General features: G+C 43.3%; 3 protein-coding genes, 1 long non-coding RNA gene and 1 pseudogene across 4 annotated transcripts; 2 read left to right on the forward strand and 3 right to left on the reverse strand.

Moving 5' to 3' along the window:
• The first annotated feature begins 34,853 nt into the window (after positions 1-34,853).
• Positions 34,854-167,713, forward strand: LOC125706644 (neural-cadherin-like). The gene is made up of 33 exons (XM_048973401.1): positions 34,854-36,064; positions 63,788-63,985; positions 64,958-65,183; positions 67,107-67,311; positions 68,754-68,865; positions 98,776-99,025; positions 102,127-102,269; positions 105,747-105,919; positions 106,689-106,857; positions 108,758-108,928; positions 109,857-110,029; positions 110,999-111,166; positions 112,387-112,636; positions 115,757-115,884; positions 117,024-117,210; positions 118,525-118,668; positions 122,588-122,871; positions 125,725-127,339; positions 127,825-127,918; positions 128,501-128,685; positions 134,238-134,464; positions 137,405-137,682; positions 144,041-144,255; positions 146,395-146,522; positions 146,779-146,903; positions 147,201-147,324; positions 148,361-148,541; positions 150,101-150,267; positions 156,364-156,625; positions 156,703-156,883; positions 157,834-158,078; positions 163,897-164,051; positions 166,183-167,713. The coding sequence occupies exons 1-33, from the start codon at positions 35,059-35,061 to the stop codon at positions 166,654-166,656; spliced, it is 8,643 nt and encodes a 2,880-aa protein (XP_048829358.1). The 5' UTR covers positions 34,854-35,058; the 3' UTR covers positions 166,657-167,713.
• On the forward strand, positions 52,978-53,148 carry LOC125706919 (U2 spliceosomal RNA; annotated as a pseudogene).
• Positions 167,714-195,915: 28,202 nt separating the features above from the next.
• Positions 195,916-199,938, reverse strand: LOC125706225 (uncharacterized). Its single transcript, XR_007381941.1, has 4 exons — positions 196,877-199,938; positions 196,599-196,674; positions 196,131-196,179; positions 195,916-196,040 (listed from the first exon to the last, which is right to left on the reverse strand). It is a non-coding gene; the product is annotated as an uncharacterized LOC125706225 (long non-coding RNA).
• Positions 199,939-208,289: 8,351 nt separating this feature from the next.
• znf507 (zinc finger protein 507) lies at positions 208,290-219,889 on the reverse strand. The gene is made up of 7 exons (XM_048972813.1): positions 219,802-219,889; positions 217,315-219,335; positions 215,628-215,748; positions 213,831-213,957; positions 212,572-212,676; positions 210,220-210,354; positions 208,290-210,129 (listed from the first exon to the last, which is right to left on the reverse strand). Exons 1-7 carry the CDS (start codon positions 219,854-219,856, stop codon positions 209,787-209,789), a joined length of 2,907 nt encoding a protein of 968 aa, XP_048828770.1. The 5' UTR covers positions 219,857-219,889; the 3' UTR covers positions 208,290-209,786.
• A 5,156-nt stretch (positions 219,890-225,045) lies between these two features.
• On the reverse strand, positions 225,046-226,185 carry LOC125706844 (uncharacterized). Its single transcript, XM_048973686.1, has one exon. The coding sequence runs from the start codon at positions 226,183-226,185 to the stop codon at positions 225,046-225,048; it is 1,140 nt and encodes a 379-aa protein (XP_048829643.1).
• Positions 226,186-288,358: the final 62,173 nt, after the last annotated feature.

A 288,358-nucleotide genomic window follows, 5' to 3' on the forward strand; every position in this document is an offset into this window, starting at 1 on the left:
TGATCTTGATAAAATGACATGTACTATAAATAACATCTTGTATATTTATGAGTTTAGTTTTTCCATTTGTAATATATTTATGAAGCTGAAATCTGCAGTGCATTAGCGAGACGCGCCATGTTGTAAAATAAGTTCAACATTAACTTGACTCTACTTTTCTTCTTTAGGTTTTAAGTAGTTATTGTACAAGAGAAAACTCCTGTAATCGTATCCTAAATTCTGTCTCTGGCAGTCTTAGACTAATCGATAATCTCACACAGACATCAGATGACAAACTGGACCTTTGGGTGGATAGGCTGTGATGTATTAAAGAAATAAAAAATGGATTTGTTTTTAAGTGCTTTAAAACTGGCGGTAATAAGGCCTCCTCTACAATACGCTTCTGAGAGTGACTCCATATCCCTGAGGCATCTGTGGATACAATCTTGGCTCCGATGGAAAATGGCAATAGATCCGTGGTCATTCTACAAGCGATCCTCAGAATTCCGATACAGGTGCTTCTCTGTCCGAGTTGTTATGTTCAGGTCAGGTTGTTTTCTCATAAAAAAGTCAGAAGAACAGTTTTATGAGGCTGAATTAATTTGCTACATCAATTAGACGTTTATAAGGAGAATTCTCTGTGGATGTAATTAAGAACTGTTTATTTTGACATCATTCTGCTATGGCGCACCTAACAAAGCTAATTAACATTATATTTTAAAATGTCTTGTGCAAGCAATTATATTTGCTTTGCCAGCTCTGGAGTCGTGTGAATACTGATATCTCCTTTTGCAGACTCAAAAGGTACAACTGGCGTTTATTTAATGGTTTCGTAAGTAAAATGCAAATCCGGCGATGCTGCAGAGCAGGAGAGGAGTGCTGGGAGGGTTACTTCAGAAGATGGAATGTATCCCAAGAAGAAAAAAAAAGAGCAAAGAAAGAGAAGTGCTTGCATTAAAAAGCGAAGCATGCTGAGATGCGGGTCTCCTGACCACATGTGAATGTAAATGTAGCAGCAGGAACAGTAATGCCAGAGGGCCTTATATATTACAACAACCGTTAATGCGGTTATGTAAGGTCCTGAACGTATATAGAGGACACTGGTGAACGATCTAACAATAATAATGGCAGAAGTGTGACAGAATAATGATCCAAACAGACCTTGTGTGTTTCATTCTAGCTTTCTTTATTACCAAAGCATGCTACTGGTCGGCCCCACCCGGCAGCAGGACCACTAATCAATACTCAAAATTTAAAAAATTTAACTACATATATTTTCCAGCTATACACCGCCAAGAAGAGGTATATCCCTTCCTGAATTTAAAATCTGCCCGCTGGGGGGACAGAGCATGATCTGGGCCACGCGTCTGTCCTGCGATGTCACCCCTTCATAATCCCGTCACGTCGCTAGCTGGTGACAGTAAGTAACCGCTTAATTCTCCGTGCTTCATGAAATGGCGGCTAATTATTTTGAAAGGTTTTGCTGTAAATAATTTGATGGACTATGAAACTTGTTTAATGAGTGGTATCATAGAAAAATATACTAATTGAATGTATCTAGTACTTTTCAGTCTTTTGGTTAATTAGACAATTGAATATAAACATATATATTATATCTTATAAATAACAGGGGTGCTTTTCGTTGGGTGGGCCCAGTGCACAGCTATGGTAACTCGATAATGAATGTGGTAACATTTTATTTCCATCATCGTAGCTGAGATGATGCTTATTTTTGGTCATTTATCCTCTGTGATGCTATGTCTGTAGGCTGCCTTACGGTTTGGCTGTAAGTACATAGTTCATTATGAATTCGGGGCACATGAGTGCTTAAGTACCGATACTGTAGAAATTACAGATAGGCAGTCATGCCACATGCATTTCTTACCTCTGGTCTCGTGTGCCTTATGAGTAATGCATAGGTGTTTGACTTATGACTGGTTTTTAACACTGACAGTTATAGTTAAAAACTCTGGGGTTTTTTTTAGAAAGTAAATCTAGGATTGTTGGTTGGGTCGGGATTTAGGTTCCTCGTTAATAACACATTAAATCTGTCCCCCCTTGCAATTTACCACAGCTCACTGTGTCTACATAAGGTAAAGCTGATTTTCTGTATACCTCCCACTGAATAGCATGTCAGAATAAATAAACTGCAATGTAATGCAGATTGACTGATCTTCTTTCTGCAAAGTACCTTAGCTATTGTCTGACTGAGAGACAAACACAAAGATCCCAGGGTAGAATTTTACTATATTTGTTTGGAAAAAATGTACATATTTGTACAGTATATACAGTATTGGAATTAATGCCTTAAATATCACTTCTGTATATATATTGTCTCACTTAACTTTTTATCCATTTTGCTACCTCTCTCCACTTTAAACCATTTAATCTAATTTATTTTTTATTAGTCTTTTTGTTTAACTGTTGTTTTGCTTCACAATCTGCAGAGTAACCTGATTACCAGATTTGCATTTCACCGCGAGTTGTACCTGTGTAACTATGCATGGGACAAATAAATCTTGAGATTTCAGAAAAAATCAATAAATAATAAAAAAGACCCTGACCAGGATAAGTGGTGAGAAGATGGATGGATGGATGGAAAAAGATAAGTAAGAATAAGCTCTGGATCAGCCAGGATCGCAAATACTAGTGAAAAGTCTATGAATCAGAAACAATGTTGGTCCCCATCTTGCAGCAAAGTCATTCCTTTGACTCAACATGGGGGCTGCAGAACGCTGGCTTTTGGTAAACGCCATGCGTGAATCTGCCACAATGACTGAAAGCCAGACGTCTGACAAAATCAGTTGTTATTGGTACAATTTTGTTCGGTTACAAAGCAAAAAAAAAAACAATGACACGGTTTTGAATGAGTGACACTTTAATGGAGAGACTTTGACAAGCAGAGGGCTTTGACAGAATATTTGCGGAATCAAAGGACACAGTGATAGGCTGTGATTAATTGGAAAGGATGGTGAGGACCTTTTGCAATAATGTTGTGCATGAAGTTCTAGTATATCGTTCTCTTCCTTCTTCTCCATTATGTCAGGAGATAATGAGACCAACAAGGTTAAAATATATATATACACACACACATACATACACACACACACACACACACACACAGCTCAGGAAAAAATCTTGAGATGACTTTATATGTTTTTTAAAAATCAGCATTTTTATATCCTGGTTTAATCCTGGTTCTGCTGGCAGAAGGCCACACGGCAGGTTGCTTCCAGCCTCAAACTTTCTAAGACAGCAGTACACAAGAACAAGGTGAAACAGGAGATACTGGGAACGACCATAAACCAGCCAGGGTGAGGGCAGAAGCAACTTTCTAATGCCAGAGATGACCATCAACTTATCCTGCAGTTCCTTGTGAATTTTAGAATGACATCAAGTGACCTTCAAAAAGAATGGGAAACATTGAGTGCAGGTGTGAAGTGCACTGCTAGGACAATGAATAACAGGCTCCTAGAAGCAGGACTGAAGACCCATAAAGGAAGGAAGAAGCCCTTCATCAATGAGAAGCTGAGGAGAGCCAGGCTGGAGTTTGCAAAAACATGCATATAACTGAGAGACGCACGTCCATTAATTGAGAAATGAATGAGACAAAAAATTGTGCTGTGGTTCCTTAATTTTTTCCAGAGCTGTATACAGTACATTTGTTACACACACAAGGCTATAAAATATATTAGTATTTTCTTTTATGTGCAATTGGTTAAGCCGAAAAAGTTAATTAGTAAAAGGTAATAGGCAAAACAATGTTACCTTGCCTGAATCATTTACTGGTATACAGCGTACGATACATTTTTTACATTAAAAATTGACGGCCTGTGAATAGACTGATAGTTTTCACCCAATATGCTTGACACTAGTCTTCCCATATGGTATAAAAATATATTTTTCACAGCTTTCTTATTGAATTAAAAGTAAAAAAATCAAACTGAAGGTATGTGCAAGTAGAAATGTGTCAGTTTTGCTTCTTCATGGCCTCATCTGGTAAGTAAAGCTGTGCTGCTGCATTTTCGCAAAGCCGTGGAATTCCAGCCGCGTCTCTCTGCACCTCTTTAGCCTGCTTTTCGGAGGCACTTTGCTTTGGAAGGTGCGATCAGGGAGGCAAAAATCCAGCACATTTAGCTGTGCACTTCATGCAATTTGGCAGAACGCAGTACATTTACATAACATTTATTCTTTTAGCCAGGACTTTTATATAAAGCTTCAGGTCAACACACAACTATTCTGAGTGTGTGTAATTAAAAAAGATGATCAAGACAAAAAGGAACTCGGAAAAAAATACCAAGATGAATGCAGGGCTGCTTCATAACTACTATAGATACGGTTTGTAGAAACAGGCTATATAAAATGATTAGTAAAGCACTCGTATTTCATTAGCAGAAAGCGACAGATGTCTGCCTAAAGACCAAACACACAGAGTGGTTTTAGTACCGATCATGACAGTTAGCATGAAATACGCCACACTTTTAAATTAGGTTTGTATATTATTATGGAAAATCACAGATACAAGTGCTGGAAATGAACTTCCTTCATAGGGTGCCTGGGCTCAGCCTTAGCGATAGGGCAGGGAGCTCAGAGTAGAGCCGCTGCCCCTCTGCATTTTCACCAAGATAGGAGCTTACTGAGGTTTTCTGGGCATCTGCCTAGGATGCCTCCCTGAGGAGGTGCTTTAAGGATGTCCAACTTGGAGACCCAGGACATGCTAGACAGATTATATCTCTCAGCTGGCCTGGGAATACCACGGTATTCCCCCAGAGGAGCTGGAGGAGGGGGGCAAGGAGAGGGAAGTCTGGCCATCTTTGCTTAGACTGCTGCCCCATGATCCAGACCTGGATAAGTCATGGATGGATGGATGGATATTATTATGGAGAAAGACTGTAAAATATATTTTTTCCCCACTTCCATGCTTTTGCATACACCGTGTTTCCATGGCATTTGGGATAGCGATGTCCACCAACTGGACACCTCATACGAAAAGGACATTTAGTGGTGACAGCTTCCTAGAACGGCAGTTTATAAAGGAGCAGTTTCTTATGGGTCTTATGTGTGGAAGACATCTCTGATCAGATCAGACCAAAGATCAATACAAATGCCAGCGCAGATACGACACACTGAGCAAGTCATGAAAAGAACATGCCACATATCGTAGGCTTTTAGGGAATTTTCTGAGCCGTGCTTTGTGAAGTCAGTTAACAGCCCAGGAATAACCTGTGAAGCGAGACATCGTGTTCTGTATGAATTCTCCAGGGTGAATAATGTTAAACCGTCTCCTTTTTTTGTCCGTTTCAGCTGTTTGTTGTACTCCAGCACCGCGATAACTCCTCTGCTGCCCTGGGCTGTGCGGCTCTCTGACGTACTGCTGCTTTCTGGCAGCTCAGCACAAGCCATATATTTTTTTTTTTCCTGTGGGCTATTGGAACTGTACTGCGCCACCTGCAGGATGAAGCGGATGGTACATGCGGGGAAATTTTGACTGGGGTCCCCTAGGTGCAAGAAAGGTAAGGGATGGATTCAATACCGTGAAGCTTGGCTATTGAAGCCGATCATCCTTAGAACCGGTTTGCTTGGCTCAGGTCAGTGGTGGGCAATCTTATCCGCAAAGGGCCGGTGTGTATGCAGGTTTTGGGGATAACCTTTGGCTTAGCTCTTCAAACCCAGGTGTGAGAACTCTTTAGCTAATCAGTCGTAAAAATCTGGTAATCTACATATGGAGTAGCAATGAAAACCAGCACAGACAACTGCCCATTCTGGATAAGATTGACAACCGTTGGCATAGGTGTTCCCCTTGTTTGATGAAGCAAAATGGGAACAAAGCAATGGTGGTTGTATACAGCTAACATGAGCCAAATATAACTCAGTAATCAATCAAATCAATAACAAAAAACTTACCAGCCTGATGATGCTTTTAATTAAAAGATGTGCTGCCTTGGGGATGCAGTGCAGAGGGTCATGTTCACAGCTCTAAGGTTCTGCTTTTGCATCCATGAGAAACCTGGCTGTCCTCCACATGTCCAGTTGGCCCTCTTTTAATTTTCTCTTGGGCCATTTAGGGCGATTGGTGCCTGTAAATTATCCTTGGTTGAGCATGTTCTTGATGTGTAGGTGTTGGCCCTGTAATGGACCCCTGTCCTTTCATTGTACGGCTTTTCCTTGAGTTTTGTGTCTGCTCAGTTCAGTTTACATTAATATACTGCCCTTATCAACATGGCTACTTCAAATTGTTTAGCAAAGATTTATTTTGCCATATCAAATTCAGCTCAGTGATTAAAACAAAAGACTACAATGCTGTGCGAGGGATATAATACATGTGCATGCTGAAGGTATGATGGATGATTGATGGTATGATGGTCTTCAGCTGATTCGTGTGAGCAGCTCTACACCAGGCAGGGGCCTTCCGGCAGGGAGGTAATGTAGGTCACATGATTTCCATGCCTGATGTCCATGGCATGGTCCATGGGGGGTGGTATGCAGCTCAGTCGGTTACAAGGGTGTGTCTGTGATCACAAGGCCACCGGTTGATATGCGAGGGTTGGCATCTTCTTTGAGCTTTGCCCTTAATTACTCCAGGGACTGTCAAACCCTGCCTTCTCAGTTGTACATTGCTTTGGGATAAAAGTGGCTGCTAAATAAACAAATGTAAATGTAAGTTCAGCCCCTGTCAGTGTAAATCCCCCTGTGCAGATCAACCCTGCCAACTGTTCGCTTCAACGTTTTAGAGTCTTCAGCTATTTGAGTTTCAAATTCATCCCGGTACCTGAGACCCAGTACACTCGATATGATATTCTTACTCCAACTTGCATGGCATCTACACTCGATATGACATTCTTACTCCAACTTGCATGGTGTCTACACTCGATATGACATTCTTACTCCAACTTGCATGGTGTCTACACTCGATATGACATTCTTACTCCAACTTGCATGGCATCTACACTTGATAAGACATTCTTACTCCAACTTGCATGGTGTCCACACTCGATATGACATTCTTACTCCAACTTGCATGGTGTCTACACTCGATATGACATTTTTACTCCAACTTGCATGGTGTCCACACTTGATATGACATTCTTACTCCAACTTGAATGGTATCTACACTCGATAAGACATTCTTACTCTAACTTGCATGGTGTCCACACTCGATATGACATTCTTACTCCAACTTGCACGGTGTCTACATGCCCCCCCCCCCGAATAGTCCTGGGGTCAGCTGCACTTCCTGGGGCATCGGGTAATGGGCCCTGCCCCGGAGTTTATGCACGGCGGCAGTGAGTCCGGTGGGGGCAGGTAGGCTTTGATGTCGGGGGGGAGCTGATGGATGTGCACGCGCAGGGACACGCATTACTGCCATGGGCGAGACAGCCTCTGGATGTCATGTAGGAAGACAGCAGCGCTCTCTACATGCTGCTTTGAATTAGGAAGGGAACCATTATTGATGACATGCGTTTACTTTTTATGCATTCGAACATGTCTCAAGGGAAGAAATGATCTTTTAATTCCTCCCAGTAAATCAAATTTAAGGATTAGTTGCTTAGGAAAACTGACGTGCATAACTACATCTTTAAATTCTGGTAGATTTAATACCCTTTAGTCTTCTTTTAAGAATATATACATGGAAGCAGTAATATAACAGTATATCACCTCATTTTGTGATTGTGTTGCTTGATGTGTTATCTAATAGTCTGACACCGAGCGCATGTTCCACTAAAACGGGAAGTGATGATAAATAGTGGATAAGCTGTTATGGGTACGTGGTCCTTCCCTACTGGTGAATTGTCCGATTAATGAATGCAGGAGACAAATCAGATGTTCAGAGGGATGATTTCCTGATAGCAGAAGGCCAGGGGCCGATGTAATGTGCTCTATGCATTTAACCAGGAATCGGGGGCAGGGGACAAGAATCATGTCGGATTTTTTTCTGAAAAGTTGCAGTTTCCAAGGCAACTTCCTAAAAATTAGAGCAAACAGTTGTTTTGATGAAGAAAGGAATCTCAGGTTCTCGAGCCTTGTTCTTTTGCCAAAAGTGCCCTGTATCTCACTAAATTGATCAGACATGTCATTAGCCATTGCATTGGCCGTGATCTGATGAAAAAATGTTCCAACTAAGACAAGGCCAGTTAACAGAGGGACCTTCAAAGAGAGACCCAAAACAAAGGTAGTGGGCAAAGTCCCGGTCACTGGCTGCTGCTAGACTAATTGTGTCCAGAACAAATCACATCAAGGCAAAGTTTGCTGAGCTTGTTGTTACTTCAGAAAATTAATACAGATTCAATTAGCTTGTGCTGTTGTTTTATGAGAACATTTGCATTAGAATAAACATTAAAGGTAGATCCAGTGGGGCTGCTGAAATTGAAATGTTAGGACTATAGTGATAAACAAAACATTGACTTACTGCATAGTGGTACATATTAATAAATGCATTATAATGGTTTAGTTACTTAACTATACTGTTATCAGCATTGGCAAGTGGCTGCCCGTGTTGCTTCCTTACTATCCAGTGTCTACTGATCATTTTGTTGCACTACTAAAGCATTATCTGTTAATTAAGAGCATTCATTCATTTATTGTTCTTATTGTTTAGATTCAATAGCATCTCTACACCATTTGTCTTTATGATGCATGTCAAGGTCTGGGATATATCAGACAGTAAGCTAACATTCAATACTCGTAGTTGCCATGCTGAATGCAGAAGAAATGGTCAGGAGTTAAGATCTCTTGAATAAGGGCCAAATGAATATGGGCAGACACCTGAGTCAGAGCATTTCTGAAATGGTGAGGCTCGAGGGGAAGTCACAGTCAGCCGTGGTGAGCACTTTCTGAGACGGGAAAAAGCACAGCTTGTAGAGCAGTGGCGGGCAATCTTACCTGCAAAGGGTCGGTGCGTGTGCAGGTTTTTGGGGTAACCTTTAGGTCAGCTGTTCACACCCAGGTGTGAGGACTCTTCAGCCAATCAGTCCTCTAATTAGCCACCTAATTAGAGAGTCGCAGTGAAAACCCACACACACAGCGGCCCTCTCTGGGTAAGATTGTCCACCCCTGTTGTAGAGTGACCAAGCCTTGTCGATGCATGGTGCAAATGAAGACCATGGCATCTGGTACGAGCCAACAGAAGTGTTACTGTGGCACCAATGGCAGGTAATTCTGCTGACGATCAAGGGAGAAATGTGTCAAAACATACAGAACATCAAGCCCTGCTAGGCTCCCAATCTGCTCTCTCACCTGTGTGTATTCAGTTCAATTCAAGTTTATTTATATGCCGCATTTTCACAATATTACATGGTGACAAAGACCATTATATTGTCTCTGCCCAAAGCTCCCAGAGAGAAAGCCCGAGGCAACAGTGGCAAGGCAAAACTCCTTTGGAAGGGAAAGCCAACCTCCTAGGACCGGCAAAGTGTGTGTATGTTTCAAAAGAGAAGAGCAAGATGGGATATTTGAAAACTGAAAAAACCCAGTGTACATGTATTCATACCTGTACATGTGCAGATAGCAAATAAAATATCATTTCAGTTCATTTCATTATAGTATAAAAAAGCACAGATACAGAATGTGTGTCTGTTAGTTGAACTACCAGTTTAGAAACTAACTGGTACCTATGATGTTTACTACTCAATGCAAAGTAATTGAATTACTTCAAGCACTTATTTTTGTTCCAACATGAGATTTATCTGTCACTTTTTATGCGATGTCACCAATGCAAGCTGACATACCACTCTTCTCATTGGTCATTTTTTGCCTTCATTTGACAGCTCACCATAATCCCACTCACCACTGACTTTCTGAATGGTGTGAATTGTACCTATTCCTGTATCCCCCATTTGAGATGCTGGGTGTTGCTCCTTGTCGCCATGCGTTTACTTGCGTGACGGGTGAACACAGCCCCTTGAGTGGGATCTCTGTCCACTTCTTTTTAGTTATTTCATCTTGCATTGTGAATGGATTATAGATGACAAAACTTGCTAGAAGATACTTATATACATAGACTAGCTAAATCAGCTGCAGCATACCTGTGAGTAAAATTTCAGCAGAAAGTGAGGAGAAAAAGAAGAGTAGTCAGCAGGATGTCGAATGCACTCACATTGTGTGTGACTGGAGTTGGCACTCACTAAAATGCTTCTACATAAACATTCAGATACTGAAGCCACAGCTTATTAATATTGTGTTCCATTTTCTCCTCAGTCTTACAGTATATGATGAAATTAGGTGGTGAATTCTTCCCTGTAGCTGATATGTTAAAGGCAGTGCCAGTCAAAGTAATGCTTTAGTGACACACTGTCGTACCCATGAAATTAAAATTAATGTTTAATGGAGTTCTACTGCCATGGTCTTTTGGTGGCCACACAGGTCCAGAGACACTCTCGAGGCCACTCTCAGAGTTACCTTTTGGTTTCTGATTGCTAGCAATTTCTTCCCTGATGTTTCTGAGGATGAGAAAAAATTGGATGAATACACACAACTCTTCAAAACCGTTAAATTGCTAATTTGGAGGCCATCTGATTTCAAATGACACTCACTCGCTGCCTTTTGCATTAGTGTGCTGAAAATGCAGTCGGCCATGTTAATATGCCATGACCACGACGAAGTATTATTTTAGTACAAAACAAAACCATGCAACTTCATACTATGATGTAGAAGCATATTTTGAAACAATATCGATACAAAGTAATGTGGAAAAACACACTGTTTGCTCGCATCTATGTGAAGATAATTTATTGATGTTTTTAATGTGCTATTTGCCTCATGTGTCGCTTTGGAGAAAAGTGTCTGCTGAATGAAACAAAGGTAGGTAAGTTAGTAAAGGCGATGTCAATTAAAATGCTGGATTTCTTTCATTAATTAAGAGATTAGTACCGTTAGGCAATAACTACAAAATAAGCAATTGTTAGCGATGCTCAAAACTATAAGTAGCATATGAATTGGAACAGACAGCATCTACATTCAGTGGTCCATGTCAAAATGTTCAATCAGTTCATGATGGACTATCATAAATGAATCATGTACTTTCTCCTTTTTTTTAACAGGTTGAGCATCACAAATTGGTAATTATACCTTTTTATAAACCATGGTGAATTTAGATCTACTTTTCAAGGAGCTTTGATTTATATCCTTAGATTCTTTGAATACCTACCAAAGACAGGCCCTTTTCATGGAAATAGACATATTAAAAATATATTTATCGAATAAAAAAGAAACTATGTCATAGAATTATTTGCAGGTCCTTAAAAAGTTAAGTTAAAACGTTTGTCATAAAAACATATTTTCTGACTGATATTTGTGCTTACTTAACTATTAGTAATCATAATGCAAACGCTACATCATTGCGCTGGCTGGTGGTTACCCATAAATGGATATGCATGGGGAAACAAGTGCCCGCCTTCTTCCTCGTGGACAGCGGTTTACGCTGATAAAGATCAGTTTTTGGTACCGGGACGGGCTCCTCAGAGGCGGCTTACAGGTAGCTGGGGTAGCTAGCTGCAGACATCTCACCTCTCCCGGAAGCTTCCGCAAATTGACAGTAGCTCCCTGCCCAGAGTTGCCAAGTCCGTGGTTTTCCCACTCGATTGGGCTATTTTACAGTTGCGGGTAAATATTAGGAGGTCAAGGGGTGCGGGATTTTGGGATGCTTTCATAATGTTCCGTGGCAGCCGATTGTAAGTGGGACAAATAAATGTATTATTATGAATGCTAGAGATTCCTAATCCTGAGTAATACTGAATCACTAGCCACCCAAAGTCGGAGACAGACGAAAGCAGCGTTGCCAGCTCTCACGCGTCTGGCGGGACACTCACGCGCTCACACTCTGACACTCACACGTTCAAACTCTCACGTTTAGGTAAGAAGTCTTACGGCAAATTTATATTCCATTATAAACCCAAATGAGCTACATCAGAAGTGTTGAGGTAGTTTGCAAACCCTATGGACTATTTGTAAGGTAACAAAATGGTTACTTAAATGTAAATGCGTGCGCAGACTTGTCTGAAATTGAAAGTCTCACATTAACCGGCTTACCATAGTTGGCAACCCAGGGAAAAGAGTGTGTGTCCATCTACGTGACTCCATTATGTTTAACTGTCGTTTTAAAAATGCTGAACATTTGAATGTGATTTGCATGGAAAATCCGGTTTATTTCTTTGTGATTTAAAATATTGTGCTAGTTTCACCTTCCGTTAGGCGGACCTGAAGCAGACCTTGGGCTGGAGATTTTTATTGGATCTGGCAACACTGTCCCTGACACCTGCAAATCATGTGCAAATACCCCGGAAATCTGTCATTCCGCAATTCAGGGGCGGTAAAATCACTCGGCAAGAAGTTTTACCGCTGTTCTCGAGTACCTCTCCAAATTTCACCACCTCTCTAGCACCAGTCAGCAATTTTTGCCCCCTACCCCAGTCAGCAAAATATATATATATATATGATATTACCTTACTAACAGCCAAGCATTAACCAGCACCCCACCTTCCCAGATGCCCCTCATCTTCCTCCCTGAAATCAATGTCCCTAAGGTGGGATGTCTGCCTAATTGGATGTCAAACGCCAAGATTTCTGAAAAAAGACAAGCATGAAAACCGCTGTGCTGTTTGTCACAAAACTATAAAAAGAGTCGCGGCAGGTATTAGGGGTATTAGAGTCGCACATGCAGTGTGAGAAATGGCGACAGGATCCCCAGTGGGTCGGCACTGCGCAGTCATCGCAGCTGCGCTCGAAGTGCGAGGCCCCGCAGGCTGCAGTTCAGCGTCAGGCGATCACATCGCCAAGTTCGTATCAACCCCGATTTCGAAGGCAGAGGTGCTGGGGATTTTAAACACGGCAACAAAACACCAATCATACCATTTCACTGAACAAATAGGCAACATATTCCATTCGAATTGGCTCTGTACATCAAATACAAAGGAGCTGATATCTAAAGTAAATTACAATCGCTTTGTTCTGATTTTGGGTTCCGGTTTGTGTAGTTTTCAAGACGTCTTGCATGTAGCGTCTCCATTTATCTTGTGTCATATACTGTGGCAACATTGCTATCAACCATTTTGGTGTCATACTGATGTCATCTCTTTTTATAAATAAAAAGAAATATTAGAGAAAACATTACAAATATATACAGTGTGTATATATATATATATATATATATATATATATATATATATATATATATATATATACAGTATCTCACAAAAGTGAGCACACCCCTCACATTCTTGTAAATATTTTATTTTATCTTTTCATGGGACAACACTGAATATATGACACTTTGATACAATGCAAAATAATCATTGTACAACTTGTATAACAGTGAAGAAATCTATGTTAATAGTGGAATGTTTTAAATTATGGGCAGTATATGATATGCGTCTCTGGCTCGCTAGGTAGAAAGCTAAGAATAATGATACCTAAACCTGGGAGACAGAACACATGCACTTGATCTGACGTGTGAACATACCCTCGCGTTTGCACCACGATTACCGCCCTCAAAATAAAGGCCTTGATGCAGTGATGGTCTAGAATTACATGAACAGTGGTTTTAAAAAAGACCTTAAATGTCTTACATCTCATGTGATAAAATGTAGAGACACTCTGATGTCTAGAAATGTGTGTGTATATATATATATATATATATATATATATATATATGTATATATATATATATATATATATATATATATATATATATATAAAGAACACATGCAAATTAAGACACAGTAAAAAACAATAACACAATAAAAACTAGTAAGAAAGTAAGAATTTCTTCTGTTCTCCAAATATCACTGATATTTAGTTGGATGCTTAGATGATCACTGCCTTGGTTCCCAATCCTCTCCCCAGGGGCACCCCAGCCATTCCATGTATTTGGTAAATTTCACCACCAGCTCACTTAACTAATTTAATTAGTTAAAAAGTCAATGAGATATTGGTCAGCTATACGAGGTGTGATCGTGGTCAAACCCAAAAATACACGTGTGTATTGGACAGTTAGTCTAAATACTGGGGTGATTTTTGCAGAGGGTTTGAAGCTGACACAGTTTTACAGACATAATATCTTAGTTTTACGCCAATATGAAGATCATTTAAGCTTCATTTTCTTTGGCTGCCTAAGACTTTTGCACAGTATTGTATGTGTATATGTATGTACAAAAAAAAGTGTATTTTATTGGCATCTCAATCTTGCCATTGTGTGTGTATATGTATACGTACTGTCAGGAGACAGTCCTGTTGGGAGACTGCAGTGGGAACTGTTGCTTCCTCATCACCAGCCTCACAAAGTGCTGGGGGAACAATCTCCCTGGCCTGGTTTAAACCCCAGGCTGGTATGAACTTGGGGGTAAAATAAGAGGGAAGCCAAGTGTGTATGTGTGGATTTTGCAGGTAAAAAGGAAGGACACACTGCTATGCAGGAAGCACTACCTCTGGCCTGCTGGGATCGCTGGAGGACGACTGCCCTGCAGGAAGCACTGCCTCCGGCCTGCTGGGGTTGCTGGAGTACGACTGCCCTGCAGGAAGCACTGCCTCCGGCCTGCTCGGGTCACTGGAGTACGACTGCCCTACAGGAAGCACTGCCTCCGGCCTGCTCGGGTCGCTGGAGTACAACTGCCCTGCAGGAAGCACTACCTCCGGCCTGCTGGGGTTGCTGGAGTACGACTGCCCTGCAGGAAGTGCTACCTCAGGCCTGCTGGAGTCGCTGGAGGACGAGTGCTCTGCAGGAAGAACTACCTCCAGCCTGCTGGGGTCGCTGGAGTACGACTGCCCTGCAGGAAGCACTGCCTCCAGCCTGCTGGAGGACGACTGCCCAGCAGGAAGCACTGCCTCCGGCCTGCTGGGGTTGCTGGAGTACGACTGCCCTGCAGGAAGCACTGCCTCCGGTCTGCTGGGGTCACTGAAGGATGACTGTCACAAACGCACTTATAATCTTTTTGGTATAGCATTCCCTCACGTCCTTCATAGGCTGATGGAATCAACAACTTCATTCATGGCAGATTCATAAATACAGTGAGTAGCCGCAGCTCCAGTGCAGGTTACTGGTGTTTGGGCAGTGGTTCTCAGTCATGCCCCTGCCCCCCCCCCAGAATGTTTTCATTCTAACCCTACCTTAATCAGGCTCAGGTGGTCCTTAATAAGCTAATAATGAGTGTGGCAGGTTGAAAGCAGTGTGAACTGGAATTAAAACATTTGGAGGAGTGGGAGGGGGGCACCAGGAACAGGACTGAGAACCACTGGGGGTGATGTTATTTACAGGCACCACTGATGGTCATATTCATAGACTGAGATGCAGAGGGCACATGACAAATTGGTTCATCCTTACAGTTACTGTTCTTTTTATTCCTGAAAAAACATCAAAACTGACATATAGGTGAAATTCAGCAGCTGTTTGAACCCCCCGGAAAGACACTCCACCAGTACGAATCCTGTTTTTTTACATCCCTGGGCCACACATCTCAGATGAGGACAGTAGTGTTTCACTGCCAGCTAGTTAAGCATAAGGTGTTACATAAATATAATCTGCCTGCCTAATCACCACTGGCCTTACTGCAGTTACAGTATATTCACAGCTTAGGTGGTCACATTACAAGCAAACAAACAGGGCTGGTGAACAGGAAGCCAGATGCTTTTTAATTACAGGTTTCTTCTCCCTGTCTGTACAGAACATGGAAGAGGTTAATTTCCCCAAATCACACCATGCCATGGATTGTTTGTCCATTTCATCAGCCGCACAAAGTTTGTCTGGTAAGATCAAGTACTAATTACTTATATTTCAGGCATATAAACTTAATCATCATAAGTCAATATCACGAAAGTGTAATGGTGCAGCATAGCATGGTGAAAAATAAGCAACTCAACAACAAATGAAGCTAACGGTCCTTTAAGTAAGGCCAGCCAAAACCCTTACAACGCACCCACCCAAATCTAAGCTCTTCTTTCATTTCCTTTCTCCTGACTTACCTCATTTCTGTTTAATCTACACACATCCCTGTCCACCCAGATGACCCTCAAAAGTCCAGTTACTGATGGGCAGCTGGGTTTTGAAATCCTAGACTTTTGGTCTATAATTGTTAGCCCTTGCAAAACACATACAAGCATCTACATCCTGCCCTGGACTGTTATGCTGCCCCCTGCCAGCTCGCTGTCTATGTGCAGTTTACTATTTCTAAATGTAAATGCAAGGTTGAATCAGGTTTAACAGTAAGAGTTTCTGAAAAGTATTGGGAAATGACTGTCTACCCATCAGAGGGTTTTTTTATCACATGTTGTATTTGCCTTGGTTGTTGCATGTTTTTTTTTTTCGATAATCAGCGGTATCTCTTCATGATTTCATAATTCTACTATAAAAAATTCATGCTCTTGCAGCGATTCAAATCCTACATTATTTGCATCACGTAAAATCGGGTTCTAGCTATATGTGTACTTGAAAATAATGTTTATTACTGTTTGTTTCTGGATGAGAAATTCCCCTATGTTATGCACAGGGCATTACATCTAGCTGTGCATTAACTATAAACAGTGTACATTGACTTCTCCTTAATGTGAACAGTATATATATATATACCAAGTGTACTTTGTCTTAGAACAAAAAACACAATTTAACATTAGAACATGTGCAATTAAGAGTAAGACAATAAAAACTAGTAATAATTTCTTCTGTTTTCTAAATAGTTACTGATATCTAGTTGGATGGCTAGATGAACACCGCTTCAGTTCCCAAACTGCTCCTCAGGGGCTCCTCAGCTGTTCCATGATTTTGTTAAATTTCACCAACAGCTCAATTAAATAATTTATTATATTGGTTTAAAAAGTCAGTGACAGATTGACTAGCTGTATGAGGTGTGCTAGTGGCCAAGTAAAAAAATACATGGCTGCACTGGACGGTCACTGCTACGATGATTTTAACAGAGGTTCTGAAATGGCTAAGCTGACACACTTTGACAGGCATAATATCATAGTTTTACATCAACACGAGGATAATCTAAACATAATTTTCTTTGCCTGCCTAAGACATTTACACAGTACTGTAAATATATATGTATATCTTTTTCTAAAATCCCCATATATGTATTACATAAATGTGGACTTTTGGTCCGATCAATGTTCAACACCTAAGCAGTGCATCTTTTTAGATGACATCTCTGCAGTTTTATCAATTGCCTTTGTGATTGTATTGTAGGTGTGATTGAATATTGAGTGGCAGCGTAAGCTTCTTTGAAATCTGCCATTATTCAGCAGAAATGCCGACAGTCCCCAACGAATCTCCCTTCCTCTGCATGATCACTCTGTTACTCTGTGGTGTTCTACAGATTAGGAGGCGTATGAATGAAAATCTGTGGAGTGCTTCATTGAAATGGTGGTTTAAGTCAGTGAGGATTCTGTGCTTTTTCAGAGGGTCTCTGTGTTTATTCTGTTTAAATACAGTGTCTCCAAGATAAAGAAAAACACCATTTTCTGTGCTTGTACTTGAATTGAGAAGGATTAATTTCTTCTGAAGTCTCCATTTGCATACAGTGTGTACATACAGTAAATGGTTTTCCTGTAGTAGATGGGTCACTACAAAGTACATGAATATTCAACACTAGTATTGATTAATATTCTTTTTAAAAATGAAATGATGTTTCATGTCTGACTCAGAAACTCTGGTGCCGGTGATTGAGAAAATCTCAAAAATTGTCATGGAAGGTCTCCTGTGCACACTTTCTGAGGTGATTGCCCAAGTCAGGCCTCAAATTTTCAATGACTACATTGCTCAGAGTGAGTAATACTCAGATGAAATTCTGATTGCAAGATTCAAAAGACATTATGCTCAGGGTAAGTGGGAGGCAGGACCTTATTAATCGCTTTATTCTGAAATGGAAACGTCATCTTTGGTTTCTACTTCTTTTGTGATGCCAGGTCGGAATAATAAAACAGAATACACGTGACATCCATGAAGTTTATATCAGCACTATGAATTTTGAATGCGATGCCTTTTATCTGAATATATAATGGGGCATTTTGGATGGTGGTTACGCCCAAATGATTGCAGGGTTGATTCCAGCACAGGATGAGTTTGTTCTTCCTGTATATTTCCTCCATCAGTTCAGTTTCTCTTTGTATAGATGAACTGATAACGTTAAATCATGCTTATTGTGGGTGAATGTGTGTCCATGTGCTGTGTGCTCCATTGTGGATCGGCTTCCAGGCCAAAAGACACCATATTATATGCCCTCTTTGTGAATAGTTCCAGAATTCCAGGTCAATACCTTGAATGGTTTTTGAGACATGGGGTTTGGGTATCCCCTCGCCTGAGGAGTGGGGACCTCACTTACATTTCCACGGTAGAAACGGCCGCTGATTGTGGGATTTCATGACGAATCCCCTGAGAAGCTTTGTTTTCCAAATTGTTCGTTGGTACCTAGTTTAGTGATTTTGCAGGCTTTTTTTGAGAAAATTGAGGGCAAAATCGACAAATGTTTTAGCTGAAGAATGCTGAAAACTTTTTTCATTCCAGTGGATAATTTCAGTGTGCTTTCTGAATGAAATAACAAGGCAGAAGTTTCAAAAAAACAAAATATGTTCTTTATTTTTGTGGAAAATGTTTTTTAATGTAACATTTATGCGCAAAGACATTAGAGGAATCTGAAGCATTTTGGAGCAGTTTTTGCACTTACCTGCCTGGACGTACTGTCAGGACCAGGGTTCAAGTTTTGCTGGTTGATTCTGCCATTACATTCTGTGATTGGTTATTGTTGCAGAATGAAAGTAAGTCTGGTACTGTGCTGTGAGGAAATGATGATTTCAAAACATCAGTCGTCAGTATGCGGTGGTGGTGTGTTGCTCTGCGGGTTACGACTCTGTGCCCATGGTCCGAAGGTTGCTGGTTTAAATCCCATGACTGGCAGAATGATTTCACTCTCGCGCCCTTGATCAAGGCCCCTAACCCAACTTCACCAGGGACACTGGCTGTCCCTGCTGTCTCAACCACATGTTGCTCCGGATAAAGGTGTCTGCTCAGTGTTCCTCAAACCAGTCCTTGGAGACCTGAGAACTGGGAGGGAGCAAAAACATGGAACATCTGGGGGTGCCCAAGGACTAATTTGAGAAACATTGTGCTCAATAAATGTAAAATTGAAATAAAAGAATATGAACTACAGAAGTGCAGTCATCTTGATAAGGATTTCATCAGCATCACCTCTCAGCCCAAAATACAATGTTACTTGTATACTGTCTTAAAATATGTTACACTGCACGCTCTTTTGTTTGCTAATGAAAGTTAGTTGAGGTAAACGTAGGATATGGACAGGTAATGCTCTTTTCATTTCTTTAGTGGCACAATGTTGTTTAATGTATAATGTCATTATAATGTAATATTTTAGTATATTTTGGGTGGTATGGTACACTCAGTGGTGACCATATGGGTTAGGTCTCTGTGCTTGTGATCAGAAGGTTGCTGGTTTAAATCCCATGGCTGGCAGAATGATGTCATTTTTGGGCCCTTGAGCAAGGTCCTTAATGCCAGCTGCTCCAGACACAATGTCTCACCCTTCTCTCAGATCCACACATCACATTTGGACAAAGTGTCTACTGAATAATAATAATAATAACAATAATAATAATAATAATAAGAGTATAAATGTGTAAATAATAATAGTAATAGTTTAACTATAAAATGTGCTTTATTGTCCTGCGTAAAAGTTGCTTTTAGACAACAGCGCTTGACAGATGAATGACTGTCTGATGTTATTGCACTTTTTTGTGGCTCAGCTCGAACAATGTCAGCCAAAAGCAATTCTGTGGTGTGTCTTTTGTTGCTGTCATAAGTTTATTTTTTTCAAAGCGAAAGGTGCTTCGCTTTGACTTGATATTAAGCTAATCCACTGAGGTGTCAGAAAAGGCTTCAGATTGTGCGTGGTTCATCTAATGAATCCCCGTGTGAGACTCGTGTTCGTAATGCTCCTCTATGAATTTTTAGACGTTGTGCACTGGGGAATAGTGCTAGTCTCCAACACTATACCAGTCTGTGAAATGCATAATTTATTGTGCAAAGTAAGGACTCAATTACGGTGGTCTTGCTGGTTAACAGTCAATGTGAGGATTCCTTCTGAGTGCATTAATGAAGTCCGACAGCCTGACTGAAATGATTGCTTTTGGGGGTGCTGAATTTAATTTATTATTTTTTGCCTTAAAGAGCTGTCTCTTTGGACCATATTGATGTCATGTTTCCTGGGACAGAAACCCCCCTTCCTTGGGAGGGAAATCTGATGTTAGTTTTGATGACCTTGTTTGTTGAAATGGGCATCTTGGCCATAGGGGACGTCCAGGGTAAAGTGTCCTATGTAATGCAATGCAGTGCTGGATTAATCACCAACTATGGGTGCAGCAGCAGAGCTTCAGCTTGAAGCATCTCTATGACAGAGATTATCAAGTACATTTTTTCAATGTGCTGGTCTCACCTCGATGAGGAATTTAACCTTTGGGATCATTACGCAATTCCACCAGAGCTACAATGAGCATTGCCTGATAGGGCACCGCCTGATACATTACCTCCATGTCAATTAGCTTGCTTGATTGCTAGGTGTTTTTGTGTTGTGTTTTCTGTTTCAACAGTGTTATCTCCCTTTATTTGTCAGTCAGCTGAAGTGAGGAGCTCATAAATATTCCCGGCATCCCACTTGGGCTGCACTGCAGTGAGAAGGTCAGGGGGACGTGTTTATCGTGGCCTTTCAGCGGTGTCTCCTCACCTCATACTCTTCACCCAAGTTTGATTAATAAGATTGGAAGAGCTGTTGGCTACCTGTTGGCAAGGGCAGAATTTTCCAGGAGTATCAAAGCCCTAATGCTGTTTATCAGCAGGTAGCACCTGGTCTGAACCAGAACAGATTTTGGCTGTTTGCCTGCCTGCGGGATGATGACAACATGCTGGCTTTTTATTCACAGGTGGCAGAGTGACAATCAATGACGGAGTGTGTTATTGGGAGAGAGAGAACAGGCTGGTGGAGTGACACAATGGAGAAATGAGCTTGTAGAAAGATGTTGGGGAGTCATACTAGTGAAATTCTGATCCAGTGATGGGTATGTCTGTTTGACAGGAGGAAATGGCAAATTAGTTTGGAAAGGTACAACAGCCTGGGTGAGGGCTTCTGGGGATATGTAGGAAAACAGTAAAGTGATGAAGACAAATACAGGAAAAAGACTGCGGAAAGAGAGAAACAGTGATAGGTACCTAGAGAGAACAAAGTCAGGCAGAGCCCGCAATAAAAGGAAACATGGGTTTGTGGAGGGATGCCCTGTGGTTCTCAGAGAAGATGTTCGGCTAAGTGATTGGGAGTAATGCAGAAACAGTGTGAAATATCTAAGGCAAGCATGACATTGATCAAACAGAGATATGCTTGTGGTCATGTTTGGGAAAGAATTATCATTATCATTAATATCATCATTAAGAATTATCATTGAACTTTGGGAAAGTTTATCATTATAAATTTAAAATCACCAAAATAGCAACATGGACTATAATCTCAGTTGGTCTTATGAAAAGACAGGCTGTCTGTGTACTAGAAGTTGTTAGAAGGTGAGAAAATCCCTGGATATCTAAGGATGTTTGTAGCATCTATGTCGGTATTGATGTGTACGATTCTTTGTCAGACAGAAAATCTGGAAAGCATGCAGTCATGGATAAAAGAAAATACACCCTCCTTCAATTCTATGTCTTTATTTGTCAGGGCTTAAATAAGAAGTGTGTGGTCCTCACCAACTTCTGTAAACAAACAAATATAACCTTGGGTGACAAAAAAAAACTCCAAAAATATTCAATATTCTGAAGCCATATGAGAAAGGAATAAGCACACCCTGTTATTCATGTAGAATCACCTTTAGTAACAATAACTTGGTAAACTTAGTAAACATTTTCTGTAGAAGGTTATCAGTCAGTTTATCATTTTGGGGAAATTTTGACCCACTTTCCAACATCGCTTCAGGTTTTTGATGTTTGAGGGTATTTTGTATGCATAGTTCGGTTAAGGTCGTGTCACAGCATCTAAGTGGGGCTGAGGTCTGGCCCTTGACTTCCAAAATCTTGATTCTTTTTCTTCTTTAGCAATTCAGATGTTTATTTGTTGCCCAGCTTAAGCTGTGGGTGAGAAGGCCTCACTTTTATCGTCTCAATGACTGCAAGTCTCCCAGGTTCTGTGACGGCAAAACAAACCCAAATCATCTCCCCTCCACCACCACACTTGAGAAGCATTTTGCCATGTACAACTTGGCCACTTGTGCACTACAGGTTCATGGCAGACATGTTTGGTGTGAGCAGATCATCATCATCATTCACACCACCGTGCCCAACACTGATAAGACGATCTGCACCAACCCAGAGATCAGCACTCATTGCTAAGTCTTATGTGCCTAATAATTTTGCAAGTTCTGTTCCCATTGCGGTTTTGTGAATTACTCCTTTTTCTACTCCTCAGAAATACCACCTCAAGCAAACATTTTTTTTTTCTTTTGAAATTTGAGTGTTTCTATGAACGGGTTTTCAATTAGTATCTTGCTGAATACGCAAGATCTAGGTCAAACATCACTAATGTTACCTTAGGGTCTACTTTTTGTAAAAAATGAAAATGTGTTTTTTTTCCCATCACCAAAGGTTAGATTTGTTTGTTTATAGAGGTTGGTGAGGATCATACAATTGCTATTTTGGCCCTGATAGGTAAAAACAGATTTGAAGGAGGGCATATCTTTGTTTTCCCCATGACTGTAGACAGCTTTCTTAGTTACTTAGTGCATTGTACAGTAAATCCACATTCGGGAGTAGGGCTTCTGCCATGATATAGCTAAAGTGCAACGTGATAAGTGATGAGCTGCAGGGAAAGTATCAGTCAACTGTGCCGTTCAGCAAAGTTTGTCTAATCACATCGCACCTGCGTCTAATTTCATTAAGAGTAATAAACCCAGCCACAGCCAGAAGAGCTCCAGCCATCAGAAAAGAAATGGCTTTTTCCAGTGATCATATTATCATATGATCTACAGGACAGTTGCTGGCATAATGCTAATAAAGAATGATCACTATGGACAGTTGTGCCTTCACAATAGTGGCAGAAATGGTGCTTCAGTCAGTGCCTACAGTCGAAATGAGCATAAGATCAAGCTTTCGCTTAATACCACTTCAAAGTTAATATTGTCAGTTTCCACGTGGTAAGATACACAATGACAATTAGCATAAAAATGGTTATACGTTTGTATTAAGTATCCTATTACAGTTTATATATACTGTGTGTGTATATATATATATATATATATATATATATATATATATTGTACTGCTGACATATAAGTCCAGCATATAATGAGTTGTGTTATTTTGTAGCCAGTTACGTGCAAATACCTAATAATACTCTTGATCGAAAACAGAATAATATAGTTAATGTTATTCCCTGTTGATGTTATTCTAATGACTCATCAGTGGCATGTCGAACTAGAAAAGACTACATACCCACAGGTTATTATTATTACGAGGACTGGTTTTCTAAGCCTGTGTTCGACTGCATTGATTTTTATGTATTCATTTGTCATGACATTTCAAGATAAATGCGGCAGTATTGCTGCATAGCTGGAGGAATGGTAATCAATTTGCTATTCCCAATGCCAGGCCCTACAGTTTAAAACCGCCACCTTTATCTATTTAGCTGCTGGTTGTGACACCTGCAGGTACAAATATCAGATGAAAGTGAGTGGATTTATGTTGAATTTGCAGTGTTTTATTGTGACTCTCTAGTCATTGGCATCTGCGATAAAGGAAAGAACCAGATAAGACACATTGTAGTGCATCTGCGGCCCGAGTGTCCTTCAGGCTCAGACAACACTGAAAAACATTATTTTGCAGTAGTGAGTCACCTGAATTGAATTAGATTTGTTGTCGGAATGTGTATGAATTTCAGGCATTCTGGCACCTTCTGAGACTTTGCAATCTCAGTGATGGGTATTTGGCTTCTGTAACACTTTCTGATCCAGATTTTTTATGTCGCTTACAGAAATAGGTTTGGTAGATTAGCTGTCTATGGGTGATTCTTTTCTGGTTAATGTTTTGGTGAATTTTGCTGTGCATGTACACTGCAAATTTGCTCTGTATGAAATCCTGCAGGAAGTCATCTAGTGGTCTTAGCACAGATAAATGTGTCACATGCCTATGAGTTCAGATCCTTTACTGATATTGTACTTGAGTAAGGTGCTACACACTACAAACTTCAGTGCAGATCCAGGCAATTGAAAATGAATCGCAGAGATAAGTGTCACGTATAATAATTCCATGAAATGACAAGATGCCAAACCAACAAACAATTAAAGTTTATTGTGTCTAGCACCGACCATTTCTGTCTGTAAGAGACCGGCATGTGCATCCATGCTGCCCAGCTGCTGGGGCTGATGCATTGCTCTGGGCCTAATTAAATGCTCATAATTGCATGCAAAAGCTTCTCCTGCAGAAAGCGCTTCTTTCTTCTCCTTCCCCTTGCAGCCTTCCCCACCTTCCCATTAAAGCTCATTTAGTTACAGTCCGAGCTGTGGTCTGCTTTCGGGTACCAGAGAAAATCCCAAAGCCCATAGGAAAGAATGTTTTTCCTCTCTTGTTTCAAGAAATCAGAAAACTGTTTTATCCTGACTGCTTGTATGTCTGGAGTCGAGTCGTTAAACATGGGAAATTATGGGATAGTATCAAATTAGATCATGGATGTTTTCTTACATTACGCAATAATGATACAGTCTTGTGTTGACTAGCGTTTACATTTGGGACTCGGACCGCCAGAGACAAGTCAATTTGGGCGTATGTCGATAATATAGCTGTCCATCCCAGTGCCAGTCAAAAGCTTGGACATGCCAAGTCACCTACAAAGGAGAGTGATAGTGTTGTGTCACATGACCTGGCCACCTGAGCTAGAGCCAGCAGAGATGGTTTTGGAGGAGTTTGACCAGAGAGTGAAGGAAAAGCGGCCAATGAGTGTCCCTCATATGTGGGACCTCCTTCAGGACAGCTGGAAAATAAACCCAGGAGTCTTTATAATTATTCTGAAATGTACAAAATAGTACAAATAATCCTTTCTATGTGTAGCCAGGCAGCCAAACCTTTGACTGGTACTGTACATTACTGTATACATACTGAATTACAAGCTAGATATGGATAGTGGGTCATTATACGGCTGACAGTGCTGCTCATTCTCCTGTTACACACCTGCCAACGTCCCGCTATATCTGCTTTCCGGCATGTCTTGATCAGTTTATATTATTTACTATGGACCTCACAAATGCGATCAGATGTGACTTGACCAGGTGTAACTCAATGCAAGGCGGTATGAAGAATGAGTTTGGCATCTCCACTTTTTCCAGTAACGTCGTAGATAACATCTGTGAAGATGACTGAAAAGTTCCACGTTAGCTGTCTTTCAGTGATTATTCAATAAGGGAAATTGTAAGAAAATGTCAACCCTTCCTTTCTGGGTTGTTGGCGATGACCTTTACTGGTGATTTTGTTACTGGAGTCCCCAGGAAAACAAGGCCGAGATATACGGATTTAGAGAGAACTAATTTAACAACATACATGATAATTGGGTATGTGTTCAGAACTGTGATTTCAGCTAATTAGAGAAATGTTTTTTTTCCCAGTGATGTCTTCTAACTGCCCAGTATGAGAATTCTGCCGCGTCGCTGGTGAAAAGCTGTTTTTTTGTGTTCTGTGCTGGAATTTTGAATATGCTTTTTGATCCCTACAGGCAGATTTGCATTAGGGAATGTGATTTTATTCAGTGATCATAACTATATATCATTCCAGGCAAAGTAAAATCTGCTAGTCTACAGAATACAATCACTCACCTAGACTTGTAGATCCCCTCTCTTATGCTTCTTCTCATTAATGGCTTTATACTTCCGGTAAATATTGAATGAGCAGGTCAGGTTTATCTCTTTTTCCAAATGCCCGTTACCCGTCTGTAAGTACTGGGCCCGGACAACTTTTCAGTTTCATCTTGCAATGGCTCAGCTTTCAGAGATGAAGGTTCACACCTTGTACCATCCCTGATCCTGCCAAGGGAGGCTTGCTTTGTGAATTCTAAGAGATAGCGAGAAGGATTGGGAGGGCTCAGCTTTCAGGGATGAAAGGATGAAGGGGCACACCTTGTACCGTCCCTGATCCTGCCAAAGTAGGCCTGCTTTGTGAATTCTAAGAGATAGCGAGAAGGATTGGGAGGGCTCAGCTTTCAGGGATGAAAAGATGAAGGGGCACACCTTGTACCGTCCCTGATCCTGCCAAAGTAGGCCTGCTTTGTGAATTCTAAGAGATAGCGAGAAGGATTGGGAGGGCTCAGCTTTCAGGGATGAAAGGATGAAGGGGCACACCTTGTACCGTCCCTGATCCTGCCAAAGTAGGCCTGCTTTGTGAATTCCAAGAGATAGCGAGAATGATTGGGAGGGCTCAGCTTTCAGGGATGAAAGGATGAAGGGGCACACCTTGTACCATCCCTGACCCTGCCAAAGTAGGCCTGCTTTGTGAATTCTAAGAGATAGCGAGAATGATTGGGAGGGCTCAGCTTTCAGGGATGAAAGGATGAAGGGGCACACCTTGTACCATCCCTGACCCTGCCAAAGTAGGCCTGCTTTGTGAATTCTAAGAGATAGCGAGAATGATTGGGAGGGCTCAGCTTTCAGGGATGAAAGGATGAAGGGGCACACCTTGTACCATCCCTGATCCTGCCAAAGTAGGCCTGCTTTGTGAATTCTAAGAGATAGCGAGAAGGATTGGGAGGGCTCAGCTTTCAGGGATGAAAGGATGAAGGGGCACACCTTGTACCATCCCTGATCCTGCCAAAGTAGGCCTGCTTTGTAAATTCTAAGAGATAGCGAGAAGGATTGGGAGGGCTCAGCTTTCAGGGATGAAAGGATGAAGGGGCACACCTTGTACCGTCCCTGATCCTGCCAAAGTAGGCCTGCTTTGTGAATTCTAAGAGATAGCGAGAAGGATTGGGAGGGCTCAGCTTTCAGGGATGAAAAGATGAAGGGGCACACCTTGTACCGTCCCTGATCCTGCCAAAGTAGGCCTGCTTTGTGAATTCTAAGAGATAGCGAGAAGGATTGGGAGGGCTCAGCTTTCAGGGATGAAAAGATGAAGGGGCACACCTTGTACCGTCCCTGATCCTGCCAAAGTAGGCCTGCTTTGTGAATTCTAAGAGATAGCGAGAAGGATTGGGAGGGCTCAGCTTTCAGGGATGAAAGGATGAAGGGGCACACCTTGTACCGTCCCTGATCCTGCCAAAGTAGGCCTGCTTTGTGAATTCCAAGAGATAGCGAGAAGGATTGGGAGGGCTCAGCTTTCAGGGATGAAAGGATGAAGGGGCACACCTTGTACCATCCCTGACCCTGCCAAAGTAGGCCTGCTTTGTGAATTCTAAGAGATAGCGAGAAGGATTGGGAGGGCTCAGCTTTCAGGGATGAAAGGATGAAGGGGCACACCTTGTACCGTCCCTGACCCTGCCAAAGTAGGCCTGCTTTGTGAATTCCAAGAGATAGCGAGAATGATTGGGAGGGCTCAGCTTTCAGGGATAAAAGGATGAAGGGGCACACCTTGTACCGTCCTTGACCCTGCCAAAGTAGGCCTGCTTTGTAAATTCTAAGAGATAGCGAGAAGGTTTGGGAGGGCTCAGTTTTCAGGGATGAAAGGATGAAGGGGCACACCTTGTACCGTCCCTGACCCTGCCAAAGTAAGCCTGCTTTGTAAATTCTAAGAGATAGCGAGAAGGATTGGGAGGGCTCAGCTTTCAGGGATGAAAGGATGAAGGGGCACACCTTGTACCATCCCTGATCCTGCCAAAGTAGGCCTGCTTTGTAAATTCTAAGAGATAGCGAGAAGGATTGGGAGGGCTCAGCTTTCAGGGATGAAAGGCTGAAGGGGCACACCTTGTACCATCCTTGACCCTGCCAAAGTAGGCCTGCTTTGTAAATTCTAAGAGATAGCGAGAAGGATTGGGAGGGCTCAGCTTTCAGGGATGAAAGGCTGAAGGGGCACACCTTGTACCATCCTTGACCCTGCCAAAGTAGGCCTGCTTTGTAAATTCTAAGAGATAGCGAGAAGGTTTGGGAGGGCTCAGTTTTCAGGGATGAAAGGATGAAGGGGCACACCTTGTACCGTCCCTGACCCTGCCAAAGTAGGCCTGCTTTGTGAATTCTAAGAGATAGCGAGAAGGATTGGGAGGGCTCAGCTTTCAGGGATGAAAGGATGAAGGGGCACACCTTGTACCGTCCCTGACCCTGCCAAAGTAGGCCTGCTTTGTGAATTCTAAGAGATAGCGAGAATGATTGGGAGGGCTCAGCGTTCAGGTGGAGTTGGCAAACTAAATTTCTGGCAAGACGTATAGTAGGATTTGTAGAAGGTTCTAGATACCTCCTCAGTGTACTCCTCATAACCCTTCCGAGTGGCTGGAAGATGGATGGAAGGTGGACACACTGTAACAAAAACTAAAGGCTGATCTATTGGATTATGATTTAAATACCCTTGAGTGACGCTCTCTTCTCACTGACTTGATGTTAGATGATGGAATCTACAGATGCAAGCAATGCCACCGCATGTAGAGTATTAAGACTGGAGCAGTGTGTGTGTCATCCTGCTGATAAGTGGCACACCGGGGACGGCTCCAAGCACGCCCTGCCACCTCTGCCTAAGGTGCCTGCCTATCAGCATATGAGCTGCTAAGCGCATATGCTTAAGACCACTTTCAAGGCTGAACACAGCAAGCCCTCTAAAGTGCTCTGTGTAACAGCTTACCTGAAAGAAGTCACTGGGGCAGTCAGAAGCCAAGTCCGCATGCAGCTGCCCACTGAAATACACATGAGGGGGCATTTTGCTTCTGTTTTTATCAGCAAAATCGCTACATTGGCAATTCAGCCTTTAAGACTAATGCTTAATCGTAGCTCCTTTAATTCTATGCAGCTGAATCAGTGGAAATCTTCTGTCCTGCCCTCTGCCCATATTACTGCACTATTTCGCTGCTTTATAAATTAAATTTAGTTTATAAGTTTTCTTTAACTGTGTTGTTGCAGAACTGTAAACATATGTCTGATGTATAGGGATGCAATGTCCTGGATTGTCATTGAGAACTCGGGTTCTGCCTTGGATCAGCCTAGAAGTTGTATAGTTCCAATTAGCAATAACCTCCCTCATCTAAATGTATTTCTTATACCCCAGAGCTTAACGTACCTGGTTCCATGTAATTAAATGAGATTATAAGTATACACTGCGTGCACAGTTATTAAGTAATTGTGCATTTTACTTGTATGTTCTCTTCAGACCAGTATTTTCTCTCCAGATGAATCTCCAATTTGAAATGCAATGTTTAGAGATAGAGCATGTTCACTGTTTTGTCTGAGTACTTTCTGTATGGAGCAAAACAGGAAACAGCAGCTACTTCCCTGTGCATAGTTATGAAGCAAATCATCATTGCTAGTAACACTGGCCAAAGGGAACTTTACAGAGAAAAAAAAACAAAATAGTAAAGTGCCTGTCAGAGGGATGGAAAGACTCGGAAATGGCAGACTGTTAAAATGTGATCTCCATACGATCATGCGTTTTGTGTCCAACGGCCATAGAGTACAGAGCGAGCATTTAGGGAAAAGAAGATGCAAATTAACTGTCAAAGATTTGTGGCAAATTCGACAGGAGTCTTCCAGTAACCCTTTAGCATCAAATGCTGCCATTTTTCAAAATGTTTACCTGAATGGAATCTTTATAACTGCTAGGTACAGTGTGCTGCGTGACACTGCGCAGGGTGCAGTGGCTCAGACACAAACTCCACTCAATAAGGCACACGAGCTCAAATGTCAAGAATGGGAATAGAACACGACTCAAGACTGATTTTCCAAAGGTTGTGTGGACAGATGAGATGAGAGTGAGACTTGATGGACCAGATGGATAGGTTCATGGATGGAGATCTTCAGACACTGAGAAGGTGGTTTAGGAGGCCTGGTGTGGGCTGCAATTATCAGTGATGAATTTGTAAGACCTTTCCAAGTTAAAGACGGTATAAAAATTAACCCCAAGATCTGCTGTCAATTTCTAGAAGACACTTTCTTTAAACACTGGTAAAGTAGAGGTCAGCAGCTTTCAAAAAGGTTATGGTATTCATGCAGGACAATGCCCCATCCCATGCATTAAAGCATTCAATAAATTCGCTGGCCGAGAAAGACAAGAAAGGTGATCTAATGATGACCTGGCCTCCTTCATTGTCTGACTTAAACCCCAGTGAGAACTACTGCGGCTTACTAAAGTGTGAGATTTGTCAAGATGGCAGGCAGTACATGCCTCAGAGCGGTGTCTGGGAGGCTGTCCTAGCTGCCTCACCTGATATAGAACATGATAAATTCAAAAACGTGACAGGCTCAATGGATAATAGGCTCTGGATGGTCATCAAGGAGAAAGGTGCCTATATAGGACATTAAGCTTGGTGAGGTGGACTGTATAGAACAACTGATGGCTAATTATCCTTTATTTTATAGATTGAATAACAAACTTCTAAAATTATTTCTGTTGATGATGAAGTGAGAAAAATCCACTTACTTTCTCACTGCCTAATAATTCTGCAGACTGAAAATCCGGTGTTTTTCTTAAATTTTTGTTTGTGAAAGACATTTTCTCTCTGGATAAGTTTATTTTTATCACTTGTGAATCCACATTTATCACTCTGCGTAAGTGATAGCGAGTAACGAGGAATAGCTCTCAGCTAATAATTCTGCTTCTGGTAATTCTGCCTATCTTCTGTTTACTTTTTGTCCCCAATATTCTGTTTTTCAGGACGTCCTGCTTGTGTACTGCAGACTTTTACATTTGTTTGCACCACACTGTCTGCACAGCCTTTGCACTTTGTCTGTTTTGCACTATATGCGTGTTCATCTGTACACTGCATACTTGCTGCCGCCTGCAGAAGAATTTCCTCCTGGGATGAGGGAAGTTTCCCTCCTGGGAAGTTTATCTTAATCTTGAATCTGGAGACGTTAGCCGGCCCTTTCCCCTTTCTTGACTTGCCGAATGCCCGTTCGGTGAGCTGCTTTGGGATCACCGCGGGCTCCTCTGCATGCCACATGCTCTCGCTTCGCAGGCTGAGTGAAGGAGGTAACAGTTATGAGTGTTTCAGCTTCACTGACATTTACTTTAATTGGCGTCTCCACACAGATGTTGTGAAGATAGGCAGCCACCTTCTCAGATTCTTTGTGGACACTTTGAAAGATCTGAAGGTCATTTTGAGGGAAAAAAACTTCAAAAGAAAAGAACTGAGCCAAAAATTCTGAGGGAAAAAAGATCACGGTATAGATTCACTGTTTTGATTCAGCTTTTTCATACGCAATTCAAAGGACACTTATGGTGGCCTGTTATTTGGTGTTTGTGTAATGAGCATGTTTACTTGCTGATTGTTCACGGCGATGGTGCTGATTGTCTTTCATGTGCTGAAGGCAGCATCGGGGTAAAGCACGCAGTGACAAGACACATGAAATACAACGGTACACTGCTAAAGTGTCAGTGTTGATGTAACAGTTACTTTAAAAAAAAAAACAAGAGATGGACGTCATTGTCAATATTTGTGTTTGAATTTCCATTAATGAATACTGTACTTATGTCAGGTGTGGTTAATAAGGTGAAAAACTGATACAGCCGTCATTAATAGTATGGTTATTGTTTGGGGCTTGTTCTAAGACCTCAATCAGAAGGCATTGACTGTGGTCATATGTATAATAGAGAAATGAAAAGGCAAATGTTTCAGAATCAGGAAAAGCCCAGGAACAGTGTGGAAAGAAAACAACCCTGAGCATTTAAATGAATGGATGTTTTCATCTTGGTTCCGAGCTGAATCCTGTGGTAATTTGAAGCAGCGTGACTTGTTTAGAATACAAATACAGCCCATCTGACATGCTACAAAACATCAGGAGAATCGCTGCCTAATTTCCTTTATTTTTTGTCACAGCAGAGAAAATAGTTGCTATTATTATTATGAGTATTAGCTTAACACCAGGCATCCATCTGCATGTGCAGTGAGCTTTGTGTCACACCAGGGTGCCTGGTGTCAATGCACATCTTAGGCCAGCTTTGGCTGTTCATCCTGCAGCAAGAAGAGGGTTTTGAAAGCCTCCCCTGTGCCACACCAGTCAAAGTCCGACAGTGGGCTCCCGACCGTGCTGTGCTAGATGATCCATGTGGTACGGACCCCCCAAAATCTCAAGCTGGCTCACGTCCTGCTGCAGATGCGTGGGTTGGCTCAGTCCTTCTACATCTCACTGATGCTCAGAACCTCACCACCGTCGACCAGGCATTCTGTGTGTCCTTTATTCTGCCCTTCTGCAGAAGCCCTGTACTGTTCTTTACTCGATGCTTCTGAAGAGTGTGGCTCTGTGTATACAACCCTGCAGTCAGCCCCATTTTACCTCAATTAGGGGGCTAGTGAGCCATCCTCTCCCCCCGAGAGCTCACCGCTGTTTCATCAGAACAGCCGGTGTCTCATTACCTCACAGTTTATATGCATATTGTGTAGAAGGGCAGCCAGGATGGTTTATCATCAATACCTAATTTGGACGGTGGCCTGTTCATGTTGTTGGGCAGAGTTGCAAAGTTGGGCAGTTTTCTTTTTAAAGGCTAAGCATATGTTGCCTCATTTACAGCATCCGGTACATCACAGTGTTGACAAGGATACAATTTGCCGTTGGCAGACATGCTTGTATGGCAGCTTGAATGATGTGCCTTAGCCAATGCTGTGTGTTGTTTCTTTAATCCCCCTCACACTCCATCGGCACAATTCCACTCTCGGGTTCGAATGCACCGCAGAATACATTCGCAGAGCGACGATACGCACACAGGGCCCCCCTCACCAGTAACCCTGAGCTGGTGCTCGGGTGTCGACATTTGGGTCGCAGTTGGCATTGCAACGCGACGCATGTGGAAAATTCAGGCTCCGCTTTCAGCAGATTTCATTCACATTTTTGAGTTGTTTTATAGATCCAGTGCAAAGAAAAAAACGAATGTAAATCTGTTTCTTTTTCATTTTGCAAAGTTTGTGGAAGCTTTAACTGTTTTATGCATAGATGAATGGTAATATATATATATATATATATATATATATATATATATATATATATATATATATATATATATATATATAAAGCAATAAAAATATCTAAAAGCTCATCAAAATCACACTACAGTATATGATTTAATAAAGATACATCAGAGAGGGAAAGTGGGACACATTGCAGTGACGGATATTGGTAAAGCACTGGGAGAGTATAATATATGGGTGGAGTATAATATATGGGTGCAAGTATGATGTTGTATCGTCTGTTATCAAAGCCATACACTTGCTTTGATATTGTCAGCAGTATATGCTGACTTCATATGCACATACTATGTGAACATGTAACTGCGTGTTGTAGGAACCACAATTATAATTATCTGTGCTTTAAACTGCATAAAACAGCAGTGGATTTTTTTCCCAAAGGACTAATGAGACGAAATTTGAAATATTTGCGTCAAACTGCTGTGTACTGCACGTCAGAGGAGTGCATAAGTGCTAAATTTGTGGTTACCGCTGGCGACAGAGTTGCTGATCTTTACTAAATCCATGACAATCTCAAAGAGCGTGACGCGGCGTTCTTCAAAGCAATGCCAGTCCATGAGGATTACGGCAGTAGTCCTTCACTCTTCAGCAAAGGAGGGACCCAAAAGACAGCTCACAACTGCCACAGAACTATCACAAAGAAGGAAAGTGAATATCAACCCAAAGTAATGACCTGACTTACCTGGCCTCTGTACCTCAGTCTGGTTAAACCTTTATGGACAGTAGAGTCAAAGCAAAACGGCCCTGATTCTCGCCGAATCGCTGCAGAACAGGTGGGCATGTTCGTGTTTGTGAAGCTGTTAGAGCAAATGGTGGCCAATTCGTCGAATCCAGGAATTCGGCAGTTCTTAAACTTTTCGAGCGCTGCTGTGGTATTCCATATATTTTGTTTCATGTATTTCCATGTATTTTTAATAGGCAAATATTTACATACAAATACAATGTAAAGCATTTTCAGGATCTATTTTCCGGAACGTTTACTGAAACGTTTGACCGCTGAAATACATATATATGCAGTGAATATGTTTATTTCCACGGGTGAAACATTTGCATCTTTATGGACATTGTGGGCGGCTCAGGGGGGACCAGCGCTGCCACACATTTCCAAGGCTGGACCTCTGAATGCCGCCTCTGTATGTGTGAAGTTTGCATGTCTTCCCTGGGTAGTGAGTGTTTCTTTCTACAAGTACAAAGACATGCAGTTAATTAGTGTTTCTAAATTGGCCATAGTGTGTGTGCCTCGGGAGTCTCACTCTGAAAGGGGGGGGGGGGCATTACAAGGCCATCTGGTTTTAATGAAAATGAACACACTATTTAAACTAATTAGTGTAGATTTACTTGGGGTAGAGGGGGGTGGGAGTGGTTAAAATATTGTACGGGGGCTAAAGCCCAAGTGATCCCGGCAGTGATAAATAGTTACATGATGGATAATGAAAGTTCTTGATGAAAGTTACAGGTTTCTTCGTGTATGTGTAGGACACATCTCCATAATAATCATTTAAAATGCAGACATGAGGGTCGATCGTTAACTTAAGTCTAATTTAGTCTTAAGCGTAAATATCGGTTAGGTTAATTTACTTAATAATTAGTTTTGCCGAATTAAAACCAGAACTTGTTTATTTCTCCTCCCCCTTGCGGTTTAATTTATGCGGCGTTGGGGAGGGGGGATACAAAGTTGTAATATTTGGTTACGGGTGGACATCTGTAGTCACGTGGAGCAGGATTCCCCGAGGATTCCCCCGAAAGTATAAGCCGTCTCCCAGCCGAGGCGCTGTCCGGTGCATCTCGCTTCTTCAGAGATGCATGAGCAGATCGACCCTCACAGTGCGATCGGGCTGCGCAGAGGAGCAGGTGTATCGCGGGGACCGGCGAGCTCAGCGTGATCCGTACATGCCGACGGGATTAACGCACAGTTCCGTACTGGTGATTTATCAGAAAACTAAGTCTTGGTCCGTAGTCGGTGGTGCACCCTCGAAGAGCCATGATTTGGACTGCTTTAATACTGTGTTTCGTAACTTTGACTTTTGGGAATAAAACAGACGTGCGGCTGCCTTTCTTCCACGGGCATGTTTTTGAGAACTGTCCACCAGGATCCAAGGTAAATGGAATTAGCATCCCATTCAGACGGATAGATGCGCAGAAATGGTGTGTGGCGGCAGGTAGGCACGTAAAACTCCTGGGGCAAAGCAGCGACCACTTCCACGTCTTTGCTCATCACAAGAGCGGACATTTCTTGCTGAGAACCGCAGAAATGCTGGACAGGGAAGAACAATCCGAATACATCATTGGGCTCGGTTTATGCTGCCAAAGTTGCGATGGCGCTCACCTTGTGGTAGCCGAAGTCGCGTCCCTGAAAATCGACATACTGGACACGAACGACCACCAGCCCACATTCCCCTATTCCGACGTGAAGATAACTTTGGATGATGCCACAGCCCTCAGATCTGTTGTGTTCAAGGCGGCAGCCCATGACATAGACAGTGGCAAAAATGCGGAATTGATTTACTTCACACTTCCAAAAAATAACAGTTTCTATGCGGTGCCAAAAACCGGTGATATTATTTTGGTGGATTCCATACTGGGATTTGCCAGCCCGATAAACTTCGAGGTGTTTGCCAGAGACCGCGGTTGGCCCTGCCGCACAAGTAAGAGTCTGAAGATCGAGATAATTCCTGGGCTCTGGGCAGCGGTGCAGCCGTCCGGCACCGGCGCGTCCGCCCGCGGAATCTCACGGAGGTCCCGCTCCCTCCTGGTGTCCGATAGCTCCCTGGTTATTAACGTGTCCGAAGATGCCGGTATTGGATCAGTTGTAATGAATCTTATGCCGGTGAAATTTCAAACGGCTAGTTTTGAACTGATGAACCCAAGTTCCGAGACCAGTCCGGTCATGGTGAGTCGCGACAGCGGGGATGTCGTTATTGCCCGGCGACTGGACAGAGAGACGGAGCCGGTCATAGACATGATTGTTAAAATACAAGATAAGCAAGGTGAGTGTAACCCAGAGTATCTAACAGAGATTTAGTAGTGATTGTCATTCAACTACTTTAAAACACCAATTTAAAAAAGCAATTAGCCTATAACTTAAGTTCTCATAGACTGATGGGTGTCTGAGTTTAAAACAATCAATGACGTGTTAACTAAACAAATAAATAAATAAATAAATAAATAAATATAATACCACATCACCCTAGGGCCACGTTCCGCAAGTTATATCCTTAAGTTGAAAAGATTTTGCTGGAAATCATGTGACCGATTCCACGTTTCCTCGCTTCTTTTCTCGTGCGGTTGACATATTTGACATACAAGCATTTCAGCGGATTCGGCGCCGTACTTTAATTATTATTGTATATATGTCGAATTTGAGCATTATGCCACAGAGAGTGCTAAATGTAGCCCATGTAAAAGACAATATTTAGTTCTTTATTTTAGAGTTACAACACGATGTATGCAATTCCAAAGTCCGCCCCCCTCGGTAAAGATCACATTAATTGTCACAGTGAAGCCTATAGATTTGCTTCGTAATTCACAGTTAATGGTGATTGCGGCAAATTAACTGCTGCACTTAATTAGCCTCCCATGCTGGCAGTTTGGGAAATCATAGTGTTGGGTGCGGTATTTTTGTTGAAAGTCAGTCTAATTGGTAATTTTGTGTTTGTATTTATTAGTCATGTATTGTATTACTTATTATGTATCAAGCTATATACGACGTTATGAAGAATAACGATAACGTACTTCATTATACATCATGTTATGATTGCAGTACGATAACGGAATACTTTTTACACTCTTTACACCTTAGTGCTCTTTACAAATTTACTAAATAGATAGTTCTGTTATTAATTATTTGATCTATTAATCCTATATCGCAATTACGAAACTAATGCACCAAACCTTTATTTCTCTTATTTTTGAGTAAATATTACTGGAGAAAAATATATGGTGAAAAAATGTTTAAAAAAAAAAATTATGGAACACCACAAGAAATGCGGTAGAGGAATATTGTTGGCAATTTAGCATTTACACCTGCTAAAGGAAATTGCTCTCCCTTGGATGTTGGGGATTAGATCCACAGGCTAGTGCGTTTATGTGTGTGTGTGTGTGTGTGTGTGTGTATTGCTGTGTTATGCAGTGACTGTGTATTTCAGTGTTATAAATTGACAGACAGATTCATAAAATAAACGCAAACTGCTGTGCTAATGGCAGAATAGAGTCAGAAAAGACAATAATAGCGTAGAGTGGAACAGAATTCTGTAGGCTCCTTCTTCATTTATGCCATCTTGATAATAGTAATTAAAAATTGTTCCCGTTAATTAATAAGGTCACCACAAAACCTGGGGAAACCACACTATTCCCCTGACCAGGTCAGTACACAGCCTATCCTCTTCTGCTGCTGAATATGACAATCAACCCATAGTCATTTTGCTTATTCTCAGTGTGAAATTGACTTTGCTGAGGAACAGGGGAGGATGTGAGGTATTAGCCTTGCGACTTCTGCCTTATATTACAACGTATTACCGAATATGCGGTTCAACATTTGACCCTACGGTACTCAGACACGACTTACAGAAGTATTCAATGCGTCATTAACCTTTTAATAAGCACCAGTTTAAACCTTGGGGGGAAAAAGATGCAGAGTTGTACCAAGTTTCTCAAACCCCTTTACTCCGTTGTGGAGGCTATTAGTGTCGAGAATATATTGTTTCTCTAAATAATTTAGGTACCTAGTGCACAGTACTGAAATTTTAAATGTCTGCCACTAAGAATTGATTCGGAGTAAAATGACTGCTGCTGTTAAAGCAGTTTCCTATAATCCACTAACAAAATCGTGCTTATTAATCCATAGTCGCAATATCCATTCGTTTGGGTTGTTTTAGTTACAGTTTCCAGTGATTATTCATACCTAATTGCTCCGTATGTAAATAAGTTAGCAATTATTAAGCTATACTTTTTAAATTTCAGAATAGATGCATGCACATCTACGCATTGTTTGATGCATTCACTTCACTTTTACGGCTGGTATAATTTTTCTCAATTCACTTAAGAGAATGTTGTTTTCCGGCTATTACGTTTTCGGGAGTTACCGTATAAATCACTCTAGCATAGCTGGATAAAGAAAGACTATGTTTTAATGATCAAAATACTAAAGCATTATTTTAAAATCTGGCTATTATTACTATTACGATATCCTAAATTACTGTAAAATGGTTTTAGTGAGTTTCACCCCGAATATGCCCAGAAATGGGGAGGGGGAAAAAAGTTTAATTTTAATCTATTTGCCTTAACTGCGGCGTTCCTCCGTAACAGGTCGCCTTAAACCCTTTAAAGTGGAGATGCTCCGGAACCTCTTCCTCATCTTTTCGCATTTGTCGTCTGATCCCATCGAATTTTCTTTGATTTTATGCCCTTGGAGTGCTGCGCATTTGCCAGAAACCTTTAAAATTCATTAAATCCCCGATTTGTTGCGATCCTGTTTTTCTGCCTCTTTCATATGTGCATTTACTTTTGTGCGTGACTCGTTACGCTAATCGGAGGTAACTTGTATGTTTGATTGGCTGTTGCGTTTTAATTGTTGTCTGTCTAGGAAGCTGTGATTCCCATTGGTAACCAGTGCGGGATGAATAGATGCGTAGGTCTTAATATTTTAGTTTGAAAGATGTGCACGTTCACTTGTTTTGGAGGAAGAGTCTTGCGGACGCTTAGGATTTTTGGGAATGCTGAATATCATTTGGGTTTCATGACTTGAGGGAAGTGACTTCGGTGATCAGTCTTCTTCCAATCAATCCTTCCACTTGCTTCTGTCTGGCCTCTGGTTTTATGCTGCAGTTGCTATTTATGTTCCTCTTCTGAGGGGTAAAACTGAGCACTGGAGACCACAGAGGAGTCGCAGTGTTCATGATGCAATTCTGAAATCATGAATCCAATCAACATTTTTAAATACTGCGAGAGCAGACCATTTACACAGACCCCCGACACATGGCGGTGTTCACTACTGTGCGTTCACTACCATGTGTACTGCGTTTGCTGTGTACTACAAGTCACATGTCCATACGGATGTTACTATGGATACATAATCCATGATACATCAGTCTTAGCTGAATCCCTCTCCTCTTCAATTTCTATTTACTACCAATTCCTTGTTCTTTTGATAGAAATGCTATCTGCTGGTAGGATGACCTCACCTCTGAACAGCGCCGTTTGGCAAGTGTGAATCGGTTTCCACACACGCAAAAAAACATCGTTTGAACTCAGACAAAGACAAGCTGGGCATTGTTTCCAAAGAATAGTTCCACATCAGATATAGTTGTTCTGTTAGATTTTTTTTTATTGTTTTATTGACCTTCTCTGGAAGGCAAACAGTTATAAACTTGCCTGCAAGCACCCTTCCTCAGGGATGGGGCAATTTATTAATGTCCGGCTGGAAAACCAAATATGGTAGGTTTTTGCTCTTTTTTTCTTAGAACTTTCCAGTCAGCCTCTTTACTCTGTAAGGTCAGAGCACACTCCCTCAGCCTGAATGCTACCAGGCTCTCTTTTTTTTGTAATGCCTCTGTTTTTGAGGCACTCTGTGCCGCTGACCGTGACTCTCCCCATGGACAGAGCAGTAATGGTCTGGGATATATTTAACTTTGTGGGTGTACAGCCAGCGGTGGCACGGGGTCACTCGGTGTTCGAAACTGTCTGCCTCACTGCTCTCAGCTGCCTCCTAGCACTGCCTTCCCTTGCTGCCCCTGGAGGCACGGGGGTGGGTGGAGTGGAGGGGGCATTTATGTCAGGCATGAAGAGGAATCGCCATCCCCACTGGTTTTTCCGTGGGAGCCTTGCATGGCTCCGCTGCTGTTCCTCTTCCCCTTTATGCACAGAGGCCCTGGCTGGATGAGATAGAGGGGCCCGGAAGGGATGAGTGGGCTAACAGAAGCCTCACAGCATTACGCCCCCCCCCGGGTCCTGGACGGCGAGGGGAGGACAAGTGTGTCAGTCTGATGGTCTCACGCCACTCCGCAACCTCTCCGCCCGAACAGCCATCAACATGCTTCCGCCCGAGCAGATGTCCCCGCATTTAGCCGGCGCCCGCTACACGACCATTCTGGCAAAATCTTTTAATCTGGTTAGAAAGAGCCGGAGAATTACGCGGCATACTGAAAACATCTTCAGCGGGGGAAGGAGCGCCGTGGGTATTAATCAGAGCCTTGTACCCAACAAGCTGCTTATGGTAAACTGTGACGGCACGCACAGATGAAAGCCACACTGATGTGGAAAGTCATATGCCGGGAATGGATAACGCTCACCTCCGATTCCGGCCTGCCGCTTAGCCTTTGCGCTAGTCTGCCTTTGGCCCGAAACTGACACAGTCCACAGCAGAATACCCCTAGTAACGGAACCATTAGCAGTACAAGTTCTTGACATTATTTTGCATTTTCCTGTGCCCCCAATAAGTTGCCTGGAGTTCAGGCACGTGGCAAATAAATAGATGATAATGGCGATTCTGTGGGAAGACCTAGATTCCCTCTACCAGAGGCTGATTGGTGATGCCGTCTCCCGCGGGCGGGATTCAGGCGCTGTATGCTGCTGCTATAGGCTACTTATGCAGTGGGTAAGATCTCCCTATGCATCAGCTGTACGGCATAGCCAGTCCTGCACTGAATCTAGTTAAACCCCACTTCTGGCAATGAACAGATTAATGTCTGCAAAGATCACAGATCATTTATTCCGGTTTAATAGATTTGGGGAATGATAACAGGGAAAATTATGATAAATGCAAACCAATGGGATGCAATCCACAGGCTTCTTCCTCAAGGCTGCAGTAATATAGTAGCCAGGCGATGGTGATATGGGCCTCAGGGAAACAGGAAGCTGAAACCTGGGTCCTTCTGCGCTCTGTATGTATCCACATGTTCCCTGTAACAGTGTCACCCTGTTTTTGGAGACGGCGAGTATGAGGCTGAGGAAGTTGTAGCTGACAGTGATCCTCGGGTGGCTTAGTTATCAAAAAGGGCCGTGGCTTTGTTAAATGAGAGACGACCCCCCCCGGTGTAATGCCGCTCCCCTCCACCTGCCTCATGCTCACCTTTGGCCACCAACCTCCGTATCTAGTACCTCTACCCAAGTGCTTTATGTGCTTTACACGAATCTCTGCTGATGTTGTGCCCCAATGTCTTATGAATATCAATTTAGCAATAAATCGTAGAGTAAGAAAAGCACAACACTGGGGTAGGACAACAAAAATAAAACAGGATAGCTAATTAAACAGTACAGTATAAGACCAGTCATCAATGTAAATAATGTTCTCTGTGGTGCTTGGAATAGGCTCAGTTGCCCCCCTGCCCCCCACCCCGTTGTAACCCTGACAAAGATAAGTGCTTTGGAGATAGATGGCTTGGACAATACTACTAGTTTTAAGTAACCCTAAAGACTTGTGAGATTTAATAAGCAAAATTCATTAGATTACCATAATTAAAAAGAGGTATGAATCATTTCACATTGTTTGTTTTTTTTTGGAGGAAAAAGGCTGATAATTGGTTATTTTTCAGAAAATGTCTAGAATTATAAGGCACCACCTATAGTCAGTGTGTCCCGGTTTTGTAAATACCTAATGCAGCGCTTGCTGGTGTTTTTGACCGTCTGACTTTCTTCTGAGTGGCGTTGCTCCAAAGCAAAAGTGAATGTTACTAAAACGGATAAATTCAAGAGGTTTTTCTTCAGATAGAGACCAAATATGAAGCTTCTGCGTCGTTTTTCTCAAGAGACTTTGCACTTTCAAAAAAATTTGGCAGTGTTTTGACATTTTGCCACAACTACCCTACATATCTGACAGTCATGTCATGTTTTATTTGATTTATCTGAATTATATTTATAGCCTTTATTCTCAGAGAAAGGAAATCTACAATAGCAATAAGCTTAGTCTCCTATGGGGTTTCAAGTCTAACTAATAGCAATAATAACAGCAACAAGCAAATGCAACTCACTCGATTTTACGTCCCCTGTCTCTGTGATTTACTTGAGGTTTTAGCTGTTGATTTAATTTAGAGATAATATACTAGACTAGGCTTAGAAGTCGTATCACTGCAATGGACTTACAATCCATCCACATTGCAGAACTGACACGCTGTTTTTCCTGCTGTCGCAGTATAATCTGCTGCCAAAGTGAAACGTGTAACAACATATAAAAATCCCGATTGTCATGCTCAATTAAGCAGCCACCTACACCTTTGCAGTTCATCGCTATCTGCCAGAGCTCGTCTGAAACAAGCCTCTAATTCTGACCGTCGTGCCACGCGGTGTTTGTGGCAAAAATAACATGTTTATGCTGAAAGTTTGCTGCCAGACATTCTTACATCTGTGCCTTAGGTATGAGTGATAATTATGGCATGGATGCATTGGGGAATCACTAATGGGAGAGCCGTCAAGCTAATTATTAAAGCAGGAGGATACTGACCTAATGAAAATGACACAAATGGCTGACGATGGGAGAACTCAGAGGACATTCAAATGTTGTACTTCAAAAATATACAACATTCAAATTTATCTCTTATAATTAAGGTTGTCTGCGATGGGCTGGCCCCCCATCCTGGGTTGTTCCCAGCCTCGTGCCCATTGCTTCCGGGATAGGCTCCGGACCCCCCGCGACCCAATAGGATAAGCGGTTTGGAAAATGGATGGATGGATGGAATTAAGGTTGTGTGCATGATGTGAAAGACACCTCCAGCACACTGCAATGGAAAAATAAGAAAGCAATGAACGTCTTTCTGACAGGCACTGGTTATTATTGGGGTGACTTTTATATCTGTCCAAAAAACAAAAGCCTTGTACTATGTTAGATATCCAGCAATGTGGCTGTCTTAATTACACTGGTCTTTTGCCAATAGCAGAGAACCCCCGTCTCACTAATGTATGAAAATAACTTTTACTGTATACACAATGCTGTTGCAACAGTTTCCAGTAGTGCAAATATCTGTATTTGAACTGTCAATCTTCTTTAATTATGGATCCACATATGTCATTTTAGCACCTCTGATGTATCGCAGTATGGATGGCAATCAAAGGAGGGGTTTTCTTTTAGCTGCTTTTGAGCCTTTGCCAATTAAAGGCATTCTCCGTATGCACCCATCCAGTATGAACAACTCTGAAGGCACTTGCAGAAAACACAGCTCCTTGATGTCTGCACTGAATCCAGCGCTGCCTCCCCCCACCCACCCTTGCCGCGCTTTGAGAAGAACATTTGGTTCTGACGCTCCTCCTTGGGGGGTTTGGCATATCCGGCCTGGCCGTGGCCCAGCAAGCGTGAAGTTAAGATTTAACTCAGGGACACAAATGGCTCCTCTTTTGCAGAACAACAAATCTTCTTCTCTCGCAGTACTTGTTTCGGGGTGACCTCTTTATCTTTTTGTCAAACACAGATGCCTTGCAGTACATTACGGCCGCAGTGCGGATCTCTCAATTACGGCGGCCTTTTGCCAACAGACAACCCCGTAACGCAAAGTGCTATTGCAACAATTGACAGTCATGCTTATTTTTCCGTTTTACGTTGCGTGCTGCACTGCTGTCTTTCTTTTTTCTTGAAGCTGGTTCAATATCTCACCAGGCAGCTAATGTTTGAAAACATGACGAAAATGAATATGAACAATTTAAGCTGGCAGACTGACTGACTGACTGACAAACAGATGCACACATTTTCCTGGCAACAGTGCCCCACCCCCTCTACTCTCAATTTGGCACATGGATTTCCCACCCCGAAATGCTATATTTGTATTATGTATCTGGGTCCCTCATGATCAGTGGACAGGAAATGTTCCCCATTTGCTGAAGCTCTTGGATGTGAACTGTCCTACTCTATGAAACTAATTGGACATGAGGATTTAGGGAAAGAAATTGGTGTATCATGGGGAGAAACTGAAAGTCAGGTCTCAAATTGACATTATATGGCTAAGTAAAGGACAGCATGATTGATCGGTGGTGTAGCCATTCATGTCCAGTCCTGTTTCAATGAGCTTGGCATGTTTTCTGTTTAAGGTGCTCAGGCACAGTCGCCTGGACACAGTTACTGTGCTGGCTGTAAGATCTGTAGTGTGTTCCCAAGAACTTTATCATGCGTTTCTCTTATTTCTGTCCAATCTGTTTATTCCTGTAGGTCAATGCATACTACCCATTCTACCCATACTACCCAACGTAGCTGACATGTATTATCTTATATAATGGTTGCTAAATTCAAGCCTCCCCCTTTGTATGATCAGTAGATACAGTGTAAATTGTCTGTTCAGCATCAGGTCATCAGCATCATGGTGTGTCACCCATGAGGGAAAGTGGAGCCACATTGATTTTCAGATCACGCTGGAAGTCTGGAGTCTGGCAAAGGGATAATCGCTGCTGCTCTGTTAAACCCTAACTCAGCAGGTGATGATTTTTATGATGCTGAACACTCAGTCAGAAGTATATCCAAATTGCTCGAAATTTACTTAAGTTTAATTTTTCTTCAGTACATTTATAGCTCTTCAAGGTTAGTTCAGAGTTTCAGACGTTTTGAAAAATCTTCGGCTTTAGTTTAATAGTGTCCCTTTATAGATAGTAGGTCTCATATAGATAATAGATATGAGATTTAATATCCTCTTTATTATATACGTATGGTTGGGTGTCACCGTTTTCCTGTGGTTTTCTGCTTTGCTAAATGAATATCCCTCTTTTACCGTCTGTGAGATTGTACACTACGCTGCAGCAGGTTACTCCTGAATGTACTCTTCTCTTCTCAGATCATGTCTCCTTTCTCCTGTAAGTAAAATTGTTTTGCACGTTTTTTTTTGGACACACAGCGAATCAAAGAAACTTACTGACCACATTTATAAACCTACACATCTGCAGGAAAGACAGACATTTTTTTCCTATGTATCTGTAAGCAATTTTTTTCTTACCGCAGGAATACAAATAATCATTATTTGCTCAGTATGAAGCAGATCCTTGTTTGTTTACATCCCGTGAATCTCATCCGAAAGCAGAGATAAGTCTCTGCACCCAATTTTGTGTCGTCTGATTTATGTTTGCATATCTGATGTAGTGGTCGATTTTGCTTTTCTGTTTGGCCCAATACTTACATTTCAAAGTACAGCATCACATTCGGGGGCATGTTTATTCAGGGCCTTGACACCATGCATTGGAGCTAATACTATATACTTAATGACAGGTACAAAAAAGAGAGCCAATACGTAGCTGACATATAGAAATTAATCAGTGCTATATGGTGCAAGTAGAGGTTCAGAAGGTTTTAGAATTCAGTACTATGGGTAGAAATTATACAAATTACTCTGCCATGTTTGTTCTCTGTTAGCAAACAGTATATCTGAATCACAAGACATTTCTATCATTCTCTCTATACTGCAGCTATAATACTGATTCCTGGGGACTTTCATAGGCAAGATGACTTAATGCACTTCTGTAATAATGACCACATCACTCCAGACAAGTAGGACCTGCGAAAGTCCCTCTATTTCCGCTTTCATCTCTCAGTCCTCCAGCGCTGCAGTTGTTCTTCCCTTCAGAATCCTCCTGAGCTTTCATTGATGTGCTGTAAGCATTTACATGAGCCCCGCTCATTTAGCCTATAGATCAAATAGGATATTAGTCAAAGAACATGTGTATAGTCAAACCTTTATATAGCCTTTGTTTGTTTTCCACCTGTCCTGACGGAAATTATGGCACAATCAAGGTGCATATGGTCATCAGCGTGCGTGACTATGGCACCTAGTGCACCAGTTAATGAGGTTCTCATTAATTATCTGGTGTAAATCTCTCTCTCCGTCACCTGATTGTATATTTGGTGGAGCAGGGCTTGACTATGTGTAAACCTTCTTATCTCTCTAAAAACCCCAACCTGAGATGAAATCGGAAATGCTGTACTTTCCATTTGTAGTATAATTAGCATTAATAGAGGTAGGCTTACATTGGAATGCTTCTTTTCAAACACGCATGCATGCACGCACACCCACACACGTTTGTATTCATATCTTTGTGGGGACCGTACAATCATTTCTGTGGGCAAAACCCTAATCCCAGCTACGATAACCTTAAGCCCCACACAGCCTTAACCTTAACCATAAGTAACCAAACAAAATACAAGACCTTTGTCATTTTTAGTGTTTTGATTTCAGCCACAGATTTTTTTGCAAAATTGAGTTCTCCCTTGTGGGGACTGAAGAAATGGTCCCCACAACATCAACATGACAGGTTTTTTATAACATTGTGGGGATATTTGCTTCCCACAATGTAATACAGTATATACAAAACCACACACACACACGCACACACACACGCACACACACACACACACATATGTACTGTGCTGAGCAGAAGTCTTAGACATGCAAAGAAGATGTTTAAGGCTATTTATCTGGGTAATAAATGTGTATTTGCTCAGAATAAAAGCAATTTAATATTAGAACATATACAAATGAACAGTAAGAATAAAAATACATTTTCTTCTGTATTATGAAAAGCTACACATATCTTGTTGGGTGGCTAGAAGCACACTGCGTCAGTTGCCAAACCTCTCCACAGGGGCACCCCAACCATTCTATGTGTTTGTTAAATTTCACTACCAGCTCACTTAATTAATTGAGTTAATTCATTAAATATCTGAGTGAGGTATTGATTAGACAAGCATGATGGGAGAGTGATCGTCAAAAAAATACATCCGTGTGTTGGAGGGTTGCTGCAAATGCAGGGGTGACATTAGGTTTTTAAATGACTAAGCTGACACTTTCACAGACATCATTGTTTTATACCCGCATGGAGCATCGTTTCCTCTCACTGCCTGAGACCTTCTCATAGTATGTACAGTTAAGAGAGAAGCTTGGGGTCTGAGCGCAGGACAGGCCATTCATCTGGTGGGCCTGGAGCATTTTGGAGCCCCGTCTTTTCAAGCTGGAACCCCACTTTCTGAAGACAATCCTCTGAGAAGGTTTACAATAATGTGTAGTTTGCCCTCTTGATGAAAAGACACCCTTCTCTTCTTCAGCCGCCTCAAAATGAATTTCCATCCAGCCATCAATCCCTTTTCAGTGGCCACTTATCCATGGCAGGGTTGTAGTAATTCAGAGTCTACCACTCCACGGTCTGGGCAGGATGCCAGTCTGTCGTAAGGCTCTCACTCACTATGGGTAATGTACGGTAATCAGTTCACCTAAATTGCATGTCTTTTGACTCTGGGAGGAAGGTAGAGTTCCCTGATGGAAACACACACACGCAAACACACACGCACACACACGTACATACACACACACACGCACACGCTCGCACACAAACATACGTACACACAGGTGATAATGCAGCCCACGCACCTACTGCATTACCAGACATATTTTTCCGCACTGCTAAAAAATGTATTTAACACTTAATTAAGATTAAACTGCACCCTTTTGTGTCTCAAGGATGTGTGTCTTGGGAGCCTTGGGTGAGCATTTAGAAACATTGTGTGCTGGGTATGTGTGCCACTGAACATATATTATAGTCATTGCTTTGATAAATGTGAAAGAAATTTTTACCTAGAATTTAGGCCATTTAGTGCCAGTGCTTGTTTTTTTTAATTTATTTTATCCTTTCTATTGTCTTTTATGTTTTAATATGAAATGTTCCTCATCAAATTCTAGTGTAACGTCCTTGAATCTCAATGAGGTAGCTGAGGCTTTTGAATAGACGCAGTAATTTCCCATATAGCAATTCTTAATAAATTGCCAGTACTTAGCTTTTCTCTCGCTTTCTCTACATGCACCGATCAGCCTTAAATTAAAACCACTTGCCTAATATTGTGTAGGTCCCCCCTCCTTCTGCCAGAATAGCTCTGACTCATCAAGCCATGGACTCCACAAGATCTCTGAAGGTGTCCTATGATTCTGGCACCAAGACATTAGCAGTAAGTCCGGAGCCTCCATGGATTGGACTGGTTTATCCAGCATATTCTACAGAAGCTCGATTGGATTGAGATCTGGGAGATTTGGAGGCCAAGTCAACACCTTGAGCTTTTTTTATGTTCCTCAAATGATTCTTGAACAATTTCTGCAGCGCGGTAGGGTGCATTATCCTGCTGAAAGAGGCCACTGCCATTAGGAAATACTGTCGCCATGAAGGGGGTCTGCAAGAATTTTTAGGTAGGTGGTACATGTCAAAGTGTCATTCACATGAATGCCAGGACCCAGGGTTTACCAGCAAAACATGGCACAGAGCATCACACTGCCTCCACCAGCTTGCCATCTTCCCATAGTGCATCCTAAGATCTCTTCCCCAGGTAAAAAACGACACACACACACACCCAGCTGTTCACATGATATAACAAAAAATTTGACTCATCAGACTAGGTCACCTTCTTTCATTGCTCCATGGTCCAGTTCTGATACTTGCGTCCCCATTGTAGGCTCTTTCAGTGGTGATCAGGGATCAGCATGGGCTGACTGGTCTGCGACGAGGCAGCCCCATAAGCAACAAATTGCATTGCATTTGTGTTCTGCTACCTTTCTATGATAGCCAACATTAACTTTTTTTTCAGCAATTTGTGCTACAGTAGCTCTCCTGTGGGATCCAACCAGAAGTGTTAGCCTTTGCTCCCCATTGGGTGCCCATAATCCCATTGCCGGTTCACAGGTTGGCCTTCCTTAGACCACTTTTGGTGGATATTGACCACTGCATACTGGGAACACCCCATTGGACCTGCCATTCTGGAGATACTGTGACCCAGTCATCTAGCATCACATCTCAATGCTATTCACTTCACCTTTCAATGGTTACTGTTATGGCAGATAAGTCATAATTACAATGTAGCTGGTTTCACGGAGCAATGAACTAGCAGTAGTATTAATGGCAACCATGTCAAATGCAATGGGGTCATGCTGCCATTTTGAGGTATGTCTTTAAATGCAGGGAAAAAATGTTGAACTAGACAAGAACTTCTTTTGTGGTTATAGAAATGTAGAAAAACAAACATTCTTTATTTCTTTATGTACTTTATATATGATATAGTATATTTTTTCATAATGTTTATTGATGGAGTTCCCAGGTTTTTGGTGAAATAGAGGTGGCCTTTTGTGATTGACACATGGATGAATATTAAACAGTTAAGATATACATTTCATCACTGTGACATTTCTAAAGACACTAACCTATTGTTAACCTTTACGTTAGCCTGAGGGAATCGAGGAAAAAATGCGTTTGTCTCAAGGGCTGGATGGGGACTCACATGGAGCAGGGTGATGTATGGGTGTAAATCGCTCTGCAAGACAGAGATGAATGACAGCACGGGGTTAGACGGTGGACTCTTGAAAAATGGTCAGAAGGAGATTTTTGAAGGGAGGATTCCCTGGTTGTACTGATATTTAACAGGAGCTCAAATAGGCCAGCAGGACTTGGATCTGAGCCTGTGGGATGAAGGCTCCAGTCACAGGAGAGGGCATGCTGTCATACACTAGACAGCTGTTTATCCTAAACAGGTAACGCTGCATCTTTATAAGGCATTCATTATGCCTTCATAGAACATTCAGTAAACCTTTATAATGCATTCATTATGCCTTCATAGAACATTCAGTAAACCTTTATAATGCATTCATTATGCCTTCATAGAACATTCAGTAAACCTTTATAATGCATTCATAATGCCTTCATAGAACATTCAGCAAACCTTCATAATGCATTCAAAAACCAATTACCATAGAACATTCATAAGCATACCATTACATCCAACATACCTTAACAGCTTTAGATTAATTATATAGTTTATTTTCTGCAATATTTGTTGTTATTATTTAATGTTTATTATTAATGTATATGAAGTACTTGCATTTTGAAAGCATTGTGAAGGTGCAGGTAACATAAAACAATATCAAAAATGAATAGGATTATTTGTCACTTTGTGCAAAAGCAACAGTTAAACAATCTGAACTTAAAATGGTTCTTGAATTTGAAGTGTTGGTAGATGTTGTACCGCATGTGTGCCTGAAGATAAGCCTGGGCAGCCATCAGATGAAGGAAGGTGTAGGACTGATTATGGTTGTATTCATCTTTTTCAGTGTCCTCTATTCCCATTAGATCTGTGAACTGAATTTTGTAATTGATAATGAGAGCTACAGACAAATTATTTTTATTTAAAAAATTGAAGACATCTGTAAATGGCCATATGGTGGAATCTCGTCTGAAAAAGTAATGAATGTCAAGGAGAAGCTTGCGGGTCACAGGCAACACCCTTATGTTGGTGATTCCGGTTACATTGATTCTATTCTGATTCTATTTTGTAGTTTTGAAATTTTAATTGATAATTACAAAATTTCTTGAAGTAGAACTAAAAGGTTTTTGTTATTTTATGATTATTTTTCTGCTAACAGTGATCTACTCAAGAGAGGACTAATGACTTCACATTGCCATATCCGTGGGTTAAGTTGTGGAAAAATATGTGGAACATATTAAATATACATATACAACTATACTGGGGAAAGATGCAGACAGTTATGCTGTTTAATAAACACGGGTGAAATGGATACCACTGGTATCAGACGATTATTTGGAGAATGAATTCGGCTATTCTGGACACTAATGAACCACAGCTGTACATCTGCAATAATATTCAAGGTCTTCAGTAGTGCAGTGATATGTGGATCCATTAATAGATACAGACAATAATTTATGTAATGTCCATGGAAGCAGATGTGGGGTCAACACTTATCAGGTGGAGATACTTGGGTTGCCAAAGGGAAACAGCATTTGCTACGGGATGGTGAGACGACTCCACTCCAGGAGAACTGGAAAATATTATGTTACTGTGTTGATTCAACCTGGGAAAAAAAGGATCTTTACCTATTCACTTATATTTACAAAAATCGTGCATTTTGCTGAATTCAAGCTGACATCCACCAGTTGCTTGGCAAAGGAAATGGGAAAGAGGGGAAAACCACACGCCGTTGTGAATGCAGCGCCGACATTCCGCTAATCAGGCTGCACGCCTGCATTATTAATGTTCATTACTGGCAGTGTTTTTATCCAGGCCATCTTGGAGGCTGAAGAGCGGCACGAGATGTCCACCGTACCAAGCCAGTTCCTTTTCATCTTCTCTTTCTTCGCGGACACACAATCCGAGCAAATTTGGGTGTGGCGTGCCGGTGAATATATTGTAAAATATACTCCTGTCACGCCCCGGCCTGCTTGCCCTCATGAAATGTCACCAGGATGACTGGCCAATGTGCAGCTACTTTTTAGGAAATAGAATGGCGTTCAGTCGATGTGCGCAGAGGGACTCCTGACTGATGAATGGGCTGGGTTTTGTGGAACTCTGCTTATTTATTTTTCTTGTTGCTCGGCAGCATTTACTGACGGTGGCCTCGTGTGTCCAACCTTCTCACAGGGCCAGCGTATTTCCTGCTTGGAGGAATTGATTTTTTTTTCCCTTTGATTAAACCTGCATGTTTGTCTGCCCCCGACAGCATCTTGGTAAACACTAATATATTACACTGACTTGCTCCCGGGATGACTGTAAGTGTTGTGTGTAGTTCTCAAATGGGAAAAGTTAGGGAACGCTACGGGATCTGAATTTAATTTTCAGTGCGTCTTGGGAAGACTGCATTTTGAACTCTGTAGTTTAAAACTCAAATTTTAGCAATATTTAAGCTATATTACCAGTCGATCTACCCTCACCTATGGTCATGAGCTGTGGAATTTGACCGAAAGCACGAGATCGCGAATACAAGCGGCCGAAATGAGTTTCCTCCGCAGGGTGGCTGGGCTCTCCCTTAGAGATAGGGTGAGGAGTTCAGTCATTCAGGAGGGACTCAGTGTAGAGCCGCTGGTCCTCCGCATCGACAGGAGCCAGATGAGGTGGCTCGGGCATCTGGTCAGGATGCCTCCTGGATGCCTCCCTGGTGAGGTGTTCCGGCCATGTCCCACTGGGAGGAGGCCCCGGGGAAGACCCAGGACACGCTGGAGGGACTATGTCTACTGGCTGGCCTGGGAACGCCTCAGGATTCCCCCGGAGGAGCTGGACAAAGTGACCTGGGAGAGGGAAGTCTGGGTTTCCCTGCTTTGACTGCTGCCCGTATGACCCGAACTGGAAAAGCGGTAGCAGATTGATTGATGGATGGATGGATGTTTAAATTATAGATTATTCTAACAACTACCTCACTGCGTTAATTCATGTCGATCAAAGTGTCATTAAGTTCTATGATGCTTGTATCATTAACATATCATTAACAAAAAAAAAATACCGCACTACTCAATGGAGTTCTCAGAGATAGTATTCATAGCTTGGGTCCTTATTGAGCTAGCATCGGAAATTCATTGCAGAGTCTCGAAGCACTTATGTAAGTCGCTCTGGCTAAGGGCGTCTGCCAAATCCTGTAAATGTAAATGTAAATGTAAATATGGTGACTGGTACTGTAGGTGTTGCAGAAGTCCAGCTGCCCCCCCTTTGTACCTCACACCTCCATACCCGTATGTGCTGCCCTTCCGCTGTGAAGGATACTGTGAAGGTAGCACCCAAAGCAACGCTTTGTTTTAAAAGCCATTACTTACATGTCTTACATCCAGGCCGTTACCTATTCAGACATCCTCTGCTGAGGCCACCATTGTTGCATTATTGAAGAGCCCCAAGGACAAGAAATGTAGGGCTTGTATAATCAGTTTCTAAAGGGCATTTCCCAATCACAGTTATTCGGATAAAGGGGCCAGTGAATGCTTTAGACTTGCTTCAGCAATTATCTTTGTCAACCGTCTTCACAGAAGCACACAAAATAAAGATTTACTTTGTGGAATAACAAAAGAAACAAAATAACACTGTGTTGAAGACACACTTTTGTGAAGTGTGAACTTTTGCAGATGTGATATCTGCTTCAAAAACAATCTGGCTGTTTACATACAGAGAAAAGAAACGTCTCTCCCATAAGATGTAATTGCTTTTCTGCCTTTTGGCAAAGATTAAGTGTGGGATATGTTTTTATCAATTTAATATCTGATATGTCCCTCATAGTGTATTAAATGATTTTTTTAGGATAAGATGTTGGAAGAAAGACTTTCTCTGTCCAATTGATGCATCGACTGCGTGTTGCCCGGAGTGAATTGATATTTGTATGGCCTTTAAAACACAAACCTTTGGAGTTTCAACACAACAGGTAACCATGCAGCAAGTATAATTTCATAGGCTGGTACAGTAGCTCTCTGGAACTGCTGATGCCTCATGTCTCACGAGTTTGAGGTTTGAGTTCCTCTTCAGATGTGTGTCTAGAGTCTACATGTTCTCCTTATGTTCTGTGGGTTTCTTTAGGGTTCTGTTTTCTCCTGCACTCCAAACACATGTGTGACTATATGGTGTCCCCCAAATTGCTCATAGTTTGTGCCCTGGGATGTCTGATGACCCATATATGTATCTTTGAACAGCACGGCTCAGGTATAATTCAATTTTGAGTAATGATCAAGGCCTCTCTACGATTCTGTGGGCTTATGGTTGACTCACTGCCTACCGTGCTCTACACAAGCACCAGCCTATCGTTCATCACTACATCATGCTGTCCTCTGTGCTCAGCAGGAGGGGGTTTGGATGTGGAGATGTTCACACAAGCATGCTTGTCCTAGACTTTGACGCTGTCATGAATCCAGCAGGCTGGGAGATTGGCGTTGGTGTGACTGCCGCACTTAGGGGATCTTTAAGTGTAATCACAGTTCGTTGGGAATTGAACGCCTCCATTTTGTCAGACTACTGGTTTAACAAAGATCTATGGATCCCCCAGAGCCTTAATTGCATCAAGTTATCTTTCAGTCAGACAAGGATGGAGGTCCACCTTGTTTAATACTACATTTAATCAACTAGACACGGCTTAACAAGGAACTACTTGCTGCACTAGCTTGAATTTTCTGAGGGTACTCCTACAAAACCAAACTTGCTGCATGGTTACCTGTTGTGTTGAAACTCCAGTTTCCTCCTGTTGTACGAAAGTTTTCAGTTGGGGAAATTGTATTCTAAATTGCCCATTATGTGTGAACAAGTGACCATTGATTGACTGGCATCCCACCCAGGAATTCCCTGCAATGCACTTTTTTTTCTCCTGCAGTGGATAAATGGTTATGGAAAATGGATGGATAAGTAGATAAGTACAGATAAGATAAAAATAAAACTGCTAGATGGTGATTGCAGCAGCGAAACACCAAGTAAAATGATCAATACGATAGTCTACAGTTACAGTATAGGCAAGCACCCATATTTATGATCAAAGTGAACAACTACAATACAATGTTCCCATTTATAAGCATATGTTATCATTAATTGGGGCTGTCTACAACTATGGAATACTAGGTTTTACAGTAAGTCTCTTCAAGAAATGTGACTGTAGAAGTTCGAGCACTTTTGCGCAGTTTAGTTGCATGTAGATATGTGTGAGGCTCAGTTATTAGAATTTTAAATAGAGATGAGTTCTGAGAGGAGCAGAAGCAGGGAAATGCAAGTGACAGACTTTGTTTCACACAACTGTGGTTCACTTTTGTTCTCCTGAACAGCAAAAAAAATGTAATTTCATTCGCCGCACTAGGGCCTCAATAACAGATGCGCTGTGAAGCTGCCTTTCTCAGCATGTTCTGCTATTTCCTAACCGATAATTTCACTCTTCCCTTGTAACCCATTTCTGTCCACTCTCAGTCCACTCTTTCTCGGTAAAAGCCTTGCCCTTTTAGGAGTCCATAACACCTGGAATCAAAGGCTGCAGAGGACAGTAACCATTTCCTCCATCTGACAAGTTCAAGGGACCATCAGCCAACAAGAAGCTGATATCTAGCTGTATTTCCCAATGTACCACATGTGCCAGAGGGGAAGTGAGGTTGCGGCAAGAGCGGTAGAAGTGAACCTAATTGGATGGAAGACTCTTGTGTTATGGTAGTTAGAGAACTTGCCTGAGGGCCGTGGATTTGAACTCCTGGCGGAGTGCTGCTCCTGTATCTCACTTGATCTGAGGAACCAAAACAATAAAAACTCATCTGTGTAATTTAATTACAAAATGACAAATATGTTGTTCGGATGTTTTAGCAGTGCGAGTTCCTGCCGATAACGGCGTACCAAACACTTTTATGTTCTTTCTGGGTGATACGTTCAAGTGCGGGTAATTTGGTTATGTCGGTAAGATGAACCATACATATCTCGGCTGAAGGAGGACAACTTTAATTGAAGAGGTGGCCGAGTGCCAGGCGGACAGCATGTGTGTCAAATACGCCGCGCCATTACTCTCCATTAGGACTGGCATAACTGGCCGGGAGATCACAGGCAATGGAAGGATGGGCTGTACAGAGCCTGACTCCAGGGGCTACGTTCCTGTCCTCAATGTGATTACACTTTTACGATCATGGAAAAAACTCAAAAGGCCCCTTTATTGAGAATGATAGTCAAATTCACATTGGTTTATAAGTAGCACCTGCATTTTAAGTGCTGCTACGTGGCTGGAATGTTCAGAGCCCATGGCATGATCACGGGGGGGCCTCCCCCCTGAAGTTAGTGATCTTTTTGAGCACTTCAGAAACTGCACAGAGTTCTTCAGTCTTACTGGCCATTTTCTCCTATACAAAAGGCACGGGTTTTGAATGCAGGTGAGAGGGAGGTGCTGCAGATCATAGGACAGGTTTATTACTGAATCATGCCAACATCAGCGAGCAATGGGAGAGACTCCTCTTCTGTGTGAGACTCCTATAACCTGAGTGTCAGTGGTCTGAAACCCTGATACTTTTCTACCATTGCATTCTAACTCTGAGTTATCAAAGTCATCCTCAAAGGCATCTCAGTCATACCAATGACAGCCAATTATAAATGATCTTGCGTATGTCAATAAATATACATTGTACCAATGTGAATGTCCTACAGATTGGCTAGTTGAGTTAGGTGTACTGTAATCTGGTTATGTGCTTCAATAATGAATCAATCTAATCTCTCAGTGGATCTCAGTGGTGTGGTGCAATGTCATATGCATCACCTTGCTGCAGAGTTTTCCCTTCTATATATTGAGCTGCAAGACGCCTTCTGCTGATAGATCCCATCACTTATTAAACTGAATCGGGTTGTGCATGCTAATGTCATTAAGAAAATAAAATGAAAGAATAAGAGAATTAAAACACGTCACCAGGATGTGAGCACCTCATGCCAGAGAGTGCTTTAATAATGGTGCTGGAGGCTTCAATAGTGGCTTGGCAAGTAGCACTATTGCTTCACACCTCCAGGGCTGAGAATTCAATTCTGACTTTGTGTGTGTGGACTGTATGTTCTTTCCATCTTGCATGTACCAAATGATAAAATTAGGTTTTTAGCACATATAAAAATTTCTATAAAAAATATTCAAATCCGCCTGAGTTTGTAAAATGAACGTTTCACTTAATTGATTTCAGGCGTGTCTGTCGTTTAGCAGGCTGCTAGCCAATTATCTGCTTTTAGCAACAGCTGAATTAATAGTGAAAAGTTGTACTGAACAGACTGAAGGGAACCAATCGCTGGGTGAATTGATGTTTAATTTGGAGGCTGAAGCTGTAGCTGCAAACAAGCAGGGTCAAAATCAGAGATGCAGAGAAGTGAAACGCGCCGAAGGGGAAATCCAAGAGCAAAAAATGCAGGTATAGGCAGAAGGTCGATAACGAGAAGGCAATCAGCGAGGCAATCAAATCCAAGAAAACGCATACCAAGAATCGGCAGTCCAGAAAGTCAAAAACACAGGTCATACACAGAGATTGATGAAACATGGGAAATGCTCAGTATGGTGTTGAGTATTCAGGGGAGGACGATCTCTGAAGGCGTAGTGTTCAGGTGAGTCTGGTCATGGTCGGGTCTGTTCCGATGCAGGCGTGACAAAAGTGGTAAATTTCCACACATCACTGAGCTGGAGAAACAGCATGTTTAATGCAATTCTGTTGAAGGATCTTGTATGTTGTGTTACAATAAGGACAGCTATTTGAACATTATGGAATTCTGTATGAACAGGGGGAGAGCATTCTTCAAAATATTACAAAAAAACTTTTAAAGGCACTGTCCTGTATCTTGATACTCTGCAGGTGGGTTTCTTAGCCTGGCCCTTTAGGCCAAAAAATGTAAATGTAAAATGTAAAAGTAAAATGCCTCTTTGAGGTTATCAGGATGCAATATTAGATATCATGATATCATGCATCAAGGGGGAGCAGTAACCCCCCCCCCCCCCCCCCCCCGGTAAAACACATTTGAAAGAGTCTCCAGAATTACTTATCCATTGCAGGCTTATGGTGAGTGTGACGCCTGTTTCTGTCAGCACTGGGAACATGTTGAACAGGATGCCAGTCCACAGCAGGGCAAACACTCACAAAGTCACACATTACAGGTAGAGAAGAAATTTAGGAAATTATAAACTTTTGGACTGCGGACATGAAAAGTCAGTGCACTGGAGATGTGAGGCTTCTGCAATAATCACTGACTCACCATGGCACCTTTGTTTAGAATCGATAGATCTGATTCTAAATATAAATGTTATTACAAAGCTGAAGTTATCTTCAGACCAGATGTCAAGTGATTCTGTAAATTAATTGTTCCTTATGTAAGCAACACTCCATGTGCTAAGTTCCTCTGAATTAGAAACCTCTGGATATATATGGAAGGTAACAGATAGCCAAGTCGCAATCCCTAATTGCTGTTTATGATTATATTATAATATTATTTTTGCAATTACTTTTGATAAGTAAGTTGAAAAGGACAAGCGTTATTTATATATAATTAAACATTTGCTATTTTATATTTGTATTCTTTGACTGGTAAAAGCACTGTTGAATCTGTGAACTTATTTTTTCAAATCGACTTCAAAGGAGCATTAGTAATCTTTCCTTACCACACATTATTAATCCTGTTTTAGTAATCCTTATGCCAGATCTGTTTATTGACATTGTGTTTCAAGGGAAGACATTTAACTGTACCAGAAGCTAAAACGTTTGAAATCAGTATAACTTTTGAATCCGTTTGAATCCAGACAAACATGGGAAAGCAAGTAATGAGTTAGATTTGAAAAACACAAGAGCGTGATACTTATTTAAAATCATCATTTTTGTATTTCGTCCTTCAATTTCCACACTCAAATGTATTGACGAAGTCTGAATGAGCACATACTTTGAGATTAATTTCTTTCTCAGAAGCAGAGCCAATAGAAAATGTATGAAACTTGTTTGAATTTTTGTTTGGCTTAATAAATCAAATTATTATCTTACTGGGGACGGCATTGTTTTTATGCGTATGGTGTTGCACCATCACATACAGGAAATTGCACCCTTGAGTATAAAACTGTTACAAGTGCTGCCTCTATTTTGGAGACAATTAACACGGAAACTCATATACTGTGTTTCATTTCCAGGTGGAATTTGGATTGATTTGTCACATTATTCATTTAATCCTTCAATTTATACCCATTAAGTATTCTTCATCTGTAATTTGAATAAATCATTTAAGTACATCATTATCACAAAAAAAGACTATATCATTTAAATTTGAGAAGAGCAGAGTCACTTGACAGTCTAACCTTATTCTGTTTGCACCTGTATGGAAATGTAACGGCAGTTAGACTGATTGTTTAGTGGGAACATCAGGGCTTAATTTCATCTTTAAAAAGCAATAGTACATCGGGCTTTAATCATATATACACTGTGTGATTCAGAGATTCTCAAACGTAATGAAGGTTTAGTTTCAGCAGTGGCAGGGACCAACTCCGCCCTAACCAACCCCCCCAGACACATATGCAGTAGCTCCCCGATGTTGGTAGGGACAAGATCTTACCATCCTTGGCCAAATCGGGTCCATTCTCAAATATTTATAAGATGTTCATGTTTGCAATCCCAGCTGTGTCTTTTGGGAATGTTTGCATGAATTTCTTAAATAAAATGGCTCAACTTTTTGACTGTCTAGTCAAATGTCTGTTGGGTTGAGTGATGTTTCAGCATGTGGCATGCAGCCACAGTGAACGTGCGTAACGGAATACGGGCGCGTGGTGGTATAAGGATGGACCTCCAACAGTTATCTGTATGTTTCTGGTTAGCGTTGCATTACCTGCAAGCGACAGTATGAGCTGTAGAGCAGATGACCATGCAACCTAAGAATGCGTATGGACTCAAAGTGCCAAAAAGACAGGATGATATGCACAGCTGGGAGGATGTTAGACATGCATTAGACATGTGTTTATATTGGCTTCTGCGGGGATGGACTGGCATATTGCAAAGAGCAAGATACATGGTACCTAATTTAACATCTGAACAATATTCTTCATAGTCATTTATTCACTTTATACTGCTTGAAATGAATTCAGAGATGGTGAGACGAGATGAGCGATGCATGAATTTAGTCTCATTCTTTTTATACATGATTTATTTAAATTGAATGTATTGAAAAATCGGATTCTTTTTAATCAGAAACATTTCAGTTTCATTTCTTTTAATCAGAAATGGAAGATTAGCTGAAGAGCCAGAACCCAAAAAAACTCAGATTTTTTAATCAGTATTAGACACGCGATTAATGCAATCTGGACTAAAGTTTTTTTTCTTTATGCAAGAAAATAAGAGAAATAAACACTGGAAACTTATCAGATAATCTAAGCTTCTAATTTTTCAATCTGGTCAGAAAATTAATTCCTTCACACATATCCATTGTGTGTTACAATGTGCATTTTCCTTGCCATGCTAGTGTAGTAAGGTATGAATGTTAGTTTATATAACTGTACAAATGCTTAGGAAAACAATGAAGACCCTTAGCTTAATGTTTGGTGTAACGCTGATAGACATCAGGTGTTTTCGTACAGGCGTGGTTGAGTTGATTCAGCAGATAACGTCATATCATGGTTATGGTCATTTATTGATAGACATTTTGAGGGTGGGTGGCTGAGGGAAAGACCGTCATCTAAGGGCAAATGCAGACAAAAGCACATCCGCTTCTACCATGATATTCATGCGTTGCTTTGACATGCAAAGAAAAACAGATGAGCAACATTGGATCAGGTGACTGCGAATGTCAATATAAGACATAAACTGGCAGTTTCATCAAGTACCATCTGTGAAGAATTTCAAAGAGAGGGTTTAGCGTGATTGAGCTGCATAAATGCCTTCATGTGCCTAAAAATCCATTTTCCTGAGTAAAGTGTTACAATGAACACTTATAATGGTCTACCGAGCAGTGGAAGGACTCATACATTAAGTACTTGCCCTCAACCCATACTCAGAAAGCAGACACATGCTAAAATAAACCTATAGATTTGAGTGCTTATGATTGCAAAGTCAATGGTTCTGCGGCATTCTACAATATCTTTATGACATGAACCTGTAGTCAATCTCAAGGTAAAAGTCAGTAACTATAAAGCCGTTCTGGGTGACTACATTCATCCCACAGCAAAGCATCTCTGTAAGTGGCGTGGACTTTTCATGGATTCTAATGCCCCCATACATAGGGCCCAAGCATCCTCTGAGCAGGGAAGTGGCCACCAGAGTCTGCCTCAATCACAGCAGCTCAATCGAACTGAACCCATGGAAGAGGTTCTGGAATGGAGCCAGAGGCACAATTCCCCGCCGTTATCCCGTTATCAAGTGGTCAGAAGGTCTCTGGACCGTCTAGAGCATTAGTGGAATGTTGAGAATTTTTTCCAAAAAAAAAAGCAGTCAAATGTGTGGAAAAGTATAGAAGCTACAGTATGAGTAAAAACCATTTATGCCATCTGTTCAAGAGCATTAATGAAGAACCATGTATCTTGATTTAAAAGGAATATAACAGAAGAACAACTGTCTTAATAGCAAACTGGGCCATCATAAACTGGCAGAAAATCTTGGCATATATTCCATGTGCATCTAGAATGCTGTTGAAGTGATGCAACCCCAAAAGTCCACGAAAAACTCGCTCATTTGATGTCTCGTTGATAGGTGTTCAGGATTATATGGTGATTGCATAATTTCCTTGTTTGGTGGTGAAATAATGATAGATGTATGCAAGGCCAATGGTGATTTGAGGGAAAGAGGAGAGATAAATGCAGCATATAGTGGGTGGAAGTGAAGTTGGGAAATAGTGTCTTTTTAAAGTTTGGACAGCAGAGGCAAGGTCATAAGTATGTAAAATGCCATATGGGAGAAGAGGGGTTGGGATAATGTGATGCTGAAATGGTGTAAAGCAGAATAAAACCTCAGCAAGGTCGCAGGATGGGGGGACTAGTCTTACGCTGTGCAGCTTCTGCAGGGAATTCACTGTCCCTGCTTCTGAAATCTGACTGAGCCTTTAACTAGACTGTGCTGCATTTCCAGGAAGGAATGAGTGAAACAGAAGGAGAAACGGACACAATGGAGAGTTTTTCATCTGTGAAAACCGGTAAATCGGAGGATGTTGCTCTTTCACTAAAATTGCTTTGTCTCGTTCACAGTTTGGATACGACTATGAGTGAGCATTTTGTGTTATTGATATTTTAAAGTTAAAAAATAAGACTAAACAAAAGCCATCATCCCCCCTCTAAGCTATCTGCAGTCTGATACACTTCTATAATCCCCAATGAGAGTAATTAATTAGCCCACTCTGTTGCTAGTCTGTTCTGCGAGCAAACTTCAAAATGAAATTTCTTTCAAGCCAAAAAGAAAAAAATCATCCATCATGTTTCCACTGTCAACAGCAGCAAGACACAAATTTATCAGACGTCTGGAACCCACTTTACTCTCAGTACAGAGATGCGCAAATCTGACGTACAGACCAAAATCGTATTTATTTTCAAATGAATCAATTGTACGTTGTGCTAAAACAGGCTGTCATGTGACGATTTTCCCATCCTTCGATCAGCTTTTGGCATCATTTAGCCAGCCTTGTTTACGGAGACTTGCAGATAAGTTTACCAGTTTCCAAAGCAATTAAAGTTAAGTACTTGTCTAACAAGCATTAATGCCACTGTGCAGTTTTTGGATTTCAGTGTCATCTGCGTACTTTAGCAGAACTGCTGCTCCTCAGCTTCACAGCTAATGTGCACTCAGATATAATATTATACTCAATTAACCATCATTGCATGCTAGAGAGAATATATTAAAGCTTCGATAAAAACAAAAATGGGCTTGAATAACAGCCCCTTGCCTTTCACATCAGTCATATCCGGGAAGAGTGACCTGGGTTAATAAAAGACTTCAAACAGCATCTTGGATATTCATGTGCAAGACTGAAACATTCAGATATTTAACATTTACAAGTATGAGAAATTTAATTGTTCCATGACAACCTTTGTGGTTGAAAATTCTGATTAATGTTCTCTCTTGCTCGGAGATTTTGTCTTGTTCCTTCTCTCTCAGAGTTGACTTGTACATGCCTTATTCAAGAACTATCTTTGCAAACAAAGAGAAAATCCAAAAGTATTAATGAAAGAATCATTTAAAAATCCTTTTGGTGTTCTGCGTTTTGTATAATCTCGAGGATTCGTCTTGATAACGACTTAAGTTTACACACGGTGATGTTTATTTCCGTATTTTCAATTGAAGTACAGGCTGCTGTTTCAACCTGGTGCTGCTCCCTTTGTGAGCTGCACTTTTCTTCTGCGAGTCTCTGCTATCTTAATCGCTCTCGGCGAGTCACTGATTGTTTCTTGCTACTTTTCCTTCCCTCTCTCTCCTTCCTCTCTTGGTGTGACTGCTTCTTTGTTGCCATGAATTAAGAATCATCTTGTAGCGCGGGGGAGGTGTGGGTGATTTGGGTGGCTTTGAGTTTCCTAGGTGATGTATGTATGACTGTGTACGTGTGCGTGTGTGTGTGTGTATCTCTGTATGTGTGTATGGCTGTGTGTGCCTGAATTTCTGTGTGTGGGTATATGTGTGTTATGTACATGTGTAAATGTATATAAGTGTTATGTACAGTGCATGTATAAAATAATGTAAATGTTTTTATCTTAAGGATGCAACATATCAAAATGTGCAAAAGCAAAGGGGTATGAATTCTTTCTGCCCTGCATGTGTGAAAGCCCTGCATGTGTGTGCAATCAGCCCTTCTTTCATCGGACGACGGCAGGAACCTTTTGATTCAGCATCATTACGATGGTGCCTTCCCATCAGACCACCTCCTGTCGATAATCCCAGCACCTCATAGCCGCCCGACATGTGACTCATTCCTGTGGGCGTGAGGCACGCTAGCCAGCTCTAGCTTGCACGATTCAAGTGGCAGGAGCAGGAGTACCCCGGCCCCCCCCAGCCGTCTGAATGCCTGCCCCCGGTGTGGCTCAGATGAAGTGATCACCTCATTACATGTAACACCCACTGTCCCTGTTACATTGCCTAGGGTGGTGATGCACTTACTGTAACTTTCTGAAAGGGCACCACTAGAGATTTTGGGCCCCGTGAAAGCATATCATATTGGGCCCCCAACACAGACCAATTAGGGCCCTTGTATGATAGGGGCCTAGGAATCATGCTAACTCCCCGCCCCAGTCCTCTTTCGATAGCAGGTGTTTGGTAGACTACACTGATGGTAACTTGCTATCGCATCCGAAGTTCGCACAAGCCTAAGCCTTACTTATTAAGATGCGGTCTATTCGCTGAAGTCATTTCATCGGGTGATTAATAAAAGAAGCTTGTTTATCTGAGCAGTTAAATCGATAATCCATTTAGGCACAGTTAACCTAAAAATAATTGGTTTAATTTGCATAAGAACAACAATAATCTTCCAGGGTAATGTGGCTTACAGAAGCTTAGAGAAACTTCTTCCAGTAAATATGTGTGCATTCTTCGGTCTTCTTCAGGTCCAGACTGGTATTTGGTGCATGTTGAGGTAATGGTCACAGACGTAAATGACAATGCACCCGAATGGAGCATGACGCCGACCCCTTACCTGGCTGTGGTTTCTCCGGACGCCCCTCCTGGCACGCTGGTCTACAAGCTGCACGCACGCGACGACGACGAGGGCAACAACGGGGAAGTGGAGTACTTCCTGTCTGATGGTACATGCTTTGTTGTGATTTGGACCTAATTCTGCCTTAATGGTACCTGTCGTGTGGACTTGCACATATGGCCCCTAATGTAATGTGAGTTTCAAAAACTCCGACACTGCCATTAATGTGCAAAATCGTGCAATGCTGTTAACAAAAACCTTTTATGTTCCCCATTTCTCTGGTAATCCTAACAAAAGGTTCTGCCATCTCCTGATTCTTCTGCTGGAAAATAATTGCAAGTGGTTTTTCTACAAAAAAAAAAAAGCCTGCAACAAAGGAGCATTAAATAATGAAGGAAACAGCAAGACAGCTAATGTAATAATTTCATTTCAGATGTGTTATTACCCTATTTCATTTCCGTCGCTGAGAAAGGCTGTCAGTGATTTCAGTGAATGCATCGTTTTGTTTGGTCCAATTATCCTTTATTCTCTGATTAGGAGACATACATCCAGTTATCACCAGTCTTAAAAAGATAGTAAAGAAACAGCCAGTGAGTGTGATATTTCCTTTCATTAGAGCTTACTCAGAGCATCTGGGTGGGGTTTCAGATAGCAGTAAGTGAGGAGCAAGTCTATATGAGTCCTGTCTCTAGACGAGGATAAACAGGGCTGACTCCGAAGTTCACGTCCTTCTAGCTCAGCGTTTCCCCATGCAGCCCTTGGGAACCCTCAGACTCTCCATATTTTTGCTCTCTCACAGCTTCCAACACTCCCCTTCCAGGGTATTTGGTGTTTGTGATTGGCTGGCAGCTAGGAAAGAGCAAAAAAATGCACTGCTGGGGGTCTCCAAAGAATGGGTGGAGGAGCACTGAGCTGGATGGACATAAAAAGGGATGCACTCCTCGCCTGGCTGAGTTAGACTTATTAGAAGGGATCGTTTAAGGATAAACTTTGCTAGAAGTCTGTAGGAAAGAATGACAAGGCCAACAGCTGGAGGTGGGGTGCGTGTAACAGCCTGTGCTCGCTGCCCACTTGCCTGCAGGGGGCGACGGCCGCTTTGAGGTAGACAGGAGGAGTGGCCAGGTGAGGACGACGGGCCTGCCGCTGCAGAAGGACAGGGAGTACCTGCTGACCGTGGTGGCAGCTGACAAGCTGGGCATCCGTGGCTTGGCTGCCCTGCTGTCTGTGATTGCGGGACCCAGAGCGCCACAGTTCACCAACTCCTCCTACTCTGTCTCCATCGCTGAGAACACCGCCGAGGGCCAGCCGTAAGTACCCTGGGACAGCAGGCATCCCCCAGATGCTCCCCCTTCTGATCGACATGTGCTGTGTAGCTCGGTGAGTTAGCCCTCTATACCAGTGGTTGGAAGGTCACTGGTTCAAATCCTGTTCTTGGCTGAATAGCTGTGTGTCTGCCGGGCCCTTGAGCAAGGCCCTTAACCCCCTAAAATGCTCCGGCGGCAGCGGATAAATGGTTGACCCTGTGCTTATTCTTACCTTTGTGTGTCTCAAAGGAAAGCAAGATGTGATATGTGAAAACTAAAAGAATTCCACTGTGCGAATGCTAACATGATGCATCTTTACATGTAAATCCTGCATGCAAAAACACGCAAGTGTTATTCTCACATGTATGCATAGCCTCATATGGTCAGAACAGAACTGTGCCAATCCAGTGAATTAACAATATGGCTACCCTCTTCTGTCTGGCTATTGGCTGCTAATGTGCTGAAATAATTCCCACTGAAACTCTGAAGAACTTAATGGACCCATAGGAAAGGTTCCAGTCACTATTTATTACTGTACACCGTCCATGTGTCAGTGTTAACATGTGATGGTCATGCAGTAGGCTGGCGACCTGGCGGGGGGGGGGTGCCCATCCCGGCTCCTTCCGCCAGTGCTATCAGAATTGATTTTCCATTACGGGTACACACAATATATTAATTCTGCATTCCTCAAAGTGGTACATGGCTAATTGGCTTGGTCGTTAGTGGTGGAAATGAGAAGAGTGCTTTTATAATCATAATTGTGGAATGGTTACAGAAGCATTAGAGGGACCACAGAGCACATTTAGGTCATGGCACTTTTGACTCATAGCTGTTTTATAGTTGGGATCTGCAGTGTTCTAGTAGGATCTGGGATCCATAGTGTTCTGTAGATGGGATCTGAGATGCATAGTGCTTTATAGCGGGATCTGGGATCTACGTTGTTCTATAGATGGGGTCTACAGCATAACTGGAGTAAGTTTCATAATTCTAGGCACGAGAAATCAGAGTAGTCAGTTTAATATAATAGCAGTATCTGTCTCTGCTCTGTCTCCAAAACGCACCGGGGGGAAGGGGCTAGTGCAGCCCCCCATCGGCTGTTCTGCTTCTCTTGCTCTCCCTCTCCTCTCTCTTTCCGTGGATCATTTGGTCTCCTCTCTCTGTCTTTTTTGATTTAATGTCTCAGTGGAAAACTTGCAGTTTCCATTTATATTAGATCTGGTGTTGACAAGCTGATACATCGGAGCCGAAGATTTACCTGACGTGTCCATGGACGGGTCTTTAGTGTTGTGTTTGATCCCCAGTTTTGAACAAGCTCTGAATTAACTGTGTCCAGGGGCTCTGGCCCTGCGTCAGGGATTTCTGCTCATGTGTGTCGGCATCGGTACGCTAACTTAAACCACAGCTCCCTTTATCGAGCGGGAACGCTTAGCGGTCTTGTGATATAATTGCTATAGCTCTGTGAAGAGGATGAATGGGGAGTCCATGCAGAATCGAAAGGCAGTGAGGCTCGATCTCCTTCACTCATCACTATCCACCATCAATACAATATCTATACAGTATCATCAATGCTAATGCAAATGTATGCATTCATCTCCCAAGCCATTGTCCAATACATATTGCAGTTTGGACTATTCTGGATATTTTACTGGGGCTATTTATGTTAACAGTCTTAACAGTACAATAGGAGAGTCTCACTGGGGATTTGAACATCAGACTATGTATAGGTCCATATGCTTAATTGCTATTCTAGCTGCTGTCCCAAGCTGTATCCTTCAGTTACATTTTTCTGTGTCAGGAAGTCTAAGATACATTGCGTGTGAGTTTTGCAGGTTCAGGATTTCCGGAACATTTTGTGAAATAGTGACTGTAAGTTCCAGCCAGAGGCTTTTGCTGCATTGAAAGCTGCGGTGATGTCTTCCACGGCAGGTTCATCACGGTATCGGCTACGTCCTTCCAGCAACAGAAGCTCAGCTACAGCCTTCTCATCAACCCCAGCAGCCTCTTCTCCATCAGACCGGACACGGGCGAAATCAGCTTGACCCGCACCGTTGACTATGAGAGTGACCAGCATCGCTACCTGCTGCTGGTGCGAGCCAGCGAGAGTCAGGACAGCCTGAGCAGCGCCGCTGAGGTGGGTGAGCACTCCCCAACCGGGCCGGGCCGGGCCGGGCCTTCGGAGCTCTAACGAATGAAGTTAACTTTACAAATTCAGTGAATGTTTAATTCCAGCACATCTCATCTAGCTCCATCATCTGCTGTCTCAAAGCACCAAAGCTAATAAAATGACTTGGAAGACTATTTGCCGTGGGGCGTTGCCAAGGCTGCAGGTGAGGCTGGGTGGGGGAAACTGGAAATCACTGGGTGATGCGGCACCTGGAAAGTCACGGAATGGGACGAGGACAAGTCGAAAACTCAGATGCAGCAGCAGCGTGTGGGTGTGTCACTGATGGGGACAAATCAGCAGAACCGTCACCTTCCCTACACTCACTCCCCCCCTAATCGGGCACTTCTGCCCTTTCAGGACAGATATGCAACAGCTGTACTCCTTCAATGGCTGACACTTGGTCCGTTGTCTGGTTAAACAACATTAAGCAGTTTGTCTCATATCTCTGGCCCTGACACTGAATACTGTATTCCTTTTCACGTTTATACCGCCAGATTTAAATTCCTCAATTCCCACTGTCGATTGAGTCTACCTCCACATCTGTGGAGGTGTGGAGCTGGGATGTGCAAATAGAACGGACTGGGCCGAGGGGTCTTCGTTCCAGAGGCGATGCCTGCTTCGTACTGGGAAGGTTTCATTGAGCAGAACGAATTGATTGTCACTCCACTGAGTCGCACTTCGATATGAGAGTGGGGGGAGGGGGAGCTACAGTAGCTGTGAATCTTATTAAGAAAATCAACTGGGAACAATTTATTTCACGTTTACTTTGTTTACAGTACAAACAAAGAAATTCATCGCCGCACAACGCGTGCCAGCACCAAATGTATATAAAAATTTTAGGCATATGAAACTTATGTACAGTATAATAAAAAATCACATTTTCGAAATTACTGTATTGTTTTTGACTGTCTTTTAATGTTGTTTAGTTTTTTGGGGGGGGGGATATTTTGTGGTTCTTTTCCATGTTTTGGCGTCTTTCGAGCGCCACTAATAAGCCCACTAATAAGCGTACGCTCAGTCGTGTGTTGGTCCGCCTTCCGTAAGCGTTTGTTCTCTCTTTCCCTTTTGTACTCTTTAAGGTTATTTTAATTTGTCTATATTCTTGGTCACAGAAAATTGAAAACATTCACTGTTTCTGAGGTTTGAGCGCATTATTTGTATTTACATTATTTCAAATGGGAAAAATTGATTCAGGTTGCAAACTTTCCTGGTCGCGAATTGAGTCCTCGAACGAATTAAGTTCGTGAACTGATGTATGGCGGTAGTAAGAACAGCGTTTCTTACACATGACTTTAATCAGTACAAAGTCCTTCCTGTCTGCCAGCCGAAATGAAAAATTAAAAATACAAATGCCTTTTTAAAAGTCCTTGTTAAACTCTCATTTTAACTCCCCCCCCCTTTTTAAATAGGTACAGGTGCTGATACTGGATGAGAATGACTGCGTCCCAGAATTCCTGCAATCCATTTACAGCAAAGACAGCGTTCCGGAGACGGTAACTACGGCAACCTCGCTGCTTCAAGGTGAGCTCAGTATATTAGATGCGGGTTTTGGTCTTGCTTGGTTCTAGGTTGGTACCTTTTTTAATGAAATACCCTCTCCGTACTACATCAGTTGCTGATATTTCGTGGGAATTTTGTGCCGGATGAATGGATAGATGGATGAATAAAATAAAAATTCAGTAGAATTTGCATCGTGGACTATATAATAATTATATAATATCGGTGGCATCGTCACTCAGTGGACAGGCCTTCGATTCCCACCTCTGCACTGTGTTTATTCTCCCTGTACTGAGCAGGAGTTTCCAAAGATGTGCAATTAGTTGACCTGATGTTTGTTGTTTAACTAACCTGATGTTGGCTAAAACGTGTGGTTGTGTGTGACCTGTAAAAGTCTATATAGGGCCTTGTCAGGGGTCTACCCCTCCGCCTTGTGCTCTGCTCTGCCTGGAATGAGCTCTGAGCCCTTCTGTGACCCTAACCTGCATGGTGATATATATTAAGCACCTACAGCAGTATGATATGCTCTTAACGAATCTGTGAAGTATGAGTAGAATCTGTGAATCTACACCACTGGATATTAAGTTCATGGGACTGACGTGTAGCAGCTACAAGGAAACACATATTACAGCTTATTTTGCTTCAGTTCTGGTGGGTTCATCACGGAAGTTTCCAAATGCCATGCAGTAATTATGATTGTTGGTTCACTGCGGTTGTTCGGCTGTTCAGAGATGCGGAATGAATCTTTTGGTCCCAAATATCTTTAGGATTAATTTGGAGTTTCATTATTTTTATTAGGGGCGGCATGGTGGTGCAGTGGGGGCGGCATGGTGGTGCAGTGGTTAGCACTGTTGCCTCACACCTCTGGGACCCTGGTTCGAATCTCCGCCTGGGTCACATGGAGTTTGCATGTTCTCCCCATGTCGTCGTGGCGTTTCCTCCGGGTACTCCGGTTTCCCCCCACGGTCCAAAAACATGCTGAGGCTAATTGGACTTGCTAAATTGCCCATAGGAATGCATGTGAGAGTGAATGCTGTGTGAGTGTGCCCTGCGAGGGGCTGGCCCCCCATCCTGGGTTGTGCCCATTGCTTCCGGGATAGGCTCCGGACCCCCCGCGACCCAGTAGGATAAGCGGTTTGTAAAATGGATGGATGGATGGATGGATGGATTATTTTTATTACACAAACCCTACTTTTAGCCAGCCAGACTGCTCTGGCAAGAAGGGAGCCCAGTCTTCCAGCTGCTCAAGGCCTCGCAGTCTATGCGCCACTCAGCTAATTAATTAATATCATTCTTTGGATAGAAAATAGCATTGTCTATCCCAGCCAGTAAATTACTCACACCTGCCAAAGCTGGCCCTGCCACTATCTATCTAAACGATGACTTTAATCAGCTGACAAATGGAAAATGCCCCTCTGTGATGTCATTGGCTACCTCTCCAGCAGCCAGGGCAGGTGCTATGCTCGGTCCGTGGGTGACTGCAGCACAGAGTAATCTGCACAGCCCTGGAATCTCACTGCCATTCCCCAGAGTGTCAGACCAGAGGCTGCAGGCTAGTGCTGCCTCAAAACCAGCTGATTATTATAAATGCTCAGCAGTACTGGAGTTTAAATCTGAACTCTCCTTCTTTGTAGCTGTGTGTTGTGCTGGATTTATTCCAGACCTACTTCAATGAATATTTTGAAATATACTATTTATTTTACACCCACGCTGCTATGAAGAGGCCTATAGTACAGATCTTGTTACTAAGTAGAATGGAATATGTATTAAACGCAGCATTAACAGGGGCAGTGTGTGGCTCTGTGCTTAGTACTTTACGTCTGTGATCAGAGAATTGCAAGTTCAAAACAAAGGGCTGGCTGAGTGATGTCACTGTGCCCTTGAGCAAAGCCTGTATTTCCAGTTTCTCTCGGAACTGACTAACACTTCTCTCTCATTTTTATGTCACTTTGGGCACAAGCATCTCTAAGAGAAATGCAAATGCCTGTCAGGTACTGCGGAGTGGGCTTCAGTTTTAAGAATGCAAAAAATGTGCATGTTTGAGTTACAAAATAATGAGTGACACAGTGCTTCAGGGGCTAGGACTATTGCCCTAGGTTTGGGGGCTTCATTCAGGGGCTATTCTAGGATTTGAGGCTTAGGGGTGCTCAGTGTCCTTAAGAAATACTGCACTTGCACCCTGGGGGGTCCCCGACACTTGTATTTGCACAGAGGAAGTTTGGTGAGTGAGGGCTATGAAATGTGTGTGAAAATAACTGATGAATCACTAATTGGTGCTAGAAGTATTTTTCAGGAAAGCTGAGAAAAAAAAACGGGGGCTGAAGCTACCCTGAATAGGGTCTCAAACCACCTATGGTTTGAATTCTGTCCTCATGTGTGGAATTGTGTGTGTCCGTGGTCCAAGTATACATTACATTGTGGGGACCAATTTTTCAGTCCCCACAAGGGGCTAGAGATGTTACCTGGTACCTCGGGCGGAGCTTAATTTGGCTCCGCTTCTGATATCATAAGCGGGGGGGTGTATCCCTTATTCTGATTGGTCGAGGGGTTATGTCCATATATGGTATCATATATGCTTATGCCACGTGTTATCGCCCCCCTATCGACATGGCTTGGGAGATAAGGGTTGCCGTAAAACTTTAATAGAATAAAAACACATTACTATTTTAAAGGAAGAAAGCACTTAAACTCATTACATTTAACCAACATGGTAAAAGAAGAAAACCAGCGGTATTTACCAGTGTTTTATTTCGTTGTTAGGCTGAAGAAAGCATTTAACCAGCGAGCTTTTGGGAGGAATAACCTTTAAGTCCGACAGTAGCTAAAAGGCGAAATGAGCGAGTCCCGCAGCTCCGGTACGTGTGACCAACCTGTTTGAACAACGCGGCTGAAATGATTGTCCGAGACTTCCCCAATCTTGCGCATGCGCACTCACGCAGACACACATTTCAAAATGGCGGCACCAACGGGGATACATGTTGCCCTATTATTTCAAATAAGACCCTTTAACCATAATGGTTTTTAAGTAATTAAACTCTTTTTTGGCCAATGTGTTATTTAATATAAAACATCCTAAGCATTTTGACAACAAGAATCAAGGATTAACGCGGGAAATCCTTGTTAAAATGACTCTCGCTCTCTCTCCATGTCGCGCTTTTGAGTAGAGCCACGATCCCCACACAACACAATCTTTTATTGAAAACAGCTGAGGCAAGTAGTTTTCTGAATTTTAAAGTGTGCATAAAATAAGTAATTGTGTGTAAAATAAGCATAAAATGTGTTATAAAGCCAACGATAATTAATAAAGAATTTAAGCATAATATCCCACACGCACCCCGGCCTATAGCTGGCAGATCTCTAACACCACAACTCTGGGGTTCTGCCATAGGCCCGGACGCCCCACTATGGGCCTGGGGGTAGGATGCAGTATCTAACTACAATTGGGATAATGTGTCAAAGCTTAAATGGTTGTATGGCAAATTTGTATAAAATTTAAAATCAATAACATTTAAGTAATAAAACAATTTAGCTGTATTTTGTTAGTTTTATTTTTTATAAGCTGCTCCCAGTTTATTATTAATTTAATAGCTGTAGGAACTAGTGAGCGGTATTTAGCAACATACACCAAAAACATCTTCAACATTCCAATATGGAAGGTAACCGACAAAGTTTTCAAGCAGATTCCATAAAACAAGACACCGCAAGTTGAGCGTTCGATTAGGAGATGGCCCTCTACGTAGTCCTGGATAGGAACTATAGTGAGCAGTATTTAGCTACGTACTCCAAAAACATTTAAAAAACTTTGACAGAATAAAGCCTTCGTTATTTTAATAAATATGTTTTTTCAGTAAATGTTTATTCACACTCATGCGCACAAACACACACCCCGGAGGTCGGGGGGCTTTAGAGTTTAACTTTGGGTTGATTGCAGTGTGTGACCAAACCCCAAAGCACCCTAACTTAGTCGTTCACTAACTTATCGCGAAAAAACACACAGAAATAGACTTTTAAATTTTAAAGAAAAGATATTAACGGCTTTTGGTAACGTTTACAGGTATACAAACGTTAGATGTATCGGACATGCGCACAAGTGCACAACCAAGGGTTGGCCTTTAGAGTTTTACAATCAAACTCAGTCAAAAAACACCAGGCATATATAGTTTACGTTTTTTATTAAAATATATAAGGATTCTTTTGTTATTGTGAAATTTTAAATGAGTATGAGTGTGATATAAATCATTTATGTAATAAGAATTGAGGAAGAACCTAAATAGCAGCTAGAAATGATTGACCAGGCAGACAGAAGTCTGCTTTTCTTATCTCACCAGCCATCGGAGGGTGGGATGGGGGGACACATAAGTGTAGGGTAGGAACTGTGGAATCAGGCAAGGGTGTAAGAATTTAGGATACATTTTTGTTATTTTAAAGAAGGTGTACGTCACTATTTAATTACATTTAATAGGAACTAGTAAGCTGCATATAGCACCATGCAGCAAATATACATTAAAAACTTTAAAGAATAATCCCTTAGTTATTTTAATAAAGGACTCAGATAATCGAGGGGCAGAGCCAAAAATAGTTCAATCTCCTAATCCTCTGACTTATTATTAAAGTCGCTTTGAAATTATATGGCTGGATGGACGATCCTTACCATTAGTTACCCACATTGTGAGAACAGTTCCCATAAACACACTCCTAAACCTTGTGAACAGCCTTCCCAGAAGAGTTGAAGCTGTTTTGTCTGCAAAAAGTTGTTCAGAATTTGCCACAGATCCGTAAACTGTGTTTGAGAGTCAAAATTACGAAAAGATCAGCTCCAAATGGGGCTGGTGAGTGGCTCAGTGGGCTAAGTCGATCAGAAAAGTTGTGATCGGACAGTTGAGGTTGGTGCTTGCGGGTGGGTCCTTGGATGCGCTGGCTGACCCTGCAGTGTGGAGGAGTGTGCGGTGTGGAGTGTGTGAGAGAGAGAGGAATGAGAGGAGAGAGAGAGCAGGATCAGTCAGTGTGCTCAAGGGCCTGCCCTGTAACTATTCTGCTATGGGCAGGCTTGGGCACACTGACCTTATCATAAGCACAGAGATTAGCCACTCACCACCCTTTTTTCGGAAAAAAAAAAAATTGCAAATGAAAGACTCATATCCATGTACCACCCGTCTCTGTGGCCCCTCCTCCATCTCCGTGGCCCACGCTGTGACTACTCTGCCAAGGCTGGGCTTGAACCAGCAACCTTCTGATCACAGATGCAGAGGCTTAGCCTGCGGCGCCACTCGCCACCCTTTCTCATATGTTGTTTTTCGTATATATGTCTTTTTTTTCCCTATCTTGCCAAATAAAGGATTCACACACATGTACCACCTATCCTTCCTGCCAAGGCTGGGCTTGAACCAGCAACCTTCTTACCACAGATACAGAGGCTTAGCCTGCAGTGCCACTCGCCACCCCTGCCTGTATGATTTGTTTTTCGTATATATGTTTTTTTTCCCCTATCTAGCCAAATGAAGGGCTCAAAGGACACAAATACCACCTATCTCTATGTGTTAGAGTTAAGGCAGTTGCTCTAGGGTCCGCGCTGTGACTATTCTAGCAACGCTGAATAACAGATACTGCTCCGCCTGGGGCTTGAACCATGGACCTCCTCGACCGCAGACACGGTCCCTCAGTGTGTCACGCCACCTTCTGACCAACCACCCATGAGGCTTCAAGATAATGATCTGCCGGGTGATGCGACGGCAATAAAAGATGCTACTCTGCTGAGGCTTGAACTGGGGATCTCCTCCATCGCAGGCACTGTCACTCAGCGCGTCGCGCCACCATCCATCCTGCATCACATCACCCGGCAGATCATCATCATGAACCCTTAAAAGTGTTTGGTTAGAGGGTGGCACGACACATAGAGTGACCGTGTTTGCCATGCAGGAGGTCCCTGGTTCGAGCTTCGGCAGTGTAGCGTCTTCTATTTCCGTCGTGTTACCCGGCAGATCATTATGATGAAGCCTTAAGGACTAGGGGGGTCTGGGGATGGAGGGTGGCGCGACCCACAGAGTGACCGTGTTTGTGATGCAGCGGATCCCTGGTTCTAACCTCGGCTGAGTAGCGTCATTTATTTCCGTCGCATTACCCGGCAGATCATTATGATGAAGCCTTAAGGATTAGGGGGGTCAGGGGATGGAGGGTGGCGCGACCCATAGAGTGACCGTGTTTGTGATGCAGTGGATCCCTGGTTCGAACCTCGGCTGAGTAGCGTCTTTTATTTCCGTCGCATTACCCGGCAGATCATTATGATGAAGCCTTAAGGACTAGGGGGGTCTGGGGATGGAGGGTGGCGCGACCCACAGAGTGACCGTGTTTGCGATGCAGGAGGTCCCTGATTTGAGCCTCGGCTGAGTAACATCTTTTATTTCTGTCGCGTTACCCGGCAGATCATTATGATGAAGCCTTAAAGTTGGGTTGATTGGAAGATGGAGGGTGGAGCAACACACAGAGTGACCGTGTTTGCGATGCAGGAGATCCCTGGTTTGAACCTCGGCTGAATAGTGTCTTTTATTTCCGTCGCATTACCCGGCAGATCATTATGATGAAGCCTTAAGGACTGGGGGGTCAGGGGATGGAGGGTGGTGCGACCCACAGAGTGACCGTGTTTGCGATGCAGGAGATCCCTGGTTCGAACCTCGGCTGAGTAGCGTCTTTTATTTCCGTCGCATTACCCGGCAGATCATTATGATGTAGCCTTAAGGGTTTGGGGGTCATAGGATGGATGGTGGCGCAACCCACAGAGTGACCGTATTTGCGATGCAGGAGGTCCCTGGTTTGAACCTCGGCTGAGTAGCGTCTTTTATTTCCGTCGCGTTACCCGGCAGATCATTATGATGAAGCCTTAAAGTTGGGTTGATCTGAAGATGGACGATGGCGTGACACACAGAGCGGCCGTGCTTGCAAATGCGGGAGATCCCTGGTTCGAGCCTCGACAGTGTAGCGTCTTTTATTTCCGTCGCGTTACCTGGCAGATCATTATGATGAAGCCTTAAGGGTTTGGGAGTCATAGGATGGAGGGTGGCGCAACCCACAGAGTGACCGTATTTACGATGCAGGAGGTCCCTGGTTCGAACCTCGGCTGAGTAGCGTCTTTTATTTCCGTCGCATTACCCGGCAGATCATTATGATGAAGCCTTAAGGACTGGGGGGTTAGGGGATGGAGGGTGGCGCAACCCACAAAGTGACCGTATTTGCGATGCAGGAGGTCCCTGGTTCGAACCTCGGCTGAGTAGCGTCTTTTATTTCCGTTGCGTTACTCGGCAGATCATTATGATGAAGCCTTAAGGATTGGTGGGTTGGTTGGTCAGAGGTTGGTGGGTTGGTTGGTCAGAGGTTGGTGGGTGGCACGATACACAGAGCGATCGTTCCTGCAATCAGAATGTCTCTGGTTCGAGCCTCAGCAATGTAGTTTCCTTTATTTCCGTTGCGTTACCCGGCAGATCATCATCATGAACCCTTACAAGTGTTTAGTCTGAGGATGGAGGGTGGCACGTCACCAAGAGCGGCTGTGTTTGCGATTCAGCAGGACCCTGGTTCAAGCCTCGGCTGAATAGCATATTTTATTTCCGTCGCATTACTCGGCAGATCATTATGATGAAGCCTTAAGCATTGGTTGATAGGACGGTGGCACGGGACACAGAGCGGCCATGCTTGTGATGCAGTAGGTCCCTGGTTCGAGCCTCAGCAGAGTTGAGTTTTTTATTTCTGTTGCTTTACCCGGCAGATCATTATGATGAAGCCTTAAAGTTGGGTTGATTGGACGATGGAGGGTGGAGCAACACACAGAGTGACCGTGTTTGCGATACAGTAGGTCCCTGGTTCGAGCCTCGTCTGAGTCGCATCTTTTATTTCCGTCGCATTACCCGGCAGATCATTATGATGAAGCCTTAAGGACTAGGGGGGTCAGGGGATGGAGGGTGGCGCGACCCACAGAGTGACCGTGTTTGCGATGCAGGAGATCCCTGGTTCGAACCTCGGCTGAGTAGTGTCTTTTATTTCCGTCGCATTACCCGGCAGATCATTATGATGAAGCCTTAAGGGCTTCGGTGGGTCAGAGGATGGAGGGTGGCGCGATACACAGAGCAGCCGTGCTTGTGATGCAGTAGGTCCCTGGTTCGAGCCTTGGCTGAGTAGCGTCTTTTATTTCTGTCGCGTTACCCGGCAGATCATTATGATGAAGCCTTAAAGTTGGGTTGATTGGAAGGTGGAGGGTGGAGCAACACACAGAGTGACCATGTTTGTGATGCAGTAGGTCCCTGGTTCGAGCCTAAGCAGTGTTGCGTCTTTTATTTCCGTCGCGTTACCCGGCAGATCATTATGATGAATCCTTAAAGTTGGGTTGCTTGGAAGATGGATGATGGCGTGACACACAGAGCAGCCGTGCTTGCGATGCAGGAGATCCCTGGTTCGAACCTCGGCTGAGTAGCGTCTCTTATTTCCGTCGCATTACCCGGCAGATCATTATGATGAAGACTTAAGGACTGGGGGGTCAGGGGATGGAGGGTGGCGCGACCCACAGAGTGACCGTGTTTGCGATGCAGGAGATCCCTGGTTCGAACCTCGGCTGAGTAGCGTCTTTTATTTCCGTCGCATTACCCGGCAGATCATTATGATGAAGACTTAAGGACTGGGGGGTCAGGGGATGGAGGGTGGCGCGACCCACAGAGTGACTGTGTTTGCGATGCAGGAGATCCCTGGTTCGAACCTCGGCTGAGTAGCGTCTTTTATTTCCGTCGCATTACCCGGCAGATCATTATGATGAAGACTTAAGGACTAGGGGGTCAGGGGATGGAGGGTGGCGCGACCCACAGAGTGACCGTGTTTGTGATGCAGTAGGTCCCTGGTTCGAGCCTCGGCTGAGTAGCATCTTTTATTTCTGTCACGTTACCCGGCAGATCATTATGATGAAGCCTTAAAGTTGGGTTGATTGGAAGATGGAGGGTGGAGCAACACACAGAGTGACCGTGTTTGCGATGCAGGAGATCCCTAGTTTGAACCTCGGCTGAGTAGCGTCTTTTATTTCCGTCGCATTACCCGGCAGATCATTATGATGAAGCCTTAAGGACTGGGGGGTCAGGGGATGGCGGGTGGCGCGACCCACAGAGTAACCGTGTTTGCGATGCAGGAGATCCCTGGTTCGAACCTCGGCTGAGTAGCATCTTTTATTTCCGTCGCATTACCCGGCAGATCATTATGATGAAGCCTTAAGGGTTTGGGGGTCATAGGATGGATGGTGGCGCAACCCACAGAGTGACCGTATTTGCGACGCAGGAGGTCCCTGGTTTGAACCTTGGCTGAGTAGCGTCTTTTATTTCCGTCGCGTTACCCGGCAGATCATTATGATGAAGCCTTAAAGTTGGGTTGATCGGAAGATGGACGATGGCGTGACACGCAGAGCGGCCGTGCTTGCAAATGCGGGAGATCCCTGGTTCGAGCCTCGACAGTGTAGCGTCTTTTATTTCCGTCGCGTTACCTGGCAGATCATTATGATGAAGCCTTAAGGGTTTGGGGGTCATAGGATGGAGGGTGGCGCGACCCACAGAGTGACCGTGTTTGTGATGCAGTAGGTCCCTGGTTCGAGCCTCGGCTGAGTAGCGTCTTTTATTTCTGTCGCGTTACCTGGCAGATCATTATGATGAAGCCTTAAAGTTGGGTTGATCTGAAGATGGACGATGGCGTGACACACAGAGCGGCCGTGCTTGCAAATGCGGGAGATCCCTGGTTCGAGCCTCGACAGTGTAGCGTCTTTTATTTCCGTCGCGTTACCTGGCAGATCATTATGATGAAGCCTTAAGGGTTTGGGAGTCATAGGATGGAGGGTGGCGCAACCCACAGAGTGACCGTATTTACGATGCAGGAGGTCCCTGGTTCGAACCTCGGCTGAGTAGCGTCTTTTATTTCCGTCGCATTACCCGGCAGATCATTATGATGAAGCCTTAAGGACTGGGGGGTCAGGGGATGGAGGGTGGCGCAACCCACAAAGTGACCGTATTTGCGATGCAGGAGGTCCCTGGTTCGAACCTCGGCTGAGTAGCGTCTTTTATTTCCGTTGCGTTACTCGGCAGATCATTATGATGAAGCCTTAAGGATTGGTGGGTTGGTTGGTCAGAGGTTGGTGGGTTGGTTGGTCAGAGGTTGGTGGGTGGCACGATACACAGAGCGATCGTTCCTGCAATCAGAATGTCTCTGGTTCGAGCCTCAGCAATGTAGTTTCCTTTATTTCCGTTGCGTTACCCGGCAGATCATCATCATGAACCCTTACAAGTGTTTAGTCTGAGGATGGAGGGTGGCACGTCACCAAGAGCGGCTGTGTTTGCGATTCAGCAGGACCCTGGTTCAAGCCTCGGCTGAATAGCATATTTTATTTCCGTCGCATTACTCGGCAGATCATTATGATGAAGCCTTAAGCATTGGTTGATAGGACGGTGGCACGGGACACAGAGCGGCCATGCTTGTGATGCAGTAGGTCCCTGGTTCGAGCCTCAGCAGAGTTGAGTTTTTTATTTCTGTTGCTTTACCCGGCAGATCATTATGATGAAGCCTTAAAGTTGGGTTGATTGGACGATGGAGGGTGGAGCAACACACAGAGTGACCGTGTTTGCGATACAGTAGGTCCCTGGTTCGAGCCTCGTCTGAGTCGCATCTTTTATTTCCGTCGCATTACCCGGCAGATCATTATGATGAAGCCTTAAGGACTAGGGGGGTCAGGGGATGGAGGGTGGCGCGACCCACAGAGTGACCGTGTTTGCGATGCAGGAGATCCCTGGTTCGAACCTCGGCTGAGTAGTGTCTTTTATTTCCGTCGCATTACCCGGCAGATCATTATGATGAAGCCTTAAGGGCTTCGGTGGGTCAGAGGATGGAGGGTGGCGCGATACACAGAGCAGCCGTGCTTGTGATGCAGTAGGTCCCTGGTTCGAGCCTCGGCTGAGTAGCGTCTTTTATTTCTGTCGCGTTACCCGGCAGATCATTATGATGAAGCCTTAAAGTTGGGTTGATTGGAAGGTGGAGGGTGGAGCAACACACAGAGTGACCATGTTTGTGATGCAGTAGGTCCCTGGTTCGAGCCTAAGCAGTGTTGCGTCTTTTATTTCCGTCGCGTTACCCGGCAGATCATTATGATGAATCCTTAAAGTTGGGTTGCTTGGAAGATGGATGATGGCGTGACACACAGAGCAGCCGTGCTTGCGATGCAGGAGATCCCTGGTTCGAACCTCGGCTGAGTAGCGTCTCTTATTTCCGTCGCATTACCCGGCAGATCATTATGATGAAGACTTAAGGACTGGGGGGTCAGGGGATGGAGGGTGGCGCGACCCACAGAGTGACCGTGTTTGCGATGCAGGAGATCCCTGGTTCGAACCTCGGCTGAGTAGCGTCTTTTATTTCCGTCGCATTACCCGGCAGATCATTATGATGAAGACTTAAGGACTGGGGGGTCAGGGGATGGAGGGTGGCGCGACCCACAGAGTGACTGTGTTTGCGATGCAGGAGATCCCTGGTTCGAACCTCGGCTGAGTAGCGTCTTTTATTTCCGTCGCATTACCCGGCAGATCATTATGATGAAGACTTAAGGACTAGGGGGTCAGGGGATGGAGGGTGGCGCGACCCACAGAGTGACCGTGTTTGTGATGCAGTAGGTCCCTGGTTCGAGCCTCGGCTGAGTAGCATCTTTTATTTCTGTCGCGTTACCCGGCAGATCATTATGATGAAGCCTTAAAGTTGGGTTGATTGGAAGATGGAGGGTGGAGCAACACACAGAGTGACCGTGTTTGCGATGCAGGAGATCCCTAGTTTGAACCTCGGCTGAGTAGCGTCTTTTATTTCCGTCGCATTACCCGGCAGATCATTATGATGAAGCCTTAAGGGTTTGGGGGTCATAGGATGGATGGTGGGGCAACCCACAGAGTGACCGTATTTGCGACGCAGGAGGTCCCTGGTTTGAACCTTGGCTGAGTAGCGTCTTTTATTTCCGTCGCGTTACCCGGCAGATCATTATGATGAAGCCTTAAAGTTGGGTTGATCGGAAGATGGACGATGGCGTGACACGCAGAGCGGCCGTGCTTGCAAATGCGGGAGATCCCTGGTTCGAGCCTCGACAGTGTAGCGTCTTTTATTTCCGTCGCGTTACCTGGCAGATCATTATGATGAAGCCTTAAGGGTTTGGGGGTCATAGGATGGAGGGTGGCGCGACCCACAGAGTGACCGTGTTTGTGATGCAGTAGGTCCCTCGTTCGAGCCTCGGCTGAGTAGCGTCTTTTATTTCTGTCGCGTTACCTGGCAGATCATTATGATGAAGCCTTAAAGTTGGGTTGATTGAAAGATGGAGGGTGGGGCAACACACAGAGTGACCGTGTTTGCGATGCAGTAGGTCCCTGGTTCGAGCCTAAGCAGTGTTGCGTCTTTTATTTCCGTCGCGTTACCCGGCAGATCATTATGATGAATCCTTAAAGTTGGGTTGCTCGGAAGATGGATGATGGCGTGACACACAGAGCAGCTGTGCTTGCGATGCAGGAGATCCCTGGTTCAAACCTCGGCTGAGTAGCGTCTTTTATTTCCGTCGCATTACCCGGCAGATCATTATGATGAAGCCTTAAGGACTGGGGGGGTCAGGGGATGGAGGGTGGCGCGACCCACAGAGTGACCGTGTTTGTGATGCAGTAGGTCCCTGGTTCGAGCCTCGGCTGAGTAGCGTCTTTTATTTCCGTCGCATTACCCGGCAGATCATTATGATGAAGCCTTAAGGACTGGGGGGTCAGGGGATGGAGGGTGGCGCGACCCACAGAGTGACCGTGTTTGTGATGCAGTAGGTCCCTGGTTCGAGCCTCGGCTGAGTAGCGTCTTTTATTTCTGTCGCGTTACCTGGCAGATCATTATGATGAAGCCTTGAAGTTGGGTTGATTGAAAGATGGAGGGTGGAGCAACACACAGAGTGACCATGTTTGCGATGCAGTAGGTCCCTGGTTCGAGCCTAAGCATTGTTGCGTCTTTTATTTCCGTCGTGTTACCCGGCAGATCATTATGATGAATCCTTAAAGTTGGGCTGCTCGGAAGGTGGATGATGGCGTGACCCACAGAGTGACCGTGTTTGCGATGCAGGTGATCGCTGGTTCGAACCTCGGCTGAGTAGCGTCTTTTATTTCCGTCGCATTACCCGGCAGATCATTATGATGAAGCCTTAAGGACTGGGGAGATCAAGGGATGGAGGGTGGCGCGACCCACAGAGTGACCGTGTTTGCGATGCAGGAGATCCCTGGTTCGAACCTCGGCTGAGTAGCGTCTTTTATTCCCGTCGCATTACCCGGCAGATCATTATGATGAAGCCTTAAGGGCTTCGGTGGGTCAGAGGATGGAGGGTGGCGCGATACACAGAGCAGCCGTGCTTGTGATGCAGTAGGTCCCTGGTTCGAGCCTCGGCTGAGTAGCCTCTTTTATTTCTGTCGCGTTACCCGGCAGATCATTATGATGAAGCCTTAAAGTTGGGTTGATTGGAAGGTGGAGGGTGGAGTAACACACAGAGTGACCGTGTTTGTGATGCAGTAGGTCCCTGGTTCGAACCTCGGCTGAGTAACGTCTTTTATTTCCGTCGCATTACCCGGCAGATCATTATGATGAAGCCTTAAGGACTGGGGGGTCAGGGGATGGAGGGTGGCGCGACCCACAGAGTGACCGTGTTTGCGATGCAGGAGATCCCTGGTTCGAACCTCGGCTGAGTAGCGTCTTTTATTTCCGTCGCATTACCCGGCAGATCATTATGATGAAGCCTTAAGTACTGGGGGGTCAGGGGATGGAGGGTGGCGCGACCGTGTTTGCGATGCAGGAGATCCCTGGTTCGAACCTCGGCTGAGTAGCGTCTTTTATTTCCGTCGCATTACCCGGCAGATCATTATGATGAAGCCTTAAGGACTGGGGGGGTCAGGGGATGGAGGGTGGCGCGACCCACAGAGTGACCGTGTTTGTGATGCAGTAGGTCCCTGGTTCGAGCCTCGGCTGAGTAGCGTCTTTTATTTCTGTCGCGTTACCTGGCAGATCATTATGATGAAGCCTTAAAGTTGGGTTGATTGAAAGATGGAGGGTGGGGCAACACACAGAGTGACCGTGTTTGCGATGCAGTAGGTCCCTGGTTCGAGCCTAAGCAGTGTTGCGTCTTTTATTTCCGTCGCGTTACCCGGCAGATCATTATGATGAATCCTTAAAGTTGGGTTGCTCGGGAGATGGATGATGGCGTGACACACAGAGCAGCCGTGTTTGCAATGCAGGAGATCCCTGGTTCAAACCTTGGCTGCGTAGCGTCTTTTATTTCCGTCGCATTACCCGGCAGATCATTATGATGAAGCCTTAAGGACTGGGGGGGTTAGGGGATGGAGGGTGGCGCGACCCACAGAGCAACCATGTTTGCGATGCAGGAGATCCCTGGTTCGAACCTCGGCTGAGTAGCGTCTTTTATTTCCGTCGCATTACCCGGCAGATCATTATGATGAAGCCTTAAGGACTGGGGGGTCAGGGGACGGAGGGTGGCGCGACCCACAGAGTGACCGTGTTTGTGATGCAGTAGGTCCCTGGTTCGAGCCTCGGCTGAGTAGCGTCTTTTATTTCCGTCGCGTTACCCGGCAGATCATTATGGTGAAGCCTTAAGGACTGGGGGGGTCAGGGGATGGAGGGTGGCGCGACCCACAGAGTGACCGTGTTTGTGATGCAGTAGGTCCCTGGTTCGAGCCTCGGCTGAGTAGCGTCTTTTATTTCCGTCGCGTTACCCGGCAGATCATTATGATGAAGCCTTAAGGACTGGGGGGGTCAGGGGATGGAGGGTGGCGCGACCCACAGAGTGACCGTGTTTGTGATGCAGTAGGTCCCTGGTTCGAGCCTCGGCTGAGTAGCGTCTTTTATTTCTGTCGCGTTACCTGGCAGATCATTATGATGAAGCCTTGAAGTTGGGTTGATTGAAAGATGGAGGGTGGAGCAACACACAGAGTGACCATGTTTGCGATGCAGTAGGTCCCTGGTTCGAGCCTAAGCATTGTTGCGTCTTTTATTTCCGTCGCGTTACCCGGCAGATCATTATGATGAATCCTTAAAGTTGGGCTGCTCGGAAGGTGGATGATGGCGCGACCCACAGAGTGACCGTGTTTGCGATGCAGGAGATCGCTGGTTCGAACCTCGGCTGAGTAGCGTCTTTTATTTCCGTCGCATTACCCGGCAGATCATTATGATGAAGCCTTAAGGACTGGGGGGGTCAGGGGATGGAGGGTGGCGCGACCCACAGAGTGACCGTGTTTGCGATGCAGGAGATCCCTGGTTCGAACCTCGGCTGAGTAGCGTCTTTTATTTCCGTCGCATTACCCGGCAGATCATTATGATGAAGCCTTAAGGACTGGGGGGGTTAGGGGATGGATGATGGCGTGACACACAGAGCAGCCGTGCTTGCGATGCAGGAGATCCCTGGTTCGAACCTCGGCTGAGTAGCGTCTTTTATTTCCGTCGCATTACCCGGCAGATCATTATGATGAAGCCTTAAGGACTGGGGGGTCAGGGGATGGAGGGTGGCGCGACCCACAGAGTGACCGTGTTTGCGATGCAGGAGATCCCTGGTTCGAACCTCGGCTGAGTAGCGTCTTTTATTTCCGTCGCGTTACCCGGCAGATCATTATGATGAAGCCTTAAGGACTGGGGGGGGGTCAGGGGATGGAGGGTGGCGCGACCCACAGAGTGACCGTGTTTGTGATGCAGTAGGTCCCTGGTTCGAGCCTCGGCTGAGTAGCGTCTTTTATTTCTGTCGCGTTACCTGGCAGATCATTATGATGAAGCCTTAAAGTTGGGTTGATTGAAAGATGGAGGGTGGGGCAACACACAGAGTGACCGTGTTTGCGATGCAGTAGGTCCCTGGTTCGAGCCTAAGCAGTGTTGCGTCTTTTATTTCCGTCGCGTTACCCGGCAGATCATTATGATGAATCCTTAAAGTTGGGTTGCTCGGAAGATGGATGATGGCGTGACACACAGAGCAGCCGTGCTTGCGATGCAGGAGATCCCTGGTTCAAACCTCGGCTGAGTAGCGTCTTTTATTTCCGTCGCATTACCCGGCAGATCATTATGATGAAGCCTTAAGGACTGGGGGGGTCAGGGGATGGAGGGTGGCGCGACCCACAGAGTGACCGTGTTTGTGATGCAGTAGGTCCCTGGTTCGAGCCTCGGCTGAGTAGCGTCTTTTATTTCCGTCGCATTACCCGGCAGATCATTATGATGAAGCCTTAAGGACTGGGGGGTCAGGGGATGGAGGGTGGCGCGACCCACAGAGTGACCGTGTTTGTGATGCAGTAGGTCCCTGGTTCGAGCCTCGGCTGAGTAGCGTCTTTTATTTCTGTCGCGTTACCTGGCAGATCATTATGATGAAGCCTTGAAGTTGGGTTGATTGAAAGATGGAGGGTGGAGCAACACACAGAGTGACCATGTTTGCGATGCAGTAGGTCCCTGGTTCGAGCCTAAGCATTGTTGCGTCTTTTATTTCCGTCGCGTTACCCGGCAGATCATTATGATGAATCCTTAAAGTTGGGCTGCTCGGAAGGTGGATGATGGCGCGACCCACAGAGTGACCGTGTTTGCGATGCAGGAGATCGCTGGTTCGAACCTCGGCTGAGTAGCGTCTTTTATTTCCGTCGCATTACCCGGCAGATCATTATGATGAAGCCTTAAGGACTGGGGGGGGGTCAAGGGATGGAGGGTGGCGCGACCCACAGAGTGACCGTGTTTGCGATGCAGGAGATCCCTGGTTCGAACCTCGGCTGAGTAGCGTCTTTTATTCCCGTCGCATTACCCGGCAGATCATTATGATGAAGCCTTAAGGGCTTCGGTGGGTCAGCGGATGGAGGGTGGCGCGATACACAGAGCAGCCGTGCTTGTGATGCAGTAGGTCCCTGGTTCGAGCCTCGGCTGAGTAGCGTCTTTTATTTCTGTCGCGTTACCCGGCAGATAATTATGATGAAGCCTTAAAGTTGGGTTGATTGGAAGGTGGAGGGTGGAGCAACACACAGAGTGACCGTGTTTGTGATGCAGTAGGTCCCTGGTTCGAACCTCGGCTGAGTAACGTCTTTTATTTCCGTCGCATTACCCGGCAGATCATTATGATGAAGCCTTAAGGACTGGGGGGTCAGGGGATGGAGGGTGGCGCGACCCACAGAGTGACCGTGTTTGCGATGCAGGAGATCCCTGGTTCGAACCTCGGCTGAGTAGCGTCTTTTATTTCCGTCGCATTACCCGGCAGATCATTATGATGAAGCCTTAAGTACTGGGGGGTCAGGGGATGGAGGGTGGCGCGACCCACAGAGTGACCGTGTTTGCGATGCAGGAGATTCCTGGTTCGAACCTCGGCTGAGTAGCGTCTTTTATTTCCGTCGCATTACCCGGCAGATCATTATGATGAAGCCTTAAGGACTGGGGGGGTCAGGGGATGGAGGGTGGCGCGACCCACAGAGTGACCGTGTTTGTGATGCAGTAGGTCCCTGGTTCGAGCCTCGGCTGAGTAGCGTCTTTTATTTCTGTCGCGTTACCTGGCAGATCATTATGATGAAGCCTTAAAGTTGGGTTGATTGAAAGATGGAGGGTGGGGCAACACACAGAGTGACCGTGTTTGCGATGCAGTAGGTCCCTGGTTCGAGCCTAAGCAGTGTTGCGTCTTTTATTTCCGTCGCGTTACCCGGCAGATCATTATGATGAATCCTTAAAATTGGGTTGCTCGGGAGATGGATGATGGCGTGACACACAGAGCAGCCGTGTTTGCAATGCAGGAGATCCCTGGTTCAAACCTCGGCTGCGTAGCGTCTTTTATTTCCGTCGCATTACCCGGCAGATCATTATGATGAAGCCTTAAGGACTGGGGGGGTCAGGGGATGGAGGGTGGCGCGACCCACAGAGTGACCGTGTTTGTGATGCAGTAGGTCCCTGGTTCGAGCCTCGGCTGAGTAGCATCTTTTATTTCTGTCGCGTTACCCGGCAGATCATTATGATGAAGCCTTAAGGACTGGGGGGGTCAGGGGTTGGAGGGTGGCGCGACCCACAGAGTGACCGTGTTTGTGATGCAGTAGGTCCCTGGTTCGAGCTTCGGCTGAGTAGCGTCTTTTATTTCCGTCGCGTTACCCGGCAGATCATTATGATGAAGCCTTAAGGACTGGGGGGGTCAGGGGATGGAGGGTGGCGCGATCCACAGAGTGACCGTGTTTGTGATGCAGTAGGTCCCTGGTTCGAGCCTCGGCTGAGTAGCGTCTTTTATTTTTGTCGCGTTACCTGGCAGATCATTATGATGAAGCCTTGAAGTTGGGTTGATTGAAAGATGGAGGGTGGAGCAACACACAGAGTGACCATGTTTGCGATGCAGTAGGTCCCTGGTTCGAGCCTAAGCATTGTTGCGTCTTTTATTTCCGTCGCGTTACCCGGCAGATCATTATGATGAATCCTTAAAGTTGGGCTGCTCGGAAGGTGGATGATGGCGCGACCCACAGAGTGACAGTGTTTGCGATGCAGTAGGTCCCTGGTTCGAACCTCGGCTGAGTAACGTCTTTTATTTCCGTCGCATTACCCGGCAGATCATTATGATGAAGCCTTAAGGACTGGGGGGTCAGGGGATGGAGGGTGGCGCGACCCACAGAGTGACCGTGTTTACGATGCAGGAGATCCCTGGTTCGAACCTCGGCTGAGTAGCTTCTTTTATTTCCGTCGCATTACCCGGCAGATCATTATGATGAAGCCTTAAGTACTGGGGGGTCAGGGGATGGAGGGTGGCGCGACCCACAGAGTGACCGTGTTTGCGATGCAGGAGATCCCTGGTTCGAACCTCAGCTGAGTAGCGTCTTTTATTTCCGTCGCATTACCCGGCAGATCATTATGATGAAGCCTTAAGGACTGGGGGGGTCAGGGGATGGAGGGTGGCGCGACCCACAGAGTGACCGTGTTTGTGATGCAGTAGGTCCCTGGTTCGAGCCTCGGCTGAGTAGCGTCTTTTATTTCTGTCGCGTTACCTGGCAGATCATTATGATGAAGCCTTAAAGTTGGGTTGATTGAAAGATGGAGGGTGGGGCAACACACAGAGTGACCGTGTTTGCGATGCAGTAGGTCCCTGGTTCGAGCCTAAGCAGTGTTGCGTCTTTTATTTCCGTCGCGTTACCCGGCAGATCATTATGATGAATCCTTAAAGTTGGGTTGCTCGGGAGATGGATGATGGCGTGACACACAGAGCAGCCGTGTTTGCGATGCAGGAGATCCCTGGTTCAAACCTCGGCTGAGTAGCGTCTTTTATTTCCGTCGCATTACCCGGCAGATCATTATGATGAAGCCTTAAGGACTGGGGGGTCAGGGGATGGAGGGTGGCGCGACCCACAGAGCGACCATGTTTGCGATGCAGGAGATCCCTGGTTCGAACCTCGGCTGAGTAGCGTCTTTTATTTCCGTCGCATTACCCGGCAGATCATTATGATGAAGCCTTAAGGACTGGGGGGGTCAGGGGATGGAGGGTGGCGCGACCCACAGAGTGACCGTGTTTGTGATGCAGTAGGTCCCTGGTTCGAGCCTCGGCTGAGTAGCGTCTTTTATTTCTGTCGCGTTACCTGGCAGATCATTATGATGAAGCCTTAAAGTTGGGTTGATTGAAAGATGGAGGGTGGAGCAACACACAGAGTGACCGTGTTTGTGATGTAGTAGGTCCCTGGTTCGAGCCTAAGCATTGTTGCGTCTTTTATTTCCGTCGCGTTACCCGGCATATCATTATGATGAATCCTTAAAGTTGGGCTGCTCGGAAGATGGATGATGGCGTGACACACAGAGCAGCCGTGCTTGCGATGCAGGAGATCCCTGGTTCGAACCTCGGCTGAGTAGCGTCTTTTATTTCCGTCGCATTACCCAGCAGATCATTATGATGAAGCCTTAAGGAGTGGGGGGTCAGGGGCTGGAGGGTGGCGCGACCCACAGAGTAACCGTGTTTGCGATGCAGGAGATCCCTGGTTCGAACCTCGGCTAAGTAGCGTCTTTTATTTCCGTCGCATTACCCGGCAGATCATTATGATGAAGCCTTAAGGACTGGGGGGTCATGGGATGGAGGGTGGCGCGACCCACAGAGTGACTGTGTTTGCGATGCAGGAGATCCCTGGTTCGAACCTCGGCTGAGTAGCATCTTTTATTTCCGTCGCATTACCCAGCAGATCATTATGATGAAGCCTTACGGGTTGCTATTGGACAATGGAGGGTGGCATGACACACAGAGCAGTGGTGCTTGCGATGCAGGAGGTCCCCGGTTCGAGCCACGGCAATGTAGCATCATTTATTTCCATTGCGTTACCCGGCAGATCATTATGGTGAAGCCTTAAGTGTTGGTTGATGGGAGGATGGAGGGTGGCATGACAGAGCTGTGCTTGCGATGCAGGAGGTTCCCGGTCCGAACTTCGGCGGAGTAGCATCTTTTATTGTCCCCGTACGTTTCGAGAGTCAAAATTACGAAAAGACGAGCTCTGATTGGGACTGGTGAGTGGCTCAGTGGGCTAAATCGCTGTGCCTGTGATCGGAGAGTTGAGGTTGGTGGTTCGAACCCGCCCTCTGTGGGATGGTTACAGGGTGGGTCCTTGGATGCGCTGGCTGACCCTGCAGTGTGGAGTGTGTGGTGCGGTGTGTGTGTGAGCGAGAGGAGAGAGAGGAGTGAGAGGAGAAAGAGTGAGCAGGATCAGTCAGTGTGCTCAAGGGCCTGCCCTGTAACTGTTCCGCTGAGGGCAGGCTTGAGCACACTGACCTGATCACAAGCACAGAGATTAGCCACTCACCACCCTTTTTTTGGAAAAAAAAAATTTTTTTTTCTAACTCCCACTCATGTCCCACCTGTGGCCCCTCCTCTATCTCCTTGGCCCCTCCTCCATCTCCTTGGCCCCTCCTCCATCTCCTTGGCCCCTCCTCCATCTCCTTGGCCCCTCCTCCATCTCCGTGGCCCACACTGTGAGTACTCTGCCAAGGCTGGGTTTGAACCAGAAACCTTCAGATCACAGATGCAGCGGCTTAGTCCACAGCGCCACTCGCCACCCCTGGTTGTATAATATTTTTCGTATATATATCTTTTTTTTCCCGATCTTGCCAAATAAAGAATTCACGCACACATACCACCTATCTCTTCTGTCACGGCTGGGCTTGAACCAGCAACCTTCTGATCACAGATGCAGCCGCTTAGTCTGCAGCACCACTCGCCACCTCTGGTTGTATGATGTTTTTCGTATATATATCTTTTTTTTCCCGATCTTGCCAAATAAAGGATTCACGCACATGTACCACCTATCTCTTCTGTCAAGGCTGGGCTTGAACCAGCAACCTTCCGATCACAGATGCAGCAGCTTAGTCTGCAGCACCACTCACCACCTCTGGTTGCATGATGTTTTTCGTATATATGTCTTTTTTTCCCGATCTTGCCAAATAAAGGATTCACGCACATGTACCACCTATCTCTTCTGTCAAGGCTGGGCTTGAACCAGCAACCTTCCGATCACAGATGCAGCAGCTTAGTCTGCAGCACCACTCGCCACCTCTGGTTGAATGATGTTTTTCGTATATATGTCTTTTTTTTCCCTATCTTGCCAAATAAAGGATTCATGCACATGTACCACCTATCTCTTCTGCTAAGGCTGGGCTTGAACCAGCAACCTTCTGATCACAGATACAAAGGCTTAGGCTGCAACGCCACTGATCACCCCTGCTTGTATGATGGTTTTCGTATATATGACTTTTTTTCCCCTATCTTGCCAAATAAAGAATTCTTCAAAAAAAGATCCTCATACATTTTAATAAAAAACGTAAACTATATATGTCTGGTGTTTTTTGACTGAATTTTATTATAAAACTCTAAAGGCCAACCGCTGATTAAACAATTGTAGTTAGATACTTCATCCAACCCCCAGAGCTGTTGTGTTAGAGATCGACTTTTATTTAAATTAGAAATATATTATTTTATACTATTTCTAAATAAGACGGATTAAATAGAGGTAATGTGCTTTCTGCCAGGATGGGGCTGCTGGCTGTGTGCTTCTCACTCAGAACCAGCGGTTAAACGAGATGTTAGTCATTCTGCATGCAACAACTTGTAAACCGGCGGCCATTTTGTTTCATTGACGCTTCCTTCTCATAGGCTTATCGTTCGCGACTCCAAAAGCTCTTGCGCCGACGCCGTTAATCACCTCCGCGGACATTAGCTGACCGACATGTCTAGACATGCATTACGCATAAATCCCCCTAAAAACAGGATGACTATGTTTCACCGATATAAAATAGTGCATTTTGTTTAAAGAATAACCCTTTAAGAATACATAACTACTGCTTTTACCATTTCAAACTGCCATGCCGTCTTTCCTCTCTAGCTAGAAAAGCTCGACGCGTCCGGTAATCCCGTTAAAATTGTTAAAAGTTTTATTATGCCTTAAAACATACTTTAAAAATCGCATTAATAAATTAATGTAATGTATTTTCTTCTTTTAAAGACTACTTATTCTAATTTAGTGCCATATGCTTCAATCTTGTAGGGCGCAGGATAGCGCCATTTCTACCAGGTATAGGCCGGGGTGCGTGTGGGATATTATGCTTAAATTCTTTATTAATTATCGTTGGGTATATGGTATATAACACGTTTTATACTAATTTTACATACGTTTACTTATTTTATACACACTTTAAAATTCAGAAAACTACTTGCCTCAGCTGTTTTCAATAAAAGATGTGTGGGGATCGTGGCTCTACGCACAAGCTCGTCATGGACAGAGCGAGCCATTTAACAAGGATTGCCCGCGTTATTCCTTGATTCTTGTTGTCGAAATGCTTAGGATGTTTTATTTTACATAACACATTGGCCGAAAAAGAGTTTAATTACTTAAAAACCATTATGGTTAAAGGGTCTTATTTGAAATAATAGGGCAACATGTATCCCCGTTGGTGCCGCCATTTTGAAATGTGTGTCTGCGTGAGTGCGCATGCCTAAGATGGGGTCAGTGTCGGAGAATCATTTCAGCCGCGTTGTTCAAACAGGTCTGTCACACGTACCAGAGATGCGGGATTCGTTCATTTCGCCTTTTAGCTACCGTCGGACTTAAAGGTTATCCATCCTAAAAGCTTGCTGGTTAAATGCTTTATTCAACCTAACAACGAAATAAAACACTGGTAAATACCGCTAAAGCTTTTCTTTTATCATGTTGGTTAAATGTAATGAGTTTAAGTGCTTTCTTCCGACATGCTGTATGTTAATTGGTTTCGCTTGTGCTTGTTTAAACTCAGCATTTGCTCTTCTGCTTCTTTCGGACATGTTTGTACTTGTTTAAATTCCGCCTACGTTTCTTTATAAAAAAAAACGCTAAAGTTTTTCTTCTTTAAAACATTTTGGTGTTTCTTCTCTTAACATACGCCGTGGCGCTTGTGTCTACTCCTAACAACCCGTGGCTACAGCCTGATGGACCCCCGCTGGACGTTTATGCACTAGCTTGCATTCATCCGGCTATACGTTTCTTTATTCGTTAACGTTATGAAAAGTAACACATAAATAAATACATGTAATGTGTTTTTAAATTCTATTAAAGCTTAATGGCAATCCTTGTCTCCCAAGCCATATGCCCCCCTATCGGCAACATGTGGCATATGCATGTATGATTCTATATATGGACATAACCTATGGACCAATCAGAATAAGGGATACGCCCCCTGTTTATGAAGTTAGAAGCGGAGCCAAATTAAGCTCCTCCCAAGGTACCAGGGTTCATCTCTGGGGCTCATTCAATTTCAGAAACCTCTGCAATCAAAAAACCTAAAAACGCCAGAAGATATGCCAAAGGTACCGGTGTTTGTGCACACAAGTTTACTCCCACAGTCCAAAGATGAATAGATGTCTCCAAAGCGCAATTGATTTGCCCAAAACACAGCAGGTAGGAATTAATTTGTAATTGTTCAGTTCTAATCTCTCATGGTATTTGTAAACTGGAGATATAAACAAACATTACAGAAGCTTTCAGAAATGTAGCCTGAGCTCGATTTAGGGATAGCGATCAACTTTTAGGTCTCATAGGTTAAAAATTCAGTTTTTATATTCTTTGTCTTATGGATCTTTGACTAAAGTTGCACTTTGTTTAAAAAGTATATTTTAAAATATGCCATTTATGGTAATTCTGGTTTTGTTATATTACAGTAGTCTGCTTGTCCACTTTCACATCCTTGCACATCCTGCATTAATCTTTGTGCGCCGTTATTTGGTCTGCTTGTCTTGTGCAAGTGATTCCCATTTTTTTATGCATAAATGTGAAATTTCTTTATGTGATTCTTCACATTTTGCATACTTTGCAAAATAGTTTTCGTTTCTTTAGCTGCCACAGATCGGCCTTGGTGATTTGAGTAATTCGTAATGTTATGTTTCATAACGTGGTCATTTATTTCTACTGGAATATTATGTATAATTTATGCATATGCTTCTCTCTTCTGATCCTTTGTGCAATTCATGAATTTGTATAATGGAATTTGTTTTTCTGTGTTTGTTATTAAGCTGTCCAGTCGTTTAGAATTGCATCTGTGTTTTCATAGTCTGAAAGAGGTGAATCCGTTGGGCCACATCTATATGAGTGCTGCCAACATCAAATAATTTGGCAGAACAAAAATAAACAAATATGTAATTTTTACTGCTTTCCGGTATTTGGTACCATTCCTATTCTTGGTAAGGGTGAGCTGTCTTATAAATATTGCAGGCTATATTATAAATTTATCTAAAAAAAAACATGATTAATTTCATTCATGATTACTTGATCTTTGGGGATGCAAAAAATATGCTTTGTGTATTTTTTTTTTAAACAAATTAAATAGATTAAATTACTATTGATCATAGCAATCAATCACGCCTGTGGTTAGCCTAGTTCATTGTTCAGAAGAAGCGTGACTGAAATATAACTGGAAATTATAGCGAGAGCACAATAATGTTGTGTGGAGGTGATTTGAATCATCTAATTCAAAGTACTAGCCAATAAATACCGGCTAATTAACTAACAGCACAAATAGAACAATAGCAGGCATAGAGAGTAGACCTTCTGATGAGATGAGCCCAGCCTTACATTTCCTCTGTCAGTCTTCCTGTATCCAGCACTACTTTGACTGTTGTCCCTCAGAAAAGCACAATTGCAAAGTTCTGGTAAGATCGCAGCTTTTTCTTGGATTTTTAGTTCTCTGACAAACATGATGTTTTGAAAACTGCATTTGTCAGTTATGTGAGAGTAGATGAAAGTGGAAAGATGATATAATTGCTTTATAATCGCTGCACAATCATAATAATTTAATGAAATGTAAATATAAATTTAATATTGCAAAAATGAATGCTGTTCCATTAATAACCTGTATGTCTGCCCAATTGAAATGCACGCCCTTGATTAAAAATGAATTTCTCCTTCATTCATTGGAAAAATGATGACGAGAGTGGATCTATAGTCTTTGTCCTTCAGGATGATGCTGTGAAAATAGAGCAGACTACAAGTGATTTGGCCACTGTGGCAGCTATATGGTTAGTAAGGGAGACAGGAATGAGCTCAGTTTAAAATCAGCAGATAGGAACTGAAATGGGGGATATTTGCTAACCATCTACAACAGATCTTGATTCTGAAATTAACTACTTCCTACTTAACCTTTACACCACAGGCTCTGACTCTCCTACAAAGTATTGGGTAGTAAGACTGGATACTGTACTTTGTTTCCTCCAAATTCCTGCTGGGGAACATTCTGTGAGTCTTCATCCATGCTGGAAGAGCCTGGTTTTCAAGAGTTAAATAGAAGTGATCTGCCATTCGTCCTTCAGCTGGTGAGTGAGGGTGGTCATGATGTCCTTTCCGAAGTCCATCAACCTCACCAGAAGATGGAGCAGGTTCTGCGAGGTGTCTTGTATGCGACGCGTTTGAGAGTTGGTGGCAGGCAGGCTGGGTAATGAGGTTGCTGGGCCGTGACACCCTTTGTCTGAGACGACATTTTTGGATAATGAGGCTATCGCTCCGTCAGCCCTGGTTTTTAATTGTATGACCAGTTCTTTAGGAAATTAAACACTGAGGTTACTAAATCAGTGCAGCCCTAGTGTTGTGTTAATGGTGTGGAGAGATCTGTTGAGGTTTTCATTCTGATGGTGGTAGTCTGGCAGATATGACGTACATATTGTAATTAAAAGTAACAGCCTTATACAGATCTGTACTTCTGAATCCATGCCTATGAATGACAGCTTTCTGCCAGCAAACATGATCTGGTTTCCTGTTCTTTCATGCAACATAGAGGTACACAAGATTTATTTCTGTTTACAGTAACATTTGCATCGCATCGGAATGGCAGATCACAGCCAAGACGCATCCATTCCTGCAAATAAGATTCTGGAATATTTATGCACTTCTTCAACAGAGTTGATAGAAAATGTGCAAGTGTTTCGGCAGTATGACCGCGGTAAGATAAAAGAAAATTAAAGCGGAGAAGCCCTGCAGTGTAGGAAACTGGCATAACGGCTTATTTGTATTTTTATTGTGTTTTAAATTGTAGAGGATTTCTTAAAACGCTACACAACATTTTTTAGAACCAAGTGAGCATTTCCATCTCTGTGCCTTTGTGTATGTGTGGGTATCATACTTCCATTAGTTATACAATAATTAAAAGAAAAGATTTTCTATAAAGAGAGTGTTTTTAATGCCTCAAAAGGTTTTCACATTCACATCGATCACCTGGCACTCGTCTGATTGACACATCAGTCGGCAGACGGTGCTATCAGAGACGGCTCTGCCTTTCAGGCAGAGAGAGAGCCGCTACTGGGGCTCTAATGGGGATTTTGACATGAATTCATTGTGGTGTCAAGAAAGGCAGAGCCGACACCTAAATGCCATCAATGACGCCTCCGAACTGACATTTCTGGTCTGCGGGATGGAGCCTTGAGTTGGTGATTCTTTATGGTCCGTGCACTTTTAAGTTCTGCTACACCAACAATCTCCATGGCAACCTTTTGGACAAAAATCCTCTAGCATTCTATTTAAGGACGGCTCCAGCTGCCACTTCTCTGCGGAATCTTCTTTTTGATTATGAATAATTATGATTATAATGGCACGAGACCGATTTGGACAAAATGTCAATAATTTCATGGAATTTCACTGACCGTACCCTCAGCAACCAGAGTAATCTGTCCTCAGATTCTTTAATTCATTTTGGTAGTCTGAACAAGATGAGTTCAGTCTGTCGTCTTATCTGTATTTTGGTATGTATTTCTCGTTCCTCTTCTCCATCTGTTTTCCTTTTCATCTCATGGGTTTCTGATTAGTTCAGTGAGCTTAATTAATGAATCTATCCAGTTCAGGAAATTTACATAATTTCTATTTTATTCTGTAGGTTGTGTTAGTTGGGACATTTATCACAAAGTCGTCACAGGAACGTGGAGGTGGAGTCGGGGGAGGGAGAAATGCAGACTAGACTTGCACCGTGCAGGATCTTGCTGCTCAGCTCAGAGATCACCTTTGACTTTTTCGCTATGGCTCTTTCACCCGCCCCTTTCTGGAGATAAGAGCACACAACTGGGCAGTTCAAAGCGAGCGGCACTGGGCTGGAGGTGGCAGCCAGAGTGAAGCTCCTTTGTGTCTTTCTGTGGAGCGCTCCGGCCTTGGCCACCTGCGGAAACCCCCCCATCTCCAGTGTGTAGTTGGCCAGGATCACTGGCTTCACTGGCTTCCTGATATGCAGGGGTCGTCAACACCAGTGAGACTTGACCAAGGTCTCACTTTCAACCTGATGCAACCGGTAAACACTGTTGTGATGCTTCTCAACTCTGTTTAGGCCTCTTAACTTAGTAGTGAACAGTACATATTTGGGTGGTTTTTATTTTACCCAGGGAACAATCCTCCATGGCTACTTCTGTCGTTTTAATGACCTCATTTTTGTGCAGCAGTAACAGATTGTTTAATCTACCACGGGTTCATTGATATTAAAATTTAATGGCACGATACCTTTTTAATGATATTGTACTTATTATAGTAATTTAACAAACATAAACCTGTTATCAATGAAGATCAGTAACCTATGACAACTTTCTTACATGGTGGCTTGATTATTGCTAAGTCACATCTGCATGTGAAATTATGACTGTATACACTTGTTGGCATGGGGTTTTCATCATGCATTTTTGATTTATTGAAGTTGTTGAAGCAAGGTCATTGAATTATGTTGTGATTTGTTTTCTGCTATCACCTGTTGGAAATAATTAGAAATAGCTTTTATAATGAGATTTTTTTATAATGAGAGGATAGTATGCGGCTCTGCAGGTTTCAGCTCTGTGCCCGTGATTGGAAGGTTGCTGGTTCTAATCCTCTGGCTGGTAAACCGATGCCATCGTTGGGGCCATTAGCAAAACCTGCAAGCCCGGTTACTCCCGGGACATGGTCTGATCCCGCATTCTGATCATTTCCTGTACATTGTCTGTCAAATATGCAAATGCTTTTTTTGTGTTTGAGGCTGGATTTTCATGACGAAGCTTGACATCTTCATATTTTGCCTTAAAAAAATCACATTAGGAAGCACCGACCTAAAGGTCAGTAAAAGCTTTCAATTTTCCAAGACACAAATATCCCTGGTCTTGGCACAGTGGATCCTACGCTTGTGGTTCATTCATCTTAAAGCGATTTCATCATCGCCCCTTTGATTCCCTGGCCTGCCTGTGCTGTTTGGTCATGGTGGTGGAGATGAGTGCGTGTCTGTCGTGACAGATGACGGGTGAGATGCGCATGTCTGTCATGGCTTCACGTCGCATTGTGCTGAGCTCCATCTCCTTCAGGGGAGACTGAGACCAGGCAGGAATGAAAGTTGCCGCAAAATTAACAAAACAAAGCGACAGGAGTGCAGCTGGGATATCTCAATTCTGCTTTTACATGCAGTAACCCGGCCTTAGCCTCCTTTTATTCCTTGGATTAACATGGTTCCAGTGTAAGGAAATGATCATTTGAGGACTATATTAGCTGTGAAGAGGCTTCCAGTTTATAAGTAAGGCGTGAGCCTCCATGTCAGAGGAGGATTAATTGACGTGGAGTAATAAGCTTGATTGACTAATCATAGCATGATTATAAGCTGCCACGTAGGAGCTGTGTTGAGAGGAGTTTCTGTTGGAGAATCTTGGCTTAAAACCAGGTGCTTTACCTTTTAGCTAAGTGTAATGTATTACTAATGGGAAACGACTGGGATAGAGGAGGCAACGATAGGGCTTCTTAGCGGGGGGGTTGGCAACGATGAAACCAGCAGGACTAATTCTCTGCGTCACAGCATGGAATTCATTGTCTCAGACAGAGTTGAGATGTCTTATGGAGACCCAAGGCACACATGTATACAAATACATTGACAATAACATCGTTGATCCCATTTCTGCAATATATTGTATGGGAGCTGCTCATTGGCTCCTTTGTAAGCAACATGCTGTCAACCCCTGTGCAGGAAAACTACAAAACATGGAATTTCATTGAATTAAGGTCCATTACCTAAATTTCAATTCTATTGTCTAATTAAAATTCTAATTAAAATTACATTTACTGATTTGAATTGATTATTTTATCGATGAATTCCACCACCCCTAATAATAATAATAAATAGTAAGGTACTGCATGTTAGCTGCTGGGGACAATAACCTCTGCTGAGCTGCTCGGTGAAACCAGAGATGCCAGTTTCCTGCGGCCTTTAAGTTCTTTGCCGTTACTTGCGTCTTGCGCCTGAAAAGCCAGAGCGTCAGACTCCTGCTCTGGCCGGTCATTATGTGACTTAGGCAGTATGAGGCAGAATGACACTTATAGCTTCAGTTTCCCTGTAGGTAGCTGTTCATTACACAGTGGTCAGAACTCACACCCATTTCATTTTTCCAATCGATTTCCCCCCCCCCCACCGCAGTGTCGGCCAGTGACTGTGACTCTGACCTGAATGCGAAGCTGACCTACCACAGCTTGAGCCCCGACTTCACAGTCTCTGCCCACGGCACCATCTTCCCAGCCCGCCCCCTGGACTACGAGCGGCCCAACCACCTCTATGAGTTCATCGTGATGGCCGTGGACAAGGGGGAGGTGGCGCGCACGGGGACGGCCACTGTCCGCATCCGCATGTCCAACATCAATGATGAAGCGCCCGAGTTCTCTCAGCCCATGTGAGAGCCTTATTTTTTTAACTTTACAATGTATTACTAACTAGCAATAACTGACTATGAGTCAATATAACTGTGATTTTTACCATTTGACTCTAGGTCAAGGCTGCCCAACCCTGCTCCAGATTTACCACCAGGCAGCACTTAGGCGCAGCCCTAATGTAAGACGCCTGATACACTGAGGCAGGTCCTTCAGTAGCATCTCAACATCAGAGACAGTAATGTGGTCGATGGACCTGCTTTTCTGTATCAGGTGTGCTGATCAGGGTGGTAGATCCCCAGGAAGAGGGTTGGGCAGCCCTGTTCTAGGTGTCAGTCTTCATTTCCACACCCACATTACAGGTTTATTTCATGTTATGTTCTGCATGACGTACGATTGTCCCACTTTTTTTCTATTCCATGCTGTAATTTCCCAGAATCCCATGCAGCTGTCACTGTCAAGATTGAATTCAGATCCCCGAAATGTGAATTCCAAAGGCCTGTCAGTGATTTTATCATCATCTCTGTGTTCTTACCCAAATGTAAACTCTTCACATTTGCTTATGTTACATTCCTGAATCTTTATGCTTCTCTAGCTGCATTAACTTATTATTTTATGTTTTGTTCACTCTGCAACATTACTGAAGGCTTTTGGCTCTTTTAATTGACCAATTTTATGGTTGCTAGCTCTAGAAATTGGCAAGGCAGGCTCAATCAGCCATGCCATCAGTTGTCTTAGAAAGATTTCTCTCATATTGTGTGTGTGTGTGTGTGTGCGTGTGCGCGTGCGAGCTTCTGTGTGTCATTTGGGAAAAAGTTGTGCTTTTATTTGGGCATTTCTGAAGAATGCTGAGCCTGATACAAAAGGACATCATAAGTTACAATAGGCAATGAATGCGCAAAAGGGAAATCAGTAATAAAATAAATATAAAAGTAACACATTTGAAGAATACATAAGAGAAACAACATAGCAGGAGGATAAATACTGTGCAAAATGCTTGTTGTGTTTGGGGGATGGCCGAGGGATGGTGGAGTTAACAGTGAGGTGCAGCTCGAGCCTCTGGGCCCCCGGAATCTGCCAGGGTGTCCGTGCCGCTTTTGTGCCCCCAGGTGAGCAGCACGTGGCGTGTCTGTGACGTGGGTCTGGCAGCCGGAGACGTGCGGATGGCACGCTGTGCCGTGCTGCTCCGCCGCGCTCTTTGTTAGCCACACAATCAGGCTTGTGACGCGATCTCTTTGCCAGATCGTTACCGTAAATGCTTGCTGGCTTTTATCTAAATGATGAATAACAACGTGAACTAAGGTAATGGCCCCATTAATGCTTACAGTCAACGTCAAATTGAAAAGAAGGGAAAAAGAAATGCTGGAGGAGTAATGGATGGGCGGGTGGGGTGGGAAGTCATGTTCATCATTGTATTAATGTGTTTTTATCAGCTGAATATGAATTGTCAAAATAATTAGCTGCCTGGATAAATGTGTAGATTCAACCTGATGTCAGTCTTTTAAGAAGATTAAGAAATGTAGACTTCTGTTTATATTATGCCTCTTCGTGCTTTGACAAAGATAGACTTCTGTAATAATTACAAATTAATTTTGATTTTGCTACAAATGGATTTGATGGGCTACATAATGAAGATGCAAAGAGTCGCTGCATCATACAAGTTGACGCCTGCCAGGCTCCATTGTTCCGGCGGATCCCGAAATGGGGCTTTGGCTGTATGCTGTCAGTCGTCTGTCAACCCCCCCTGCTTCTCGGCTACATTGTGAGAGCATGTGATCAAAGTGCGAGCGGGGGGTTTGGGGGGCGCGAACCGGAGGGAAGCCATGTGCTGGCTCTGCACTGCACTTCTCCCTAACTGTCGGTTTGAGAATGACATGCTCCTCGTGGTGAGGGGAAGGCCTCTGCCCGATGACAGGCCTCTGCCCGATGACAGGCCTCTGCCCGATGACAGGCCTGTGTTTGGCATGCGGCAAAGGGAAATGACAGGGGCGTGTCTGCACGCTCCTGCTAATCACTCCTTTGATGTGGCTTTCACCTTTCCCACGCGAAGATCTGCGGCACCAACAAGGCAGCTCGTCGTGTTCACCTGCTTTCGGCTCTGCCTCGTGTCCTAGGTGTCATTCGGTACAATGACAAGTTTGAAAAACTGAACTTTCATGAACCGCCATGTTAACCTCAACACAAGAAGTAGACCATGGTGGGTACGCTGGGACAAAAAGCACCTGAACACCTCAAGACAAACAATAACCCTAATCAGCAATAACAAGAACACTGTGATTTCAAATGTATTAATAAAAATAAACATATTTAAACTTGCCACCAGGAATCCACTTCAAATGTTGTATGGGTCTGACTGGTCAGACCAGATCATATTCAAAATGGGCTTTTGGAAACAGTATGGCTGGGAGAACCCTGCTATGAATATACAATTTATGACCTTTTGCTTAATTCAGACACAGTGGGGGGGGGGGGGGGGGGGGCACATTTTATAAATGACCTTCCATTAGCTGGTTTTGATTTTGGGAGTCTTCATTTCACGCATGTGTGTGTGTACTGTATGTAAGCATTTACTCAGTCCTGGGAGTATTGTTGTGTTTTCGTTTATGTCCTTATATGGCGCTTAAATAGAAATGTGTGTCTCTGCATGCATGTTTGCTTTTGTCTTGTGTTTTTACTCCTCACGACAACACAACATACCATCCTAATGTGTCCTTTTTAATTATGCTGATAAGAACATGATAGAATTACATATATGAGATCATTATCGCCACTAAAGACTAATCATTAGACAAATGACGGTGTGACATGGTGATGCAGTGGGTAGCAATGTTGCATTTCACCTCCAGAGATGAGCGTTTGAATTCCAACTCTCTCTGTCTTGTTGTGTACTGTGTCTTTACTCCTTTGATTCAAAGAAATTCGGTTAAATTAATTTGTCTCTCTAATTTCCCTGTAGTGTGTGTACCCTGTGATGGACTGGCATGTCATCCAAGGAGTATCTTATGATCCTGCGAGGGGTCTGCAGTTTAATGAGAAAATGTCTCTGTGATAATTCTGTAAATATCAGAATGGGTAACACAGTCGAACTTGTATGGTGTTCACTGTACACTCACTCTGTTGACAGCTATAGGACCTTCGTCTCTGAAGATGCTGGACCCAACACGTTAGTCGCCACTGTGCTGGCCAAGGACCCAGATGGTGATGGGATCACATACAAAATCACAGCAGGCAATGAAGAGGGCAATTTTGTCATTGACAGCCAGAAAGGTGACCCTCTTCCCATTGCACTCTTTTGAATCTTAATTTTGAGTCCTAAACTGATGCAAATTATATAACTCGTATATTTCAACATACTCATGCACTACTGCTTTTGCCTTATTGCCACCAATGCGGTGCCGGAGCAGGTGCCTGACTTTTTCCTAGTCCGGAACTAGTTCCACGCATTTCCAGTGCAGAGAAGCTGGCGCAGTGCCTGAAAAAAATGTCTCCAGCACAGCACCACAGAAAAGCTGGTTACAGAATTTGGAATCATATCAGTGAAACTGGAATGGGCTGTACATCTAAACCTTTCGTGTGCCCGAAAAATTCAACCATAACTGCTACGGTTTTGTCCAATTTCATCGGTGCTGGCAGTGAAACGACCTGGCAGCTTATTAGCAGAATAACGTTACATCATTTTTTTTTTCATCCTGTGGAAAATGAAAGATCGATCTGTTGGGCAGATTTAATAATAAATTATAAACATGTCACAGGTCGAATAAATAAAATACTGTGGCGAAGAGATCATGAGGTGGACACAGCAGAAGTTCAGTTTTTAGCAGACGCTTATTGTGTGACCCTTACAAAGACGGCGGTAACACAGGGAGCGAGAATAAACTCACTCAGGCACACAGACGGCCGTTAAGGAGACAAAAGTGGATTCGGGTGAGACACACAGTCTGAACTTTTTTTTTTTCGGCTCGGAAGCTTATAAAACCTTAAAATCTGAAACGGATCAGAACAAATCCAAGAAAACGGAAAACACATGAACCTTTACTTCACGCTCCCCTCTGTCTGCATAACATTTCCATTCTGTTCATTTTTTAAACTAATGGTAATGCCAGCAGGTTCTCAAAAGGCACCAAGCAAGGACCAGCCCAGCAACAGCACCAGTTCCGTGCTCTTGGAAACGAGGCATTTGAATCGCATACGGTGATATGATTACGCTCCACACCAAATGGGTAGCCTGCAAGATCAAGACCAGGCTTTTCCCCTCATTATTTTTGACTGTATTGAAGGGTGAGCCCATTGAAAACAAACATTCATATTCCTTTATCTCGCACTATTCTAATTAGATTTTTTTGTAATCACTGGTGCCCTGTAGCCTTAGTGTAATGGTCTTTCCGATATTAAAAGCATAAACACCAGTAAAATAGCTTTAATTTTGCCTCTCTTTCAGTTCGCCTCCTTGCCTGTCATTTTTGTGTGGCCTACATAAAATCTCGACCCACCCTACGGATTCCCTACCGGCGACTTTTGCTTGTAGGGAACCCCCAGCTCCCTCTAATCCAGCACTTAGGGACAGGACATTAATGAGAGGTGGCAATGAGAATGAGATGACCCCCATCAAACAAAGCACTGTGGCTGCAGTGTGGACCCTGGGGATATGTCTTCCCCGTCTCTCATGTGCTTTGATGTCTGCAGGACGCGCGGTGCCTCGCGTGCCGGGGCGTGAAAGCCGGAGGCGTCGGCGATCACTCTGTGTCTTTCTGCCATGTCTCTCCCTGCCCCTGCTCCTCCCCCCACATCCCTGCTGCCCCAACCCCAGCAGACTCCAGTTCAAAGCACTTAGAAAGAGCCGGAAGCTGGTTTTCGGCTCCAAGGTTTGGCATTTTTGCGTGAGCGCTTTTTCCGTCAGGAAATACACTGGCGTAGGCTTTCAAACCCCCTGGCCGTGTGTATGTCACATGTCCTACATTTTAAAAATTACACCAACTCGGTTAACATTTATTTTTATGATCAAATTTCAGCTGCAACACACTGCCCTTTGTGATGCATTGTCTTGTTGTTTGTATACATTTCACAATTAATACAGCAGCAGAAAAAATTAAGATGCCACTCAATATATTGAAACATCTGCATTTTTAAATCCTGGTTTAAACCTGATTCTGCTGTCAGAAGGCTACACCTTCTGCTTCCAGGCTCAAAGTTTCCAAGACAGCAGTACATAGAAACAAAGTGAAGCAGGAGCAACTGGCAAAAACCAGCCAGGTAGAGAGCAGAAGTAACTTTCTAAAGCACGAGATGGCCATTAACTTATCCGGCAGTGCCACATGAATTGGAGGATGACCTCAAGTAACCTTCAAAAAGAACGGGATACATTAAGTGGTGTGAAGTGCACTGCAATGAATAACAGGCTCCTAGAAGCTGGACTGAAGTCCCATAAAGGAAGGAAGAAGCCCTTCATCAGTGAGAAGCAGGGAAGAGTCAGTCTGCAATTTGCAAAAAACAAATGTAGATTATTCACAGACGCACACCCTTGAACTGAGAAATGTGTGAAACGAAAAATTGTGCTGTGGTCTCTTAACTTTTTTCATGGCTGTATGTAAAATAGCAGTGACCCCTATGACCTCTGTTCAGACCAAACACCTCAGAATAAAAATCCATCCGCTCCACTGAGGTTAAGCAGGGAAATAAAACATTGACTCGTGTAGCATTTAATTCTCCTTCACACACACCAATGCAGGAGCCACCTGACCCTCAGACGTGCTTTCACATGAACAAAATATCTGCATGACTCCTGAAAGGATTTAGCTTCAAGCTTATTCGGTAATTCCATCCAACTGGCTCAAAATGTATGTAAGTTAACAGCATATCTCCTTGGATGTCTATTTTTGTCTTTTTTCTTCCTTGTCTTTGGAAATGAATAAGGATGCCTACGGAGGTTCTGCTTCCTACATGTGGGGACTCAAAATAAGCCACTGGATACAAGATAGCAATTAGTAATCCTGGAGTGCAACGAGGTACCACTCTGTCACCAAACAGTATACAGAGGAGGAGGCATTTAATGTTTTTATTATAGCCAGAAAATACCGGCTTCCAAAGGTGGTGGCCCTTCAGGTCATGCCTTAATTCAAAAAGCATTCAATGCAATATAAGGCTGTGTATTTCTGAATGGCCTGTTTTATTTGTCACGGCCTTACAGGCTTTTGTTTTGTAATGCTTTAACTGACTTCATAATGTCTTTACGAAGCATTCGTTGAACATTCAGTTAGTCTTCATATTGCGTTCATAATGCATTCATTGAATGTTAATAAGCAGCAGGTTAGTGTACCTTAACATTCTATTATACCTTTCCAGCTTTAATATATATTAATAATAAACATGATATGATGATATTATAGGTGTGCATGTGTGAGTTAATGGTGTGTGAGTTTGCCCTGCGATGGGTTGGTGCCTCATCCTGGGTTGTGCCTTGTCTTGCACCCACAGCCTCCAGAACAGTCTCTGGACCCCCCTGCGACCCTTAATAGGACAATTGGTTTCAGAAAATGGATGGATGGATGGATGATGATACTATTATAATGCTTGTTTTTAATGTATACTAGTTCATTTTTATTACATTAATCCATCCAAGATGTTAACTTGTGCGGGTTTCATTCAGAATGGAAGTAGTACTATTGTGTAAATAAGTATTCTATAGTGTCCTTCTACCACCACTGCCACTCGTGTCACATCTCCATTTGAGACGGGCTGCTTTTGCAGGGCTGATCCGTCTTCGCTCCAGCCCACCCCCAAAACTCCGGGGTGTGGAGTACATCCTCAATGTCACTGCGACGGATGACAACGCCTCCGGCGGGCCACACCCTCTCTACACCACTACACAGGTCATTGTGGGTGTAGATGATGTCAACAACAACAAGCCCGTATTTGAAAAGGTACATCTATGTCTGCTAAATGTATTTTCTTTTTTCATAATTTCATCGTGAAATGGAATAAACTGAGTTTCTCACATCAGTAAATCTCCAAGTATTTTTCTTAATCTGTGCTCCTGTCTGGGGGAGTAATTGATGGTAGGAACCTATGTATCTACAGATTACAAGCATTTTTAATTATGAAAATTGCACATTGGCATGCCTCATATATAAAGGCTTTTAAATATGCTGCCAACTGAGTACCGAGCTCTCAGAACATCTTACAATGGAAAGATTACGCTGCTCAAGTGAACTGGTGACTGCTTTTCCTTAGTGTGACTGTGGGTGTGAATTCCCTCCAGTGGACTGCATTATGTTCAGTGTGTACTTTGCCTTAATTCTAAGCAACTGTTGAAAATGAGCTGCTGGAAATAGTGTGGGATCCTTATTATACAGCTATGTTTTGCTGAAGTCCCAGTGCAATGTGGAGAATCCGGACAGCCTAAGTCCAACAGATATTAAAATGGGATGAGTTTTTGTATGAAATTGCAAATATTTTCTATTCCCCTGTCCAAAATTGTATAAGTATTGCTTCTACTATTATAGTAAATTTTTGCATTTCCTGATGCGATCTCTCACGCACATTTGATGAATTTCTAAAGAAATGCATGTTATGCTTTAATTGTACTGGAAGTTTTCAGCAGAGACTGTGTAGAGTAATATGTTTGCTTGGATAAATGAGACTTCAGACCTGGTCTATCACCTCCCCCCGTTGTTTTCACCCCTCTTCCAGTGCCTGCAGTACAAGGAGCGGACGTCTGTACTGGAGAACCAGCCAGTGGGAACCTTTGTCTTGCAGGTTCACGCAGTGGACGCAGATGAAGGCACAAATGGGAAGGTTACGTATGGGTTTATGCACAAGGATAGCACTGTTCCTGCGTTCAGCATCCACCCAGAGACAGGTATGCATACAGGCCATCGATTTTCAATGTGCAGTGATGACTCAGACTTGGACTAGTCTGTTTGCTGGGAGCATTATATTTAAAGGTAGTTATGGCAATTGGGAATTCAGTGTAGGGCCATTACTGCTAATTATCTTAAATTTATTGATTTGAACATGGAATTAAAAATGTTCTCACCTAGGTTGTATCTCTAATATATACTCACATACAACATCCTCTGTGACAAGCCCCTGTTCAGTACTGCCTAGAATATGCGTGGCTCTGTGTCCAGTATTGGAAGGTTGCTGGTTCAATAATTCTGGTTGGCAGAGGGATGCCTTTGCGGGGCCTTGAGTAAAAGGCCCTTCATCCCAGCTGCTGAAGGGACTGACAGACCCTCTATTCTCAATTGTATGTCACCTTGGATAAAAGCTTTGGCTTAATAGATAACTGTAAATGTGTGATTATAAAGTATGATAATGCTGTGATTTCAGTTAGATTTCGGAAAACAGTGCATGTTTTTTTATGGCAATAGCTGAATTACATGTACCGAAATTCTGTTTAATACAACATGACCTCAGTCTTGGTACATCTTCCTATGCCAGTTACTAGGAAAGTTAGAAAAGCAATTTAAAAGACTTCAGTTTAAACAATGGCATCATACTATTTTCCCCCATTATTTTTACAACCTAAATTTAGGATTATGAAAGGCATCTTTGAACTGGAAACTTTGAAAAACGTACATAAGTTTAACATTTCTGTATGCAATGGGTTGAAATATGTTCACATGGAAACTGACTACACATTACACATATCCACTTAGTGCTTAGATATGTCTGCTTCTTAATGCAAAGTCTGCCCCTCCGAACAGCAAATCACCGGACTGTGGTTGAATACATACAGGTAACAAGCAGGGTCAGGAGGTCCAGTTACTGGCAGTAGATTGGTTAAGATGCATGACACAACTAACTTGCATGGAGATTTTGTGGTACGGTTGTTGGTGCCAGATGTGGCGGTTCTTACATCTCAGAAACAACAACAATTTTCATTCACCACCGTGTCTGCAAAACTTTCTAAAGAATGATGTCATGCACAAAAAACAGCCAATGACATTTATCTGGTGTATCACACCTTGCTAATGAGAGTGGTCAGAGGAGGGTGCCCAGACTCATTAAAGCCAGAAGGCAGGATGTGCAAAAATAACAGCTCAGGATAACAGTGGTGTACAGAAAAGTATCTGAACACAGAGCTCTATCCTAGAGGCAAAAATAGGTCTGACATAGTTCTACCCAGGTGTACCTAATGAAGTCACCATTGGGTATGTACAAGTTTATCTAACAGCTGTATCTTATTTGACCTTTTGCATGTCACAGTAAGGACATATCCTTGGTTGAGGAGCATGCTCTCTGAACCATCAGAACTTTCGCTGCCAAAAAAAACAATGGGTTTCTCAAGGCACAGAATGAACACCGGGAGTGCGGCTGGGGTATGTGACTGGGGAGACCACAGCTAATGTAGCAAAGCAACAGGTGGTGCTCTCATTTAAGCAAGCTGGGTTTGAGATATCTCGGCACCGACACAGCGGGTGGGGCTGAGATGAAAACCTGGGGGCAGGCAGGAGAAGACAAGATGGCAAAGAAGAATAAGCACAAGGAGGTGAAGCCGAGGGAGTCAGCCAGGTGTTTTACCCAACTTATAGAAAGCAGTTCTGCAAAGGAGCTGAGAATAGTATTGTGAAAGAACTGAGAGACTGAAAATAGTACTGTGCCTTGAAGCTGCTTAAATAAAGCCAGGAAGTCCGACATGTCAGCTCTGATGAGTACCCAAACTGAGAGGTGCTGCCCACTAGCTGATGGGTGAACTTACTGTAGCACTTTGCTCTGGGAGTATAACAAGAGTCTGGGGTGCTTGCCACCTGTAGGTGTGATTGTGACAGCCAGGGAGTTTGACCGCGAGCGGCAGAGAGAGTACGCTGTCACGGTGACAGCCACTGATAAGGCAGCCGAGCCTCTCATCGGGATTTGCCAGCTCAACATTCTAATCCTGGATGAGAACGACAACAGTCCCAAGTTCGAGAACCTGCGCTATGAGTGTGAGTATCGGCTTTGGGCGATGTTGCTGCCTAACTTCCTGCAGGTATCGATTACTCATGTCATGTACAGTTCCAGTCAAAAGTCTGGATATATCTACTGAAAATCATTTGTTTTTCAAGAAGATAAAGACCCTAAGCACACCTTGAGTTTATGTAAGTATTGTATTATCCTGTGAACAAGGAAAGAGATGGAGTGCTATGACTGATGACGGGACCCCCACAAGCCACCGATTTAAATCCTATAGTACTAGTTTGAGATTAGTTGGATTGACAAGAAAGGGCATGGTAGCCAACCTGTGTCCAGAGTTTTTGCAAACTCCTTCAGGACTGTTGGAGAAGCATTCCAAGGGCTACATCTGGAAAGCGATTGAAAGAATGCCAAGAGTCTGCAATGCTGTCATGGAAGCAAAAGGGGGCTCTTTTGAAGAATGTAAAATGTAAGACAATTTTGAGATGTTGAACACTTCCCTTGGTTATTACAATATTTAATATGTATTACCTTATTGCCTCAGTGTCTTTTACTATAAGGTGAATAACAGCTAAAATGAATTAAAAGCAGATGTTTCCAGACTTTTTACTGGTACTGTACTCTGTGTTAATATCTACATGTGACTGGCACCCTCTATTAATTTTAAATTTGCAAGTTAAAACAAAGACCCCTTGACAAAACCTTTTCCCAAGAGCTTTGAGGTACGTCAGGTCTTCCTGTTCATGCTGGATTGTAGCCAGGGGAGCTTCTAGCTATTGAAAAGACCAGGGGTCAAGTTTACCTGGTGCCTGACTTTTTGTTTTTTGAACGAAGATTGACATCGGTGCTAACATACTCAGGGCTAGGCTCAAGATACTCGTGGCTATAGCCCTGACTGATCGGACCTAACGACACCCATGCGTGTAGCTAACATTAGTAACCATTTTGGATTGTCTGTAGACTTCCTGCGTGAAGACACCATGATAGGAACCAGCTTCCTCCGTGTGGCAGCGCATGACGATGACTATGGCACCAATGCTGCCATCACCTATTCAATGTCCGCCGAGCAACCGGAGTACCTGCAGGTGAACCCAGTCACAGGATGGGTGTACGTCAACCAGCCCATATCGCAGGTGGGACTGTGTTTCATGAAAATATGGAACAGCAGATGGTACAAAGTGTTATTCTTGTTAGTGCTGGAAGTGTATGTATGAGTATACTATGAGTATGCATAAGTATACTATGAGTATGTATGAGTATACTATGAGTATGTATGACAAGCCATGCTGTATATTGATGGTAGGAACCTGCCCTTAAGAACCACCCAATGTGCAGTGCAAAGACATTATTTTCATGTTCATAAGCCAAAAATGAATTAGTGTATTAGAACTACTTTTTTCCTCCAATTATTAAACATTTTACTTAGTCGCTGTCTATTTTAAATTGTGTTTTACATCTGGAATTTTAAGTAGCATTAGTTAGAACCGAAGATTATAATCACGCATTGATTTACTACTGTGATTCGCCTGGCTTGCGGTACATGTACAGATGTAGAAAATTAATCAACACCCTTCAGACCAATCAGACATGAGACTTCAACAGTGTCATGGTATAATGAACATTAATTACCTCAGTAACTATCCAAAAATATTAAGCAGTAAGTTCTGAAGGCATCAGAGCTGAACGCCTCACCATCTCAATTAGTGCGTTCAACACTTATTCAGGATGTGGCGTGATGAGTTTCCCATAGTAACGTCTGATCCTAAAGTAAATGTTTACTAGACAGAGTGTTGTTCTGGGAAATGAGCAGTGCCGTGTCATGAAACCTGAGGGCAGATCTCGCTACATGTTTATCCTTGTGAAGTGTGCGTTACCTTGAAACACTGGATTAGAGAAGCACGGTGTGGGAAGAGAGTGCAGTTCTGTCTAAGTGCTATTTCTACAGAAGTGATATATCACATAAGACATACTTACCATGTTTCGATTATAGTGCTTTGTAACTATGACATCAGCAGTCATACATCAGAGAGAGGTAATTGCTCTGTAATCACTCATCTTGAAAAAGGTATCATTTTTGTCCTGACTCTCCACCCCTGTTGCAGAGGACCTACATTACTCGTCAGATCATTGCAAAAGATGGGGGGAACCGCAGCAGCATGGTGGAGCTAGCTGTTACCATCACCAACGTGAAGAACCAGCCTCCCCAGTGGGAAGAAAACAGCTACAATGTAGTCATCCCAGAGAATACCATGAGGGACACAACTGTTGTGGTGAGAGTCGTGGCAGAAGGCAGAGAAAAGGGGAAAGTTCCCAATTCCTTGTTTGCAGGGATTAGCCTAGTTAGCTGAGTGATGCATGCTGGGAGACAGCATTGTGCACATTGTACTGCAAATGAGATGCTTCATATTCCAGGCTTTGAAAGGGTGCCTTAGTATTTGTTATAAATTTACTGGGTTTGGAGCAATAGTTTCAGGATTGAATAACAGTGACACCTAAAGATGGACCAACAGTCAGTGGCTGTGAGTCTGACATGCCGTACAAAGATGCCGTAGCCAAGTTTAAAGGTGCAAATGTCTGACTTTTCCGCTTTTTAACCGCTTTCTGCAGAAAAGAATGTTGTAAAGTAAGGTATTGTCTGTACTGTAAATGCACAAACAGGGCCAGTCAGATACTGTCTTAACTGCAGTGTTTTCTGCTAAAACCACTGAAGGGGCTTTATTATAGTTCCCTTGATTGGGGCACTTATCCTGAACTGGCTTCGTCAAAAGTGCCTGGAAAATGTCTGTAGAGCACAAGCACCAGACACCTAATATGGAATTCAAGCCCCTGGTTACTAGTGAGGCTGTTACTTATTCTTGGTCATCGCACATGTTCTGCTGCAGGACAATAGGACACTAAACCATCAAACCACCAATCCCTTAATGCTTCCCATCCCAGCCTGCAAGTTATATATTCAGTTTTTTTTTCAATTATTCTGAATTAAGTCATTATCTTCTGTGACTGAACAAGGAATCTCTCTAATAATTATCCGAATGCATTGGAACTGGAATTGGATAATCTCCTTCATTGTTTTGAATAAGCTATTAAAAGCATTTAAAAAGTAAATGAATATTTCACTAAGCATAAGTGTAATGGAGTGTGTTGACACATAATTGATATAAGATGATGGGATGTTTATTGATGGGAGATGGTTGGCATTTAGCTAAGACTGTCTGGGAATGTTTATTTTGTTATTATAGTATATGGCAGCGTTTCCCGATCTGGTCCTTAGTGACCCACTGCTGGCCCAGCTCCGGGGAGGGAGCAAAAACCCGGACTACTGTGGGTCCCGGACAATCAGATTGGGAAACACCGGTATATGGGATATGTGTCTGTAATGATGGAGAAAGCTTCAGGCTCCATGGCATAAGGAATCACACTACATGAGCTTCTGGAGTGTTCTTTGATGATACCACCGTGTGCTTTCCTGTTCCTCCTCCCCCATCACCAGACCATCAAAGCTGTGTCAGCCTTGGGTGATCCCAGGGTGACCTATAACTTGGAGGACGGCATGGTACCAGAGACCAACATGCCAGTGCGCTTTTACCTGACTCCCAACCGTGAGGATGGATCGGCCTCCATTCTGGTGGCTGAGCCTTTGGACTACGAGACCACGCGTCACTTTACCCTGAGGGTCCGTGCCCAGAACGTGGCCCCTGTCCCCCTGGCAGCTTTCTGCACAGTCTATATCAATATCACTGGTAAATACCGTCATACCCTCCATTTTCCATATTATCTCCACTACCAAGGATATTAGTGTAAGAGTTTGTATATGTGGATGTGCACGTGAGAGTAAACTGCTCTGCAGATCATGTGACTTGTGTGTATTTCTTATAGATGCCGCCAGAAGTATCGGTAATTTCATTTTTTTTTTTTTTAAATAGACTCACAATTTTCCATGAAATAGGATGAAACCAACAAAAGTAATTGGCACTTTACTTCACCGCTCTTCATTCCATATTCTGAAGAGCAGACACTTTGCTTTTGAGTTATGACTCAACATATTATTTTAAATAATAAAACAGGTGAAAATGGCATGGACAAAATGATTGGAACACCAATAAGTCTAGTTCATGCTTTAGTGTACTGACTCTTGTGAATGTACTGCGTTTGTTTGCAGACATAGACACTCGCGGTCGGCTAATACGTACATCAGTGATATTCCACCAAACCAACAGAGAGCAGATGTATTGCAATAAACACAAATACAAGCAGTGTAGTGGAATGTGTAAACTTTAATGAACACTTTTAATGTTGTTACTAAAGTGGTATTAAGGTAATGCAGCATACGGTGGTATTTTGAAATCCTTGCGACAAAATGAGCATCCCACCCCCCCCCAATCGCTTAGGCCACCATAATCGGTACAGTTTCAAAATGCAGGAATAACGTTGCTTTTGAAAATACCGTGCACCGTGGACTACATATCCGCCATCCAGCGCTAACCCCTGATGACCAACTTTACATGGCTCACTCTGTGCATGGACCGTAAACGCAGAAAAGTTTAAGAAGTTAAAAAATATAACAGGTGCATGCCCAGGGGTTGACTGGGGTTGGCTTTGCCCACCCAGAGGAATCATTTGTCGGTCCAGATACTGTCCGACCTCAAGGATCAAGGTTCAACAGCTACAGTTTGTGCCATCTGTCACTGTCTGAATGAAAATGGGCTCCAAAGTAGAAGATCCAGGAAGACCTCACTTGTGAAAGACCAGCACAAAAAAGCCAGACTGAAGTTTGCCAGAATGCATGTTGGCAAAGCAGAGTCCTTCTGGGCAAATGTTGATTGGAAAGATGCAAAAAAATTTGAGATTTTGGCAAGTCACAGCTGATCTATGGTTACAGAAGACAAAACAATGCTTTCAAAGAAAAGAACACCATCCCTACTATGAAGCATGGAAGAGGCTTAGTAATATTATGGGATATATGTGCTACCTCTGGCCCCTGGTGCCTTGAATCTGTGCAGGGCATAAATCCGAAGATTATCAAGGCATTCTGGAGTGAAACGTACCGTCCAGTGTTAGAAAGATCTGTCTCGTAGCAGGTCATGGGTCTTCCAGCAGGATAATAACGCAAAATAGACATCTAAGAGCATGCAAGAATGGTTTAAAAGAAATATTGAACTGTTCTGAAGTGGCCTGCGCTGAGTCCTCATCTGAATCCAATTCAACATCTATGGAAACGAAACCATCAAAGCTAACAGAACTGGAGCAGTTTGCTCAAAAATAGTCAGTGAAATTACCAATTGAGAAACGCATAAGTCTCATTCAGAGCTACGTAAAACATTTGATTGCAGATATTGCCCCAAAAGTGTGTACTACAAAGAATTAGGTTTGCGGTACCAATAATTTTATTTATTTTATTATTCAAAAGTCATAAATCAAAAGTTTCTGCTCTTTGGAATATGGCATAAAGAATGGTGGATAGCACTAACTTTTGTCGATTTCGGCTAATTTCGCAAAAAAAATTATGACCCTCTTTTAAAGAGTTGAAGGGTATTAATGCATTTGGCTACGTTTGTATGGATTTTTGGTCCGTTCCTTAAGTATAGTTTATTTATGGAGTCTTTATGTATTTTATTGTGCTTATTGTGCTGCTGTGTAAATGAGTTACATGATCCGGTTCACACACCTTGACTTGGGCAAACGCTGTTTCGCTTCTGTCACATACCTGCATGAAAGAAATGACAAAGAATCCTGAATCTTAGGCGGTAAGCTCTCCCCCACTTGTGTCCTGTTCCCCTTAGCCTCTTCACACGCACTGTCCTTACTGAATGTGGGACGTGTGAGCGAGGCCAAAGCTACTGAGCTCTCAAAGCTCAAGTTCCAAGTGGGCTTTCTGAAAGCTGTATTTAACATCACCATCGTTCTGCGATTTATCCGGTGCTTTTTTTCTTAAGTTATGTTACTTTGGACACAACCTGCCAAGCAGCTAATAAATTGATCAATGGAATGTAGCAGAGCAGGGCGCATCCCATCTGACCCCAGATCAGCCCTGCCCATGCCAGATCAGACCCCTTTGCATCTTGGGTCTCTGCGGTTCCCACAAACACTGTCTCTAAAAAGGCGGACGCGCCTCTATCATTCATGCGTGTAAAGTACAAAGTGGAATTATTTATCGCCCAGGCTCTCTTTAATAACTTATTTTGCTTAATAAAAGATTTCTCTGACAGCGATCAAGCCAGGGGAAAAGCCGGCCTTATTTAAAAAAATAAGAAAAATTATGAAAAACATTCAGATATTATATCAAATTAGAATTGACAAAATTTGGAATGAGCTGCACCTCTGATTTTATCCATATACTGGGCCTGAAGTGACAGGGAATAGTTTATAAAAGGTTAGGTTGAAAGCGGGAAACTAAGGGTTAAAACTAATATTACATTCATCGCGATGGTTTCTATAATCCATGATTGCAGCACTGAGTAAAGATTACTTCAGCTTAATTTGACACAATTCTCAATTTCATCTTACTTGATTACAACATAATAACATAATGTGTGTACTGTCGCCTGGTGCTTTTTAGTATTGTAATGCCTATTTACCATTGACATTACTACTTTATTACAGACACTACCTTCTGTTAATTGTAGACTTTGTCGTACCATCCATGCATACATCTTCCAACTCTTTATCCTCAACATGGTCAGCATGTAAATATATCAATAACTAACATATAATTTGGTGAACACTTCAGTTTACTTTTGTACTCGTTTATTCAGGGTACTTCAGCTTACATTCAGGTAATACTTGCACACTGGAGAGTTGGTAGAAAGCTCACATTGAAACCCTACAGATTGTTGTAATGTGTCACTCCTGTGTCACTCCAGATGTCAACGACAACGTACCTTTCTTCACCTCCTCCATCTATGAAGCAACAGTGACGGAGGGGGCCGAAGTTGGGACGTTTGTTCTCCAGGTGTCTGCTAATGACCTAGACCTTGGTCTCAATGGGAAGGTCAGTGCACAGTACAGAGTCTTGTGCAGAAGTCTAAGTCACTGTGTTACATTACGTTCTTGCCCTTTCATTTTTAACTCCGTTTCATTTCTGCTCCGTAGAGTTCGTGAGTGCTCCCCAGACCCGCATGCCAGTTCCTTCCACGTCTGACGTGTCTAGTTAAAAGTAAATGCTTACAGAAATACATTGTATGTATTATTCATTAAAATCCCATAAAAGTATCATTAAGGCGAACAGCAATGTCCCGTTAACCCAGTTCTATAGTGAATTTTTTACAACTGCTCTTATTTAAGCTGCCATTAGTGTGTTTTTCCAGTGGAAGACATCATTCTGTGTTGTGATTATTTTCTTTCAAACTTATTATGCATAATGCAGAGCGGTGGCTCAGTGGGTAGCACTCCAGCCTGGAGGCTTGTAGGCCGCCTCTGCTCTCTCTCAGTGGAGTTTACATGTTCTCCCCATGTCTTCCCAATTTCCTCTAGGTGCTCCAACTTCCTCATGTAGTCCAAAGACATACCGTTCGACTAATTCACATCTTTAAATTGCTCGCACTGTGTGTGATGGATTGGCGTCCTGTCCAGAACCTACCCCTGCCTTATTCCCGGTGCTGTTTGTGAGAGCTTCCAGGCCTCCTGCGACCCCGTCAGGATAAATATTTGAAAATGGATGATTATGTATGACCTGGGATTTTTTTATTAAATATAAAGAAATATGGAACAGAAAACTGTTGATGTGACATCGAGACACATGCTCTGCGACCTCAGGCCTAAACACCCTCTCAGTACGAGTCCTAGTGTAATTAAATTTCTTATAAATTGACTTTTGACTTTTGGCAGAAAAATGTGGAAAACAAATTATACTCAATAGCACGTGAGAGCTGTGTCCTCAGGTCACGAATCCGAGTTTGAAATGTCAAAAAATACCAGAGGTGCCATTCTAACTTCTTTTGGTGAAAACAATCCTTCTTTCATGTCCAGTTTCTTTGCTTGTCACTTTTTGCAGGTGTATTATCTGAAGGGTTACGTGTGAGGTGTTCTGCTGTAGCTTTTGCCGCCATTTCATCTTCATTCTTGAAGATGACACTCAGTAGGTCTGTTCTCAGTGGGATGTCACTCATTGCCTGTTCTCCATCCTCACAGATCTCCTATTCGCTGCTGAGTGACCGGAGTGGGGACCACCGACTCTTCCACATTGACCCAGAGTTGGGAGCCGTCTACACTGAGGCCGTGTTTGACCGGGAGATGAAGGGGTCATATCTGCTGGAGGTGAAGTCAGAGGATGGGTGGGAGTCAGCCCGCCCAGGAAGACACGGGCAGCCCAACTCTGGTTAGTGACACTGCTTCCAGTCAGCATATTACCACCAGCAGAACGTATCCTACCTGGTGCCAGTTCTTGGCTCTTTCATACATGCTGTGGAGCAAAATATGTTATTTGCACATACATGCTTTAGAATGTAGATTTTACCTTTGTAAGTGTGGATGGATGCGTAGTCAGTCCTGTGCTATGGTACATTGTCAAGGGGCATGAAACCACTTTAAATTTTATTCACAGGATAAGTTTTGCAAACAAGTATTTTGTTGTCCTAAAAGGACAGTCCCCATCTTGTTACTGCTTCTCAGGCAGACAGTCTGCCCACACTGTCATCTTTCAGTGCAAGTTTCACGTTGAAGTGAATTGTCTAGTCATCTTGTCTAGTAGTAGGAGTTGATGGGAGAGTTTAAGGTGATCCCCTGACTGAGGATGCATCTCAGGAAAATCAATCTTTCATGTGTATTGGAATGAATTATTAAAGGTTGCTTTTTAGACTAATTCATTCTTTGTGATATTTTGACAGCGTAAACCGTGCTCAGATATTAAACGAATGGACACTTGCCGCTCCCTGACAAGTTTTTATAAATGTTGGATGAAAATGCATAAAAAAAGGTGTTAACTTCAGCGTAGTGAAGCCGGAATTTTGATTTGTTTTTGGTTCCTTTGCATTTATATTCACTTTCAGGCTACTCCTACATGCCTTCTGAATAAGAAGGCCCACCTTGTTTAGCTATAGCACCAGGCCTGCTGGATAACTTAGATTAAAAAAGGAGCAGACGTGGGGGAGGTGTGGGAGACTGTAGGATTAGGTACAGTAACTGTCCTGTAAACTCAGAAACAGATACATGGGTCCTGAAAGAAATGTAGGTTATAATATATCAGCAATTGCTTCCAATAAAATGTTTGGCAAGTCATGAGACTTGCTGGATTGTCCTTTTTAGGGTGACGATATGCCATTGAAACCGAGGAATACGGTTGAAAATGAAGTTGAGAACGGCAGCTGGTTCAAAACACGTATTTCTTTCACAAAAAGCAAAATGTATTACTATTTGCCGAAGAGTTAACTCTAAACTCTCCCTTAACTGCCGCTTCTAGGCAAGACAACTAGACAATTCATGTCAACGTGAAACTTGCACGTTTTGTTATCTGTTTCAAACGAACCAATTTGCCGGAATGCGAGCAGAGAAAAGCCCCAGTGTCCCACAAACTAGTATATTTTATATAGCTTCCATGACGGCTTGATAACAAAAAAAGAGGTAGAGCAAAGGCACGCTGAAGCCGACAGAATAAGCAGCCGGGTGTTTAATCCTCCATTTATTGCTTCCACAGATACAGCATATGTGCGCATTTTCATCAGTGATGTGAATGACAACAAGCCCGTCTTTGCTCAGAATGTCTATGAAGTGGATGTGGACGAGGACGCGGACGTGGGCTTTGCTGTTGTCACGGTTAGCGCCAATGATGAGGATGAAGGTAGGACCGATGGAGGTGACAAAGTCATGGAAATCGACATTGGCCATTTAATCATTTGTGGTATGCTGATGTAGGAGAAGTGAGCCACTTGAATTCCATGATAAATGCAAATTGGACTGAACAAACCCTTAGGGCTGCGATGAGACAGGATGGTCATCAGTGTCACACAACCCTGTTGAGGCTTAGATATACGGCACTCCCACAGATCCATGAAACGTCTTAAAATTAAATTTCAAAATGTATGCTTCTGAACTAAATGTATTCTTTTTACCATTAGGTATTGAATTCTAAAATGTTGCCTGAAGACAGAGTAATCATACATATATCATGTTTCCTGCAAAACCAAACTCAAAATGACGAGCACACTATAACCATTACTAACCGTAAACCGTACAATAGAAATTACAAATATACGCTATTATGACCCGTGGTGGAGGTCAGGTGACAGAACAAAGAAAAGGTGGCATGCATGTGTTTGCAGGGTGGCTACAAAGGGCCAGATATCCTGTTGGATTCTCGCAAAACACACAACGGTATTATTTTTCACTAAGTCCTAAAAAGATATTAAAAACATTGAATCTGATTTTTTTAAATGAAACGGCAGCCCTTATATAGCCATGTTTCATGAATATGATCTCATTATATTCCCTGTAGATTAAACTGCCGAATGGAACCTCGTCCCTACATCATGCCTTGACTTTGGCCTTGACATGCAAACCAGAAGGGACATTATTCACTCCCACGTAGTTCACGTGGGTTGGCAATAAATCCATCTTAACAAGATCACTCTCTTTAGTGTAGTAGTACAATATATCTTTATCAGCCGGGTAATATGCAGAGTATTAGTGGCCATTTATCATGACGGAGGCTGTGGCTTGTACCTTGCTGGACCTGGTGATGAATGAGAGTTCTGATGTAGCAGAGTTTGTCGCTGTGTTTGCAGTGAACCATTTTGCATAAGAAGGAATTCTGTGCTATTTTCTTATGACATTCACATGACAGGGGTGATTATCGGATTTTTCATTGGGGGGGCTTAAGAGGAACCATAATTCATACCGAGGGGCCGACCTTATCATTAGTAAATGATATGTGTTGGATTGATGAGTGACAGGGGAGGGGGCACTCTGAGGGCCAATCAGCTTTGAGCTGAGGCCAGTGCTCTTGTGGCCCCTACATAAGCCCCGGTCACATGGATTAGTGGGTTTGTTTCCTTTCCAGGAGTTCAAAGGAAAATGGAATGAAGGCATAGAAAGTATTATCCTTGCTTTCCCTCTGTTATGTTATATATATTATATATAATGTTGTGGCGAGAGGAAAAAGACAGGAGGCAGTTACTTAGTCTGTGAAAGGGAGGAAGCACTTTTTATTAGCAACAAAAAGAAGAAGAGAAAGGAAGATCTGGTTGCCGCCGACATAAAAAAACTCTGACAGGAAGTGAAACAAGCCTTCAGAATAAGAGCACATCTGCCCTGAGAATTCTGATAACTATGAACCCGCTACACTGTTATATATATTATTTATATTACATATCTCATGGCCAAGTTTTACTACATTGTGGGAACAAATTAATCAAATATGGCTACAAATGAACAAACAAGAGAATGAATTAGTAAAATGTGGCCACAATATATACATTTTTTTTTTATCTTTTTTTTTATCTCTTTTTTTTATCTTCATTGAAGTTAGTCGATGTTCGTGCTCCTGTTCTGTCCTGCCCGTCCCACTCGTCCTGCTCCTTTTAATAAACCCCAGTATTTTCCCCATATTCTGCCTGCCTGTCTGGTCCTTGTCCGCTCTGTCACGATCGGTTAGCGCGGGTAATGCGCACGGGCAGAGAAGAGCGGGCAAGGAGCAGGCAGGCTGGCAGGCAGACTCGGGGAAAACGGGGATTTAATGTGGGAAAGCAGGGCAACGGGAACAGACATCGACGAACATCAGCTAACATCAATGACCGACCATGAACTCAGGCAAGATGGGGACTGAAATAGACAAGACAACAGGGTACAGCTGGGTACAATCAGGGAAGCACACGTGGATAATCAGGGGGCGTGGCACACAGGAGGATCGTACGAGCTGGGCGTGACAAGGAGCAACACCAGGAACAACAATGCCAAGGGTGGGAAGGAACACAGGGAACTACAATAACTAACATTATTGTATCACACCGCAACACAGGAAACAGCCACAACGAACCAGCGAGGAACTAAACAAGAACAGGCATTTAAATACACCACTTAACAAGACATGATGCAGGACAGGTGAGAACCATAATCAAATCAAGTAATCATTAAGGGCACAGGGCCATAAACGAACGTGTGGGGTAATTTACAATTAACAAACACTAATGACCAGGGAGCAATAACAACTCAGAGGGCTATCAACACTGGGAAAAATCAAGGAACACAAGTAAAACGGAACATAAACAAGGCAGGGTAACCATAACAAACATATAACCATACAGACACCAGCGGATGAAACGAAACCAAAATATTACATAAAGGTGAGGCAGGACTTAGGCCCTTGAACTCAAGGAAAGGAGAATAGCAGCCTCTAAACCATATGCTCAACCTACTGAGCTACACAGCAGCCCAGGGAGCAAAGGAAGACACTAGGAGAAAACGAAACCGGAAGAGTAGCGGGATCTGCTGGTCAAATGGGAACAAGAAACATGGGACTGGACCGGACCAGCACCAACCTAAGATAATACTTATTGTCATAAGAGGGGCTCCATATTTATAGCATAACATTTTGGACATAATAATTTAATTAAATATTCCAGAGCTTAAATAAATACCCAAAAGTTTCTGCTCGGACATAGTAGGATCTTTCAGGAAAAAAAAGTAATGTTTTATTGGAGATTAATTGTTGGAATGAACACAGCCAAAATATTCTGTGAAGACTTGTGATAACTTTGTTGTTAACTGTGCTTGTTTGTTGTCTTTTGTACTTATTTAGACCCAATATGTAATTTTAATTAGGATGATTTAAGGCAGGCATTTCCAGTTTCTGTTTGTGGGTTTATTGTGCTTCAGGTATTAATTTGATTTAAAGTCTTGTTTGGATATACAAGCACTCTGCAGTCTGCTTGTTTTTGTTCCAATTGAGCTCCTACGTAATTATGTTGGAGATATTTATTGAAAGGAAAATACAGCATCATTAAGAAGAATCAGTCATACAATTAATGAAACAACAAATTAAAACTAATTCACATTACTAAAATAATATGTTGCTTATATTAAAGTAGTGAAATTGTTTATTTTATTATTATTATTATTTTTTTTTTATAAATTGAGCAAATACCCAAAACCCATTTTTACAGCATGGTGGGATGATGTGAATGGTTTCAAAATCCAAATTGGTGATAATTTAAAGGCTTCTTTTTAAAAGATGTGATCCCATTTCAGTGTACATTAGCTATATGAGGATAGAGCTACCCCAGCTTTGCAGTAAATCACCCTCCCCCCCCCCCCACACTGGCTTTAAGCTTCTCAGCTCTTTTCTTCAACCATTTCTGTAGAAAGTCTCCTGTCAAGATGAAGATAAGTTAGATCATGAAGTTGAATTTAGTGCTTTGGGCGAAATCCTGCACTCACCATGGTTCTTTAGGCTTAGCTGCCTTACATCGTAAGAGGCTAATACTGACTGCAGATCTCAACACAGCACTTTAAAAGGGAGCACAGATACAACAGGATTTGATGTGAGGGTAAGCTGGATAGTGGCGTGCGACCTGAACATCTGAACAGAACATCACAGCTTCATGTCCCAGAAAGGGCCCAGGTGGTGAACTCTGAACAAAGACCTTTACCATGATTTTGTAAATATAAACTGTGTGGAATTGCTCCATTTGGCATATGTGAGTTTCCTCGTGTAATTTTGTAGTAGTATTACTTAGAATGATAATGATCACAACTTGTTCTAGGAGCCAATGCCAAGCTACGGTATCAGATCACTTCAGGCAACACAGGGGGAATCTTTGACATGGAGCCTGAGGTGGGGACCATCTTCATCACCCAGCCACTTGACTATGAACGTGTGAAGAAGTACAAGCTGCTGCTCCTCGCCTCGGACGGGAAATGGGAGGATTACGCCACCGTCAATGTCAACGTCATCAACAAGAACGATGAGGCGCCGGTCTTCTCTGTGAATGAGTACTACGGCAGTGTGACAGAAGAACTCGATGGTTCTCCCGTCTTCGTGCTTCAGGTGTGTTTCTTAGATGCCATTCATTTTATGATGTGGCTTCCTTATAGAGCCTGGAGTTGGTAGAGCGTTTAACCTTTTAAGCCAAGAGCCCAGGGTTCAAGTCCCTGTTCAAACAGAGTTTTAGAGGGTGGTGCGTGGTTCTGTGAGTTATTGCACTGCGGCTCTGATCGGAAGGTTGTGGGGTCGAATTGTGGGGTCGGCACAGGGATTTTGCCGTTGGGCCCCTGAGTAAGGCCCTAAACCCCCACCTGCTCTAGGAACAGACTGACCATGCTTTCCCAACTATATACCACTTTGGGTAAAAGTGTCTTTCATTATGGGTAAGTTGTTATTGGGGATGCATTTGGAATTCCTTATATAGGGCATGTGTAGGAAGTGTGAAGCACCACTCTTTCTTTTCTTCACAACTTTTCATAGAGTCTGTTACAAGCCACTTCAACATAAAAAAAAATCTTGTGCTATTTATGACAGTTTATACTAAACATCTGAACACAATAATAAAGCAAATAGACTGAAGCATATATGAGTAATTGCTTCCATAAAATGTATAGACAGGTAAGTAAATGGTTTGCATGTTTTGTGACTCATTGAAGTGTTTTTTTTTTTTCATGGCCGCCGCAATGAGGAGATTCCATTGTTGCTTTCCAGTTTTTAAGCCTCAACATTGATCTGTTTAATTATGAGTGAATTCTAAATGTTTCCTCCTGGGCTATTGATTCCAGTATGCAGACTGATTTTAAATTAGACTGAAGCCTGTTGATGAAGCCTCAGGTTGTATTAAGTTTGTAACTGATATTTCTTGGAGGGATGTAGGGGGAGCTTTGAAGGGAAACCGAAGGCATGCGGATCTGGCAACTTAAAGAACCAGTCATCGTTCTGTAATTTCTGGCTAAGGTCACCACACAGGAGCAAAATGTTCCGTTGTAGGATTAAGATAAGCTGTATTATACAGTTGTGGAGCAACAGGCAACAATAATATGCTGAATGTTCTGAGACTGTAGTGTATGATTGTGACAGATCACCACGAAATGAGTCTTATGGGTGTAATTCTACCAGTGCAACTTAAGACTCATTTTGTGGTGATGGGTCACAATTGTGAAAAGAGGCATAGAGAATATGGTAGACAGTTTTGAAACTGTCGCTGTTATTTAAAAAAAAGAAATGCAGTGGTCTTAACGGTGAAAATTCACAGTTACTTAATGAGATTCAGTTAATGGCAGCAGTGTACCTTTCTCGCCGAGTGTTAGCCGGTTGGGGGCGAGGTGAGTATCAGAGGGGACCAACTGTCTAGCACCAAAAATGGTGAGAATTTTTTTTCCCAATATATTACTGCCTGATATGAAGTTTTTAGTTAACAGCAGACATCCCTCCTTTCCCGGTAGTTTTGGGAGTCTCCCGTAAATTGACAGCAGACATCCCTCCTTTCCCGGTAGTTTTGGGAGTCTCCCGTAAATTGACAGCAGACATCCCACCTTTCCCGGTAGTTTTGGGAGTCTCCCGTAAATTGACAGCAGACATCCCACCTTTCCCGGTAGTTTTGGGAGTCTCCCAAAACAGCAGCTCCCTGACACCCAAGAATGATATGCAGTGTCCCAGAAATCTGTTGTTCCGCAATTCAGTGGCAGTGAAATGCGACAGACTTCACTGTAGGTAACCCCCTGTCCCAAGTTGAGAAATCTCTCCCTCCCTGAGATCAATACGCTTACAGTTTGATTTCTATAACAGAATTAATGGAAAATAAGGTGCGGACATATTTGCACTGGTTATCAACTTCATAGAACTTAAACTGTAAATTTAAGGGGCATGAAACATTGCTGTGATTCAAGGATGAACTGTGTTGAATTGAAGGTAAGATAATATGGAAATAATTTGCATACATGTGAAGTGTCATTACTGAGATACAGTTTCAAATGAGTGACCCTAACCACAATGTTATGAACTTAGTTTTTGTATGGATAACTCAGTTTTTTAGATGCTATGTATATAGTTTTCTGTTTACTTTCAAAACCCTACATGCAGGTATCCGGAAAATTCTAAGTTAACTAGCTATTAACCTAAATAATTGGATGGATATGACTGAAAATTGCCCCAATTAACCATGAATGCTGCTACACAGGGATGCATGTACATCATTTGTCATGCCTTAATTATTGCGTATTGTACAAATATTTCTTTACAAAGGAATCGTACTTTCATTGTTCAATTTACTGACCTACAGCTAAAAGATATGATAAGTGCTGTATGTATCACACTGTAATGTAATAATGATATTGTTACACTACTCCTGTAAAAAAAAATTTAATATCAAAGCAAGCCTGAAGGAATAAAAAAAACACCATTAATTGACAAAATACAGTTGTAAGGTGAGCCCCTTTCAATCCCTAACTTGGCTATGTGAGTCTGATGCCAGTCCACTGGTTTTCAGAAAATGTATTAATGCTAAGTTAGCTAGTCAACAATTTATTCTTGTTAATTTGAACTGAAATTCAGGGAGACTAGTCACCGTGTTGGGTGCTGAGAAGCATGTAAGATTGGGACCTGATTGTAAAGCAATCACGTATTTGTTGACTGATTTGTTTTTTTCTCTCTCTTTTCTATAACTCACTGTTTCCCAACCCAATCCTTGGGGACCCCTAGCCAGTCCACATTTTTGCTCGATCCCAGTTCCCTGCAAGACAGTCCACATTTTTGCTCCCTTTCAGCTCCCGGTAGCAAGGACATGGACAATCTGTGGGTCCCCATGGACTAAGTTGGAAAACACTGCCATACCCCAAGAGAGAATAATGAAACAGTCTGTTTATGGTTGAACGTAGCTGTAAAAACAAAAAAATATGTATGTGTTTGATTCACTAGGTAACTGCAACTGACCCAGACAAAGACGCTGCCCAAGAAGCCCTCAGGTACTCACTGCATGGTCAGGGCGCAGAGAATGAATTTATCATTGATGGGGTGACAGGCAAAATCTATGCCCAGAAGACTCTGAATCGGGAGGAGCGGGCCGTCTGGCGTTTCGTGGTGCTGGCTACAGATGAAGGCGGTGAGGGTCTGACCGGCTTCACGGACGTCATTATTAATGTGTGGGACATCAATGATAATGCGCCCATCTTCACCTGCATGCCGGAGAGCTGCCATGGCCATGTACCAGAAAACTCCCCTCCTGGATCCTCCATCATGGACATGGCTGCCACTGACATGGACGACAGCACCGTGGGACAGAACGCCATACTGACCTACAAGATCGTGGGAAACGTGCGAAACAGCGCAAACATAAACTTGTTTGACATCAACTCAAACACTGGCGCTCTCTTTGTGGCACAGGGCAGCCTCGATCGAGAGAAGGTCGATAAGTACCTGCTGGTGGTGGAGGCTAAAGACGGGGGAGGGATGGTGGGCACAGCCACTGCTACCATATGGGTGACCGATGTCAATGACCACGCCCCCAGGTTCCTCGAGAGCTCCTGTGCTGCCCGGGTCTCTGAAAATAGTGAGGTAAATTCGGCAGTCCTGGAGGTGCTGGCCATAGATGAAGACACAGGGGAGAATGCCCAACTAACGTTTAGCATTGTGGGTGGGGATCCGGAACAAAAGTTCTACATTGTTAGTCACCGGCAGGAGCAACGTGGGACACTAAGGCTAAAGAAAAAGTTGGACTATGAAAAGTCAAACGAGCAGAGGTTCAACCTTACCCTCAAGGTGGAGGACTTGGACTTCTACAGCCAAATCCATTGCATTGTGGATGTTGATGATCATAATGACCATGCCCCTGTTTTTGTCCCCCATTTCTATTTGCTGGAACCATTACCTGAAGATGTGCCTGTTGGCACCAGCATTGTCAAGGTCACGGCCACCGACTCAGACTCTGGTCCAAACCAGGAGATAATCTATAGCATTCTGCCAGATTCTGATCCGTATGATCAGTTTTCAATAGACCAGACTGGAACTGTCACTGTTGTCCGCCTACTGGACAGAGAAACTGTGGAGCAACATTTCTTAATCATCTTAGGAATAGACCAAGGAAATCCACCGCAGACAGGCAGTGCAACAGTTCAGGTGGATCTGCTAGATGTCAACGATAATGGCCCAGAGTTTGAAGTAGAGTACATGCCAGTGGTGTGGGAGAATACACACGCTCCCCAGGTTGTGCAGATGAATCAGACGTCAATGCTGCTATATGTGATAGATAGAGACTCCTTTGAAAATGGCCCTCCATTCTCCTTTTCGCTTCCCCTGGAGTACCGAGACATCGGGGACTTCTTCCTACAAGACAATGGCAACAATACAGCCACAATCACAGCACTTCATATGTTTGACCGTGAGAAGCAGAAGGAGTTCTATCTGCCCATCATAATGAAGGACAGTGGCCGACCTTGTAAAACCGTTACCAGCACGCTCACCATCGCAATCGGAGACAAAAATGATCATCCGCACCTGCCTGGGGAGAAGGAGATCTACACCCATAGTAACAGAGGTGAGACCTGACTCTGTCTGTTCTTTTGGGAGAACTTCCCTGTAAATAAGATGTAATAAGAGGGAGACTCATTTGAGTTTTTTTCTTTAAGTATTTTACTTTTTTCTGTTCTTTCAGCAATTTCATATTTTTCAGCTACCTTTACTCACAACAAGGCAGACACTTAAGCTCTTCTGAGAACACTCTCCAAAAATAAGTGTTGCTGTCTTTGTTGCTTAAAAGTGTTGTTAAAGTAAATGGTGAGGGTAGCTACAATAGATTCATTGGAACAATTTTTTTTTTTGCAAAATGCTTTTTGCCATTATGTGATCATGTTTTTTCTTCTTTCTTAAAAGCTCTTCTGTAAGTTGGTCCTAATGTGTGCTCAAGTTTTAAGTGTTTACTGGATAAGGTTGACAAAGTTCAGGTCACTTGTAAACTTAGAATAACAAAAAACATACTATTCCCCCCAAAATAGGATATATATCTTGTTTTTCCCTCAACAGGAAAGATGCCAACCACAGTTTTGGGCAAAGTTTATACCCTGGACCCGGATGATTGGGATAACAAGACATATGCCTTTGAGGGACTCGTCCCCCGGTAATATACTTTATTTTCCAACGGTAAAATGTGGCAGCACCATCTATTATTATATACGTCAGCCTCTGAATTCGCTGAAGGCTTTGAAATGTCTCACCTATGTCACAAAGACTTGCAGGCCAAACCTAATGACTGTACAATCCAGTAAAAAAAAACATCTCTGCATTCAAAGAAACTGAAGGGCAAAATCCGAGAGAAAAGAGTTCCTGGAAACTCGACACCGACAGTTAGATTCGTAACTTCTTTCTGGTGCGATATTATGATCTCATTTTGATCTGGACTTCTCCCCTGTGCTCACCAGCTCTAAAGAACTCAGGGAAAATTGGTTATTTCAGGTTCAGCTTAAATAGTTGGGAACATTTGGTACCAAACAGTAGTGGATTACCAGGAAAGGTTTATTACTTTCCTTCGCTGTCTTTATAATAGCTATTCTGAGGAAGGAATGACACTTCACTACACACTGGCACGTCAGGGGTTATGATAGTAGCTAAATAACTGAACTAACAAAATTCATGCAGAGCTTCGCCACATCATCTCCCATCTCAACTCAATCTCTTTCCTGAACCTTCAATTTTTGGGCAGTTTTTTCATGCTGAACAAGAGGACGGGGTTTCTTATGATGAAGGAGAGCGCCCCCACTGGCAGCTACCAATTCAGGGTGCATGTGTCAGACGGCGTTTGGCCAGACGTCATGTCCACTGTGCATGTGCACGTGAAGGACCTGTCGGATGAGGCCATCCACAATTCCGCCTCGCTGCGCTTAGCAGGTAAGCCAGACTTGTTACAGCAGAAATGTAATCTTGATATAGGCTTAAGGTCAAACAGGCTGTTTGTTGGGGGGTTGTCACCTGGGTAGTTAAAAAGTTAGTAGAGAAGGAGAATTTCGGTCTTGTACTGAAAGCATGTGATGCCCAAAGTAATATTACATCCAGAGGCACCATTAGAAATTTTGGGCCCCTTTGAAAGCATATGTTCCAAATTTAACAGATGACCTTGTAATCATCCTAACTTGCCTTCTAAATAAGCCGCTCTGTACATCAGTTTATTACTTGTCATATGAATTTATAATTAAAATTCTAAAAACGCGATATGTTCATTCGTCACCATTTGGTGTCACCACTGAAAAGCAATACATAATAAGATAAAAAATGTGTCGTCACTCCCAGCAATATTCTTGCTTATTCATTCGCAAATGTCACTGTGAAAATGTATTAAAATACATTATTCACGGGTTGCTTCTTACGTGTCTTACCTCTAGCAAAAGCTAACTAGTAAGCGAAGTTTGGGCAGCAGTATGGTGAGTGAAATGTAAATACAAAAAGCATGGGTGAGAAATTAAGGTGTCATTTAGGAATATCTCATTCACTGGAGAAATTAATATCTGTCAATCACAGCTACTAATGCAAATCACCATTAAAGCTGATGGGGGAGAAAAACATGATTTTAGCACAAAACTGACCTTGTATTCATCTGTTCATTTTGAATACTTCACTAAATATAATACATTGAGAGGAAAGACTCACGTTGATGGAGGCGGATCTACGCTCTGGCTAGGTGTGACTTGGACATAAGGAGGCGGATCTAAGCACTGGCTAGGTGTGACTTGGACATAAGGAGGCGGATCTACGCACTGGCTAGGTGTGACTTGGACATAAGGAGGCAGATCTACGCACTGGCTAGGTGTGACTTGGACATAAGGAGGCGGATCTAAGCACTGGCTAGGTGTGACTTGGACATAAGGAGGCGGATCTACGCACTGGCTAGGTGTGACTTGGACATAAGGAGACAGATCTACGCACTGGCTAGGTGTGACTTGGACATGACGCGGATCTATGCTCTAACTAGGTGTAACTTGGACATAAGGAGGTGGAACTACGCTCTAGCTAGGTGTGACTTGGACATAAGGAGGCGGATCTATGCACTGGCTAGGTGTGACTTGGACATAGGAGGCGGATCTAAGCACTAGCTAGGTGTGACTTGGACATAAGGAGGCGGATCTACGCACTGGCTAGGTGTGACTTGGACATAAGGAGGTAGATCTACGCTCTAGCTAGGTGTGACTTGGACATAAGGAGGTGGATCTACGCTCTAGCTAGGTGTGACTTGGACATGAGGCGGATCTACGCTCTGGAAATACCTGAAGTAGTACTCTGTATTCTTACTCAGCTCTTTTCCGTGTGTGTGTGTATGTGTACAAAAAAAAAACAAAAAAAAAATTTGTTGCACTTTCTCAACAGTGTTCGGATTGATGGTATTCATAGCTTGGGTCCTTATTGAGCTAGTATCGGAAAAATTCATCGCAGCGTCTTAAAGCACTTATGTAAATTGCTCTGTCTAAAGGCCTCTGCCAAATACTGTACATGTAAATGTAAATGGAGAGGTGTGACTTGGACATAAGGAGGCGGAGCTGTACTCTGTCGGCTCCATTTATATATAGTATCTGAACCATGAATGCCAGGAATATTTACTGTACTAGCATATTAGCTTGCAAGCCATAACTGAGCAGGAAAATACTAGGGTTCTTTAAATTAAATGATTATTTTGTAGTTTATATCACTACTGTATCTGATTCAGTTTGGATTGGATGTGGTAAATGAATGCATTTTATCCTTTAAGATGAGCAATTTGTCATCTTTTACTTTTTATTTGATATTATAACATGTAGATTTTAAAGAACGTAGTTCAGAAATAGAAATTCTATTTTAAATTAGAACTTTTTATTCATAACTTCCATAACCGCTGATCCGGTGCAGGGTCATGGTGAACCTGGAGCCTACCTAGCAACTATAGGGCGTGAGGCAGGGGACACCCTGGACAAGATGCTAGCTGCCTGCAGGGCGCACGTGCTCATGCACACGATCACACACCAGGGCAATTGAGAGGTCCTTTGGGAGGGAGCCCCTCAAACACGGGGGGAGCATGTACACTCACACGGGGGCAGAGTCAGGGGCAGAATTCGAACCTCCATTGCTGGCAGTCTGATGCTAAACACTTAGCCACTGTGCGAGCTAATGCTTCTCATTGTGCGCTAAATTGTACATTATAAAGCACTACAGTGTGTTATGCTCTGTAAGAGGTGCTTTTGGCTTCATTGATGGGTTTATTCTGGTTCTGCACCTTAAGTAGAGATAAACAATCTTCTGTCTTTTTAAGTCTTGTTGACAAATGAATTTTCTGGGAAGATGGGATGTCTCTGTGACACAATCTCCGGCATCTTCAGGTAGACAGAAACTCTGTCCTGTACTATCCATCCATCAATCCATCATCACCTAACCGATGGCGAGCCTGATGTCTGTCCCACAAAGTTCAGGGCACTCAGCAGAGGAACATCCTGGACAAGGTGGTAGTTCCTCACAGGCTACACTATAGTATGCTAAGGTGATTTGAAGACACAGATTTGCTTAAAATGTATTCGTATTCAGTCAGTCCTTAGGAGGAAAACTGGGACAAATTTATGCGAACACTGGGAGAATGTGCATACTGCCTGCACAGAGAAGAGAATCCTGGAAATGTGGAGCCCTAATGCCAACCATTATGGATCACCCGTTCAACAGGCATATCTGCATAATCTTTATGTGCAAATGCTGCATTATACTCGGCCATATTTTACCTTATGTTCTATACATACATCTCCCTGTTTTAGATCAGGAGGCTCCCCAAACTGTGTAATATTTCCATTTTGCAGACATAAATGTACCACTGATGATTTTAGTGCGGTAGCATGCGGGGATGTCAGGGTCGCGAGTTCATGCCACGGGGAATTTTTATAAACAGTTATTGCACTATGGCCAGAAAAGCATTCTTTACATGGGATTGCTGACAGTTTCAGCATGCAAAAGCCCAGCTAAAAATATACAAGATCAAATAAATCAATAAACCCTGCCTCACTGAGCCCATAAATGAGGGGAAAGGGGATCGAAAGGTAAAAGGCTGAGGGCTATAACCTACCGAGACACATGCTTTTTGAAAACCACTTGTGAACCTAAGTGAATGGTGTGAGTGAAGTAGAAGGAACAATATGATGCAATTCAATAGCTGGGAGTTTTCTTTGGTTTTGTCTTTCTTCCCCTTTTTTTCAGAAAGTTCAAGAAAAACAATGTCAACATCAATTTGGTCTTCCTGAAATTCTGATGTGAGGCTGCAGTCATATTGTATGAGTTGTAGCTACAGTAGGCTTTACATTTATTTTTCTATTTTCCAGTTTATTTCTTAACCATTTTGGAGGCCAGTGTGTCCCAACAGCTGAGCATATTTGAAAGAGATTGTATTTTTGTTTTACCCTGTGAAGGTAGGAGTCGTGAGCAGAGACCTACCTGAGAAGTCTGAGCTGGATGATAGATTCTTATCACGCATATGATCATCCAAAGATGAGCTTCTGGAGGGGACTGTCAGTAGCTGTCTGATGTGCCTTTTTGAAAATTCACGTTCAGACATGATTCCTTCATTCTTTTGATCTAAACCAGTGCTCCTATCACTCAGTCTAGCCACGGACATGAGAAGAAGTCAGGTCCAGAGAATCCATGCGCAGTCTTGTAGGAAATTTTCTTTGCTTATTCGGTGATAAAATGACACGATTCCTTTTCCTGTAAAACAGAACACAGTTCAGAATAGTTCATAGTTTACAAAGAAGGCAAAGAAGTGACAGGAATAAATACAATCCAAACAATGACTTAAAATTGAAATTTTACATTTTAGATTATTTAAACGTCGATAGCTTATTATTTCATATTAAGTATTTTATGGTTTAAAATGCCATTTCAGTAGTTATTAGTAGACATTTTAAGTCTTCGTACCCCCGTGTTGCAGTTATGACAGTAATCTATCATCATGTATGGAATATTAAATCTATAATTAAGTTCTTAAACACACCAGTGACTATGTTCAATGTTCTCTTATGTTTATGTAGGAAAAGTTACTTTATCTTCAAGTTTCCTTTTATTCAAATCTATTTTAAATGCTCTGCTATATTTGTTTGTATAATAATTTTACTAACACATACAAGTAAAATAACATCTAATCCTGCGATTCTGGGAGCTGTAATATTGCCTTATTTTACCCTCCCACAGTATTTCACTAAAACCTAATAATCATGTATCTTCCACTAGTTTATGCTACATTAACGCATTAATATCCCATCAACCTGTCTGCCAAAAATACAATAAAAATTATTTTCCACTCGCTGATTTCCTTAATATCTCTATACAGTAATGTTGTTAATTTAGTAAAAACATAATGCACAGAAATTCTGAATATCGGGCCTGGTTAGATACTGCACCATCCCACTGTACTCCATGTGTATCCATCCATCCATTTTCCAAACCGCTTATCCTACTGGGTCACGGGGGGTCCGGAGCCTATCCTAGAAGCAATGGGCATGAGACAGGGAACAACCCAGGATGGGGGGCCAGCCCATCACAGGGCACAATCACACACCATTCACACAGACATGCACACCTACGGGCAATTTAGCAACTCCAATTAGCCTCAGCATGTTTTTGGACTGTGGGGGGGAAACTGGAGTATCCGGAGGAAACCCCACGACGACATGGGGAGAACACGCAAACTCCACACACATGTGACCCAGGCGGAGACTCGAACCCAGGTCCTAGAGGCGTGGGGCAACAGTGCTAACCACTGCACCACCATGCTGCCCCTCCCATGTGTTTCATTATTGGTTATTCACTATCTCTGCTGTTCTATCTGTGTAAAACATGTATTTCCATTGGCAACAAGAGCCTCAGCAGACAGCAGGATTATAAACACGCTGATTGGATATCGTCTGTTCTGCAGCTGTGCGCATTTATGGTCACCTCCGCTGTGAGTGGTCGGGAGCAGCCCAGTGTCTGATGCGTACTGCGGTCTAATCAGGTGCATCGCCGCAGTAATTGATTACCAGCCTTGAGCTAAGAAGTGGCTCAGATAATGAAAACCCAGCTGGCCCCTATTATACTGCTGCCCTCGTTATGGTTTAAATCTGGTCATTGGCAAATATGTTGAAATGAAAAGATAGGATAATACTTATAGTTTTTAAAGGGCTTTCATTATTTGATTTTTTTTTTACTCTTCTGTCCATCGTCTGTTTAAAAGCTCTTTTCCCCTTTTTCCCACAGCTTGTTTTTATTTTAAGGAATGATTGTCATAAAGAGCAGGGGAAAGTCATGATTCCAGGGGCCCACTCAGGGCCCTAAAAAATTTGGAACAAAATCGGATCGGCCCAATATGATATGCTTTCAGGGGGTCCAAATTCTCTAGAGGAGCCCGTGGAAAAGGGGCATCTCCTTGTGAATAATAGATCAATTCTGTTTTCATTTTAATGTAGATATCACAGCAAAAGAATTTATCGAACGCCCGGTGAACATGAGGAGCCGATACGAGTTGTTTCGGGACTTTCTGTCTGAAATGCTACCCGCCAGTCCGGACAAGATAGACATCTTCAGCCTGATGGACGTGCCGGGGCATTCACTGGATATCCACTTTTCTGTGATCGGCGCCCCCTATGTGAAGCCAGAGAGGTTGCACGGGTATCTTTCTGCTCACAAGCAGAAGGTATGTAAATCATCATATTCTTGTCTCTTCACCGTGGATGAATGTTTATATGCTTATATATTCAATTCTAAATTCAATTCTATAAAAATCTGTGACTGCAATCAAAAAACTAAAAATGCCAAAAGACTTATATTTTGTTTGGTTACTTATGGTTAAGGTTAGGACTGGGTAGGGGTTAAGGTTGTCATTGTTGGAATTAAGGGTTTGCCCATAGAAATTAATGGATCATTCCCACAAAGATATGAGTACAGGTCTGCGTGTGTGAGTGTGTCGATTAGGTTTATGTTACATTTTTGGGACCAAATGTCCCCCATAGGGCGGCATGGTGGTGCAGTGGTTAGCACTGTTTCCTCACACCTCTGGGACCCGGGTTCGAGTCTCCGCCTGGGTCACATGTGTGTGGAGTTCGCATGTTCTCCCCATGTCATCGTGGGGTTTCCTCCGGGTACTCCGGTTTCCCCCCACAGTCCAAAAACATGCTGAGGCTAATTGGAGTTGCTAAATTGCCCGTAGGTGTGCATGTGTGAGTGAATGGTGTGTGAATGTGCCCTGCGATGGGGCTGGCCCCCCATCCTGGGTTGTTTCCTGCCTCATGCCCATTGCTTCCAGGATAGGCTCCGGACCCCCCGTGACCCAGTAGGATAAGCAGTTTGGAAAATGGATGGATGGATTGATGGATGTCCCCCATAATGTGATAAAAACCTGTTATCTTGATTCTCTATGCCTCCCTTCAGCTGGCTGTGAGAATGGATTCGGTGTTTCAATTGTACATTTGTTTCAGGGAACGAAATCATAGCTGGAACTCTAACCACAGACATTTTCTCTGTCTTAGAGGCTGTTCCTTGGTTACTCTTGTTTTGTAAACGGTGTTTGCATGACATTCCGCGGCCTCCGAAGATGAAAGTAACTCATTTTAGATACAGGCATACAGGTGCATCTCAAAGGCTCTTTGTGATTTCCAGTTTAGCAGTAGGCCTCTGCAAAGCCTGTCAGCAAGACCTCAGAAATGAAATTGTGAAACTAAATCGCCCCGCATGTAGGGAATGTCACACATGGTGTCTCTGTCACAGAGAAGGCGCTGAAGATGCATAAACAATGTGGCGTTCACATCTATGGGGACGTTGGAAGTTGGGCCGTGCGCTGGTCTCTCTGCCCGCGCGCCGGCCTCCCTGGCAGGCTTGTTTGCCATGTGGCAGATGGGCTGGGTTATTAGCGAGCTTCATAAAGAAACAGGTGCACAGCAATATTGCAGCCTAAGTACTTGAGATTCCCGTGTACATCTATGGTCCGGTGAGACCCAGTAAGTACAATAGTCTTTCCATAAAATTTAATATGGGTGGCAGAGTGGGGGTGGGGGGGGGAATGCGGGGGGCTGATCTAGGCACAATCCTTCTTTGAGGATTCTCTCCATTGCAATTGAAATGTCTCACATTGTCTAATTTCCATTTTCTGCCAGTGTCTTTGGCCTGGTGCGATCCCTTCTTAGCACACCGTGCCTATCCAGGTTGCATAATCCCTGCCTTTCTGTGTATCTTAGCATGTCAGTGCTGTTTATGTAAAGCTTTCCAGCAGTGCAGAGACTTCTCATAAACCTCTTTGGCCTACAAGGAAAAAAAAGCTGTAAGAGTAGGCTTAGGGGTATTTTTCTGTGCTCTGCCACGTTGATGTGGGTGCCTGGTACCAGGTGCCTGAAGGTCTTTGATCTAATAGATCTGGACTCTTTGTTTTTACCCATGTAGATGGGGACATGGGCTCCCATTGCACCTAGTTTAATGTGCAGGTTTGCAATGCAAACGACTTCTCCAGTGGGAGATGCTCTAGATGAGGTGGAGTAGAGAGTCTGGGTCCACACATCGTGATTTTCTTTTTTGTTCTTCTTCACCCTCCTTGATTGTATCTGTATACAAATATCTAACCTGGAAATGGTTTGAACTTCATGTTCCCTTGACGACATCTAAATGCTCAGGTTTACCACGGTGTTTCATGTGAACAAGAGGGCTGAGGTCAAGATGAGCTCACAGTCAGGCCTGGTGGGATTGTAGGATTGGACAAGGGTATCAAACTCCAGTCCTGGGGGGCCAGAGCTCTACACATATTTGGGTTTCCCCTCATTTAACGCACCTGATTCCACTCCTTGTACCTCCTTGTGCTAATTACCACACAGCTCTTGACCTGAATCATTGGTGGTGGAACAGGGATATTTGACACCCCTGGCATAGGGTCTGAGTGTGAATGATCAAAAACCTCACAGCTGTTAACCTTCCCAAAAAGGACAGCAGTATAATGTGGATTTCTCAAGCACAGTGACACTGGTTCGACCCTAGCATCAGCCTGATTAGCTGGCAGCAGCTTGCACTTTAGCTAAGGCTAGGTGGAGACAGTAATTTGTTATGATAGAGCCAGTAGCTATGTCTACAAGCATTTTTTAAAATGCGATTCTGGGTCTGAGCCTTACATATTGTCTGTAGATAATGTTTTGAGCTATACAAGCAAATGTAATCAATCACTGAACCATCTGGATTTTTCCCCCTCTTCTTAAAAGTTATGATGCAGGTCTGCTTGTCAAAAAATAATTAAAAAAAGGAACAACAAAAAAAAATTATGGTGTTTCACTTTATATGCATAGAATTTAGTCAGAGAATTATGTGATTAATTGGGTTACATTAGTAAACTAAGGTTGGATTAATGAGTATTTATGCATTTTGCTGTTTTTATATATTGTTGATCGAATTAAACTTGGATAAGTAAGTACTTATTGCTGCAGTTTGTATTTGTCGGGAAAAGCTGTCCCCTTATTTTCTCACTCAGATGTGCATGTGAAGGGATACTGTACAGAATAATTCCCCCTGCTGTTTTATCCAGCCACTGACGCTGTTGCAGTCTTCCTTCACTCTTTTTGTTCCCTCCTTTTTTTTCTCCTCTCTCTCTCAACCCACCCAGCTGCAGTCCTTCCTCCAGGTTAACGTCACACGCGTGCATGTGGACCCGTGCGCGGATGCAGCCTGCGAACAGAGTGGCGGCTGCTCCAGTCGCCTGGAAGTGGGCGACGCCCCCACTGTAGTGGATTCCGGGCGTGTGGCGCTGGTTTCACTGACTGTGGTGGCCGCCATGACATGTGGCTGCGCCGGACGCGAGGAGACGCATAAGACGTGCAGCTCTTACCAGCAGAACCCCTGTTACAATGGAGGCGTGTGCGTTGACAGCCAGAGTGGCTACAGGTGAGGCCACCTACTTAACAGCATATAAAGAATATGGCGCAGGCCGCCTGTACAGCGAGCTTATAACGAGTACGGAGCAGGCCGCCTGTACAGCGAGCTTATAAAGAGTACGGAGCAGGCCGCCTGTACAGCGAGCTTATAAAGAGTACGGAGCAGGCCGCCTGTACAGCGAGCTTATAAAGAGTACGGAGCAGGCCGCCTGTACAGCGAGCTTTTAAAGAGTACGGAGCAGGCCGCCTGTACAGCGAGCTTTTAAAGAGTACGGAGCAGGCCGCCTGTACAGCGAGCTTTTAAAGAGTACGGAGCAGGCCGCCTGTACAGCGAGCTTATAAAGAGTACGGAGCAGGCCGCCTGTACAGCGAGCTTATAAAGAGTACGGAGCAGGCCGCCTGTACAGCGAGCTTATAAAGAGTACGGAGCAGGCCGCCTGTACAGCAAGCTTATAAAGAGTACGGAGCAGGCCGCCTATACAGCGAGCTTATAAAGAGTACGGAGCAGGCCGCCTGTACTGATGGTGAATAAAGAATATGGCACAGGCCGCCTATGATCAAAAAGCTGCCTGCAATGTGATGTCACTGTGGGGCCCCTGAGGAGGGCCCCTAACCCTGTGCAGTGCCGCCTAACCCTGTGCAGTGCCGCCTAAGCATGTGCTGCCCTGTCTGTGTGTCTCATGGACAGCAAGGTGGGGTAGGCGACAAGACAATAAAGTATCTTCATCCTGTAGCATAATGCATATTTTATTTACATTTGCTGTATAATGCTGCACAAATCAAATCAAATCAAAGTTTCTCAAATACGCAGTTACATTCAGTATAGCGTGCAGTGAAATGTTTGCTTGCCTGACTCCAAAGTCTGTTAACAAGGAACAAAAGTACAAAAAAGATGAAGGAGAATGTTAAACATTTAGCATAGACAGTAGACAGAATTTTAGTTACTTTAAAAGAATCCTTAGCCCTGAGCTAGGTTTGATCACTGACGCTTGCAAGGTGCCTAGCTTAGCTAAAAAAAGGGGGTTATGCTTTTAAAGCCGTATATATTCTAGCAAAGCTGTGAGCTTCTTACATGCTTGGACCTGCATCTGGCTGATGGTGTCTGTGGAAGGCGCCAGTCCAAACCAAACGTTTCTGTCTCAATCACTGTGTCCGGTTTTCGTGGAAGGAATGAAAAGCGGCATGTTTGGCTGTTATATTTAGCTATCACAGAGCTCCACAGTTGATACAGATGAGGTGAAGTATGTTTTACCAGCATTGACAACCACAGCTGATATAGGTGGGACAGTGCTGTATATCCTGGAGTACCTACCTAGGCAGAGAAGATATATTTAAGGTCACACTTGTCACAGTGGATACAAATTAGATATTCCTCACTGTTATTGACAGCCAGAGTGACACAGGCGAGGTTTAGCGTGTTACCCGCTTTGACATGTGGAATCAGGTGAGAAATTTTAAAGGCAGGATTTTTATGTTACTGTTGACAAGCCAAGATGAGAATGTCGAGGTTTGGATTTAATGTGGGAAATTTCCATTTGTGGATAGAATCATTTTTAAAATTATATTTTTCATTGCAGGGATTCTAGAAACATGCCTGTATGAATGACTAAAGACTGAAAAGCCTGCTGCTTCTACTCTGGTCTGGTTGAAATAATCACATGAAAGCTTGACACAGGGTTGACCATTAAGAACCGAATTCAAACTGAATTATGCATTATTGGTATTCAATTCCGTTAATTGCAGGAGAAAGTCAAGCAACTGAACAGACAGGTGTTGCACCATAATCATTTATTTGATATGATAATTTGTATTTATTTCTTTAATACCAACAGAGATTCGAAGAACCGATTTATGGCATTAATTAATAATTGTCTTTGATGATTGTTTGGAAGGAAATAGATGGCAAAGCCCAAGTCTGTATTAAAAGTGATAGAGAAGTAAATATGAAACTAGTGCAGAATGATGAAATTTAGTGAAATTGCATGTTTTACAAAAAAAGAACCTTCTTTTCATTGACTGAATAATCAAGTGAAAATTGAGTTGAATCAATCAGCTGTATACATGTACGTAGAATTACCAGAATGTTTGTATCAATAAACTTCTTATTGGCAGCAATTTAAATGTAAAAGTTAATTTTCTTAATTGATTGTAGTTCGAGCCAGAAGCAGCAATACAGTAGTAGCATATAATCAGAAATTTTCTGTAATATTGGATATTTATTGAGTCGCTTCAGTAAAATATATATACTACAGCGTGAATTATTGGTGGGTCCATCTTCTGAGCACTTATCCTGGCTGTAATAATAAGAACTATAAAAACAACAATTATTGCTATTAGTCATAATCAAAATGATAAACTGTTTTAATAAATTAAAAAGGATTTTAAATGACAAGTAGCGCCAGGTGTGTTGAGGTTCAGACAAAGTTTTGGGTGTGTGTGCGTTGTCTGTATTCTGAGGAGTGTTACTGCTCGAACAGACTTCCTGAGAAGCTCACAGACGACCCAGGTAGACCTTGTCAGCTTTCTTCCCTTTGCTCACTAATTGTCTGCTTCACCCTGTCGTTTGGGTGACAAAACGTGTGTCGTGGCCTCTGGCTCCCCGAAGGATGGTGGGAGGCGGCAGTAGTGCGAGCCCTTCAGCATTAACTCCCCTCTTCACAGTGGCAGACATTTCTTCCCTGTTACCTTCTTAATTAATCTGCCAGGTTCTGGGTGGTGTGTTTGGGGCAAAGAAAAGGTGGAGCAAACACCCCAGGAAGGATGCTTACCTTTTCGCCATTAGAAGTTGCAGCAGGAGATGTGTAAATCAATACACCAGAGTTCTAATTAGCACGCCCATTTTCAATCTATGAAAGAACAACATTTTAAATGGACTGATATGCATTGATATTTTTTTTCTTATGCTCTAGGGTTATAATGAAGGTAGAATTTAACCTTCTATTAGTGGTAGAACAAGACTGCATTTTCCAAAACACCCTTATGACAACACAGGCTAAATAACTGCTCTTTGTTGAAAGGCTCAGTTGGATTGGGTATTATTTTCAGATGAATTTGCCTGAGACATTTATACTCGTACCTATAGTCAGAGCTATTTTCCATTTTATAAATATAATTAGGGGCGGCATGGTGGCTTAGTGAGTTGCACCTTTTCCTTGCCCCCCCAGGGCTGGGGGGTTTAATTCACGTCTCGGCTTTCTGTGCCATCTGCATATTTTCCCAGTGTCATGCAGTTCTACTGCTGCAGTTCAAAAACATGCAGTTAGGCTAATTGGTGTCATTGAATTGCCAGTAGTACATGAATGTGTGCGTATGTATGCATCCTGCTATGGGCTGGTATCCTGTCCAGGTGCAGCCTGGCCACTGGGGCATGTGTCTAATGATGGCCATCGCGGCAAAATAAGCCAAGGAGGATGCCCCTCCCAGTCTGTGCCCACATAAACCAAGGGGGCCACCCAGTCGCCAAAATATACCTGGGGGGTTGGGGGAGGATACCTGTTCAGCGGAAAAATATGACATTGTGGCCTCTTGACAGTAAATTCCCGGGTTTCGTTTGTTAGCCAGTCTGCTCCTGCTCCGCGGCCCCCCCCTGCCCGTGCTCTGCACTGTCTGGCTCCAGAATAAATCTTTAGAAGATTGATGGATGCAAAACAGTATTGTGTTCTGGAGAGTAATGGTTATTTTTAATGAGTGCATTAATCTGCAATGGACTGGCTTTCCATCCAGGGTGCAACCCGGTCTTTTCCCTGGAGAAGTTCCAGGCTAAACCTGTGAGCCCAACACTGGATAATTGTTTGGAAAATGGATGGATGGATTGATAGTGTGTCAATTTAATGGCTTATTTATTTATTGTACCAGGTATGTCGTAATTAGGGTGTTGTATAACGGCCAAAAACATAGTAAAATACCGACTCCAGTCATCAGTGCTGCAGCGTAATATTTAAAGACAAAGAACAGTGATCTGAAGCTTCCTGACTGAAATGCCTCATTTTGAACAAATTAGATCCAACATATTTGAATGAGTGAAACTGCAACATAGAAAATCATCAGATAAGCAATTGAAGGGTAATTAGATAAGAGGCTTCACTCAAAGGCATGTAGCCATTCAGTCAGAAGTCTATACCGTGTGAAAACTAAAGCATCAGCACAAGAATTTGTGGAAGCTTATTGAAGGATGCGATTCAATATGAACTATGCATGCATTTAAACATAATGCACTTATTTAACATATGCACTTGTTTAATACTGTATTTAAGAGAACCTTTGAACTATACATGCCAGTACTTTTTACGAAGCTTTAATATATTTTGCACTAACCTTCCAGTTATTCACCCTTTGTTCAGCTCTTAGAGGCTGTTTGTTCATATTTTAGCTGCTCAGTCATGTGCCTCAGATGAGTATTTGGGGGGCAAGCAGAGGTCTGAGGTTCTCGTTGATGACATTTCATGCAGTTCACCTAATGCTCTTCAGATTGTACCAGAAGACAGGCAGCATATTGTCTCATGCAAGAGTCTCCAACCTTATTTCTGGTGAGAGGGGCTTTTGCAGTGACTTCAGGGGTAGCATCAAGCACTAGCAGTGCCATGCACAGACTTTTTGAGGGGCTGGTGCTTGAATGGGGGGGATTGGCTTGTGGTCATAATGATTATGCCGGCCACACAGGCGATCATCGCTTATCAGCAGGAGGGGCCACTTTCAAACATTTGAAAAGCCCCCCCCCCACTCATGCCTGTGTACTAGTAGCTGCTCCTAGTGTATCCCAGTCAACGCTTTTGCGACAACTAGCCTAATGGCAGTAGGAGATTCTATGATTTCCTGCCTGCCGAGTTCTTTTTCACCTCCATGCACACACACACTCTCCCGGTGCTGTTCCTGTGCCCCCCCCCCCCCCCCCCTCCTCCCGCGGAATAGCGAAGCAGAGACGCAGCTGTTTGTGGTGTTGTCAGAGCAGACCCAGGGATCTCCCCTCCGGCGTACGTTCGTTCCATTTCCTGGCACTGAAGTTTCAAAAATGGAGTCCAAGCGTGAAGTGAGCCCAGGCTGACTCTCTCGGGTCTGAACACTCTATGGTGTTTGACAATTTGTTTATGGAAATGTGCCACCACTAAATTAAAAAGCAACCAATGCTTAGACTTTGTCTTACAAATTGGCACAGTCCAAGTCTTCAATTTAATTACTGCTTTCACTCTCTGTGATGTAGAAATACATCACTATTTTTGGTCAAATATACAACGAATCGAAACGTGTATTTGAGCTAAGACTAGAATTTGAAATCTGATCAAAATGTAAAATAAATATACAAATAGGTTGTTAGTCTGAAACATTAAGCTATGAGTGTCTGAAAGCAAGTAAATGATGTAATGTCAGCGTTTGTTTGAGAGAAATAACAGCAGACTAATGGTTTTTTGATGAAAAGAATCCCCACGCTGCCTGAGGTAGTTTTGGATTGAATGTGTGTGAAATCTAAGCTTCTAAGCTCAGGTCTCTTATTTTTTTCCACGGCTGTATGTCTCATAGTTTTGTTCTGGATCTGTGTCTGAATGTTTGGATCTCAGCTCGTGAATTTAACTTGTCATCATATCACCAATTCGCCAGTTGTAGATGGGTGTGACGTTAACCGTATGTAGATGTTATCAGTGAAGAAGGACAGACGCTGTTAAAATAGATGTTATTCAGAAAAAGCAGCCAAGTGGTTGTGTTAGTAGCAGCTACAGGATAATATTTCTTTCTGAGCCCCAGATGGTCTATCATAGCCAAAGGTTTCTGAGTGTGGTGAAGACGTCCCTCGGTGTGAGATGAGTGCTTGTGTACGTGACAGAGAAAGACAAAGAGAGATGGAGAACTTTTTTGTTTGAGTGTGGGAATCTGACCTGAGGTGTAAGAATTAAACAGTCTTCTTGTTTTGAAGCTGAAGGGTGTTGAAGGGAAAGGCATTAGGAAAGTGTTTCCGTGGCCGAGGATTTGTCTCACTGTTCTGGTCAAAGGGCACGTCCCCCTGCAGTGAGCATCCGAAACACTGGCTCATGTGTTTGTCTGAATTTGCTTTGGTTTGTTATGGGGAAAACCTAAGGACTTCAGGCCTGGTTTGGTAATAGGGTCCTAAATCAAAATACCCTTCTTTTTAAGGTCCAAAGGTAAAAAAAGGTAAATAAATAAACAAAACAACAAATCTACAAATTGCTTGGGCAGTGCCCCTCTAATGAAAATTGCTTCTTGCAGAAAAACTACTTCCTCCCTGGTTGTATAATAGCTCCTTTCCTGTGGTATTGCAATTATGCTATTTCATCATGCAGAAGCATGTCGCGGTGCTCTCCGCAGGGACGCGAGTGTGAATTGGTGAAATCGTCACTGTTGTGTTCCTTGTGCCATAGGTGCCGGTGCCCTTCGCAGTTTGAGGGCCCTGAGTGCCAGCAGACCAGGCGCAGTTTCCATGGCGACGGGTATGCTTGGTTTCCTCCCATAATGCCGTGCTTTGAGAGCCACGTCTCCCTGGATTTCATCACTGAGGTTGCAGATGGCCTGCTACTCTACAGCGGGCCAGTGGCCCAGTTACAGCCATGGGAACCGGAGGACTTCGTGGCAATAGGTACAGTTCCGCATGTGCCTTTAGGAACTTATAAAGTCGTGAGAAACAGGTGAAATGGAGAATGAATAAATGAACCGCAGTGCACCAGCGGGACGTTTATTAGCTCAATAAAAGCTGCTGGAAGACTTGGAACGGGAGGGCTGGGGGGGGGGGGCATGTTGCCAAAGACTCAGTGGAAGTGCGATTTGTCAAAGGGGACCCACATCTTACATAATCTAGCCATTGGAGTGCAATTATCGAGGGCTCCCACATGAACACTGGGTAACTTCTTTTTCTAATACTTTTTTCAGTGATGGTATATTTTTAACAAGATGCAATTGCTAAGTACAAACACTTGATTCATGGAATCTCAGTTCAGGGAATGCAGCACTCATTCTACAGGATTTCACAATCTGGAAATCGCAGTGGGCTTAGTGAACACAGTTCTGCCTGAGCACATATCAGATGATTGCGAGGGCTGGAAAGGCAAAGTCAAAGCATTCTGGTCTGAGGAGGTTTCCAGGAGCCAAAAGTCCAGTGAATGTTTCACTGGCAAAGTAGCAAACTTTTCTGCTGTTCTGATTTCTTATATTCATTTTCTGCACACCCAACATGTGTCCTGCACTAAAGCCATTGTGTTGTCATACAAGCCTCTTCCAACAGATCATTTTTGTCTTAGGATCTATGAATTAAAAGCTACAGCTAGAGAGCTGTGATTGGTTTAATGTTCTAAGTTTTTATAGGATGGGCCATAGCTAGACAACTAAAGCAGATCAGTCCTTTGGTGCAGTGTAAATTAGATTTACAATGGGATCTCTTTGGACAGCTTGTGGAATTTTCTTTTGTATGCCATACTCTTTGAATACTACAGGGGGAGTTGAGGATAAAAGGTTGTTTTCCCACGAATAACTCTGCAATTGGTTTTCTCAAACGTGCAACACACCAGCGCACAAATTTACTGATTTTCTTTACTTTATGCTCCTCAGAACTGATCTTTGCCTCCTGAAGTGTGATGTGACTGATCTCACAGGCAAACCCCACATCTCACAATCACATGATGATTAATACGACCAAACGTGACTCACATTTTTATCTCTCATGTGAAGTTTGTTAAAAAACAAAAAGGAATTTCCTCGAGAATCATGAAAGGGGCTCAGGCCAGATTTAATCTCTGTGTGGCAGACACACTGAAATTGCCGGTTGGTTATTTTGTTCATTGAAAGCTCTCCTTAAACCATAGTTTTATGTTCATTTCATTAAATACCAAGGAGAGGCATGTTGCATGTTTTACGGTACCATAGAGCTTAAAATCCCCACTTTCCTCTCCATGCAGGGGATTTTCGTTACTGACGTCAAAGACGGTTATGCACAGGGTATAAATATGTTATCATGAAGATCCAGGATTAAAGCCGGGCGAGTGTAAACCTGACTGCGTATTACCTTTTATCTTCTCAAAATGCATTAACAAAGAGGGGTATAAAGCTCGTCTGTACGTCTCCAAGGCCACCGCCTGACATTTCTGTTTACATTAATATTAATTAGGCAGTAAACGGCTTGCTGACACGATAACTTAATTCATAATCTCTCAGTTAATTGTGTTCGTCAGTCCTGACTGGAAGCACTGTGAACCCGGAAGACAGGGTTAACAGCTTTCCCATCGGTGTGTAATGTTTTTCGTGACGGAATGCTTTGGCCTCAGATGAAAGAGCTTTCCAAGATATCTATAGTGGTTTGCACGTGTTTTTTATAGTTTGGGATTCTTCAGCCTTTGCCCTTCTCAGTGCTCAGTGTTGGGACCAAGATGGTCTGATAGTTTGCAGAGATTAGCAAACAGTAAAATGTCAAGTTGTCTTGGGTGGAGAGAGAAAACAGATATAGGTGATATGTGAGTGGAGTGGTGGTTATATCAGCCCGAACAGATGTGTTTCAAAAGACATATTTTTAGCTTCTCTGTTTGGCTTCCACCTGTTGAACGGTGGTTTGTCTGGACTGATGACTTTGTGGCAGATCCACATGTTTTATGTACACATTATCAGTAACAGGTTTTTTTAACTGAAGAGAGGAAGGTTAAAGTAAAAAGTACATTCAAACATTTGCTAGTGAACGCTGAGAGTTTCTCATCGGCGTGAGGAGCCATCTGAAAATTTGTTTGTGTGTCAGAGATCGTTGATGGAGTTCCCACTCTGAAGATTAACCACGGCTCTGGCACGCTGGTGTTGCGGTTGCCTGGCAACGTCAACACAGCAGACAGACGGTGGCACCGGTTGGATATGAGGAGTAATGGCAAAGTGAGTGTTTCTGCGGCAGCTTCACTATCTGACGATTGTAATAGTGACGTTTCCCCTCTGACACCTGTTGAGTTTAAAAAAAGTTCATTCTTATTGCACATTGTACACTCAACTCTTGAGTTCCTTCTGGTGAAAAATACAACAGGGAAGTCTGACCGCATGCCTGTCCTGTCAGATTTGAGAACTGTGCAACTGCAATAGTGAGAGGCACATTGAGGCCATGATCTTCTAAGCCCCTCTGCTTCTTACTGCTCAGGAGATACGCTTCACTCTGGACCGATGCTCCTCTGCTGTTGTCATGGAAATGGAGGGTATTGGGAGCTGGATCACCACCAGGGAACATTCTTGTGAAGTTACTGGAGTTACACCCAACCGAGACAGGTTCAGTATCCACATTTCATCCAGAATTTTCCAACTTGCCTACCTACTGCATGTCAGTTACTGATCTTCTACGTTGGGCATTCCTGGTCCAGAAGCTACAAATCCAGACCAAGATTTAGTTTCTACCAACCAGTTGAATACTCTGTGATTCTTTAACCTGAACTGGTTGGTAGAAACAAAATCTTGGTCTGGATCTTTAGCTGCCATATAGTTTTGTTTATTTTAGAACACAGTGATTGTCCTTCTTAGTAATTAGTGGATGCTTGAGTTATGTATCTACTGATGTTTCACTATTAGATACCTGAATATGACCCAGGTTTTGCAGCTGGGAGGCATCAATGAAAACCTGCCATACGTCTACCCTCAGTTACAGCACAAACACTTCTCCGGCTGCATCCGGAATCTTGTTGTGGACAGCAAGGTACTGAACGTCATCTATCAACCAGTAAAGAATGATTTTTTTCCCCCAGTATCCTCTTGATTTCAGCCAGATGCCCAATACCTGACAGCCTTCTTAATGCGAGGTTTGTCTATAGTTACTAGATGAAAGTTATCTGACCTAAAACAACCTAGATATTCAATCAGAATGACAGCCTTCAATACATTTACTTTGCTTGATCATTTCTCTGCTTGCTGAGAAGCATAACATTGGCCACAAAAAGACTTTGACTCAGAAATGTTCTCCCAATTAACCCGCTTGTCAGGGACTGTTTTGACGTGATGGAAAATTGGGTGGCCAGCACTGGCTGATAGAGATTTTGCTGTTTCGAAATTACCCTCCGCAAAATTAAGAATCAAATTTTATTATTAGTACTGGCACCTATCTGCAAGCTTATTGTGTCACAAACTGTTGCTCGAGTGGGTTTGAGAGCTGTCAGTACATTTAAGCTCAACTCAGGCATTAGCAGATGCAAATGAGTCACCGGGGAGATATTAACATCTCCCTGACACCTGTTGTAAGCTCACCTGGAGGAATTGGCAGAATGTGGTTATGCCAATCTGGAAGGCCACTTTGAATGGAGTCAGTCTACCCTCAAGGTTGGGTGTGGTTTTTGCATTTGAAGGTTTTCAGTATCTTATTCTTTGCTATAATAAAACTCCAGTCAAATGATTTAGTGCTAATTGAAGGAACACAAGTGAAAGACAATGTAATAAAAATAAATAATCATTCATCGTGAACTGAAGCTGGTTTGTAGTTTGTTACACAGGTTGAATTTGAGGGCTTGTTGCTAGGGTTGCCACCTCAGTCCTGTAAGATCCTGGACACCCAATCAATAGCAATACCAGTACAATATGCTTTTTTTAGGTCTGTTTGATAGGGAAATTGATCGGGGCATTCTGTGAAATTCCAGGATGGACGAGCATAATTCCACGGAAAATCCTGGATGGGTTACCCTACTTGTTCCTCATGTTCTCCTGTCCTTCTCTCTCTCTACCTGTGTGCCGCTGTCCCTCAGTTCTATGATCTAGGCTCTCCTGCAGACTCCCTCAACAGCTCCCCCGGCTGTCAGGTGACGGATGGGCACTGTGTGAACAGGGGCGGCCCCTCCTGTGGACCCCGAGGGAGGTGTCTAGGAGATTGGGGCTCCTTCACCTGCCAGTGTCCACCTGGCTACTATGGGCACCAGTGCCAGCGGGGTAGGACACACAAAGCCAAAAAGACAGTCGCTTTGATGTTACATTTGGTCATGGTCCCCGGTGCAATTGGGGGGAAAAAGAACTGGAATTCTTTGCAGTGAATTGAATGTTAACATAATAACTGCCCCTGTAGGTCAATGAGTCAGTGTTTTTGTAACGTAACTGACGTTATAAAATGAACGCGATTTTTGTCTAATAATGACAAACTGAAATTCATTATAAAGGTAAAAAATATAACCAAAAACCGTGCTCTAAGGTGACCTGCATTCGATTCACCGCACTGTATGTTCTGTGCTGTTTCTTCTTGTGCCATCAAGATAATTAGGAGCTAAAGATGGAATAAAACTGCTTTGGCACAGTTATACCCATTTAACACCAATAGCCTGTCACCAATAAAGAAGAACGAATGTTGTAAAGGAAGTAATGGAATCACTATATTAAATAATTAATGAAAGTCTTTGTTGAAATTCAAAGTGCATATTTAATTTGTTGTACAAGCTGGTGTAATTTTGAAGTTTTGGCCAAGTGTGTATATCCCTCTTTAGAGTAGTTGTTTGACATTTATGCAAATTAAACAGGGATTAATGCTGTTTTAGTAGGCATGTCTTTGAAAATGTGCAGTGGTCTACCTCTGTGTGGCACGTTCTTTGATGACGCATGAGAATCGCATATAACATGAGCCTTATCAGAGGGCAAGGCAAGATAGAACATTTGCTCTTTTGAATGTTCAGGTGTAAAGTTGAAACAACATGCAGTTAGCAAGTAACTGATAGTAATATGCAAAATGTGTGGATATTTTAATTGGTCTGCCCAAGATTTACAGCAATGAATAGCAGGAGATATTGGTCCCCTCCTATTCCAGTGAGCATCTCACCATCACCTAGTCAAAATTTAAACCTTTCTTTCTACCAAGAACTGAGATTCAGCACTGATATTTATGCATCAATAAACAGAGCACAATTAGATTACGTGACATGAAAGTTAACTGTGAGATCAGAGAATTACCAACGACTGGAAGACTGCGCAAATGCTCTTTATAGATGCCCAGTACAAAGCTGAGAAGAAAAAGAAGCAGGTAGATGAATTTTATGGATGTGACTTGTGAACAGAAGGTTGCAGGTTTAAATCCCGTAGCCAGCAGAGCGATGCCACTGTTTAGCCCTTGGGCAAGACCCTTAAACCCAGTTGCTCCAGGGGTACTGCATACCTGCTGCATACCTGCTGATGCTGTGCTCACACCCCAAAACCTGCAACCTTCTCCCCTCAGTGCTTGAAGTGGACTGACACTTTGTTGTTCTCTTCAAAATGCCAAGAACCATTTCTTGTGTACTGGCACGTCTCATAATCTACCGGCACTGAATAACAAGGCACCTGTTCTCTACACTTCAAGCACCATCTCACCTTTATATGCATCTGTGTGCCTCATGGAGATTAAGATGGGGTGAATTAGTGTTCCCTTTCTAATGGCCAGTTCCTTGCTCATGGGATATGTGCTTGGAAACACAGGAAGTGGTCTGATGACAGAGAGGTTAACATCAGTTCTTGATTGGAATTTATAGAGGTTCCAGAATATTCCTTTGATGGCCGGAGTCATGCCCACTTGCGTACGACGTCCCTGTTCCCGGCTCGTCAAACTCACGTACAAATTCTACTGCGAACCAGGGCTCACGGCGGCATCATAGTCAGCCTGGTGTCTGAGGAAAGGACTGAATACCTAAGACTGGAGGTGAGTCAGGACTTTTATCACTCTGTTTACATCTTAACAGTAATACAGTAACATTGATCAGCAATGAGATGATGTGATGTGACGTGATGTGGTATGTGATGTGGTATGATGTGATATGATACTTTGTCATGCATGAGTGATTTTTCCTGCATTACAGTAGCTCTATACAACATGCGAAATCGCACAAAAAAGACACAAATACAAACATTTAACATAGCATCACAAAGATATATTCAATATACCTGTACATTTAATCTTGAATTAAGTTCCATATTTAGTTTTAATATTGACTGATTCACAAAACAGTGCTTCATGCTAACCTTATTAAATCCTAGAACTCTATATCTCTGGTTTGATGGTAGCAATTCACTGGGTTGGGAGCCAAAACATTTCTGTTGGCTATATATATATTTTTCTTGGCTTAATATGTTGGTATGGGGCACTGATTCACAGAGTCATCTTGCTACCTGCATTGGTGCTTGCATAGGTTTTGCAAGATAAGAACCTCGTCTAACAGAACCAATAGAAGAGATTACTAAGGCTAGATATTAGCTTTTAACAATGAGCTCCCCTGTGCTCTCATCTAAGTACCAGCAGCTGCCAACCTACAGGCATCACGTTCAAGAATCCACATCATAATGAACTTAATTTGTTAACATCCAGAATAAGCCTCGGTATGTTTAATTTGATGGGCTGGGGTTTTTCTCAAGGGGAGAATCAGTCAAACTTTATACGAGTTCAGTTTCATTGCCTGTCATAGTCTTTCCTGAGTGGTGTGACTTCTGGGACACCTACTGATCGGCCAGTGAAGCTGTTAATGAAATTGCTTCTGATTTATGCTCAATTTATGTTCATTATAGTACTGTCTTGCTGTAATTGAGAGCTCCCATGTGGACATAGCATTTCAGTACTGGTAGAACTTACAATATTTAATAATTGTCATAACCTTGCTTTTAGATGTTTTATTCAGTTTCTTATTTGAGTTGCTGTAAAAATAGTAAAAGGAAAAAATGTTTATTTTTTTAATCTAGGGGCTCAGTGGAGGAGCTGCTATGCCTTTCACAGGAATTAGTTTTTATTTACTCATCTCCTTTTCTCCAAATCTGTCCCTGTGTTTCCTCTCACGGGCACAAAGTACGCCTTGGATGTCATGTGCAGTAGTGTCTTCAGGGCTCATCCACATACTTCATGGTTCATCCACATACTTCATGGTTCATCCATAGAAACATCTTCAGCCAGAGCTAACAGCTCCAGGCAGACTCTGACAAGGAACTTCCGTAAGCTGTAATATTTTCCAGAATGTGCTCAGGCCAACTCTTTCCCTGAACACCCTGATTTCAGCTTATCAGCCGTGAGAATGCCTGTTCCTTTTTGTGTTAGGCAGAAAGCCTTTCAGAACCCATTGTGAGATTTCTAATAGTACTTTTAGGCACTCAACCCATTTAGCAATTTACCCTTCATTTTGCCCATTTTTGCTTAGCTAGAGCTTAATCATTTTTTTCATTTGTGTCCTTTTTTTCTGATTAATGTAAGGTATTTATAAATCAATTATCTTCGTTTCTCAAAGAAAGAGCCGCCTCATTTTTTTCCTTAAGTGCTTTGTTGCTTCCTGTTTTCTTCACATGTTTTTATTTGTGGATAAGTAGACCCTCTTCTTCCTCAATATCTGCTTTAAAGCAAACTTCCGGAGCACTGGCTCTCGGCTGAGCGCCCTTTTTGGGGCATCGAGGCACCAGCCACCGTCAAAGGGCTGTCTGCCCTTCTTTCTGTATAGCACTGCAATCCTCATTCTCATGCATCAGTTTGGTTAACTCCTCAGTGACAGCAGGGCGGGATGATGCTTGCAGGTAGCGATGAAGGAGCCTCAAGCATGAGGGGGAAGCTGCAGATTAGAACTGCAGAACGGAAAGCAAACTCTGTGGTTAGTCACATGATACTGCATGGTGTTAGTGCTTCTATGCATTTTCAGCTATACAACCTGTCACTTGCTTAGCAATGTAAGGCGACACGTGGTCGAAGGTGAAGGAGACTTGTTTTCCTATTAGCTTTTGCTTCATAATAGATTTAGCTTGAGACAGCTAGGAGAAGAGTGGAATTGTTTCACCTTCATCTCCAATGAGCCTGTATTTATATCTGCTGCTAACAGGCTACTCTCGAAGCCTGCTTTAGTATGATAAGGATCAGAGGCCTGTATCACGAAGCAAAATTTGTTGCTTAGCTAGATAACTTGTCAGATTAAAGGAACCCCAGTTCAAATGGACTTTATACCTTATATCAGACAAGTTATCTTGCTAACCCAAAAATCTCACTGCGCAGGCCCCTGCTGACCTTAAGAAGCAAATGAAGTAATAAAAATGATTATTATTATTATGTAAAGTGTTATCTATTGTTCCAGTATTCTTCAGAACTCAACAACACTAACAACATTCCATAACACAGGACACGAAGAGGGAGTACTGGCCACAGAATCTGATAGTTACAAAAAGTACACTGTGATGAGTGATACCCTAGGGTGAAGGGAAGCACAAAGGGATCAAGTGAGAAAGTGGAGTAGAAGGATCTAGAAAGTGTGGAAGAATGAGATTTTGAAAACTGGGAGTAAGGGAGTTATGAATATCAGAGGGAAGGAAATTCCAAAGACGAGGGACCACCTTAGAGAAAAGCTCGATCACCGAAGCTCTGGAGTTTACAAAGAGGGACCAGAGGGACAAAGACACCATAAGAGATAAGAGGAAGATTTAAGAGTATGTGGGGGCTGATAGGGCATGAGAAGTTCAGACAGGTAGGGGAAAGCAAGATTGTTCTGAACCTTATAGGTGAAGAAAAGTATTTTGAAGCTGAGGCAAAAATTCATAGGGAGCCACTACAGGTAATAGAGAACAAGAGAAGTACATAGGTAGGTTCAGGTATTTGTGAGTTTGTCAAGCTGCAGAGTTATAATCCAGTTGGAGCTTGAAGCTTGAGTGGGAGTTTAGGTGCTGATGCCAGTCAGGAAGGAGGTTCAGTAACTGAAACTGAAAATGATGGCATGGTTGAAGGATTTAGTAGGAGGTTGGGAGAGGTAGGGTAGGGTCTGAAGCAGGCTGTGTTACCATGGTGGGAAAGCGAGGTTTTCCTGATGGATAAAACATGATTTTCCTACCTGAGAGAAGAGTCTGGAATTTCACTGAGGCTGCAAACTGTTAAGGACTGAAGAACTGCTGTGCCATCAATGAGTAGTTGAAGCGACCCAGGATAAACTCCATCATCTCATTGTTCAGCTTGTGGAGATGTGACATCCAGGTTTCGATTGCAGATGATAATGCTTAAATTTGGGACAGGGTGGAGAATGGATGGATTCAGCACTCAGCTAAATCTGGGTCTCATCAGCATAATGGGGATTGGTGTCGAACAGTCTAATAATACAGCTGAGTGGGACCATGTGTAAGCGGTCCGAAAACTGTGCCTTGAGGAATCCCATGAATGACCGCCGAAGAGAAAGATGATTACCTTGATGTGAAATGTTTCCTGTCTGTCAGGCAGGATGAGAAGCGGTCTGGTGCAATATCCTGAATGCCAGTTTATGGAGACTTGAGTGGCGGATGCTGTGGTAGATGCTGTGGTACACTGTGTTTAGATCGGCGTGACAGTAGCAGTCTTGTAGATGGAAGTACTAATCCAAGAGAGAGGACAGTGAGATGAAAGCAGAGAGCGGTCTGGCTGCTCTTACACAAGTTAGATGGAAGGGAATCCAAAGAGCTGGTAATAGTCTTAGAAGCACTGATTTTATCAGAGAGTTGAGAGGAGTCCAGGGGTGTGAAGAGAAGGAGCTGAATTGGGGAGGAGGGCAGTTGGAGACAGGCAGTGAGATCAGGGGTGAGGGGGTGACAAGCAGTTGCTGCGGTCAGAGAGCTGTGAAGAGTAGAAATTTTGTCCCAAAAATCTAGGTAGAATAGTTATATGGGGGTTTTACCAGTTTTTTTGACAGTAGAGAAAAGAGTCTGAGGGTTTCTATTTGTGCCATTGATGACAATGGAATAATAGGCAGTTCTAGCAGTGCAAGAGGTGCCTTTGAAAAGGGGGCCTTGTAGCACTCATCATGGCCTGCGGGCTAAGTTTTCTTAAATTGGCTCTCCAGCCAACAATCAGTCTTTCATGGAATGGAGCTCAGGTGTATTTCAGGGGGAGGAAGAGGTAAAAAAAAAAAACAAAGCAAGTACAGGATTTTGGAGATGATAGAGTATCTAGAGTGTTGGATCAGTATAGTGTTTAATTCAGAGGCTAACATTTCAGGAGAGGAAGTGACAGGGTGAGAAGACAGCTAAGGATGTAGACTGATTTACAGCAAGTGGAACAATAGATTTGTTATGGAAAAAGATATTAAATTGATGGAGTAAAGGAAGGGAGACAGAGAGCAGAAGAGTCGAATGGTCATAGAGAGGAAAATTCAGTGATCTAAGATACTCAACAGACATAAGGACAGAGCAGACCGGGTCAAGGGTGTGACTTTTCGAGGTGAGTAAGCAAGCTAACATGTAAGGAGGGGTGAAAACCATCAAGGAGGTCGAGAGAATCAGTAGTCATGGTACAGTTAGTTGAAAAGTACAAAATTGATCAAGTCTGTTGTTTGATCAGAAGCTGACCAAAGCTCAGGAAAAGGTCTAGGTGGTTAGAAAGCTCTATAACTCCATATACTGCGTAGCTGACTAGTAACCAATAACCAAATCCAAGAAGAATGAGAAAGTAGAGCCTTATGCACCGGCAGAGGAGATGGCAACCCAGCCTGAAGAGCGAGTTGAGACTGGCTCTGACGCAGTTAATTAAGTCCAAAGTGTTATGTGAACAGAAGCAGCGAGACGGTACAAGTGGGGCACCAACTTTGCAGGTTGGTGGAGGGAGAAGCGCGAGCTGTCAGCAGCAGAGAGGACTCCAGACAGGGGCGGAGCCGGCAGACAGCAGGCTGAAGAAGGAGATCAGCGAGTGGCGAATAAAAGCTGGAGAATCAAAAAGAGCCAGAAAAAGTACAGAACGTGAACAGAAGGTTTAAACAACCTAAATGCTGGAAAATGGCGTCGAGCGTCTGAACGTCAGCAGTGTTCTCTCGATGGTGACATCACTGCACAGGCTAAGCCTAAGTAAGCCTGAGCTAATGGTTTATTAGGAGGCCTCAAAGAGACCACACTTGCTAAAAAAATATCCCTCAGGGCAATCTTAAGATATTTGCTAATACAATTTCTCATATAGTTTAAGCAGATAATAGGCAGGTTGAACAGAAGGGGGTGAATTACAGGATCTTATTTGCAGGCTTTAGCTTCATGTGAGAAATAAGTGCCGATGTCAGACAATCTAACGCTATTATTTACTTTCACTGAAATAATGCAGAAGTTTACAAATTATGCTCAGAGGGACTTTTTAAGTGCATCTGAAATTGAAATGAAGGCTTCGTCAGCTTTTCAGGAATGGCAGAGATATGAACATATTCTGATCCCTTCTGTTCATTTTCTTTTTCTTCTGCTTTGATTGTCGCTGCAGGATTAATGTTTCTCACTGAAAGTCAAATGATTTGGTTCAGGACCAGTTAAGACACGTTCATTTTCCCCCGAAAATCCAGGGAGGCAAAAGGGACTAAGGTTTTTAGTGCATTCTAATGCTGTGCAATTAAGAAGTGGAAGCTTCTGCAGAATGTTGCAGAAAAGTTTGTTGTTAAATTGTTTTTCCAATCAAACTGGAGGCAGAATCAGTGTAGCTCATTGTATTCTGATCAAGACAGGGGCAAGCAGAATGATGGTGAATAGCAAGCAGAATGATGGTGAATAGCAAGCAGAATGATGGTGAATAGCAAGCAGAATGATGGTGAATAGCATTTCTAACTCCAAATCGGGCAAAAAAACTTCTCTCTAGACATCAGTGCCAAGGGTCCCAAAACTGAAACAAGTTGCTCAGTAAATAAATTCTGTATTGAATTATCCTGTGCCAGTGTTTCTAATGAAATGGACAGTATGTTTAATTCTTTAGAGTAGCTGGTTGTCAAATCCAGCTCCAAGTATTACAAAGTTCTCAGAGGAACAGTGGCATTGACCCAAAGCCCTGAGGCACCATATTTGCCGCATTCTGCAGGTCTTCCAGGGTTCCTTGGCCGTCTTCTACAACCTTGGAGATGGGGACTACAGCCTGGTGTTGCCTGCCTGCCGCTTGGACAATGGGGAGTGGCATGAGGTCCAGCTGGAGCGCTACGACAACGAGCTGACCCTGAGGCTAAATGGGGGAGGAGGGAGAAGAGAGGTCACAGCCTCTCCTGGGAGGAGCCGGGAGATCGTCATCGATCCTGCTGCAGTGATGATTGGAAGCTCCTTTCTCATCACCAACCGAAGCTTCCAAGGTACTGCCACTAACTCATGGCTGAGATGGACCTGAAGAACAAGGTGAAGTATGACCTGTTCCATGCTCTCCTTCCAGGATGTATGCGAGACCTAAGGCTGAACCATCAATACATATCTCTGGATGGTCAGAACAAGGAGGTGGCTTCTCTGCTCAGCTCTGAGGGGGTGTCCGTGGGCTGCTTTTCTGACTCCTGCCGGAGTAACCAGTGCAACCCCCCCTTTACCTGTGTTGATCTCTGGAGGGTTCATGAATGTAGGTAAGCCAGGCCACCTCTGAGACTTCATCCTGAACCATTCACCAGCTCTGTTGGCTCGCGTGGGCTGACTCCAGCACAGTTTCTTAAAAGGACTCCATCCTGTGAAGCTCGGCAAACAAGCTGCACTCCATCTGTGGGTGTCAGTGTGTGGGCAGGTCCTTTAAATTCTCCCGAGGCAAGAGTTCTTGCTCTGTGATCTCCTTAAGAGCATATTCCATACTTTCCAATGGTCTGTTCTGTCACCCTGAGTCCTCCAATTAGGGTCAGGGTTACGGTTGGCCATCTGAAGCTTGGCTTAGGGTTAGAAAAGTTACGGTGCTTTCAGACATAAAAACCTATTTTTATTTTTTTTCGGGGGGGGCTTTTAATGGGAAACCACAGGTTAGCTTGATTTGAGGAGTCTAATTTGTACAGCTAGTGTAAACTAAAATGGGGTCATTGCTTTTCAAATGCATATTGGATAAATGAGCCGCTCATTCTCTTGACCATTTCTGTATCATTGCCAGAAATACAATACTGTGAACATCTAAGCAGCATCTTAATATTAAAGAAAGCCTTATTCTGTCCTATGAGAACATGGTGATGCTGAGCGCCTCGAGCAAGATGCTTAACCCCAAAACAAGCTCCGGGGGGCAGATTAACAGCTGACCTTGTGCTCTGAACTCGGGGTTCACTCTCACCTCTATATGTCTGTATTTGTGTCTCAGGAGAATAATTTGTGATATGCAAAGCCTGAATTTCATTGTACTTTCTACCAGTGCAATTGCAATAAAGGAATTCTATTCTGTTCTGAAATATAGTGGTGTAAAATATAAGCATGTACTTCAGCGTAATAAAATTCCCTTATTTTGTGGGACCAGTATTGTATCATGGGGAAAGAACATCAAATGTGTTATTCCAGTTTGCCCTTCGGTAAAAATAGTAATTGAAATTTGGTGTTATAACCCCAGGTGCCCCCCGAGTCACATGGTGAAGGAGAATGCCACAGGGAAGTTCTGCGTGTACACCCTGTGTGCCAGCCAGCCGTGCCACCGCGGTACCTGTGTGGTACAGTCGCCCCTGCGCTTCACCTGCCGCTGTCCTGAGGGCTACCGGGGCCAGCACTGTGAGGTCACGCTGGCCGCCTACCGCGATGACTTGGGCCTCAGCTTCAGCTCCATGTTTGCCATCTGCATTTGCTTCATGGCACTCCTGGGTATGTATATCTGCTCAATCCCAAACTTTCATGTATGCCATAATCTCGCTCAGATTTCTCCTTAGAAGCCCATGGTTTGCTCTTTGTTCCTAATGCCTCCTCAGTTTCCCATCTTTTATACTTATCGTTGCAGTGTTACAGTGTTTTTAATCTCTTAGCTAGTTCCGTAGATTTTTTCACAGAGAAAATCTCATTTCTTCCCACCTAATATAAGTTCAGTGGTGATTTGCCCTGGCCTGGGGTACTACATTATTTAAAAATAACGCTCATGACCACAGGGATGTAAATTACATTAGCTAGGAGTGAGATGTACATCTTGAAATTGCAAGGTTCTTCACTGATGTAAGTAATCCCTTCCACAAACTCTCATGTAACTCAAATTTTACGCAAGTTGGATTTACTGCCCCCTCCAAAAAAACCATTCAAGACACCTTATTGCGAAAAACATGTACGCCAAAAATACACTAGTAATATATACTGAAGAAAACATTAAGAGAAAAGATAAAGTGTAAAGACATTTATTTTGCATTAGCGCTTTCGTAAAGCATGTATTTCCAGATATATGTAAGTTGAGAGCTGCCTGCAATCATGCTGTGTTATTAAAGTTACAGACTCTTTATTAAATTTAAGCGAATGTTAGCTAATGTATCTCGTATATCTTGTAAAGTAAGTAAATACGTTTTTTCTCCCAGTTTTTGTTCGTTCTCGGTTGGGTGAACTTGGTCTATGAAATGACACTAATTGGTAATGAATTGGTAATGGTCTTGATTTAGAAGATCCTTTTCTCCTAATTAACAGGCCTACTTGAGAAGTGCTAGCCTGCCATTGCCACACCACCGCCTTGGCAACACCGCCTTCATTTCCTGCTGAAAATATTTACACAACGACACCTCTTATTTATCTCTGCGAACTCGCTTCCCTGGAACAGGCATCTTACTGCCAATTTGCTGTGAACACAAGAAAAACCTGAGACTATTGCCATAATTCAGGAGAAAATTACGTATGAATTTCTTATCCAAAGTCCAAATAGGCGCCAGAAGAAAGCGCTTGGACATGTTGAGATGTTTCCACTAATGTGCCACCTCTCTGGATGATTCTTTCCCCCCCCCCAACGAAGCAAATCTCACACCCAGCTTCCAGACATGTCCTGTTCTTGCCACAGTACATGATGCATGTGGCCACGTAAAGTTGATGTAATGTGAGCAGTCAGATTTCCGGGGTCTGAAGAGCGTGCAGCAGTGCAGCTGTATGAATCACTACGTGAGTTCACTTGTTTTCGTGTTGGTCGCAGAGAATTTATGTTCTTCAGCTTATCTGTGCTGCTCCTTTAAGCTGGATTTTTTGGGAAGTTGCGCAAATGAAAATTATTTAAGGGCACATGATTGTAACATTTAGAAAGAGGGAGAACATGCGTGATCGCTATCTGAGCTTAAAAACTCAACTTTCATTTGTTTAAACCTTAATCCTTCTTTTTCATCCCTCAATTTTCCTTTTTTTGTTGGGAAAATTTTCATGGAAAGCGATGATCCACAAAGATTTTGTGGTTGCAGCATCAAACAGAGTAATACAAGCACACTTCTCCTTAATGTGCTGCACGTCTGAGAGGTGGAGGAGAAACTGGGAGGAGAAAAAAAGAATTAAATTCAATGGAAGAAAAATAGATGGATGAAAAGGAAAGAATTAAGGAGGGTTAAATGGATGAAAGTTGGTTGAATACTTTTAAGCTGCACATTTGATGTCTTTAGCAAGGTTTTATGCTGAAGAATGACTAAATGGGAGCAGTTCCCATACAAGTGTAGGTGAAGGATTTGATGGAAAGAGAGGGATGTGAATGCAATATCAAAAAGAAAAATTCCGGCACACTTTTCCTTAATAGGTGGAAAATTTGAGAGGTGTAACGGATTTTCTAGGTGAAAAACTGTAACGGGAGATAGGTGCCAATATTTTGGGAAGAAGAAAAAAATATGTGAGAGAACATAGTGAATCGAGTGCATGTGAACAGCCATCACAATTGCAGCATTTAACTAAAATTTGCTGGTTTAGGAAAAAAATCTGGAAATCTATAGCATGCTACTATGAGGCCAGATTCAAATATAACTACTTTAATATAACTAAAATCTTATTCACCATAAACAACAAGCACCATGTAATATACAACAATGATTTTTTGTAAACAATAGAGATGTTACATTTTATTCTGTGGTCTCCATTCAGAAGATGGCGGGGGGCACGTCTTAGGGTAGTGGAGAGGTGAGTCATTTCCGATCTGTTTAGTCCATGACGCGTCCATTGTTCCTGTAGGTCAATTTTAGGGCGAGGATCAAACGGAAGATGTGCTACCAAATTTAGATGAAACCATACTTATGATTCTGCAAATGCTTCCAAAAGCCTCTGATTCTATTGATTAAGCATTTTCAAAACACGTATAGAATATTAATCTTTTTTTCTGAAGAGGAAAAAATTTAAACATAAAACTTTCTCCAGAATAGTTTAAGATTTATGCTAATTGACTAATGTAATGATCATATGTTTTTTTTTTTAAACCAAAGAAATGTTAAATATTGATCTATGTCTTTTGGTTTCATTGCCTTTATCTTTTAGTGTTTTTGGGTTTATCACCTGTCTGTTTTAAATATACTTACCTCACAATAATGTATAAATGCACATTTTATATTGAGACATGATCAGTTCAATTCTATGGAAATGCACATTTTTTTACATTGTAAAAACCTTTTTTAACATTATATGTTACATTTACATACATTAGCAGATGTGCAAGCATGCAGCTGTCAAGGAGCTTGCCGGCTTTACGTGTTGAGCAGTGATAAGTTAGCATTGGTCAACGGTTATGCAATATGTTGCATATATGTTTTTATCAGAGACAAGTGCAAAAATATTAGTGCATCCAGGACACACAAAAACCCAGGTGAGAGATCACAGATGAAGACAGGTTACTGGTTGAATGCCTACTTACGATGTTCTCGGATCAGATGGATCTTGAGTTGTTCCTTGGAGGTGGAGAGGGATACTGGTGACTTGTTGAGGATGGGTAGCTTATTCCACAACTCAGGAACAATAAGGGAAAGAAACTTTTCCCATCTTGGAGGGATCATCATGCGGCATTCACTGGCTGACCAATAAGGATGAGGCTGGATGTAATTCTTGATTGGTGACTTGATGGAGATGGGTGCTGATTGGACTTGAACTTGTTGGCAGTGTCTATATAAGGAGCCAATGAAGAGAGACAAGGAAGGGTGTAACGTAAGAACAAGAGAGAGATGCTGCTGAATTTTTAATCATCTGAAGAGGTTGGACAGTGCAAGCTGGTAGTCCTGTCAGTAAGGAGCTGCAGTAGGCTTGTTGCGAGATGAAAAGCACCTGGAATAGGAGCTGAGCTGCATATTCTGACAAATAAGGCCTGATCTTCCTGATCTACAGCACAAATCTACAGGAGCTATGTGGTCAGCAAGGGATAGCTGCTCATCTATTATTACCTCTAGGTTCCTCGTTCCTGGCAGAGATGTCATGGTGAATGGCAAGGCTGGCAGGGAAGACAAGAAAATCAGTCTTAGAGAGATTCAGCTGGGGGGGATGGTCTCTTATCCAGGCTGCGATATCGGCAAGGAATGCAGAGCTCCGAGCAAAGACTGATGTCCTCAAGACTGAAGGTCAGGCACAGCCGAATGGCAGTTTGATAGAATGTGGCCTTAGGTACCTGTGTATATAACATACAGTATTCTGGACTGGATGGACATCTATTATTTATACTATTTTTGTTGTTTAAATAAAGCTTATTTACTTATTGAGTATTATATTTCAACAGCATCTACTTGTTCTGCCAAGATTGACCGTCAAATGCTCAAAATCATGTTTTCATTCTTAGGGCAACTAAATTCCCTGAATTCTTCCTTCATGGGGTCTTTGTCTCTCCACAATTCCCATGCCACTTTGGGTATATTCCTGAACAGCTGCTGGACTTCTGCACTAGGCTCCTTCCTGAACCATGTGGAATACTAGGCCAAGGGCAGTGGAATGTCCCGGGGCCAAGTGTGAGATCTGCTCCCCCTTAAAATCTCTGTAACACTTTCCTTAACGCTCTCATCTATAATGTACTATCGATGCCTTTGTCATCGGGCATCATATTGTTGATTTATAATACTTAATAAGCTCCAATGAAGCTCTCATCTGTAGTGCATTATAGATACCTTCATAATGCATTATAATAGCTGATATAACAAATAAGAATGCTTTGTACTGCATTGCTGTATATCTACATATCTATAGTGCATTTCGGATAAGAGCTTCATTAAGCATTCATAATGCGTAATAAACAGAACTGTAATGTGTTAGGAATGTGTTCATAGATTCTTTTAGACATGCCATTCATAGACGTTTTACCAGAATCTCCATACTAGGAAGGATTGTGCTTCGTGGGAAGCAGTATGTGCCTGTCATCTCAGTTCCGGTGTTTTCCATCAGCCTGTTGCTGAATCAGGTATTAATTGGGGCTTTTGTTTTGTTCCTGTTTCAATGGGGAAAAGCCCTCTGGGACGTAGGGGCCCTAATACCAATGAAGATGGTTCCTACAATCAATACCTATTGTGCGTCTTCTCCGTAGTTTTTACAGTTCATACATTTACATGTGATTATAGTGTATCCCCTAGTTTAGGGTCATGTGTTTATGGTCTATTATAGTGTGTACGTGTGTATATAGTCTTTTGTTTGTCTAGGTTTGTATAGGTTTATTATTTGCCAGAGTTGGTTTAATTGGACAAAGGGCCATAAAAAAAGATGATTTGTTAAACATAGATGAAGCATTTGAAATGTTTGTGAGGGCAGTACAGGGAATTTCTGAGGGCAGTAAAGAGTGCAGGGAGTGCAGATTTTTGCCATTCAGCATCTCAGTGATTCATGATTGATACTAGGGAGTAAGAACGGCTGTACTCCATTTCAGCACAGAGCAGAGGGACTTTCCTTAGCTTTTTTTTGGTTGTGCACTCAAGCGGAGGCATCATTTCAGAGTGCCAATAGCGAAGTGAAACACTCCCAATGAACAAGTCACATTTTGGGCCCACAATAAAGAGCCGGAGGGGTTGTGTGTTTGCATCAGTGCATTTCTGTAGCGCAAATGCGGCATGACTGATGCCTCCCGTAAATGTGCATTGAGGGTGTTTTTTCTCCAGCTGAAGAGAGAGAATCGGTGAAATGATACTGATTCATCCATTTTGGACAGTCTTCACTTTGCCTGCCTTTGATTATTTGTATAGCATTTGACAAAATGATTTGAGGTTCAAACAGATTTGGTTTAGGGATAGAAGGTGATAGTCGTCACTATTTATTGTAGACTCACATACCGAGAAAAACAGAATCCTGGCAGTTAGTCAGGGGGATATCAGCAGCCAAAAACTGTAATACAAGGCACATCTGTCAGCCTTGTTCAGGCTACATATAACATCGTGGCCATTGATGACACAGATCATGAACAATGGCTTGTGACCTTAAAACACTAGGAAACCACAAAAGCGTCACTGACACACACAAAAAAAGAAAAGATTATTAAGTTTTTGCATTAAAACTATCTGAATTGATTTTTTTTATTATCTATCTTCACTTGGCTGAACTCATCAAAAATATAAAGAAAACGTGATGGGATTACTAAGTGTCGATTCACCCAATCTATTGAAGAACATAAATGTATATCACAGCTGAGCAGGCAGTTCTTGTTGTTAATGGTGGATTGTGGAAGCTTGCTTCTCTGAAATGTTAATTGGAGATGTGTATGAAATAAAGTCAGACTTTTGTGTTGGTTGGACCACAGTGCTTTTGCTTGGAGTTTTCCTGTGGACACGCTGGAAGATCTACAAAGGAATGAAGGATGGTGTGTACCAGGTATCTGCTCACCACGATGGCTGGGAGGACATCCGTGAAAATGTGCTCAACTACGATGAAGAGGGTGGAGGGGAGGAGGATCAGGTGAGAACATGAAGCAAGAGTAAGGTGATGTACACTGCAGTGACAGATCAAGATCAGGTCAAGATACTTTATTTGTCGCATCCATAGTTATACAACAACAACAACAAATTTATTTTTATATAGCGCATTATCACAACATTACATTGTCTCAAAGCGCTTTACAGTATCCTCACCCAAAGCCCCCAGTGAGTAAGCCATAGGCGACAGTGGCAAGGAAAAACTCCCTAGAAGGAAGAAACCTTGAGAGGGACCAGACTCAAAGGGGAAGCCCATCCTCCAGGGGCCGGCAGGGATAGTCAATACAAGTTATACAAGTATAACAAGTAGTGAAATGTACCCTGAACGGCCCTTAGACTGTGCAGATCAAAAATAGAATTAAGAATAAGTCAGCAAGTTAAAAATCTTACAATAACCTAAAAGTTAAAACAAAAATAAGAAAAAAATATATGCATAATATAGAGAAATGAAGCTGTTCTAATACAGAAAATAATCTTAAGGTTTAAACTATACATGTGCATATGATTTAAAGTGCAGTGTGCCTTGTTGCTGTGACGCAAGTATAAATATGTGCAAAGGTGATTGGATATGTAATTTACAGATTGTTAAAATGAGCAGGTTTGCATGAGTTGTGTGTATTAAGGATGTAGTGGTGGCATGTCCTGATTAAGGAGTCCTACGGCGTGATAGATCCTCCGGAGGCTCTCTGTATTTGCCGTAAGACTCCTAAAGCACCTGCCTGATTTCAGCAGCTCAAGCAGACAGTTACTGAGATGAAGCGAGTCTCTGATGATCCTGGTCGCTCTGCTCCAGCATCTCCAAGTATAAATGTCCTGCAGAGACGGTAGAGAAGATCTGGTGCCCTATACAAAATATTGCCGGAGTTAACTGTGCAAGTCTACACAAGAGAGTATTCTTTATGGTGTATTCTATTACTGAAACACCGATCTGTTTTCTATGTCTGCAGTAAAATTAGTCATTACATGTTTTGTTGACTACTCCTTACTGCAGTATCTCCAAGGAGCTGAATCACAACTTGCTAATTACCGATTAACACTTCTAATCATGAGAATTCCAAAAAGACTAATTATGATTCCATAAGTCGCTAATTGGGCATTATTCTCTTTTTTTCTTTTTAATACATTTTGTGAAGGAATTGTACTAAAAAGGTTCACTGATTACAAATATTTTTATTATTTATATACTTCTGAACTTTTCCCAGTCGTCACTCCATCTGCTCATGCTAGCATACCAAGTAATAAGTGTATGTCCATCAAACATAAACTTCTGAATCTCTTCACCACTTCAATGACTTTGCTCATATTCATTGAAGGTTGAAATTTGTTTCGGTTTTAAAGAGATACCAGTCATATCAAAATTAATCCAATAAAAACTGATAATAAATCCCCAGCCAATGTCCTGTGTATCCTATGGGAAATGCATCACACCCTGTAGAATGTGCTCTGTAGTGTACACTGTGTAGTGAACCCTTTGTAGGGCACACCCGGATTTTATTACATTTAAAGTTAGACTTACAAGCATTGAACAAATGCTATTGTTTACGCTAACTTGGATCTGATATTAAACCCAAGTTTAAATCCCAGCATTAGCCATAATATCAATTATAATCTTAAGCCTAGATCTAAACTTAACCACAGCTGTAATGCGAACACTCATTCATAACCCTGACCCTAATGTTAACCCTGTTGCCTAGCCTAACCATAACCCTAGCTCTAACCCTAATGTTAAGCCCAGTCCTAACTCTAATATAGATTCCAAACCTAAAGACAACCCTACACCAAAAACTAGATGCATCCCTAATCCTAGTTTGCCATTGTTCAAGGCTGGGGTACATCTGGACTGGATGGCAGGTCATCGCATTCCCACACTTACACACTCACACATCATATATTATAGACAGTTTAGAGACACCAATTAGTACATGTCTTTGTACCTTTGTAGATAGAAAGTGGTGTATTCTCTGGAAATCCACATGGCATAGGGAGAGCATGTGAGCCTGACACACTGAGCAGAGGTGATCGAAAGTAATATTTTTAAATCTTAAAGGTAGGGAATACAGAAATGACTGTTTCTCTCTCTCTCTCTCTCTCTCTCTCTGTCTCTCTCTTATCAGAATGCCTATGACATGGTAGAACTACAGAAATCCCTGCAGCCTAGCCCCGCCCAGTCTGTCCAGTATAGCCAATCACGAGTGGCCCATTTCCACCCTGCTACAGAACAGGACACGACCCTCACTGTAGGCTGTGCCACTACTTTACGCCTGGATGTCCCACCCATCCGGACTCAGGAGCAGGTCCAAAGTCGACCTTTGATCCTAGCCCGCAAAGGCCTCTCCTTCTCCAGCCAGGACTTGGCACGGTACCTGTGTGATGTCATCAGGGACGCAGACCAGCATATTGACATGGCACCCTTTGACTCGCTGAGGGTGTTCTCCACAGAGGGTGGGGGCTCTCCTGCTGGCTCCCTCAGCTCATTCAGCTCAGCCGGCCTTGAGGAGGACAGGGGCCAACAAAGTCTGAAAGACTGGGGGCCCCGTTTCGAGAAACTCAGAGCACTATATGAAAGGTCCGAGTCCAGTGACCTTTAAAGGTGCACTCTATCTTCTGCGGCAAGACACAAAAAACTTGGAGAGGATGTTACAGGAAGGAGGAAGATGTTGCAAAAAAGTAAAGGACATAAAAGGAAAATATGCTATACCTGAAGGAAAAGGACGTACTCCTTTGAAATGGAAAAAGGGCGTTATTTATACTGAGTTCAGATGGTGAACAATGAACGTGGAATTTAAGAAGCTGAGCACAGGGTTCTGTCATGACAGACGGATCAGCATGTTTTGGCTGCGATATGTTTTATTTGACAATCCAGGGAGGGTTTGCCCCCTTAACTCCTGGTTTGTGACCCCTTGTGTGTTTTTCTTGTCCTCTTGCAGAGACTGGAGGTGCTGGTCGCGTTTTGTTTTTTCAAAGATGACCATTTCCTTTTTAAAATTATTTCTTAAATATTGAACATCCACTGTGGAGTTTGTGAAACATGCTGAAGAGGAGGTGAATCTTGGACAACAATGTGCAGTACAGCATCATTTTGAAGTGACTGTGTCAGCCCAGTGTTTGAGATCATAAGGATCAGTGAATGAAACGATTTTTATACTGGGACATCACTGGTAACCAGGTGAATGGACTACAGTGTAGGGACACATGGACACATATATGAAGATGGTTTGTGTTTAATAAAAAGGCACAGGAGTCATTCCTTAAAAAATGGAATTCATAGACTTATTTTTTTATATTAACTGTGAATGGGTCTGTTGAATTTTGATATATAGTTTTTATCTTTGTTTTTAAAACTCACTATTTTCAAAGGAAACCGATATTCCTGTTTTGAACACCATTGCATAGTCTGTGTGTAATGTGCTTGTGAAGGTATTTATATATCAGACATTTGCACAGTAAGGCATTGTTGCAAAAAATTGTTTATTGCCCAGAAACATTGAACTGAGCTGCATTTCTTGTAAGGCTCAATGAACTATCATTGTTTGGTGAATAGCAAAGTGCTGAGAAGCTGTATTTAATATGCAGGATAGTATTTTGATCATTTTTATATATTGCAGAAATGTTGGGCTATGTTGATAAAGACTGTGCTGAAAGGAAGCAGGCCTATTTAATCCTAATGAGAACTGATAGCTGGCAGTCATGCTCATTGCAAAGAAGGCCACTCAATTCTGCTGGTCTCAAGTCGCAGATGCCAGATATATATATATATATATATATATACACACACACACACACACACACACACACACACACACACACACACACACACACACACCAAGCGTCAAAAGAAACTTTGCAGAGAATAGCTTCCCATTGTTTGTGACAGTGTATTGATTGACAACAAGGACAAGAAGAAGTGGTACAGAAGTGATCACTGCTGTCCTCATTATCTGGTATAGTCTCTCTGCCGCTATGCTAACAGTGCATCTCGATCTCTCACATCTGTCACTCAGTATAAGATTACAGCCTGTGGTTATCCTTACTCACTCTTCCAGATGTAGGGCCAAAATCTGTCTGTTATTGGGACATGGTAACCTGGAGGCTATGTGTTGACCTAGAACATCCCATAAGTGGTTGATATGACTCGGGTCTGGTGAGTGTGGTTCCCAAGGCATTGCACATTCTGTTGTTGCTAATCTTGTGTAAGGTGAGCTGCACAGGGACGGGCATTATTATCGTGGTGAAATACGGTGACATCCTGGTCCTACTGCAGGAAGGGAAAAGCACACACCCATTGCCGGAAGGGTTAGGGCTGCGCGTGACTCACAATTTTGTCAATCGAATCAGAATCAGCTGTTGAATTTTACATTTATATAACATTTTTCAAGACACCCAGAGAGCCCCCACCTGGATGATGCGACGGCAGCCATTCTGCACCAGTACGCTCACCACACAGTAACTAGCGTGCTGAAGGGGCAGGTAAGAATTCACCAGTTAGATACAGATGATTAAGAGCCCAGATATGATTAGGCCTCAGTGGGAAATTTTAACCAGGGGTCCCAGCGCTACTCTTTTGAAAGATGCCTAGGAATCTTTTATGGCCGCAGAGAGGGCTAACCTGTTGGCTGCGCCAGCACCTCTTCCCGCAGTAACCCAGCTTTCTTAGCTGGTCTCCTATCTAAGTACTCGCCGGGCCCAAACCTGCTTAGCTTCAGATGGATTTACTAGTCTGAACTGCAGGTGCTATGGATGCTCAATACAAATATTCGACTTTCCGTTTTTTTCTGGTACAAAATCCATTGCCGTGAGTTTCAGTGATGATTTAGAACGTACTCAGTTCTGAGTGTAACTCCAGCAGTACGGTACACGCTTCAGCTTTGTTCTTTCTTTGTTTACATTATGAATTTGTCAGAATAATGTGACAGGCAGTACACACGGATTACTGTTTTAATAAAGCTCTTACAGCCGAATTTGTTTGTTTGAATAGCACTGCCTGTGCCCTTCTCAAGCACGCACAGATTGGTCATGCATAACCATAACGCATAACCACCAGTTAATCAGTTTGAAATTATAATGGTTATTTCGACATGTTAAATTACTGCCATTTTCAGTCTGTTTCTTTTTATACATTCCAGGGGCAGCAGAGATGTTACCTAGTAGAATGGGCGGAGCTGAAATTTGACTCCGCTTCTGGCATCATAAGCGGGAGGGGGGCGTATCCCTTATTCTGATTGGTCAAGGGGTTATCTCCATATAACATACATGCTTATGCCACGTGTTGCCAGTAGGGGGGGCCATATGGTTTGGGAGATAAGGGTTGCCGTCAAACTTTAATAGAATAAAAATACATTACGTATATTTAGTAATGTGTTATTTTTAATTACGTTTAAGGAATAATAAAATATATAGCAGGATGAATATAGGAGTGCATAAACATAATGATTTTTAAGTAATGAAACTCTTTTTCGGTCAATGTGTTATTTAAAATAAAACGTCCTAAGCATTTCGACAACAAGAATCACGCGGGCAATCCTTGTTAAAAATGACTCTCGCTCTCTTTCCATGTCGCGCTTGTGCGTAGAGCCACGATCCCCACACATCTTTTATTGAAAACAGCTGAGGCAAGTAGTTTTCTGAAATTTAAAGTGTGTATAAAATAAGTAAACGTGTGTAAAATGAGTATAAAATGTGTTATAAAGCATATAGCCAACGATAATAAAGAATTTAAGCATAATATCCCACACGCACCCCGGCCTATAGCTGGTAGAAATAGCGCTATCCTGCGGCCTACAAGATAAAAGCATATGGCACTAAATTAGAATCAGTAGTCTTTAAAAGAAGAAAATACATTACATTAATTTATTAATGCGATTTTTAAGTATGTTTTATATAAGTTTTAAGTATGTTGGCATAATAAAACTTTTAACAATTTTAACGGGGTCATCGGACGCGTCGAGCTTTTCTAGTTAGAGAGGAAAGAGGGTATGGCAGTTTGAAATAGTAAAAGCAGTAGTTATGTGTTGTTAAAGGGTTATTCTTTAAACAAAATGCCCTATTTTATATTGGTAAAACATAGTCATCCTGTTTTTAGGGGGATTTATGCGTATTGCATGTCTACACATGTCGGTCAGCTAATGTCCGCGGAGGTGATTAACGGCGTCGGCGCAAGAGCTTTTGGAGTCGCGAACGATAAGCCTATGAGAAGGAAGAGTCAATGAAACAAAATGGCCGCCGGTTGACAACTTGTTGCATGCAGAGTGACTGTACCTCTCGTTTAACCGCTGGTCCTGAGTGTGAGAAGCACACAGCCAGCAGCCCCATTCTGGCAGAAAACACATTACCTCTATTTGTTAATCTGTCTTATTTGTAAATAGTATAAAATTATATATTTCTAATTTAAATAAAAGTCGATCTCTAACACAACAGCTCTGGGGGCTGGATGAAGTATCTAACTACAATTGTTTAATCAGCGGGATAAAGTGCTGTAACTTAAACGGTTGTATGACAAATTAGTATAAAATTTGACTTTAAAATTTCAATAAGATTTAAGTAATAAAGCAATTTAGCTGTATTTTGTTAATTTTATTTTAAATAAGAAGCTCCCAGTTTATGATTAATTTAATAGCTGTAGGAACTAGTGAGCGGTATTTAGCAACATACATCAAAAACATCTTCAACAATATGGAAGGTAACCGACAAAGTTTTCAAGCAGATTTCATAAAACAAGACAAAAAATAATTTTTTTTCAGTAAATGGTTGTTCATGTTCATGTGCACAAACGCACACACACCGGTGGTCAGGGGCTTTAGAGTTTAACTTTAAGTCGGTGAAAGTATAGAACCGTAATGTGTAGTCAGACCCCAAAACATACTCAGTCGTTCACGAGTCTTATTGTGAAAATCAAAGCAAAATAGACCTGCAAATTTTAAAGACGGCTTTTGTTAATGTTTAAAGGTATAAAAAAAACTTTAGTTGCCTTAAATGGCCAGAAAAGAAATTGGCTCAACGCTGTTAATAGTTTATATGAGGATGGGGTGTTTGCAACAGTCACAATCCTATCAGTGAAGCATAACAGGCCAAAGAAGCATCTGTTTCATTTATTTCAAAGCAGACACTTCGTGCAAAAGTTGTTTCCTCATTTCCCTAACGGCCACTAGAATTGGATGGTCCTTAAAGACCTTTCATAAGACTTGGGGGCCCTGTCCTGAGGTTTATCAAAGACCAGGTTCTTACACTAGAGGAGACTGATACTAAGTACTAGATGGGTTCACCCCTGCAATGAAATACGTAGCATTTCAAGAAGTATAGATCGTAAAACTTTTTGTACAGTATACACCCATCATGTGTTGGTGTTGGAGGGGCTGGCGGGTATCCATTTTAAAGGATGAGGTGCCTAGCGAGTAAGGGGGGGCATGGTATCTGATGGTGTAATGTCGAACAGGTCTGTTAGAGGATCAGGAGGTAGAACTATGTTGATGTCCTGCTCAATGTTTTTGGGTATGTCTGTCCAGAACTCAGTCGAGGGGCAGAGCCAAAACATAGTTCTATCTCCTAATCCTCTAACTTATTATTAAAGTCGCTTTGAAATTATAAGGCTGGATGTTCTTTCCTTTCCATTAGTTACCCACATTGTGAGAACTCCCAACATTGTGAGAACAGTTTAGGGATGGCCCCTTCCTAACCCAACATTGACTGCGCACCAGTGCAGAAAACAAGGCTCGAAAGGACATGGATGAGCGAGTCTGGTGTGGAGGAACTTGACTGGCCTGCACAGAGCCCTGACCTCAATCCGACAGAACACCTTTGGGATGAATCAGTGCGGAGACCCCGAGCCAGGCCTTCTCGTCCAACATCAGTGCCTGTCCTCACAAACTGCTCTCCTGGAAGAATTGTCAAAAATTTCCATAAACACACCTTGTGAATAGCCTTCCCAGAAGAAGCTGTTATATCTGCAAAGGGTGGGCCAACTCCATATTAAAGCCTATGTATTAAGAATGGGATGTCATTAAAGTTAAAGTTTGTAAAGGCAGGTGTCCCAATTCTGAGGGGCCACATAGCAAGTTGAGTCCGAACCGGATCTGGGTAAAAAGTTGTTCAGAAATTGCCACAGATCCGTAAATTGGCTCTGCTCTGACCCGTATGTTTTGAGAGTCAAAATTACGAAAAGACGAGCTCCAAATGGGACTGGTGAGTGGCTCAGTGGGTTAAGTCGCTGCGCTTGTGATCGGAAAGTTGAGGTTGGTGGTTCAAGCCCGCCCTCAGCTGGATGGTTACAGGGTGGGTCTGTGGATGCGCTGGCTGACCCTGCAGTGTGTGTGTGTGTGTGTGTGTGTGAGAGAGTGTGTGTGTGAGAGAGTGTGTGTGTGAGTGAGAGAAGAAAGAGAGAGCAGGATCAGTCAGTGTGCTCAAGGGCCCGCCCTGTAACTGTTCCGCTGAGGGCAGGCTTGAGCACACTGACCTGATCACAAGCACAGAGATTAGCCACTCACCACCCTTTTTTTGGAAAAAAAAAAATTTTTTTTGTAACTCCCACTCATGTCCCACCTGTGGCCCCTCCACCATCTCCTTGGCCCCTCCTCCATCTCCTCCATCTCCTCCATCTCCTTGGCCCCTCCTCCATCTCCTTGGCCCCTCCTCCATCTCCTTGGCCCACACTGTGACTACTCTGCCAAGGCTGGGCTTGAACCAGCAACCTTCAGATCACAGATGCAGCGGCTTAGTCCACAGCGCCACTCGCCACCCCTGCTTGTACAATGTTTTTCGTATATATATCTTTTTTTTCCCGATCTTGCCAAATAAAGAGTTCACACAAACATACCACCTATCTCTTCTGTCAAGGCTGGGCTTGAACCAGCAACCTTCTGATCACAGATGCAGCCGCTTAGTCTGCAGCACCACTCGCCACCTCTGGTTGTATGATGTTTTTCGTATATATATCTTTTTTTTCCCGATCTTGCCAAATAAAAGATTCACGCACACGTACCACCTATCTCTTCTGTCAAGGCTGGGCTTGAACCAGAAACCTTCGGATCACCGATGCAGCGGCTTAGTCCACAGCGCCACTCGCCACCCCTGGTTGTATAATGTTTTTCGTATATATATCTTTTTTTTCCCGATCTTGCCAAATAAAGAATTCACACAAACATACCACCTATCTCTTCTGTCGAGGCTGGGCTTGAACCAGCAACCTTCTGATCACAGATGCAGCCACTTAGTCTGCAGCACCACTCGCCACCTCTGGTTGTATGATGTTTTTCGTATATATATCTTTTTTTTCCCGATCTTGCCAAATAAAAGATTCACGCACACATACCACCTATCTCTTCTGTCAAGGCTGGGCTTGAACCAGAAACCTTCGGATCACAGATGCAGCGGCTTAGTCCACAGCGCCACCCGCCACCCCTGGTCGTATGATGTTTTTCGTATATATATCTTTTTTTTCCCGATCTTGCCAAATAAAGAATTCACACAAACATACCACCTATTTCTTCTGTCAAGGCTGGGCTTGAACCAGCAACCTTCTGATCACAGATGCAGCCACTTAGTCTGCAGCACCACTCGCCACTCCTGCTTTGATGCTCTGCTTTTCATATATATGTATTTTTCCCTATCTTGCCAAATAGATTCACACTCATGTACCACCTATCTCTATGGGTTAGAGTTAAGGCTTTTGCTCTAGGGTCTGCGCTGTGACTGTTCTAAGGCGGAACAACAGATACTACTCTGCTGAGGCTTGAACCAGGGACCTCGTCCAAGGTAAGCACAGTCGCTCAGCGCATCGCGCCACCATCCATCCTCTGACTGACCACCCTTAAGGGTTCATGATGATGATCTGCCGAGTGGCGCGACGCAAAAACAGATATTGCCCTTCCTCAGGCTTGAGCCAGGGACCTCCCCGATCGCAGGCACGGTCACACAGCACGTTGCGCCACCATCCATCCATCTTGTATCACATCACCCGGCAGATCATCATCTTGAACCCTTACAAGTGTTTGGTTGGAAGGTGGAGGGTGGCATAGCACATAGAGTGACTGTGTTTGCGATGCAGGAAGTCCCGGGTTCGAGCCTCGGCAGTTTAGTGTCGCGTTACCCAGCAGATCATTATGATGAAGTCTTAAGGGTTGCTTGGTTGGAGGGTGGCACGACACACAGAGTGGCTGTGGTTGCGATGCAGAATGTCCCTGGTTCGAGCTTTGTCAGTGTTCCATCTTTTATTTCCGTTGTGTTACCCGGCAGATCATTATGATGAAGTCTTAAGGGCTGGGGTGATATCAGAGGACGGACGGTGGCGCAACACACAGAGCGGCCGTGCTTGCGATGCAGAAGGTCCCCGGTTCGATCCCCGAGAGTGTCGCATGTTTTATTTCCGTCGCGTTACCCGGCAGATCATTATGGTGAAGCCTTAAGTGTTGGTTGATGGGAGGATGGAGGGTGGCATGACAGAGCTGTGCTTGCGATGCAGGAGGTTCCCGGTCCGAACTTCGGCGGAGTAGCATCTTTTATTGTCCCCGTACGTTTCGAGAGTCAAAATTACGAAAAGACGAGCTCCAAATGGGACTGGTGAGTGGCTCAGTGGGTTAAGTCGCTGCGCTTGTGATCGGAAAGTTGAGGTTGGTGGTTCAAGCCCGCCCTCAGCTGGATGGTTACAGGGTGGGTCTGTGGATGCGCTGGCTGACCCTGCAGTGTGTGTGTGTGTGTGTGTGTGTGTGTGTGAGAGAGAGTGTGTGTGTGAGAGAGAGTGTGTGTGTGTGAGAGAGAGGAGTGAGAGGAGAAAGAGAGAGCAGGATCAGTCAGTGTGCTCAAGGGCCCGCCCTGTAACTGTTCCGCTGAGGGCAGGCTTGAGCACACTGACCTGATCACAAGCACAGAGATTAGCCACTCACCACCCTTTTCTTGGAAAAAAATTTTTTTTGTAACTCCCACTCATGTCCCACCTGTGGCCCCTCCTCCATCTCCTTGGCCCCTCCTCCATCTCCTTGGCCACTCCTCCATCTCCTTGGCCACTCCTCCATCTCCTTGGCCACTCCTCCATCTCCTTGGCCACTCCTCCATCTCATTGGCCCACACTGTGACTACTCTGCCAAGGCTGGGCTTGAACCAGCAACCTTCAGATCACAGATGCAGCGGCTTAGTCCACAGCGCCACTCGCCACCCCTGCTTGTATAATGTTTTTCGTATATATATCTTTTTTTTCCCGATCTTGCCAAATAAAGAATTCACACAAACATACCACCTATCTCTTCTGTCGAGGCTGGGCTTGAACCAGAAACCTTCTGATCACAGATGCAGCCACTTAGTCTGCAGCGCCACCCGCCACCCCTGGTTGTGTGATGTTTTTCGTATATATATCTTTTTTTTCCCGATCTTGCCAAATAAAAGATTCACGCACACATACCACCTATATCTTCTGTCAAGGCTGGGCTTGAACCAGAAACCTTCGGATCACAGATGCAGCGGCTTAGTCCACAGCGCCACCCGCCACCCCTGGTTGTATGATGTTTTTCGTATATATATCTTTTTTTTCCCGATCTTGCCAAATAAAGAATTCACACAAACATACCACCTATTTCTTCTGTCAAGGCTGGGCTTGAACCAGCAACCTTCTGATCACAGATGCAGCCGCTTAGTCTGCAGCACCACTCGCCACTCCTGCTTTGATGCTCTGCTTTTCATATATATGTATTTTTCCCTATCTTGCCAAATAGATTCACACTCATGTACCACCTATCTCTATGGGTTAGAGTTAAGGCTTTTGCTCTAGGGTCTGCGCTGTGACTGTTCTAAGGCGGAACAACAGATACTACTCTGCTGAGGCTTGAACCAGGGACCTCGTCCAAGGTAAGCACAGTCGCTCAGCGCATCGCGCCACCATCCATCCTCTGACTGACCACCCTTAAGGGTTCATGATGATGATCTGCCGAGTGACGCGACACAAAAACAGATATTGCCCTTCCTCAGGCTTGAGCCAGGGACCTCCCCGATCGCAGGCACGGTCACACAGCACGTTGCGCCACCATCCATCCATCTTGTATCACATCACCCGGCAGATCATCATCTTGAACCCTTACAAGTGTTTGGTTGGAAGGTGGAGGGTGGCATAGCACATAGAGTGACTGTGTTTGCTGATCTTGCCAAATAAAGAATTCACACAAACATACCACCTATCTCTTCTGTCAAGGCTGGGCTTGAACCAGCAACCTTCTGATCACAGATGCAGCCGCTTAGTCTGCAGCACCACTCGCCACCTCTGGTTGTATGATGTTTTTCGTATATATATCTTTTTTTTCCCGATCTTGCCAAATAAAAGATTCACGCACACGTACCACCTATCTCTTCTGTCAAGGCTGGGCTTGAACCAGAAACCTTCGGATCACAGATGCAGCGGCTTAGTCCACAGCGCCACTCGCCACCCCTGGTTGTATAATGTTTTTCGTATATATATCTTTTTTTTCCCGATCTTGCCAAATAAAGAATTCACACAAACATACCACCTATCTCTTCTGTCAAGGCTGGGCTTGAACCAGCAACCTTCTGATCACAGATCCAGCCGCTTAGTCTGCAGCACCACTCGCCACCTCTGGTTGTATGATGTTTTTCGTATATATATCTTTTTTTTCCCGATCTTGCCAAATAAAAGATTCATGCACACATACCACCTATCTCTTCTGTAAAGGCTGGGCTTGAACCAGAAACCTTCGGATCACAGATGCAGCGGCTTAGTCCACAACGCCACCCGCCACCCCTGGTTGTATAATGTTTTTCGTATATATATCTTTTTTTTCCCGATCTTGCCAAATAAAGAATTCACACAAACATACCACCTATCTCTTCTGTCGAGGCTGGGCTTGAACCAGCAACCTTCTGATCACAGATGCAGCCGCTTAGTCTGCAGCACCACTCGCCGCCTCTGGTTGTATGATGTTTTTCGTATATATGTCTTTTTTTCCCTATCTTGCCAAATAAAGAATTCACACAAACATACCACCTATCTCTTCTATCAAGGCTGGGCTTGAACCAGCAACCTTCTGATCACAGATGCAGCCGCTTAGTCTGCAGCACCACTTGCCACTCCTGCTTTGATGCTCTGCTTTTCATATATATGTATTTTTCCCTATCTTGCCAAATAGATTCACACTCATGTACCACCTATCTCTATGGGTTAGAGTTAAGGCTTTTGCTCTAGGGTCTGCGCTGTGACTGTTCTAAGGCGGAACAACAGATACTACTCTGCTGAGGCTTGAACCAGGGACCTCGTCCAAGGTAAGCACAGTCGCTCAGCGCATCGCGCCACCATCCATCCTCTGACTGACCACCCTTAAGGGTTCATGATGATGATCTGCCGAGTGACGCGACGCAAAAACAGATATTGCCCTTCCTCAGGCTTGAGCCAGGGACCTCCCCGATCGCAGGCACGGTCACACAGCACGTTGCGCCACCATCCATCCATCTTGTATCACATCACCCGGCAGATCATCATCTTGAACCCTTACAAGTGTTTGGTTGGAAGGTGGAGGGTGGCATAGCACATAGAGTGACTGTGTTTGCCGATCTTGCCAAATAAAGAATTCACACAAACATACCACCTATCTCTTCTGTCAAGGCTGGGCTTGAACCAGCAACCTTCTGATCACAGATGCAGCCGCTTAGTCTGCAGCACCACTCGCCACCTCTGGTTGTATGATGTTTTTCGTATATATATCTTTTTTTTCCCGATCTTGCCAAATAAAAGATTCACGCACACGTACCACCTATCTCTTCTGTCAAGGCTGGGCTTGAACCAGAAACCTTCGGATCACAGATGCAGCGGCTTAGTCCACAGCGCCACTCGCCACCCCAGGTTGTATAATGTTTTTCGTATATATATCTTTTTTTTCCCGATCTTGCCAAATAAAGAATTCACACAAACATACCACCTATCTCTTCTGTCAAGGCTGGGCTTGAACCAGCAACCTTCTGATCACAGATCCAGCCGCTTAGTCTGCAGCACCACTCGCCACCTCTGGTTGTATGATGTTTTTCGTATATATATCTTTTTTTTCCCGATCTTGCCAAATAAAAGATTCATGCACACATACCACCTATCTCTTCTGTAAAGGCTGGGCTTGAACCAGAAACCTTCGGATCACAGATGCAGCGGCTTAGTCCACAGCGCAACCAGGGACCTCGTCCAAGGTAAGCACAGTCGCTCAGCGCATCGCACCACCATCCATCCATCTTGTATCACATCACCCGGCAGATCATCATCTTGAACCCTTACAAGTGTTTGGTTGGAAGGTGGAGGGTGGGCTTTGCACATAGAGTGACTGTGTTTGCGATGCAGGAAGTCCCGGGTTCGAGCCTCGGCAGTTTAGTGTCGCGTTACCCAGCAGATCATTATGATGAAGTCTTAAGGGTTGCTTGGTTGGAGGGTGGCACGACACACAGAGTGGCCGTGGTTGCAATGCAGAATGTCCCTGGTTCGAGCTTTGTCAGTGTTCCATCTTTTATTTCCGTTGTGTTACCCGGCAGATCATTATGATGAAGTCTTAAGGGCTGGGGTGGTATCAGAGGACGGACGGTGGCGCAACACACAGAGCAGCCGTGCTTGCGATGCAGGAGGTTCCCGGTCCGAACTTGGCCCCTCCTCCATCTCCTTGGCCCCTCCTCCATCTCCTTGGCCCCTCCTCCATCTCTGTGACCCACGCTGTGACTACTCTGCCAAGGCTGGGCTTGAACCAGAAACCTTCTAATCACAGATACAGAGGCTCAGCCCACGGAGCCATTCGCCACTCCTGCTTGTCTATTGTTTTTCGTATATATATATCTTTTTCCATATCTTGCCAAATAAATAAATCTTCCAAAAAAGATCCTTATACATTTTAATAAAATACTTAAACTATATATGTCTGGTGTTTTTTGACTGAGTTTGATTATAAAACTCTAAAGGCCAACCCTTGGTTGTGTGCATGTCCGATACATCTAACGTTTGTATACCTGTAAACGTTACCAAAAGATGTATTATGCTAAATGGTATGTCGAAATGCTTAGGATGTTTTATATCAAATAACACATTAGCCGAGAAAGAGTTTAATTACTTAAAAACCATTATGGTTAAAGGGTCTTATTTGAAATAAAAGGGCAACATGTATCCCCGTTGGTGCCGCCATTTTGAAATGTGTCTCTGCGTGAGAGCGCATGCGCAAGATTGGGGAAGTCTCGGACAATCATTTCAGCCGCGTTGTTCAAACATGTTGGTCACACGTACCTGAGCTGTGGAACTTGCTCATTTCACCTTGATTATTATTTACGTCTTTATTTAAACTGCGCCCAAAGACTTAGCTGCCACCCTATACTGTAGGTGGACTAGTCTTGCCTATTGCAGAGATTCAGAGAGGCTATAGGCCTAATTCATGGAGGCTATAACCCTAACTCAAAGAAGCTATAGCCCTAACTCAGAGAGGCTACAGGCCTAATTCATGGAGGCTATAGGCCTAACTCAGAAAGGCTATAGGACTAACTCAGAGAGGCTATAGGACTAACTCAAAGAGGCTACAGGCCTAATTCATGGAGACTATAGCCCTAACTCAAAGAGGCTATAGGACTAACTGAGAGAGGCTGTAGGCCTAACGCAAAGACAGTTGCATACAGTGTTTCTCCAAGTTATTTATAAGTTAATAAGAATGCTGCTTTGTCACTGATCCAACCCGCCTGCACCAGAGATATTTTCGGGTAAGCTGACCCAAACCTGCCCGATCCACAGATCAGGAGCCACAGGTAACAGGTAGACCTGTGCATCACTACTGCCAAGATAATTGCTAATGCCATTTTGCCTGTATTTATAATTCCTCATTGAAATGTTATATCATAATGCTGATTGCCAGACTATACTCACCTTAATTGCATATTAATCTCCACAAATTCAATCAACCATGACCTGGCAATTGGCTTTTAGGTACTTACCTTAAATTATTATATGTCACATCACAGAAATTGGAAACTACCCCAGTGAAAAACTTGATATGTTTCTTTTCATGCTCAGTAAGTATACACAGACTTATCCGCCGACTTTCGTCTGCATTTGGGACCAGGTCCAGGACCACCGGACGCAAGTCCCTTTGGCCCTTTCTGGATAGTTACTGTATATAGGGATAGTTATATAGGGATAGTTATATCAAGACATCAAGTGCAGTACTGTAATATGCACATAGTACTCTCCAGCAAATAATAATGTAAATAATGCAAATGTAAATAATGATGTAAATCACAAAACTTGATAATAAAAAGTGATACACCTGCAAACGTCCTACTGCATCTGCTTCCAGGCGTCTCTTAATCAGTGTGTATTATTTACAATGGCCCTCAGACGTAAATGCGATCAGATGCTACTCAATATTACGTAAGTCAATGGACACCTATATTATATACCATGTTGCTTTTGATCTATTCACTGGATTCACTGGATGTCTTGTCATGTACTTGGCGTGTGCCATCAATAGCGAAGAAGCTGCTTATGATTTCCATCTAATTTTGAAGTGAGAATGGTTTTTATCTCTGTGTTTCACATAATGGCATAACATCATGCTGTTTTCCCTCATTTGTAGATACTCAAGCACTCATTTTAAATACTGTAAAAACAATTATGAAAAGGCCAATGAAAGTCAGTAGCAATGACAGACATTAACACATGGTTATTACATAGCTAAATATTTCACCTGTTTATTAATATTTTTGTGTTATTTTTGCACATCGGATTGTGATGTTGATAAACATTGATAAACAAAACACTGGGTAAAAACAATTTATACAGGTAGTTTTGAACCTTTAAAAGAGTATAACAATTATTTTATAAATTAAATATAGTATACATATCTAAAGTTGCTTTTCCACACCCTTTTCAGTATGTAATGGATGGACTATTACGTTGAGAAACAAACATCTCGGCCTGTCTCCATATCCACAGATAATATCCATGTCTTTCTATCTGTGTGGATATGGCCATAGTAAATGCCGTGATGTGAAAACCAATCAAAATTGAAGAACTCATCATCATTACTGATCTGCAGCAATGATAAGTCTTAGAATCGGACGATTGAAGCTTGCTGTCACTGGCAAACATTCCTGGAGGTTTCATGTTCTCCTCTTGACCCAGTGTTTTATCTCCATACACTATGGTTTACACTATTTTGGTCTCTAAGTCAGTTATCTGTAGTGTGTGCATTAGTGTTCCCTGTGAGCTTCTAGTATCCCATCTAGATCATATATAGTGCTTCCTTTGGTTATCTGGTATTAGATCTGCAGTTAGGGAAGATGCCAGATGTGTTTTTATCTTAAGGGAAATGTTGAATCATAGAGCCAGAATTTGGGCTTCCTTTCAGATTGAATTTCCTCACAATCTACACAGGTTTGTGTAAAGACTGACAACTGTGACAAGTAATGTGGCTGAGCAAAGGAAATCTGAAGGCGATAAACTGTAATAAGCAGCAGAAGAAGGAAATCTAATGTCAGGTTTAAAGCTTAGCTGGCCAGACATATTTAACTTTGCTTGAGATATGTACTCTATCAGGCTGGGGTAAACAAGGCTGCGGTGGGCGTTTGGAGCTTCACAGCTCACTGCCTCCGGTCTCTTCTGTGTCTCCTTCAGTTTATTTTCCAGAAAAATATCAGAAATTAAGCGAAAGCGTCAGAGATTGCCAAATGAATTTGTGATTATATAATTTTTCGGTCCACAGGTTCAGACACACTTTCTCCCAAAGCGGACTGGCATCGCTGGGATGATGTCGCTACCTTATGTCTAACTAGTTTGATTACTACTGCTAAATTGCCAAAATGTGCATTGTTTTATATCCTGATTGGATATTTCAATATCTCCATAGATATTTTCCCAGTGGTCACACCGAATTTCTGTTGCTTTGTCAGAATTTTACGTCGGATGCATGGCACCATCCTCCTTGCTGGCAAAAGCTGATGCAGGCAAGCAACAGAATAAGTGGTGAGTCCACTAAGAACACGAGGAAAGACAAGCTCTCTTGTTCCTCTGCTTTAACTTCAGCATCATTTTCTTGGTCGGGGTACTTGGCCTTACCTGGCCTTGTGTCAAAGCCACTCACAGCGGTGGGAATGCTGGAAAAAATGTAACACAGATTTCATTTCAACAAGTAAACATATAAATATATCCTGCCACATTACATTACACCTAAATCTCTGCATTAATCTACTATACGAATATTGTTCTAGCATCAAACAGCGCAATACTGTTACACTTGTAGAAAGTACCCCATGGCTTTGCAGAGAGCTGCAGTACTGTCTTTGAAGATACATAAAGATACATCATGCTACTAACAAGCCTGGCTGTGCTTTTCAAACATATGGCTTGTTTCACTTGAGTAATAAGTGAACTGAACCAAAAACTAGCCATTTTTTTTTTAACAAAAATTTTTTACTTGAAGTGCATGGTTACTGACGTCTTCTGCAATCCACTTCAGAAGGAATATTATCAGCACCTTTTCACCGAAGAGCGTGAAATCACGGAAACAAGAGGAGAAGATGGGACTGGGAGAGATGTAGATTTGGGTTTGGACAACAGGGACGTGTCCCTACCAGTGAGATGTAGATTTGGGTTTGGACAATAGGGACGTGTCCCTACCAGTGAGATGTAGATTTGGGTTTGGACAATAGGGACGTGTCCCTACCAGTGAGATGTAGATTTGGGTTTGGACAACAGGGACGTGTCCCTACCAGTGAGATGTAGATTTGGGTTTGGACAACAGGGACGTGTCCCGACCAGTGAGATGTAGATTTGGGTTTGGACAACAGGGACGTGTCCCTACCAGTGAGATGTAGATTTGGGTTTGGACAACAGGGACGTGTCCCTACCAGTGAGATGTAGATTTGGGTTTGGACAATAGGGACGTGTCCCGACCAGTGAAATGTAGATTTGGGTTTGGACAATAGGGAAGTGTCCCGACCAGTGAGATGTAGATTTGGGTTTGGACAATAGGGACGTGTCCCTACCAGTGAGATGTAGATTTGGGTTTGGACAATAGGGAAGTGTCCCGACCAGTGAGATGTAGATTTGGGTTTGGACAATAGGGAAGTGTCCCGACCAGTGAGATGTAGATTTGGGTTTGGACAATAGGGACGTGTCCCTACCAGTGAGATGTAGATTTGGGTTTGGACAATAGGGAAGTGTCCCGACCAGTGAGATGTAGATTTGGGTTTGGACAATAGGGACGTGTCCTTACCAGTGAGATGTAGATTTGGGTTTGGACAATAGGGAAGTGTCCCGACCAGTGAGATGTAGATTTGGGTTTGGACAATAGGGACGTGTCCCTACCAGTGAGATGTAGATTTGGGTATGGACAACAGGGACGTGTCCTTACCAGTGAGATGTAGATTTGGGTTTGGACAATAGGGACGTGTATTGTGGGAGTACTGTGTGTGTTTGGGGAGGAGAGGGGGTGGAGTGCTGTTTGATCCTTACCAGTGTTGAAACCAAACTGGGAGCCTTAGTTCCAGGCCTGAAGCTATTATCTGAAATGAACAAACACACATACAGACAATGCAGTCAACATTCTTGGCATTTTGTGAGTTTAGTATATTCTTGATGACGTTAACTTTCTTAAATATTGATGTGATTGTGGTATGTTGTATATCTAGATTGTTTTGTACCTGCTAGATGATTTATGAAATTCTATGAGAATTCAGATATTTGCATCTTTGTTCTTTCTCATAATGAAACAATGAGGGTTAAACTCCTTATATACTAAATTCTGCCGCCGTTACGAATTTAAGATAGAATGCAAGTTGTATATGAAAGATACCTTTTTTATCTTTTCTTTTATATACCGTGTAGCTCATTAATTGTGTATTTTATGCTCAATATGCTGTCAATAAAAGCATAATTTGTATGAAAAGTTCCATCCGAAAATGTTGTTCATTGTTCGCTAGTGTGTTGTTCACTAGTGCGTTCTTCACTAGTGCGTTGTTCACATACTATGCAAAAAAAAATGGAAGGGTAAATTAGTCCCCGCGAGTTGGCTGTGAGAAATGAAATGGGAATGTTTATAGAGCTTGCTGATTGCAGAGACTGGGGGGGGGTCATTTTTTCCACCCATAACATCACACATCTTTGTCTCAGTGTTCAGCCTCACTCACATGTCAGCTGTCTGACCCTGGGATCCTGCAATTTCTAGCAGTAACTTAAACATTTTTCTGCACCATTAAATTTGCACTTTTAATAATGTGCTCAAGCATTATTTGTGACTTTCCACACTGGCAGGGATCGGCCTCCCCTATCCCTCGTGAATGTGGCGGGGTAACTATAGGGAACGCCATCTGCAAAGGAACACCACCAATGTCAACAAACCTAGGTGGTCGTTCGTCACAATTAGAAAAGTAAATGACGGACGAAAGCATACGCTTCTCCTGCTGCTGGTACCTTTTCATCCCACAGCATAGAAGTTATTCTCCCACCCAAACACAGAGCCAATGCATCATATCTACTATAAGTGTGTAAATAGAGGATGTTACTCTCAACAATGAAAACAGCATTAACCATTGACTGACCACTATACTGGCACTTTATACAACATTTGTCAAATTCAGGTTGTTTGCTAATGTTTACTAATGCACCCAAAATGCCTAATGATAAACATCCTGTGACCTCAATGTTACAGGCATTTACAATTCATTGACTTTATCCGTCCATTAAAATACAGACAAAAAAAACAAATAACTTGAACTTCACTGCATTTTTCAGTGTCACAAAAATCTTTTGCATTAAATAAGTTTATACACTTATCTTAGGTGTTCATTGGCACTCTATAGTGTTGATCAACTGAGAATTTATTTATAGGAATAATATGATAAATTGTTTTTCATGTACAAGGCAAATATTTTCATTGGCATTAATGGCTATTTTTAAATGGAAAAATCTGGCAAAGTAGCTCAAATTACCACAGATTCAGATGAAATGCATGGTCTTTTGGAGAAACAAATTTCAACCTTTATCATTTACAGATTGTTTTTTTTTTTTTTTGCGGGGGGGGGCAGGTTTCAGCCCTAGGATCAGCATGGTCCCCCAGCCCCCCTGTTTAGCACCATGTCACAACACCCCTGGTTTTCATTGCCCTCTAGCAGAGGTGACATTGCTGCAGTTCTGGCAGGGCTAATGCCAGAGAACAGGAGTGACTGCTGGAAACCATGTGACAGTAGAACGATGGGCAGAGTGTCAGGCGTCAGAGTTCCTGGCGTCAGAGTTCCTGACTGTTGCGGCCCCTGCTCTCCCTACCCGTCAACCGGCTCCACACCTGACACGTCACCTTCCTAAAGAGTTCCCAGGTGAAGAGTTAAGCGTTGAAGGGACCATCTCTCTTGATCTCTTCACAGAGACGGGGGAGAGAAGATAGGATCCTGGAACATTGCTTCTTGCACCATCTATCATCTGAAATGAACACACACATTTTACACTATAGTCAACATTCTTGTCAACATACTGTGATAATTCGACCATATTTCTCAGCGGATACTTTGATTCCAAAGCTGAGTAAACAGGACGCGATTTGTCAGACATTCTCCATTCAAAATGTACCCATTTACTGAAAGAACTGATTAAATACTTTATTAAAAGCGGGCGCTTCTAAGGGCTTGAAAGTGAAATTCTGGATCACAGTCTTCTCCACTTTTTTAAGCACCTGCAATATATGTGACTAAATCGTAACTGTGACCAAAGTACTTATACAAGTACTTATAAAAATGTCGTGAGGATCCACAAATAGCAGCGGCAGATTAAGGCACGAATGAAGGCTTTGTATTCCAATGAAAATAAAGCCACCACCACTTCTAGTGAGTTTGTCGCTTTTGATTAGCGTGAGCCAGAGATTCGATTTCGCCGTAACCCATGACAGCACTCTGAGCAAATGCTACGTATCGTTCCCAGTTTACTGCAGAATGAAGATGAATCACTGGGATGCTGGTTTTTACATCGAACTCGTCCAAATATCATTTATAAACTGAAATCCTCCACCAGCAAATCTGCATAAGAAGCAGTCTATTTATTTCCTACCTGAACGTTAGAAATTACTTAAAGCTATTCCTGTTACAAGAAAATGCAGGTAAAAACATTTCATATTATGCATATACAAAGGGTCAGGGTCTCAGTGGCGAAGAGCTCATCCCGTCCACGAAAAATCAAGAAAACAAGCAAGGAATGTTTGGTATGTTAAAAGCCCAAATGAAAAGGAAACACTTTATTTCTCCAGTGACCTTGTCTAGTACAAGCAGTTGGAAGATGGACGGTTGGATGGTTTCTTCACTCATCTTTCGGAATGAGTTTTATGCTGCATGTGACCAAGAAGCTCTGCTGACACCTTTCTCTTCTGAAGTGGTGTTGAATCTGATTTGGCGCGTAGCTGTATGCTAATGCGTGCAGCCTGTCAACCGAAGGCATGTACCTCTACACAGGTGCTACAATTCGGTGAGCTATGACAAAAAGGTGGGTTCTCCTTAGGAATGCTGACCTGGGGAGCATTATGGCAGCAGGGTAGAGACTATAAAAATTGTCCACCCAAGGGTGTCAAAGAAACTTGCCATCCGGGTTAATTCATAATTTCACTTAGTCATTTTGTCCTTGATTAGTTTGGGTGTATGCCAGCCTGTGCAGGAGAAACATGAGCTAAACCATGAGACTTCTATCTGTGAAGGCCTGAGTGTGAATGGCGTGAATCACGTGGCCACATACGGGTCACGCGGATGACGGCCCCGACAGCCGCTGTCCTCCAGGTCCGGAAAATCTACCGTGGTCACAGGTAAGAGGCGGACGTGTGTGGATCTCATATACCTGAGGGATCAACGCACAGGCCGTTAATTGGGGCTGCCTTGGCTGCCTGCATCAGAGGCTGTTTGGGCCCCGGGCTCTCTTTGATCTGCCTTTAGTGCTGCATGAATGTGCAGCAATTCCATTATCATACATAACCTGGAGAAACAGATGTTTGATAAATATATGCTGCCATGTATCACTTTCTAACATTGGTGGGGGGGGGGGGAGTGCAATGTTGGAAGCCAAGGCACCTAAAGGCTAACACGAAGAATCTTAGCTATTCAGAAACATCACACACTGCCCCTACTGTGGTGAATGTTGGCTACAAATGATGCTCATTTCACTTTTGTATTGATCCTACATTTTGATGCAAATCTCAGGCTGTAGCCCTGTTTTAATAACGGAACACAGTCAGGAATACATAAGGCAGATAAAAATCCTGGGATTAGACAAAGAGATGACACACAAAGGATCCATCCAACCCTACAGCACAGAACAGCAGCAGAAATGTTTGTAAATCAGAACATGAAAGTATTTATGTAACGACAGCCAATTCCATATTCAACAGGCATGTCATACAATTTCTGTTTGATATACCACAATATATTGAATGGGAGATTCTGTTTTGTATTTCACGCACTAAAAGTTATTTTACAGTGCTAACCTCAAGATTGTTAAGGACAAAGGATTACTTCCTTCATATTCCTAAAACAGCGGATGCAAAACTAAACTTATAGATATATTTTCAAGGTTGGGGTTAGAATCCTGCGATGCGTACTGTATAACCACTCTATCTTCCCTTGTCTCACATTTTCTCCTATTTTAATCTTCCCCCTCTTTGGGAAGATATAGTGGATGGACATACCAGTTAGGCTCTTTCTCTCAGCACCCTGTCATTGCAGTGTAGGTTGCGTGTCAGGAGCCCGGCAGTGTAAAGTTTAACACCAGCCACAATCTGCAGATGAAAGTGGCATTTTGTTTCGCAAATAAGCTAAATCTAGTTTTGGGGAAAGGAGTGAAAAAAATATAAGCATAAACTAAATAACTATTCATCCGAAGGACAGTATATCTACACTTAGTTGTATTGCTACACTTAGTCGTATAGCTACACTAGTTGACTCCAACAGCCCTGTGTCTGTAATGTGCTGTTTGATTCACTCCTACATCGCTTTGGATAAAAGCATCTGCTAAGTAAGTAATTGTAACACAAATGTAGATATAAAAATGACATTATTTCAGATTTAAATTCGCTGGACGTCGTTATTTCTGTTTGCACCAGCAGCAGGATACTCGGCTTTTTTGGACAAATTACACCATTAAAATGTTTTGCCACAACACACTTTCCAGAAATGAATTGCAGATGAGAGCCACTTCTTATGTGAACTAAGATGAAAAATAAGACGTCACCAGCGACATACTTTCCACGTACTTACCAAGGGCACCGAGTTATACCATGTAGGAGTTATACCAACCTTCTGCGAATTGCTCACTGTAATTTCGCATCCTTTCATTAGGCAGGGCTTTGTTGAATGTTCTGGGTCACAATTGGCTGGTTTGTATTCCCAGAAACTTCAAGTTCAAAAGCAAAAGAATCATTACTTCGCTGTTGGAGGAAGGCAGAACTACTTGTGCTTTCAGATACCATAATAATAATTTTTTAAAGTAATACTGCGATGATTTTTTGTGTACTTTCATTGCCTTGTTTTTTACTCAGAATCGTGGGCCATACATAGTGTAGTGACTAAAGACACAGACCTGGAATGGTGTAGCGAGTCTCAGTTGATGTAACTGAATTCACTACATGAGAATCCATCTGCCCAGGCAGTCACAGCAAGACATTGATTTGTGTTCTGGGCTCGGGATTCGGCTCTTCACTAATACTGCTGCGCCAGTCGCGGCCTCACCTGAGAAGGAAAGGGAATGGATTTCCTGCAAAGCTCTAGGAAAATACTCAGCTATATAAATCGATAGAAGTTGCTGATTTGGATAAAAGCTTCAGCTAGCTGAGAATTTTACCTATTTCACTTCTTTAAATACTGATACAATTTAGGTTAGTGTTCGTCTTTGGATTTGTATTTTTGTTCTTCCTGCGGCCATTTCAACATGCCCTCTGATCAGCACATTAACTTTTGGCAAGACTATCGCACCGGTGGGGTTTTGGTGAGGGGGGGCCTGACCACATATCTCCTGAAACAGCTCTCAGTCATGTCTGCTCATCTGCACTGCAAACCCAACATTTACCTGCGAATATCAGCGTCTTTCATTTTGTTCTCAGCGTGAGGAACCACAAAGCTGCACAAGGCTCTAAGAAGGGAAGGGAAGGACCACAGGGGCACCAGAGTACTGCCAGAGTGCCCCCCCTCCTCGTATTCACTGAGTCAAAGCATATCATTGGCTAAGGATAAGGCTGGCTGCTCTGTATGAATTCAGGCCCCTTTCAGGCCTCCCACCTTAAAAAATCCCAGAATTATCCCGGCTAAAGGACCCCTAAAGGCTGGCTTGCTCATTTTCTTTTTGGATTACTGAGCCGATTGCTGGAGCCGTAACGGAGAAGGATAACAGGCGTGACATGTGACCTCCAAGCCCGGGCCCCGCTTGGGGTCATTAACTTCATATGGTGGCTGAACACAGCTAATTATCTAATATTCAAGTGGAGTTTTCCCCACACTAAACTGATTTACATTTAGGATTCATCGTATTTTGTGCAAATGTCACTGTGTTTATGTCGTATCCCTGCGACATAATAAAAAATAATTATGACTATAAATATTCTCGGGTCTGAAAGTTAAATAGTTTTGTGTGCTCTCTGTGCAGTAGTGTAAGTATACACAGTCTGCTACAAATTATACCAATAAACTTCAATTCATGGAGGCACGGTGCAGTGATTAGTACTGACATCTCTGGGACCGGAGTTTGAGTCTCCGCCATGACTCCATGTGTGTGGAGTTTGCATGTTCTCCCCATGTCGTCGTGGGGTTTCCTCCAGGTACTCCGGTTTCCCCCCCACAGTCCAAAAACATGCTGAGGCTAATTGGAGTTACCAAACTGCCCATTAGGTGTGCATGTGTGAGTGCATGGTGTGTTGGTGCCCCATCCTGGGTTGTTCCCTGCCTTGTGCCTGTGGCCCCCAGGACAGGCTCCGGGCCCCCAGGACAGGCTCCGGGCCCCCCACGACCCACAAAATTACAAGCAGTTACAGAAGATGGATGGATGAAACTTCAATGGAATATGAACCACTTTCAGCAAAAGCATGTCCTGTAAAGCTATTTCTACCAAAATATTTCTTCAAACGAATGTCTTCAACATTACGTTTTATCATTTCGTAGCATGCCATGGAAACAGAATATTCTAGCATAGTTAAAACAACAGTAGGTGTCTCCATGAAACGGAACTTCTGAGATGCAGTCTGCTTCGGCCTCGGCTCTGCCTGCCCATTTTCCCCTTCCCTCTTATGCCTCCCCACCTGCCGCCACTAGGGAATGGCGGAACATCGGTTTCCAAGGACATCCAGCAAAAAACGTGTGTGTCATGGTTCACACGAGGGAGCGGGATGGAACTAAAAGCCGGCAAATCCACGTGTGTCGCATGTGCACAGCACTGGCTGTTAAGCTCCGGGAGCCAAGGAAGAGGCCTCACATCTAAATGACGGTAACAGCACAAAGCCGCCGCAAAACGACTGTAATTAGCGTGGAAGTGAAAGTGGAGCATTTCAAGACATCTGAACATAATAATCATGCGAAACGGGACACAAAAAGGTCTTTGTTCGGTCAGAGAACGAGCATCGCCAACCAAGTACTGTCAGCTTTACCGAGGATCTCGCAGCAAACAAAAGATTCATTTGTCTTCGTTATTCAAAAAAAAAAAAAAAAACAAAAAATAAAACGGAGAAACACATTGAAGAATAACGTGGCTCTTCTGTGTTCCCATACGCTGTTATTAATCATCAAGCAACGGAACAGTAGTTAATTGGAAAGCAGGTAACGCTCAAAATGATAAGTGATAATGACCATGTTTCAAAATCAAGAAGAATGTTTAAGTTTTTCATCTCCATTGAGACAAAGCCGAGGCTTAATCTGAATAAATCAATTGTATTACATTCGCCTCTGTAGCCCCATATCAGCTAATACCGTATGATATTAGATATTCTCCTGTGCGAATCATACGATTGAAATTTAGTGCATTTCGCAGTTTCAAGTGTAAAGAGATTCAATGGTCAGTGTTTCAGAAACACAATCCCTGCTTAACTCTTACATTTAACATAATTAGAGGTGGGACTAGGCCTGATTTGTATGCATTTTAAGGGTAACTTGACACACTTATCTTTCCCACAAATTGGATTTTCTTTAGAGGAACCCGGGTCATTTCACAGTAGCTCCTCTGCCTTTTTCCTGTTATCCCTGTTATCTCTGAAAATGAAAACCATGTCACTCTCTTCTCTTCAACATGGAATACCATACATATTGGGGCACCCTTATAGACAGACTCTAAAAATACAGGTCATTTACAAACCCACGTAGGTTATTTAATGTTTAAATAATCGAATTTTGCTTCATTTAAAGAGATTTATCTATTGAGTCTTCAGCTCCACTGCATGTGGATCGGAAGATTCAAGCAGTTACTGTAGTAAATTCCTTCAGTGATTTTTCGAACTTTGGATGAGAGATCCACCCATTACAGAACAATCAGAAATTAAATTACTAAGAATCGGATACAATCATAAATTGTGTAATTCTGTGACTCGTCGTGCAGACACAGACGCCTAGTGAAAAATCCACACTTAAAAACAATGTGTTACATGTAATTAATATATTTGTACATTATTTTTTTAAAAATTTTTTGTATTTTTTTAAAAAAGAATGGTTTGCAAACCAAAGCATTTTCCAAAAAAATGACACAGTGAAATGCAGGAGTGATGTTCCCGAGCGTCCTCAACTGGAGAGAAAGGAGAATCACAAAAGAAGAGAGAGACCGATGCAGAAAAAGTTTCCTTTGTTCTTTTTCCCTTTGCTTGATTGTTACCACACCCCCACCTAGTGGAGGTACATGTATTACTGTTTGACATAAACGTACAATTTTCACCTTTAAAAAGTACTAATACATAAAACGCCACACAGGCAGCAAAAGCAAGCATCCATTTAAGAGGCACTTCATCCCGCACACAGGAAAAGCTTCTGGCGCTGGGTCTGCAGATGGCCGCCGGTCGGCAAGCAGGATCGCTAACCTGGGTCAGCGATGCTTCAGCGTGACGTAAAGACACTCTTCTGGCCTCAGAGGTGCTTCTTATGGGGCGGAGTGACAGCGTGCAAAATTGCTGATGGATCAGAGTAGCGATCAGAAGCAGCCTAGAGTAGGAACCATGGGAGAGCTGCAGGGCAGAAAAGGGTCAGACAGCATGCAGGAACTGCACTGCAGAAGCAAGCCAAGGAACTGCACTGCAGAAGCAAGACAAGGAAATGCACAACTTCTGACAGTCCATCCATCCATCCATCCTGGTCATGGGGAGTCATTTGATACTGAGCATTATTTGAGCATGCAAGATGCTTTCATTTCATATACATATTTGTATTACGATTTCATTTTTAAAAATTACTGCATGGCAGTAAGCTTAAGGTGACATTTTGTTCCTGTGTCCCTAACCACTGCACTCCGTGACCATGGTAACAGATTGCATCTCTAGGAGAGGAACATTAATTCAGGAGCTCCACACCAGAGCTGCTATGGAACCTAAACAGCCAATCGGGTGGTGTGTCATCACCCCCCCTCCCCAACTAGGTGTGCATTCTTCACTGTGGGGGTACAGAGCATCTCTGGAGCATCATTACCATGCTGAGACCCCACATCTCTCCCCTAAATTTAAAGATTAATCTGCACCGCATGCCGCCGCCCCCCCACCCACCTCCCCCCACCTGCACCTCACAGCACCCCTTCCGAGCTCCAGAAGAGTAAATTAAGGGTACAGGACATCCGCGGCTGGGGAGGGACCTCTCTTCATTCCACGGGGCGCAAGGAGGGAGAAAAACATGCCGTGAAACAGGCTGCACGCGACACTCTGGCTGGTGCGGAACATTCCGGGCCTCCGCTTCTGCTTCCTGCAGATGTCTTTTGAGGCACTGTAACAAAAGACAGAGCAGATACCACATAAAAGGCAGGCTGGAGAGGGACCACTTGTATTATTCTAATTTCACTTCTTCCTGGAGTCATACGAGTTGACCTCAGTGTTTCAAACAGCGCTCTAATAGCCAGGATGCCAGACAGCTCAAAGCTTGAGGCAATATTTCTCTTCGGGTGAATCAAAAGGAGGACAATCTGAAGGCAAGTAGCCTTCACCACGAGCGATGAAATGCTGCAGTTATACAAAACTTTCTCAAGGGCATTTACTCTCACCTGATTTCAGTCCCCGGTGTCTTTGGCTTGGTATGGATCTGCCTTGAGCACTCGGGGGTCAGATGCTAAGGCACCAGATGATATGCAGCAAAAACCGCAGTTAAAACCCTTTCATGTCTTCATAGACTTTGAGGGTTGAACTTAATACGTATGAAAGAAGGACATCGACACCAAGTTCATCCAACTGATACTTTTCTTTCACAAGCTGCACAGGTGCCTATTAAAGGTGAGCAGACGTCACGTGATCCTGACTGTGATGCCCAGAGAGCGCGGCTCTGGCTTTGGAATGATACTCGACTGAACGAAGTTGGCTGTAAACTGGCTGGGCTTCACGAGTCTAGTGAGTCCTTACGAGAATAACTGAGCATGTGCCAGGTCCCTGCTTCAGGTCTGCATGAGGCAGCATCAGCGTCACCATAAGCATAAGCATGGCTATTTTTTTAATGCCTCATCAATAACCATTGATTTTATCCACCCCCTGCCCCAGCTTATTAGACCACCTATTGCTACATTACATCAAGCTACATTGTATTGCACTTTGCACATTATCTGCACTAAGCACTTTATAATTTATTATGTTGATTGTCTTGATTATCCTTGATTGTCCTGCATGACACCCCAAGGTGAATTCCTTGCACATAAAAGCAATAAATAAACGATTCTGATTCTCTGTCCACCAGCCTTTCCAGTTTCCACGGGTATCAACTTGAACGCCTCCTCTCATACGCTGCCAATTAAGTCTTTATATGAGAGACAACAATTTATAAAGCAGACAAAACAGCAGAGGGAAAACAACACAGAATCAGCATTCAAATATGGAATTAGCATATTGTGAAATGCTGGATGCAAATCTTAGGTAGCAGAAATGTCAAAAAGTACATTTGCTCTATCTAGATATAAAATAAATGGTTTTTAAAATGAACATAAAATAGATATTGATAATAGGGTCGGAGGCCCCTAGGGCCCTGGGGGTTTAAGATGATATTAAACGAGGTTAGTTGTGGCCTCGTTTTAGTGTAGGCCCCTGGGCTTCAGCCTGGGTCAACCTGTGGATTGCAGCTCCCATGGAAATGATTAAATATAGTCATGTGTGCCTGGAGTTTGAAAGGGAACCTCGCCATTATAAACTTGTAAAAGTGAACGTGGGCACTCAGGCCATGTAAAAGAGCGTGGGGCCATGACAGAAGGCAGAAAGAAACCGTCCGCTGCCTCAGTCCGCCTCCTCCAGCGCCTTCTGGAGAGCTTCCCCGAGGCGGCCGGTTAGCGATTCGGCGGCGATGGCGTGTGGGAGCGAGGATGTCAGATCGGTCTGAGGACTTACCTTTGTTAAATAATGGATGGAGAGCATCAGGTAGAGCAGGAGCAGCCCGAGGTGGGGGGGGGTGGGGGGATGTTTTCATCCTCAAGACGGTGCCTCAGAGACAGGTGAAAAACCAAGCTAAACCTCGTCTTCATTAATTAGCGCCAACTGGGCTTTTATAAGCCCTTATGAAACTGTCACCTGCAGGCCTATCCAGGATTAATCATTTTTACATGGCTGCTGCACTCATCATATGAAATACCAGAAGAAAATAAAAGCACCCTTTTTATATATGTGTGTCCTGGTGAACACTTTGCGATATTAAGGACACCAGGTGCGACGTTTGTTAATTTGAGAGGATAACGAATTTCTGTGAAATATTGGCCCACATTAATGTTGGTAAAATAATAAAAATATCAATAAATTTCTGTGGCTGTATAACATTCTTGGGAGAGCACACTCACGGGAGTGACATCATTTTGGTGAGTTACGGCCCCTGATGGACTGACTGAATCCGACAGCGTCAGACAATGTTAGCATGTCCTGAGGTCGCCATCTTAAGCAGCCCTTGGGTGAAGGTAAACCGCCCCTTTCACCTAGAAGTACTTGATGAGCGTGGTCACCAGGTTGAAGCTCAGGGCTAGTGATCCCAAGGTCGTGGGGTTCAAGAACTGTATAATCGAGACCACTAGCAGACAGGCACAGGGGCCAGACCCTGTACAATGGGGTGACTGGGTTAGAACCAATGATTATTCTCAGCTGGCAGTGGGGTAATGTTTTAGGTGGGGCCAGCTCTGGTTTACAGAATTGAATCTTCCGTGTTTTGTTTTCATTTTTTGGTGGCCATGTATGTACTGGGGAGGGGGGGCGGGGGCATGACCACCTTTAGAATTGCCCTTGGACAGGAGCCCTGAACCAGGAAGGGCAATGTAGCCTGCAGTCTGGAGAGGAGGTGATAGGAAAGGAAATCCGCAAGGCAGGATTCTACTCAAGGACTCCAATAGACACCATGACACACTGAGATCGGCTATCAAACATCACACCCAAATTTTGTATTTTCATTGTTCACTCATTGCATATTTATAGACAAGATGGAAGAATTTTGATATTAAAGCGAGACTGAGGTAACCTGCTTATACGGGCTGGAGCACAGCCAGTCCAACACAACAACGATGAAGGCCAGTGATGTACGTGATGCCCGGGGGCATGGATGAGGACCAGACACGGCAGCACCCCGTGGATGCAGGAGAGAATGGAAGAGATCTGAGTCACATGTCGTCTTCAGCTTGTATTAAAACAAACAAAGTGACATGAGCAAAAATATGCTAAATGCAAAGACAGACAACAGAGCCAGTCAGAGCCCAGCTTTACATACCATCAAATTCTGAAGAGGAGACTGGGCTAGAACCATCAAATTCTGAAGAGGAGACTGGGCTAGGCCAAAATATTCATTTTATTTTTCTAGACAAAGAATAGTGTAGAGACCAGGGAGCAGTGAAGGGGACCTGGAGAGAGAGACCTGGATCTGAGCTTCTCCTTCTTTCAAATGATACTTTTACAATGTGACATCTTTTACAATGTGTGTGATACCTTACTTGTTGCTGGGGGTTGAGATGCGGTAGGAGGTAATGTGATAGAAACAGCCTGCAGAACAAAGAAGGGGCAAGGACTATTCTTATTACTGTCTTCACCAGAAACAAATCGAAGCCGTCTGTTCATTCTGAGGGCACAATGAATCACAAATGCTATTTTCTAATGCAATAAAATACATTGCAAAGGCCAGCTATACAAAGCAGGAATATGTACAACCCTAAAAGCAAAGACTGAAATGCATCTTATGAGCCATGCTGTTTATTGCACAGAATGGAGACAGATTACTGAGGAATACAATATTGGGAACAGACACTAGGCTTTCAGGCCATGCATTGCTGCACATATTCATAAACATCACGTTTTTTTAAAGGGGAAAAAGCAGAAATGAGTTGAAAGCACGTGCCCAGTCACACAGTCCAATGTCTGATGCGACTTCATTTTAAATGTTTACTCGAACTGCATTTGCTTACATTACATACGCATTCCATTCCAGGAGTATGCCGGCTGTACTCTGCCAGCCCAGGAGGTAATCTGAAGTGGGGGGCTCTGAAAGCATCAGCAAGTTGGTTAGTGAGCGCTACCAATCACCACCTAGTCAAACCCATTGTGAGATAGCAAGGTAGCCAACAGCAAATGACGCAAATGAGGTAGTGACAGACAGCAGATAATTGTTCCACTAACTAAGGATTCCAAAGCCAGATTTCGGAAATGACTCAGTATGTCACCATGTTAGGTGTGTGTTACTCACCTGATGATACACCAGGCCGCAGGCTAAGTCTCTGCTAACCAGGAGGTTCTCAGTGCAATGACGTGGAACTCTGAGCATGAACGGCAAGTAAACATTCACAAGCTCACATAAGGAACACATAAGGAACTGCACACACAACACACACATACAGAGGAATAAACTGATTCAGAAGCACAGATGATTCCCCTGAACAGTCCTTACATCCTAACTGAATCTGCCGAATGAAGCGAAGCGCTAACCATGAAGGCATGCTATGGTCACGTGCTAATTACATGAACAGGAAGAAACACTCAGAACTTGCTGGTAACTGTTCATTCGAAATTCAGGGTTGGTGAAGTGTTTGTAGTGTTGCTATAGTTTTTTTTTTCTATAATCTGAGTGCAAGGAACAAAGGAAGCTAAAGCCCCGATATGACATTGACCATTTAGGGCTAAGCTTGGTTTCCAGGGTTATATAATGTGAGATTCTGCAATAGCCTTTGTGGTATGTGAACTATGATGAATGCCAACAGGCGGATGAAGGCCTATCTACTGCTAGACTATTTAAAGACCTTGCTTCTCCAAACGTTTCGGGCTTAATTAGAATGAATCATAGAGCGGTTCTAAGAGATCTGAACTTCATTAGGTCGGAGAGATGTGTAATTGCACAAGTGTTCTGAATGCAGGCAGGGGAAGCATTTGGATTCTCCAGGGTTATGGTGACTGAAGTCCTTCTATGCTATGGGATAGGAAGTAAAAGTTAAAGGTACTTCAGTCATGCAGAAACTCTGCTAGTGAAGCACAACAATCAAGGAATAAACATTTTTAACTGAAAAAAATCAAGAAAAGCATAAGCACCTAACCTCCAAGCTACCAGCATCTCCATAACATAAGAATAACTGATATAAATCATAATGAAGGCCGCTGTCTAATCGTCTGTGAGTGTGGGTGTTAGTGGATGGTGTGTGCGCCTTGTCTTGGGTTATTCCCTGCCTGGCGCCTGTTGTTTCCAGGATAGGATCTGGACACCGGAGACCCTGCATAGGACAAGCAGGTATGGAAATTAAATGACTGAATGAAATCATAATTAAAGAGTTTTTGAACAACATCACGATGATGCAGTAATGAGAATGCAGGATTTAATACTGAAGGGGCACAGGTACACCACAGCCCAGAACCCGATCCGTACCAGAACAGCCTTCTCACATTCTCAGGAGTGGGAGAATCCCATTAAACCAGTTCTCAGTACCCCAGCTGCCATGACAACAGCCCAGCCACGCAGAGCCAGAAATGCCAGGCAAACGTGCAGAAGGCTCCCATAGTGCGTCTTCTTAAATCCACTTTAATTGCCTATATTTCTTGTGACACATCATACAGATAGATCCGCCAGTAACTTCCCATTTTGTATCTTCCGTTTCCTCCACTCATCCGCGTTATTTGTTTATTGCTGTCGCCAACCAACCACTTAAAATCAGTCACTAATAACTCCGACCCCAACTCCCAGTAGAATTCTGGTCCCAGGAATTGCACATTTTTAGCAGTGATGTAACAGCGATCATTAAAATTGAACTTCATCTAAATACTGCCAAAAGTGAGACTACCACTAAACTACCAACATGCCTCAGTATGGACTTATTTGACTGAGGGGGAGAAAAACAAGGCCGGCTGTAAGCTCTTAACGAAACGCTGGGCACCTACAGGGACTTCGTTCATGAGTTCAGTGGGACCAAAGGGAGCGATGACCTCCCAGAGGATGAGAATCCGTGGGAGTGGAAGGGACGTGCAGATGCTAAATTTATGCAGGAATAACAGTGACTAACAGCATATCAAAGTCCCTGGTGGGGACCCTCTGTAGTAACCTAAAGCAAAATACTTAACCCTCATAGTTCCTGTTCATTTATCCACGTAAGCAGCCAGATAGGAAAACACTTTGCTGCCTTCAAGAAAGTATAGCACTGCAGAAAACGCTAAATGAAAGTTAATGGTTCAATTTCCAAGTTACATAATTATATGGTTTTGGTCTCACACTAGTTTTATTTACACATAACTGCACAATTTCATTACTCAATCCGTGCATCTGACAAATGGGAACTTTACCGCAATTAAGCATTAGACAGGAAAGAATTCACTGTACAGATGCCAGCTGGAAGATATTTCTGAAAAAAATGCAGCTGAATTTCCTGAAACAGAGCCAATGGCAGACTCCACTGATCCATCTATCTTCTAACAACTCATCCTGGTTGAGGTCAGAGGGGGCGGCTGGATCTCACCCCAGGCAGCACAGAACACAAGACCAGGGTGCACCCCGGACAAGATGCCAGCCCAGCAGTTCACCCCACCAAGAAAGCACAGTCTCACGTGGCAGAATCCTGGCACTGGATCAGAGCTAACAGGGGAGAACTGCAGGGTACAACTACAGCAGGATCTCAATTTAGTGATGGTGAACCAGAAGTCATTTTCCTGCAGGGTGGGAAGTCAGCAGACCAAAAAGCAATCCGAGAATGAATAGCTCCCAGGCCGCGGCCTACAACATCTAATGGCCTGAGAAATTAATTCACAAAGACCAATCAGAGTGGAATTAAATAAAAAGGGACAGATTGCAGGAGGGATGCAGCAAAGCTATTGGGAACAGTGTTAGTCAGAGTAACGCGCAAAAGAAACAATAAGATGTTTCTTAGCATGTTTGGCTCATACCCCTTTAGTACAAAGTTTGATCCCTCACAGCTGTTAGTATTCAGTTTTACAGTCACATGTACCAAGTACAGAGAAGTTCTTACTTATGTTAGCTAAGACTCATAACAGAAGTACACAGATACAATAGCATGACAGTAGGCAGCAGACACTAAGTAGAATCCTGCAGTATTTGCAACATCCCAACACAAGGTGAGACAAAGTGACGAATGACTGCAGCAGTAGTAGTAAATTATGTAGCACTGATAGAGTAGTGGTACTAGTATTAAGGCACGGTGTAAATCAGTGCCTACCTACTAAATTGTCTTGTGACATTTGGATAAAGGGTCCCCCTGAATCTCTATGCCCAGGTGTGTTTTGACTCACTTGCTGAAGGGAAGGAAGGAGAAAACTGCATGTGCAGCTGGAGAGAAGTCCTTCAAGGTGTGATCTGCTGTTCGGAGGCAGTGCGTGTCGTAAGTGTCGAGAACATGTGTTGGTGAAGCTTGGTGCCGCTTGTCCTACTCTCTGTAGTGCTTTGTGCTGCTGTGCTGAGCATCTTCTGTACCAGGATGTTATGCAGCCCCTGAAGCCCAAGAGACACCTGTAGAGGTTTCTGAGGACTGGAGCTGAAACGCGAACCTTCCTCAGATGCCTGAGGAAGGGAAGACACTGTTGCACCTTCCTGATAAGTGGGCACATCACTCTGCAGCTGTTAAGGTCGGCACTGAGAGCGGCTCCAAGGAATGTAAAATCTGAGGACCCTTCCTACAGCTTCTCCCACCAATAAAGATGGAGTGGGACCTGCTTCCCGTTTCCTGGCCTCCTCTCATGTTCCTGCCTGCATTGCTTTTCCTTCTTCCAATCCCAAGAGGTAGCACACATCAAGCTAAAAAGCTGACAGAGAATTTTCTGGCATGATGCTCCTGGATGAAGTTTCTGTTGAACAAAAATGTGGGGATTGCGTCTGTCTCATGGCTCTACTACTCCCAGCTGACAGGCAGCCTCTGTTCCAGTGCATGACTGATGGAGCTTCTGCTGAAACAGGCGGCAGGCGGATAAACATTAGCTTTACGCTGCGTTCCATAATTCGCCAAAAACAGATTGAGCAGATTCTTGCACACAAATGTGTAAGGATTGCTGCAAACGTTCTTGTGGGTTTTTAAGTATGTTAAGAAACACCTACAAGGCATGAGGTAGAATGCTTGTGTTGGATTTTGCTGGAAATTTCATAGTTACTTCAATGTATAATGGATAAAACAACAGAAGAATGAAACAAAAGAAAATAAAAATTTGCATGCTTGAATCTGTGTACATGTTTATTTCAGTGTCTCGTCTCCAGTTGGGGCCTTACGCAAAACCCCCCAATCAATCCCATGATTCACTGTCCCCCAGGTTCGTTCTTAGGAGACAAAATAGCAGGACCATTCTTGCCAAGACCACAAGTACGATCTTTCTGTTCTTGGTATTGAGAAACACCCGAAGTGTGAACAGCAGCAAGCCCAAGTGAGGGAGAAATACAAGGTACCACACTTATAAAAGTAGTGTAACAATATATTGGTAAGGATATAACATAAAAATACATGTTTTCCTACACTGTTCTATGCAGTTTCCCTGTGGGGGTTGGGCTCATCTTCCTTGCTCGCTGTCCTCTGTCTCTGTGCTGTCACTGCAGTTTACCTGTGGGGGTTGTTGGGGTTGGGCTTCTCTTCCTTGCTCGCTGTCCTCTGTCTCTGTGCTGTCACAGCAGTTTACCTGTGAGGGTTGTTGGGGTTGGGCTCATCTTCCTTGCTCACTGTCCTCTGTCTCTGTGCTGTCACAGCAGTTTACCTGTGAGGGTTGTTGGGGTTGGGCTCATCTTCCTTGCTCGCTGTCCTCTGTCTCTGTGCTGTCACTGCAGTTTACCTGTGGGGGTTGTTGGGGTTGGGCTTCTCTTCCTTGCTCGCTGTCCTCTGTCTCTGTGCTGTCACAGCAGTTTACCTGTGAGGGTTGTTGGGGTTGGGCTCATCTTCCTTGCTCGCTGTCCTCTGTCTCTGTGCTGTCACAGCAGTTTACCTGTGAGGGTTGTTGGGGTTGGGCTCATCTTCCTTGCTCGCTGTCCTCTGTCTCTGTGCTGTCACTGCAGTTTACCTGTGGGGGTTGTTGGGGTTGGGCTCATCTTCCTTGCTCGCTGTCCTCTGTCTCTGTGCTGTCACAGCAGTTTACCTGTGAGGGTTGTTGGGGTTGGGCTCATCTTCCTTGCTCGCTGCCCTCTGTCTCTGTGCTGTCACAGCAGTTTACCTGTGAGGGTTGTTGGGGTTGGGCTCATCTTCCTTGCTCGCTGTCCTCTGTCTCTGTGCTGTCACTGCAGTTTACCTGTGGGGGTTGTTGGGGTTGGGCTCATCTTCCTTGCTCGCTGTCCTCTGTCTCTGTGCTGTCACTGCAGTTTACCTGTGGGGGTTGTTGGGGTTGGGCTTCTCTTCCTTGCTCGCTGTCCTCTGTCTCTGTGCTGTCACTGCAGTTTACCCCATGAGCCTTGGAGTCTCACCCAGGTCTGTGTACAAAGAATGAAACAGCTCTCTCACTTCTGTCCTCCATGTCCCCAGCGGAGCGGCTTTTTTCAGCCAAGCCATACTTGCATTGCTGATTCCTAGTTTTGATTTAAAATATTCATTATTTTAACGCAGAATCCCTAGTTTTCGTGTATAGGTTATGTGAAGGACAAAGGCGCAAATGAATAACTTCACTGTATACACCTTTTGTGTCTATAACCTAGTGGTTGGTCATTTCCATTGAACACTACACAGAAATGGTGTAGTACAAAACTACACACAACTGTACCTGATAGTTAAAAGGAGTTGTCGCAGTTTTAATAACTTTTAATAAAAATATCATTGGGATTCATTTCCATATGGAAAGGGTAAGAAGTAACACATGCACTCAACGTATAATAATTTAATTTCAGCACATCTCATGCACGAGTTGAACTTCTCAGACCTGGATTTTGCCTCTTCCTTGTTTATTTTCATTTTAAGTCAAGACTGGGTACGAAAAAGTGCGAAAGAGATTTTCAATCATTCCCGGGGCTGACAACTTCCAAAGCTTCATCTATCACTTCTTTTTCCCATTATGACTGTCGCAGCCAGCTCCATGTGACGTGACAGCATGTCCCCAATGGGGATTGCAGTCACAAGTGGATGTCCTTGCTGCTAGTAACGTTATTGACGAAATATATAAACATACAGCACTGTGCAGAAGTCTTAGGTAGTGGAAAAACAGTGATGCTTAAATGATCTTCACGTCGAAGTACAGCTATGGCATCGGATCTGTAATACTGTGTCAGCTTTGCCATTTTGAAACCTTTCCCTTACTATTTGCTGTGACCATCCAATACACACATATTTTTTGGAGATGACTACTCACACACCTTGCTTGGCCAAGTTGAATTAATCGATTATGATGATGAAATTTAAGAAATAAATGAAATGGTTGAGGTGCCCCTTAGGGAACCAAAGAGGTGTTTATCCAGCCATCCAACACGACATCATTAACTTTTTGAAAAACAGAAGAAATTTTCCACTTGTAAGTTTTTGTTGCAGTACTCATACATATGTTGCCATGTTAAATTGTGTTTTTTGTTCCGATAAAATATACACTTATGACCGAGACAAATAGCTTTAAACATTTCCTCTGACTGCCTAACACTTTTGCACAGAAAAAAAAATAGGTAGTCTATCGTAATTGCATCAACTATGGCTGTGAATTCTAATAAACACTCATAGATTGTGTCCTGTTGCATCACCGCGATATGAATGTTCAGATAAGGCACATCAAACAATAAAATTATTTAAGGCACCAGTATGAATTTCATGCGTAGACCAGCTAACCAGAGGTGTCATGGACTGGCAAGATACAAGGATAACATCAAGGAGAACAGAGAGAAACCAGACCAAATTAACATGGAGATGAAACTAACCTGAAGCAAGGGTCTGTACCTGCCAACGAAGAGGTGAGTCACCTGCAAAACATTGTGGCATTTCAAGTTGTGACAAAGAGCGTAAAAAAAGAAGAAACTGAAAGAAATTGAATAACAGACCATTTTCTAGTTTTTGTCATAAAATATGAAACCCTTTATATCAAACTACATAGCGAGTGCTATTTCCTTTCTGCTTCCCTATTGCGAAGGGTAAATGCCCTGAAGTCTTTGAGATGTTTTACTACTGAACACGCCCGGCGAAATGTTCTGAAATAAGTCAGGGATGTTGGCTTCCAAGCGTTTATCCAAACTCCTTTAAACTCGCCGCCACCCCAGTGCTGTAAATTCAGCAGTTGGTGCCCAAGGCAGGATGCCGAGAGTATATTTTACACGAAACTCGATGATCCGTTTGTGCAGAACAGTCCGTGGATGCATAGAAGACTGATTAACTTCCCAAGAGGGAGAAAGCCTTCACTGTAGCTTCCCCATAGGTTCATACTGCTGCAGTGTACACAACTCCAAAGAGACATTAAAGGCAAAGTAGCACAAACAAGACTAAATAAATGTGACTTATTTCATAAAATTAAGAACGTATCTTTGTGCGATAACCTGTATACATCAGAAGTAACTGCTTCAATGAGATATTCTTCAAAAGCTTTGTGTGTTCGGACAGGAAAACAGCAGATGGTTTAAAATGCAAAAAAAAAAAAAAGATTTTAGGAAATAAATTTGTAGATAATTTTGAAGAGAGCAGGTTTGTGGTGGGGGGGGGGTTGAGGCCAGGGACAATTGTAGAAATGCAGACCACCACCCCCACCACGAGGACGTACCCTGTGGTTAAGTCTGCAGAGCGGGGGGATTGAAAATACAGCAGAGATCGCTACGTCGTTCAATTATCTTTCAGACCAAAAAGCAGGGGGAACTGCAAAGAATGTCATTTATTATATTGCAGCAACGCCAACCAGCGGAATCCAACCTTATTCCCTCTAAAAGACACTTCAGTATTTGAGATGGGATGTGAAACTCGTCATTATAGTCAAGGCTCACATTTGTTTTGACTCACTTTTAATGTTTTTCCTTCCCTAAAATTCATTGAGCAGTGAATCAATAGAGCAAAAAGAATAGAAAGGCTTTGTCTTTTGGCTACCTCCGTTGATCTTTTATTTCTATAAATCTTTGATTGAATAAGATCTTTTTTACTCATTAAGTGTTAACCTCGTGCTATTTTTCCCAGAAGCATCTCTGAAAATTTAGTTGAGAATTGGAATCCATGTCACATTTCTCAATATTTACATTTAAAATGACCAAAACGAAGTGGCAAGCACTGCTGGCACTAATATATCACCCCGATGAGTCCAAAGTGAACCTACTTACAGCAGAGAGGGGCGGCTTCTGTCACTCAGCAGGATTTGCAGTGAGATCCAGGCGAAGGCTTGGACGACATCCAGGGAGAGTATGAGTCTGCCCACTTCCAAGTAGGCCATGATGGGAGCACTGCAATCGAGATATGTACCACTGCATCTGATTGTCTACTTACAAATGGTAAATGGACTGCATTAATATAGCGCTTTTCTACTCCTACGAGTACTCAAAGCGCTTTACATTTCATGCCTCACAATCACCCATCCACACACTCATTCACACACCGGTGGCGGAGGCTGCCATGCAAGGTGCCAACATGCTCACCGGGAGCAATTTGGGGTTCAGTGTCTTGCTCAAGGACACTTTCATGGGGTCAGGAGGAACCAGGGCTTGAACCTGCAACCCTCTGGTTGCCGAACAATAGCACTACCTCCTGTGTCACCATCTTCCCCGTATTGTTACAAACAATGACAAAGTATTAAATCGGGAATAGGGGCAGCATGTGGCTCAGTGGATTAGGCCTCGGTGCCTGTAATCGGAAGGGTGCTGGTTCAAATCCCATTATTGGGAGAAATATTCACACTGCCGCTGGGTCCTCAAACCCCTGAAATGCTCAGGAGTGCCAAATAAATCACTTTAACCTTTGTGCTCACCTGCGTGTCCCGGACAGGAGAGATGGGAAGTGTGAAAAGCAAAAAAAAATATATATATATTTTACAAATGACATGCAAACCAATAACTTAGCATTAAGCTGACCCAAGCTTATTTTTAAAACGTCTTTATTACCAAAATACAATGGCAAAAGGCGAAACAAGGACGAGTCTACAGAAGCCGAAGATATGAGCTGAAACACAAATGCACACAAAGGCGAAGTTAACAGGGAAAGTAAGATCAGTCCACTCTCTGCTTCTTTGGCATTAAGGCATGCAGCTCGCTGTGCCCAACCGAGTAAAACAACTTTTCCTTATCTATGCGGCACCGGGGAATTTAAAAAGAAAAATCATATATAGCCTTTTCCTCCCTCACTTTCACCAAAAAAAAAAATTATATTCTTTATTACGATCAGGTTTTTACAAGATGTTTTAAAAAATATAGACATCTTTAAAAAACATTTTGTAATATACACAAGTGTAATATTTCAATATAAGCAATTCTGTATAACCCCCTGCCAATATCTGAATTCATTACAGAGGGTGCTCAGGTTGAAATACTAATGAGCATGATCTCCAAGGAAGGCCTCACAGGGGGCAAACCAAAGCCCCGCCCACCCTACCCACACAGCACGTGGAGGCCAGACCATCGGGAACAGAAGGCACACGAAGGGACCGGACAGCTCTGCCGAGTCTACGGATGCCTGAGGGGACGTCTGCTGCAGGCATCCACAGCAACACTGCACATCTCCAGGATCAGCTGGCACTCCCATTGGTCAGCTGGAGGATGGCACTGAGAGTAAGATAGGGGTGGGGCCTACAAAAAGAGGGCGGGGCCTATCACTGGCTATGCTTGCTCATTAGCACAAACAGGTATGAAGCTTCATATATACAACCACCTTTCTCCAGGACTATTTAAAAATTCACATTTAACCTAAACCAGGCAGATACGGACCAGATAAAGAACGACGGCGCGGCAGAGGAGTGCCCCAAAGGAGGACGGCATGGTAGAGGAGTGCCGCAAAGGAGGACGGCATGGCAGGAGTGCCCCAAAGGAGGACGGCATGGCAGAGGAGTGCCCCAAAGGAGGACGGCGCGGCAGAGGAGTGCCCCAAAGGAGGACGGCGCGGCAGAGGAGTGCCCCAAAGGAGGACGGCATGGCAGAGGAGTGCCCCAAAGGAGGACGGCATGGTAGGACTGCCCCAAAGGAGGACGGCATGGCAGGACTGCCCCAAAGGAGGACGGCATGGCAGGACTGCCCCAAAGGAGGACGGCATGGCAGGACTGCCCCAAAGGAGGACGGCATGGCAGAGGAGTGCCCCAAAGGAGGACGGCATGGCAGAGGAGTGCCCCAAAGGAGGACGGCATGGCAGAGGAGTGCCGCAAAGGAGGACGGCATGGCAGAGGAGTGCCCCAAAGGAGGACGGCATGGCAGAGGAGTGCCCCAAAGGAGGACGGCATGGCAGAGGAGTGCCCCAAAGGAGGACGGCATGGCAGAGGAGTGCCCCAAAGGAGGACGGCATGGCAGAGGAGTGCCCCAAAGGAGGACGGCATGGCAGAGGAGTGCCGCAAAGGAGGACGGCATGGCAGAGGAGTGCCCCAAAGGAGGACGGCATGGCAGAGGAGTGCCCCAAAGGAGGACGGCATGGCAGAGGAGTGCCCCAAAGGAGGACGGCATGGCAGAGGAGTGCCCCAAAGGAGGACGGCATGGCAGAGGAGTGCCCCAAAGGAGGACGGCATGGCAGAGGAGTGCCCCAAAGGAGGACGGCATGGCAGAGGAGTGCCCCAAAGGAGGACGGCATGGCAGAGGAGTGCCCCAAAGGAGGACGGCATGGCAGGAGTGCCCCAAAGAACGCGCCTAGGATACACGCAGAGTCAGCCCAGCTGGAGGTATTCTGATTTTTGGCCCAGAGTCATTAGCAGACTGCTGTCAGTCAGTCCTGTCAGACTCAAACGTGCTGACGGCTGGTTCATAATACACAGACTGCTGCACGCACTTTAAACTAAAATGCACACGACAGATTCCACGCCAAAAAATACCCATGGTCACCAGACACATAAAATGTCTTTATAAATAAGCCACAGCTTCAGAAAACAATTAGGAACTGTGCAAAAAAATAAAAATAAAAAAATCTTACAACTACAGGTCTGAGGCCATAAAGTTCAGCTTTTTTCCAATACTGTTTACAATACTAACTAAACTGCCAGGTTCTGTCCTATGCAGATTGTGCTGGGGGGAGAGGGGGGGAGAGGGGATAACCATACGGTTCCTGTTGAAACGACTCAACGTACGGGAAAAGTGTTAAAATTGGGCAGTCTGACACGTAAAGAACATTGCCTGCTGAAACAGACATTCACATCCACCGTCAAGGTTGCACTGAGCTGTGATCGCATTAACAGGTCATTAACCTGCATTAAAACACAAAACAGCGTGGAGTTTAAATGCAAACTGCGTCTGGCGCTCTGAATTGTAAATTAGGAAGAACAACAATAATCTGAGATCTAAATTAGACTTAGGAACAGAAAGATAAGGTGATCTCTGCATCTTTCATGCAGTCCAGAGTCCAGGTCTTACATTCTAATTGGTTTCAGCTGATGCTAAGATTAAGATTCTTAATGAAATTCTTTACGTACGACTATAGCGCTGCGTGACTATAAAGCTCATTTTACAGAGGTAGCCAAAAGACAAGCCCTTGGTGATGCCTTCCTGACCCCCACGCCCAAAAATCCAGTTGGGGAAAAAAGAATATTGCAATATTCTTCATGGCAAGGCAGAAAACGTTACGTATACCCATGTCTGTGAAAGAAATGGTTCATTTGTACACATTAGATACAGCCACAACATGTCAAACGTTAGACAATAAACGCACAGCTGAGCAGAGAATTACCCAATATAAATATACAACACAAATGTCAGTTAGAACTGTCAAAAAAGGGAGAAACAGAGGACTTTGGGGAAAGCTTGAGAATCATTCAGGTGTCAGTCACGGTTATCACATGGATAAATTATGAGCTCTGTTAGGATCCCAGCCAGCAGAGGGCTGCCTAACAGTTACAATGATCGAAATCCCTCCACATGATGGATGGAGAGAAGTTAGAGGAAAAGTCAGTGTTCCCTTCCATAAGCGCATATGCTTCGGGAGAGTCTTGGTCAAACCCAGAAGCAGGGGGCGAGATGCGATGTACCAAACAGCAAACAATTTCAGCCATTAAATGTGTGGCTGTAAATGATCAATCACATTTAACTTAGCCAGCTCAGCACTTAATGGTACATATTTATGCATCAATACAGGAAGAGTATTTTGTCCTGACAAAAAAATTAAAAATGAAGAAACCCCCTTGATTTTAAGGTCAGTACATAGGCGGCAAGAAAGTACGTATTTACGTATTTGGTTTTATCAAGACAACAAACTCACCCTGAATGACATTTCCCTGTCAGTCAAGCCCACAGTTTCACGGTTTGTTCCTTAAGTGATTTTTTTTTTGTTCTCCTGTGCATCTCCGCCAGGAGGGATGCGTCGAGAGAAGGGCTTTTACTTCTAAAAGATCATTTAATAGCACCGGAGAGAACATCATACGAAAGGCTTCTCAGTTGACATGGCTAACGGAAAACTATGTGCATAAATATAAATTAAATAAATATCGTCATAACTACAAATAGTAAAAACATACAGTAGCAAGGTATTTTACAGCCATGTGTGAAAATGTGTGAATCTCAAACTATAAATATAGTTTTAATATTACAGTGATTTCAACCAAAGCTGCCAAACAAAAACTACGCTTATACCCTTTCAGGGCCGAATACCGTTACCAAGCAAGCATGTTCGTTTGAGGAGGTATGTAATGTCTTGAACATAATGACCAAGTATTAATTCGTATTAAGTCGATACCGAAAACTGATTTAACCAAGTATTTATAAAGAACTGAAATCCCAAATAAAATTCAACTTAAAGTTTAACTTGGGACTGCTGTACTGGTAAGATATTAAATGTTAAGCAAACAAAAAAAACCTTTTAAATATTTCTACTTGTTTTGTGCAGAGACTATAACATCTCATTTGTTCACTCGATACTCTTCATATGAAAGTGGAAACACAAGGGAGATACAGCTATCAAAATAGTTTAAATGTATGTGGTGGTTTAAGTGGAGGAAATTTTGCATGGCAAACAGAAAGGAATAAATATACCTAAGATTGGGCGTTTTTGAAAAAGGTGTGGGGGGGGGGGGGGGTGCTCCACAGACCTCTTTGTGGATGAGGAGTAAAACACTTGAGAGCAGTGGGGACGCAGTGCGTCTCATTGCCCTGCAGAGGGCAGGGCGGTTTGTGCTCCTGGCAGCTCCTTGCTCAGGATGATGCTGATGATTTCTCCCTCATGCTCCTTCATGTGCTCCATGAGCCGCTCCTTGCTGGCCGACTCGAAGCCGCAGATGCAGCAGCAGAAGAGCAGGACGCAGTGCTCGGCACCCAGCCGCGCGCCGGTGACTTTCTCGGCGGGAGCGGGGGCCGTGCCGGTCAGGGGCGGCGCCCCCGGCGTCTCCATATCGGCGGCGTGCTTGGCGGCGGCGTCCGAGGCCGTCACTGTCTGCTCCTCCGTCACCTCTGAGACCGTCATGGACTTGTGAGCCGCCCCGGATAACCTGCAGGCGGACATGGAGATGAGTGGCTCCGCCGAATAGGGCCGTGGTGACGGCTGCGAGGAGGGGGTGGCGGTGCTGGGAGACACTCACCGGCCGCTCTGCGACATGGCCTCATTGATGGCCCTGTTCACCTGCTCGTAATTGTAGTTTTGGTCGCCCGCATGTTTCCACATGTGAGACTTGAGGGACGGGGGGTGACTGCAGACGTAGCCACACAGAGAGCACCTGCAGGGAGATGCGGGGGCATCGTGTTACGGCCGGGTAGGGGGTGAGGAGGGACCGTGCATGCAGATACTCACATGGTAATAACTCTGCTGCTTATAATAAAGCCGACCAGTCAGGGAACAAGGGAGTGAATCAGAAAAACCAGAATCTGAGGTATCTATGGACCATCAACCATAAAGAAAATTTAGATCGACCCACTGTCATCGAAAGAGACAGAAGCTTAGCTAGACATGTATCCTCCTGGGATCCAGCCCTTCATTTTCGTCCTCTGTAGAGGACATCACGATTATGCTCATCTCTCTCATACTTTACAAGCCGCTCGAGTCCCGTTGTTCCTTAACCCTCCGGGTTTGGGGTAGAGAACACATTCACTGACTGGGGCATGATCACACATTTCTTTCAATATCATAAACTTAATTCATGGCAAATAAATTACTTCTCATATAATTGTTAGCATTATACTCATCTTTATTTTAATGTACTTTGTAAATATGTCTTAAATATGTATGACTTATGATAAGTTTGTAATTTGACAAAGTATAGACATTGCAAAATGCAGTTTGGAACACTTGCAGAAACATTATAAGAAAGTACATAGTAAGCAATGGTGGCAGTTTGTTTTGATCCCAGATATGTGATCACCAAAGTCTGGGCTACATGAAGATGACTAAATGGTGTAGTTGCAACATTCAGTTGGATAAATAAGAAAAATTTAACTCATGTCACTATTTCTGGGCTCCTTCCATTGAATATGTAGGATATGGCGCTGATGGGGATGTATCTGGATCGCGTTTCACCGCTGCGTTGTTCATCAAATTACCATGCGAATGCGGTTTGAACACGCAGAAATGCGGCTATTTAGAATGTGAATAGTGATCTTCAGGTGAGAGCTGTACTAAACGCCACCAATGCAGGTAAATCAGAGAAAGGCAACATGGTTAACTTTCTAGCCGATTTGAAAAGACGACAGATTACGGATTTAGTCAGCGTTTTTTTTTCATGATTCTACAATAAGATTTCAGTGAGTTATGACCTGAAATACACGAGAAAGATGCGCGGCATCGCCGACGATGCTGTGGGCCACAGAGGGTTAGAGAGGAAAGTTAGGGCTTTGAGATGACATCACATGCGTGACCTCACCAACATCCTTTGCCTGTCAAATATTTTAATTAATACTAAAAACTTTTTTTCCCCTCCACACCCATGGGGAAAATCACTAGATGATTTCGGTTTATTTAGGAGACCCTTGTATTCAGATGGTCCTTGGAAGAGTTAAGGGTCTTGCTTAAGGGCCCAACAGTGAAATCACTCTGCCAGTCACTGAATTTGAACCGGAAACCTTCCAATCGTGGGCATCGTCTCCGAACCACACACTGCCCCTTGAGAGCTGCTTGAGTGAAGTGGTGCTGAAATGGGTCTAGTTTAATTCTGAGAACATCCAGGCTTCTGATTCATAACGAGCTGCGAGGAGCAGAGGTACGCGATCGGCTCACGCGCGTGGGATAACCCCGCTAAGCGTCCCTGGGCTCGAAGGTCTTCTCCTGCATTTCAGAAGCTCTCCTGCTGTGTGCTGCAGCACAGAGTCAGTGTAACAAATGTTCGAAGGGATACAAAACCCCCTGGAGTAAAACCAGGCAGGAACGGGCTGCAGATTAACGGCTGATGTCAAACCCCGAAGCGTACCTACTGCCGTTACCCAGGGAACTGCCTCACTGCCATTTTGGGATGCTTCCTTTGATGCTTGATTTTAATAAATATAAATGTAAAAATATTGTATCTATGTTCTGCAAAAGTAGGCATAAAATAATGATAATTTATTTGGGACTGTTTGTTCACGTAAACTTATAAATAGCACCAACTTTGCAATATATGCAAAAAAGGGTAAACAGTTCCAGGGAGCAGAACCAGCACCAACCCTAACCGGAGTACAAATATGCTATTCCTCACCCAGAACTACTGGTTCTGCTCCAGTCCAGCCCGCGCTGTGTATGACCTAAACCAAATGGATCCATGCCCATCCAAACTGGTGCCATTTATAATATGCAGCAGACAAATCTGCTCCTGTTCCGGCCCCCCGCAGCCCCACACCTGCCCAACAGGCACGGCCCTTACCGGACACCCCCTGCCTCACCTGTACTGCTCCATCAGCTGGACGGCCTGGTGCTCCTGTCCCGGCCCCCCGCAGCCCCACCCCTTACTGGACACCCCTTGCCTCACCTGTACTGCTCCATCAGCTGGACGGCCTGGTGCTCCTGTGGATGTCGCCTCATGTGGCTCTTTAGGCTGTTCATGTTGGTGGTGGCAAAGTCACAGCTGCAGCACCTGCAGGGCAGGTCCAGCAGGGGGCGTCAAGGGCCAGCTGCTCTGTCCAATCAGAGCTCCACACAATGCCACTCAAAAAGGCATTCAGACTCACACAGTTAACAAATGAAACGTAAACCCGAGACCAGCACCAATATTCAAATCCAAAAAGTGGGAGAAATATATTTCTGCTGAGAGACTGTTCTCTTCAATTGTATTTGTTATGCCTGTTTGTAACAGACAATGCCAAAAGAGGATCTGACATTCACTGCGAACAAAGACAAACATCCACTGGAAGAACCTGGATGTCTTTCTGTTTAAAAAAAAAAAAAAAACAAAATTTACTGATGCAACTGAAAGAGTTGACAGCTGAAGGTGTTTTGCACCGGGAGAGATTTGGCGTGCATCTGTTTACACGCTGTACATGTGTATATGCGCACACGCGTGTCTCGAGGGCGCAGTTCTGTCGAACACGGTTTTCTGGGAAGCCCCGGACGAAACTTCCTGAGCCTTTGATGTGCGCATCGGATGCCGGAGCGTGCCGAACGTGGCGGATGGCAAGCGCTCGGATGAAAGAGATGGAGAAGCCGGGAAAAGAGGTCGGCGTTGCACGCCCACGGGCAGCGAGGACCGTTTAAAGGCCCGGCAGCCGCATCTCGATGTGGACGGGGATGACACGCAAACCGATTCTCCAAGCCGCCCGCTGCTAACGATGCTACAAGCTGCTAACTATGCAGAAAGGAATGCGGCGTCGACTTGAAATGCAAATGCGAGTCGGCAGGCTGTACAAGCGCAGATGCAGTGAGCCTAGCGGTAGATAAAGCAGGGCTTGCTCTGACACAGAAATTATCCACACTGATAAGGACGTGTTGGACCAGCTCTGCTTCTCTTGTGGTTTATTCACAAAGTGCCCGGCCTTTGTCTGTCTACTATCCCGAGATAAAGAGTGAGGAGAACACAAGAGACCAAGAAGAGTCAAAGGGGTCAAGACCTACTTTAAAAAAAGAGAAGAAAGCGATTTTTGTTTTTTTTTAACGCTACAGGGTACCTGGTCTTTTCAGACTGAAAACAATCAGGTTGAGGGCCAGTCGAAGGGAAGCAAGGGATGGAGACAGACGCACACGCACACACACTGGCATGCAAAGACACTCACGCACACACAGACACGCACGCACCTGTACGGCTTGTCCGAGTTGTGGATCCTCCGGTGGTTCCGGACCCCGACGTACGTGGGGCTGGTATAATCACAAACATCACACTTGTGGAGCTTCTGCAGGACTCGAGAGGAGACCCGGCAGGCATCTAGAGGAGACATGCGAGAGGGAGAACGCTTGGGTCACCATCTAGGACAGCGGTAACCTTTCCAACCACAAGACCCAGCTGTTGACTATTATTAAGTCCTGGCAAGAGGGGGGAGGGTGGGGTGGTGTCTCTGTAGATTTCCCTGACTGAGGGCCCATCTAACACAGATCCACGTATGGGCTGTGGAACAGTAGCTGAGAAATCCTGATATAGTGCAGCCCATTCTGCTCGGATGCATCATTAATTGGGAATGGTGCAGCACGTGTAGAAAGGCACCACACATCCCCTGAACCCGGGGGATCGGTCTGAATGAGCACAGCAGCATCTATAGGGCCGTCCATCACCTGGTTGCGGGGCTAGGAAAAGACAGGCCTGCTCCTGGCCCTCGTAGCTCATAAGGCACTGAAGTCCAATACACAGAACACACAGCCGCTTCTGTGTTCTGGGCATACAGGACGGTGCAGAAGTCTTAGGCAGCCAAAGAAAATGATGCTTAAATGATCTCCGTGCTGGTGGAAAACTACGGTGTTACACCTGTCAGTGTGTCAGCTTAGCCACTGCAAACCCTCTGCTAAAATCTCCCCAGTATTTCCAGCAGCCATCCAAGACACCCAGGTATTTTTTGACTTGACCACTCTTTTAGCTAATCAATACCTCACGGACTTTTTAAAACTAATTAATTAGTTGAGTGAGCTGGTGGTTGGTGGTGATATTTAATAAATACATGGAGTGGCTGGGGTGCCCCTGGGGAGAAGTCTGGGAACCAAGGCAGTGATCATCTAGGCATCCAACTAAATCGATAACTTTTTGGCGAAAAAAAAAATCACTTACTACTTTTTTTTTTTTTTTTATTGTGCTACTCTAATGCTAAATTGTGTTTTTTTTTGTTTTGAGCAAATGTGCATTTACTACTCAGCTTTAAACATTTCTTTTGTCTGCCTAAGACTTTTGCACAGGACTGTACACCACCGTGAATTAGAGCGAATGAGCAAGCAAAGTATAAAATGCAAAGTATAAAATACTCAAAGGGCTTTCATTGCAGGGTCCAGGTAACGCAACAAGGTATCAAACCAACAAGCCGTGGACTTGGCAAGACACAAGATTGCAGGGAAATGACGAAGACTTATTTCCATAAAACTTCCCTAAATAGATTACCTCTAGTGACTTTATTGCGAACTATCCACAGAAGTAGTGACTGACAGAAATTTGCATTTTATTGAAGTGATCATTGTAGGTAGAAGCACACACACAGTGGAGATAATCTGTACAATTGCAGCCGTGAAAAATTTATCAGTTTTTACTTATAAAGAGCCAATTTGATGGCTAGATTTAATTTTCAAATTTCTCTTTCTTAGTTTGTTAAAACAAGCAAGTGTACACAAACAACAAATTCCATGCCTGAAAGAAACGTGTCCGGATCCAGAATTAAATTCATCCAACAATCAACCAAGAGCCAAACGCTTTTAGCATGTTAGAGGTTACTGCTGATAAGACAGATGGCAATTCTCTCAAGTTTTGAGACACAATGGGAAGAAAAAAAAACTGCTTCGTATGAGTGATGGACAGATAGTGAAGTGGCTAAAAACAATGGCGTGATGTCACATGGAGCCTTGATGCGGAGCCCTTACATGCATTTTTCTCAAATGCAGGCCTGCCTGTGCAGTACTCACCCTGTTCTGTGGCCTTCTCCTTAGCTCCCACTGTGCTCGAGCCGCTCTCGGTGACTGGCATCAGGGTCGCTGCGGTGTGCCTGAGCCCGTGCTGGTCTCGCTCGTGACTCCGCAGCTGACTCTGAAGGGCATCAGTACAGGGACAGAAAGTGTGAGATGGCAGTACAGACTGAAGTATCAATACAACCGAAGCGAGCATGAAACAGCAATGTAGCCTGAAGTATTAATACAAGTGCAGCGAGTATAAGACCACAGTATAGCCATTATACTGTACAGACAGGGGTGTCAAAGTCCAGTCCTGGGGGGCCGGAGCCCTGCACATTTTTGGGTTTCCCCTCATTTAACACGCCTGATTCAACTCCTTGTGCTCATTACCACACAGCTCTTGAGCTGAATCATTTATGGGGAAACAGGGAAAGAACCAAGCTACACAGGGCTCCGGCCCCCCAGGACTGCAGTTTGACACCCCTGGCCGAGGACAGCAGGTCAGCCTGGAGTATCATTACAAGCACGGGGACAATGAAACGGCAGGTCAGCCTGGAGTATCGATACAAGCACTGCAACTGCAGTGCAGTCTGGAGTAAGGACGATAAGGATGTCAGCCATGAATACTATAATCATACAGTGAGGAGTACTGCATGTAGGAATAAGCAGTACTAATTATATTAGGAATATATTAGTTATATATTAGGAAACAGAAAGTATACTTCTATAATCTGGCTACTTTTTGAATGAATCTACCCTCGAAGACCTTGGGAATGGTACCAAAATGGCTTTTTGTGAAGTGATGCTTGCAGTTAAACAACGTGTGAAACACCTTTCCGGAAACATCACAGTTTCCATTTCCTGCAGTTTCATCTTAGTCGATCTTCAGGACCAACACAGAGGCTTGCCGTGGATTTACTCAGGCCTGCCTTTACATTAAGGGGCCTTGAGCTGGTCTCTGCATCCTTCAATGAGACAGCTCACTGGGGGCAGTGTGAGGCTCAGCAGATTAGGGTACAGAGGCCATGAGCAAAAGGTCGCTGGTTCGAATCCTGTAGTCGGCAGGGAGATTTCATCATAGGGCCCTTGACCCCTAAATGTATGAGCTGGCCTTCTCAAAACATGTACATTACTTTGGATAAATTGTGTCTGCTAAAAAAAATTTATCATTTTTCGGATTATTATTAATGATTACATTAATATTCTCGTAACATGATTCATTTGCTGATTAACTGCAAATAATATATACATATCACAATTGGTGCAAGGCGAGAACCAACCAACCACTGCAGGGTGCACGCTCAGGGTAGATTACTCCGTGAGGCTAAATGATATCTATTGCTTACCTCGCATTATTGAGCGAGTCTGTGAAATCTAAATGTCTCCATTTAAGACACTGTGATGCTTCTGATTTGCAATACTGACAAACAACTGCATTTTCATTCACTTTTAATGTGACTGACATTTTCGCTCTTTATTCGGACCCTCATCCTCTACATGCAGTCTTTCTTACACCATATTGTGGAGTAATCAAGAAGGAAAATTTGAAATTTGAGCTTTTCAATATAGTAAGCAAGTTTAATTGTGTAATCATGACCACTTTATAAAATTTATAAACGGTTCACACCCTCTGCTCTCACCCACGCTCCATCGCAGAAGAAGGTTCTGACCCGAAGCCGCAGTGCACCGGCATCGGGCTCACCTTGTAGTAGAAGGTCTCATTGCACTGCTTGCAGTGGTACATGCGGGTCTTGCAGTGGTTGATCATATGACTCTCCAGGTCCTTGCTATCGCATGCGATGAAGTCACAGATGGGGCACTGGTAGGGCTGCCTCTGGCGGTGCACGCGCAGGTGCTGTTTGATGTAGCCCTTGTTGCCACTGGTATAGCGGCAGAGGCGGCAGCGAAAGGGTCTGTCGCTGTTGGGGATCACCTCCACCAAGCTGCTTTCAGGCAGGCTGGAGTCGGGGCCAGCCTGACCCTGGGCGTTCACCTGCAGTTCCTTCAGGATGTCCTCGTCCGACGTGTTCTGGTCTGTGCGCTCCCGCAGCTTCTCGATGACGGTCAGCAGGGACGTGCTGATGCCCATCTTCGCCGGGCCCTCGGCAGTCACCGCACCGGTGCGCGTCTGCAGTTCTAAGTTGACCAGAGCAGTGGGGCCACCACCACCCCCGATGGTGGCCAGAGGGGGACCTTTTAGCGGAGCGACGTCGAGGAGGCCCTGGCCCGTGTCAGTGCCCTGGGTGCTCAAGCCTACCAGGCTCTTGACACCAGACTTGCTCAGCTCAGCTGTCCTCGTGGGCATGGCCACCAGGACCTCAGCGGCCAGCGAGTGCAACCGGAGCGACTCGGAGTGCGTCCGCCGGCGTGTCGGGGGCATGTTCTCATCTGGGGGCGGCGCCGGCACCTCTTGAGCCTCGTCGGGGTCCTCGTCGGCCTGTGGCTTCTCGCTACCGCACCAACTGACGACCACTTCCTCATCCTCATAGTAGGTGGTGTGCGCCTCCCCAGGAAGGAGCCGCTTGTCTGCCTCGGACACCAGGAACGGCTCGCCAGGGACCCGCTCCACGATGACGTTGACGTGTCCCGCGCTGTTGGGGCTGCGGCTGATGATCTTCTGCGCAGATGAGAGGAGGCTGTCTGAGCAGGGCGCTTCGGGTTCCTGCTCCGTCGTCACCTGTACCTCCACTGCTGGCTCCTCTGTAAACGGCACTTTAGATGCGTAGGCTTCCTCTACAGCCTCTGCGGCCACCGCAGCCTGCCGACCGTTCTTGGCCGCTGGCTCGCACAGCTCGATCTCGAAGGCGGACGCCCCCTGTATAGGTTCCTGTTTGCTGCCAACGCCCGTGACGATCATGACGGCCTCGCCCACAGGATCGGGAGCCGACTCGTCCTCGAATACGGGGTAGGAGCAGTCCACCAAACCGGCGTGCTTCCACGCGTGAGTCTTCAGCATGCGCTGCTGGCCGCACACGTAGCTGCAGATCAAGCATCTGTACATGCCGTACTTCTCGCAGCTGTACCACTTCTTCTTCACGGGCTGCTCGTCTATGGGGGGGCCGCCACTTTCAGATTTCATCGAAGGCGAGTGTGCGGCTGCTTTAGCAGCATTCGATTCGGCTGTGTGACTATCGCCTCCATCTAGGTGCAGCCTGATATGAGCCTCTAGCTCCTTCTGCTGGTGAGAAGTGAAACAGCACTCAGAACACACCAGGATCACATTGTTCTGCTCCTGGGGCAGTTCATGCTGTCGCAAGTGCTCCTTCAGCAAGGGCAGCGTTGGGGAGATGTACCTACACAGGCTGCACTGGTAGCAGGTGAGCACCCTGCCACAGCCGCTCTCCTGCGTACCTCCTCCTGCCAGGTAATACTCTCCCTGCGTTTCCTCCTCATTTGCAGGCTCACATGTCTCTTTAGATTTTTTGCAGGGAGTCTCGCTGCTCCCGTCTTTGCTGTCCTGCACCAAGACGGATGCACAGGAGAGGTGAGGCCTCTTCTTCCCGGACAGGGAGTACCGCTGGGCAGGCTTCTCCACAATCTTGCTCAGCTTCTCAATCACCTGGATCAAGGAATCGGCGGCCCGGTTGTGTTCGTTCGGGCTGCCGTCCAGGTCCTGGAGATGCATGCCAGAAACAGTCACCACTCTCTCTGGGATGAACATGGCGTCCTGCTGACCCCTACTGTGTGGAAGTAGGACTGCAATACCATTGTTGTCTTCCATACCTGAAGAGGATCAGAAATTTAGGTATATTTTACTGCAAAAGGAAAAAAAAAAATCTGCTTTATATGTCAGGCAGGTAACTGCAGCTCTCTATGGCAACTGGCTTTAACTACGTCTCTAGAAGGTAAAATTATCTGACATATCAGGTGAGCTCACTTTTCCCAATAAGTCTATTGACACCACAGAAATCTTAAATTGAATTGAAAACACAACCCTGAAACTTGGAACAGATAACAAGGAATATGAAGCAAGTAGGTATAAATAACTATGCCTGAGATCCAGAGGAAAATTTAAAAATAGCTTGCCCATGCTTCACTTACACCTTACACAGCGTCGCATTTACAGCGGCATGTTCTGTACCAGCAGTCCGCTGTGAACTGCTCTGAATTTTGAAGACACACAGGAACAGTCCACAATGGAAGTGCCCCTCCTGATTCATCATAACAACCTTTGCTGTTTAGGACCTACCAAAGGCCATGTCTGGGCCTTTAAATAACACAAGAATTTCCTCCAATCCATCCATCCACCCTCTAACCCAAGAATCTCCAACTTCAATCCCGGAGAACCCCAGCCCTGCACATCTATGGGTTTCCTCTCATTTAACACACCTGATTCCAAGTCTCCGCTAATTACCACCCATTTCTTCAGGTGCAGGGGAACAGGGAGAGAAGCAAGGTGTGCAGGGCTGGGCTCTCTGGGCCTGGAGCCGGAGACTTCTGCTCTAATCGCTTATCCTAGTCACAGCTGTGCAGTCCTAGGAAATTTAACATAAAAATTATGCTACAGCCCTATTGGCCCAAATAATAAAATGTCCAAGACTGTAAAATGAGATCATCTCCAAAATGGGAGCCATTTTAGCATATTTTAACTTACATTGATATTCCCTAGAAAGCAGGATGACTGCACTCAGTGCACTATCCATACAAAACCAGGAATCGGGCACTCATTCAGTTCACTGTGCGGTTTTTTTGGTTTCATACTTGTGACCACAAATAATGGTCTCTGGTTCTCACTTCTCCTTTGTGCAGTTAGTTTGCCACTGTGGACTGTACTATAATACAGAGGGTGAGAGTCAGGACCCAGGAGAGATGCTCCGGTTCCACCGATTAAGCCACTCAAGGCTGACGCTGGTTTGTCTGGGCTTTTCCATAGGCCACATTTGACATGCAGTTTGAGTCACTTTAGATAAAAGTAGCTTGAGCAAGCAAATGGTGCGCAAATAATTTTATCACAAGGCAGTGCAGTACAATGTAGTACGTAAAAGGAGACTACCATTAAATATCAAAGAAAACACTAACAAAGTAAATAGTTATACTGTATTCTGAATATAATTGAGCCGGTTGTTAATAAAACGTTATTTGCCATCAATGTTATTAGTGTGCTCTATCCTAACGCATTTCCTGAAGCTAATCGTAGACCATTTACATATATCAGAAAATAAATATATGCGTGTATACGTGCATGCCTTTAAAGAGGGTCGGTGGGTATTGTATTGAGATAAATACTTCTCATTGGCATTGAACATCATGATCAACAACCACAAGGTCTCAAGGCCGTGAAAAATCGACGTGGTACCGAGACCATGGGCCCCATGGCGGTGGCGGTGTGGAAAAGGGGGCAGGACAAGCCGCTCCGCCGCTGCCATACCTCAGCAAGCCCACGAGCCACCCTAACTCCCAGCACACCGAATACAGAACACTAAAACTCGCATTTCCCACGTAATGAATTACTCGGGTCATACGACTTTTATGCGCTACACATGTACTCACTGGTCAAGCAATTCACATCGATCTTTGGCTTCGCCACATGAAGGACTTTGAGCTTTTTTCCTCTCGCCGTAGAAGGATCCCTTTCTCTCACACTGCACTCAAAATGGCGCTATTGGAGCGCCGTGATCACGTGACTTCGTCGGTGGGAGAGTCACGTGATCACGGCGCTCCGGCGTGGTCGTAGTGCTATCGATTAAGCTGCACTCTTTAATACAGAAGATTGGATGCCCACTTACATACTGCGGTTTGCGTGTTCACCATTCAGCGTATTTCTTTAACGGAACATTTAAAACATACATGCACGAATTTTCCCTGCATTTAAATATTTAATTGTCGTTTGCAAATACCCCGCGACCCTTACCATGACAAGAAAGATGGATGGATGCTTTAAAGATACGTCAAACGTTTATAAATACATCCAGACAGCTGGCGGCATGGGGGCTCAGTGGATAGCTGTGTTGTCGCATACATTTCTCTGTGTTTGCATGCGGGTTTTCTCCCGCATTCCAAGGACACGCAGTTAGATTAATAAGTGACTCGAATTGCCCGTAGTCTGCGTGCCCTGCGAGGCACATTAGCTCCATGGAGTGACATGGTGTGCAGGCTGGACCCCGTGCCCCGTGCTCTCTAGCGACGGCTGCTGCCCCCCCCGTGAAGCTAACTTGTATAATGCAGATGGAAAATCTATGGATCTGACATATGATATCTGAATCTTCAAACATTAACAGATAATTCGTATTATGGGAGATTGAAACGACGTCTAAATAGTGCCACCTAGAGTTGCTGAAACGAATATGAAGGTACATTTTAAGTGTGCATATTAAGCATTATGAAGAAAGTTCCCGTGTACTTTGGCATCATTTTCTGGTAATAGTGCCTTTCCCTATTGCTTTGGGAGCATTAAAATCGCTGTTCCACCCTTCCTGGGTTAAGCAAAATGTTATAAACAAGTATTTTCCCTCGTGATTCAATTTGCTTGTGCTGGTTAACTCACACGCTCCGCATTCTTGACGCAAAACGGAAATATGCAACACTTACAAAGAACTAGCGATGCCATGTTAAGAGCTTGTCATAACTTATTTACTTGCTTAAAATGTCTGTATTTCTATTTTGGTGATTTAGTGAAGAGAACATGTAGTCTATACTTAATACGAGCACCTTCATTAATTCATTCTATACTCCCAGCTATTCACAGACCAAATAAAAACATTAAAAATTAATAACACAGGCTATACGTTCAATGGACAAAATTATTTATAAACCATAATTATTTGTGTGTGTGACCAAATGCCCCCCCCCCCCCAGAATATAATAAAAACATTTTTTTTGACATTGTGGGGACCATCTTTTATCTGTGAATGCAATCAAAAAATTAAAAATGCCAAAAATCTCCTATTTGGTTTGGTTACTTTTGGTTAAGGTTATATGGGATTAGAGTTTTCCTCGTAGAAATTAATGGAGAGTCCCCAGAAAGATATTATTACAAACCTGTGAGTGTGTGTCTGTCTGTGTGTGTGTGTGTCTGAGAGAGAGATAGCGAGAGACTTCAATATTTTTACTTTCCACAATATTACAAAATCATTAAGGTTTGATTGTTGTAATAATTACATATTTTGTTAATTTGTCAATCACTTAATAGTTATACATTTGACTACTCAAGACCTGATCACAATTACACGCACTGATGGAAAAAAATAAATGTGAAACCTAAACCATTTTAGATCACATAACTTAACCACCGTATGAAATATTGATTAAACAGTGTGCAGATAATATCTGTTTCATATAGTGTAGTTCGTCCAGCTCCATGTCGAGAGTATTGTTGACGACGTTGAGAGCGAACACTTAGGCCACCAAACGGTCCACTAATGTGCTTGCTGGATTTATTGTTTTAATTAGCTCCTCAGTGCCGTGTTATAAATTGTTTCAGTTGCAGCAACAAACGGAAAGTCAGTGGTGTGACCACCACTTTTCTCCTGCCTCCGTAGGTGCTTACACATGTAAGGTAAGGCATAGTCAGTGTAGCCAGATTTAAATGAAAACTATGGAAATATACAGATTACTCCTCTGTGGGATGTGGGTGAGTCTCCGCCTGGGTTACATGTGTGTGGAGTTTGCATGTTCTCCCCGTGTTGTCGTGGGATTTCCTCCCGGTGCTCTAGCTTCCCCCCACTCTCCAAAAACATGCTGAGGCTAATTGGAGTTACCAAATCGCCCGTAGGTGTGCATGTGTGAGTGTGCCCTCTGATGGGTTGGCATCCTGTCCTGGGTTGTTCCTTGCCTTGTACCTTTAACCTCCGGACCCCCTGTAACCCAGAATAGGATAAGTGATTTCAGAAAATGGACGGATGGGCTGTATTAGTCCCCAACACCATAGCTTACCGTTTTTTTTGGCACACATACTTATGCAAAGACATAATTACATCTCAGTGTTTTCAGCAGCAAGAGTGTTAATCAATATATGTGGTCATCAATACAAAAACATAATTTTGTGTGGTAAATATTGTGCTGCAATGACATAGAAAAATGCTAGATAGTCATTATATATTTGATAACACAAGTGCCATTCGTATATAACTGTAAATTGTCTAAATGCTCAGAATATTGGTTTGATTGGCACTTGAATAGTTTTATGCAGAGCTGGATAGTTCAGATCCAGTCAGTGAAAATCCAGACCAAGGTTTTGTTTCAACCACCCATTTAAGTCCTCTGTGACTGAGAGTCTTTACGCTCAACTGATTGGTAGAAACAAAATCTTGGGCTGGGTTTTTACTGTCTGGTTTTACAGAAAAAATAGGGGTTTCTACTTACTCTTAAGATGTTAATAAAAGGCATTATTGAGAAAAGCCACTATTTCTTTCTAAAAATGAGTACAAAAATAGTTTTTCCATTTTATTATGTGTAATATCTACACTTCTGGGCCAGGCTTTCATTCAAAGACAGGGAGATAGACTCCTGTAACCTGAAGTGACAAGCTATATACTTTGTTGCAGCCATTATGCTGTGGCCTAGGGCAGGACACCTGTTTCTCTGAATGCTGGAATTAGGTTATTTATACTACAGTATTAAAGTAATACTTCAAGCTAGCTGGCAATAGCAGAATTCAGTTCTTTTCTTTTTGATTATGTGGAGAAGATAAAAAAATGTGCATCGTGACTGTCTGGGTTCTGGCATCTGTTTCTGTGAAATGCACTCCATGCCTGAGTGCCATATTAGTACTGTTTATTATACAGTACTGAGTGGCATATTAGTACTGTTTATTATACCACTGGCCCTGTACAAGCAATATCCTAACTTATATAAAGGCCGCATAGCTGAATGGTCAAGCCAGTGTCTATTTATGATCCATATTTAAAAACAGCCCCAGCTCATAAAGGTGCCGTACAATTTGACAAAATCCAAAACATATTAAACAGGAAAAATAAATGGCACCATAAAATAAAAACAAATCTGATGCAGAAGTGGATTAAATTTAAAAGCAAAAAACAAATATAAAAAGTAAATGCATAAATATTAATGTATAAATTAATTATATATATTATGGCCTGGGGGCGGCATGGTGGTGCAGTGGTTAGCACTGTTCCCTCACACCTCTGGGACCCGGGTTTGAGTCTCCGCCTGGGTCACATGTGTGCGGAGTTTGCATGTTCTCCCCATGTCGTCATGGGGTTACCTCCGGGTACTCCGGTTTCCCCCCACAGTCCAAAGACATACTGAGGCTAATTGGAGTTGCTAAATTGCCCATAGGAGTGCATGTGTGAGTGAACGGTGTGTGAGTGTGCTCTGCGATGGGCTGGCCCCCCATTCTGGGTTGTTCCCTGCTTCGTGCCCATAGCTACCGGGATAGGATCTGGACCCCCCGCGACCCAGTAGGATAAGTGGGTTGGAAAATGGATGGATGGATGGATGAATTATGGCCCGATTTGACCGAAAGTGTAATTATCTACATCTGAGCCGCTGTGAGTGAGTCTCCGGTGCTGGTATGATGTGTTGGTGGGCCTGCCGCTGTGAGTGAGTCTCCGGTGCTGGTATGATGTGTTGGTAGGCCTGCCGCTGTGAGGGAGTCCATGGTGCTGGTATGATGTGTTGGTAGGCCTGCCGCTGTGAGTGAGTCTCCGGTGCTGGTATGATGTGTTGGTGGGCCTGCCGCTGTGAGTGAGTCTCCTGGGCTGGTATGATGTGTTGGTGGGCCTGCCGCTGTGATGGAGTCTCCGGGGCTGGTATGATGTGTTGGTAGGCCTGCCGCTGTGAGGGAGTCTCCGGTGCTGGTATGATGTGTTGGTGGGCCTGCCGCTGTGAGGGAGTCTCCGGTGCTGGTATGATGTGTTGGTGGGCCTGCCGCTGTGAGGGAGTCTCCGGGGTTTGTATGGTGTGTTGGTGGGCCTGCCGCTGTGAGGGAGTCTCCGGGGCTGGTATGGTGTGTTGGTGGGCCTGCCGCTGTGAGGGAGTCTCCGGGGCTGGTATGATGTGGTGGTAGGCCTGCCGCTGTGAGGGAGTCTCCGGGGCTGGTATGGTGTGTTGGTGGGCCTGCTGCTGTGAGGGAGTCTCCGGGGCTGGTATGATGTGTTGGTGGGCCTGCCGCTGTGAGGGAGTCTCCGGGGCTGGTATGATGTGTTGGTGGGCCTGCCGCTGTGAGTGAGTCTCCGGGGCAGGTATGATGTGTTGGTAGGCCTGCCGCTGTGAGGGAGTCTCCGGGGCTGGTATGGTGTGTTGGTGGGCCTGCCGCTGTGAGTGAGTCTCCGGGGCTGGTATGATGTGTTGGTGGGCCTGCCGCTGTGAGGGAGTCTCCGGGGCTGGTATGGTGTGTTGGTGGGCCTGCCGCTGTGAGGGAGTCTCCGGGGCTGGTATGGTGTGTTGGTGGGCCTGCCGCTGTGAGGGAGTCTCCGGGGCTGGTATGGTATGTTGGTGGGCCTGCCGCTGTGAGGGAGTCTCCGGGGCTGGTATGATATGTTGGTGGGCCTGCCGCTGTGAGGGAGTCTCCGGGGCTGGTATGATATGTTGGTGGGCCTGCCGCTGTGAGGGAGTCTCCGGGGCTGGTATGGTGTGTTGGTGGGCCTGCCGCTGTGAGGGAGTCTCCGGTCATATGAAAAAGCTCGACTTGACCTGGAAACACTGATAGCATCTGTTAGGCATTACCTACTTTATTGAGATGTAGGACAAAGGTGGTGCTGCTATGCACTGGTGTAATGCCTGCAAGAACAGATTCTGTTCAGATCCTGCAGTTTGTAATCAGTATCAGAATCTGCATCAGAATCAATGTATTTTCAAGTTTTCATGAGTAATTTGTCATGGTGAGATGCTCTCAGGCACATAACACAAGCAAAACGAATAAAAACAAACTAAATGATGGCACAAAAAATAAAAATCGACTGTATAACAATACAAAGGATGAAAGATATAAAAAAAGCTAAAAATAATTTTAAAAAATCCCTTTTGAGGACACTGGAACACAGCTGGAGTGATTAGCACGCTCTCAGTGCTGCTGGAAGTCCATGAGTCAACCTTGGCAAGGTTCACTGCCCAATTTCACAGTTTATTTATTATTTTGGTGGGGGGGTACTGCTTGCACCAGCGGTTTGCTAATTGCCCCCACCCCCCCCCGAAGATGGCACCCAGAACACTATCCCATACCCTATTTACAGTACCTATGGATTACCATGTGTCATTTGCACGGATCCTATTCTTCATCTTAGTTCCTAATTTTTTTCTAATAAATTCTTTCATTGTTTAGGGGAATCAGTGAATATGATCGAAGTATATTTTTATATTTTTTTTATATTTGTGTAGTGTAAAATAAATTTTGCTGATATTAAATGTGTAATACTTTCATCATTATTTTATATATACTGATGTTTCATTTGTGTGGAATAATTTATTAGCATGGTCAAAGATTACCGAGAGAGATTCTGAGACATTTCCACGAGAGTAATTCAAGGTTTCGACTCCGGGCGGCAGTGTTTGCTCATGAGCCAGCCGCTGAGACTGAGAGGTGGTCAGTAGCCGAGTCGACTTGGTTATTCCGCATGACCTTTTATGTATTCCGGTAGATGAGAGGCTAGGCATCAGAAGCCGCCCCCCTGCACACATCTGTACAGCACAACAGGAAATGAACAGTGTATTGTTCTTATGGGAAATCGTTGGGCTGAATCTGATCATGTGACGACTGCTGTTATGTGGCCATCAAGGGACAAGTATTGCATTGTGGGTATTTAGGCATTAAGGAACAATATATGTTTCCTATTTGCCTTGGAAAACAAATAAAATGTCTGCACCAGTTTATTTTCTCCCATTTCCAATAGCACCTCTGTTAAAGGTCTTTGAAACACAATGCACCTCTTTCCATTTTCTTACGCCGGGATTTTATCCCCTGCAAAACTCTCAGTGGTGCATTTCCTCTTTCCTCACAAGTTCATGTGATTTTCTGTGAACGTGTGAGCAGAAGGACTTTATTATTGATATAAATCAGGTTCACAATGGGCCACTAACAGTGAAACCTCAGTTTCATATGTTTACTAAGACTGTGTAAATCAAACTGACAGAACAATGAAAAATCCTGCATTATTTATTATAACAATTAATATTATAACAATTATGTTGGACTAAAATTTTTCTATAGATAATTGTCAATGGTTGGCCATCTGTAGAATATACAATCTCAGAATATTTTAGCTATTTCTAATTTAGTTAACGTTGTGTTTCATAAAGAGCACGATACCTTAATACAGCACCCATATTTCAACTTTTCTCTTTTGATAGTCTCATGCACGTGGTCGATTTTGACGAGTGAAATGTCTTCCACGGCAAGGTCCAGAAAGTTACGCTGAAAAAGCCACCATTGGCCTCCGCTCTCTTTTTCAGTTGCTCAAGCTTGGAACTGTTTGCCTCGTCGTTTGTTAAATAAATTGCTTATTGATCTGTGACCAGTAGGACAGAAATAAATAAATTCATTAACAAACAAGAGTGCACTAATTCTGTTTGGAGGTACCATTAGCATTATACAATTATTCGATTTCATGCTTAACACTTGTGATTTCTCAGATGTTAATGACAAGGGTCAGGAAAATATTTCCAAGTAAGCTTAGCTTCCATTCAAATGAGACTTGAATTAACCTTCCAGTGGTGAAAGTTAGCCGTTATATTCTTCGCTACTAACTATGCGTAATATCACCTCTCTGGGCTACATCCGGAGGGCTGAATATAATATTGTTTTAGTAAGTATTTGCTTTAAATCTATTGTCAGTGCAATCACCCAGAAAGCCAGTCGAGTGGCTCTCTTTTCCTGCAGATTTGGGTGCTGTGACAAAAGTGCTTTTTGATTATATGCAGGAACAACAGGGCAATTACATTTTTATAACTATAACCACACTTTCAAACCACAGGTACTCAATAATGTAAAAACTGACCATAAAAGAGAAGAATAACAATTAGAAAATTACAGATAGTTTATGATACTCTGCAAAATTATGTTTTGGATGGTTGAATATGAAATGCACATTACAGAAATGAGTGAAGAAATTGTGGCGTAATTGAAAATTTTCACAGAATTCTCCATAAGTTAAAATAATGAACTCTTGGAACAGGATCATCCAACTCATAAACCTTTATTTATAGCAACTTATTGGCCAATTTATCAAATTAACAACTTGCTACAAACAAGATTTATATCTAATGTAAACCACATTTATTACATTTGCTTAAAGTATTTAGCTAAGCACATTTTTCATCCAGAAAATGTTGCATAAATTATGCTTCATGGTAAAATGCTCAAGATTAACAATGTATGGTCTGTTTTTGTTTTGATAATTTAAAGATGCAGTAAAATAGGTATTAGAAAGAGAACGTTTTATATCCTAATGTCATATTTCCCTAATGTATAGAAATAAAGACAATAAATATCACCCATAAAGGGGACATTATCTTTGATGTTGCAAAGTCACAATAATGACCCCGATATCTTTTCCGTTGAAACGGGCCCAATTATGGATGCCAAGCCTTTCAGAAGTTGTACTTAACAAAATGAGATCAAGGTACATTCAGATGTCCCTGTGTTTTCATTTGGAATAATTAATCATAGATTGATTTTTGTAAAACAGGATGCATCACCCTGATAGTTACTGAACTGATACAACACTAAGCATTCAAATCCAGTATATTTGTTACAGATTTTCAGAACTTGGGTGGGGGGGGAGAGCTATAATCCTCCAATAATTTGATTAATACTGGAGGGCCATCTAAAAAGATACATATGGATGTTGCATTATTGTGAAAAGGCATATATGCTTATCATGCAAACAAATATCTCAGGCTTTCCATATATATTCATTTAAAACACTCGAAGGTGTTAACACTGCTGTGCAGCACAGGAACTAATGCTCTCTTTATTATTTGAATAATTAATAAATATGCATACAAACACTTAAAATGGGCAACACACTTTTGTGCACCTTGGAACAACTCGACGAGTAGCATTTAAATATTTATTAGCTCATTTAAAACATAGCTGAAAACATCACTCACAAGCTGGAGTTATAGTGATAGGTAATTAGATTCAAGGCCTTTTCAGTGGAGCTGGATTCTACAATGTGGTCACACTATAGTAAGCTAGTTTATAATTAGCTACAATGGCAGAATAAGTTAGGGAGACCCTTCCAGGCTATGCTAGTGTTACCTGAAACAAATTCCATTCTGTCTGTGTGTAGAAAGCAGAACTTCTGCAGAAATCAAACCTCCATTACAATGGGTGTTTCTGTTTGGACTTAACACAATTACAGACACACAATCAATGCAGTTTTCTTGTAGAAGCATCCCAGTTGTGTATTTTTGAAGGAGAAATGCTCACACAGTGCTGGACAAGCTTTAAAATTCAAATAAAAATTCACCTGAGAGGGGAAAAAGTCGTTCGGCTCAGATAAGGACACGAGACATTCGGGAAGTTTAATGTGATCGAATAAATATTTAATTCTTGTTTGCTTGTGGGTAGACTTCAGAACAAATTAATCTCCTGAGGGAACGGGCAGGTTGGCAAAGAGATGTAGCAGTCTTTCACGTGCTTTTGATAGAAATCTTTAAATATTCCCACGTAGTCTCCGATTCTATAAACTGTAAATACCTTTGTGTGTATTATGTGTAAGAACATAATTCATTTTGCGTTACTACAATGGCCACCACAAAGCTCACCTACTGAACCGACAGCTTTACATAAACTGGTTGTGTGTTCCATTGCATCTTTACATGCAGAAACAAATTGCTAGTTTAACAGTCGATCTGAATTTTCTATAAATACACCAGTACTGCTGTTTACTGTTGCTTTCTCCCTCAGTTTATACTCTGAGCCCTTTGCTTTGTTACTTAGGTTAGCAATAAAACAGTTTGACTATCTCAGGGTCAGAAAAAACAGATGTTTATTCTCCTAAAGTCTTCCTAATACACAGAGGAGCCCTTGTGAGATATATTTACAGAGCGGTTCAACACACAATCAGGAAGTGTTTGCCTTCAAGTGAGAGAAAAAAAATGTTTTCAGCAGTATTCTGTGGCACTGGATAAAAGTACTGATTGATTATAGCCAGAAAGAACAATTTTCATTAATTTCATCATGGTTGAAAAATGGTCAGATGTTCTACACACCACGGACAGTGTTGCTTTCGTAAAGTTGTCAGGAAAAATTAATGCAATTAACTTGCCCTTAGGTGCAAAGCCGAGTCCTGCATGTGACACTGCAATTCTTTTATCTGCAGGGAGAGGAAAAATAAAAAAAAATTATTTCTGTGTTGCCTTCCACTCTCGACGAGGCATTTCCCTTCAGCAGATGTATAACCTTTGTTTTGAATACCCAACAATGCACTGGGCATAGTAACCTTGGGCAGTTCTGCTTAAAAGCACAATGACCACACCACCAAAAATGAAATCAATGTGGTTCAGTGAAGTATTTATGCAGACCAGACCGGCATGTTCTGTAGATGCCTTTAAACAAAGTTTCATTTAGGTAAGGCGATAGCAGCAATCAGCCTGACATGAGAATGAGCTGGAACAAATGCTTCATGCAAACCCTGTTCTGCACCAGTTTCCCTGCACTTACAATCATAATAACAATCAGAACTCGCTTTATTGCCAGTATGTATGAACATACTAGAATTGTCTGTGGTCCAGTGCCGAACAAGAACAGAATTCCAAAACGTACAGGGAAACGCCACACAAAACACTGTGTAAAAATAGAAAAACAAATAGAAATACAAAAATTTCCAGAAGACCATTATACAGAAGACAAAGTGCAAAGACATCTTAAGATATAGTGCAAGAAGCGTAACGTAACTAGTACAAGAGCCAAAAAAAGGGTTGCTGATTATAGTACAGGTCCAAATGATATTGCACATATACGATGTCAGTCGAGGGGGAGGGGAGAATTGTCCCGAGGTGACTGGATTGCACCTACAAGGATCATGAGACAATGATTGTTCATCATCGTACAGCCTTCCACACCGTTAAACCTTCTTGCTTCTTTTCTTAAGCAAATAAGCTACAGATACAGACGTACGCGGGCGTCTCTCCGGTCGGCTTGTTGATGGGGGTGACGGAGTACGTGGCACGGAGACGGCAGACTGATTAATAACTCTGCACAATTACAGCACTCAGTTTCCTCAACCTTCGAGTCATTTCATAAACATAGTGCGACAGACAGGCTGTTATTTTAGCTCCTGACAGACAGACGTCGCCTCTGTGATGCAAATCGACCTGAGACTTGACCTAATTCTGTATTTTTCTGATGGAAACACCAACACCGAAAGTGATGATTGTCTCCATAATTTTACATAATGCTGAATGAAGTTTCTTTGGCAGAACAGAATGGCAGGTTTTGTATAACCTTTATATAGGCTGACTTTTTAGTACCCCGAGAATTGGAATTTAAATACCCTTGGTATTGTACAGCTAACAGTTTCTTCCCCTCTCTTCGTTAACTTTCTCAGCCTAAGATTAGCTTTTTTAAAGGAAATATCTTGATTTTTTAAATTAGACTCCAAATAGAAAGGTATAATTACACTCTAGGAGACATAATATATAGGCCACAATTTAACTGTGAGGTTTAAGTTTCATTAGTGTTTAATTACAGTGGTTGCAAACTATTATCCTTTGTCAAGTATTACTAAAGGACTCCATTAACCATTATCAATCAGCACTGGCCAATCAGGAAACGGCGTGTAGATATGCACGACAGCGGAATACTGATCAAGGAGCTTGGAAAGCGGGCTTCGGTTTTGCAGTGACACATGGAGATTTACTATAGTGAAAGCACTGTAAACGTGCGAGATATCGGATAACAGCCACCCCCATATCTGGAATAATTCTCCTGTGACAGTGGCATCGTTTACACTATAAACTATGAGGTACTTTGTGAAAGATGTTACAATTGCACACTTGTCAAATGGGATTTAGCAGAGCTGACTTTGTGTAAGTGGATGGGACCCAAACAAATGGTAAATTGGTTCCTGTTCCTGTGTATGTGTCTACAGATCACAATAAGAGAGAGAGAAGCGAGTTATAGAAAAAGTATAACCCTAAAAATAGTATAAATTGGCAAATCAGTAGAGTGGATCTGCCTTGTATGTAATTAGTTTTTGGATTATTGCTGAGCTAAAACAATTTTTTTATTTTAACTAATTTTTCACAAGGAGCAGTAGTTGAAAAGGTTGAAAACCTATATTTTAATGCTGCTGATAGGCCATTAAGCATTAAAGGAATGTCACACTCTCTCACCTACTCATAATTCTGGAAACTGCTGATTTTGTAGGGCTACCAGCATAATTAAAACTATTAAGCCGACTGATGACGATGCCATAGGACGGAGTTCAACAAAGTCCTTATAAACTGAAAGGTTGTAAAATTCAGCATCTTCTGTGAACAAAGGTTGAAGGGAGAACAAACATGGACCAGGGACAGAATCCAGATCCTTGCCTTTGTCTCCAAGGTTGTTTTGGACAAGATGATTTTTGTCGTCTGCTGGCCAACATCAGTTATAAGTCTTTAAGGTCCATTAAGGTGGCAAATCCCTCCGTCCGTAGGGTTAACGTCAGTGGCGTCTGTACCAGGGCAGATGAAGAGATCTCTGTTGTCAGATTGTCTTAGGAGGAGAGGTATGCTGAGCTAAATCTGTTTAGTCTCGAGCAAAGGAGACTAAGGGGGGGACATGATCCAGGTATACAAGATTCTAACAGGTCTGGATGCTGTTCAGCCAAATGGCTATTTCAATATTAGTGTAAATACTAGAACTCGTGGCCATAAGTGGAAATTAGCGGGAGAACATTTTAAAATGAATCTGAGGAAGCACTTCTTTACACAGTGTGTAGTTAGAGTATGGAATAATCTTCCTGTTAGTGTAGCGCAAGCTAAAATCCTGGGTTCCTTTAAATCAGAGTTAGATAAGATTTTAACAACTCTGAGCTATTAGTTAAGTTCTCCCCAAACGAGCTTGAAGCGCCGAATAGCCTCCGCTCATTTGTCGATTTCTTATGTTCTTATACAAGAACATAAGCTTGCCAGTTATGTCAGAAGGAAGGTCTCGACTTGGCTGCGGAAGATTGCTAGAATGAACAGTGACGTGGTTGAGGCTCACATTGTGACCACCATGAAGCCCAGGCTTTGAATTTACCGTAAATGCATCTGTGCGAGTCATGGTGGAGGGGGCCATAGACCCCAAGAAGTTGATATGCAAGCCCATCCCCTGTCAGCAGTGCAGCAAAGGGGCATGCAGCTGGCTTTATCGATATGGTATGTGCCCAGTTGTGATGGCAGACATTGCAACACTGACCCCTTGAGGGACGGGCCAGTATGGAGGCTAATCCGGGAACAAGGACCTTCTTTAGCTAGCGAGATAAGGGAGAATGGACATTTGCATGGTGGGAGTAAGATGTCCTGACTCAACACGGTACTACGTGGGGGATCACCAGCTTGTGCACACATCACAATCATGCATTTCCTACAAATTCTCTCCATGTTCTGTACATATTGATCCATTGTGTTAACCAGTTTATAGAGCCCCATGGCTACACCAGCCATTGTATGATATTTTACACACCAAGCACTGACATTTAAAATGTACACCAACTAATTTTGCATTCTGGAAAGTATTTTCTTTCAAATGTTCTTCCATCCATCCATTTTCCAAACCGCTTTTCCTACTGGGTCGCGGGGGGTCCGGAGCTTATCCCGGAAGCAATGGGCACGAGGCAGGGAGCAACCCAGGATGGGGGGCCAGCCCATCGCAGGGCACACTCACACACCATTCACTCACGCATGCACACCTATGGGCAATTTAGCAACTCCAATTAGCCTCAGCATGTTTTTGGACTGTGGGGGGAAACCGGAGTACCTGGAGGAAACCCCATGACGACATGGGGAGAACATGCAAACTCCACACACATGTGACCCAGGCGGAGACTCGAACCCGGGTCCCAGAGGTGTGAGGCAACAGTGCCAACCACTGCACCACCATGCCGCCCCTAAAATGTTCTTACAAGCATAATAATAATAATAATAATAATAATAATAATAAATAATAACAATAAAGCTTCACACTATGGATAGTACAAATATGTGCAGCCTCCGAACTGAGAACCACAGTTTGTTCCCATTAAAAATGCAGCACTTAGTGCCACATTTTCATTTGAGAATGAAATCAAGCACTGATTTTAAAAAACTGAATATCACACCTGGAGATATTTGAAGCGGAACAATAAGAATTGTGGAGTTATTATAATTAAAAATGCTGCTTCTTTTTACGCTGAACACATGTGATTAGAATCATATTCTTGCCCTTAAAATGCACTGTGAAGAAAATATATTCAGCAATAATTATGATCAACTGCATAGTGTAGTTTCACAACTGAATCGAACATAATTGTGTATAGAAGGCCGTAAAGAACACAGTGAGTGTTTCAAAAACAATGTAGCCAATCAGTAACCTATTGATGAATGATATTCCTACATATTTACTGTTACACAGTAAAGCGCAACCAGACATTTAACCACAGATCGTGCACATGGGGGCATCCTGACGTATGTCTAATGGTTCGAACTGTAGCGAACCATATGTTTAAGTCAGTAATTTTATTAATCTCTGAATTAACTCAAAATTCCCAATTTCCTCTCAGCTACCAAGAGCTTTAACAAGCATGTGCATGGCATCACAGCAAAACATGCAAAATCTAAAAGTGAGTTCACTGAGTATTTTAGGAGTGGAATCCTACATACACCCCGATCATCCCTCAGGAGTGAGCCTGAGACCCCGTTTCTTAGAATGTAATGAGCTCTAGTTTTGATATGACAATGCCCAAGTTTAACTACAGAGGGCGCCATTAACCACAGGTGAGATTTATTATTGTTACAGAAGCGTATGGTTATACTCTCTGTATATTTGCTGCATGTTTTCCTTTTTCAAATGCCCAGCTGGCCATTGCATTGAATGAGATATTTAAAGTTCTACGGAGACATGCAAATTTACAAATGTCACCCACGAATCCCTTTTGTATTGCATTAGGGACATGGTGTTCAGGTCTGAGGGAACTTACCCATGACAGAATGGCAGAGTGTGCATATCACATCGTACAAGCTAATACTACTCCCTGCTTTGCCTGTGGATTCTTATATTCACCCCAATCCAAATAAACTTGCTTTCCATGTTATCACTTCTATCGATCTCATGTTTGTTGGCGCCCGGAGTTGCAGACTGGGATCTTGGCTGAACAATACTTCCTCATTGAAATGTTAACATCGCGGAGCCTAATTTGGCGGATCCGCGGCCGCATTAACAGCAGTGGGGCTGGCAGACGGCTGACAAGAAAGCTGCTTTAATCAAGTCAACCGACGGCAGGCAGCCCAGAATAAAAGCGAGGAAGGCAGAGAAACATTTATGTGCCACATTACCAGGATTGGTAAACATCCCCCAGGCTGAGAATCTTCTGTCAATGGAAGTGCCTGTTCTTTGCCTAGGTGCTGATACCAAGCAGGTAAAAGTATTCTACTGTTGTGGTGCTCAGGCATGTGCTTTGTGTGCCAGTTATGTTTTCCTGTACCCTTAATGTGCTGGGTAATGTGCTTCATCGTGCCTGCATTATGTAGGGCTTCTGCATGTGTGTGTGTGTGTGTGTGTGTGTGTGTGAGGGTCTTCATGCTCACCTTCAACTTCCAATGCGCCGACTGCATTTCGGTGTTTCCAGTTTCACATTCCGCTGGATCTCCAGAAGATTCCGGAACTTAATTTGTCAAGGCCCTGCCAAAGAATGGGGTGAGTAGTGAGCTTTATTTAAAAAGTGCATTTCGCTGTTCATAACACCCCTGTCGGGATGATCCTGCAGGGTAGCCGGGCAAATGAACAAGACATCAGTCACAAGCACTTATACACGTATGAAAAGCATGCAAGCAAGACTGCCCATGCAAAAAGTACACTGCCCATACCAAAAATCATACTGCCCATGCTGTCCTTGGACGAAAAGAACATCCATCCATCTTTTATGTTTCATAATCACTTTGCCCAATACAGGGTCCCGGTGAGCCTGAAGCCTGTCCCAAAAGGCGAAGGCAGGGGACTTCCTGGATGGGATGCTTACAGAGCCAGGAAAATACGTTATAATGAATACTTTAGCTTCTGCATAGTCTGTCTTACTCTCCTACAAGACAGACATCCATACAGCTAAGAGCAAAGCCTGGAGTCAGAATATGAGGTCAGCCATTCATGCAGCAGCCCTGGAGCAGTTTTCATGCTCAAGGGCTTTGCTGAAGGGTCCAACAGCGATATGAGCTCAGATGTTACCTGGTAACTTGAGCTGAGCTTAATTTGGCTCCACTTCTGACATCATGGGGGGGCGGGGGGCATATCCCTTATTCTGATTGGTCGATGGGTTACCTCCATATAACATACATGCTTATGCCACGTGTTGCCAATAGGGGGCGATATGGCTTGCCGTTAAACTTTAATAGAATAAAAACACATTACATGTATTTATTTATGTGTTACTTTTAATTACGTTAAGGAATAATGAAACATATAGCCGGATGAATGCAAGCTAGCGCATAAACGTCCAGCGGGGGTCCGTCCGGCCGTAGCCATGGGTTGTTAGGAGTAGACACAAGCGCCACGGTGTATCTTAAAAGAAGAAAGCACCAAAATGTAGCTATGTTACAATCACCGCGTTCAGCAGGAGCGATTTTCTCCAGGTTGCCTGCTAACGAGGTTGGGTCCTGTCTATGAGTGTCTCCGAGAAAGAAAGCGATCTATCAGTTGTTTGAGGCGGATTTCCCAGGGAATCCCTGCTATGGCATAGAGGAAATGACCATCTACAACATCGTTTTGAATTTTTCACATCAGTCAACAATTTCCATTGATTCGCACGTACTGAAAATTTGTCTAGTATTCGGCCGGTTCTAATTCTCGAACAGTGTTTATGACACTATCCTAGGGTAAGATCACATTTTATACTATGTTTAAACTATACACTGACAAAGTCTCATGAAAAATACGTGTTCAGAAGGTACTTTTTTAGGGACCGAAAGGACTGGTGGTCCGATCAGAATCTATCAAAAGCCAACCATCCAGGCAGAAATAAAGCACCACAAGGACATTTAATATTAGTTTAATTGCAACATTATTTACCTCACCCAGAATCATAGCTTAGATCTCCATCAAATGTCTAAAATTTGATTTCTTTCCACTCTTTAAAGGTTAATGAGTACTTTTCAAGCTTTAATTATTCTCTTTTCCAGCTTAGAAATGAGATATAACTCTTACATTAACAAAGAAGCATGGAATTTCATGGATATAGAGTAGTATCCTTGTGTGGTAACCATCCGCTCAATGCCCCATCAACCTTGAAGATTCTCTCAAATCATACTGTCATTAGAAAGGAATGGGTTAATACGGGTTTATACAATGTGAAAATACTCTCTTGTCTTATTCATAAGCTGCCCAATGGCACTTCGGTTGTGCAATTTGGATAAGAATTAAGCAAGTTAGAGCATTTTGAAGTGAAGCATCCAAGAATCAGATCACAGTCAAGTACTAGTTCCTATTGTTTTTCAATGACTGAATCAATGGATTTTTTTGGTAATTAAAACTTCATAAAATCATCAATATCTGGCCAAGAAAAACTTTTTTTTTACTGTTGGAAAGCTCTTTCTAAGACGGTTCCAATTAAGGTAGTGTCATAAAAATCTATAAAAGTTGATTTTTTTTGTAACATAGCTACAAAATGTTTTAAAGAAGAAAAACAGATAAAAGCGTTATTTTTTAAAAGAAAGAAAAGCAGGTGGAATTTAAACAAGTATAAACATGCCCGAACGAAACACTGTCAGAAGAGCAAATGCTGAATTTAAACAAGTACAAGCGAAACCAATTAACATACAGCATGTCGTTTTAAAGGAAGAAACTCATTACATTTAGCCAACATGTTAAAAGAAGAAAATCTTTAGCGGCATTTACCAGTGTTTTATTTCGCTGTTAGGTTGAAGAAAGCATTTAACCAGCAAGCTTTTGGATGAATAACCTTTAAGTCCGACGGTAGCTAAAAGGCGAAATGAGCGAGTCCCGCAGCTCTGGTACGTGTGACAGACCTGTTTGAACAACGCGGCTGAAATGATTCTCCGACACTGACCCCATCTTAGGCATGCGCACTCACGCAGACACACATTTCAAAATGGCGGCACCAACGGGGATACATTTTGCCCTTTTATTTCAAATAAGACCCTTTAACCATAATGGTTTTTAAGTAATGAAACTCTTTTTCGGCCAATGTGTTATTTAAAATAAAATACCTAAGTATTTCGACAACAATAATCAAGGAATAACGCGGGCACTCCTTGTTAAAAATTACTCTCGTTTTCTCCCCATGTCGCGCTTCTGCGTAGAGCCACGGTCCCCACACATCTTTTATTGAAAACAGCTGAGGCAAGTAGTTTTCTGAAATTTCAAGTGTGTATAATATAAGTACACGTGTGTAAAATAAGCATAAAATGTGTTATAAAGCCAATGATAATAAAGAATTTAAGCATAATATCCCACACGCACCCCGGCCTATAGCTGGTAGAAATTGTGCTATCCTGCGGCCTACAAGATAAAAGCATATGGCACTAAATTGGAATCAGTAGTCTTTAAAAGAAGGAAATACATTACATTAATTTATTAATGCGATTTTTAAAGTATGTTTTAAGGCATAATAAAACTTTTAACAATTTTAACGGGTCACCGGACGCGTCGAGCTTTTCTAGGTAGAAAGGAAAGAGGGTATGGCAGTTTAAAATGGTAAAAGCAGTAGTTATGTGTTGTTAAAGGGTTTCTTTAAACAAAATGCACTATTTTATATCGGTAAAACACAACCATCCGGTTTTTAGGGGGATTTATGCGTATTGCATGTCTACACATGTCGGTCAGCTAATGTCCGCGGCAGTGATTAGCGGCGTCGGCGCAAGAGCTTTTGGAGTCGCGAACGATAAGCCTATGAGAAGGAAGAGTCAATGAAACAAAATGGCCGCCGGTTGACAACTTGTTGCATGCAGAGTGACTGTACCATCTCGTTTAACTGCTGGTTCTGAGTGTGAGAAGCACACAGCCAGCAGCCCCATTCTGGCAGAAATACCATTACCTCTATTTGTTAATCTGTCTTATTTGAAAATAGTATAAAATTATATATTTCTAATTTAAATAAAAGTCGATCTCTAACACAACAGCTCTGGGGGCTGGATGAAGTATCTAACTACAATTGTATAATCAGCGGGATAAAGTGCCGTAACTTAAGCGGTTGTATGACAAATTAGTATTAAATTTTACTTTAAAATTTCAATAAGATTTAAGTAATAAAGCAATTTAGCTGTATTTTGTTAGTTTTATTTTAAATAAGATGCTCCCAGTTTATGATTAATTTAATAGCTGTAGGAACTAGTGAGCGGTATTTAGCAACATGCATCAAAAACATCTTCAACATTCCAATATGGAAGGTAACCGACAAAGTTTTCAAACAGATTTCATAAAACAAGATACCGCAAGGAGAGCGTTCAATTAGGAGATGGACCGTACGTAGTCCTGGACAGGAACTATAGTGAGAGGTATTTAGCTACGTACTTCAAAAACATTTTAAAAACTTTGTTAGACTAATACCTTAGTTATTTTAATAATTTAAGGGATAAAAAACATTTGTCGTGTTTGTCAATGTGTTATTTTAAGTAAATGCGTAATTTTCTAACGGCAAAAGCCCTGTCATCATGTTTTAGGTGCGAAATTATATGGTCTAGCATTATATGGACTAGCAACTGTCTCTGGGGGAGCAGCCCCGGATAGGAATAGGAACATATTAACAGGGATTATGGGTTGTGTGGGCCCCTGGGCAAAACGTTCGCGAGGCCCCCCCCCCTCCCACCACCACCACCACCGCCACCACAATTCAAGGGCCCTTGGCAGCCAAACGCCCTCCCTATAGGGTCAGGGGCCCTTGTAGGCAGAGGATCAAAGAATGTAGGCCCTCTAAAATAGACAAACGAAAATACATTGTTGATAAGCGTTGCAAATTGTTTTGGGCTAGGGGCCCCATGGACCCCCTGCACCCCAAGGGCCCCTGGGCAGCGGCCCCGCTGGCCCGGTCCGTAATCCGTCCCTGACTATTAAGCAGCATTTAGTGACAAGCATCAAAAACACATTTTTACAAACTTTGACAGAATAAAGCCTTAGTTATTTTAATAAGTATATTTTTTCAGTAAATGGTTGTTTATGTTCATCTGCACAAACACACACACACCGGTGGTCAGGGCCTTTAGAGTTTAACTTTAGGTGAGTGAAAGTATAGGACCGGGATGTGTACTCAGACCGAACTCAGTCGTTCACGAGTCTTATTGCGAAAAACCAAACAAAACAAAAAGGACATGGATGAGTGAGTCTGGTGTGGAGGAACTTGACTGACCTACACAGAGCCCTGACCTCAATCCGATAGAACACCTTTGGGATGAATCAGTGTGGAGACCCCGAGCCAGGCCTTCTCGTCCAACATCAGTGCCTGACCTCACTAATGCTCTCCTGGAAGAATGGTCAAAAATTCCCATAAACACACCTTGTGAACAGCCTTCCCAGAAGAGTTGAAGCTGTTATATCTGCAAAGGGTGGGCCAACTTCATATTAAAGCCTATGTATTAAGAATGGGATGTCATTAAAGTTCATGCGTTTATAAAGGCAGGTGTCCCAATTCTGAAGGGCCACATAGCAAGTTGAGTCCGAACCGGATCCGGGTAAAAAGTTGTTCAGAAATTGCCACAGATCCGTAAATTGGCTCTGCTCTGACCCGTATGTTTTGAGAGTCAAAATTACGAAAAGACGAGCTCCAAATGGGACTGGTGAGTGGCTCAGTGGGTTAAGTCGCTGCGCTTGTGATCGGAAAGTTGAGGTTGGTGGTTCAAGCCCGCCCTCAGCTGGATGGTTACAGGGTGGGTCTGTGGATGCGCTGGCTGACCCTGCAGTGTGTGTGTGTGTGAGAGAGTGTGTGTGAGAGAGTGTGTGTGAGAGAGTGTGTGTGAGAGAGTGTGTGTGAGAGAGAGAGCAGGATCAGTCAGTGTGCTCAAGGGCCTGCCCTGTAACTGTTCCGCTGAGGGCAGGCTTGAGCACACTGACCTGATCACAAGCACAGAGATTAGCCACTCACCACCCTTTTTTTGGAAAAAAAAAATTTTTTTTTGTAACTCCCACTCATGTCCCACCTGTGGCCCCTCCTCCATCTCCTTGGCCCCTCCTCCATCTCCTTGGCCCCTCCTCCATCTCCTTGGCCCCTCCTCCATCTCCTTGGCCCACACTGTGACTACTCTGCCAAGGCTGGGCTTGAACCAGCAACCTTCAGATCACAGATGCAGCGGCTTAGTCCACAGCGCCACTCGCCACCCCTGGTTGTATAATGTTTTTCGTATATATATCTTTTTTTTCCCGATCTTGCCAAATAAAGGATTCACGCACACGTACCTCTTCTGTCAAGGCTGGGCTTGAACCAGCAATCTTCTGATCACAGATGCAGCTGCTTAGTCCGCAGCGCCACTCGCCACCTCTGGTTGTATAATGTTTTTCGTATATATATCTTTTTTTCCCGATCTTGCCAAATAAAGGATTCATGCACACGTACCACCTATCTCTTCTGCCAAGGCTGGGCTTGAACCAGCAACCTTTAGATCACAGATGCAGCGGCTTAGTCCACAGCGCCACTCACCACCCCTGCTTGTATAAGGTTTTTCGTATATATATCTTTTTTTTCCGATCTTGCCAAATAAAGGATTCATGCACACGTACCACCTATCTCTTCTGCCAAGGCTGGGCTTGAACCAGCAACCTTTAGATCACAGATGCAGCGGCTTAGTCCACAGCGCCACTCGCCACCCCTGGCTGCATAATGTTTTTCGTATATATATCTTTTTTTTCCCGATCTTGCCAAATAAATGATTCACGCACACGTACCACCTATCTCTTCTGCCAAGGCTGGGCTTGAACCAGCAACCTTCTGATCACAGATGCAGCCGCTTAGTCTGCAGCACCACTCGCCACCTCTGGTTGCATGATGTTTTTCGTATATATGTCTTTTTTTCCCTATCTTGCGAAATAAAGGATTCACGCACCACCTATCTCTTCTGCCAAGGCTGGGTTTGAACCAGCAACCTTCGGATCACAGATTCAGCCGCTTAGTCTGCAGCACCACTCACCACTCCTGCTTCGAGGCTCTGCTTTTCGTATATACGTTTTTTTTCCCTATCTTGCCAAACAGATTCAAACACCTGTACCACCTAGTTAAGGCTGTTCCTTATTATTATATTATATCCTTATATTATTATTGGATTAGGCATCGTGCCACCATCCATCCTCTGCCTAATCACCCTTAAGGGTTCATGATGATGATCTGTCGAGTGACGCGACGCAAAAACAGATACTACCCTTCCTCAGGCTTGAACCAGTGACCTCCCCGATCGCAGGCACGGTCACACAGCACGTTGTGCCACCATCCGTCCATCTTGTATCACATCACCCGGCAGATCATCATCATGAACTCTTACAAGTGTTTGGTTGGAAGGTGGAGGGTGGCATAACACATAGAGTGACTGTGTTTGCGATACGGGAAGTCCCTAGTTCGAGCCTCGGCAGTTTAGTGTCGCGTTACCCAGCAGATCATTATGATGAAGTCTTAAGGGCTGGGGTGGTATCAGCGGATGGACGGTGGCGCAACACACAGAGCTGCCGTGCTTGCGATGCAGAAGGTCCCCGGTTCGATCCGCGAGAGTGTCGCATCTTTTATTTCCGTTGTGTTACCCGGCAGATCATTATGATGAAGCCTTAAGTGTTGGTTGATGGGAGGATGGAGGGTGGCATGACAGAGCCGTGCTTGCGATGCAGGAGGTTCCCGGTTCGAACTCCGGCGGAGTAGCATCTTTTATTGTCCCCGTACGTTTCGAGAGTCAAAATTATGAAAAGACAAGCTCTGATTGGGACTGGTGAGTGGCTCAGTGGGCTAAATCGCTGTACCTGTGATCGGAGAGTTGAGGTTGGTGGTTCAAACCTGCCCTCTGTGGGATGGTTACAGGGTGGGTCCTTGGATGCGCTAGCTGACCCTGTGGAGTGTGTGTGTGTGTGTGTGTGTGTGGGTGAGAGAGGAGTGAGAGGAGAAAGAGAGAGCAGGATCAGTTAGTGTGCTCAAGGGTGTGCCCTGTAATTGTTCCGCTGAGGGCAGGCTTGCTGAACTGATCACAAGCACAGAGATTAGCCACTCACCACCCTTTTTTTGGAAAAAAATTGTTTTTTTTGTAACTCCCAATCATGTCCTACCTGTGGACCCTCCTCCATCTCCTTGGCCACTCCTCCATCTCCTTGGCCCCTCCTCCATCTCCATGACCTACACTGTGACTACTCTGCCAAGGCTGGGCTTGAACCAGAAACCTTCAGATCACAGATGCAGCGGCTTAGTTCACAGCGCCACTCACCACCCCTGGTTGTATAATGTTTTTCGTATATATATCTTTTTTTTCCCGATCTTGCCAAATAAAGGATTCACGCACACGTATCTCTTCTGTCAAGGCTGGGCTTGAACCAGCAACCTTCTGATCACAGATGCAGCCGCTTAGTCCGCAGCGCCACTCGCCACCTCTGGTTGTATGATGTTTTTCGTATATATATCTTTTTTTTCCCGATCTTGCCAAATAAAGGACTCACGCACACGTACCACCTATCTCTTCTGTCAAGGCTGGGCTTGAACCAGCAACCTTCCGATCACAGATGCAGCAGCTTAGTCTGCAGCACCACTCACCGCCTCTGGTTGAATGATGTTTTTCGTATATATGTCTTTTTTTTCCCTATCTTGCCAAATAAAGGATTCACGCACATGTACCACGTATCTCTTCTGCCAAGGCTGGGCTCGAACCAGCAACCTTCTGATCACAGATGCAGCCGCTTAGTCTGCAGCACCACTCGCCACTCCTGCTTCGATGCCCTGCTTTTCGTATATATGTTTTTTTTAACGTGATGCAAAAATAGACACTACCATGCCCGAGGCTTGAAACGGGTACCGTCTCAACCACAAGCACGGTCACTCAGCGCATCTCGCCACCATTCATCCTCTAACTGCCTGCCCTTAAGGCTTCATGATGATGATCTGTCGGGTGACGTGCCGTGAAAATAGGTACTACCTTACCCGAGGCTTGAACCAGAGACCTCTTCCACCGTAGAAACTGACATTTAGCGCATCGCGCCACCCTCCATACATCAACCAATTATTGTTAAGGGTTCATGATGATGATCTGCTGGGTGACATGACACAAAAAAATACCATTCTCTACCTGAGGTTTGAACCAGGGATGTCCTTGACCACAGGCACGGTCACTTAGCGCATCGCACCACCATCCATCCTCTGACCAAGCACTCTTAAGGCTTCATGATGATAATCTGTCGGGTGACACTACGCAAGAACAGACACTACACTGCCAGAGGCTTGAACCGGGGACCTCCTCGCCTGCAAGCGCGGTCACTCAGCACGTTGCGCCACCATCCAACCTTTGACCAACTACCCTGAAGGCTTCATGATGATGGTCTGTCTGGTGACGTGACGCAAAAACAGAAGCTACTCTGACCAAGGCTTGAACCTGGGACCTCCTTGATCACAAATACGGTCCCTCAGGGCATCGCGCCACCATCCATCCTATCATTAACCAACCACCCTTAAAGGTTCATGATAATGATCTGCCGAGTGACGTGGCGCAAAAACAGTTACTGCCCTGCCCGAGGATTGAACCGGGGACCTCCTCCATCGCAGGATTGGACATTCAATGCGTCGCGTCACCCTCCATTCTCTGACTGCCCACCCTTAAGGCTTCATGATGATGATCTGTCGGGTGACATGATGCAAAAATACACTCTATTCTGCCCGAGGCTTGAACCAGGGAGCTCCTCGACCGCAGGCACGGTCACTCAGCGCGTTGAGCCACCATCCATCCATCTTGTATCACATCACCATGCAGATCATCATCATTACAAGTGTTTGGTCAAAGGATGGAGGGTGGCACGACACAACACACAGAGTGACCGTGTTTGCGATGCAGGATGGCTGCGGTTCAAGCCTCGGCATTGCAGCGTCTTTTATTTCCGTCGCATTACCCAGCAGATCATTATGATGAGGCCTTTAGGGTTCTTTGGTTGGAGAATGGAGGGTGGCATGACACACAGAGCCACTGTACCTGCAATCAGGAGGTCCCTGGTTCAAGCTTCGGCAGAGTAGGATCTTTTGTTTGAGAGTCAAAATTACGAAAAGATCACCTTTGAACAGGACTGGTGAGTGGCTCAGTGGGCTCAGTTGTGCCTGTGATCAGAGAGTTGAGGTTGGCGGTTCAAGTCTGCAGTCAGCAGGATGGTTACAGGGTGGGTCCTTGGATGCGCTGGCTGATCCTGCAGTGTGTGTGTGTGTGTGTGTGTGTGAGAGAGAGAGACAGAGAGCAGGATCAGTCAGTGTCCTCAAGGGCCTGCCCTGTATCTATTCTGCTGAGGGCAGGCATGAGCACAGAGATTAGCCACTCTCCACCCATTTTTTGAAAAAAAATAAAATTGCACTTTTGTTTTTTTGCAATCCACTCTCATGTCCACTTGTCTCTCCATGATCCCTCCTCCATCTCTGCAGTTACTCTGCCAAGGCTGGATTTGAACCAGCAACCTTCGGATTAGAGATGCAGAGGCTAAGCCTGCAGCGCCACTCACCATACATACTTATATGCTATTTTTCGTATATATGTCTTTTTTCCCTATCTTGCCAAATAAAGGACTCATACACATGTACCACCTATCTCTTTTGCTAAAGCTGGGCTTGAACCAGCAACCTTCTAATCACAGCTACAGAGGCTTAGCCTGTGGCGCCACTCACCACCCATGCTTGCTTGCATTGCTTTTCGTATATATGTCTTTTTTTTCCTATCTTGCCAAATAAAGGATTCATACACACGTACCACCAATATCTTCTGCCAAGGCTGGGTTTTAACCCGCCATCTTCTGATTACAGACACACAGGCTTAGCCTGCAGCAACACTTGCCAACCCTGCTTCGATGCTCTGTTTTTTGTATATATGTTTTTTTTCCCCCTATTTTGCCAAATAAAGGATTCTCACACATGCAGTACCTGTCTCTGTGACACTTGAACCAGAGACCTCCTCGATCACAGGCATGGTCACACAGGCATGGTCTGCCGAGTGACGTGACGCAAAAACAGATACTGCCCTGCCCAAGGCTTGAACCGGGGATCTCCTCCATTGTAAGCGCGGTCACTCAGCGCGTCGCACCACCATCCATCCATGAACTAACCACCCTTAAGGGTTCATGATGATGATCTGCCGAGTAACGTGACGCAAAAACATATCCTACTCTGCCCGAACCAGAGACCTCCTTGATCACAAATACGGTCACTCAGTGCGTCGCACCACCATCCATCCTCTGACTGACCACTCTTAAAGGTTCATGATGATGATCTGCCGAGTGACGTGATGCAAAAACAGATACTGCCCTGAACGAGGCTAGTTTAATTCAAACTAGTAACCTCCCGGTGAAGGATATACAGAACAAATCTACAGAGACACACCATTAAACTGAACTAGTGACCCAAGGATTTCCATCCTAAAGCTTCTGCAGTCAGAACTTTTGAAGGGGCGGGGGGGGGGGGGGGGGGGGATACTCATCTATAGCCAGAGATCAGGCGATCAGTATACTCAACTGCTTTCCGTTTCATTGTATGATAACTGAGCAACTGAAAAATCTTAGTTATTGTAATTAGAATATGGAAGTTCCTGAAGTTGTTCCTCAAGAATGAGCATAGCAGTGCTTGGATACAATACTATGCATGGATACAGTAACTTTGGGTTGAGCATTGGCAGTGGTAGTGGTGGGGGGGTTGATGTCTCCAGCCATTTACGGGGTCGATGAGGTTGTGTTGGCTGGTTTTGATTACTGGGGGGGTTACAAGCCCCTCATCCCCCTTCAATTTACTGTCACGTGTTGACATACTTTATTTCTTTGGATTTTTAGTTACGATTTTCAGAAATTGCTTGCATTGCTTGAATTGAGACATGTCTCTTGAACACTGTTGTGTCTATCTGAGTGTGTATGAGAGGCTGGATTTACAGACAACCCTGAAATGTCGCGTTCAGAATCTTCTAAGCGAATATACTACAGTAAGACAAAAAACTGACACAGCACGCAGTGTTGATGGGTGATGGACGAGGGCTCTATGGCCTGGGATGCCCGTGGCACCTTCATCACGTGCCCCTACAGCGAGACCCCCCTGCGTGTCACGCTGAAGAGGGCAGGGTCATGTGTTCTGTGGTGCCCCAGGTTCAGAGTTCGTCATAAGTCACGTGCCACCTGCACTGGCAAATTAAATTAACCCGCCCACCCCCAGATGAAGAACTAGGTGAAGCGATGGGACTTCTTTTCTCCCTTATCAAAAAAATGGATATTGTGATGAAATCAGATGAAACACCCAATGCAGGACACACCTCAGGTCATCTGGAAGCAAGTAGAGAGAAACGTTATAGTGGACTTAAAGCGATGGGTAGATTTTTTGGGGTCCCCTTTAAGTGCCAATATTAATCTGTTGGCGAAAAAGAACATTCAACCTAATCAACTTCCTTTTGTGTTGCTTGTGTGAAAGACGCCATTGTTTTGCCTCTGGAGGTTTCATTAGAGCCGCTGTCGAGGGCATCGCATTGACAAAGTTGAAAAATGATTTATCTGCGGCCATGTGCTGACACCCTCATCTGTGGAGCTCCCACCGCTGGAAAAAGGAGGGATCACATTTGTTTTTGGCTGTTTGACATGCTCCAGAACGACTTGTCTAATGAGCTGAACCTCTTCTGCCGTATATCTTCCACATTTCTTATGGTCATTAATTAGAGCTGTCGAAACTTTTTTTCCCATAAAGTGGTTGAATTAAACACCACTAATTAAATATATATCATACACATATACATTATAAATTAATAATTTTATATCAGAATTACTGTAGTGGTCATCACTTACATCACTACAGAATTACTGTAGTGGTTATTTTTGTTATTTTTACAACATCAATACTTTCCCTTGTGTTTTATTAAATATTTATTCTAATTAAATTAAATTAAAATCAATGAAAGAGGTATTTAATAAAATACAATTTGTTTTCTTTCACATGCTGAATGAAAAAAGGCAGTTTTTCTTTATTTGACAAACTGAAAATTTTGAGAATCAGTTATTTCGAAAATGCCAAATCCACACCCAGTCAAGTAAAACTTTAATCTTCATGCTTTTGTGATTAAAAGTCTTTCTGTATAGTATTAAAACATTGTATGAAATAATATTGTCTGAAAGAAATCAGTGGCTTTGAGAGGAAAAACAGAATGACACTGCAAAAACACGCGCACACACACACACAGGTTTGTAATTATACCATTGAGGGGACCCTCCATTCATTTCTATGGGGAAAACTATAATCCTAACATGACGACCTTAACTCCTATCCTTTAACTTTTGGCATTTTTCATTTTTTGATTGCATTCACAGATGTTTTTGGGAACCTGAAAAATGGTCCCCATAACATCAAAATAACAGGTTTTTATTACATTGTGGGGGACATTTGGTCCCCACAATGTAATATAAACATAATCCATACACACTTGCACACACACACACACACACACACGATTATGGTGATACTTCATTGTATACAGAAGAGCTGAAAAGAGAGATTTGTTTGCTGGGGAGCGCAGGCTCTTTGTTGCCATGGCGCACGGTTGCCGTGCGATGCTGTGTGGCCTAGCACCGTGTGTCACTGCCGATTTTGATGAATGGGCGTGAATCTGCCCCCTCGCTCACCATGCCACAATTCACAACAAATGCACCTCCTGTCGAGCCTGTTGTACGATCATTTGAATAATTTGGAGTTAATCATTTGCGTGTCCCAGTCCCTGATAGGAGGGCGAGGCCTTGTGGGTGAGTATGAAGCTGAGACTTTAATCGGCTTTGCCACGAGGGGAGAGACAAATGGGCCCCATCCACAGAATCCAAATCTATGCTTCCAATGCAAAACTCTAATTAATTTTGTGTAATGTTTCAGAATTGATTGTAGTGATTTCTATTCTTAATTTTTCTTCTCTTTCTTGGGCAAGAATTTCTCCCCGATCTTTGTTAGTGATTATAGACTGTGTGTGATTTCTACCATCTGTGTCTCTGTGCAGGAACTACAGTATATACTTTTTATTTTCTGCCCCTGCAATGTGTATGGTATGGAGTATATCACACGATCCGTCCCACAGTTACTGACGTCATGCTTCTCCAAACGAAGTAAATACCCTTTAGAAGTAGTGGGACTACAATCTGATTTTAATTTATCTGCCGTACCTTCTAGGATATGGTTTGTATCACTTAGAGAACATGGCACTTTGTAATTGAGCAAAATGAATGCGTATGATTACAGTATTGTCAAACACCTCATGTATAACAATTTTCTGTTTTTAATTGTACATCCCTCAGGGGATCCTTTTTTATGTGTTTATTTATTTATTTTTGTTGCTAGCGAAATGCAAGGAAAAAAGTAATTGTTTCGTCGCAACCATTTTTTATACAATTTGTTTGTTTAATAAACAGCAATAAAAATGATCACCTGCATTTCACTTTGCTACATGGTCCCACTGTATTCTGATGCCTCTTCCTCCTGCTTTATATTAACAGAAGAGATATTGAGCATTTTGCTAATAAATATTTCAGCTTGCTTATGAAGGGCTAATGCTGTCACATTAATATGGAATTATAATTCTTCCAAGATTCATTATAATTTCATGGCTGTAATGACAGCGAGGCAGTGGAACATTTGCAGGCTTTTCACAGGACATTTATCCGCTACATCTCCCTGAAGGACACCTGCTTTTCCTTTTTTTGACTAGATGGAGTGTTCTCTTTTAATGGAAGCTCAGCCTCGAAGCACAGCTGGGAGTCGAACGTAGACCTAAGAACAACATCTTGACCTCAGCATTCCTCGAACCTCACTCCTTTGGGATTTTTTGCTTCATTTTATCATGATACTGTGTGTGTGTGTATGTGTAGGTCTGTTTAGGGGGGAAGTTCATTCCATTTCTTATCACTTACTACACAGCAATTATGAATTAACGCCACCACCTCAATAGTCCTACTGCAAATAATTCTCCTGTTTCTTTAACTATTGATTCTGGAGTAAGCATAACCAGGCGTGTATACAGGGGTGGGGCCACAAGGGCACCGGCCCCTGCTGAAAGCTGATTGGCCCCGAGAGTGCCTCCACCCCTGTCACTCACTGATTCAAAATATATCATTGGCTAACGATAAGCTTGCCTAGAATCACCCCAGAGCATAACACACCATTTATCAACATTTTGAAACACTTAAAATTTCTAAGGATTCATTTTAAACAAGTGTGATCTCAGTGAAGTGGAACTTGCCTGACTGAAATTGTAGTGATGTTATTGTGGCACGTCGACGCCATCGCCACACAGAAATGACGACACGAGTTTGTCGCTGAGCTCTTGGTCTCTTAACAAGCAGAAGGCCCACACACCCATCCTCTTTTGATTTAGTGAGTTGGCACAATTTGCTGTTCTGTGATGAACGGCTATAACAAGTGAACAGAATGACAGAATCATGGAGCAGCCTGCTGCATTGGTCCAGCCTCTCAGTACTCACATGAATCTATGCGCCACACACACACACACACACACACACACACACACACACGCACACACACACACGCACACACACACACACACACATATGCTGGGTAAACATATCTTTATGGGAACTGCTCATTCATTTCTAATGGAAAAATGCTAACGCTGACTATCACAACCTTAGCCCCTACCCAGCCCTGACCATAACCATAATTAACCAAGCAAAATACAAGAGTTTTTGCATTTTTTGTTTTTTCAGGATACTGGTCCCCCATAAGGGAAAAAAACGGGTATTTCTTCTTCAAAAAGTTACTGATATCTTGCTGGATGGCTAGATGAATACCAATTTGGTTCCCAAACCTCTCCTCAGGGGCACCTCTATGCTTGAGGTCGAATAAAGAAAAACACTGGTATATTGCATGGTGGCTGCAAATACTGGGCTTATTTTCTGAGGGGTTTTGAAACGGCTAAGCTAATATACTTTGACAGACCTAAAATCATAGTTGCACACCAACATTAGTTAAAAATAATTTTCTTTGACTACCCAAGACCTTTGCACAGAACCTTATTTTTAAATGGACAAATGTAGTTTCCAGGAAGTTAGAAATGTTCTCAAAAGATCCTGGTAAGAGGTTTGTTTTTTGTTTTGTTCCTCTTGACGCTCTCCAGAGGAGCCTGAGCGGATTGGGGTGTGTGTATGTTGGTGTGTCAGGACACCATGCATTCCTATCACACACAATCCTTTCTACAAAACTTCTCCTGACAGCTCCCTGTCCGATTATATGAGCACTTTATGGATATAAATATTTATGAAGCTCTGCTTTACTTGGGATGTTGCCTTTTCAGCGAGGTGCCTCTGATGAGAGGTTACTGTACTGTGTCATACAGTGGGTGGTGTTTCAGGGCGGCCCGTATGGGACACAGCTCCGGTGGATGGTGTGTCTGATTCCTTAGAATTACTTCTGCCTTGTCAGAATTTATGGGCAGTAGTCTGAGCGAGACAGACATGTTACATCCATCCATCCATTTTCCAAACCGCTTATCCTACTGGGTCGCGGGGGGCCCGGAGCCTATCCCGGTAGCAATGGGCACGAGGCAGGGAACAACCCAGGACGGGGGGGGGCAGCCCATCAGACATGTTACAATATTTACAAAATAATTTTGGATTTATTTTCAGAAGAATTGCAGGCTGTAGTTTTATAAGTTGATTTTTTTTTTACAAACCAAAATGACATTCTTTTGCCGTCTGTTTTTTGATAATTAAAATATACAGAAAATCAGGTAACAAAAAGAAAACCAAGAAGTGTTACACTTGTAATTTAATGGATTAAATGCAGTCCTTACATATCAGTCGGATTTCAGAACGTTAACAAAAAATAAGGTTTAAAACTTGTACAAGTATTTATCCATGTTATTGTTTCGTGCTTCCTGTAGTTACTTAGCAGATTAACTTATTCAGAAGGAAAGCAGGTTGTAGATTTGGGTGTGGATGGTGAGCACATGTCTCTACCAGTATTGGGGGAGCATCAAAAGTGTATGGGAGTGGGGGCTTCTTTTCTCTGCTTTGCCAGACCCCATCATAACAATTACACAGCTAACTTTGTTTTATTTATTTTGTATATTGCCATCAAATATGCCATCATGGTAACTCTTAAAAAAACATTTCTACTGTCAAAGAAATGTAATGATATAGAACATGTGAAACTTTAATTAATCTTAAATATATTAAATTAAAGACTAACATTATCTGTATTACATAATTGCAAATTTGAATCTTAATTCTTAAAATTTCCAAATAGAGTTAATGTTTACAAGTTTTACTTTTTTATGCCTCACAAGCTGGTTCCTGCATCGCTGCATTCTGTCATGACATGGTTGGTCCTGCCTAAGGCCTGGCAGTACACAGCCCTATTCGGGTCACGTGTCCGCTTTGGCCGCTCCGCTACCTGCTCGGAACCCGATGGAGGTCTGACTGACCTGGTCGTCCTCCAGCATCCACATGAGGGAGTCAGACGGTAAAACAAGGGGCCTAGTATGCAGCCAGGGCCAAAATCAGGTACAAACAATAGGGAAGAAGGCGTGCATCACAGACAGCTGCCTGCTTACAGAAGGGAAACCTCAATATTTCAATGTCCGGATGATAAATGGGGCAGACAAACAGAGCTGAGTCAGCATGTGCATGCAACAGTCAGAGATACTGTTTGTGCCTGTAGGTGTGAGGTAGTGTACAGAAAGTTTTCATGAGGGATGAGTAGGGATCCTCCATAAGCACTATTCAGGAGCATTATAATACGTCATAAACATCCAATATCATGAATGTGCTTATTTCTGTTGCTAATGGCGAGATTGACTCACTGGGTCTCTGACCACTAATATCTATACTCTATTTCACGCAAATAAAAGAAAAATTACGGATTTGAGACAGTTAACATGTCATTAGAAATGCTGGTGGCTCTGTTACCCGGACTACTGATTTACTGGTTGTAGTTTTAGAGGCTGGACTAACACTGGCCTAGAGGCGGAGCTTGGTACTGGCTGGCATGTCTGCTTTTTGACAGACATGTTCTGCAACTTACCACACTCCTCATACTCTTTATGGCCAGTCTTGTGAAAAAGAAAGTACACCCAGTTCTAATTTCAGATTCAGTTCTATGCTTTTATGTGTCAGGACATAATTAAAGAAATCATGTGGTCCATACCAGGTTCTAGAATGACTGAAATCTAACCTCAGGTGTAAAATAACACACAGCCGATTCCACTATATCATTATTTATTTAACAAAAATGGATCCAAAATTGAGAAGCCATTTGTGGAAAAACCAAGTATGATTCAATAGCTTGTAGAACCACCTTTACCAGCAGTAACTCGAAGGACCCATTTCCTGCATAACTTTATAAGTCTCTCATATCATTGAAGGAATTTCGGCCCACTCTTCTTTATGACATTGCTTCGGTTCATTTAAGTTTGCGAGTCTATGGTCCCGCTACAGCATTTCAATCAGGTTGAGGTCTGGACTTTGGCCCATTGCAACACCTCAATTCTTTTCTTTTTCAGCCATTCTGTTGTAGATTTGCTGATGTGCTTGGGATCATTATCCTGTTGTATGATCCAATTTCAGCCAAGCTTTAACTGTCGGACACATGGCCTCACATTTGGCTCAATACTTTGGTATAGAGAGGAGTTCATGGCCAACTCAGTGACTGCAAGGTGCCCTGGTCCTGTGGCTGCAGAACAAACCCAAATCATCACCCCTCCATCTCCATGTTTGACAGCTGGTATGAAGTGTTTGAGCAGATCTCCTGTTTGGTCTTTGCCAAACACAGCAACGTGCATTATGGCAAAACATTTCAACTTTGGTCTTATCTGTCCAAAGTACATTGTTCCAGAAGTCCTGTGGTTTGTTCAGATGCAACTTTGCAAACCTAAGTCATGCTGCCATTTTCTTTTTAGAAAGAAGCGACGTTCTCCTGGCAACCCTTCCAAACAAGCCAAACTTCTTCAGTCTTTTTCTAATTGTATTGTCATAAACTTTAACATTTAACATGCTAACTGAGGCCTGTAGAATCTGAATCTCTTGGGTTTTTGAAATTTCTGACCTTGGGGTGAATTTTCTGGGACGTCCACTCTTGGTAAGATTAGGCAACTTTCTTTAATGTTTTCCACTTGTGAACAATCTGTCTCACTGTAGAATGATGGACTTCAAATTGTTTGCAAATGTCCTTGTAACTCTTCCCAGATTGATGGGCAGCAGCAATTGCTTCTCTAAGATCATTGCTGATGTCTGTCCTCCTTGGCATTGTGTTAACACAAAGCTGAATGCTCCAGACCCATAAACTGCCAAAACTTCTGCTTATAAAGAGGTGCTCACACACACAAGATGATCAGTTATGTACATTTTATTAGCAGCACCTAGCTACTACTTAATCTTAATTCCTATGAAAGTAGTACAGAATTTTCCACACACTAGCTCTGCATGTTGGCTTAGTATTTGTGAAGTAAACAATGACATAGTGTCATATGTCATCTATTGTTTTTCATCTGAGGTTGTATTTACCTAGTTTTAAGACCTGCTAAGGACCAGACAATTTCTTAAGATGTCCCAATACGTAAAACCTTACAATTGACAGAGGTTGTACTTTCTTTTTCACATGACTGTATAGGATTTATGATGTACTGAGTTTTCCACCATTCAAACCATGCATTTGCGTAGGGTGCCTGAGGTGTAGTCGCTGTGTTTTCATGCTAAGTTCTGACACCTGTATATTAATATTAATGTTTATATATAATTATAGTAACTAGGATGGGGCTGCAGTACTTCTCTCTGATTGTTACAGGAAGGAAGAGTGTGTCTACGTCATTTTTAAGCAGCATATTCTCTGAAGAAAGATGGTCATAAATCTGATTATTAGAGTACACCTTCACTCAGACACATCTACCAGGGCTACCTTATATCTCTTATGCTCATGTGCCCAAGCTGAAGCAACACAGATACAGTCACATGGCAGATAACTGCTAGTTGTACAAGCACAGTAGTGGTCTTCCACCCGAGATTAACCCACAGTCCACTGCTCTATTTGCATTTAGCTATAAACTTAGTCTGAAACAGCATTACTGTGAACTATCATATATTGTTGGCCAATTTGAGTTGCCTTAATATATTTTTGGAAAGACAATGGAGGTTTATTTCAGCATGTAACAAAAAATGTATTGGCAATCTTTCTTTTTTGTTTTTTTTTACTGTTTTGGCCACAGCAAACTAAGCCCTATGTGACATTCTGGTATTACATTTGTACAGTATGTGTGATGTGACTGTTTTCCATAATCTGTCCACATTGTGCACTTTGTTGCCAGGTTCATTTGACTTTTCGGAACTCTTAGGTCAGTGGTGTTATAGCTGAACAGAGACTACTTCATTGTGTAACTGTTTTGCCGCTTCCGAGGAATAGAGAAGAAAATTGGTAAAATATGGAGAACTCACTCACAGGGGGTCCCCAGTGTAACACGGAACCACTGCAGAAATATCACAAATTGATCCAACCCCTCCAGTATAATGAGCAGGCTGGAATTGTGAAATACTTTCCCGGGAGAGTTTTTCCGGCTTTCTTTTCCGGACTTTGGGAGCTCTAGCAGATCAGACACGCTGTAGCCTTTAATAGGTGGTCTTGTCCGTTAAAGATTCTTGCCGAGTGAAATCAGGATTACCATAACAGAGAATCAGGTCTCTCCTATTGCTCATATGATAGAACAGACTACAGATGTATATCTTGGTAGTACCACACTTATTTTCATTTTATTTAGTTTTAATGACATATTACCATTAAAGCTATGTACATAGATACGTACAGAATATTTTGAAAAACCAGAGCATCTGCTTGGAGATGAGTGGTTAGTGTCATATGTGCCACAAGGATGTTGAATGATCTGCGCATTTTAAAGAGGAACCACGAGCACACGAAGTGCTAGTCTCTGGCACAAACGAACCCACACACAGAATGTGTGTTAGCTGGTGCAGATGTATTGATTTTTATTTATTTTTTTTACTTCTTGGTGAACCCAAGTGGTGTTTGTAGTCTGTAGGGAGTGCCGGATGAAACAGTGCAAAAAGAATATAATCTACCTCTTTGCAAGGCTCCAGGTTATCAAACTCATTAATCTACATGTCAAGGTACCGGGAATGAATAATTGTGCATGGAATTTATCTGCCAACATGACGCTGACTGTTCAGCTTTCTCTCCTGCGCGCCGCCGGTGCGCCGGCCCTTTAATTATGGCGTGCTTTGTCTTTCCTGTTTCTTGTCGTTTGGGGGAAAGCGTCAAAATGTGGACCGCAGCATTTGAAAGGACAATTTGTCCTCTAGACGGCACCATTCTCATTACCAGGGGAATCCCCCCCAACCCCCACTCCTCCCACACTCACAAATTTGTTAATAATATCAGGACATATTTCCCCCCTCTTAGTCCAGTTCACCGTTCTCTCCTTAATGTGAAACATTTGCCGTAAAATGAATGAGAAATGAATGACAGATAATTATGGGATGTATGTTTATAAAGAGTTTTATACTTCTTTAAACAGTATTGTACCCCACTTTTCCTCACGATTCCGTGCTCATGCTTTGATATAACTGTCCTGTTGCTCAATTTGTTATTTAGCAAGAACAAAAGGAAAGAAGGAGAGTCGAGCAGCAAAGTCTGCGCCTGTGAGAACCGCGAGAAGCCAGATATAACAAACAGCGCTCAGGCGTGGTCCGACATCGCTGCGGTGTTTACCATTTCCTGTCTTTCAGATGCATGAAGAACAAAGATTTACAGTTTCCTGTTTCGTCCTTTCATCCAAATTATCTTGAGCAGGAAAATTTTACAGACATGTAAACAACTAATGTCCTACCAATACAACTATTACCATTTGCAGGCATGTCACATATTATTTATCCAAAGTGATCCACAATAAAGCGAAGAGGTTACAAGTTGTTTTGCTCCCAGGGATTCAATGCCACAACATTTGTTCACAATCTTCGACTTGTCCATTTACCTCCTAAGGGTGTTGATTAGACCCCCATTCCATCCTCCAGCCTCCATTTATTGTGGATCTGTTCATTATCCTGAAGAATGAGTTTCTCTCTATATTTAGTAGCATATATCACATCTATTTCAGCGAAGACTCTGCATATGATTGTGGCAGTTCTATAAAATATTGTGGTACAATCGGTCTACTTCCCTACCTAAACCCTGGTTTTCAGCATCAGGCTTCTCCAACTGCGAGCAAAATGGGAAACCGAAAGTGGAAACAGGGATTCCAGGTCAACCTTCAGAGAGCAGAACTTTTCTGTTCCTCTGTCTCCTCTAACAACTCCCCCCGCCACCCTTTCCCTCCGTTAAGAGCCAGTGATTTATTTTAAACTGCTATGCTGACCTCAGGGTGTCAAAGAAGGTGTTTGCTTAAATGGACATACTATAGTTCAAGAACATACTCTGTGTAGGGGATTTTTGTGTTTTAAAGGACAATCACGTACACAAAAAAAACACAGACATGTCAGACCGGTGTTTGAGGGAAGATTCTCTTGGTTATTTGAATCTAAATTCTCAATTTTGTAGCTCTAAATGAGAACAATAAAAGAATAAAAATGTCCATATTGATCGTAGTTGTGTGAAAATTTTACCCATTGAGTTGCTGCTATGAATCTATCTGGATCCTTCTAACATGTGGATCATAGACAAAAGTGAAAGATTTCTTTCATGGGGGTACTTTCTTGCAATCTTATGTATGATATTTTCTGTAATACAATGCACCTCCTCTGGTCTGGAAATGAAACCCTCCTATCAATGCATCAGGAGCTTGGGGAGAGATGGGAAAAGGTTAGGCCATAAAGGAAACAGATTGGGCAGACGATGCATGCTGATGTAGGATTTCATCATACCCTCCGGATTGCAGATGGGATTGATGTGTTTTCCGAGCTTAAGGCCCAGACACACAGCAGAGCCCTTGTCCGTATCTGCGGCCATCGGCTGTGGATCAGGCACAGGAATCATGGCAACTCACATTTGAATAGCGCATTGTTTTGACCTTTCCAGTCGCTGGAACATAGGTTCTATTGTCAATGTACATGTTTTAACGTCGTATTAATGTTTTTAATACTGTATTTGGAATTTGAAAATGTGTGTGTGTGTGCATATATATATATATATATATATATATATATATACATACATACATACATACATACACACACACACCTTATATATACCCTTACTTTAAATCTCAGTGTGACAAAAGCATTAGCAAGATTGTAAGTGTATGGGAATATCATAGAATCTCTCATAAAGAATCCTCTAGACCTTCTCTAGTGCCAACTCTTATTTAAGACTGAATACTCATTCTATTATTTATTGGAACATACTGATGAAATATCATGCAACAATCTTAATAAATGTATTAATCACAAACGTGGTGTGTGGTCCAGTGGGTCAGCACACTTGTCTGTGATTGGAAGGTCAGCAGTTCAAATCCTATGGCAGACACATTGATTTAACGGTTGGGCCCTCGAGCAGGAGCCTTAATCCCAATTGCTCCAGGGACAGGCTGACCCTGCTCTCTCAAGTGTGTGTCGCTTTGGATAAGAGTGTCAGTTAAATAAATAAAATACAAATACCACAGCCCTAAAGCCACCATTCCCCTCTGCTCACCCCACATGATGTCTTTGATTAAGTCATTGATTAAAGTATATAATGTTCTATACCACTGACTACAATATAGTGTTCTAAAATACACGTCTAAAATAGTCTGTTCGGCTCCCCACAAGGTCTCTCCGGGCCCAGAGTCCAGCACTAGCATTGATGTCAGCAACATTTACCATGAATTCATAATTAAACATCCAACAAGATCAAGACCACAAAGGGACAAGAACTGGAAGATATGAATAAGGAGGGGAGATGTAATGTCCATGTTTGTTGAGGTATGCATGGAGACAGAAGACCGTCAGAGGGTTAGTGGATCTCCCCGTTGGGCAAGGCCGGACTGCATGAATGGGGAATGGCATTAAATAGCTGCTGCTGCTCCAACATTCATCATCTTCAGGGCCTGCTGATCTCATATGAAGTCACTGTGTATGAGTATAACATCCAAACAGAGTAGCTTCAGAGGATTAAGGACTACTGGCATGGCGAGGACGTAGATGTATCTAACATCAGACTTTGACGTCCCCTCGATGCCACCAAACGTACAGACCAGACATGCCGCCAGGCTGCTGGGAGTAGGAGGACAGAACCTGCATGGCTTTCTGTTATCCTCCAGCTACTTTCAAAAAGCCAGGACAGCATGTAGAGACTATTTCAAGCTCTCCGACACATACATGCACACTCATCCATGTTTTGTGGCATCCTGAACTGTTAAATTCTGTTAGATTTTAGCAAGAACCCACTTAAGAGGATTAAATTCTCTTGCTGTGCTTCAGGGGCGTAGGACAGAAAGCAGCACCGTCCAAGCCACCCCCACCCAGGACTTCGTCAAGACAGTAGAAACCGGCATGCTAACAGCTTCATGCCGCACTCTCCGACAGATGGGGAGGTTACGGCCAATCAGGTTGTTTTATTGGGGAAGACAAAGGCATTTGTTAAGATGTGTCCGTTGCTTGGTATGTCACCTGAGTCTTACCCCAGATTAACATTTTTAATGATGAGGCAGAGGACTGTGGCTGGGAAGTCACAGCTGCGTGGGTTGGGAGGGGCACTATGTGGATACCTTTCTGCTGGGGCGTGAACATTGATATTATCCATATGACTTCGAGTTTTCGTTGCATTGCTTGAAGAAAATTCCAAACCTCTCATCAGGAGCACCCCAGCCATTGTAAGAATTTGTTAATTTTTGACACTTAATGAACGAACTTAATTAGTTAATTAACTTGATGTGGTATTGATTAGCCAAGTAAGGTGAGATAGTGGTCCAGGTCCAAATACATGTATATATTCAAAGATTATTGCAAATACTGGGCTGAGTTTAGGAGAATATGATTATTGACTAACATGAATATCAATCAAACATTATTGTCTTTGGCTGCCTAAGACCTTTGCACAATACTGTATATGGGAAAAAAAATAATGCTGCTGTTTGATTCATTTTCTGTTGTTGTGCATGTATAGTTTATATATATATATATATATATATATATATATATATATATATATATATATATATATATATATATATATATATATATATATATATATATATATTGTATATACACACACATATATACAATTTTTTTTAAGTCACATAAATTTAGACTGGTGTCTATGGTGAGGCACCAGCTGACACAAAGATGGGTAAAAAGTAGAGTAAAAACAATGGGTGTCATGTTTGGTTCTGCAAACCTACACAACCGTATTTTTATGCCGATGTGAGGCAGTGCATTTAGAAGAGGAAAAAAAATGACATTTCAATTTATTAAAAGTAAAAAAAAGCAATAAAAAGTATAATGCAATTAGAAGATACAAATGTAAGCAGTTTCCCCGGTATGTGGTGGACAGCTGTTGTGATTATCCCCTATGAAAACGGACACAAGTGGATTAATAGTTTATGCAGAGGCACAGAATATATGGCCGTTATTTTGGTTCACTTTCCCACTGGGGTGCTGTTATTGCTCGATGCAGGATTCCTGTTGAGCGATGAATGTTCTGCAGATTGAAACAAGAGGGAGCAGATGACGCAGATGGCTTTGGCCTCTTCCTCCAGTGGCATTTTGTAAGGTGGCTGACATTCGTTTCCAGGAATAGCTGTTGTGAGCATCGGCTTGTGAAGTGGTGGCTGGCAGTTAGGGTCCACTGTAACTGGCAAGAGTGGTATCATGGTAGAGCTACACCACAAGCCGTGAGTTCACTGCAAACATTATTTTTAGTGGCTGTTCATAAACAGCCCAGAGTTCTTTTTGGTCTCACCCACGTCTTTCGAAACGCTCCACCGTTTCCCTGTTTCCTCTCGTTCCTTTTTTGGTCCGGCCTTCGTCTTTATCCCCCAGTGAAACCCAACGATTTGGAGACTTGATTGGACCGCATTCTTTAGCTTCTTTCATTAATGCTCCCTGCCAGTCCTGGTGCAGGGATGAACAATAGTGGGCCTCTGAAAAGATCAATACCAGATTGCTGATAGCGGCCCATCCATTCGCTCGCCGGATCACATGATAAATAACGCCGCTTGCATGTTTTGACACCTTGCAGCCATACAGGCTTGACAAAAACCTGCAGCTTTCGTAGACTCACTATCACAAGATTCTGGGTGGGTGATAAAATTATGTTTCTCGTCTTGCAATTTGGTTGAGTAATTACTTTGATCATGGACCTCAGAACACATCTGAACAAGGAGGGTTGGCATGGGGGGGGGGGATAAAGCCATGTCCACTCTTCTGTTTGCTTTTGAATATATTTTGTTCAAAATTTTGTTGAACCCTGATAAAGATGACTTGCCTAAAAATTCCATGGTTCGGTATATATCAAACTACAACAATAACATTTTGTTTGCCTCAAAAAAAGGATATAATTCAGGCTTTTATCAATATCGTTTTATCGGTTTACAATTTATTTACTTTTTTTTTTTTTTTAATAATTGTTAATCACTTCGTTTTTAATGATGCTCCAAGGGGCCTGGGTGTCTGTCCCTGTTTGTGGATTCATTATTTATATCATTTGTTGGGAATTTGGGAATTCTCTGGCTTGTGAGTGTGTGTGTGTGTGTGTGTGTGTGTGTGTGTGTGTGTGTGGGAGGGGGGTGTGGAGGAGTTTCGAGATGTGGGCCGTGAGTGGCTTAGATTCTATGGAGGTTACTTTCGGCTTTCTAACTGCTGGAGTACACTGTCAGCGTGGATCGGTGTGTAACTCGTTTTTTCAGGCCACAGAGAGATGCTCCAAGTTGAAAAGGAGAAGCCCAACACACTGTGAGCACAGTCAGCTTGCATACATGAATGCCTCATTAGCCGAATTCTGTCCCAGAAGCCACAGCAGCCTAGCAACAAGCATCTCTCAGATTACAATGTACCGCTAAGGAAATCAACGTGCATGTTAACGCGATGAATAAAAAATAAAAAACAAATTAATAAAATATTATAGGCAACCCACATCCCTTATTTCCCAAGACCTTCACGTGGAAGTAATTTCATAATTCTCATTGTGTCCTGTTATCAGGTTATAATTTGGGGCCACCATGGTGAACCCCAAGCATCTCAATCAAAGCAGACTAGTACTGTACAAGACACTAGTTACTGCAATTAAGCCAACTAGTTAAACTTAGTGCTAGTATTCTCACGTTTCCGTGACAAGGTGTGTGGCTCTGTGCGTTACAACTATTTTGCCCATGACTGGCACCCTTATACCCTTGATTGTCACCCTTATACCCTTGATTGGCTCCCTTATGCCCTTGATTGTCATCCTTATGCCCTTGATTGTCACCCTTATGCCCTTGATTGTCACCCTTATACCCTTGATTGGCTCCCTTATACCCTTGATTGGCTCCCTTATGCCCTTGATTGTCTCTTATACCCTTGATTGGCTCCCTTATGCCCTTGATTGTCACCCTTATACCCTTGATTGTCACCTTATACCCTTGATTGGCTCCCTTATGCCCTTGATTGTCACCCTTATACCCTTGATTGTCACCTTATACCCTTGATTGGCTCCCTTATGCCCTTGATTGGCTCCCTTATGCCCTTGATTGGCTCCCTTATGCCCTTGATTGTCACCCTTATGCCCTTGATTGGCTCCCTCCTTATGCCCTTGATTGGCTCCCTTATGCTCTTGATTGGCACCCTTATGCCCTTGATTGGCTCCCTTATGCCCTTGATTGGCTCCCATATGCCCTTGATTGGCTCCCTTATGCCCTTGACTGGCACCCGTTTTGACCCCATGAACAGCAGAGAGATTTCATTGAACCCCAGTTGTTCCAGTGACTGTCTGACCTTGCTTTCCCAATCTTGCGTCATTTTGGTCATGTAAGTTAAATAAATATAAGCATGTTCTTGTTCACGTTACATTGCTGGACAAAATGAAATTAAAAAGGTTAAAGATCTTTTTTTTAAAATAATAAGACAGAATTGTTTTTGTGGGACAATGATTTGCTGTAAGAGTAACGGACCTTGGTACTGATGTGTGTAGCACACGCACCACCGCAGCCTGGATCCACCATCCATCCTTCATGTTAAAGTGACCAGGCCGGTTATTAGGGGGCACCAGCTCCTCCTGAATTCGCATCATCTGGCTAGTGCAAGAAAGATGATTTATATGGTTTGAGAATGATTTTTAATAATAAATATGTTCTCTGCTCAGGCTATTTGGGGTGTTATTGAAAGCATTTTTAAAGACTGTATACCATTGGTTCCCAGAGAGATGCTCCCACCCGACTCACTGCGAACTTCTAGTTTCTAGTTGGTCAAAAATACCAAATTATGCAAATTCAGGGTAGGAGTGTGTCTGTTTGTTTAGTGATAATTTTTGTTTGTTTTATTGTGGTATTTGAAAATCATATTATAATAGCTGTCTGGAATTATATTAACGCTGTATATCTTATATGATAATATTTTGTAGGACTCTTAACAATAAGTGAATTCTGAGGCCTTCTGGGAATATTAAAGTTAAATAGCTAATTCTAATTATGCTGGAATTCCCACCCAGTTTCCCATTGATCAAAAGTTATGAATTAACGGTAATGAGTCTGTCAGGCACAGCTATTAATCTACACTTTTTTTAAAGCCCATTAAAGCTCATTCAAAGTATGCAAGACACCTGAGATGACCGGGAAAGATTTGAAATTATAATTCTCTACAGGAATGCTCTGGAAATACACATCTTAGACAGTGTAAACACTGTTACCATGTTTCACACTATTACAGTGTGAAAAGCGACCCCCAGCCTGCTTTACATGTGAATACAGATTAACACACTTCATATTCTGTTACCTGCAGCTTTCATATATTAGCAAAATTCTGTGCCCTGGGTTGGACATTTCGACATTCGGGATATCGAAATAGTTTCACATATTTTTTTTTATTTTTATTATATTAAAATCTAGCACCCGCTGCTTTCAGTGTCAGACGTTTCTCATCTACCCCCAACCCCCCCGTCCCCCACCCTGGTGCCGCTTTCCAGAAGACAACAGAAATGCCCAGTCTTACCTGTGTACTCCCCGATGTGTCCGTGGTGCCTGTCTGAGTGGAGGAGCACTCGCATCTCCTGTCAGAAACACTCCGAGAAAGACAGGGGCGGTATGACCAGTGGGCCCGGTGAGCCGGAGGGGTCAGCTTGGGGGGGGGGGGAGACAGTGGTGTGGCAGTGATGTCCTGGTGACAACCTGTCAGACCTCTCAAGAGCGCCATACTGCACTGTCATTACGCTTGACGGCAGCAGCAGGAGAGCCCAGGAAATAGTGCAGGCGATTCCCAAACTTCACGGAACATTTCACTGCACCTCCGCTCTGTTTTCAAATAAAAAACATATATGTGTGTTTTGTGATGACTTCTGCCAATCCCGAAGCACTCACAGTGTATAATGTAGTGCATTAATAGGAAATATTTCCAGCCGAAGCTTTATGATGTTACCCAAGATTCCAAACTCGCTTGTTCAGAGAGGTCTTTTGCCTTATTTTGGCCTGGAGTCTGGGATGACAATAGACTCAGACTCAGGAAGTGAAAAGGAAGAAGTCTGTATCAATCTGATTTTAAAGATCTGTGCCGAGGAAAGACTAGGAACAATCTGGAAATTTTAAATGAGATCAGTCTCAGATGCCAAAATTCAAATCAAAATCATGGACAACAAGCGAACTTCATCGACCAAATTCCCCTTTTCTGAATTTCCTTTGTTGATTTTTCACCCTGCCTGCCCTTTCCTTCAGCAATGCAATGTTCACTGTGCTCGTAACCAAAGGCATTTAAAAGTACGATACAGCATGTCCTGACACGTTAAACCTCCTTATTTAGCTGGATGATGAAGGAGAAAAAATAGAATTTGTTCTCTGCAGTTAAATCAAATAGCTTGGGGATGTAAAAGTACTTTCCTCAGCCCCATTTTCTGTGTCAAGGACCTGGGATCCATTGTACAGTTCCGGAAGCTTCTCATCAGCGGCCTTTGGAGGGAGACAACAATCTGGAAGATTGTTGCTCTGAGGACAATGGCTCGTGCCCCCTGGGTGCAGAATCAGGGGATGCTCCGCTGGAACAGTCACACCTCAACCTATTTGCTTTTTATATCTGCAAATCCAACTTCTCAGACATGCTACGAAGACAAATAAGAGAATAAATAAAGCAGCTAAAAGGGAAGGAAGTCCATTTTGAAAGGCGCACCGAAGTCAAACGTGGTAGCTGTGATACCCATCGCTGGCTGGTGCAGCATTTAGCAGTGGCGTGTGCTGGCTGGGTAAGTTCAGTTTGCTCCGTAAATTACAACGAGTGATCGGAATTTAGAATAAATGCTGATAAAATCAATGTTTTTTTTAAATGCTTGAATATCTTCAGTAATAATACAGCTAATGTTCCTACTGCTACAAGAGATAATAATAATAATAATAATAAAATGCCTCGTGCCCATTGCTTCCGGGATGGGCTCCGGACCCCCCGCGACCCAGTAGGATAAGCGGTTTGGAAAATGGATGGATGGATGGATAATAATAAAACAACGACTATTACTACTGCTAACACTACTACTAGCGCTACAACAACAATATAATAATAATAATAATAATAATAATTATTATTATTATTATTATTATAATTATAATAATAATAATAATAATAATAATAACAATGTATGCATAGTCAAAGAGGACCAGCAGTAAATAATTTATAAGATTTGCCCAAGGCTGGTAATAGCTTGGATCTGAAATAGAGAGAAAGAGAGAGAGATGCAGAGAGAGAGAAATATTGGAGGAGCTAGAATCTGATTCCAATCCACCTTGCTGATCAATACTGGAGACCTAACACTCTGATCGGCATCCATCAATCCGGGGTGGCTGTGCGGCTGACGGCTGATATGCTCTCACTCCAGCGCCCCCCCTTCCCCCCCTAACCCACCCTCCTGAGGAGGTGGAGGTGGCCGGCCTTGACAGCAGCCGTGGCATATTGTGCACGTCTGCGGCTTGCTGTCCGTCAGGCCGAGTCCCAGCAGTGGGACAGGTGTGCTGACAGTGGGATCCACTGCAGTGGCGGCGAGGAGATGGCGACTGAGTGCAGGACGCATAAAGTAAACAGCTGCGAGGGGGAACAAGAGAGGCGCTTGGGGGGAGAGTTTTAAACTCCTCACACTCAGGAACCTGCTATCACTTACACCGTCAGCAAATAACAGACGCCCACAAAGTACGGCTCGGCTCGGCCTACAATGTGCACCCCAGGGTAACCGCAACAATGTCGCCGCTAACTGCTAAGTAAACAATGCATAAAGAGGAATCAGACTCACGCTAGACTGAAAGTCTAACACACATATTAAAGAAACCTGCTAACTAAACAATGCATAAAGAGGAATCAGACTCACGCTAGACTGAAAGTCTAACACACATATTAAAGAAACCTGCTAACTAAACAATGCATAAAGAGGAATCAGACTCACGCTAGACTGAAAGTCTAACACACATATTAAAGAAACCTGCTAACTAAACAATGCATAAAAAGGAATTAGACTCACACTAGACTGAAAGTTTAGCACACATATTTAAAAAAATGTTATTGGAGAATGGTTTTTTTGTAGATCGAGGAGGGTGACTCTGTGTCTGTAATTAATTCATCTCCATTCAAACAGGTAACTGAAGATAGGATTTAATGTTTACAGTCCAGTTGATTAAAAGTAAACAGCAAACAAACTACCAACTTTCCCTGATCCTGTCTCAGTTTGCCGGAATCTTTATATCAAACCATGATTAATTTAAACTTGTACAAAGCATTTCGCTTGAAAGCCAAGCTGCGGCTTTTCTTGATAGATTTTTATCCATCATTGTCTGTATGGCAAGAATCTGTTTTCCATATTCATCCCTATAATGATGAAATAATGTTAGATTTCATGTAAATCATTTCATGTTTCCTTTCAACACTGTCATAAATTTTACACAGGTGTGCCTGCACAGCCCCTCTTTTCAATCAAGAGGCTGCCACCAGCTTCTAAGGAAGCTGCATTTTTATGCTAAAGCCCAATTGAAATTACCTTTGTGGTGAGCGATGTAATGGCCGTTTAGGCGGGACGAGGAGAGGAGTGAGGTAGGTTGCAGTGTAGAAACGTAAAAACAGTTTATTTCCTCAGGTTGTTTCATCATTCAGGCTTCACGGAACAGCAGATAATGAGTTCCTTGTCTTTCGGATGCACAGATCACAAGCAGATAAATTCTCCTCTTCTCGTGGTGCCTGATGGTTTCAGTCCTTCGTATCCATCCTGATTGGAATTCACAGCACTACCATTTGTGCCACCGTATACAAAATCTGGTAACACTTTACCTAAGGCTATGTTTTTAGTAAGTTATAAACTTCATAACAAATAATAATGCATTCATAAAGCATTATAAACATGGTTATAAATATCTATTAAGAGGCATAACACACTATAGCCATGTGCATTAGGTATTATGAATACTTTATGAAGCTCTCATCTATAATGCACTATAGATACCTTCATAATGCATTATAATGGTTGGTATAAGAATTAAGGATGCATTATACTGCATTATGAAGGTGTCTGTAAATTACTAAAACATAGCCTTAAGTAAAGTGTTACCCAAACCTTTGCAGTTTGTTTAATCTATGGAGAACAGTGGACATGGTTTAGTCCCAATCACTTAGGGGCCTTAAAAAATGATTGAAAATTTGGGGGCAACACTGTGCGAATTGTCTCTGTAGGTAGGGCAGACGGCCGGGGAAAGAGGGAAAGTGAATTCTGCACTCTGTAGAAAGAGTGCAGATGAGATGGGGTCACCGGCAAGCAAATTGACTGATCAATGTTTGCAGGTTGTTGGCAGGCAGAGCTGGGGACACCTAAGAGCTACCTCTATAGCCAAGCCCAGCTCTAATGAGCTACGGCCATCTGCAGCCCGATAGCAAAGGGGCAGCCAGCCCTGGCGTACTGACCCACAGTGGCCAAGCGTTGAGCCGCCTGCCACGGTAACAGTCCAGAGGCTGGGAGACGACTGTCACTTGGTTGCTGAAGTTTACTTCGTTGGATGGTATCACTTGCGAAACAGATGTTAAAATGAAAGCATCTTTTATCTTGTGTTTGCTTAGTCACAATCAAAAAGACTTCCAAATATACATTATTATACTGTATTTATGTTAATTGTTTTAGTTTAAGTGCTTAATTAATGCCTTTATTTTAATTTTATATATTTTATATATTTATACAGTGCTGGATTTCAGCAAAACTTAATATTTTATTTATATATTAATATAAAGTGTCAGTAAACCACGTATTAAATGGATTAATTGTATTATAGAGAAATGCAGTAATTAGCTGAAATAAAACCTTTAAATGAGGCTTTCACTTGTGAGGAAGGTTTGATTGATTTGGCTGTTGAGCTCCACACCCACACACCTTCAGGCAGCAGTGACGGCCTCCTCAGACAGAGCGATCACAGCGCGTCTCTCTGACCATAAGCTCTCAAAAACACATCACGCTTAATCAAGCTTTACTGTCATTAAATGTTGTGGAAATTCGGCTATAATTGCTGTCAGCGACTGCTGTAGTGTCTTTTTTTAATTTAATAAGCGGAAAAGAAAATATCTTGATTTTTAAAAGTATGCAGGTTCTATTTTTTATATCCTTCCACATTTCCTAGTTTTCACTTTGCAGCAAAAAGAAAATCTCTAATATCAATCAAACATTAAATCTGAGTATTTAATTGTACAGAAAAGGGTGGCAGATCGGATGAGGTGCGAAGTAAAAAAAAAAAGAAAAGGATTCTGTGTTGACTCTGCAGAGACAATATCCCTGCATTTGTTTTCTGAAATAGCGAAATAAAAGTGCATTTTTGGTGGACCGAGGGAGGGTCTGCGTGCACCAGGTCTGCGTCTTCATCGGTGTGTCCTCCGGAATTATTTGGGTCCTGTCTCAATCAGCAGCTGCTCTAATAAAGGCAGTGGCCTCGGGATGGTGGGACGGCGCACATCTGTGCTGGTATCACAGGAGCGGCTGCCACATCCCCCATGGAGGGCAATTAGGGGGGCCATCGGTGACTGGGGGGGCCGGACGGAGCGCTCCGTTGCAGTCTGCCAGTGCCAGGTACTACATAATTACCCCTTAGATCCTGGGAGGAAGCTTCACAACTGTGCCAGGTTATGGGATTGACAACGGCGGGAAAATTCTATATTTAAGAGTCAGATATGGGGGGGGCAGGACACTCACAAACGGTGTGCGTGCAGCTCTTAAATCATTTGTTTATAACTGACATGCCTCCTTAGAAATAGCATTACTGCAATCATGACATTATTATTACAGCTATCTTAAACAAATCATGTATCGCTTTGGGGGGAAAAACGCAAACTTTAGAGAACAGAAATGAACTGAAAAATAAAACAAAAAGATCAAGAGTTCAGGCCCAGGGCAGAGTATATCTTAACTTAATACAGTGGGGCTTGCCGTGTTTTACACTTATTCATATTATATGTCTTATCATGTTATACGATAGACTACCATTTCTTGACCAGTGCTATCTTCTCAGAGCTCGCAGTGTTATGCCCCCTGGGCTAAGCTCGATGTGAAATTCAGCAAATCGAACGCATTTGTTTGTATAGCCTGTCTCTGATTCGCCCCGGCTGACCCCGGTGTTTGTGCCGTACAGTACGTGCCCTGCGAACAGACCTCGGCGTGAACCCTGACCGCACTCTCCAAGAGTTCTGCGTTTGCCCTTTCTGGATTTACCCTGCAAAAAAAAAGTAAAGCGCATTTGTGCGCATGTTGTGTTTGCTTCCCCCCAGTTTGGGCTGGATTGGATCAATAGACCTCAAACAATGTGGAGGTAGAAATAAAGGTGGGGCTGGCAATTGTGTTCAAAGGAAAGAGAATCCCTCGGCGTGAAGCGAACTGCGGGGTTCGAAAATATGCAGCCATTGTACGACGAAGGCAAAAGCAAAACAGGGCTGAATGCTAAACCAAACTGATAAATGATGAAATTGCTGTAAATGAAATGGGAAAAAAAGTTTCCTGTTTGTCAAAGATACTGTAAGATATGACTTTACAGGTCAATGCAGACAGCGAAGTATGGTTTTCCTACCTGTCAATGAAAATTTTAGGGTGGATTCACAAGACGTGGGAGGTGCAAATGCTGGACTGATGTTAATGACACAGGCCTTCACAGGGTACATAAGAGGGCACCCCCTACTCATTTTACTCATGCCACTCATTAGCGAGGCTGATGTATTTATATACGTTCACAAAGCTGACTTGAGTCATATTTTTGTCAGAAATTTAAAGCAAAATTTATACACCATTGTGTGATTAATTCATTTTCAGGGTAAAATGCTGAGATGGGATTTTCGAGGTAAGTCTTGGTTTTTGAGTACTTTCATTATCACACAATACTGTATTGTTCTGAAAATCTATCCACCTATTTTCACCCACTACTTACCCTATTATGGTTATCCTCGTTTAGGCAGATGTTCTTTTTCTTGCCCCTACTGTGGCCCCTGTAAAGTGCTGGGCCCCCTGAATCTGCCAGGGTATCCGTGCCCCTACTGTGGCCCCTGTGAAGCGCTGGGCCCCCTGAATCTGCCAGGGTATCCGTGCCCCTACTGTGGCCCCTGTGAAGCGCTGGGCCCCCTGAATCTGCCAGGGTATCCGTGCCCCTCCTGTGGCCCCTGTGAAGTGCTGGGCCCCCTGAATCTGCCAGGGTATCCGTGCCCCTCCTGTGGCCCCTGTGAAGTGCTGGGCCCCCTGAATCTGCCAGGGTATCCATGCCCCTACTGTGGCCCCTGTGAAGTGCTGGGCCCCTGATTCTGCCAGGGTATCCGTGCCCCTCCTGTGGCCCCTGTAAAGCGCTGGGCCCCCTGAATCTGCCAGGGTATCCGTGCCCCTCCTGTGGCCCCTGTGAAGTGCTGGGCCCCTGATTCTGCCAGGGTATCCGTGCCCCTCCTGTGGCCCCTGTAAAGCGCTGGGCCCCCTGAATCTGCCAGGGTATCCGTGCCCCTCCTGTGGCCCCTGTGAAGCGCTGGGCCCCCTGAATCTGCCAGGGTATCCGTGCCCCTCCTGTGGCCCCTGTGAAGCGCTGGGCCCCCTGAATCTGCCAGGGTATCCGTGCCCCTACTGTGGCCCCTGTGAAGCGCTGGGCCCCCTGAATTTGCCAGGGTATCCGTGCCCCTACTGTGGCCCCTGTGAAGCGCTGGGCCCCCTGAATCTGCCAGGGTATCCGTGCCCCTACTGTGGCCCCTGTAAAGTGCTGGGCCCCTGATTCTGCCAGGGTATCCGTGCCCCTACTGTGGCCCCTGTGAAGTGCTGGGCCCCTGATTCTGCCAGGGTATCCGTGCCCCTCCTGTGGCCCTGATGAGAGTGTCATCTGTGCCCTTTGTACCTTTGATCTTGAACAAACAGGCATAAATGGTAGAATTAGTGCCATACAGTAACGATCCTCTCTGTGCTCTCTGCATACAGGTCACATGTAAACAAAGCACACAGCAAAGACCGGCCTGACCAAGCACATGTAAAAGGTCAATACAATCTGCAAGGTATGTAGTCATTAGGAGTCACTAAGACTATTGTTGCCCGTTGCTGTTTAACGATAACAACACTGATTATTAATCCTCAGCTACCATGAGATTTGAAAGAAAGAAGAAAAATCTGATGCATGATTGTCACCTATGTGCTGGTGGTTATGTGGAAGGTAGATATTTTTAAAAAAGTACGGTGAAAAAAACTGCATTTGTTAACTGCAGATGACAGAAATGCAATGGCTGGCAAGTATAATTATTATAAGGGTTAGTCCTTGGATGAACTTGGCAGATATTAAAAGTAAAAATTTGTGCTATACTTGTAATTACATTCCCAATAATTACTGAGTACAAGTTTGACATGTGACAATAATAGCTTCAGAACATGTCGTCCTCAGACACTCACTAAATTACAATGGGTGATAAGTGGGTGCAGGCCTGTCTATGGCACCCCGTAATTTGAAAAATATGCTTCAGTTTAATTGATCGTTTTTCTGTTTCGTTCAGAAAAATTGCCTTTCTCCAGTAGCATGCAGAATAACCTATATCAGACTAATCCTTAAAATTATGCATGCAGATTGTGTAGTAATTAAACTAAAGTGCACTTTTGAGTGGGTATTTATGTTACCTGCATGTGTGTAACAATGAAGTATAGTGTGAGTATGTCATGTGCATGCTTTGTATGAAAGTAAATGCAAATAAAGGGGTCTTATAAATCGCTGTGTATTTTTTTAACTCTCTGTTTCCATACTTGTACACCACAAGGAGGAAGAGAGTCTGGTAACAAAGGAAGCGTTTTTGACATTCCTGTGGAACGGATTTAATGTCAACATTATTTACTCATCTGATTCCATATGAATAATATTCCGATAGAGGATATTAAAAATGTATGAATAACCTGAAATGCATTATACATGATTAAGAATAAGTAATTTATAATAAGCACCATTAAAAACACTACCTAACACCACTTCTGCTCTCGTTAAATAGGGTATTTTCAAGATCAATTCAAAATTGCAAAACAGAAAAAAATTGCTTTATATTCGGAAACACTAAAACACAATTATACATGAAAAATACACCGACAATTGACTGGGGCGCCTAATTTTAATTTTAAATACAGCAGAAGTGGAGCGAGAACCAGCTTTCTGCCATGAGCACGGCCCCTGGAAGTCACCTTGGACCCGGATTATAGCTCGCTCTCTGTTTGGAAACATACCATAGATACTCACGCTGCTTGTAATGACTGTAATGCTACAAAGCATCGTTTCATTAAGGATTTCAGCACAGTTGTGCCTTTGCACCAGTAGGGGGAACAGTGTCCAAAGAAACCAAATAATAACCTGCAAGAAGGAGTCTTATTACTCAAGACAAATGCTCCTTTCCAAGTTTATTTTTCTTGGCGACTTCACCAACTCGAAAAATAATTCTTCTTTTGTTTAAATAGCATTGTTGTTTCTCTCTCCTCCCAAGCCCTTATTTGAGTCTCAGATTACAGACATGGCGTCTCCGTGCATTTTAACATGTCTGTGGGTGACTTCAGACAAAAAGGAAATGAAATCAGGGAACGGATGTCGCTTTGAGTGTCTTGATCTTGATGAAGAATCTGAACATGGGCCCCAAAGCCCCTTAAATGTACTAACCTTCTCTTTATCTATGCAGATATAATAATAATTAAAAAAACAACAAATACTGATCAGTGCCCCAAACATGAACCCTACCTGCACCGAGTCTCTGCACCAGCACAGCAGCTGCTGCTCATTCCCTGCCTTCTTGTTCACTTGACAAACCATGCAGAGATCATATTAGCACCCAAACTGACATCATTGTCTAAAAGGGTTCAATAATTTGCTTGTTATACAGCAGTGTAATTAGTGTTGCCCGTTCATATTAATTAGTGCAGAGTGTTTTCATCTTATTAATTTATTAATGAGAGAAAAACTCCCTCGTTATGCAAAGGAATTTCCAGAGGTTAATTTGGCCCTTCCCACTCGCTCCCGCTCGTGCACACATCCAGCGCGTGGCGTGAGCATCACGTCAAAGTCGCAAAACCACTCATTAAACATTTTATGCAAATTGTGTTTGTTTACGAACAAATTACTGGACAGGATGTTCAAAAACAGGTGCTACCCTGTGAAAGCACACTAAACGATGCGGTACCAAAAGAATTAATTAAAGGTTTAGCAGTAATTAGATGCAGTAATTTCTGTGATTAGCTGTTGAGAAGGACATGCATTGTAATGAGTTGCAGCCAGAGATGCGTTCGCAGCCACTCGCGTGTAGATGAGCTGTTTACATTCATTCTCAGGGTTTTTTTCCATTAAAAACTGCTGACGCTGCTCGGCCCATTTCAATTAGACTGTGTAGAGTCATATTTTTGATCCCTCCCCCTTTATTTTTTGTGTGAAAAAGCCTCTTTCCCTCAAAGCAAAATAAAAGCTTCTACATGAAACACTTTTAAAATCAGAGGAAACTAGATATTAGAAGCCAGAGATTTTTTTTTTGCATATTATCAAAAGCATAAATGCATAATTAATTTCTGCAGATGGAGTATATTTTAGCAGAGAGAGTGGAATGCTGAGCAGTGTGGATGATTAAAATTCAGATTCACCTTTTTCTTCTACATGTGGAATCACTGGTCAGCCAAGGCATTGTTTATATGCTTTGTGATTCCATACGTCATGGACAACTAAGGAGGTGTACCTCTTACATCATCTATGTATCTACACAGACGTAGATGACAGTTCCCCTCTAGAAAAAAACCCTGTTATCCAAGTTATCACTTCTCCGTAGTTTGCCAGGCCTCAGTCACCAACTGCTAACCTGAGTTGTGATTTCATTTGGACAGCTTACTTATTTGTGGGGGGGGGGGGGGGGGCAGGGGGAAGGTGAGAAGGGCGGTGCTTCACAGGAAGTGGTTTAGAGTTCGTTAAACTTTAGTGTCCCACATTTTCTCATTTCTCCTATTGGGAGGCCAGCGTGAGATTGTGCCTTAAACTGTAGGTCAGTGTGAAACGCTGCTGCATTTGTCAGGGGAGACCTACATGTGAATGGCTGACAACGGAGGCAATAAGCATCACAAACGGGGAAACAGCTGGAGGACGGAGAGAGAAGAGACTCAACAAAGCAACTGACGATAATCAAAAGACATCCGCAGGTTTGGTGGACCCTCATCAAAAGTGTCGAAACCGGAGAGGAACAGAAAAGAATTTAAAAGAATGACGGCCATCTTCTAAGCATGAAATTATAATTAATATAATTCTAATCATAATAATTATGCATAGGGAAACTTACATAAAACTGAATGCAGATGGATTTTGAGATGGACTTTGATGGAGACAATGAGAGCTGATTAAAACACTGGGGCTTTTAGTAAAATACTGAAAAGGGGTATTTGAATATATAAAACTTTAAAGGACTTACATTATAATGATCCTAGGAGGATATAACAAAAAGCCCCAAAATCCCTCAGGCTTCCTCACCATCAAAGAGCAGAGACTCCAGTGAATGTTTTGTTTTCTTCCCAATTACAAGGGCTTTGTGCGCAGACACTTTTCGTTTGTAAATATTACAGATCAATCAATGAATATTAAAATAGAAATTACCCCAAAATTACCCCAAGGTCTCTCTCACTATCTCTCTCTCTACATATATAAACACACACACACAAAACAACTAAAGCAAATATATTGCTTTAGCTTTAAGTACATGGAAACTAGAGAATTAGTCTCGTGTGTATATTTCTGTAACTGTAATTGATAATCCTCTGTTTAAATGATAAGTGATAAAACCAGGAAATTTTAGATCACAAAAGGTTTCTACCAGTTTCTCTGCTAGATCCACAACAAAATACTAAAATACTGCTTAATTTCCCCGTTAATGTTTTAGCTCAATGCAATTTGTGGGCTTCTTTCCTACAAATGTACTCTTAGTTGCCATCCTATAGATCTTTTGTTCTAATTTTCTTTTACGGCAAAGCAATAACTGAAAGCACGCGTTTGCTGGCCTGCTCCTGAGGATGCGTGTCACATCTTTCAGGAAGCCCTGTGTCCCATATGACACACAGTACCTTAAAACCACTGATCCCCCTAACCCTTCATCTCCACAAATCAAATCATTTCGTCTGTGTGACTAAAACGAAACCTTGTCTTTTAGACAAAACAGGTTGGAAGCCTGGGTGATAAGAGTGGTCGAGTCAAAGCCTTGGGATTAAAGTTAAAGACTTATCTTGTGGGTAAATCATTCTGGAACTGTGGTGGGATGGTGAGGGAGTTTTGGCGATGCGAGTTCGGACAGGATCTGTAAAGACTGATTCATTGCAGTCATGGAGCCTGACATTCTGTTATCGCTATTGCGTTGATGGCTGCTGTGTCACATTCAGACTGCCAGACTATATTCATTTGCCTTTTTATGTATGAAATTTGGAGTGCGAACTGCTAACCACAGCATTAACTAAACATAAACAGCAACAAATGATTAAGTCTGTTCTGCTTTTTGAATGCTGGTGAGCCTGGCACCAGAAGGAGGAGCTGTTCTGAGTATCATAAGAGCTATTAGAAATAAAACTAGAGAAGTACTAGTTTGAGTCCTGAAAGAACAAGCAGAATAGGACTGTAGTGTGTTGCTTAGCCGGTTAGGTTGCTCTACTGGTTATTGGTAGGTTGCCAGGTCAAATCCCATGATCACCAGAGTGGTTTCCCCGTAGAGCCCTTGACCAAGGCCCTGAAACCCCAGTTGCTCCATTGTAATTGTAATTTAATTGTAATGCATACTACAATAGTATGTTTTCGGAATACAATAATTACCTAAATGGTTTCAACAAAATATACAGCTGCATTAAAACTAATAAAAGAAGTTTTTATTTTCAACTGAAGTTTCAGAGTGGACTTAGCAAAGGGATGTGTTTGTGACTTAAGTGGACGATAGTTCATTTTTAAGACTTTCTGTGTTATATAAAAAGTAAATCAAGCATGTGTTGTTTTTTTGGATACAAGTGTAGAGGAGTAGCTCGACCCTTAATTGGACATCTAACACACTCAATGGCAACACTGCAGAAATGAACACATTGCTGTTCGTAATGACCTCGATAAGAGAAAATTGTCAATGGTGAAAATGGACTTCATTAAAACACAAAAACATCTAAAGAAGAAAGCATGTTGAACTTAGGCTGAAACTTCCAGCAGACTCTGTAAACAAGCACATGATTAAGTGACCTGTAAGATGTATGGGCGACGGCGTTGTACAAAGCAATATGCCCTCTGAGTATTTTTAAAAGTAAGATTTTGAAAATGTAGATATAGAACATCCAGGAGGAACACATTAAACATATTCCCTTAAGGAGGTATGAAAAGTGGAGCTCATTTAAAAGCAAATATTTTAAAAAAGGAATATTGGAGGAATTCAACTTAATTAGCACTGAAATACAACTTTGCATGCTTGGTAGCCTGTCAATAATTACAAAAAAATATGCTGGCTGAGAGTTTTATTTTAAGAATAGCACTTATGGGCATTTTATTGTAAAAATACAACTGAAGAAATGTTACCTCACATTTTCTAAACTCCTTAGATTTAGAAAAAGGTGTTTATTTTACATATTTGAAGTGCTCATGATCTTAAAAACTCCATCTACTACTACTACTACTACTCCAGCTATTCAAATTAGCCTTTTGTTTACATTCATGATTTACGAAGTCTGGCTGAGGGACACAATGACCACCACCCTGTACCTGTAACGTGTTAAGTGGTGTAGAGGGAGAGCTGCAAGGTCGTGGTGGAGGCGTGGGAGGGAAGTTCTCTCCATGTTGAAGCTTGCTGCAGAAGCTTCTGGACCGATGTCAAGTAACCTTCAGAGGATTGACATAAACCAGAGAACTGCTGACTGTCAAAGGTGGAATGTGTGGTTGGACTGATATGTGAACGGATAATGCTAATAGCTACATGAGCAGGCCATGTCAAGTAGATGTTTAATCATCCAATTACAGAAAGACAAAAATGATTGAAGGCGGTACTATATCACAATATGTTTATGTTTTTCCTGTAGGCATGACTGCAAGGTGTTTACGTTTATGCTCCCTATTAGCCAAGTTTCAATTCAAATAGAAGGTTACTAGCTAGGCCCAAAAGCCAGTATTTAGCCTTTGTTTGCCACTTATGTGTTGCTGTAGGACGAGAGAGTATCAAACACCTATAAATAACATTTAAAGTGGACACTGTTAGGATCAAAGTTAACGACACTTCTATTTGCCAGTTCATACTAGTTGTCAGTTGTTCTGGTGACCTCTCAAACAGCACGGGGCTTTCTCTTTCACTGAAGGCTAACTCTGCTGCCTCCGTTTCCCCGATTATCGTGAAGCCTGTCAGCTTTTCACGCCTCTCCCCTCCCTACTGCTCTTTCTCCCTAATAGACGTGAAACACTCCAGTCAATAATATTTTACTTGTCTTCCCCCAGCCGCATGCCTTCCCCCCTCCATATACTCCCCGAGCGATTTCGTCGGGTTTTGGTGTGAGAGAGTCAGCGTGGAGTTTCACATCTGAAAGTTCAGCCAAATGTTATCAGCCACAGAGTCGTTGCTAAGAGAACGGCCCCGTGGCCCCCCCAGACCCAAGCCAATAACAGCTCGCCATTTGTTGATAACATCAGCAGCTGTCAAATATCCCGGCAATAGCAGTTGTCTTGTAAACCTAAACACCTGTATTCTCTCAAGCTCCCCATTGTTATGGTTTTCCCCTCACCATCACTCATATCATTTTGATTTACCTGTCAACACGACCTGCCAGGATCCCTCAGTGCCAGGGACGCGATTTATAAACTGAAAAGAAACGCTTTAAAAAGTTTGGCAGGGTTTGAAAGGCAGACGAAAGCCAGCAGTGCATGTCCCTGGAGCGAGAAGCGGGGGCCTGTCCTCTCTACTGCCCGTCTTTTATGACGGACCGCTGCCACTGAAAGACGGACACTAGGGTATGTGGGCACCGGGACAGAAGCTGTGCTTATCTTCTGGCTGGGTGGACATCACAGACAGCTGTCAGGGCGCTGGACGCTTTTCCGCGACGAGCGGAAACATTCTCATGTTGCATCCAGATCAATGCTGCACGGACAAGTCTGCAGTGACACTAGTCATTTGGTGGAGGCTGAGCATAAACAGAGTGTTCATTGCTGCTTAAATCACTAAGCCAGACACAGTAAATACTACCTAAGCAAAAAAATAAAAAAAATACGGTCACCATGGTTTCAGATTCTCTCTTCAGTTTTCCAGAGAAATCATACCCATGTCATTTAGGATCACCTCCACCAGCCAACCTCACTCTGTGTTCCTTGGCTGGTCTCTCATGTGTCTTCGATGCTCTTGCTATTCTACTTTGTCTTTTGATTGACTTGTCCAATTAGGTTCTTGCTATGTTTGAATCGTTTTTGCTATGGTAGTACTTACACTTGTTACTGGGTTTTCGCTGGCAGCTCAGCCTTGCTGCGCTAGTTTAATTTAGTTAATTTAGTTTACTTAGTTAGACACATGAGTCTGCTAAGTAAATAAATGTAAATGGCATAAAATTGCAGCGGGTGGAGTGGCGGTTAAAGGTGTGGACCCAGAACAGGGGCTTGCTTAAGAATCAATGAGACAAACTACTGAGCCCTGGCATTTATTTAACAGCAAAGACTCCGGATCAGCAAAGAGCAGCTATATGAATGCACAGAAACCGTAAGTTGCTTTATAACGAAACATGCCATCTAAGCATCTAGATGCAAGCACCATATTTAATAGATCCCTGCTGTAAGCGGAAATCCACTTAGCAGCTAGTAATCATGTTAACCTCTAACTCAAAACACTGTCAATATGCTCATGTAGCCACCACCGACTGCAGGTCCAAAAGCGGCCCCCGGTCCTCCTGCCTCACAAAGGTTCATTATAGCAAAAGTGGACAGCGGTTCTCAGCAGAACAATGTGGGAGTGTCTCTATGTCTTTAACAGAGACTGTCAGGAGGGATAAATGGTGCCGCACTGCCAGTAAAACCAAATACCTACTGTCAAACATTCCTTAGAGCGGAGAGTCATTTCCCCGCCCTCCCCGATGGAGTAATGGAGGCTCTTGCAGAAGTTAGCACATCAGCTGTCCCTGCTTGTCCACATTTGTGCTCATGGTCCATCGACAGCATGACAGAGTGCCTTCATCCCTCACCTCCTTACACGCAGCTGCTCTTTCCCAAGTTCAAAGAAACATAACCGCGGTCGTTAGCTACATACCGGAACTGCTTTGGATAGGTACCCTTTTGTATAGATTAAGTGTTTTGTCTGTGTGTGTTCAGCTATGGCTATGACTGCTTATTAAGTTATACGCTTTGAATAGCCTCCATGCACTTTTTACCTTTGCTCAGTCGGGCAGTAAGATAGGCACATAAAAATCTACAGGAAACACCCTTCAGAAAGGCTGGAATCTAGTAGGAAGGAGATATATTATATTTATTTATGCGAATGCAGTCTCCATTTTAAATACTAGCATTTGTACCTGTGAAAATCATACCTGTTACGTACTATAACAACATAAACCTTATGGTACGAAATGCGGAATTCGCAACTGGCCACCAGCCTGCGATGCTTTATCGCAGTATCCGCGTCTGCTTGCGCAGGGGAAATTCTGCCCAAACAATTGTATATAAGATCACACGTCTAGACTGAAGTGTTCCTTCAAGAATTTCAACTGCGTAAGCAGTTTATATCTTAACACACAGTTCATATTGTTTTAGGACACACCATATATCTGCCAGCGATGTCACAAAATACGGCTTTAATACCACATTATACACAGCAGGGGACACAGGAAATAGTTCCTGCTTTTATTATTTTCTGTAGAGGAAACTGTGAAACTAAACCACCCAATATTTTTGCAATTCTTCCTGCTGCTATCTTCTGAAATCCTTCCATTCTCATAATGTTTTGCTTTATAGACAGGGTGTATAATATATAATCTATAGAGCCCTCGGATTGTGTGGAAGTGCAGTCTGATTCTGGGATAGATAGATAGATAGATAGATAGATAGATAGATAGATAGATAGATAGATAGATAGATAGATAGATAGATAGATAGATAGATAGATAGATAGATAGATAGATAGATAGATAGATAGATAGATAGATAGATAGATAGATAGATAGATAGATAGATAGATAGATACTTAGGGGCTGCCAAGCACTTAAATGACAGTTGCAATAAAAAAAAACTAGTAGACAGAAAATGTTACTGCTGACTTGTCATTTCAAGGCAGGTGGTGATTGGCTCCAGGGACGATGTCACATGACATCCAAATGATGCTACAGCAGCAATAAGAAAAGACGCGGGTCTGTTTCAGAAGTCAGACACAGATCTGAATGCTGAGATGCCGATCAGGTGCATTTGTGTTCATTACCATCAAGCAAAGTGCCTGACCTCGGTCGTTCCACGAAGATCCAGCAGTATAAATTTGTTATGGAGGAAAAACTGCGAAATCTATGTCCTATTGCGTAAGGATGTCTGCTAGAACAATGAATTATCTAACGACGTAATGTCTGCTCTGGATGCTTCATCTCAGTAGCGCAGTACGATTGTTTACCATCCTAGCAGAATGTCCCTAACCAAAGTGCGATATCTCCCCCGACTAAATGATCAATGGATTGCATAAAAATAACTTGAATATTATTATTATATTTAAGGGACTGTAACTTTTAAGCATTCAAAATATTAGTGTGGAACAGTGAATATTTACTGGCATGTCCGAGGGAAGTAAGCAGAGGTGTGTCCTTAAATGCTGAATTGTCGTCAAGTGGCCGATGGTAGCCTCGGTGCTGCCGGAGACCTGAATCCTGCTAGTATCAGTGCTGGAATTTAAAATGCCACACAAGCTGTGACTTATTGAGAGTACTCCAAGGACGCAGTCAGATTTGGCGGACAGGGCAGCTCATTTTCACTGAATTGTTACTCGCCGTCTCTGGGTAGTTAACAGCCGGGTCGATGCCGACTCCTTGAGCAATAACAAAATGGCTCTGACAAGCTCATCTGGAGTCAGCCACTACTAGAGATATACACATTGATTTCCTCGGCCTTGTGTGAGCCATTTACCTATTCAGTGGGCCTGTTACGAAAGCCCCCCCCCCCCCCCCACACACACACCACCAGGAGTAATGATGGCCGTAAGTAGGTTAGCGCTTGCTTCAGAATGTCTTAATATAGTGTATCTTTGAGACTCTCCTTCTTTGCTGACCAAAGGGTGTCTTAGACTGAGAGAGGTAAAGTGGATAGTGTGGAAATGTGTGGGATCTTAACTAATCTCCACATCAAATGTTCTGGGTCTCTGGGAAATTCCCAATGCGCAAATGATTTGATTCGGCTCACTTGGTACATGGCGGTTTAGTGGGTAATACTGCTGTCTAACACTTCTAGGTCTGGGGCTTTGAATCCTGTCTTTGCTCACTGTCTGCGGAGTTTGCATGTTCTCCACATGTCATGCGGCTTTCCTCCTGCAGTCTAATGAGATGCAGTTAGGTTAATTCTATTATTGCGTGCATGTGTATGTGCCCATATTCGGGATACACCCCTGAAAGCCTCCGAACCCCACGCGACCCATGACCCGGACCAAGCCACAGAGCTAACTGCCCAACAGGATGTAACTCTGTGTGACTCAATGATCACCGATATTGATGCAAAAAAAAAACCAAAAAACCTGAAGAAGCATTACTCCAGTTTTCTGACTGTTTGGTTTTCGGTTTGAGAAAAAAGAAAATCAATAAGCCTTGATTTTAAACAAAATAATAGTAACATTAACCAGAAGCCATATAAAATCACAAGCAGTGGTAATTAGGATGAAAGATAATCTGCTTTGATTGCATATTTAAATCCAAACACGTAGTTCAAAAGGAGGAGAATTTTATTTTCTGACAAGTCAGCCAGCGCAGCAGCACCTGCCGACACATGGTGTGTGTTCTGTACCCCCAGCCCTGGGCATCTTAATGGCAATTAACAGGAGCACCAATGCACACAGAGAAGAGATTTGCTTATGGTAGGGATCTGGGCTCTGGCAGAGCCCTGGGGCAGAGAGCCGAGCAGAGGGGTCTGTCAGCATATCCTTCCCCCCACCTGCTTCTGCCCAGCAAGGAAGTTAAGTAGAAGGCCTGCACATTCGGGAAATAATCCGCAAGCATGAACCTTAAGTAAAATGATTATGTGTCATTGATTCACAACAATGGAATTTCAATTCATGTCAAAAGTATTATGGCTGCTGGGTTGGACTTTTAGCAAGTATAAATCTTTTTTTTTTGTTTTATTTCTACTTACTTTGGGACTTTAAGCAATATTCATTCAAACATCCCATATGGCCAGCAAAAGGACTGCATTGAGGAAAGAAAACAGCAGCAACAAAACAAAGGATTGCATCACAAAAGCTAATTAAGCAGCAGCCTAGAACAATGCACCTTAAACCTGAAACATCTTTCTTAGAACATGCCGTGCTAGCAGTTCTCTCATTATAGGGTGATACGTGTCGGCAGGATTGAGAATCATTTCAAATACATACAGAATCCCACACTGTCATGCAGATCATTATCACTGGGGAAATAGCTTATGGAGTGGGTGCATATTTTTGGTGCCAAAAGGACGACAGATTCTTAAGTGCTTTCAAGGGTACATTTTGGATATTAGTGCATTAATTTGCTTTACAGGCCCAAATACTCTCTCAAATGAGCTGCCCAGGCTGAAGGGAAAAGGTTATATCTCAGTGTCTGGCAGTGTGAGAAGTCAAGCATGCGTGTGCCGGCTCGCCAACTCGGATCTGGGTTCAGCAGGCGGAGCTGATCCACGGCACCGGCCTCGGCTGATGAGGCGACCCAGGCCGTGGTGTTGAGTTGAAGACTCTCCTCCCGTCCCCCCCCCCGCCCCCCCCCCCCCTTTCTTCATAAACGCCTCGACCGTCACCCACGTAATTAGCTTGCTGTGGGTTTTCAACTGCAGCTCATTTCTGTCAGGGAGGAAATAATTGTGTTGTAAAATATTTGCCAGTGAATGATTGTCTGAGCTGGTGGGTGATTTGTGAGACCTACTGTACATCATTAAATAATCTTGATGCATTTGCTAATCTAGAGTAAACAATAAAACCAAAAGACAGCTTTAGAGTGTTGGGGGCTGGGGGGGGGGGGGCGGGAATAGTGCTCAGTTAGAGGACAAATGCATGTCTTTGTGTCTCCCTGAAGAATATAAGTGTAGTCCTTGTACCCTAACTTCGCTCCCATGATACATCCTGCCTATCCTCTTCTATAGGAGCTCACTGGTGTCCACAGTGTCCTCATGTGTAATATGTGTCCTCATGTGTAATATGTGTCCTCATGTGGTCCGTATGTGCAGACATGGGTGCTTGCATTTGCTACTAATCAATGCAGAAGCTTATTTCATTAACCTCGGGACGCAGCCCAAGTTTCGACTGCTTCTGTTGCTGAAGTCCCATCATCTCCCTGTGCTATACTTATGGGTTTTTTTCCCTTGTTGTTCCTTCTGTACCTAGAACAAGGCAAAAAAATACCCATGAAGGAGCGGACTCTCGGCCCGGCCCTGATTTCTAACAGGAAGCAGAAACGGAAACCGAGAGAAAAAAACAAGAACATAGAAACAAACCAGCTCCAGAAGTAGATCACACACACACACACACACACACACACACACACACACACGCACGTACGCACACGCGCGCACACACACACACACGCGCGCACACACACACACACGCACACACACACACACGCACACACACACACACGCACACACACACACACACACACACACACAGCGGTAAGCATCCACTCATTGCTAAAGAAAAAAAAAAAAAGAGTAAAAAGAAATCTGAATTAAACTGTTTAATTCAACTATGAAATGACCAGAAAGGTGGTTATTAGCACCATATAAATTATTATCATAAGATATTTTAGGTACATTCTAATTACAAGATGAATCTGCCTACATTTATTTCCCCCAGTTCTGACAGTGTATTAGACTAAGGCGCTCATTATCACAGCCAGTGAGTATTTGCTTCAGATTCATGCTTTTCTGTCTGAAGGTGTCATTAAGGCTATCTGTGACAAAGCTCGTTTGCCGAAGTGGCTGTTTCACCCTCCAGTGGCAGGCGATCCAATCCATCGTCTTGGGAGGGGCGGGGGGTTCTTTAAGGGCTGGGAACTAGACGAGCTGACAGGGACACCTTTACAACCAAGCCGAATTAACAGACCTTCTCCATTGATGGCACTTTGGAAGGAAGGAAAAAAGAAAAGCAAATCAAAATAAAAGCCAGTTCCATGTCAGACACGGCTAAATTGCAGCACAGATAAAAGGCTCTAAACTCTAAATGACAAAAAGATAAAGCAATGAAGCTTTTACAGATGTGGGGCAGATGAAAACGCAGATGATAGGCCGTATGATGCATTCAACACCTTGGGACTCTTTTAATTTCTGCTCAAATTAAAGCGTTTCCATTTAGCAAATGATCCATATTCTTCTTCAGTTGATGGCTTCTGTTGCATTGAGTATTACAGAAGAAACAACTGCTGGTTTTTGAAGACTGGCGTGCAATACTGTTGTCACCAGACCTTTCTGTGCTAACGCAGCGACCAGGGAGGCGAGAGGCGGCGTGAACGGAGGACAGCTGCTGTAGTTGCTGCTGTCAGAGCAGACATGACGGTGAGCTTCAAACACATCGCTGATACCTCATCTCCGAAACAGAAACAAAAGAGTAAAATACCAGCGCAGTTTCATAAAGGAAATGATGCTTTAGCTTTATGTGCCATTTGAGCTTTGAACGCTTCTTTGCACACATCCCATCTTGCTCTCCATTGAGACACACACACACAAATATATATTATATTATATATGCCGGTGAGACTGAATCTTGGGGTCTCGGCGCAGGCTAACCCATTTATCTGGGGTCCCTGGACCATTTCTCAGGGTTAAGGCCATGCCCAGTGGAATGTGACTCTTCTGCCGGGATTGTATTATTCGAACCGAGGACCCTCCTAACATGCTGAGCAACAACAATGTAAGCTTCACCTATGAGAGACGAGTGTCACGTGTCTTGTGTGGACTGTGCCACGTGACTCGTGTCGACCGTGTTAATGAAAGATCCAAGTGGCTTTTCTTGCTTTCATATGGCCTACCAACCCTTCACTTAACTTCCCCTGTTTCTAGCAGCTTCGCATCAGACTTACATGCAGAGGAACTGATCAAGGCTCCCTCACCTTATTCCATCATCAGTATTTTTCTCTATCTGTCCACCCGAGGTTCACCGGGTCCCCATAGTAATACTGGCTAATCGAGCCACAGAGAAAAGCCCTTGGATCCTTAATCCCCGGCTGTAGTAGTCATTCCCAGCCTCTAATATTCTCCTTTACACTTTGCCGGGTTACTTAGGTACGTCAGCAAAATGCTCCAATTGCCCCAAAGTGAAGGATAAGGCAGATAAGATGGGCGGCGCGTATGTCACATGATATCTGGTGACAAGGTGGGTAGGGGTACAGTATTGCCGCTGTGTTCGGCACACTCTTAGCCATGCTTATCTCTACGACATGAGCACACATTACTTGTCTGCGAGGCCTGGATCATTCCGGACAGTATCATTAAATGCCATGTCATTACCTGTTATGGAGTGATGCTCTCAATTGAGCCCCCACCCTGGGAATGAGGCAGATTGGAAGTGAGGATTTGGAAGGGAGCGATAGGGGCATGGTGCCGCCGGGGGGGCTGTTAGTGGGTGGGGAGCAGGTCGGGGCTGGAAGGATACGGTACGTGGGGAAGACGGATCCGGCACGGCACGGGGCGACTGACTTTGACTGGTGTGAGAACGGCCGCGCGGAGCTTATCTTTAGCACAGTGTTTGTCATCGTATCTGAACAGCTGCCAACGTGCCAGCGTTTGGAAGTCAAACCGCCGGCTTGAGCGGTATGGATAGGTGAAGCCTCCCACTGGGGGGGGGGCACGCGGCCAGCGCCGAGCGAGCAGGGCTAAACTCGAGGTTTATTTATCCGACGCGCTGTCAAGGTCGGCCGGCCTGGAGAGCTGTCCTGTGTGTACTCACCGAACGCCAAACCACGGACAAGCCCTCAGAAAAGGGGAGAGACCCCCGGATCAATTACCTTTCTGTCTGTGGCGTCGAGGCATCAGAGACTCTTAGCACCATCCTTACTGCCCATTATAGTGTCTCTGTACACCAGCAGCTGTCTGCCTCCATATTGTGTCCTACATTGACACAAATGGGATGCACACGCACGGATTTAGATATCAACATACAAACACACAGTTGCCCATTTCTTCTATGTTCTCCTGTTTTTATTTTTTTTACTGTTCTTTTCAAGGGAGAGTTTAATGTTGATATTTGGTCCATTTGTCTTCCAACTGTGTGCATTTTAAGCTAACTGGTGTCTCTAAATTGCCCACAGACTATGATGTATATGTGTCCTGTGGACTGGCACCCTGTCCAGGGTGTACCCTAGCCTTGCTTCCATTGCAGCCTATAATAATCTCCGTGAGCAGGACGAGTGTTTGAAGAGGGGCAGGCAACCCTGATCCTGCAGGGCCAGTATCCAGCAGGTTGTCTTTCGTCTTTCCCAGCTGATGAGTTACTTCCTGCCTGAGATGAGGTGTGTTTTTCCGGAGACCAGAAAGTCAGAAAACTTGCTGGATACTGGCACTGCAGGATCAGTGTAGCACAGCCCTGGGTTAGAAGATGGATAGTTGAATCTTCCAGTTGTATATCCAGTATAGTGCTGCAGCATAGTATTCATATTGCTTTGTTAAACTGAAGCATCGAAAGTGGCAGCATCAAAAAGAAACAGTGTTATCAACATGAGTCCTACTAAATGAGTCTCAGGCTTGAGGCAAAATCACGTTTTAGGTTTAGACGTCGTCTTCCAGGCACACGGTGGGAA

Source organism: Brienomyrus brachyistius, chromosome 13 (assembly GCF_023856365.1).
Source record: "Brienomyrus brachyistius isolate T26 chromosome 13, BBRACH_0.4, whole genome shotgun sequence".
NCBI classification, from domain to species: Eukaryota; Metazoa; Chordata; class Actinopteri; order Osteoglossiformes; family Mormyridae; genus Brienomyrus; species Brienomyrus brachyistius.

What these genes read in the sequence shown, in the direction of transcription:
- LOC125706844 (XM_048973686.1), bottom strand. Translation starts at nt 226,185, where the DNA reads ATGACCGGAGACTCCCTCACAGCGGCAGGCCCACCAACACACCATACC.
- LOC125706644 (XM_048973401.1), top strand. Translation starts at nt 35,059, where the DNA reads ATGATTTGGACTGCTTTAATACTGTGTTTCGTAACTTTGACTTTTGGG. An exon ending in TTTGAGGGACTCGTCCCCCG is followed by an intron (nt 127,919 to 128,500) that starts GTAATATACTTT and finishes ATTTTTGGGCAG; the next exon opens with TTTTTTCATGCTGAACAAGA. An exon ending in CGCCTCGCTGCGCTTAGCAG is followed by an intron (nt 128,686 to 134,237) that starts GTAAGCCAGACT and finishes ATTTTAATGTAG; the next exon opens with ATATCACAGCAAAAGAATTT.
- znf507 (XM_048972813.1), bottom strand. Translation starts at nt 219,856, where the DNA reads ATGGATGGATTGGAGGAAATTCTTGTGTTATTTAAAGGCCCAGACATG. An exon ending in GGAGAAGGCCACAGAACAGG is followed by an intron (nt 213,958 to 215,627) that starts GTGAGTACTGCA and finishes TGTCTCCTCTAG; the next exon opens with ATGCCTGCCGGGTCTCCTCT. An exon ending in GCCATGTCGCAGAGCGGCCG is followed by an intron (nt 210,130 to 210,219) that starts GTGAGTGTCTCC and finishes GTCCGCCTGCAG; the next exon opens with GTTATCCGGGGCGGCTCACA.